We start from the raw sequence: 208,641 nt of genomic DNA on the forward strand, positions 1-208,641 counted from the left end.
CTAACCCTAACCCTAACCCTAACCCAACCCTAACTCCTAACCCTAACTCCTAACCCTCAACCCTAACTCCTAACTCCTAACTCCTAACCCGACCTAACTCCAAACCTTAACTCCTAATCTCCTACCCTTAATCCCTAATTTTAAACTTTAATTTTAATTTTAATTCTAATTTAATTTTAATTTCACTTAATCTTAACTTACATCTTTGACCCTGACTTGACTTCTGACTTGACTTTAATTTGAATTCTTAAATTTACTTAAATTTTAATTCTTAAATTTAATTTTAAATCTTAATTTCAAATCTTAATTTCTAACTTTTAATTCTTAACTCTTAATTTCTAACTTTAACCTTAACCTTAACTCCTAACCTTAACCTCTTAACTCCTAACTTAACTCTAACCCTAACCCTAACTCCTAACCCTAACTCCTAACTCCTAACCCTAACTCTAACCCTAACCCTAACCCTAACCCTAACTCCTAACCCTAACCCTAACCCTAACCCTAACCCTAACCCTAACTCCTAACCCTAACTCCTAACCTAACCCTAACTCCTAACTCCTAACTCCTAACCCTAACCCTAATCCTAGACCTTAATTCTAACTTTAACTTTAATCTTAATTTTAATTCTTAACTTCTAATCTTAAATTTCTAATTCTAATCTTAATTCTAACTTTAATTCTTAATCTTAATTTTAATTTTAATTTTAATTCTACCTTAACTCCTAATCTTAATTTAACCTTAATTCCTAACTTCTAACCTTAACTCCTAACCCTAACTCCTAACTCCTAACTCCTAACTCTAACTCTAACCTTAACCCTAACTCCTAATCTTAACCTTAACCCTAACTCCTGACCTTAACTTCTAAATTTTAACTTAATCTTAATTTAATTTTAATTCGACTTAACTTAACCTTAACTTTAACTTTAACTTTTAACTCTAACTTAAATTCTAATTTTAATTTAACTTAATTTCAATTTTAATTTTAATTTTACCTAACCTAATTTGACCCAATTTAATTCTTGACTTTAATTTTAATTTTAATTTTAACTTAATTTTAATTTTAACTTAATTTTAATTTTAATTTCAATTTTAATTTAAATTTTAAATTTTAATTTTAATTTTAATTTGATTCTAATTCTAACTTTAATTACTTAACTTTGACTTGACTTTACCTTCCAATTTCCTGACTCTAATTTTAATTTTAATTTAACTTTAATTTTCAATTCCCAATTTGACTTAACTTCAACCTAATTTCTAATTTTAATTTAACTTTAATTTTAATTTTAACCTTAATCTTAACTTTAATTTTAACTCTAATTTCTAATCTTAACCCTAACCCTAACCCTAACCTTAACTGCGTACTGACTCTGTGTGAGATGTGTCGCGAAAGAAAGAGGCCGAGGGGAAGTGGAGGGAGGCGTGGCCTGAGGTGGGGCAAGTCATGGCATGATTCTTCGCGACCCCGATGGGAAGCGGCAAGGCAGGCACGCGACTACAGCCGCGTGGCCGCGTAACTGGGGTTCCGTTCGTCCACCCTTCGCGTCCAGTCGCGTGTGGGACACGTCACGTCGTCTACATCTCTGTTGTGTGTTTTTTCTTGTGGCTTGGCACCGGCACCGGGGAAGCCCCCATAGCGCGCGGTTAGCCAGAAACCACTCTTGCATCTTTTCTTCCTTCGAAGTTCTTCATCTCATGGTGTGCGTGTGTGTGCGGGGTTGGTCGTCACACTTCTCCGCCCTCCTCGCGGGGCTGCTCTTCGCATAGCGGGCACCACGTTTGACGGAGAAACGGCACACCGATGGGAGCTACACGTTCCACCTCCAGCGATCCCGTCGCGTCCACCCCAAAGTGGCGCGAGTAGGCGTCAGCCGGATTCTGCGCACCTCGACGTAGAAAAACACTACGTCGATGCCTCTGTCATACCAGAGGTCATATGTGTACTGAAAAGTTTGTTCAGTGCATAGCCTTCTGCCGATGCCACCGAAACCGTTCAGGTGCTTTTGTGCAATCACAATCGCCCGGTGATCCGTTGCCAGCGCGATGCGTGCACCATCTGGAACGCGATGGTGTTCCACAATGTTCGCAGCATCAGTTGCGCTGCGCGAGGTTCCGCATGTGCCGAGTACCTCGCCTGGAACCGGTCCGTCTCGAGGTCCGGATCTCCTAGTTTGCCGTCCGGATTCCTATGGCATTGTTGCTGGTATTTTCGCAGTTTTTCCAGCACGCGGGTCGCCTCGCCGTCCTCACCGCAGAGCTGCTGCTCCAGGTCCTCGGTCCAACGTTGTCGATACGTCTCACCCCCTGTGGCGCCGGCCTCGCGCAGGTGAAGGGACCGCACCCCAGCCTTCCAGCGACGCGTCGGTGAAACACACCGCGTCGTAGGCCGCCTCGTCATAGGACGGGTGACGTTCATCCGATATTCTCCACCACTGGTTGTGCACAAGTGCTCCGCCAATCTCCTGGAGCGTGCGCGAAACCGCCGAGTCAATGTATGGCACTGGGTCGTCCCAGTCGAAGCCCTGAACGTCAGGACGGAATATGCCGCGGTAGGTTCTCAAGAGCTTGAAGGCGCGAGCCGGGTTCACCTGGGTGGTGTGGAGCGCGAAAATATCAGCGAGATCAGCGACGCCAAACTGCGAATCGTGTGGAAGTTTTCCGCAGCGCAATCTGCATCTTCGCCACCTGTCTTGACCGAGTTCCGGAAATCAGACGTTCATGTCCGTTCCACGGTCCTCACCAAGACGACACCGTATTGGCACTCTGCCATCTGCAAGATCGCCTCGTCGGACATCACCTCCAACTCGTCGCGGTTTGGTGACGTCATGAGGTTTGCCGCCTTGATGCGCGCCACGCACCGCGCGTACCGCCATCAGGAACTCACGTTCCTGACCCTCCTTCGCTGCGATCAGCGAATGTTGTCGATGAGGGTGGTGATGGTGACTGGCGTGTCGATGTCGACGATCGTCCAGCGTCACGGCCTGACTCCACGGCAACGCTCCATCGCGCAACCGGTCGGAAGCGTCCGCACACGGCAGCAGCGTCCGTCATGTCGTGCTCGAAACACGAAACTTGTTGAGGAGTGTCGCCGCGATCGGGATAGCGTCGTAATAAGCTTCGAAATCGATCTGCATCATGTAGCGGGCGTATCGCAACCGCTGCCGCCTTCCGAGCGCGGGTGTCGTAGTGGACGCGTGGCACGTGATGTGTCGGGGATCACCCGATTCAGCAGCGGCTCCGTGATGAGGCGCCGTCTGCCCTTCAACCTCGGGCACCGTGAACACGTTCACGCCATGCACTCCTCAGGCAGTTGCGCCTGGGTACCCACCTGTTGGCAGGACACGGCTCGAATTTTCCCATGTCGACTGCCTGGCGGATCTCGTCCGCTGTCATGGGCGCATTTTTTGATGGTCCGCGAGGTCCGCAATCCGTCATAGAAGCAGGGATCCAGCGAAGCACTGGATCCGGCGAAGAAAACGCTTTGTGGAGGCGCGTTTTGTCGGCATCGTCAGCCACCGCCTCCATGTCCAGCGGCGTGTTTTGTTTCGAGCGCAGCGGCCAGTGCTTTACCAGCGCCGGCCTTTCCGCCATCACTGGACGAACCCGGACATGCGATCCACCATGTCCGACACCTCTTGCGGTGCAATCGCGAGGTTCGCACATGACGATTCCTGGGAGCGGAAACGAAACACCGAAGTCGCTGCTTCTAGCGGGTCTGGAATAACGCTCTTCCTGCGTTTTCCCTTGCGGTCTCGGCCTCCACCGTAGGCTGCTGGCCATACCCAAGGTAGCGCAGCAGCGTGGCTTGTTTGGCGTGGCCTGATATCGTCATCAAGTCCTTCAGCGGGACACCCGCTTCCGCCATGCAGCGGAGTGCGCCTTTTCGAATCGAGGGCAGCTGTGCGCCTCGCATCTCTGTCCGCACCTCGTGTGCGATCCGCGACCTCAGCTCCTCCGAGTGAGGCGCGAACAACTCCTCTGATGGTTTCCGTTTTGCCATCATCTCTTGCAGCGTGGCTGCAAGGTCTCTGGTCAGCATCGACGGCACAGGGTATGGACCCTCGTCTTGGCACCTTTTCCTTTGCGTATCGTCAGGGTGATTCGCACGCACGGCTCCTCCTCTGCGATGGTGGTCGCTCTCCTCCTGCCTCGGTGGTCCGGTTCCGCCGCGGGTGTCGGAAACACCGTCACGTCCTTCACACGCAGCGTGGATATGTCGCACGCTCGCGCCGCGAATCCCCACATCATCGCCAAGAAAAGTGCTGCCCGAGGATGGCCTAGGCGAAGTCGGTCGAGGATTTTCTCGACCTGCGTACGCGATACGAAAGGAGGCGCGTCTGGCACCGACTCTTCATGAAGCGCTGCGCCGTGCCAAAAGCGCTTCGCCATTCCGGGTCGTCCTGGAGGCGAATGCCTCGCGATTGGGTGGAATAGAGCGGCAAGTCGCGCAGCGCACCCGCTACTCCCGCAAACGCCTTCGCTGTCGTTGCCCACTTCCATTTGCGTGCCCGAGCGGTCGACAGGATCAGGTCGATGCACGCCGACGGAAGACGCATGAGCATCTGCTCTGAATTCATGCATTTTATGCGCGTCAGCCATCGTAGATGGTGTGCGCGCGTGTCCGGCCTCACAAGACCCCATGCCAGCTGTGAGACGTGTGGCGGTTTCGCGCTGAAGAGGAACCAGTTTCTCGGGCAGGCCTCTGCTTCCTCTGCTTGCGAAAGAGGCCTGCCCTGCATGTTTAAAGGGTTTGAACGGATATCCTCGAGTGCTCGTTTCGCCTCCTCCGATATGTTCGCGTCGACATCGGCGTATCCATCACCTTTCCTGTTGCCAGGAATCCTGGATGTCTCGCCTTCATCGCCTTCATCGTTGATGTCCGGATCGACGTTCACTCCATCACCTGGCCATCTTTTCCGTCTGGTCAGGCGTGGCGCTGGATCATCCGAGCGACCTTGATGTGTCTCCGGCGTCGCACCTCTTGGACGAGGCACGTATCGGGACGCGTGGCGTGACGCGCGCTGTGGCTTTGAGGTCGGGTAATGCGTCATCCCGGCGGGAATGTACACACCCACCGTCGCTTCCGACGCCACTTTTGTGAGGACGTAATAGCTCGGGTATCGCACACCGTTCATGTCTTCCGGTGCCTCACGGAGTCTCGCTCCGAGGAGAAACTTATAGTTTCTAAACTGGTCAGATAACGCCGACATCGAGGGCCCTCGAACGAGATACAATTCGTCGATCGGAGGGTCCATCGACACCTCATCGGCTCCGTTCTCTTCACGGAAAATCACCTCATTTGGATCGGCCGGTGATGGGTCCACGATGTGGATCTTCTTGTGGAGAAGTTTCAGCATCTCTTGAACACTGTAGGGTTGCAGCGGCGTCAGTTTGTGTCGCACACGCTGCTGTCCAACGGCTGTGTCGCTCATACCGCGCGCGACACCATCACCGGCTCTCGCCAGAGCCGTCGCAGCCCATAGGTGATCCAAAACAAATTCGTATACCCTCCTGGCGTGTTTGTTTGCCTCTGCGAATGTTTCTTCTATCCACTCAGAAATGCATTTCCCTGGTGGAGGTGGTGGTGATGGATTCGCCGGCACGTTTTCAGCTATACTCACGGTCGCGTTCGCTGGCATACTCCCTGGGATGTTCTCTGGGACAATCCTCTGCTCATTTTCTGATGTTTTTCGGGAGTTTTAGCCGATGCGCTCTCAGGCTCGTGAGCCACGACTCGTGCTGATACGCTGGTTGTTTTATTGACGGGCACGTTGTCCCGTAGTGCTGCAGCACGTGCATCGGCACGCGCGATCGCATCAACCAGCAGCATGTCCTCATCATCGGATGAGGGGTCGTTTAAATGTGGGGAATGTGATGTGTTTTCTGTCACCCGAACTGGATCCACGGACGTTTGTCTACCACGTTTCTTTGCAGCCTTACGCCTTGGAAGCGGAGCATCCATCGAGGACCTGTCCGGACGTTTTCGGGACGACGCCTGCGATGTCGATTTTCTCTCCTGTGGTGTGCGCCTCGTTCGCGCAGCTCGGTCCACGTTCCTCTGCATCCTGGTTTCCCTTTTCTTCTGTCTCGAAGATGGTTTTGGAATGCTCTGGACCGCTCGTGTGGTGCGTGTCGTTGGTCGTTTCCGATTCGGCGGAGACTTTTTCGACTGCTTTACACCACCACCTCCGTGGAGAGCGTCGCGTGATCCGGATGATTGGACTGCGTCATCCATTTTTGCACGCTTCCATGGCATCTTCGCGATTTCATCGTAAAAGAAATCTTTCCTAGACACCGGGTGGTTCGTGAGCACCTTTCTCATTTTCGTGAGGAAATAATCACGAGGCGGGTGATACTGCGACGCCGCATAAAATAGTCGTCGCAAACACCGTGGCAAATCACGACGGTGATCAACCATTAATTGTAAATAATGACTGAAAAATGCCGCGGACATGAACAACCCACAATCATTGCTATAGCGTTCCTGACGTGGCGAAAATTGTTTCACCAAACGCAAAGCTGGCCAAACCTTTTGAGGTTCTCATTGAGTTGTTGCTCCAAAATTGGGGATGGTGCGGAATCATAAAGGGATAACTGAATGCCTGTTGCATCCTCGTCGTCTTGCTCCAAATGCCCGCTATCCAATGCTTCATAATAAAGATTGGAAAATAAACAAAGCCGTGCTCGCGCACCATCTTCGTAAGTTGTTGGGTTTTATCGCGGTCCAAGTACACCATTGTATCCGACGGAACGATGCGTTTTGGTGGGAGGTACTGCTCGTAAATGGCGTCGAGTTCTATGTTTGATGTTTTGCCTTCGAGCATGTCGCCGCCCCACACTTCCTTGCCGAATTCGCGGGCAATATTCGACATATTTTTGGTGTGTGTGGATTCCTCCTTCAAAACGACGGCTGCCGTTCCGTCGCGCATCAGTTTTTTGGATTTTCCTGCGGTTCGCCTCCGCGGTATGTGTGGCCTCTGCCTCCTGCGTTTCCGTTGCCGTAGCCGCCTCGCCTGCTACCATTTGAATAATTTCGTCCTTGGTAACTCTTGTAATTTGCGGGGGCGTCCGAGCGGTATTGAGTGCTTTGGCGCGTTTGCGCGCGCATGCGTTCTTTCATCATCCGAGAAACAAGCTCACGATCATTGGCATTGAGGGTGTCCAACTTTGCGTAAAGAGTGGTGGCGAATTCATCCCAGCTGCTCAAGTCCAACGCTCCAATTGGTGACCCGTCCGTGCCCACAATTTGCGCATACGCAGCTCCACCTTCAAGCGGGTCACATTTATCGTCCTTTGAGTTCCGGAACGTGCTTTTGGGTTTTTGTGTAACCAGCGCCGCCTTCAAATTCCGCCTTTTAGTCATTACTGCAGCCTGCGCTGTTTCCATAATGTCTCGCGTGAATCTCGCCAGGCGTGGCGTTTGTAGAAGCAATGGCTCGCTGACTTCTTGGATAATTTGTCGCCATGTACGCATCTGGGCTCCCATCGCCCTTGCAACATGCACGTTGTACCGGAAAAGGCGCGTCGGCTTGGGTTCTTCGAGAAACATATCGAGCCATAACGCGATCCGCTCCCTATCGCTCAATTCTTTCAGCTCCGGCCCGGATAGGCCGAGCAGGATTACCGCCGACGCCGCCACGACTGGTGTCACCTGTGATGCTTCGATTGCCGTTTCCAGTTTTTCCAGGGCCCCTTCTAACGGGTCTCCCGTTGTTTGGCGTAGGCTCCGAGCGCCTCGATAGCCTGTTTGTCTGCATTTTCCGTGTTCATGCATTCGCGGAGCCGTGTGTCCGCGTAGATGGTTTGCGCTTCCATCATGTTGTGTTGAATCCTCGCGTCACCGTCCAACGGCACCGTTCGGTCCCTTTCCTTGTCCTTTTCAAGACCCTCAGCCAGGCGCACACGCTCTTCGTGATACTTCTCCGCTGAAATGATCCCTTGTTTGCGGAGACCTCTCCACGTCTTCGCTCTAGTCGACGTGCTTGGGTTGTTCAAAAAGAAACTGATGTCCACATCGCCCTCCTCGGTGGAAAGCGAAGCGATATCCGTCTTGTTGCTCATTGTTAAGCGCGAATGTTGTGAAGTACAATCGTCTTTTGTGACGTGGCGGAACTCTTGAACGGCTAGATGACGAGAAGCTGCGGATCCGCCTGGGCGCGTGCGTACGGTATTTTTTGTGCAAAATGTGCTTTTGTTTTCGTTTTTGCGTCAGAGACCGCATTAAACCCACTTAGATTACTTACTGGATTTGTATCCAATTCCATAAGAGACAGAAGTAGAAGGAGAGAGAACGAATAATCATTCGGTAAAGAGATAACAAACATACACGCATGTGACATCACATTTGTAGAAAACCACTTCAAGAGCATATCGGCACACAAGGTGCACTGACCAAACCGTCCTGGTACACCCGGGTCCGGGGTACCAAAATACATTCGACCAGACATCTCGGACGAAACCCGGACATGCATTCTTCAGAAATCCCCGCACCACACACACTGCATAGCAGTGAATGTGCGTCACTCACTGGAAGCCGGCCGACCACATGGTACTCCGACCCCTCGCTCGGACCCCCCGTGCCGAACTTTCAATCCATCCAGAGAATCATGTACCATTCGATTGCCTCCGCCGAAAAGACTCGCAATGAAACCCTAACCTAACCCGTCCCTGCCACCCTAACCCTGTGACCCTAACCCTAACCCTACGAACCCTAACTCCAACCCATAACCCTAACCCATGAACCCTAACCCCAACCCACGAACCCTAACCTTATGAACCCTAACCCATGAACCCTAACCCTGAACCCTAACCCATGAACCCTAACCCAACCGCAACCCTAACTCTAAACCCTATGACCCTAACCCTAACCCTATGCACCCTAACTCCTATGCACCCTAACCACCCATCGCCCGCCATGACCTGTGTGAGAGAGGTGTCGCGGAAGAAGGAGGCCGAGGGGAAGTGAGGGAGGCGTGGCCTGAGGTGGGACAAGTCATGGCATGATTCTTCGCGACCCCGATGGGAAGCGGCAAGGCAGGCACGCGACTACAGCCGCGTGGCCGCGTAACTGGGGTTCCGTTCGTCCACCCTTCGCGTCCAGTCGCGTGTGGGACACGTCACGTCGTCTACGTCTCTGTTGTGTGTTTTTCTTGTGGCTTGGCACCGGTACCGGGGAAGCCCCCCATAGCGCGCGGTTAGCCAGAAACCACTCTTGCATCTTTTCTTCCTTCGAAGTTCTTCATCTCATGGTGTGCGTGTGTGTGTGTGCGGGGTTGGTCGTCACACTTCTCCGCCCTCCTCGCGGGGCCGCTCTTCGCATAGCGGGCACCATGTTTGACGGAGAAACGGCACACCGATGGGAGCTACACGCTCCACCTCTAGCGACCCCGTCGCGTCAACCCCAAAGTGGCGCGAGTAGGCGTCAGCCGGATTCTGCGCACCCTCGACGTAGAAAAACACTACGTCGATGCCTCTGCCATACCAGAGGTCATATGTGTACTCGAAAAGTTTGTTCAGTGCATAGCCTCTGCCGATGCCACGGAAACCGTTCAGGTGCTTTTGTGCAATCACAATCGCCCGGTGATCCGTTGCCAGCGCGATGCGTGCACCATCCGGAACGCGATGGTGTTCCACAATGTATCGCAGCATCAGTTGCGCTGCGCGAGGTTCCGCATGTGCCGAGTACCTCGCCTGGAACCGGTCCGTCTCGAGGTCCGGATCTCCTAGTTTGCCGTCCGGATTCCTATGGCATTGTTGCTGGTATTCTCGCAGTTTCTCCAGCACGCGGGTCGCCTCGCCATCCTCACCGCAGAGCTGCTGCTCCAGGTCCTCGGTCCAACGTTGTCGATTTTCTCTCCTGTGGTGTGCGCCTCGTTCGCGCAGCTCGGTCCACGTTCCTCTGCATCCTGGTTTCCTTTTTCTTCTGTCTCGAAGATGGTTTTGGAATGCTCTGGACCGCTCGTGTGGTGCGTGTCGTGGGTCGTTTCCGATTCGGCGGAGACTTTTTCGACTGCTTTACACCACCGCCTCCGTGGAGAGCGTCGCGTGATCCGGATTGTTGGACTGCGTCATCCATTTTTGCACGCTTCCATGGCATCTTTGCGATTTCATCGTAAAAGAAATCTTTCCTAGACACCGGGTGGTTCGTGAGCACCTTTCTCATTTTGGTGAGGAAGTAATCACGAGGCGGGTGGTACTGCGACGCCGCAAAAAAAAGTCGTCGCAAACACCGTGGCAAATCGCGACGGTGATCAACCATTAATTGTAAATGATGGCCAAAAAATGCCGCGGACATGAACAAACCGCAATCATTGCTATAGCGTTCCTGACGTGGCGAAAATTGTTTCACCAAACGCAAAGCCGGCCAAACCTTTTTGAAAATAGAGCGCAGCTGCTGCTCCACAATCTCGGACGGCGCAGAATCAAAACTGTTCATCCGAATGATTCCTTTCTCATTTCCTGTCCGTTCCAGAATTCCTGCTATCCAATGCTTCATGATAAATATCGGAAAATACACGAGGCCTTGAAGGTTCACCTTTTCCACTAGTCGTTGTACCTGTGCGCGGTCCAGGTTCACCATCGTGTCCGACGGAACGGTTTGCCCGATGGGCAGGTACGCTTTGAAGATCCTGTCCAACTCGATGTTCGACGTCTTACCTTCGCGGAAATCACCACCCCACATTTCCTTTTCGAACGCGTGTGGGATTCTCCTGTCGTTGAATTCTTCTCTGTGCGTACCAAGCGTCTCTGCATTGGCCATGTGTCCGTCGGTTTTCAGTTTTTTGGTTTGTGTGACGTCATATCGTCCTGTTGGTGCATATAAACGGCGCCATCCGATTCACCGCCCCTGTATGCACGACCTCCGCCATAGTTGCCTCGGCTTCCGTATCCGCCAGTTCTGCGAGGGATGCGTCTGTTTATTGCCGCCTTTATGCGGCCCGGGTGCGATGCCTGTGGCCAACTGCCTGTCTTTTGACGTTTGCGGATGCACTCTTTAATGTCTTCCAGCAGTGCTAACCCAACTGCTTTCTCCTCCTCCCGGAGTTCGTTCAATGTCCATTCCAATTGCACGAGATAAGTTTCAAACCCCGTTAGGTCCAACACCGCCACCTGTCTGCCCTCTTCGTCCCGCATAGTGGCAAAATACTCTCCGCCTCTCAGGTGCGTTCTCGCGAAACGCGGCTGTACAGCCAAAGCGTCGTGCAGCGGTGTCTGGACACGATCCTTTCGCCAACCGCCGCCTGCCACTTGCGTCGCTTCCTCTTTTAGCTCGAACGCTTCCTTGCGCAACAAATCGTTCAGCTGTTGAGTTTCTTCCCGGTCCGGAAACAACGGGGCCCTTAGTGCTCCCAGGATTGCTCGCCCGTTGGGTTTCTTCTTCTGCCTCATGCTGTCCACAATGCGAGCGTTGAAGCGGTACAATCGCTTGTCCTCAACTTCGCGAATCATATATTCGAACCATCTTGCGACGCACTCCTCTGCGTCATATTTTTTGTCTTCGGGCGCGTCCAGCCCTAGGAGAAGCGTGGCCGACGCCGAAATCAGGCCAGGGATTTGTTTTGCCTGCATCAGTGAATTGAGTTGTTTGATGCATTTCTCCCGGTAGGTTGAAAAGGATACCTTTCTCAGTCTACTAATGAAAGCTTTCTCTTTCATCAAGTATTCGTTGAATCGCCTGGTGTCCGGATCTGCAAATGCACTGTGCGCCAACATTGTCTCGATAATAATCCTCCTCTGGGCTTCCGGATCTGATGACGTTTGGCCGCTTGCCTTGCCCGGTACAAATGCCTCTGCCAGGCGTACAAGCTCTTCGTGATACCTCTCCGCTGAAATGAGCCCTTGCTTGCGAAGACCTCTCCACATCTTCGCTTTAGTCGCCGTTCTTGGGTTCTCCAAAAAGAAACTGATGTCCGCATCGCCCTCCTCGGTGGAAAGCGAAGCGATATCCGTCTTGTTGCTCATTGTTAAGCGTGAATGTTGTGGAGTACAATCGTCTTTTTGTGACGTGACGGAACTTCTTGAACGGCTAGATGACGAGAAGCTGCGGATCTGCCTGGGTGCGTGCGTTCGGTATTTTTTGTGCAAAAAGTGTTTTTGTTTTCGTTTTTGCGTCAGAGACCGCATTAAACCCACTTAGATTACTTACTGGATTCGTATCCAATTCCAGAAGAGAGAGAAGTAGAAGGAGAGAGAACGAATAATCATTCGATAAAGAGATAACAAACATACACACATGTGACATCACATTTGTAGAAAACCACTTCAGGAGCATATCGGCGCACAAGGTGCACTGGACCAAACCGTCCCGGGTACACCCGGGTCCGGGGTACCAAAAATACATCCGGACCAGACATCTCGGACGAAACCCGGACATGCGTTCGTCAGAAACCCCCGCACCACACACTGCATAGCAGTGAATGTGCGTCACTCACTCGGAAAGCCGGCCGACCACATGGTACCCGACCCCCTCGCTCGGACCCCCCCCCCGTGCCGAACTTAAAGCCCATTTCAATCCATCCAGAAAATCATGTACCATTCGATTGCCTCCGTCGAAAAGACTTCGCCGAGTAAACCCTATCACCCTAACCCTAGCCCCCATCGCCTGTGGGCCCTACGGGGATAAAGGGGCCAGCGGTCACTGGAACGCCCGCCTGGCGGTCAGCCATCGATGGGTGGCCGCGGCCACCGAGACGTCGGAAAGCCTCGATGCAGCCGTGGGACCTGTTGGGAAACGTGTTCGGGGGGGGGGGGGCCGATAGGCGTGAGAGGCAAAAATGAAATATTGAAGTGCGCTTGGGGAGACCCGCAGCCCCGCCATCGGCGGTTCACTGAGCACGGCTACAACGCGAAAGGCGCTGGGTGCGTCAATCCACTATGACTGCGAATTGAGAGCAGTATGTTCTGAAACGCTTCCAGCACGCCGTGGCTGCATTCACCCTCGCCGAGTACTGTCCATGCATGGCAGAGCCATGACACGCTTGTCAAACCGATGCATTGAAGTTCCCACCGCCCACTCAGCGCTACCAGGCTTCGCTAATAGCTGAACGTGTGGGGGACGGGGAAAGCCCAATTATCCCATGAGGTCTTCACACCAATAAATCAAGCAGTGCCTACTATCGCAGAGGAACGACTCCTTCCCCTGGTTTGATGTTTTGGGCGGCCACACTTGATGCATTCGTCTATCCCAGAGCCACAGAGTCTGGGGCCAAATGACAGGGATACCCATGAACTCGCCAGGGAGATGAAAAGCGCCTAGCGAACTGCACAGCCGGCAGTTTGGCACGTTTCCGACCCTGTCCGTGGACTCGTGATCGTGCAAAGCCGTCTACTGATATTCATGATTGGGTCCTTATGGATGTAGCTGGGGCCTAGAGTTCGGGCAAGTCGCTCCTGAGCGCTCGAGACCCCGCGGAAAGAAGTCAAGAGCACGTTGTGCTTTCACCGACAGGGCTTAACACAATGTAGCTGTAAAAAAACGCGGGAGAGTATAGGCACTAGCACCAGTGATGCTGAGCCATCACCGCAGGATTCGAATCGCAGATGCACCGTCCATGACTGCCGCTGCGCGTGTGAATGAATAGGACGTCAAAGCGCCAGATGTGTGCGTGCGCGCGCGCGCGTGTGTGTGTGTAGTAAGAAAGGACACCTTCACCAACGAAGCGTTACCCTGACATACAGAGCTGCAAGGAGACGTGCCACACAGAGACTACGAGATAACAAGACAAAAAAAAAAGGCGATGTCGATGCAATGGTAAATGACGTAGGTCTTCTGGGTACGCGCAGTAATGTCACGTCTTGATCAGAAAGGTGACTGTAGGCGAAGGTCTGTGCAGGTGCAGCACAACCTCTTTCCGCGCCGCAGCCGTTGAACTTGATCCGTTTTCCGAGTGCACAGATCCACAAGACGGCCCCGTCGGGATAGTTTGCTTTTCCATTACGTCGTTTCTCAAGTGGAACATCACAAAAAGAAGAGGAACATGGGCTGTTAGTCAGCGGGGAACAGTGGGAACAGGAAACGTCACGGACTTCTTTTTATAAAGAAACCCATAAAAAAAAACACACGAGCTCAACATAGACACACTGGCTAGCATCTTGTCGTTAAGTGCGATAGAAATGGGGGGGGGGAGGCTTTTAAGTGATGTTGCATACCCCCTTTTGGCGATTCCATTGCCTTACTGCGCAGCGCGGACTCCGCAACAAATAGCAAAAAAAAGTTTACCGGCAACTGCTCTTTTTCCCCCAACAAGCGTGAAGACCATACAGTGGGACACAGCTAGGAGAAAGTTAAAGGTCTTACATGCAGACTAAAATAATGGACACCGCGACCCAACAGTATATGCCCACGGTGGTCTCACCTAATTTCCGTTTTTGAAAAAAAAAATCCCATCGATTCCGAAGGAGGTTTCGATGGCAAGTGCCAACATTGTTACCGTTAGGCTGCGGCATCAAAAACCACCGTTTACCACAAGCCAACGGCAGTAACACAGTTGGGCGGAGTAGGGGGGGGGGGACCGAACTCGCATCACTCTGCCAAATAAAATAAAAAATGAAACAAGAAGGGGAAACAAAAAAAAACAAGCACACTACAGAATTTCTTTTTCCTTGGGAAAAGTTGCGCAGCTCACCAGACTATCTTGCAATATTCGAAGCTGCTACCTGCAAGTGAGCCTCTCCTTTGCAGTTCCTGGGACTGAGAGAAAAAGAAACAGAAAAATAAGTCCCGCTCACCAGCTACAATGGGGACTCTGAAATGAATGCGACCGGCCCTGTTTTGAGTCCCACAAGGCTACACCAACCGAATGGCCACCACCTCAGCACATCTCATGGACATGGGGCCAGCCGGGGAAAAAAAAAAACAAAAAAAAAAGAGTATCCCAAATTCTTAATACATATATTAAAAAGCCATCGTTTATAAAAAGACACACAAGCGCGGTTAAAAGTCATGTGCTGACAAAATAACGACGTGGAGGTCTCACAAAGTTTACCACTCGCTAAACGCCAGGCAACGGCATCCCATGCGCATCACATTATCACCGGAGAAATACTTGCGAAAAAAAAAATGGAATATCGACCCAGGTGGCAGGAGCAGCGGCACGCATGGGTGCGCTCCTGCCAAAGCCGAAATCCCCACTCGCTTTATTCCGCAATGTATAGCAACATGGTGAGAACAATTGCATCCGTTAGAAAAATATTTTTTCGCCAATCCCTTTCCAGAGCTGTTCACTTTTCAAACACGCAGTTTATTGGAAAATTGGTGACACATTTGAAACAAAAAAAACGCTATATCTCATATACCGAAGTGAGGGGGGGGGGATGGGAAGAGAGGGAGGGGGAATACTACAGTGTCTCTGAATTTGGGGGGAGGGGATCATAGACAACGCACTAATACCACTGGGCGTAACACAATCACAGCCATGACACCTCACAACGCGAGGAGTCGCGCTCAGAGAAGGGAAACCCACCGCACACAATGAAGGTTATAGGTGGTCTTTACACCGCGACACTTCGTTCACCATCACCTTGTTTCAGATCCACTGTATGCTCAACGGATACTCTTTCCTACTATACCTCCGACGGCGGCCTGCTAGCATTTATGGCCGCCTTTCACCACTGTGTTGGTTAAGATCAGGTCGATAACTGTCCCAATCGTAATACCGATGGTCGCGTACAGGGCGCCAATGTTCATTCCAGCCTCGCGGCGCCCGGTCCACACGTCGTTGAGATTGCGGTGAATAGCGGTTATCTCATCGAGCTCCTCCTTGGTTAGGTCCATTCCCTTGAGATGACCATGCAGTGAATCGCTGAGGTCTCGGCTTTTCGGGCGAGTAGGCTCCTTCTTCCCGCTGTAACTGGGATTTGACTGTTCGTGGAAACGCTCGGCGCCCGCGTCGCAACTGTGTCCTTCGGTGCGGGAATGGCCTTCAGCATCCTCCAAATTGCTCACGTCGTGGCCTTTACTTTCGAGGTATGCGCACACGGTCTGGCGCTCCTCACGCTCTCGCATCTTGGTGCTCCGCTTCAGGATCAGATAAAAAACGTTCACATAGGAGGCGCCGCCCATCAGCCCGATAAAGAACATCCAACCAAACAAAAGAAAGGACATGCCAACCTGTCGATCCCTTGTGTGCCCTTTGATGTAAAGCACATTGGCCTGAATGATCCAGCCCAGGGCGTTGATGACCTGGATAATCGAAATAACGCCCACGTACGGGATTTTGACGATCAGCAACGAGCTGCGCGAGATGAGCACACCGAGCTGGTAGCAGAACTGGCATACAACGTAGGATTTTCGCAACCAAAAGTTGTTGTTCCACCCCTCTTCGCAATAAAAGCTGAAGTCCGCCATAAGCTGTGCAGCGTACTCTGCAACGTACACAACGGCGAGGTTAAAGAAAAACCACAGCATTGCCTTGTGCATGAGGACCAGATCTGGGCCGTTACGACGCCACCAGCGACACACCCCGTTGTTTCGCGAGAACAGCCCGCAGCAGCGTGGGTGGTACGAGTCATCCTCCGGCTCCACTTCCTCCGCGTCCAGCTCGGGCATTGGTATCACGGGCGAGCGGCGCCACGATACGCCGAGCAAGTTCATGATCATCTTGATCTCGTAGTCGTCCGTCACGCTGACAACATCGTCGCGAGCTAGTGTTTTCTCGCGAAGCATGGAGATTTTCTCCTCATCGTCGCCGTCAAGAAAGTGAATAACGATGTCCTTTTTCTTACCGCTCGCGAGCGTCGCAACAAGCACTTTATGCGGGGATACCATGCCTACTGTGAAACACAGCCAGTAGACAATGCACAAAGGAAGGGTCGCCAGGAAAGTTTCCTGGTCTGTCAGATTGGCGCTGCTGAGACCCAGTAAGATCAGCGCCGCGGCGACGCCGGAGATTCCAGTGCCGCTGCTCCACGCCCCGACAATGGAGTTTGGGTAGCGTTGCAAGAAGGTGAGCACGACGCACTCGCCGTAATTTGAAGCCGTGCCAAGGAAGACAACGCCGATGAGCATCACCGTGAAAGACAACTCGTTGTGATGATTTCCCAGCTGGGACGCGAAGCTGACAAGAAGGATACCCAAAACAGAAGCGACAGTCATCGCTGTGATGCGCACGTTGTAGGACACACGCGTCGCAATGCACATGTTCACGATCCGTGCGAAGATACCAAAAACGACGTTCGCCATGACGATGAGGGGCATGAGGTTCTTCAGGCCGTAAAACTTAGCAAGGTCGGAGGCAGCAGAGTTGATGAGGCAGTAATGAAAGTTGTTGATGAATCCCACCATCCACAGGAAAAAGCTGTTGCGGACAACGGTGCTTTTGAAGAGGCGATCGAGAGTCTTGAGGTCACGGATGTAACGCTCACCCTCCTCGCCGTTGGCTGCTGGAGTCTGTTCCAATAGGCCGCCCACCACCGCGGCTTTCTCCTCCCGCTTCGTGGTGCTGCCCTCGAGGGTGGTGGAGCCCATCTCGACCTCCGCTAGCCCTGGCCCGGACTTCTTGTCAACGTCAGCCATTGATAACGTCCAAGGCGGGGGACGAAAAGAGGCGAAGAAAGGACGTTGCTGAGCACAGAGGGCGGTTTGTTGTGCGTCGTGGATGCGATACGAGCTCTCGTACACGAACAAAGTGCCAGTTGTGTGGATGCTTGGTTCAATTTGAGAGAGCGAGTGGGGAAAGGGGTCGAGAGATTTAATCTGAAGAGAGAAAAAGGAGGTTGGGGGAAGGTGAAGGTGGAAAAGGGTGAATGGCGGCTTTGCGAGGAGAAGCTTTTGTTCAAATGAGTGCAGTGCGTATCCGCAGGGGAGACGCGAGAATTTCCATGACTCAGTCGGACCCTCGCAGACAAGTAGAGTGGTACACCCCACCCATCCCACCCGCGGCGATGTTCGCACCAGGGATGCCCAACGCTTCGGAGTCATCCACCTTGTGTGGAGCCCTTGGCACCGGAGCAGCTACCACAGGTATTAGCCAACTGCTTCCGCACAGCGACACCAGAAGAGAAGGCAGCGCTGGGAATGTTAAAGGGCCACTGCCACACGCGTTAGGCACGACAAAGCGCGGACATCCAAGCAACAACAACAACAAAAGAAAATGCTTGCTGTTTCTGCGTTGGCGTAAAGGTCCCCAAAGAGGGGGGGGGGGATTAGCCTAAACGATGAAGAGTGCAGGCAATAGAGGAGGGCCAGACGCAGTTTGACACGGGACCTCGTGTGGATCGAAGAACTCATGAAGAGTATAATTAATTAGCAGCGATTTCGGGTTAAGCGGCAGTGCAGCGTGGAGAGTTGCATAGAGGGGGGGGGGCGACGGGCAAAAACAAAAATACTCCCCATCCGTCTCAAAAGGAGCGGGAGCCCTTGCACGCCAGGGGGGATACTCACCCGGAGCCCAATAGAAAGCACACACAAGACCACTACAGTTTCGTACACCCCCTTAGACGTGTGGACGACTACCGCGGTGCCCACTGCGCAGTCGATGTCTCCGTTGAATGTGCTAACTTGACCCACACCTCTGTGACCAAGATATCTGGGGAAAGATTGCGGGGAAGCACGAGGAGAATGCTCACCGGAAAAAAAATTCCATTTTTCATGGGTATGCCACCTAGCCACAGGAGACGCAGCTGCGCAAATTAAACGCCCTCAGTGCACTTGCTGGGAATGGCTCTTTGGTTGTTGTTATTCTTTTTTTTCTTGCGCATGGAAAGGAGTACAGGACAGAGCTCCACTGAAACCGTCTCCTCTCGTGGATCGAAGTCGACCTCTTCAAGCCCAACTACACTTCCAGCCACAGAGAGAGACGCTGGGGGGGATTGTGTTGCACAAAGAACCTTTACCCTTGATATCAAAATGGCCTTTGCCGCCAGCAGAACGAGGAGGTGGAAAGGGGAGGGGGGGGGGAGGGGGCTGCTGCGGGCCCCGTGGAGACGCGAAACGGCCTTCATTCATGTCGACAACGGTTAACCCACTCGCGAAATCTCCCCCCGTGGAGCGGAGGACGAGGGAAACGGAGAAGCCCGGAACGGATGGCTTCTTGCAGCCAGGCTCACGTAGAGATACGGACTGCAGCATAAGAACCCGCAAGTGAGGGGCCTCCCAAACCAAGCAGGGGATTTTTCCATGTTTTCCAAACATTACTGTGACACAAACAAGTCGAATACAAAACAAAACGACCTTCAGCTACACAGTCGCTCCCTCTCTGTTGCCACTGCTAAAGACCGTCTCACGGAGAAGGGCTTACAAAAAAAAAAAGCCCCCGCTCGACCCCTCACGCTGTGCGTTGCGGTCAGTATTGAACAACTATTACAACAGCTTGTTGTCGTGATGATTGCGGGTCCCCCCTTCAAGGAGCTGCTACAGGGAAACGGTAGCTAAAGGTCTGTCGAAACGGACAGAATGGTTGCACTACAAGCGGAATGATCATACACACAAAAAAAAACGGCCTAGCCAGCCCCCCCCCTCACGCCCCGGACCGCTCACTTCCTCTTTTCGCCCTGAGAACATACGTACCCTTCCTTCACCTCGGGCTACTTTAACCGGAGCGTGTGGACTGGCGAGTCTTTTTATTAAAGTTTGCAAGACTCCACGATGTAGTTGGGGATTAAAAAAAGAGAGAGGTGGCTAGAGGCTGGACAGTTTTCGTCGTGTTTCTCCCCTCCCCTCCTCGGCAGTCCACTGATTGAACGAGTCTGCCTGCCTTGATTTGTCAGCGACTGGTCTCTCTTTCGCTCACCGGCTGAGTTGCTTGGATGTGGGGCACCGAGCAAGCCGTGCTCGACAGCGCGTGCCCAGAGACATGGGCGAATGGCGAGCCCGCATGCGCCAATACGACGCGTTCATAGAAAGTCGATGCTGGGGCAGCAGTGCGTTGTGCCTGAACACCATGCTTCTTTTTTTTTTTTTTGGGGGGGGGGGTGCGAAGCAGAAAGGGGGATCAGCACCGTGCTATTTCACAGACGATGTGCCATCAGTAGCATCTCCTCAGTGCAGGGCAGCATGCGGCCTGTTGCAAGTCTGCGCGTCACAGGATCACAAAAGGCCCCCGGCGCCACGCCCGCTACGGGAAGGTCGCGTTGTGTCGGTGGCATCAGCAGATCCTCATTCATACCCACATACTCCATAGGGCACTCACATCCGACCGCCAGACCGCGCTTGCGTGTCGGCTTACTAACGTAGTGTTCATAGAAGGATGTGGGCCCGTTGGAGACACGATCGACGCACGCCTGTGTCTCGCTGTCATACTGCGCTTCATTGATGGGTTGCATGAGAAAGTCGCTGTCTAGCGTCGTGCACACGCGGTTGTACTCCAGAAAGTTCGCCGCGGTCGGCGGATTTTGTACATTGATAGTGACGCCGACCTCCTTACAGTCGAGAACAACCACCGTGGGTGTAGAACAGGGCTCTATTTGGGCCATCGTCTCGTTTGCACAAAGCCACGCTACACCACAGTAGGGAAAGCAGCCCCGTTTAGGATCTGGAGAACGGCACGTGTGCGATCAGAACAAAAAGGGGAAGCGACCAGGATTATAGAAAAGGGGAATGAGCAATCCCCACGTGAACCGCCACCCTGACCAGGTGGCTGGCGACGCGACCGCTGCCAATAAAGTAGGCTAGAGCGAAAATGTAATTCTTACGACACGACGGCTGGCGAAACAAACGTGGCGGTGAGAGTAAACAGAGAAGGACCGGCGAGTAGAGGGGAGGAAGAAATCAAAGTGAGTGAGCAATGTAAAGCAATGCGAGGTGACACCCCGGGCGGCGACGGCGGCGGCCGGAGAAGGGGGAGGGGAGGGGAGGGGGGGAGCAGCAAGCTAGGCAAGTGGCTAAAAAGAAAAGTAGCGCTCAGCCAAGGGGTTTCTGCAAATCCAGCCAGCAGGAGAGGAATATGTAACATGGACGCCAAGCTCCTATGGAGCTGCAGCGCTACGTTTACCGTTTTCCATGGTGCACCTCAGGAGGGGTGTGACAAGTTTGCCTCCTGTGGCGGCCCGTGTCAAGGGGTGTAGGTAGTCTTTTTGGGTGCTCAAAGAAGAAAATCAAAAAAAAATCACATCACGATTCTTTATCTGTTCAGTAGACACGAGAGCACCCGGATTTAACGGCGGCGGCGGCGGATCATCGTCTTCTTCTTCTTCGCCTGGAAGATGATGCCGTCGTGGACCTTCTCGAACCACTTCATTGCCTCCTCCTTGGTGACATGGTGGGAGTGACCGACGCGGCTGCACTTGCGCTTGCGGTGCGCCACACGCTCGCCACGGCGGCCCAGGACGACGTAGAAGTCCATGCCGTAGATACCGGTCGAGGGGTCGTACTTGATGCCGAGATCGATGTGCTCGCTGATGCCGAAGCCGAAGGAGCCAGTATCGGAGAAGTTGTAGCTCTTCAGCTCGAACTCCTTCACCTTGAGGCCCTTCTCGAGCAGCTCCTCAGCCTTCTTGCCGCGGACGGTGCAGTGCACGGCGATCTTTTCGTTACGGCGGATGCCGAACGTGCGCACGGTCAGGCGAGCGCGGGAGAGCACCGGAGTCTGCTCGCACAGCTGCTCAAGCACCTTCGAGGCACGCGTCAGGCGATCACCACTCTCACCAACGCAAATGTTGATGCAGAGCTTCTTCACGACGATCTCCCGCATGGGGTTCGCAGCCTTGCTCTCGGCGACCATTTTTGTGGCGGTCTTCGGTCTGAGGAACTGTTGCAGACGGAGTTAAGATGTGAGCGCGGGTATGCGAGAAGAGAAAATAGAAAATGGGGAATAGGGAATAGGGAAGAGCGAGTACCAAAAACCGACAAGGAGCGATAAGATGTAAGCGGTGGAGGTGGGGAGCTATCCACGACGCACAAAAGTCATTTGATGGGGCTTCTCCCAAGAGCGTGTGGGAGGCGGCGGATGGGAAACTGTGACCATGTACTCACGGACGTTGAAGAGACAACTGAAATATATATATATATATATATATATATATATTCGTTTGGGTTTGCCGCAACGAGATATGTGCCTAAAGCACCGCTTCGAGATGCTAACGCGAGGGAACCACTGTGAACTCTACCACCGAAACAATCGGCGAAAAGGTCACTTTCTTCTCTCGCTTCTTTATAGACGCCCGTTCGGGGCGGCAGGGAACTGCACACCAATATTGTCCCGCGCACTGCTTCATGGCGTACGTGCAGAAACGCGGAAAGCTGCGCCCTTTCTGTCGCGCGTGGCGTTGGTGTCGATGGCTGCGGGGAACAGACGCTGATGGAGGCGCCATTGCCGCTGCTTCTAGAAGGTTTTCCCACAGCACCGACACGGGAGAACAACGAGACATTCTGGATCACCAAACCAGTTCATATCCTGATGCGCATAACACAAGGACACAGGAGCGGGTGAGGGGTGAGGAAGAGATGAGAATAGGCAGCGGGTAAAAGCAAAGGTGAGTCGAAGAGAAGCAGAGTAGAGGCAAGAAGTGTATACGACGGTGTATGCCGGCGAATTTGCCAGGTGTATGTAGGGACTCTCTCTGTTGACGACGAAAATGAAAGTAGCGGGATATTCAGACAAATGGCATTGCCGAGCCTACTGACCAGAACGCGTCATTAGCCAGTCGAAAAAAGGTGGGGTAATCTTCGAAGCGCTTTCTTTTTCTCCTCAGGTTTCTCACGCCGCCTGAGGTGCTCGCCTATGAATAGGCGCAAGCTGCGGCGTAGAGCGGCTGGTTTGGTAGGGTGATCACCAACCCACCCAGAGTCCAGCGAAGAACGGCGAAACAAATGCCAAGACGACGCGCGTACGCTCGCCCTGTAACGCTCCTTAATAAAAAAAAAAGCAACTCCTCAAGTTTTGAGTTTCACTGTTTTGCAGCTACCCCGCATCAGGCGGAACAAATCGAAAGCGGGATGCCCAGTATAGTTTGCTGGCGTACAAAGAAGGGTCCTCGGTGGGGTCAACGTAGGGGTACGTGAACTCGGTACCTCCCATCACGTCCCTTGTGGCCCGCATCACAACGCAAAAGGCATTGCCCTTTATGAGGTCATCCATGATGTTCAGACGACTATGGTGTCGCAGCAAGGAGCCTAGGCGGTGCGTTGATTCCATGTACACCGTCACGTTGGGTTCAACTATGCCATGGTTTATGAGATCCACAACCGGCACTAAAGACGGTCCACCAAAGACCTCTTCGCCGCCGGGCACGTCAACGCAGCGGCTGGCACACGCCTGGTGGGCTCGCTCAAGGTCGGCCATGGGTACGCGGATATGCCAGCGGCTCAAATCTTCCTGTATTTGCGCTACCAAAGCAGTGTTCAAGACATCGATGGTTTTTGCGTGGGCCATCAGCTTCGGCCCCAAGGAAGCCGCGAGGGAGGCATCGTCCCATTCGTCTAGTCGCATGTGACGCAAGTAGTCCTCGAGTGGGCTGCGCGGCTGCATGGCGAGTGCCGTGAACGCCGTGGTGAGTGCCGCCTCCTTTGAGTACGACACCTTAACCCCATTCTCCTCGAGTGTATAGGTGCTCAAAGCGGCAGCGAGCTGTTGGCCCCATGGAGATGCGAGGGCCACGATGGGTGAAATGCAGGCCAGGTACGGCACTACCGCGAGCACTTCGCCCTCCATGACGGTGTCTGCCGCTTTGCAAACCAGCCCGTGACAACCCTTTGCTGCCACGAACTGCTGCTCCACACATGGGGCCACCATGATATTGAGGCGAGAACTCACCTGTTTCCACATTCGCTTACTTTCAGCAAAGAAAAAAAAATGGACGGACGGAGAAAAGTCGAAAAGATGGAAAAAGTAGGAGAGAATATGCTGAATAGCCCTGTGAACGGAGTGCCCTGTTTCCTTTCGACCACACACAGCACACCCGCGGAATGTTGTAACAACAACGAGAGGAGAGGGATGGACAGCTGTGCAAAGGGCCTCTGCGGAGTTATACACCCACGGCTTGGTGGCGCGAGTGGACAAATGCACCGAAACACCACCAACCGATTTCATTGGAGGTCTGTGTGTGTGTGTATAGTGTGTGCGTGGGGGAAGTGGAGGGGGGGGGGGGGCCAAGCGGGCAACAAGGCAGTGCTGAGTTTAGGATCAAGAAATCTTTAACGAGGTACAGCTGGCAAAAGCTTCGCCTTCGCCTTCTTTTCCCTATTGCGCGCAACAAAGCAACGATACTGGACAAAGATGTCAAGTCCACGCAGCAGTGATACGGTGCCCGAGGGCGTCTGGCCACAGCCACTCTGTCAATCTTGGCAGGTCAGAAAATCAAACACGAACATAATACTCGGCACCACGCATGCACTCATGCCCTACAATTCAATCGTCTCCTCCTCCTCTACGGCCGAGGTTCTGTTTCGTTCCCTCGCGTAGAAAAAGCAGATCGCAGTTTTTCATTGCGTTCCCGCTGCCGTTGCTCGACCGATTCAAACTTCTTCAAGAGCAATTCTTTCGCCAGGTCGGAAGTAGGCACAGCACCCTCGTTCACCCTTCGATCACGAGCGTCAGCACGATCACTGCCGTCCAGCGTGGTCAGGCGATAGCGCTGCGCCATCTCGCGTTCCTTCTCACGGTGCATGCGCTCCAGCTCCCGCTCCTGTGCCATATGCGCGTTTGACAGCTGCTGCAGCCGCTCCATATAGCTTTCAGACAACTTCTCGCGCTCTGCAGCAGCTTGGTCTGACATGCGTTTGACCGCCGCGTCGTGGGCCGCTCGCAGCTCTGTTTCTCTTGTTTGAAGCCGTCTCTGCACGTCGACTTCTTGCTGTGCCTGGGCAGCACGTAGAGCCGACTCCCGCTCACGCAACTCACGCTCGCGGCGAGTGATGTCGTCAAGTAGCGTCTCCTCGCGTGCACGGAAGTGCTGCTCTATTGTCTCCATCTCCTCCCGTTGCTGTACTCGCATGTGCTCTTTGTCACGTTCTAGCTGTTCCTTTCGTTCGCGCAGCTCCGTCTCCATCATAGCACATCGATGACGCCCCATCTTCACCAGCTCGTCGTACTCGCCGCGCAGTCTTACCTGCGTTTCATTCCAGCTCTCTTTCAGCTGCTCCTCACGCTTTGCAACCGTTTCCAGCATGCGGGCCTGAAGTGACTCCACACGAGTGGCGAATTCATCTCGCGCGTCTGCTGCGCGCTTGTCGTAGACGGCTACCAGGTCATTTCGGTAGGACTCGAAGGTTGTGTACTGTTGCATGAGAGCTTCATTCTTCTCACGCTCACACGCAGCCACCGTCTGCCGCATTGAGCGAACGATCTCGTCAGCAAAGTCTACAGCCGCCTGCAATTCCTGAGTGTGAACCTCGTGCATTTTGCAGTCCTGCTGAAGCTTGTTACGCTCTGCAACACACTGCGCGTGAGCGAGCCTAATCTCCGCAAGTTGCACGTTCGTAGTCTGGAGCGCGTTTTCGAGAGCAACGAGGCGTTCTGCTTGGTGTGCAACGACCTCCTTCATACCCGCCTCGCTTTGCCGAAGCTGCGCACACTCGCGTGTCAGGTCGTCGAGGCGTTGCTGTTGCTGCGAGGAGAGCGCGCGATGGCTTTCTTGATAAGCAGCGATTTCTTTTTGTTGCGCGGCAGCGTCAGCGCGATGACGTGCAGAGCATTCACTCATCGCGCGATACGCTACCTCGCTAGCCTGTGCGAGACGCTGAAAGACGTCCCAGCGCTGCTCCATATTGGGCACTACTCCCGTTGGACTGTTCTCCTCGGCTTTCGAGGTCAATACCGGCGGTCCCATCCATGTAGGCATCTCCGGAGTTCGTGCGCCAGCACGCCCGTTTCTTTCGTTGGTTTCACACGTTGGAGAGGCTCGCCGCGGGTGGGGTGAGTGGGACGCGAGTACATTTGGCCCTTGCACGGGTGGGGTTGAACTTGCGTCTTTCTGAGTGTCGACCGGCTTCCACGGCACCGTTGCTGGTCGCCACACCTCCGCTTCGGGCGCGACCTGCGAGGTGTCCGTCTGGGGTCCCCGTTGAAACGCTGGCGGTGAAAACATATGATAGAGAAAAATGTCTGTGTGTGGGTATCTACAACACACCATGCGAGTGCAAACATGTACCTGTACCAGAGCCCCCAAATGTAGGCAAATGAAACTAGGCCGAAACAACACGTACCTGGGACAGCCGAGCGTAAAAAGCTCGCAAACGCATGTGTGCCTCTACACATGAGTATATAAACATATATAACGTGACAGGGTAGACAAATGAGGTACCATATGTGAATGTTGAGGTATTTGTGTAAGTCATCGGCGAATACGCAGAAAAGAGACGGGGATACCGATGCAGCTACTCCGTCTCACATGCACGCAATGTCGTGAAGGTAGTTTGTGTGTGTGGTGGGGGGGGGGGGGGATGCGGCGCGCATTCCCTGACGGTGGCCACCGCAGCACATTTCCTCCAAGGTGGGTCGGGTATGCGGACATCCACCCATAGCCTGTTTAACAACAACAAAAAAGCAGCGGTCTGTCGCCCTCCTTTAGGATCGTTTCTTTTCGCTGTACCCCCTTGCGAGGACAGTCTCCTTGTGCACCTGACGCGAGAGCCCTTGGCGTCCCTGTAGTCCTGGGAGGCGGAGAACGTCCTCGTACCCCCCCCGTCCCTTCACGTTCACTCAAAACTTCGCGAGAACGCAATCAGCATCAGACATAGATGCACTTTTTCCATTCGCAATTTTACTCTGCCACACAACCTTCTGTGAGCTGGGCGCCCCCTGCCCCCCCCCCCTCCTCGCACTGCCCCTTCAGCAAATCCGTCGCGCGGGTTTAAGACAACGGAGGTGGCGTGGTACTGCAATGGCGGACTTATTTACCAGAGAGCGACTTGGTTCTCCACCTCTGCGAAACTCCGCGTCACATCCGATCCAATGATGCCAGTCACAACAGCATACATCTACGAGGTGGCTTAGCGCCAACCCCCCTTCCCTGACCGCGAGCAAGGAGTGAAGCATTTGTAAAATATGTTCTAGTCACGTGTACAATATGCCGATCATCAGGATCATACATGCAGCCCTCCTGTCGCAGATCGCACCGACGCCGCGCCATCCACCAATGAACTATGGGCCTGACTAGCAGCTCCGCCATACAAACAGGTAAGGCAGGATGTTGAGCAATGCCACAAAGTGGGCACTGGATCTCAACCCCCCACCGCCCGATTCCAGGTCGAGGCGTGTGCCTCGTCATCACAGACGCAGAATCCATGCAGTAGACAAATATTTGCCCCCCCCCTTCGAGGATATGTGCACAAGTAAACACAGGAAGAGCAGGAAGCTTACAAAGAGAGCTGCCAGCGGCGGCACTTGCCGCACACACGGAGAAAAACATATATATATGTATATGTTCTCCATGGCGCAGCTCAGAGAGCAGGAGAGAACATCACCACTTGTGACACGCGAGACAACGACTACAGCGGTGCGGAAACGACCTCAAATAAAAATCAACATAACGCAAGGCAGCGCCAGACCCCAACGAAAAGCAAAACACAAACGTGCGCGGCGATTACCTTCACCACAGACAGGCGAGCAATGCACCCTCTTCCCACTCCCACTACATACAGTAGTAGCAACTGCAGGGCGCCTAGTGGATTATCTACACATTTTCGCTAGTAAATTAAGGTTAGAAAAATCAACAACATGGTGTGATTTTCTGGGAGAGCGAAAGGCTAAGAGCGCAAAGAAGAAAAAAAATGACAATAAACGGGCTGTCGCCAAGAAGACCACAGGTGGACTTCAAAGAAACTTAAAAAAAAACAGACGACAACTCCGAACTACAATGGTTGGGAATCTCCATCGCAGCTTTCCTCTCAACCGCGCTTTCCCTTGTCTTGCTTGGGCATCTGCGCTTCTCTCCCGGTACCCGTCGTCCCCTCCATCCCTCTAAAGTGCGTCCACGCCGAATGTTTTACGCGGTGGCGCGCGCAACGGTGAAGGTGCGCGGAGTGTTGCCCGCCTCCAGCTTCTTTATCGCCTCCTCCACACGTTTGTGGGCCGTGAAAGCGATAAGAAAAGACTGCATGCCGTCCTTGCCAAACTCTGGTGGCGCAATTACGAACCGCCCAGATAGGTCGCTCAAGAGCGTCGCTAGGCAGATTTCGGTCACCTCTTGGCCCGTGACAACGAGACACAACTTTTCCTTCATCGACGGCTTTGCCCGCTGCGTCAAAAACTTGAGTGGATCCATCTGGGCGTCGCGTACGGCGTCACTAAGAAGCACAGGTGGTGTAGCAGTTGTGCCAGTCTTTGTCAGCAGACAAGATCGATGCGGTTCTGCGTCGACACTGACGGAAAGCACGTGGAAGTACCTGGCAAGTGAGTGCACGAGTGCACGAGCTGCCGAGTTGGCTGGCGGAAGCGAAATGGCCGATTCTTTTCCTTCCACAAAGCTAATCAACTGGCGCTCTGCCCGCTGCACTGCGCTAGAGTCTTTTTGCGCGGCGTCCCACAGCGCAAGCGAGTAGATAAACTTCTCGTTCTTTGTCTTACTGAGCGTTGTGAGCACGTCGAGGCGACGGGTGAATAGACACTCGTCATCGCAGGGGACGACTACCGCAAACTTGTTTGGTCCGTCTGCCTTTCGCTTGCCGACCTTGCAGCACGGAAGACTGCGCGTCACGCGACCGCAGTTACAGGTGCACCTCAAGTACACCGCGCATGGCGGGCATGGCGCTGTGCCGTGGCACGGTGTGGCGCACCGGTGCAGGCACGAGTCGTGTACTCGATCGCACTTCTGGTGGCACGAGCCCGTCCCTTCGATGCAGGGCCCGGTGTGGCACACACGATCGCAAAAGTGTCCACAGGGCATCTCCATCTCACATTCCTCGCCACACACCACACTTGTTTCACCACACGGAAACATCAGTAACGTGTTGTGCCTCGAGCAGCGGCGTTGAACGAGTGCATTGCACGGAGGGCACGACCCAAAGTGACAGCTGTGGCCCACCTGGTGGCCGCACGAACGAGGAATACGACAGGGACGCCTGCACACAGGCGGTTGTGTGCCACAGGGCTGTGGGGGCCGAAGCACCTCCGCGCCGCAGTAGCAGCTGAGGGTCTCCGTCACGACATGCACACACGATGGACACTGCGTGGAAGCGTGGCAGAGCTCTTCACAGGTGTGCCCGCATGGGAGCGGACGGCCACAAACCTGGAAGCACATATGTGAGTTGGTTTGAGACTTGTTGCGGTCAGGACAGCAGACGACCCGGCACTTGTGTCGACCGCATAGCATCTTCGTTCCACACTCGTACGTACAGGTGAAATTCTGAGACTCTGCACACGACAGTCGCTTGCGCACTTTCCGACACCTGCACGATACATCCACGCGAACTTCGCACGGTGGGCAGGCGCCTGCGTGACACGTGAGCTGACACTGGTGCTGTCCACACAAAAGTGACTTGTTGCATACGCGACCGCAATGCGGTATGGGGTCAGTACATGCGTACCGTACAGTTTTGAGCTCCGACGCACCACAGGGACAGGTAACAACGGTGGTTGGATCTGTGGGGCACGGCGGGCACTCGCCGTCGTGGCAGAGTAACGTACAGCTGTGCTGGCCACACCGCAGCGTCTTACCGCACACAGTCCCGCACCCAAACGACTTCTTTTTTGTGCATGGGAAGGTCTCCGTCGTTTTACCACAGAAGCATATCAACGTTGTAGGCTCCGAGCAAGGCGGGCAGGGCCCAGCGTGGCAAGTGCGAAGACAATTGTGTGCCCCGCAAGATAAAGGTCGCCGACACAGATTTCTGCACGTTGTCACGGGGTCGGGCTGTCCGCATGGGTAGGTGTAGCTCGTTGCGCCGCACGGACAAGGCTTGGGTCCCACCATCAGCTGACATCGAGGGCAAGGTCCGGGGTGGCATTGTGCAGGGCACCGATGCGTGCAAAACGGTCTCGCGCGGCCACAGAGACGCCCGCAAGAGTGGGGTGTTACCAGCGGGTCGTACTCTGGCTTCGAGACTTTTCCACAGAAGCAGAGATCCGTCAGCGGTTTGGGTTGCACGTGGCGGCACTGCGGACACGAGAACACGACAGTATCGCGGTCCACTTGCGCCCATCGCCGAATGCAAGCGAAATGGTATATTTGGAAGCATTCTTTACACGACCAAACGGGCTGCTGCAGCCGTACCCGCTCCAAGCAGCTGGGGCACTCATATACCTCTCGCCGAAGCTCATCCGCGACGCGAACCGTGCGCTCATCCTCGACGCTGGTCTCGGCCATGGTGGAAATGGAGAGGACGGATGACGCTCTTTTGAGGGAAGGAGGGGGGGGTTGAAAGAAGAGGTGAAACCGAGACGGAAACGCAGCGACCGCCGCTGATCCGGAGCGGTCAATAAAGACAACAGAAAGCCGTCGAGAAAGAGGCGAGCGAGGCCTGCCCCGCACTGTTCGTTTACTGCCGTTCCGCTCAGTGCTGTGAACAGCACGGCACAGCAAGAGGCCTCCCCACGTTAGGCAAACGGCGCTACTTTTGACCTTCGTGGTCGAAACGTGTCGATCAGGTGAGAGCGGTGGTAGGGAGAAATGGAGGGGAGGTTATTATTATGGCGTGGTCAAGCTCCTCAGAATGTCCCTACTTCACTGGCGAAAGGTGCGATGCTTTGTGTTCCTCCGGGAGAGGTGGAAGAAGGGGGGGGGAGGAACCAACGAGGCGTGGCGGTGGAAGTCGAGGAAGGGGAGCAGGAGAGAGAGATAAGATGGTGGATGAGTGACGCTCGTGAGTGACAAAAAAAAAACGCTTCGTGTGGCACTCATTTGCATGGTAACGATCAGCGACAAAAAAAGCGCGCGTTGGGACGGTTTGTTCAATCGCTGATCACGTTCATTTGCTGGATGTGCGCCGGTCTGTGAGTACCTCGCGGAACGCAGGAGGAGAAAGGGGTGCCGCGGCCGGGGGAGAACAGCATGAAAAAAAAAACAGATACACACATGCACGGTCTCAGTGAGGGCGATATGGGCATCATGTACATCCTTCTCCCCACCCCGCCTCCACTCATCCACCCACCCACCCATCCAAGCACGTGCTAGAAGGTATGCGCAGCAAGAACACCAGTCAAGCCAAACCAAGGCACTACATAAGCAACAGCAGCCCCGAAGAGCGAGTACTGCTGGTGCGCAGCCGAACTGCGTCAGGTACGCGCATATTATCTCCGCATGGTCCCTCACTCTTTGCTTTCATCATCTTCCGCGTCGAGTCGTCGCTGCAGTGCCTGCATCATGCGACGCCTTCCCTCGGGAGCTGACGCCGTTTCGACAGAGAGAGTTGCTGCAAACTGGGCCACGGGCTGCCCTGCCGGCTTCGGGGGACGAGACGGCATCGCCGAAGAAGTTGTGGCAAATACGCGGTCACCTGACGCCGGGAGAAATGAATCGATCCGCTGCTGCGAAGACAGGAATGGTGTGCGAAAGAGGTGCTGTAACCGAGCTGCCTTCCTGTGGCCGAGCCCTGGAATGTCTTCCCACTCCGATGCTTCACTTAAAATCACATCAGCCATGCACGTCTTTCGGTTGGCGATGCGCACTACATCGTTGCGTGTCACCACCTGCGGTGTCTGTGTGAGGGCGTCAATGAGTACCGGCAGTGGCGCGTCACCAACACGGGGGCGCGGCGTCCCACTGTACTCTACGGACGTCACTGCCGACGTTGCAAGGCTCATCAAGTACTGTACCGCGTCATCTACCGACCATACGAGGATGAGCCCGCATTGTTGTGCGACACCGCACTCAAGGTTCAGCCACGACAACGTTTCCAAAGAAACCTCGGCGCCAGTGTCCATGCGAACCATAAGAATAACAGGTTGAGTCCCAGCTCTCTGACGCGCTGCTTGCATGCGCTGCACCAGCGATGCTTGAGCGTGCTGAACTTCGGCGTTATGCACGTCGCAGTAGAGCACCGACGACACACCGCTAGCGAAATCGCAGTGGTGCAGAGCCTCGCTGACTCCGACACGCACCCCGCGACGCTGTCGCAAGACTTGGGTTACCTCGTGGTGAAGCCATTGCTTACCCACCGTAATCACGTGAGTGCTCATGGACTCCGGCTGGGGATGTGGTTCCGAAGGTGGCCGATCACTGCGATGGAGAAGACAGCGGGACGCAAAACAATAGAAAAGCTCGGGCAATGGACCCTCTCATACACGTGCCGGAACTGTAGCGCTCTTGCACTGCATGTCACAGTCTTTTCTCCCTCTTTCCCTTTCCAACGCTGCGGGCACAAAAGAGATTGTGCGGTACACACACAGACAAAAAAATGCGATAAGAGTATTAAATAGCCAAATCACATGCGTAGATGGGGAAAGAGAACGAAATCGGTGCAGTGGAAAGAAATTGGAAGACATCAGCGCTCGGGGGCTCCTTATCTGCAGGTGAGCCGGAGAAGGGGAATCGTTCCTGTAGAGATCCCCTCCCATCGGCAGTAGTACGCCCGCCACGTTGTTTTCTCTTTTGGATAACAGGGATCCCCGTGGTCCCCCCACCCAAGACTCTGGGAGGGGCGCTGCAGTGAAATGTCAGATGATGACGTTTGTGCGTGTATTTTGCCCTTACCGATTTTCTGTTTCCTCTTCTGCAATTCCATATGTGTATTTGTTGGGTGGGATGGGGGAGGAAGAGGGCAGAGCACGGCGACCGCGGTATATGCTCAATGCAGAGGTCTCAAAAACCCACTCAAGCCATATAGCTTAATAAAAGCATAATAAGAACTACACCAAGCACATTGGGATGCGCCTAGCAGTTCCCCGACAACAACACATACAGGATGCAGCAGCACTTATTGTCCTGTCCTACGTTTATTTTCTGCCAGAGAGTGCCACATGAGTCTGACGCCACATGCCCAGCGCCGGTGTGCAACAAGGTTTATCACGTTCTGCACCGTAACAGGAGGAGACCATCAAGGCAATCACCTACTCTTTCAAATGAGGAAGATCAGCGACTCAAGCTGTGCCAGCCCCTGCGTCGCGGGTCATGTCAGAACAACTTCTCTTATGCAATTCACCACGCAGCGAACTCCCTCCGCCGTGGTGTCTTTCCGGACCGTCCCGCTAGGCACTGAGTGCCGGTAAGAATGAGATATATTCCCACTGGCACTTTGACCTCTCCTCTTCTCCCCCTCCCCCCCCCGCCCACCGAAGCGACCTGGCGACAGCCACCAGAAACGCCAATTTTTTTCTTTTCCGATCCCCCTAACGTCATCGATGGGCTAGCCGTGTGCCCCCCCCCTTCCCCCCATTTGAAGTGCAGCGGGAACTGACAAGAGGCTGATGTGCTTTTCCACTGTTTGAACCTTCAACCAGCCGCCTTGGCACTACGAAATTTTAAAAAAGATTTCAAACCGAGGTGGATACCTGGCGAAAAGGGTGTAGAGGCATAGAAGAAGACAGGAATTGGTCAACGGCGCAGAAGTAGAACAACAGCACTACCAAGACTCGCCAGTGGTGTCCACAGAGAGGCCTCCCCGGCGATGACGCATAGATGCGCCCGTCTTTTGGTGTCGCTACTCTCGAAAACAAAACGCAAAAGAGCTTGAAACCATGGTGATCGGCTCAAAAAAACTCGCAAGCTCAACAGTACCTGAAGCTGCAAAAACGGCACACCAGAATCTTTTCACACACACACACATCTTCAGGCGAACCAATTAAATGATACGGGGGAGGGAGGGGGCAACAACAACAACAACAGGATGAACATGAGAGGTCTTCCGAGAAAAAAGAAAGAAAATATCGAAAAGTTAATCATTAAAAGCATCCTTAACGCGCACCGTCGCGTCTTCGCCCTCCGGCAGCTTTCATCTTGCACACACAGTCACACATTCACACACACACATACACACACACACACACACACACACACCACACACACGCGCACAAGACGCACGTACCCTTCGGGTTCAAATCCGATGCTGAAAGTGGGAAGATGCACGTGACCAGTAACGCACATTGAAGAAAGGCTTTGATATAATAATCACACAAGAGGGGGGGGGAGGTTGTAGCAAAGTAAGCAAAAGATATCACGTGAGCAGAAAAGGGGTACTACTTGGTGGATCCAGGAGGAGGACATGTCTGCGAGAGTCGTATGTGTGCCTTTGTGTGGGAAGAGAGGAGAGGCGCCCTACGAAGAGGAACCGAGAAAAAAAAAGACCAGGCCCCGCTAAGAAAAGTGATACGCTCACATTCACAGAGACCCACTCCGGAAAAAAAATAAGGCGGATTCCTCACGCGCTCGCTCAGTCAGCCCACTTCCTTCTAGCCGGGTCGCACCATTGGTTTGCCACCATCAAGATCTCCTCACCTCTACGATTAGTTGATACACATGTTAACCATTACTACTGGGCAGTGCAACCAGCTTGCACGCCCTCATTCTCCTCCTCGGGCTCCTCTTTTTTGATCTCCTCCTCTAGTGTGGACAAGTCCTCTTGAGTGACGTAGCATGCCTCGCCGTCGTCGTCTTTTGCGGCAGCGTCCACACTCTTCGGCGGTGGCAGCGCTTTGCGCAGCAGCAACACCTGCTCCGCTTCCAGACGGTCGGGGTAGTTGATGCAGAATTCGATTATCAGGTGTCCAAACTTGCGGTCCTGCTTGTAAACTGGCATACCCTCGTAACTGACGGACTTCAGATCGCCCGGCTTCGTTATAGTTCCGCGTGGTTGCCGCACCACCAGCTCTCGGCCGTCAAGGTGGGTGAACTTGAACTGAAAACCGCAGAGCGCCTCTGCAAGGGAAATGGTGTGCTGCATGTGCAGGTCGCTGTTGTCGCGGGTGAAGACATCATGCTTCACCTGGTGCAACACGACGACAAGGTCACCCGGAATGTCCACGTCGGGGTCTTCGTCGGCCATCCGTGGAAACGTGATTCGCTGAAGGTGCTTCATACCCTTTTCCACGATCACCTGCACCGAGGCTTCCTCTTCAGTCGTCTTGCTGCCCGAGCAACGACCGCAAAGGTTCCGTGCGTCCATGTGCTCGCCAGAGCCCTGGCACGCGTCGCAAACCATATGCATTTGCTGCACCATCATGCCCATCTGGCGCACCACCATACGTGAGCCGCTGCCGCGACACACGGCACACATGTTGTTCTTTCGAAGTGAATTTTTTTTCTTGATGCCGCTACCTTTGCAATCTTGGCACAACACGCTGCGCTTGCGTGTCACCTTCACTTGCTTTCCGTTGTAGAGGTCTTCAAGGGTTACAGGAAGAGCATGCATAGCGTCGCGACCCCGCGCGCTTCGCTGACTCCGCGCACCGCGACCGTTCACAGAGAAGGCGCTGCCCATGCCCCCGCTGAGCATGGCGCTCAGCATATCCTCCATGCCTCCTCCAAACATTGTCTTGCTAATGAGCAGGAGAGGCACACAAACACACGCAAATGGATAGGGAAGGTGGGAGAGCTGGAGACGAGATAAAAAAAAAGAGAAGTACAGACACGAAAGTAAAGATCAGCTAAAATATGAGCACATACGTACACACGCACACGTACACCTGTACATTCCAATTATGAGAGACATCATTAAACAAGTAAACGGCGAGTGTGTGTGTGTGTGTGTGTGTGGGGGTTGTGAAATCGTACGGGACCAGAGCGAGACGGGAGAAGGAGGACGGGGTGAGAGAAGATGGGCATGACAGCATGTTATTGCCCGGTATCAGCGCAAAATGGAGAAGCAAAGATGGCGTCCTATCCACTCCAACAGCAGTGTTGTGGCCGGCATTGATATCCCCTTTAGAAGAGACCAAAACACCAAAGGCATAGGCGGGCACAGTCACACGCTTCAACCGACCGCGGCGTGTCCACGTGCCCTTGCAGTTTTCAACCATGGCTGGCAGTCTTTTTTTTTCCCTCCCATGTACTGTGACAAATGGTGGGCATGTTCTGTGCGCTATTCTTCTCGAATTCTCCCCTTCTCGTTCCTCACTGGCACCAAATCATTCGAGGAATCGAGGATGGGAAAGAAAACATGATGGGAAGTTTAAAAGCTCGAGTCAAACGACAGCACTGCCAGAAAAAAAAAAAAGGAGCCCATCTGCCGTGTCCTTCAGCAAAGCGGCGTTGTTTCCTTTTTTTTTCGGCATGGATCGCTCTTTGTTACGCCTTCGTCTTTTCGAAGACAAAAAGTCGATAAAGCCCCACCGCAGCTTGCTCGCCAGGTGAGAGCGCGGCTTCGATGACATCACCACCACTCATACGTTTGCGGTGGAGCTCCAGGGTCAAGACTTTGCCCACCTCTGTGTCCTTGTGCTGGTTATAGTAGTGCAGAAAATTATCCTCAAGCACTAGCTTCAGGTGGTGTTCCTCGCAGAGTGCCACAAAGGCGTTCCATGGCACCACGTACTCCGTCATGTTTTGCACGCTGCGCTCCACCGATGTGGTGTATGGAATCCCAAACGACACCTTGGTGGCCTCGAAGTTCATCGACTGAAGCTCTGCAAACACTTCATCGCTGAAGCGCACGCCGTACACGTCATTGCCGAATTCGGGCCCGTGCTCTCTAGCACGGGACAGGAGCTCGGAATCGCTGACGGTCGTGCCCACAAAACGGCCGTATGGCGTCAACGTGTCCGCTATCGCTTTCACGAAGTAGCGCATGGCTTCCTTCGATCGGCAGCCGTAGTGCATCGAGAATTGACACGAGACGAGTTGAAATGGCCCCCGCTTCAAAAGGTCGCGCCGCAGCCCCGACGCCGCGTCGAAGGCATCGTGGACGGCGAAGAAGGCCGGAAACCCCTTGTGCTTCTTGCTGTTCACCTTCAAGCTTTGCCCCTCAGAGGTGCTATACCGGGCCGCCGCTTCCGCGACGCATTCGACCGAAGCATCTGTCATGAAAACAAATGATGGGTGGATGTGCTGCCACTTTAGCAGGTCGCCGCCACGACCGCAGCAGAGGTCCAAGACGTGTAGCTTGGCCGGAGGTTTGAGTGCGCGCCGGATGGTCGCTGCCATGGTGGTGAGGAGCACCGACTTCACCCAATTATTGAAGCGGCGAAGGTAGCTGCGCTCTTCATTAAGAAGCTCCTTCACCCGAGTACCGTAATGGAGACTTGTTTTCTGAGTGTCCTCAGATGTTGGTGAGCAGCTCACAACAAGCGGCGCATCCCTCCTCTTCTGCAATAGAGCGGCGGCTTCCGGTGCCGTGCGATGCCGCAAAAGCCAGTCAAGGTGTTCGATAACGTTATCGAATATGGCTTCCTTGTTATTTCCCCGGGGATTAGTATGGATTATTTCCCAGTGGCCACTGCCCCCGTCGAAGTATGCGTCCACAACGTAGTCCGACCACGCATAGCACCCGCCGGCATTCGCCAACTGAATGTAAAGGGCCTCCTCAAGAGTGGGCCCCGATGCATCGTCGCCTACACCTCGGCCATAGCCGAGCCCGAAACAGTCCCGTATTTTTCGGAGCGGAAACGGTAGCGGAAACGCGACCGCCTTGTTTGAATTGTTTGTATAGGCATTCACGTACAATTCGGTGTTGCCGCGACTCTCGCGGATGGCGCGCAGCGCTAACTTTGCCGTTACACACCTCTCGGCCTCGCTGTCATCAAATGAGGTTCGGGCCGTCGCTAACGCGGCCGCTGTGTCGATGCGTGCAAAGGCGGCAGACTCCAAGGCTTCTGCCTGCTCTTTTGCGCTATCCAAGTGCAGTAGCTCCAGCAGGTGGGGAAGGGATATGTTCTCAACCAGGCTTTCGTACACCGAGATGGCGGTGATGATGGAGTTGGCGCCAAGTTTGTCCGGTCGAAGTCGCTGGATAAACCACTGCTGCGTTGCCTGGTCGTAAGCACACTCAGCGACTGCAGCGGTATCCACCGGTATTTCAAAGCCGTGTGGATTGAGGATGCGCATTAGCTTGCGGAGTCGCCAGTGTCCCGCAACGTCTTCGCGATGACCGTAGTTCTTCTTGACAAAAAAGAGAGAGACCATGTAGACGTCCGGCTCCTTGTCAGATGCCTGGAGAAGCCAGTCAATGGACAAAAGGTGCCGCCACTTCCACTTCAGCTGGGTGCTGCTGGAGCCAACAGTCACGGGAAATTCGTCCGGGGTGAAGATGAGGCCATCGTTCTCCGTTGAACCGTGGGGACCCTCGTAGAGGAAACATTTGGACTCTGCACAGTAGCGCAGCTTTGCGAGACAGGATCCAATGTCAGCAAGAGCCCACATATCTTTCGCATACCACAAAACGTGGCCGAACTCGTTGTAGGAGACGGGCGTCGCGCACGTTTGCACAACCGCCTTCAGCGCCTCATAGCGCTCCGTCATTGTGCTCTTTGCCAAGTTCACCGGCGCTCCATCCGCCGCAGAGGCGTAAGCGAAGAGGTCAAATGCCCCCAACACTAAACGAGGCCCCGCATGCGCCGTACTGGAAGGCGGGTGCAGAGACATCAACTCAGCATCCAATACAAAATTCTTGTACTCGTGACTCGTATGATCATCCATGAACAGATAGGGTGCATCTAGTGAACGATCCACCGCGTAGGCAAAGTGACGACCACACTGCCGTCGGCGCAACGTCACCACTGCTGCAGGCGATTCGTCAGCGGCAGCGGCTGCAACCGTCAACCTGAAACGCTCCGACTCGCTTGGCTGAGAGCTCATGAGCAGTTCGAGCGTGCAGTTCCGCAATCCGAGCGTCAGCGAAACACAAGTCGCCTTACTCGCCCCCTCCCCCTCTTTCAAAAGCTGACACAGCGCGCGGCGTGCCCGCTCTAGCGCCAAAACACTGGTGAGATGAGAAAGGGTTACCGAAGTCGCGCCCGCGCCCGCGTCGCCGGAGCTGTCCGCTTCCCAAACGGGAAAATGGGGCGCCCACATGGAAACCACGACGATTCGAATGCCGTCGCTTTTTTCCGTGAGCGTGTACCGCTGGTGACGCAGGCATGGCGCGTCCTTCTTGGAAAGGGGGGTACACATCGGGCCTGGAAACTCAGCATCCTTCGTGTTTGCCGTAACAGTGGCATGGCGCAAGACACACTGGAGGATTTTTGTGCACCCTAATGAGACGTCACCGAGCACGCTCGCCATTGCGGCAATCACATCGACGCATTGAGAGTCAGAGATGTGTGCTTCGCCAACGGCGTGTACGGCGCCGTACCATGAATCATTGGCGTGACAACACCATCTACGATGTGGCTGATCTTTGTTGACCTCGCTTAATGCCTTGAGGGTTTGCAGTTGCATGAGAAGCGCAGGGGAGAAAAAACGGCTTAAGTCCTTTTTTTTTGACGCAGTGGGCTCAACGTGAGAGAGATCTGTCGGCGCCCACCTACGTGCCCTCGCCGCGGTTTCCCTAGTTCTTGGTGTGAATGAGCTTGACCGCAGAAGCGCAATGCCCACTGTTTTCGCCCTTCCTTCTCAGTCAATGTGGGGGTGGCCGGTGCAGAGACCAGACCAGATCCGTGTGGGTGCGTGTGGCGGTGGTGTTGGGAGCGGGGGAGTGGACAAAACAACTTGATGAGACCATGTGAGGTGAACCATGAGATTGTTTTGATATGTTCGGTGCATATAAGGTGGATGAAAACAAAAAGAATAGAAAAGAGGAAGGAGAGGGGGGGAGGAAGAGCGAGAAAATAACTGCGCTACTAAACGCGACGCAGGATCAATGCTAAACATTGGGGGCGAACAACAACGAAAAGTGATCGCCTCGGGAGCTCTTTCTTCCAGCAACGGTCTCTCCTGTCGGGACCTCTACCTGCGCTGCTCGCTTGTCAAGAGTCTTGAGCAAAGATGCTTCGAGATGAAAAGTTATTTTTTTTTTTTTGCAATGTTAGTGCAAAAAAAAATGTGTTTTCCCTCCTTTCCGCCCCATCGTCGACCTGTCCGGCGAGAGCCTGCGGGAAGTGACGTGCGGACTGGTACCGGCTGCGTTTCAAAATGGCCTGGTTTTGCTCAAAGTCGCCAGATCGCCCAAGGGAGGTGTAGCCCCCAGGGTAAAGAAGAAAAAAAGGAGGTTGGTGGTGGACAGCGAGCGTGCTTTCTCTGGCTTCTCTATCGGCGCTTGCTTCTATTTTTTTTTTTGCGATTGCTCAAGGGCACACCGACACATGCCTTTCCAGCCAAATAAACACGGGTATACAAAAAAAGTGAAAACATGGCCGCATTGAGTAGCACACAGTTTTCGACAGCCGCCTGCTTGGTCGTGCACATGAACGCTACACGCTTCCCCTTCCGGAGTCCCTGACGCCACACGATACTGCAGCCACCATCGACAAGAGTTTCGCTTGTACTGCGGTACCTCACCACAGAAGGGGGCTCTTCATTGACTGACCGCAAAGCCCCACATTCACCTTGAGGTAAGTGTAATGTTTGCAAACGGGTAGTGATGGGGAAGGGGAGGTGCCCTGGGGAAGAGTGATGGGAAAAAATAGAAAAGCAACGAGGATGCTAAGCCAAGCGGGTATCGTTGTGCTCCGGTGAGACTAGCCGGCTCTACCAAGGGGGGCAGGAGCAGGATAGAGAAACGAGATCGTGTCAGGGTTCCAAGCGCGCGTTCTACGTAGAACTCTCGCACCACCCACTTGTTGCACATACACCCATGAGCGTACAAACGAGAAAAGTTAAGAGAGGAAACGTACCAGAGGGAAAGGGGAGGGGGGGGCCGAAGGACAGAACGAGGATAAATCCATAATCGGGGGACGACACAGCGTCGCATGCGCACGTGCACGCACATACACATGGTCATATAAAAATTTTAGAAAAATTAGAAGGGAACACACACACACACACGCAATATATATTCGACAATAGGAGAAAAGACATCAACAGTAAAAGAAGGAGGGAGAAGACGGGTGGGATTGTGTTTGGGGGGGGGGGGGGGGAGAGAGAGCGGCGGAAGAGAAAAGAGGTGAGCAACTTGTAGGGATATGGGAGTGCTAATACCATGGCACAGAATGCTTGTGTCGAATGCCCCCAAAAAGTTACAGAGGTGGAATAGGGCAGAATACACACACACACACACAAGACAACCTCAGCTAACGGAAGACTTTCCTCGATGGCTGAATTTATGTTGAACCACTGGAGGGCGACTCACAACAGACGCACTGCCACATCATTAACAATCGCAGAGAATATGCATGGAGGGGGGGGGAGGAGTGGGAAGGGGAGGAGAGTACGAATAGAAAATGCGTTTTTCTGCTGGTCATCGCCCTGTGAAGTCCTCCCCTACGCGGGTGGAAGATAGGCGCAGATATGGAGAATGCAAGGCAAAGAAGTAAAAATGTTGAGGCAAACGGCAACAACAAAAGAAAAAAAAGGGCGGAGATGTTGTGAAACACGCACATGTACCGCAGAGCCCCATCGGTCCCCTCACCTCTCCGTGCCCAGCCTCCCGCGATATGGGAGAGAACGCACACATCCGCGCATTCCAGGCACACGCACCGAACAAAGCCGACAAACATGGTGGAAGGTTCTAGGGGAACAGAGGAACGCCCACGCTGCCAACAGAATTTTATCCGAACAGTTGTGATTAGGCAACATAATTCAAAGAAGCTCCAGAGGCTGTTTCTAGTTTTTTTCTTTTTCCCCCTTTTTTGTCGTGTTTGCGTGTGCCGTTTCTAAACCAGTAAAGAGTGAGGTTTGCCTGTCGCTCTGTTCTTTTTTTTTGTCGATTCAGCTTGTGTCCACTTACACACCCGTGGCCGTAGATGAGCGCGCTGGCCCACCAACACCACTCCGAATGACAAGATGGAGGCATATTTTTACCCAACAAGAAAAAGGTCGGGAGGAAAGAGGAGTACAGAGCAAGAGTTACACAGCAAGTCATAATAATGAGAAAAATTGAATCAGGGATGAGAAGCCAGAATGGAAGATGAGGAAAAATTTTGGAAAACATATGGACGAAAAAAATGAAGTTAGTTGCGTGAAAATCGATCACGGGGGAGGAGGAGGGAGTCGGGGGAAAAAAAACGGCGTAGTGCAGTACATCTCTCTAGCTCTATGACCGAGTATTCAAATCGCGTTGCGTAGCAGCACCCCAGTTAATGGTGGTGAGAAGGCCACGCCGCTTTTGGGGGGTCATTCCACCTTCACTTTTCACATATCTGTTGAGGCCTCGCTCTCTCGTTTGTCTTCTTGAGGCGCAATGGTGTTGCGCCCACTATTTGTGGTTGGGGGGGGGGGGGGGGGAAAGAAACTGTATGTGCTCAAAATCCTTATGAGCGACGACAAGGAGTGCAGAGAGATACGTAGAAGCGACTGAGGTGAACATATGTCATACCCCCACGTCAGCAGTGCGTACTCGAGTACACCCACAACAGATGTGCTCATCCCCCCCTCCCCCTCCAAAAAAAAAAACGTACGGAAAACTACACACATGCCCAATACGCAAAATCGGTCATGTATAACGATGTGGGTGTCTGTGCGTGCGCGTGCGGGTCGCAATAGAAGAGAAGAAAGGAGGAAAGAGAGTGAATGCGGGATCACGAACAAAACACATACAAGGCAGACACACACGCGGAGCAGTACGGTACAAATGCAGAGAAAAAGAGATAACTTGGGGAAAAAACAGAGTTAATTTATGTGGGCGCGCTCACAGACTTACGCATATATGCTCTCATCAGTGACCCGCCCCTCTGAGATAAGCACAGGCGGGGTTGTGCGAAGAGCAGACAGACAAGCGCAACAATCTACTTGAAGAGTTCAAGAATGTAAGAAGACATCGACTGTCGTCCAGGGTCTGTGTGTGCATCTGTAACCGTCGGTGGATGGTTGAGTTGATGAGTGCCGTAGGGAGGATAAACTTCGCGCCCAACAGAATCAAAAGGCGGCCGCAAGCAAAAAGACGAGCGTCTACAACAACAGACAAACGTTCAATTCCAGAGGGGCACGTCAGCGATCAGGCATTGAGTTAAGCTGAGGCGATAACAAATACAGAGAGAGGAGGTGATGCCGTCGGGTATGACCAGAGAAGCAAAAAACAAAGAAATTTCGCCCGATTTCCAACGCCAGTGTCCATCGCGCGTTTTTGTTCCATGCATGAGAGTGTTTGTTCAGTGAAGGAAAAAATCATGGATCAGCGCAGCGCCTGAAGAATCTTTTATTTTCTTCCTGATTGTTGCACTCCCGGAACTCCTTTTTTTCAAGGAAACGAGACCAGGGAGACAGTATAATACTGTCTCCCTGGTCTCCCCAGGTGCAAGACGGACTACACAAGCCGCCAGCACATAGCACAGTCCTGTCCTTTTACAACACAATTTTGGGCAGCATGGGTTCTGAGAATATGTTTGTGTTTTGTTTTGTGTGTATGCACGTGGAGGGGAAGAAACTGCAGTGCACTTGAACGTGTATGCTACAACACGGCGAAATAAAGGTGTCGAGACGGAGTAGCGGAGTGGTGACAACGACGACGATGGGAAGAGTAGCCGACCGTGTGTTGGAGCCCACGAAAAAAAAATCAGGTGAGCGCGATCTCCTGCGCCACAGGGGGAAAAACAAACAAAGTACCCCGTTAGATTGGGCGAATGAGTTCTGAAATGGATGGAAAGGGCGGCGACTCTCCTCTCAGCCTGCTCAGCGTGTGGTGAACCAGTGCGCATCAGGCCTGCATGCAACCGGAAACATCTATTCTTTCTCACGTAGAGAAAACAAGCAATTAAAACAACTGCCGCCTGGGAATGTGCCGTAGAGTGCAATACAACCCTCTGTTGGTTTCTTCTTCATACCGGGATGATGATGGTCTGTCTTGAATGAGGCGAAGGGGAGGGGGGGGGCTGGGGGTGAAAAGAACACGTAAATGTGTTTCTATTGTGCCCCGCCCCCTCTCTCTCCTACCCTCCCCTGTTTGTCGAGATATGGGTGTGGCAGACACAAGACGTGCGGAAGGCAAAAGAGATCGGAAAAGACACACACACGTATACAGGCGACCACTTGTGTATACATAGCACAAGCAATGGTGCACTGCACGCGCAGAGATAAGAGAGGGGGCTGAGAAGAAACATGGAAAATACAAATCAGGGAGACCGAAAAAAGTAAAAAAAAGGGGGGTCAAGAAGGGAGCCGTGATCACAACCGACTTCATTGTCAAAAATTGACCCTCGGCTGCGCAAGGAGACCCGGAAAAGAGAAATCCACAAACTAACTGGTACAAGGATAGGGCGTGGAGCAACGGCGCTAAACATAAACGAGCCTAGTCCACCTGCACGCCCGGGATTGGTACAAGGGAAGAGCTGAGAGGGGAATGATTACGCATTTGTATGTTTGTAACCGAGTGTGGGAACACATCAAAAAAAGCTACACAAAAAAAAATTAAGCGTCACACACACACGACCACGACTTGAAGACATAGGGGGGAGAGGAATGAGGAAGGCACCAACTGGCATCTTCTTCGTGTCGTTCGCATCGCAAATCACGAAGAGCGTATCTGAGCTAAAGAGGACAGGGGCCAGTGCGAAGGCTCGAGGAGTGAAGTTGACACGATTCGAACGATAGGAAGAGTGCGGAGCGAGAAAAAAAAGGCAAAATGCGCAGAGAGAAAGAGAGGCGATGGGAGGGGGGGAGGGGAGGGAGGGGTGCACGTGGAACACTCATGGGTTAAAACGCTTCAGGGATGAGGAAAAAGGGCAGGTGGAAAAACAGAGGAGGGAGCTACACAGAGCTTCACAGGGCCCCCAAAAGAAACGCTAACACGGAAATGAGCAGTACCAATAAGAAAAATGGTACACAGTACACGCCGTATAACACACACACACACACGGATGTATATATATATATGTGTGTGTGTGTGTGCGTAGGGAAAGAGAGTCTCATACGCACGCCTACAGCAGTCGAACGTTTGACCGAAAATGCTGGAAAAACAAAAGGAGGAAATGGGCAACATAGCCGAAAAAAAACCAAAGCGCTGCCCACTAAACAATACGCAATAAGTAGACATGAACTTCTGACATAAGTGCACATCACATCATCTTTGTGCTTCTCTTCATGTTTTGCCGCGTCTCGTGCTCTGAAGTGTTTGTTGATCTACAGTGTCACCGTCCACAGGCGTGAACAAGCGAGACCGGGGGAAGTGAAGAAGGAATCGGGGGCGTGTTCGTGCGTATTGCCGTCCAAAATCCCCGTGCGTGTGTGTGTGGGGGAGGGGAGGGGGGAGAGGAGAGGGGATATTTCTCTTCTTCTTTCTAAAAAGTTTTAATTTGTTTATGCTGTTATGGCGCACATCGAATAAAAAAGGAAAAAAGAATTGATGCCTCCGCCTTTTACTACTCGAATCAGGCGCACACACTGACCACACAAAACAAACAAACAAAAAGAAAAAATTGAGAGATCCAAAATGCCCACGTGTGAAACAGCGGCAAGGACACACGCACCACGCACACGGTTGTGTGCACCCAGGAATCCTACACCTGGGAAGAAGGGAGATAGGTGAAAGAGGAGCGCAGAGGTCTATTACTCTGGGGAAAGGTTACATGCCTACTTTTTTAATGCGTTATAGACGGTGTCACGAGCTCGCAGGATGCCTTCAAGTGAGGGAAACTAACTTTTGCATTCTACACCCGGACATTCCCTGCTCATTGTTTTTCAATCACCTCTTCGAGGAGGTGCGTAGCACCTTCCCCGTATTCGTTCTGTCCCACACGTTGAGTTGAATAGTGAGGCATGAACCCAGAGGAAACGACTTGAGATCGCAAGGCGGTCATCAAAACGAGAGAACATCCTTCCCAGGCGCGAAAAAAAAAGGGGGTGCGAGAATCGCCAGGGACGTGCGCGCACACATACACAGTCGTAGATGTACGCCACGTGCAGGGGTTGTGCCTCAAGGACATAGCTGGGGATTCTGACAGTATTATGTATATATTCAATTACAATGGTACGGGGAGGTGGAGGAGAGAGGGGGAAAGAATCAGAGAAAAAAAATAAAAAATGATAGAAAAACAAAACGTGACTGAACTCTGGGTATTTAACCAACAAGGGAAAAAGCGGGGAGAGGGAGGGGGCGATAGGGACGTAGTTGATTTAGTGGTGCCACGGTAATCCAAACATTACAAATCAAGTCCCGGGATACCCCCCTCCCCTCCCCTGCCCCCCCCTTCGGTTAAGACAAGTGGATCATGCTTGGTGCTGTTGTTTCTTTTCACTGAGGCGAATTGAATATACTTTACTCGTCCCGAGGAGAGGAGAGGTAAGTACACGGTACGCTACATTTTTCTTGACTCACCGTTATTAAGCACGCACACACTTGAATAACAAGAGAAAAATTAAACGCACCAAATCGATTCGTGGCGAGTCTCAGGGGGGCGGGGGGGGGGGGGCGAGAATCCTTTCCCACGGGCTCTTCTCACCACCTCGGACACATGGGTGGGAAGCGCCACACTAGATATACACACACACACACACAAAAACGAGAAGGGCAGATGGGTGACAACGAAAGGTACACGAGAATGGCAACAACAAGTATAAAGGGGTTGCGCGAGAAGCCGGGCCATCCCCAACACACTCGATGGTGATTGGTATCTCTATACAGATGAACCATATGAGAGCAGCACATTAAAGAAATACACCCACACATGAACAACACTCAAAGGCGGCTGGAGCCGGAGCAGTAAAAGCCGAGAGGAGCGTACGAGGAACCTCTTCATCTTTGCGTGTGAAGGTGCTCCCTTCGGCGTGGGTGGAAGAAAAGGCGAGCCTAAAAGGAAAGTGAGTGTCTGGAAAACAGCCGAGAAGGCTGCATCAGCAAGCCAGAAAAAAAAAGTCGATGCCGCCAAGAGCAGTAAGGAAGATGCGATGATTATTTAAAAAGGTAAGCACCAGGGTTATGGGGGGGGGAGAGGTGCACCGACCAAAGGCTGGTCTGAGAGAAATCAACGTGAGAAAGGGAACACTTCCAGGAACACAAGTTCCAACACGAGGTAAATCGTGGAGGTGGTGAACAGTGACGCGGAGACACTACGAGGGGGAAAGCGGAGAGGCGAAGGTACCTCGAGAAAAAAAAAACACAAACATGCTCGGTCGTGTGCGTATCCTTGCCATACTTCTTCGCATCTCCTGTATCTTACTGCACGTCTCTCTGTTGATTTAGTGGCCTCGAATTCCAATCACCTTTACAAATATATGTTTTATGTATCGTCGTGCGTGATGGTGCGAGCTCGCACGTCTCGCTTCACGGGTCAGGCGTGACTGACAGCTCTCTTTCAGAGACGATTGCAGCAGACATCATCAGCAGCAGAGGATGGGGGAAGGGGGGAAGACTTATCGAGGGGGGGAAGAGCTTCGAAAAAGCAAAGGCAAAAGTAGTGAGAGGTTGCAGTTTGGATTGCGGGGTGCCGTGTGGTGAAAAAAAAAAACACATCCGGGTATCGAGGTGAAAGATGCGGGGGGGGGGGACAAAAATAGGACGAATGGGCAGACCCGTTTATGCGCAGGCGTGCACCATCACCGTTTGCGTGCCGGCTCGTTCGACATCGCTTTGGTTTCCCCCTGCAAAAAAAAAAGATTAGCAAAAACAGAAGTTGTGGGGATGTGCAGGGCACGGGTAGTTGGTGATATCACGGGCAGGGCACCACATACGTGCTCTCCTTGCAGGTCGCGCGTAGTGTTCCAATTGGGTATTTCCAAGCGACGCGACTTCACCTTCTGGGCTTTCAGAAAAAAAAACTTTTTTCAAGGTGATGTTTTCTTTATCACACAAAAAAAGAAAAAGGCCGAAGCAGCAACCGTAGGTTGCACCACGCACTCGAGCACGTACACATACTGATCCTAGGTAGGGGAAAGGTACAATGATGGGCACATGCACGGTTTGGGGACAGGGGAGGAGGGGAGGAGAGGGTGGTCGGAGTGGCCAAGTTACGGTGGTGTAGACTTATGGGGTGTTGTCAAAGCAGCTCTACAAGTAACACGGATCAATAAAAAGTTGAGATGCATTCGAAGGCGAGTCGATAGGGCATATTGGTAAGGGAATGCAACGAAAAGCCACAACACTAACGCGCCAAGGAAAAGTCGGCACAACCGAGAGAAAAAAAAACACAAAACAATTTTTTGACAAAAAACGGAAGGTTTGCCAAAAGCGTTCTCGGACAGACAGACGAACAACAACAACAAGAACAGATCACTGAGTAAACTGCCACGCGATTCAAGGCACGCCCGACGTCCCTCTCCCGCAAGGACATACCCACGCACTCACTCCATAGCAAGGAAAGAGAGAAGGGTATGCAATTGTATCACAACACACATGGTTATAAAGCACAACAGACGAAAGGCAATGTATAACATGACAGCAAGCCAATCAAACACGTTCGAAAGGAGATTGGGCAACAGGGGCGGCAGTACACAGCGCACCCTTCTTCATGATAATAAAAAAAATCCCAAAATACAGAGGAGTAATAGGTGAGGCACAGAGGAAGGGGGAGGGGCAAAAGGAATTACGCAGGAGAGGCAGAGATGAATCAAACAGTACAAAGCGGAGAGGACAAAGAGACCTGTGAGTGGTGGCGGGTGCCGAACAGCAAGTCAGACGGGGGGGGGGGGAGGGGGGAAGAAGTAGAAAAAAAAATAATTTCACTGGAGGCCTTTGAGTGAAAAAAAAAGGGGACACACACACACAAAATGAAACATTAAGCAATGGAGGGGGGGGGGGCGGAGGGGCAAAAGGAAACGAAAAAAAGTGTAGCAGTAATGGTCAGAATAGGGGCAAAGGGAAACAGCCTGGAAAACATCGCATTATGGCATACCCCGTTAGCGCCGACATTCACGTAAACAAGCACATGAACGATGGAGACTAGTGAGCGAAAATGTGCACACACGTGTGTTTATATGCATATATTCATACATACACATATATATATATATATATGCTACGCAACGGAGTTTTCACCTCTTCCCTAGGGTTACGGCATAGCGCTACATTCATTGACCTCGTCATGTAGTCGTAATGGAACGTACCAATGCCTTCCATTCTCTCTTCCTTTGGATGGGTCGGCTGTGGGTTTGAAGATATATTCCCCCCTGTGATTGTTCGGCCTCTGCGATTCTGACTCCTCGAAGGAACAAAGGGGATGCACGAGGCAGTCATTAGTGGCGTTTTCTGTGCGTCAAAGAGGGGGGGGGGGCGAAACATACTCTGTCCGCACTTGTCGCTTCATGTCCGCAGTTCGTTCATGAAAACGATTTGAATGAAAGCAAACAAAGCTGAGAGGCTGTCCCTCTTCCCTCCCCCCCCACCCACCCACCCACCCACGCCTACACACATACACACAGATATGGAAAACCTCATGGGCGAAGGGGGCCATAGTGGTACTCTAGAAACGAGAGCGCAGAGATCACTAAACAGAAGGGGGGGGGGGGGTTACAACCGCTGGAAAAAGGTAACGAATAGAAGTTTGTCGACTAGGGAAACTCTGAAAACAAGGGAGGGGGAGATGAAAAAGACGCGCCTTCTTCTTTATTCGCTGTCGCTACTTTTACCTCCATCGCATTCACGTGCGCGTGTCTGTGCTCTCATCGCTCTTGTACCGTACTGTAGCCGTGATTGGGGCAATAAAGATAGACGAGCAAGAGAGGCGAAAGTCCACAACAACTATGAAAAAAAAACACAATAAATATCTGAATGAATCAGGGTGAAGGAAGCGAGGCGCTTACAAACAAGCAAAGCAGCAGAAGAAAAAAAAAGCGGGCCCATTACTCACAAGTAAAGGCGCAAAACGTAAACAAAAAAGGTCAGCCGTTCATGGAGGCACACACGTATATAGATTATACATATCTACATATAATATATATACACAAGTATGTGTACAATACACGCATCCAAAGCGACGCAACGAGCAACGAGGTAAAAAGAAAAAAGAGAGAACGTATCGCAGGAAAGAGCGCATGTGACAGACCGGGGAATGGAGTCAAAACGGAGAACGCACACGCGCGCAGCACAAGTAAACAAAAAAAGGATGAAAACATCCAAAAAAAATGGACGACTCTGGGACATATAGAGATACACATATAGAAATCACAAGGAAGGGAAAAGAGCACAGAAACGGGAAGAGAGAATAGACATAGTCTCCTCTGCGCTCACTGAACGCCACGTACACAAGGCGCACGAAAGTCCGCACACGAAGAAATGGAGGAGGAGGCACACAAACGACTGAAAGAGGGGAAAGGGGAAAAAAAAACTTCTCATACGCAGTCCAGCGTATTTGCTCCGGAGCGCAGACTCACGTGTGAGGGCAGGGGAGGAAAAGTTACAAGGGTCTCTGTCTCTGGCGAGAAGGGGGGGGGGCATGGTGAGGGCGGTGGTTGTCTGAGCATGAAGGGGCTTGCTTTGGAGAGAGGCAAAAGCAAACACACAAACATGAAGAGCCACAAAAAAAGAAAAAAGAGAAAATGACGAGATCGCTCAAGTGCGCACACAAACGTAAAGAGCAGAAAAGGACCACCATGATATGCCCCCTTTAAAAAAAAAAAGTTCGTGTTGTTCTGTGTTATGCCGGAAAAGGGTTTATTGGGAAGGTGCATTCATAGTTGAGTAGAGAGGGGAGTCCGAGGTGAAGGGAGCACTACACCAACAGCTTTTGTGCGCTTAGATGGCCGGGGGGGGGGGGGGAGGGCGGAGGCAGGGGTAACATCAAGTGAAAGCGTCAGACGCACCCGTGGTGCACGGGGACGAACAACAACGACAGGGCCATCGAAGTTGAGAGTACACAGGGGTGTTCCAGTGCGTACACGCACACACGTCGAAAACCGGTGAACATCGCATGAGCAAAGATGAGAGAAAACGGCGTTGTCTGCAGCGGTCTCGTTTCCCACGCACATGTGCGGGCGCATCGCATCGGCGCTAATTATGTATCTTCTCTTTTCCCCCTTTTTCAAACTAGGATCCTGGTCGGTTGCGAGGCCGCGATGATGAACCTTTGATAGTGTCCCTTCAGCGGTAGACTTGTGGCCTACGCCGATCGTCGCTCTCACCGTACCGTTTTACACGTGAGCGATGGGTACTGCCCCTTTGGGGACCGTTGGTCCCACAGCATGTGACCCTTTTTTGTTGTTATGCGACCCAGTCACATATGATCGCGTGCCTGTCCATCGCTTTCTACGGGCGATAGACACACAACGAAGTCGTCATGCGTTGGGTGCACTACAGTCTCGATTCACCTCTTGTGCACCTGAAAACACTGGGGAAGAGAGGGAGGGGGGGGGGAATGAATGAATATCTCTGGACAGTACGCTCAGGAAGGGGCCACGAGCAGCTGCGGGAGAAAAAGGGAGTCGGTGCCGAGCTGCTCCTGCATGCGAGCAAGCCCATCAAGAGCGCTGTGCTGAGACATGGAACGCAGCTGCATGACATAGGTTGAGTAGGCAAAGCTCAGCAAGCCCACGGCAGTGATGTTCTGTGGTGTCCCATCCGCGCCAAGCACCTGCACCGTGTAGCGACGGAGCGGTAATGAGATCTGCGGGCCAGTGAACCAGACACCAAGAGACGATGTATTCTCGAGGGCGTTTCGGCTCAACTCCATCGTGTAAGGCTTCTCGGCGTCTGCTTGGTAAAAGTCCTTCGCCTGCTGAATGAAAGCCACCCAGGTCTGGCGCATGAAGTCCACCACTTGTGGCGGGTAGCCAGCATATACGGCTTCTCGGAGGTCATGCTGCGCAGCGCTGTTCAAGAGCATGAGGATGCTCAAGCGGCGGTCCGCCTCAGAAATCGCCCCAGCTTTTTCACACTTGGCAATGAAGACAGCCAGTTCAGCTTGCTTGTGCACCTCCAAGAAAGACTTTTGGAGGGCCATGTCATCACGCGAGTACAAGGGCTGCATTGGCCTTGAGGAAGACCCAGCACGGCTCGCATATGAGACCGTGAAGCGGCTGCGCGAAATTGGAGTAGGGTTCTCTTGCGGCTTTGCATAGGCGTCGACCAGCGACACGCTCGTTTGAGCAACCGTCATGGCTGTGCACATTGATCTAGTGCAAAATGACAGAGTGTGTGGAAAACAAAAATCTTCAATGGGGGGGAGGTGGGGGGGGGGGCGCAGGGGTATTCGCAGACACACCACACACACAGTGTAAAGAAGACCCGATAGGAAGACAACGGTCAAAAAGCTAATACGCGGGGGGACGCCAAACCAGAGAATATGCGACGGGGTAGGCTAACCGATAGAGGAGCGTGAGGAACAGAAAAAGATAAAGGTGGGGAAGATTGACTCACGTTCACAGTTTTTTTTTGTGTGTGTGGAGGGGGGGGGGTGAAACCAAGAAAAAATTCTAGGTGGTGGCACTCTGGAAACCGTCACCACTGACAGAACAACACACACACACAAAAGAAATGGAGAAAAAAAGGGAAGTGATAATGGGGATGGCTTCTCAGCTGGCCGAATGTACAAATTGCAGCTGGGAATGCAGAAAAACCAAACCGAAAGGATAAGATTCGTTCGGCTGTCTCACCTCGTTTTATTTCTGTGGCTTCGTGCGACCCCTCAAAAAGGTAACGCTGCAGCGGAAAACAATGTTGGTGTGAAGGAAAGTAGAGCACTGAGGAGAGTTGAGAAGAAAAAATGAAAACAAAGATTGACCCGATAGGGGGGGAGGAAGTGACTTGGGAATTATACGCACCCCAGGAACGGGAACACACCACAGCGTTGCAGACTTCTGTTTTTTTTTGCTGTTGTTGTTTTTGTCTGAGAAAAGGGTGTGGAGGCAGAAATGGGAAAGAGGGCGGCGCGGGGGGGGGGGGGGCCAAGAAGCGAATAAGAGAGGGAGAGATCAGAGCCCGATACACACCCTTTCACCTACACCCACGCACGAAAATGGGAAAAGTGTTCTGTGGGGGGCCGTCTGTGAAATTAGACGCAGTGGGGATACTCAAGTGAGCGAGAAAAGAGTGTGAATAGTGGGAGGGGGGCGCTACTGGACACCAGCTCAGCGGCGTAAAGCAGACGGTAATGTGGGAGCGCCAGCACGGACTCAAAAAAAAAGAAAAAAAAGGCTCACGACCCTGAGAGAAGACGGAAACGTGTGAAAATCACCAAAAAGTAGGGGAAAATTGAGACCGTGTCCCAACAAGTACACAAAACGGATTAAATTGTAGGCACTTAATTATATATATATATATATATATGTTTATCGTCCTCTTGTTTTGAGGAGAGCGGAGGGGGGGTTCTGTTTTTTTTTTTGGGGGGGGGGAAGAGGAAGGGGAAGGGGAAGGCTTTTATAACACGACAAATTGTCCACACACACACATACACACACACACACACACTCACAGCAACAATAGTGGATGAAAATAGTGGAGAGAGTGGCGGTGGCGGCAATGGTTGTGATAGAGGGGGAAGAAATACAAAGAACACACAAACCGAGGCCCAATTAAAAGAACAAGAAATCGAGAAAACTACTACTAATATATACAATATAAATGAAAAAAAGACGGAGAAGGCGCACAGGGGGAGAGGGATTGGAGAGAGAGATACACACACACAGGATGTGGGCTTCCGATCTACAGACGAGCAAGGAAAGAAAAACAGGGAGAAACTTGGGAAGCCAGCTTTCGAGCAGTTCAAACGGCGCGGAGGTAAAGAACAGAGGCGCTAAACGACCGAAGGGGGGAGGGGGGGGTCTCTGTCAAATTGCACACGCACACAGTCACAAAAAAACGCAGTAGTTCAACAATAGTTGAGGGAAACGGATATACGAAATCGGAAGGGGGGGAGAGAGAAAGAACAAGTTACGGGCACACTAAACGTGAAAGGCGTAGAGGGGAGCGCAGAAACAGTTCGAAAAGTAAAAAAAAAAGCGGCGCAAGCGAAGCGAGATGGGAAGTTGCGCTGTCGTTCACAAAAACGCTAAATAAAGGGGGGGGGGGAGCGGCGGGTGCGACAACGACAGCTGGGAGGCGCACTGGCACACGCGCACACAAAAAAAATGCGACAAAAGCAACAGAAAAAAAGAGACGTACACAGATGCCGGAAAAGGGGGAGGGGGAATCAGAGAAGACCAGGCCGAAACAGAGAGACAATAAGAGGTTTATCGCATCGTAGGAGAACTTTTTGGGGGAGTCTCAACGGATATCTGTAGGGGAGAACGTAGGTTTGACGGGGGTGGGGAAGATGAAAACAAACAAAAAAATGGGATAAAAGAGGGAGGTAACAAAAAGACGCGGAAGAAAGAAAAAACGAGAGAATCCGAGGAACTGCTACTCAATAAATGAGTTGTGTATATATATATATATGTGTGTGTGTGTGGTGGTGCAGAGTGGTTTCGGCATATATTGCGTGCAACATTCATGATTATGTAGGTCGGCGGAAGCAGAGAAAACAGTGGAGGGGGGAGGGAGGGGCGAAAGTAGCCACATGTGCGAAGGAGGACTTCCCATATATCTTTCTGATATTCTCTCGTTTTCCGCCGCATTGTGGGGGTGCCAAGGGGCCAGGAGGTCGTCACGCTTTGAGCGATCCGCCCACGCAGATGACGTGTACGTATCCATGAATAGTTTTGTCGCACCAGACAGCACGCGGAGGGTCTCATTACCCATCACATCAGGAGCGTTTGGGAGTTGCGTGTCATGCTTGTGGTCCCCTCTTACATACCCCAGCAGCTCTGGTGTGGCTGTAACACTATTCCATAGCCGCGCAACTTGACGAGATTCCCACGAACTTCGTATTTGCCACAAACAACAACTAAAGAGAAAGAGAAAAAGGGACCTCACCTCTCCCTCTCCGGGCAGATGAGTAAGCTTCGCGCATTCCCGTTAATCGTGTCAAGAAGGGCGAAACAAATACACAAGGGGAAGAGGGGGGAGGGGAGGTGTACTCCAGTCTCGTGGGAATGCATACCTCCACTATATATATATATACTTTTTTTTATATATGGAAACACCCCAGAAACAATGCGTCAACCAAATCAGAGTGGGGCAACTCATACCCTTACCAATCTTCTCAAGAAAGAAATAAGAAACATGGAGCACACAGACGCATACACTCAGCAACACAAAAGGGAAGAGTCGCTCCAAGACACACCCGCGTACTGAGAATAGGGGACCGGGGAGACAGAGAGCGTGGAAGGGAATGAAGGTGAAGAGGGAGAGAGAGAGCCTTGTCACCCCCCCCCTGCTCCGGCCGCCCAATCTTCTCAGTTACCTACTTGCTCCCCCCTCCCTCTCACCGGGAGGTTATTCGTTAAGTTTGCTACACGACGGCCCAACGGGAATCTGGAAGAGGTAGAGAATGTAGAACGGTTCGCAGTCGACGTTGCTCTTATCTTTGAAGGCGTTCCTTCGGTTTCCAGCCCAACACAACACTTCAATACTCACTTACTAGGCGTTACTTATTCCCACTCCGTAGTGCCGGGAGGCTTTGCGGTGAGGTCGTACATAACACGACTGACAAAGTCGAGTTTTTGTATCTCATCGACAATTTCTGCCAGCACCGTCAGTGGCATGCAGGCAGTGCCCGGCGTGGCGGGAATTCCTGTCATGAAGTCACTCGTCAAGAATGTTCGTAACACCACGCTGTAATTTCCACTTCTCTCGAAGCCCACTGGGACGAGGATGACAGGAGCCTGGCTCAGCGCCTGCACCAGTTGGTGCTTCGTGATAATGCGGTTGACTCTGTCATCGACTAAACGCAGCTTGTCGACAACGTCGGGCGTCAGGCAGGTCGGTGTGACAGCCTTCGGCGAGACGGGCTCCGGTGTGCCGAACATGAAAACCACACGGTTCACAGTGTGAACTGTCTTTGGTATAAGCTTCGCCAAGTCGACTAGCACGCGCCACTGCTCGGCCGTCGGCAACGTGTGCATGGAGAGAGCAGCAGCGTAGGCATATGACCGCCCATCGCCCTGAACTCCGACAGTGCGCACTGGGAGGACGCAAGCCGAGAGTGCAGCCGCCTCCGCAAGGGCAGCAACATCCGCACAGGAGGCGTCAGCCGCGCTGCACAACCGCTTTACGGAGGCCTCCGTGTCGGAAAATTTAGGGTCACGGAAGGCAGTGCCGTCTGTACACAATATGCGAATCGAGAGACCAGGCCCCGGAAACGGCTGGCGATCCACGAGATGCCGCGGGATGCCCAGTCGTGCTCCGAGTTCGCGTACCTCATCCTTGTGGTAGTCGCAGAGGGGCTCAATGATGCGGCCTGCATCGCGCAGTTGCCGAACGGCAGCGGTGTCGTTGTGGTGTGTTTTGATGGTATCTGCGTTGGCGCTGGCGTACTTGGAACCGGATTCGATGAGGTCCGGGCGCAAGGTGCCCTGTGCGAGCAGCAGATTTTCCACATCGAGGTGGAGCTCTTTGATCACGCGGTCGCACACAGCCATGAAGGTGTTGCCAATGATGTTACGCTTCTCCTCCGGGTCTGTGGTTTCACATAGCCGTTTGCTTGTGTACGCCGCCACACTTCCCTTTGGAGGCATCTCTGTCGTAGCCTGTGCAAAGTCCTTCTGCGCCTCAACAAGGTGAACGCGCACCCCCGCTGAGCGTAGCGCTTCCACCACCTGCGAGCTCTCATTTAGCCGCATGAAACCGTGGTCGATATGAATGCACACAACGCGCTCGGGGCCCAAAGCCTTGAGCAGCAGCACTGCGCAGACGGTGCTGTCGACGCCACCAGAGGCCAGGCAAAGCACTTTTTGACCACCACTGGTGCGCTCGCGAATATGTCGCAGTGCCACGGCCTCTCGATCCTCCATCGTAAAGGAGAAGTCGCAGCCGCACAGCTGCAGAAAATTCTTGAAGATGGTTCTGCCGGACGCCGTGAGTTCCACTTCCGGATGGAACTGCACGCCAAACAGTGGCAGGGACTGGTGCTGAACCGCAGCGATGATATCCGAAGAGCTACGCGCAGTCACCTTCATCTCGGCGCCCGCAGCAGTGATGGAGTCACCGTGGGTAAGCAGTACCGTTTCCCTCGGCTGCAACCCCGCGAAAATCGGCGACGAGGTGTCCACGTCAATGCTGTACTGACCATCCTCGCGCACTTTACCGCGGGAAACCTTGCCACCATACAATTCCGTCAACATTTGCATACCGTAGCAAATGCCAAGCACCGGCTTGCCCATGGAAAAGATTCCCTTGTCATACGCCAGCGCAGTCGCATCACTCACAGAACTCGGGCCGCCACTAATGATGATGCCCTTCAGCTTCGCATCGTTGCACAGGGTTCCGGCCGGGGTAGCGAGAGGCAGCATCTTTGTCTCCACAAAGAGCTCACGAACCTTTCGGTCAATGATCTTGCCGTACTGAGAGCCCGCATCGAGGATGGCGATGTACTCACCCTGCGCGGCACTGTTGTTGGTCATGTTTCTTCCCCGTCTTCCCTGGCTAGTGTTGGTTCTTGAGAATGTTCTCTCACTTATCTTTCTACTTTCCTTTTGGTATAAAAAATTCAGGGATGCGTGTGTTCGGGGGGAAGGGGGGCGGCTTGCTTGTGTGAGAAATAACAGAAGCGCAGTTATCGCTACAGAGGGCAGGGAAGGGGCCTCCGGTACGTCTCCAAAATTTCTTAGCACAACGTCAAACTGTAATGTCGGGTGCGTGTACGCCTCCAGCCGCGTGTTTGTATTCCCGATGCCCGTTCGGGGGAGGTAGAAGAAGGGGGAAAAAGAGAAGTGGAAGTGTGGAAGGCGCACCGTAGCGGGGGTGGGGTGGGTGGGTAGGTGGGGGGGGGGGTCCCTTCGCATTGGTGGGCGAGCGTACCTGCGCGATCTCCATCGACACGCGGGGTGTTCACTCGCACCTCGTTGTGCCACCGATGCAAATGAGAGAGAGGAAAATCGATCTGAATATATGCGGTTGGGCAAATGCGGGAGGGACTGATGAAAAGGGGGTGGGGGGTTGAGGCCGTCAAACATCACCAACGTCGGCATGACGAGAGAGAACCGCTATCGTGAACCAGCTGTGTCGTGTTAGCCCAGCAGTGTTTCATTCTCGTGCCTTGCCGTTAGCAGGACATGCAACTCCTTACTTGCCGCCTCCACGTATGCCATTCGCGACATGCAGCAGAGGCGGTGGATCGTTTCACCACTTCGCAGGGGGTGGGGGGGGGGGGGCAGTGTGAAGTAGACCCACCACCTATCTTCCACGACAGCACCCCCCCCCGCCGGGAAGACGATTGTTTTTTTATCCGTAGTCGCGTCATCCTTGACGCACAAACGCGCGCAGAAAGGCGCCGTCGAACTCCATACCCTCCATGTTCATCACTGCCGCCAATGCATCCTCTTTTTCTTCAAAGGACACGTCGGCTGTGGCGGAAGTGCTGCCTCCCGGCTCATCCTCGCCGACCGCGGTGAAGCCAGTTACCTCGCCAAAGCATGCACACAAACGCAGCAATTTTTCTGCGCTGTAAGTAGCGGGGAGACTGCGAATACGAATGGATGTGGTCATGAAGATAAACAATGGCAAGGAGCCAAATGAGGTCCGTCTCTCTCAGATGGAGGAACGTGAAAAAGGTTAACGAGCACCGGTGAGGTGTGGGGAACGGGTTTGTGGGTTTGAAGGAGTGGGGTCAGGACTGAGGGCGCCGCACAGGCATGTGTTTTTTTTTTCCTGTCGACAGCCTGAAATCGCAAGAGTGATGCGCGGAATACCAAAGGGGACACACACGCATACAGAGAGACGACAGAGAGAGATTTGGTGCGAGCAAAGGCAAGACGGCACTGGAAGACTGCGCCATGATCAAACTAATGCCTCCAGGAGTGTCAGGTAAACGCTAGTAGGAGGATAAGCGAAATCTGTTTTTCCTTCGCCATGTGGAGCCCATTGGGCGTCTTACAGCGCTGGGAAGGAACCTCCACACGAGCCTCCCGTCCATATAGGTCGCGAAGAACAATCTCCGGAGGACACACTTCACTATTTCTCTCTGCGTGAAGTAGTCTTGGTGAGTTGTTATGGAGGGTAGAGACGACTCGCACTACTTCCCTACACCCTAACAACGACCCGAGGACAGTGAATGCGCAGCCGCTAATTTTTGTTTTGAATTTTTGTGTCACATCGTTCGGTGCCGGTGGAAACAAAAACTGAAAGGCGGAAGAGGGAGAGGGATCTAACAACAACAACAACAAAAAAGTGTGGCCAGCGCCCGTTAGCGGTGGGGCCCAATAACTCCGTTTCCAAGCAACGCGCAAAGCGAGAAAAGACTTGCAGGGAAAATGATTTGTCCTTTTTGTTTTTTTTTTTTGAGAGGGGGGGGAGGGGAGTGGGTAGCCAACACTGTGACGCACCTCGTGCACTCACACGAGGAGCACAGGTCATCAAAAATGACAAAAACACTGGTGCATCTATGAGAAGGGAAAGACAATATTGCTTTGGCAGGGAGTGAGCGAGGCAGGGGGGGGGGCACTGAATTCCTTTTTCAAAGTTGAAGCCGCGAGCAGCAAAACCCCACACTTTTCTCAACAGGAGCCGTCAAGGCTATTCAGAGGAAGAAAGGGCGGAGAAGGGAGAGTCAGTGATCCGGGGAGAAGCAGGGGAGGGGGTGGCAGGAGGTGAGGCGTCGGTGGGAGTACGCAAATGCGAGAGGCTACCCTCCACTTGCTTCCCGTCCTCATGCAGAAACTGTGGAGCGCAATTCTGCTAAGGTCCTCAAGTTATCTTGAATCTGCAAGCTGTTCGCTTCGTGGAGCAGATCTGCCCAGGTGTTCTTACCCTCTGCTGCCGCTGCAATCTCATCTAACACCTGCTTACGCGCGTTCGACTTCTCGTTCCATTCTTTCATCGCCTGTTCAAGCGCCCAGGACTTGGCCTCTGCCTCGATGGTGGCCAGCGTCTCAGCGATGCGGCTCTTCAGTTTCAGGACTTTATTGTCGTGGGCCATTTGCTCTGCCGGAATGGCAGCATCGTGCTTCTTAATGGCGGTCAGAAGTTGCTCTCGGGCTTCGTCACGAGATCGCCGGAATGTGCTCAGACGTTCCCGCACAGCCGCATCCTTCTCTTCCGCCTCCTTTGTGCGAGCTTCGACCATCTGCTTGCGCTTGTCCAGTACGACGTGATGTTCTTCGTTGCGCCTGCGACGTTCCTCAACCTTGCCATGCAACTCCTGCGTGTCTCGCTTTATGCGATGCAACTCATCTTTTTTGCGAGCAACTTGTTCTTCGATAGCGCCACTCGTGTTCCGGATGGTTTCCTTCTCGAGGTCCCACTGCTGTACCATTTTTGTGTGTTCAACCTCGAGCTCCTGGAGAGACTTGCGGACCATGTCCAACTCGCTGCCTTTCTCTGTCAAACTCCCCTTCAGCACGCGCCAGCGCTGAATGAGCTCTGTCACCTGCGATTTGTCCATTATCTGCGAGTCTCCGTCTTCTTTTGGAGTCAAAGGCTATGATGACACCGACGCAGTTTCTCGTCTGCAACCTTCTGTGCGTGGTTGTGTACTCTGGCTGCCGAGTGTGATAAGCAGCAAGCAGGCACAGGGAATAAGCCAGAAAGGAGGTGGGATAACAAGGGCGAGTAGAAGGTGAGTGTGTAGGTAAAGACGAGGGAGGCGGGCCTTCATGTTGAATGAGCCAAGAGGAAGAAAAAAACACCGGAGCACACCCCAAAGACACGATAGGACTGTAATCGTATAGATTGATGTGGGCTGCTCCCTTCCAAGGCTACATTGCACAAGCAGCATACACAGGTGCCTGTAAATGTAAACTTGAGGGCTTCATATCGTTGCCCCTGTTTGACACGGTTGTGTGTGTGTGTGTGTGAGGGGGGGGGGGAGGTGCCGCACTTTCCACCGTGTTTTCTAGTAATGCATCCTACGGGAGCGCTAGCGGTGACTTCATTGTAGTGCATGTCCTCGAAGAAGTTGTCGTTTTTTTTTCAGCGGTTCCCCGCAGATCTTTTATGAGGTTACACAATGGACCCTTGTCTCCCCACCGAAGCACGATAGCCTATTGCGTACACATTGCACATATGCTGTCACGACTGCCTTACCCGCCCGCCGGCCTGCCTGCTTGCCTCCAATGCGGGAAGATAAAAGAAGGGGGAAAAGAAAAAAAAACAGAAAAGACTCACTTATGCACAAATACAGACACGAGACAAACGACACCAATATCACAGAGCACACATGGGATGGGGACAAGTGGCCGTGGGGCAGAGGGAGGAGAAGGGGGGGGAGCAACACCTGCATCAGCAAAAAAAAAAACACGTTAATACTGTCAGAAAAAGGGGCAAGTGCAGACATGCAGTGTAAAATAGGTTAGGGCAGAGAGCACGAGGCCCGTGGCAACTGAAGGAGGCACAGTGAGGAGGTGGAGGTGGAGTGGGGGTTGAATGCAGGTGAGCCGCACAGGAAGTGAAAAAACCCGCGCACAAACAAACACAGAAGAAGATATAAGCGCTCACATGTGTCACACAAGTACTGTACACACGCGCACGTGTATAGGCTCACCCGAGCCAGAAAAAAAAATAGATGTAGTGGTGTGTGCAAGTACTCGTGTCTGATAGAAAATAGCGGGATGGATGACAAAGACCCGACAACAGGTTAAAGATTGAACAGTACGAGGGTTATCCACTACAGAGAAATGAAGGCAGGGAAGGGGAGAAAAGAGAGGGTCCCAACATTAAACTACAAAGGCACACAAAGCCAAGAATACACAGCAACATATAAACCACAACCTTGGACCCCCCTCCCCCTCCCCGATCCACGCACACATCGAAGAAATAATAAGTGTAAATAAAAGACAGTGTGGCAGGGAGGAGATTAGGGGGGGGGGGTGCGAGGATTTAGTCGTCTTCATTATAGCGGACAAAAAGATACGGAGGAAAGCGGAGTCAGTAAATGTAGCGAGAGGGCATTCGTGTCACACACGCGCAGAAACGACGCCGAACTAGTGATGAGGACTGTGGTATGCAGTGGGGCACACAAGAGGTCCATCGTTTGTCGTCGTTGTTTTTTTCTTTTGAAAGGAATAGCGACACTTTTTGGTGATACGTCATCATATGTGGCCGTTATTTTAGTGGCGAATCACTCCCCCTTTACCCAAGACCTTCTCTCCCCTTTTCTTACGTTTATTTATATTTCTGTATGTTGTCGGCTAGGCTCATCGACACACCAGAGGGCCCCGGGCAAAAAAAAAAAGGAATCATATGCGTCGGGTGAGCGAACAACAGCGGGGAACAATGCCGCAGAAAAGTTCTTCTGTGCGTCTGTAGCGGCGCCGCCTGCCCGTTCCGGAATAGAACATCAGGGGAGACGATAACAATGTTGAGAGGTTTCAAGAAACCGAATACGATTATTGGAGCATGGCGGAGTAGGGGGAACATACAAAAGATGATCAAATAGCACAAATGCAGAGAGAAGGGGATGTGTGTCTGTGTGTGCGTGTGTAAGGGGGGGGAAGGCAACTGGCGGGATGGCGCAGTCGTTTTTCCCTCGTAGTGTGTGTGTGGGGGGGGGGGGGGGGGGGGGGAGGGGGGAGGGGGGACACAGGGAAGAGGGCTAGAAAGGAAAGAGTGGGAAGCCGCGACCGAATTAAAATGACAGGAAAACAAAAAGACTGAGGAGAACACACGAACACGGGAAAATATCAGGCATAAAAGATGATTCGAATAATTTTTTTGTGCACTTGTCTGTACGCTCAGGTGCACATATGCGTATGTGCAGCGGCGCAACATCTGTAGTGGAAAAAAAAAAAACCTCGAGGCCGCACCTATACACACGCATACACACACACCGCTCATCTCTTGTTTTCTCTTGTAGGGGAGAGGAGCAAGAAACACGGCGCGTAAAAGACACGAGACAATAAAGGGAGGTACATGCGTATCCTCTTGGGATACACTCATTGTGTACACCAAGAAAAAAAAGGCAAAAAAGGGGGAAAGATGAGAAACCATTGCAGTGACACGAATACACAGATATATATATACAAAGAATCGAGTCAAGAGTAGGTGGGCTTATGGAGGGAGTCTCTTCGTAAAAGAGTGAATCCTACGAGGACGGGAAGGGGGAAAAAATGGAGATTCACCTGGAGGTGTTAGGCAAGAGAGAGAGAAAGAGAGAACATTAACCATCAAAAACAAAATCTCAGCGCACCGTAAGAGACGCAGGAACGGGGTACGCCCCGCTTCCGTTGCGTGTGTGTGTGTGTGTGTGTGTGGGGGTGGGTTCCTTTCCTCACGATTGAAGAAAACAAAGTAAACGCACACACACAAAAAAAGAAAAAGGGAGGCGGGCCGAACAAGTCACGCAGGGGAACGCACAAAGATACACGCACAAAGATACACACCCCAAACCAGTAGAGTGGGACCAGTGAAACAGAACCACCGAGAAAGGACAACTCCCTCTTGGCCACAATACCAAAGCGTCGAATACATCGCGGTTTGCTCGACGTAATGCCCACTTACTCCAACAAACAGATACACAGAGACAGAAGTGAATAGGGGAAAAAAAAGGCGCGTCGCACAAACAAGCGCAGCAGCACGAAGGTGTGTGTTTTGTGTGAGGAGCTCGTTTTTCCACTCAGAAGCTTGTGCTACAGCTGCATCCCGTTAGTACGTGGGGGCTTCTCTTGTGGGACATCAAACTCGGCGGTCCGAATTTTGAAAGAAACGTCAGGAAAGTGGGAGAAAAAAGAGCAATACACTACTATAGGGAAGCGGAAAAAAATTGTAGCACGTGTACACACACACACACACATATATATATATATATGTGTGTGTACACGTGGGTGTTTAGTGTTTAGTGTGTGTGAATACATGTGCCTATATATATGTACAAATTTATATATTCATGTGTGAGTATATGTACGCATGTATCTGTTTTTGTGTGTAGACGTATACACGCGGCCCCGAAAATGGGCAATGGACATATATCCCCAGGTAATACACTCAAGGCGTGGTGCACACTGAGCGGGGGGGGGGGGGAAGGAGGAGATGTGGGTCTAGAATGAAACCTCCAATATTAAAACACACACACACACACCTCCCAACGCATTCCAATAGCGGGAGAACCTTGAAAAGACCACCACAGACAAGAAAAGCGGAGGGTCAAAACGGAGAGACCCAAGAAAGGAGAGGGGGGGGAGTGAAGGGAAACAGCGGCTTATTTTCGTGCTTCCAGACGCGCTCTTCAATATTTACTAATAGTTCCCGGGTGTACTCTTCACCTCCCCCTTTCAAAAAAAAAAGTCGTCCCAACATCACATGAAACAAGTGAAACGGAAAGGAACGCGTAGCCACACCCGCCCGCCGTTACTGTGTGTGTAGTTTGCCTGGACAAGCGCAGGAAGAAAACATTTTCGCAAAAAACAGTAGTCATGACTGGGGAGGAGAGGGAAGGAAAGGAGAGGGAGGGAGGGATCTTCCGCAGAAGTCTTCCATGCGGTTGCTTTGCAAGAAAAAAAGGGGTTAATCGGCGCGTCGTCGCTGATGATGATGTCTCGGCTCAGTCGCACATTTCTGTGTTGACCATGCGCACAAAAAAGCCGGAAAAAACGTTGAAAATGGCGTCTGTTCCTCTCTCTCTGTGCTGTGTGCGTACGTGTGGCGAGAGGAGAGAGGGGGAGGGGGGGAGGGAAGATTGGAGAGGCGCAACAGGCCAATGGATATAGAGGAAAAACACGAGCACTCTTTTCACACACACACACACCTCCCCATGTGATGCACGCGCTCGAATAGGAGCAGATCAGGAAACACATCCCAATGGACACGCAGCCCAGGTCCACCTGCTGCCCCCGGTGAGCAATGCCTCTGGCGGGCTCCTCTCGTCGTGTTTCTCGCAGCGCTGCCGCGGCAGGCCACCAAGACGGGTGGAGGCACCTCAGGTTGCCTCCTCGGCAGTCCACTGATTGAACAAGTCTGCCTGCCTTGATTTGTCGGCGACTGGCCTCTCTTTCGCTCACCGGCTGAGTTGCTTGGATGTGGGGCACCTAGCAAGCCGTGCTCGACAGCGCGTGCCCAGAGACATGTGCGAATGGCGAGCTTGCATGCTACACCTGTAGACCGGATCCCTTGTTTTCGTAGGCCCCCCCCCCACCACCACCACACTACACACTCTCTCGTGTGCACATTTTCTCCCCGGTTCTCGGTGCCCGTTGATAACCGCTTGTGCCAATGCTGCTTACTTGGCTTTTTATTTTTTCCTTTGTTCCAGGGAAACAGGGGTAACTGGAAGCTGTAGGATGAGCAGTCGCAGGACGCATAAGCGGTTTGACCGTCCCCCACAGTCCGTTGCCGAGCTGCGTAGAGGCGCTTGTAAAAACAAAAAACGAAACACAATTGTAGGTCTAAACCACACCATCCACACGGAGCAGCTCAGCCTTCGATTTGAGGTGGTGTGTGGAGAAGCGTTCACCTCCTGTTATCCCTCTGTGTTACTTCTTCTATTTACCCCCGTACCTCAATTCACTAACGTACACACACCGCTGAATAAAAAAACCCAATTATATAGATTGTATAACAACAAATATGTATATAAACATTTAAATAATAATAAAAATGTATATATATATATCATATAATATATATTTTGACTTGTCTTTTGATTTTTTTTGGAGCGGTGAAGTTTTTCGAGGCCCTGGTGAACACACAATGCAAGAGCGGTTCGGGGAAAGATAGCACGGGGAAACAAAAGAAAAGAATGAAGTGTGTGTGTGAGTGTGGGTGGGTGTGTGTGTGGGGGGGAGGGTAACGAACTCAGCTGGACTCGCATGCTCTGCATCTTCTTTTACTATTCACGATTCATTTCCAGTTTACCTCCCACTACCCCCCTGCAGCCTGTGTCCCATAAGACGTGAAAAGCGCTGCGTGCTGGTACACAGTGTGCCCGAGAAGCGAGGCAGAGTCAAAAAAAAACTGCAAGCAGAACGATTTGAAAGAGAATAAGCGCCAGATTTTTCCCGTGCATCTCTGTATCACGCCTTTGCATCAAAGTTGCCTTCAAGTGCGTGTCTTGGGGGGGGGGGGGAGCGGAGGATCGCCTTCCCCTCCCAACGTGAAAAGTTTGCTCGGGATTTGAAGTGACGCTCACGTTTAGTGGAGGTGGTGGTGGTAAAATTAAAGGGTTTTCTGCAGTATCACAGTCTCCCAACAAAGCCCCTGGTCACTTTCTGGGATATGCAAGGTGTTCACATCGTAGTTTTGCACACCGCGCCGTACGACAGGTTATTACGAAACACCCACGACAAAACAAAACTGCAAATATACACCAGCGATCAGAAAGAAATAGAGCTAGACAAACCGACATGGGTGTGGAGCCCTCCTCGTCAAGAGAAAGCACACAGAACCGATGCAGACACTCATCAATGCAACAATCGGGAACGAAGCTCTCTGAAGAGAAAGGTAAACACACCAACCAGCAAATGAATGCACACATATTGAAAAACAAAACAATGTCTCTACGCTGCCACACTCTCTCGACTGCGCCTAGAGGAAACGTGAAAAGGAAACAGAGCCACACACACACACACACACACGAGCAAAAAAAAACTTTTTTTCCAGATGATTAACAAGACAGAGTGCCGGGGACACAAAAGTGAGAGATCGAGCTCGAGACAGACAAGTGGAGCAAAGTCAAATGATTTAGAGAGAGAGAGAGACGGGGAGGGGGAGCGGGTAATCGGGATGCAGGAGGAGGATAAAGAAAAATGGCAGTGTGGAAGGGGCCTTGGGCGGGGCGCGGTTGACAGACGGAGGAAGAGAAGGAAAAAGATGAAAAAAGTAAAAACAAGAGGAGTCGCAGCGACAAAATAAAAAAGAAAAATGAAAATGCACAAACAAAAATTTCCAGGGCGCCGAGAGAGGGAAGAAGATTTGGCGCGCGAGGGAGAAATAGAAAGGGGGCGGGGAAGGGCCAACGGGGAGACACAAAATCTTTAAAGAGAGCGGCGACACATGAGCACTGCGAGGGCGCGGTGGGCAGCATGAAGCCTGCCAGAGCAGCGGACAGAGCTGAAGTAGTAGCCCCCCCACACACACATACAGACACACACATGCACGAAAAACACTCCCATTAGAAGACTCATGCACACACGCGCGCGTAAGCGTGCACAAGGAACAAGAGTGCGCATCTCCACAAGTGAAGGGGTAACAACAAACAAATCAACAAGCGACATAGTATATACATATATCTAGTACTTCTAACTGAGGCAAGTCGAGGCGACTAGGGGGGGGGGAATATGGGGACAGGGACGGGGACAGGGTACGCTGGGGCACTGGGAACACAAAATTGTAAAGTGCCATAAAATTAAAATAATAACTTTGCATACGTCATGGCTGACGAATAAAGCACACGAGGGGCCAAACAAAGGCCCGTTGAGGGGGGTGGGAAGGGGGGAACGCTCAATATTGTCAAGCGAGGAAGTCAGGGGGAAAAAGATTGAGTGCATTGGGGAAAGGATAAAAGGAGGAGAGAGAGGGGGGGGGGCAGGGAAAGGATGAGTCGGTGAGTCGTGTCATGGCGCATTAAACAAAAAACAACATGAGCATACACACGCACACCACAAAAATTCACCCGAGCCGTGCGACTCTCTCCGTTTACCGTTAAAGGATTCAGATGCAGTGGAGAAAATAAACAAAACTGATATCAAAGCACAAGCAAAACACACACGAAATAAGGCCAGAATCGTTGCACTACAGAATGAAATACGGGGGAGAGGGTGCCTATAGCCTCCAAAATAAATACACACATCCACACACCAGTGAACAAGCAGTCCAACACTAGCAGTCAACTCTGGTGCACGTTTCCTTTGTGGCATTGTCCTTGAAGACCCGGGGCAAGCACACTCCAAGCCCATATGGGGAGCGCAGCAGGTAAGTGTGCGTGTGGGTGTATATTTGAGTGTGTATAGGCACCTCGAGTTAAAATGAGTGGGGGGGGGGGAGAGGGGGAAGTTGGGGAAAAAAAGAGAAGGAAGCCAAAGCGCGAATGGACCCACACCAATGGAGACCTGAGAGCCCCCCCCCCCTTACTCCATTCCCCCCCCCTCCAAAAAAAAAAACGCCCACGCAGATGGATTCAGAAATAACAGCCAAATATACAGAAGACCATCGCTGTGGGTATGGGAGAGGGGAAGGGTGACGGTGCTCACATATATGCAGGAATGCACACACTGACTCACACACCACTGAGAAGGAGAACAAGGAAGAAGCGAAAAAACAGAATTAGAGTGATATGCAAATCAATATATATATATATATATCTTATGGGCATGTGCTACGCAGTATCATAGATCGCAAAGAAAGAGAGTTGGAGGGGAAGGAAGGGGTGGGGGGAGAGGGGGGAGAGGAGGCAGGCACAGTCAAGGAAGGGAAAACAAAAAAAAAGATCTATTTCAACCAGACACACAGATACCCACCAAAAGACCGACAACTACTCAATAATCAGACAGGAGACGAGACACACACACACATACTTACACTTCAAGCGTTGGAGAGAGGGAGGGGGAGGGAGGGGGGATTTGGTTGGTGCATAGGTAGGGGTTAAAAGAAAAAACAACACACAAACACAAAGGCGCATTACAGCGAGGGGCGGGAGGGGAAAAAAAAACAGCACTCCTCTCCCCGCCACCCTCCCCCTAACCCTAACCCCCACCCCCCCCACCCGCGAGGAGGGGGGGGGGGAGAAGAAAATGAAGCTCAACACACGGCAAAACGTCAAACGCGCGGAATCTACCCGCAGGAAGCGCGACGTGATGTCTTCCCAGACACACCTGCCAACAAACGCACGCGGCAATGTGAGCAATCGATAAACTCCAAGCATGGGGGAGAGGGACACAAACACAGATGCACACACACACACACACACAGTGAAAAAAGAAAAGAGGATAGCCGAAGGAGACAGCCCGAAACTCTGCGAGAAGTATCGCGATTTTTTTTCAATCGAATAGTTCATACGTCTGTTTCTCCATGCAATGGGTGATTCGTCAGATGTCCTGAGCACTCCTTTTCTTTTTGCGATTTTTTTTCCCGTGCTGAGGGTCTTCGATTTACTGGAATGGCATCGGCACTACGTAGACGGACTGATTCGATGGCTGCTGGGTGGTTTGTGGGAGCGACTGGGCCGCAGGCTGTACAAAGTAGCACTGGTGGCCCAGGCCTGGCATCACCATATACGTTTGGTTCATTAGGGGGGCATGTTGTGACGCCATAGATGAGATCATCATCTGATCCGACTGGAAATGTTGTGGCAGTGGTGCAGGGGCGCTGCCGGGACCCGCAGGCAACGGCGGCCAGGCATTGGAAGACGGCACGAACACACAGTTGTTGGGTGAGGAGAGACTGTTGCTGCTTGGCCCTTTCAGCATCTTATGAAGAGAGCTGGATGAGTCGTAGGTGGAGCTGGTCGAATTGGAGGAGTTGATCGAATCCCTCTTCTTTCGTCTCACAGATTGAGTACTGAGAGGTGTTTCACGGGAGGCTGCGCTGACGCGGCGTCCGCCCCGGCGCTTACCGAAATCGCTGTCTGTAGAGCAGCTGCATATGGACGTCGCTTCAGGGTCAGAGATCGCATTTTCGGGACGGTTGCGGGGTTTGTAATGCACAACGTGCACGAATTGACAGTCCTCGCCAAAGCAACAGATGCCGTTTTTCGAGTAATGTGCGCAGTGCTGCATGGTTACTGTCGGCTGCTCGTTGCGCAGGCACAGGTTAAAGTACTCCTGGGCCCCGCGTGTGACAAAGAGTAGACTGCTGTCATAGGTGTCCACAGGGGTCGGCGTGTTGGGTAGCGCAACTCTGAACTCGACGCCAGCAGGAAGGGTTGGATACGTCTTGATGGAGGTCCACCGGGTGTGCAGCGAGTGTCGGAGAATTACTTGGTCTGGCATATATATGCTCGCGGCATTTTCTGTCGAGCTGCCGTCGCAAACAATGGTGTCCAGGGGATTGGTCTCCTCCATCAGACCAAAGGTCGGAACGGCGTTGCCCGCTGCAACGGGTTCGTTGAGCCCCTTTGCTATTATCTCCTCGGAGGGCGCCAGCGTTACAATATTAGGCGCGCCAGTGGCGTTACTCGGCACCTGGTGCTGGAGCGCGTCCTGGGCGTCGTCGATGTTGAGGACGCAGTGCACCTCACGGCATAGAGCACCGTTCATGCACTCCTTCGATGTGTTATACTGGGAGCAAAGAAAAAGCCTGTTACGGCTCTTGTTGGGGCCGAGTTGATTGTAGTCGTGGAGGTAGTCGAGGACGCCACGAGTGACTTTTACCTTGATGGACGCCACAGTGAAGAGATGATCCATATCGTGGCGAAAGAAGCGAACGCAGAAGCCACCCGGGAGCAACGCATTCTGCATCTCATTCTCCGACATGGCCTCGAGCTCGTCGATCGATGGAATATCAATCGTGTCCCATTTCTTGCAGCGGACTTTCTTCAGTCGGGAGCTTGTGGGGGAAGAAGTGGACATGATGAGTGAGGGGAAGAGCGCGCAGGGGAAGGAGGGACGGGGGAGGACAAGGAGAGTGGTATCAGCTGACAATCGACTACGCGGGGGAGAAGAAATCGATACACAATGCACCAATTAAAACACTCAAATGACTAAAAGAAAGAAATAATTAAAGACACACCAACAGAAAAATGCACATCAACTGCTTAAGGTGAAGATAAGGTTGGGGGGGGGGGGAAGGGGGAGAAGGGAGGCGTGGACGGGAAAAAGGTGGGGAGTCAGCACGAAAAAAAAAAACAACTTGACGCCAATCAAAGCGATCCTGGGTCCTGTCGTGGAGAATTCACAAACAGACAAGATTGGGAAAGGGGCAGCAGCGACTCGATGAGTGACCCCCCAGGGCACTGCAGAAGAACAATACAGCAGGATTTTCAAAGAATAAGTACGGGGGAGGGGGCGGCCGTGTGAAGTGGTGTAGATGTGTGTATGTATATATATATACTTATGAGTGTCTGGGTGTGTATATGTTGTCGCTGGTATTCAAGTGTCAAGTTTTTCTCCGTGACGGCGGGGCAAACTTTGATATATATATATATATGTTGTTTTACACACACACACACACACACACACACACACGCCAAGTAAACTTGAAAGGAGAAAGAATTTGCAGAGAAACACAAAAACGGTACACACAACCCGAAAAGAACCGTGTGGAACACAAGGGGGTGTGGGGAAAAGAAATATATTTTTAAAGACACGAATAAAAAAGCGCACAGGGGAAAAAAACGCGGGACAACAGTCCTGACAGTTGTGCGCCGGTCCACGTGAGAAAGGAATAGTTGGGAGGAAAAAAAGACAAGACAGCAAAAACACCTGCAGAAAACCACAGTCCCAGAATCGGAGACAAGAGGAGGAGAAAAACAGACGAGATAAATAAAGAAAAACAGATCAAGAGTGGGAGAAGTGAGAGTAAGACACTAATCAATCGGAAAAGACGAAGTTATGATGACGAGGTTGTGGTGGTGGTGCGTGTCACCCTTTGGGGTAAAAAAAAGACGAATGCAAAAACAGCTTTGGAGAAGGGCGGCAGAGACACACGTTCAGTGGAGGGCGCAGTACAGCCACAAAAGAAAAAAAGAAAACAAAAATACGGGAAGTCGCAATACGAGCGAGATAAAAAAAAACGTACGGAGCGTAGGCACACGCGCACACCACCGAAACTGGCGGAAAAAGGGGGGAACAAAAAGGGGAGGAGGGGGGGATGGTGGAGAAGAACAACTGAGTTTCACTAGGAACACGCAACACAGTCGCGGAGGGAAAGAAGAGACGTCGATAGAAGACGTGCGTTCAAGGCACCCGTAGACGACGGAAACAAACGGTACGAGTCTCAAGTATTAGCTTGATTGGAGTTTTTTTTTTTTGAGGGGGAGGAGGAGGCACTGAGAGGATTGAGTCCCCTTGCGCAGCGCGGGTAGACGGATTCAAGTGATGCGAGCACGGAGGGTCACAGGTGTGGTGTTGATTGCGTAGTGAAATTCCTCTAGGGTAGAAGATAGAAGCAAGAAAAAAAATGTTCGGAAAAATATATATTTAGCAACAGAACGCAAAGAGACTGGCGTGGAGCACAAAAGGAAAATGAAGTGGCAAAAGCAGCCGTTCGCGGGAAGATTGACAGGCGTATTGATGGAAAGGGGGGGATAGTGAAGGATGGGTAGAGAGACACGTACAGATGTATATGTATGCATACACATGTACGTATATATATATATATGTAACGAGGGGAAGAAAGTACGACAGTAGAGTGAGAGGACGTGGAGGAGGCAATTATCGGAAGGGGAAGTAGAAAGGCAACCCCTGGGGGACATGAAAGCTGTCGCTCTTTCCTCTCTCCACCACCGCCCTGAATGAAAGGACGCGGAATAGGGATACGCATGGGGGGGGGGGGACGCATAAATGAACAGTCTCGAGGGTAGTCGTTAGAGACGAGCGAGCAGAGAAAGGAGCCGATGTCCGTCTCGAGTAGACAGGGCGTGTCATCGACGCTTTCACTGGTGCAGTCATCTCGAAAGAAACATCTTGCTTACCGCAGCACACAGACTCCTGTCAGTAAAGATCGCGGATATCATCACATCCATAGACAAACATATATATATATATATATACATACATACACGTACATATATGTCTCTCTTATTCTTCTCTGTTGCACCCCGTGCGGGAGGCCGGCGTTTTCATGCGTTTGATGAGGCACCGCTTGTGTTAGGGGAGAAGAGAGAGGGGGAAGGTGTGGTGGTGGTTCAATATCCCTAGTTGATTCTTTTTTTGTGTGTGTGCGTGTTTGGCGGTAGCAGTGTCGGGAAGACACCGAATTAAGGAGAGGTACAGGGGGAACGTGGAAGACTGTCATAACAAACAGGAAACATTACAAACAGGGAAAGGAGGGAGAGGAGGGAGAGGAGGGGGGGCGAGGGCGAGGGCGAGGGAGAGCAGGGCAGACGGTACATAACATACACAACCTAAGGTAAACAATTTTTCTTTAAAAGGGACCAGGGAATGCAGAGAAGTTCATCAAGGAGATCGAAGGAAGCCATACCGCCCCTAGCCTGCCCCTGTTCACACCTAGACGCCTTCCCGGACCCCCAAAAGGCACATCCACCCGTCGCCTTGTACAAATGTTGCCCGCGTCACTTCCTTACACACACACACACACACACACACGTCAACAACCGAGAAACAAAACATATGCAGAATGGCAGTGGGCTCAAGACAAAAGAAAGTGAGGTTGTGCTGGTGTAGTGGACTGTTGCACAGGTTACTATAGGGTCATCTCCAAAGGTAGGGGAAAAAGATCGAAACACAAGGCAGAAAAACGAGAGCTGTGAAACAGCGCATGCCGGCAGTGAGCAACGAAAATCAGAAAAACGGTCATCGGGGGAGGGAGGGGGGACAAACAGTTACGCAGGGGGCAACAAAAAAACATCGACTACCCCCCTCCCCCTATCCCAATATTAAAACACTTTTCCTTCTACACCCAATGCATCCTGTAGTGCGGTGATGTGCCTCACCGCGTCTTTTCGCCGCTGCCGCCACTCGCCCTCCAGGGATTGGAGTCCGTCAGTTCGGAACAGAATACGCATCAGCTCTTCGTAGTAGCCCTTCCGCTGCAAATCCGTCATTGGGGACTTTGTGGCACGCTCGATGATGGAAGTGTCATCCTCAATCTCCAGCAGGGTTATCTTCTCCGTGTTTCTGTACTCTCCCGCCGCAATAAAGACACGAGTATCGCTGCGTATACCATAGTCAAACAGTTTCGCGTGCACCGAATTGGGAAGCGTCCTGCCGTGGTAGACGACTTGCGCATCCGGTGCCAGCGCAGGTACCGCAGCCGCCAGCGCCAGTACTACGTCCGACACGGAAGACTCACCGCTCACCACAACGGGCACCACCTGATTGAGAGAGGGGATGTGACACTCTACCGTCAGCTGTACTTGCTGGCGCTGCCTTCCCACATCATTGTCGCATTGGGAGTTGGGCACCTCGCCAGCCGCACTTTGCGGGGAGGGTGGGGGCCTCGGTGTCTGCGTTGGCGGAGCAGGGGCGTCCTGCGAGCTCTGTGGGCCAGGAGAGCAGCGTTGACCGGTGGACGATGGGGCCCGCCCACTCCCTGGTGCAGGCAAGCCACCGTTGTTTGTCGCAGCAGGTGTAGGGGGGGAGGGGGCGGGAGGCGACTGTGCGGTGACCGGGAGTCCCTCCACCTTCGTGGGCCTACCTTGCGACCCAGAGGACTCTGTGCTCATGGAGCGGAGGTGAGGCGAGGAGCTCCTGCGACAATGTCGAGGAGCCGTGTTCATGCCTTTTGCTTTGACAACCTCCTGTGGCGCTTCTGCCGAGCTTATCTCACGTGCAGCGGCGTTCGTCTGGGTCTCCGCGGGCTCAGCGGCCTTATTTTTGCGAACAGTGTCTGCGTTAGTACTGACGGTCGGAGAGGGACGGCCGTTCATTCTTCCTGGTTCGGGGAGAGTCTGTTGCTGCTGAGGTAGCTGTCGCTGGTGCTGCTCCTGCTGCTGCTGCTGTCGGTGGTGCTGCTCCTGCTGGTGCTGCGGCTGATGCTGCTGTCGGTGGTGCTGTCGGTGGTGCTGCTCCTGCTGCTGGGGCTGATGCTGCTGCTGCTGCTGCTGCTGCTGGGGCTGCTGTCGCTGTCGCTGGTTCTGTTGATGCGGATGCCGATGTTGCGGCTGATGTGGTCCTGGATGGGAAACTGGCGCCTGTCGTTGCGAAGACGACGGGCGCGGCAGCTGCGTGTCAGCAGGGGTGGCAATCATGAGAGAACCGAAAGGATAATCACACACGTACGACGTGTCATCCGCAACGAGTCCGTTGTACAGAAGGCGTGTATTGGGGTCGTAGTTATACTCGTCAATGAGAAATGTGCGCAGTTCCCCAACCAGGCAAGTGGGGGGGAGAGCCAAGTCGATGGTCTCGCCCCGAGTTGAACGGATCTGAGCCTTCGTTTGCTCTGGCTGCGAGCCGTAGTACGCCATGATGTCTTACAATAACGGGGAGGAGGAATAAACAAGTAGACGTGAGCACCAGCACTACCAGCTTATCCACAGAGCACAATGAGAGGGGTCAGAAGAAAAAAAAAGGAGTGGGGAAGGCAAGGAAGTTCTCGAGGGCTAACCGAAAGAAAGCGAAGTGAAAGACCTTCGGAACAGACAAAAATTCGATCAGGATCTCACGCAGCTCTCTTGACACTTGGCCCGTGTGCAGGTTAAAACGTTCCCCCTTCCTCCGCCTCCACACACAACAAGCTCAGACTAACGCCAGCCAAAAAGGCACACCCAAACACACGAGCGAGCGGCACGACACTGGAAGATGAGGTCCACTGGCGAAACACTCGAGAACCAGCGAAAAAAAAAGAGCAGCAGCAGCAAGAGGCGCAAGAGCGTGTGTACACGAAGGCTGTACTGCAGGGCACTGTCTCCCGTAGCGATGCGCGGCAGCAAATCACCACCGGTGCAGCGATTGGGCCTTCTTTGTGTTCGTTTCTACTATTGAGAATCACTCGCCGCTCCTTCCCCTCTATAGCTAGTATTCAGGGAGAGTGACTGGGGGGCGGGGGGGGCTTACAATGTGGGCTGGGGAGGGGGAGAGGCTACGGCCGTGAGTGTGAGTGTGTACGAGCAAGACACCAAGAGTTGTGACAATCACAATAAAATAGTGGACAGACGATTAAAGATGCGTGTGTATGCGTGTGACGACGACGTCGCTTTTGTTTCTTCAGTGAAACACTGGATGTACCCCTAGTTCGGGGTTTATCAAGATACAGAGGAACGGGAATGACGTCAAAGGTTATCATAGAGGGGCAGAGACTGTGTCGCAGCATCAACAAGAGGGGAAAGTGCAGGCGGTCCAGTGGTACGCTTGTGGGTCCGTAGCCTTCTCAAACGCGTCTGTCCGCGCACCAGTAGGCAGGCAGACTAGAGAAGAATGAAGTCACTTCCCAGACGGGTGGGCTCACCAGTTTCCTAGACGCCCTGCGGACACTATCAAGTGTGTCTGTGGCGTAATGAATTCCAAAAACAAAACGGTGCAGCCAAAGAGAAAGACACTAGAACGGCCCGCACCACATACGGCGTGCAAGGCAGAAGCTGTGCTTTGAATTCTGCGTCATGTGAGCAGCGCATACTGAACAGGCTGCTTCGGTATCCGGTACTCCCGTGTGTAGCGCAGAATAACGTGTTCGAAGCTTTGCTCGGGTGGTACCAGTAGTCGAAGATACTCTTTAAGGTCCACCTGATCCCACCGTTGCGGGCGTAGCTCGAAGAGTGTGCGAAGACGTGTGGCAAAGTCGTTACTGAGAGTATCCTTCGGTAGCCACCACGCGGTGCCTTGCACGTTGCCGTCAACGACACCGCCGCTGCGCGGCTCTATCACGACGTAGCCACGCAGCTTTTCCATGAGAGCCTTCTGCGCCCCTTCGGAACTGCGAGGCGGGATGTCCGCCACGCCGTAGAAGGACGATGGTATCGCATCCACCCACACCCTTACAAAGGTGTCCAGCGGCAGCCCGAGAGCCACCTCGCCAGTAGATAGAGTTCGGCGGATAACGCCCTGATGCGCATCGAATACGCCACCCGCGAGAGCCACCAACACTCGCGGCAAGTTGAGCAGACTCGGCATTCCCTGTAGCGTGACCGCGTCATTCTCCTCCCCCGCTTCATTTGGGTCGCTCGGCCCTCCATACACGGCCTCCAGTGACCGCAATACAACATCGGGATATACAGACGGGCAAAGGTGCTTCCGCACGGCGTGCCAGGAAACGTCGCACGGCTCCGCTGCGTCGAGAAACGTCAGCGACGCAGCTAACGACTCATACACGAGGGAAGGGTGAAGAAGACGGACGAAGCCGCGGTGCACAACCGCACCGATGCTCTGCAGCACAGCAGCGAGCTCCGCGGGGCTGCTTCGGAAAATACGAGCCAGCTGCGCAAAGGTGTATCCCCTACGTGAAGGACCAGGGGGCTTCTCCCCACTACTGCTCCCGTCGGTGCCCTCGAGCTCTTCAATAGTCAAGTACGACTCGCCCAGTATAGCGGAAACATTCCTCTGCGGATGCGTGGTATTGGTGTCAAACATTCGATTCAGAGACCCCACAACAACGCTGTTTGCGTACTGTCGGACGCGTGAAGCGTCAAGATGAGAAGCATCAGTGGGAGAGGACGCGCAGACGGCGCCGCGGGCATCATCGCAACTGCCTGGAGACTCATGGGTGGCAGATCGACCAGCACGGTTTAGCCGCCGCGCTGCCAACAGCATTGTGTTTGAGTACTCGATGCGATTGACGGACCGAGTCGACTGCGCATCGTGGAGACACAGCTGCTCATCGCCTTTCATTATCAGTGCGACTGAAACTTCAGCTTTACGTGTCGGTGAACGAGAGGGTTGAGAAACGCGTCTTCTCTTGCGCCGGACCGCGCTGACGTCGGTGGAGTAGGTGGGGTACACCTCTTCCTCAAAACGCTGCACCCATACCTCGTCAACCGAGACAAGTCGATATTCGTGCCGGGAGGCGAAATCAGAGCGCACATATATACGATCCATTATCCACGCGACGAGTAGCACAACTAACAAGAAGGAAAAAAAAGTAAGCTGAGATGGCTACGTCTGAAAACAAAAAATAGGCAAAGAGGGGGTGTGGGACGACGAGAGGTGTTGCATGTGAGACGTAGAACAATGAAGAATACATCGACAATGAGAAGCAACACCGGTAAAGGTACCAAGCGCAGTAGGGGCAGCAGAGAGTGAGTGCGTGCACGAAAACCAACAACAGGAGAGAGTAGGCCACCGACACATACGGCTTAAAAGGAGGTGAGCGAAGAGTAGCTGTAGCGTCGATTGGGGGGTGCGGGAGAGAGGGAGAGGAGTGGAGGCGCAGTGAAATTATCGTCGCCTTATCTGAGCGTGCGAAGCTCAACCCGTTCCCGCAAGCGATGAAAAAAAAAGGAAAGCCTCCCCAAGACCACACCCAAGACCGCACACACCAGGTGCAGAAAGGATGACATGTCGATGCTTTCAAACTAACGGTGAAATGCCAGCCACCCGATAAGCGCAAAGCACTGCTTACAGCCCAAACACGGACGACCTTCTATTCAAGAGCAACGCAATCATCCTTCATATCAGGGAGCTACACGGCTACTAGTCCCATCTGATATATATATATATATATGTGTGTGTCTGGAGTCCAGGCGTCGCGCACACACGCCCACGCACGAAATGGGAAAACGGCGACGACGCAAATACATACGCATGCATCATGAAGGGATGGAGGGGTTTTTCTCCAACCTGCTCATCCCGCCATGAACCGTAAGAGCAAAGCCCCATTCTCTACTCTGGCCTGTCACGGGCCCTTACACGGGGCGCAAAGCGACACTGGACACCCCTAACTGCAGCGCCTACTCGGTCCTCGGTGCGCAGCTTCAAACTTGAGTTGTGACCACTGGCACGCGGGTACACACACATACTCTCTACGTCACCCTCGACGTCGCTCTCTCTTCTGCATGTCACCATGCAGTTTATCCGTGCGCGGGAGGGGGGGGGCCTTGGCGCCCCGCCAGTGTAGAGAGCAGCGTCAGGAGGTAAGATACCTTTGAATTACGCAGAACATATGAGTATCACGTAAATTCTGCTAGCGTGTCCACTGTACTAGCACCAACGGACGGCATCGTCATCGAAAACACACACACACACACACACACACACACAAAAGCATCATCAGTTGCAAGACATCGCTCTGATTTTCCCTTTGCCCTGGGTGGACATGGGCTTCAGCACCCGTATTCGTTGTGGCGTTCACAAAACCCTCATTGGTACTCAGATGTCCTCCGGGGGCACGGGTGTCCAACACGCCCCCCCCCCCAAATAAAAAGCACCCGTGAAAAAAAAAAGGGAGGTCCTTCCGCTCGTTATGAGGGACTTGAACGCCGGCGCTTTTCCCCATGTGATATACGCGCTCGAATAGGAGCAGATCAGGAAACACATCCCAATGGACACGCAGCCCAGGTCCACCTGCTGCCCCCGGTGAGCAATGCCTCTGGCAGGCTCCTCTCGTCGTGTTTCTCACCTTGCCTCCTCGGCAGTCCACTGATTGAACAAGTCTGCCTGCCTTGATTTGTCAGTGACTGGCCTCTCTTTCGCTCACCGGCTGAGTTGCTTGGATGTGGGACACCTAGCAAGCCGTGCTCGACAGCGCGTGCCCAGAGACATGTGCGAATGGCGAGCCTGCATGCTACACCTGTAGACCGGATCCCTTGTTTTCGTAGGTCCCCGCCCCCCCCCCCCACCACCACCACACTACACACCCTGGCAACCATCGCGTTTGCACCCTATCATGAATTCACGCAGTCCTTCGGCAGGGCTTAGGGGCTCAAGTGTAGGAAGTCTCCTGAGCGAGCATGTGCAGGCGCGCAACGAAGTCGGAGGGTAAGCCCTCCCCCCCCCCCCTCCACAGCCTCCTCTCTCCCTGCAGGTGCGCAAGGGGGCAGCGAAAGCGACAAGACAGCCGGAGCCCCACGCAACGCCAATGGTGCACACGGGTAATTACACTATTGCATGCGAGATCAAAGCGTGAAACCCAAGTGACTCATTCTGTTAGGGGAATCTTACATATCGCGTCGCGTGTCGCTAACAAAGCTCGGATTGCACGCCCCCATAGCAGAAGCAAGCAACCAGGGACGCTCTGCCTCGAGACGTTGCATGTACCGCAATGCTACCGGTTGATTTGGAGGCCCACCACCTGCACTCCGTCTTTTTTTTTTTGCTCAGTCCACCCGCCCCCCAGTCACAGGGTCGACATTACCTGTTTTAGGGTGTCTGCTACGGCTGCTGCGGAATAGCTTCAGTTGTACCTTGCCGCGTCGTACAGCACAGTCATTGGTGATGACAGGATTGGCGTCTGAGAGCGGCGACCACGGTTCCGATACATGGAGTTTGAGTCGGCGCCGCTGCTGGAACAGATCGCCCCTTTTTAAGACTCAGCCGATATTTCTGTCCCATTGCGATTTTCCCATGACAACGAGTGGGCACGAGAACGCGAGTGCGAGAAAGGAGTGCGCGCCTGAGAAGCGTTGTAGCACCTGTGGTTTGTGCACCTGCCAAGACGTGCCCCCTCCTGCGCTCCTTCTCCTTCCTCGACGAGTCCATGAGCACGGCACAATCGAGCAGCCGTGCAGAAACACACACAAACACGGTAAACCGAGGAATACATATACACGGGACAGGGTGTAGGGTGAGCCGGCGGACGCGGAGGGGGGGGGGAGGAGAGGGGGAGGGGAGGGGAGGGGAGGGGAGGGAGGGGGGGAGTAGAAGTAAATTCAAGCAAAGATAACAAACTGGAAAGTAGGGGAAGAGACGCGTATGGACAGGTTGGGGGGTTCTATTTGTTTTTTTAGGGTAGGGGAGAGCTAGATGTCATCGAAACGTCTGGAAAACAAGAAATAGATACGGAAAAACGAATTTGCACACGCACACATACATATGTGAGCATGTATAACGCGGGATAGGGGGTAGGTAGGGGGAGGGGAAGGGGGAAGGGGGGGAACACACACTACACATGTGAGCAACATAAACAAGAACAACGAAAGGGATGTGCGCTGCAGATGATGAGAATTGGTTGTGGGTAAAAGCCAACACGCAACATGGCAACGGCAGAGGGCTACAAAGAGAGATGATGTCAACCAAAACATGTTTCCTTATTGGCGTCTCCTCGTGTTGTCGCCAAGATGTATTGCTGCAGGTCCCCTTCTCATGAAAGAGTGTTTCTTGGGGAGTGCACTCAGAGTTGATCTCGTGGAAACGCACCTGGTCTTCCATGTTTGAATAGGGCTTGTTTGCCAACGCACCCCCGCATCTCCTGGGCGCTATCAACGGGACCAATAAAAGAAGAAAGCAAAAAAAAAAAAGCAGGGGAGAGAGGAGGCCCTGTTGGTACGTGGGGAAGAAACAGAATGTCAGGTACGTACATATTTAAAAGGGTGCCGCGCAGACATTTTAAACTATAACGAGGGAGATCCTCAGAAAAAGACGACGACGCGAATGAGGACGCAAGTCAAACCACGTCACTTCCCTCGAATCCCCCCACCCCCCACTCCCGTGTCGGCGGCGGCGGTGGTGGTGAGCAAGTCACCATTGGTGACACAGAAAGGGGGGGGGGAGAGGGCGAGGAAGGCGTTGGAGGTGCTGGTGCAAATAGACTGCAGCATAAAGGAATGCAGAAATAAGTTACAGGGAACCCACCTTTCACACCACGTCGTGTTCACCGTCTTCTCCTCAATTTAGCCTTGAAACGAAGACGCCTCTGCGTAGGGATTGTGGGAGAAGGACCCACGACCCGTCAGGCTGCTGTGGGAGTTGCGCGCACCGCCTAGGGGCCGTAACAGCGGCTGGGGGTCACCACCAGAGCTCCCCGAAGTCCCAGGAGGGCGTGACAAATGCTGTCGCGAATTGGCTTGGCTGTTGCCAAAAGAGCTGCCCACGTACGAGCCGCTCTGGGATGCAAAAATGCTGCCAGGCAAGTGGTGTACATTAGCCTGTGAGTTCGACTGGGAATGGGCTTGGGGGTACACACACACGTTTCCGGTGGCAAACGACGGGGCGTTGGGGGCGTAGTCCGGCATGCTGCCCTGTGTGGAGGTGTGTCGTAATTGCGTGCGGTTGTGGCTGGCAGAGTCGTCCTCGCCCCCGGTGAGGGGGATCTGACGACACAAGTGCAGAAAACTGCACTCGTTGCCGAAACGGCAAAGGCCCTTACGGTGCTCACGGCATATCTTTGACTTGGGTATGTGCAGCAGCATGCCCACGTTTTCCTCGTAGCGCGACCAGAGAAAACGAGTGGGGCAGATGTAGTGGAGCGCAATGGCAGCGTTTTGCTGGGCACTATTCGCATTGGGGCCACTAGAGAGAGTGCCGCCGGTGGAAGCAGTGGTCGCCTCACCGTCGAACGGTGATCCTGTAGCGCTCCCGCTCTCAACTTCGACGTGCGTCTCTCCCATAGCAGCCGAATCCTTCTCGCGGGGAGGGTCAATGATTATGGCGAGGCCTAGAGGTAATCCTTCAAAGCTGCACTTGGCGCCATGCACGGGGCAGCAGGACGGCTTGTTAAACGCCTCCTGCCGCAGCTGTTCCACCACACTGGGGTTCGCGTGTACCTGAAAACAGCGGTCAGCTTGGCGGCAGCGCCCTTCGAGGTAAAGGCGACAGAGCCCGGGCACTAGACCGTCGTCCTCAAAAGCGAGCGTCGGCTCCACCGCCGTGATGGGGATGCTCAGCTTCGTGCTTGCGGTATCAATGGCGGAAATCGAGGTCATTACAGCGGCGCGCTTGGCGGACTTTTTACCGCTCATTGGCGGGGATCGTGAGGAGCAGCCGCTGTGATGTGGCCTCAAAAGCGTGCCGGATCCAAGTTGGCATGGTGAGCTGTGGTTTCCGTACGATCCGGTGGGCATGGAATTGGCGCCCGATCCCACGCGTACAGTGGGAAAGGAGTGCTGCATACCGAGATGCGGAGAGAAGCTCATTTCCCGTAGATGTCCGAGAATCTGTGGCAGGACAATGGAAGTCTGATGAGTTGTGTATTGGGATAGGCAGAGGGAGGCTGGCGGGACTAGGAAGAGTTCTTCCGGTATGTTTGTTTGTGAGAGAGATGAAGGGGGAAAATAGTTTCTTCGAGCGTGCCAGTACACACACACACACAGATAGAGAGAGGGTTTCCAGCCTGTGAGCACTCCGGTTTGTACAGTCCGAGAGAGCCCACGGCGATCCCTTGTTATCCAAAAAAAGAGAGCACAAATTGAGACGTGAAACGGAGGGCCCAACCGCACGGATACCAGAAGCCGAGAACGACACTGACAGGGAGGAGGAGTGGGAGGATAAGAACAAAAGAAAAGGAGGAGAGAGCGAACACTCAGAGTGAAATGTGTCAAACCAGAACGGGGATCATCTAAGCAAATAACACCGAAAATATATTCTCGTGGGTGACGATTGCTTTTGCTTGTTGGGGGGGGTGTCCGAAACAAATATGTGTGCGCACGGAACACATTACAACCCCACCCGCCCACATAACATTACGTACACAAACCAAAGAAAAGGTTCGTGCGCCACGTGCGTGGAACAGAAGAAGCAAATGAACGGGGACAGGACGGCGGGTCCGTAGCCCGGAGAGAGAAGGCATAGAGATAAAAAAAAAGGGATCGAGTAGGTTATCCCGAAGGTGGTGAGGAGGAGGAGGTTGGCATTAAGCATGTTTTTTTTTGCCCTGTAATGACGTGACATAACATTAAGCATTTTTGTTTCGCCTGCACCGCGACAAATGAGCCGCAATGGCATTGACCGACTCCGTCATCCGAAAACTGATACGGCAGGAAACGTTGCTCGTCTGGGAGCACAGACCCCAACACCCCCGCTCACGCTTGTGGGGGTATGGCTACACGGCGACTCCCTCAGTGAAGCCTCATTATCCAGTCAGCAGGCATTTGAAACAGGCTAAGACGCGCTCAGGTTCCACTCATACTCTATTTTTCCAATGAATCACACAAATATGCGCACAGTGACAGTTGGCTCAAAACGTATCGTCATCCGAGACCTCACAGAGGATATGTGCTGCGGAACCTCACTGAACAAGTATCGATGTCGCAGGTAAGCAATCATGTCACCGCACAGCACCAGTGTGAGATATATTGGTATAGAGGAGTAATCATGACTGACGTGACTCCCCCCCCACCACCACCTCCCCCGTACTACACGGCAGATTATAAAAGCCCACATGGCACACCGAAACGGGCCCACATCACCATAGATACACCCACCAAGCGACACAAACGAGAAGCAGCCATTTCACACACACACACACACACACAAAAGGGCTCCTTTGGTGAGTTTAGAGTGTTTCCTTTGCCGTCATCCGCTTCTCTGTGGGGGCGCATTGGCTCTATTCAAGATCCACACGTCTACACCGAAAAAAAAAACGGGTGCCTCTTCTTTACCCGCCTCGGTGGCCTGCCGCGGCAGCGCTGCGAGAAACACGACGAGAGGAGCCTGCCAGAGAGGCATTGCTCACCGGGGGCAGCAGGTGGACCTGGGCTGCGTGTCCATTGGGATGTGTTTCTTGATTTGCTCCTATTCGAGCGCGTACATCACATGGGGAGGTGTGTGTGTGTGTGTGTGAAAAGAGTGCTCGTGGTTTTTGTTGTTGTTGGAGGGGGACGGGCTTTCTTTTGGGTGTGGCTGACACACACATATGTGCCACTACAAAATGGGACAGGGAAGGATTGAAGCAGGTGAAGGCGACCTAATCCAAAGACATCGTCGTCAGGGAAAAAAAAAACACCGCAAAAGGACGGGCTCGAGCACGTTTTCTCCCGCCGTTTGTGCGTGTGTGTGTGTGTGTGTGTGTATGATTGCGAAGGAGGGAGGACGACAGACCACTTTTTGGGGGAAATCCAGTAGCACTGAGGTGTATATCACCGGACAATGCCTAGACTTGCTGTGGTAAAGAGTGCAACGCAGTCCTGCGTTCGAGAGATCTCGGGTGTAAACATCTCGGGGCACAACGAGTCAGTTGACCGTTTTTTTATTGGTGCACTGTGCATGACCCACACCCCATTACTTGCTAGTTGCCGTCAAGGAAGAAGAAGTGAATATACAGGGAGGTGCACAAACACACGCACCCCCCCCAAAAAAAAAAGGAAAGCGACTATGGTAGAAAAAAAATTGTGCGCAGTTGCCTCCCAGCAATAATTACAGACAGACATATATACACGACGGGGTGAGCAACAGCAACCCCAAAGGGAGGGGGGTTCATAACCCAAAAAAGAAAACTGCCGCAGATACAAGCACCGAAACGTTGTGGTTTTCCTTCAGCATCAACGCTTCTCTGTCTTTATCAATAGAGGTGAAAAGGTTTTTCTATGCATGTCATGACGTTACTCTTGCCTGATCGTTCAAAGAAAGTCGCGATCATAGAGAACGTAAGGGGAGGGGGGAAGAGAGAAAGACGCTCTTCAAACGCGTACTGGGACCATCGGTGCCGCAGGATCGATGGTCATGTGGTGCGTGTTTCCCTTCTTGAGGCACTTCGCAAAGGACTCCTTGCTGACAGCACACGTGTTGTTGAGCGCGTAAAGGGCAGCGACACATGCGAGAAGAGCGCGTTGCTTGTGGACCTCATCCTTGCGCTCGGTCTTGCTCCAATGTTTTTCTCGGTACGCCCATAAAACACTTAATTGGTCGAGGAGAGCTGCGTCCGCCGCGACGGAGAAGATGTACCGAACCGCCTGCTGGCGGAAGGCTTGCAGGGCGTACGCCGTTTCCTGGCCAACGAGGTGCACGGCAGCACGCAGATGTGAGATCATCGATACATGTCGCTGGTAAGCGATGTAACGCGCTGGCAGCCGCTCCGCCCCAGGTGTGTGCTTCTTAGAGTTGAGCACCTCAACCTTTACATGGTGTGCTTTCTCCGCGGCATTTCGTTTGGTATGCTGGCCGCACAGACCGACGTTTGAGATCCAGCGAAGTAGCCCCTTCTTGGGTTTGGCGTGCTTTCCCTCGGGTGTTGCCGTCGCCGTCACTGGTGCTGGGGTCCCGGCGGAGATGCCGCTGGACACATGAGTTGAGTCAATCGGCTGCTCTTGGAGGAGACTGCCCTCTTTTATGGGGTGCAGAGCTGTCTTAGCGCCACCCACTGTAAATACGGCGTAACCCGCGCACCACACAGTTCTGGTGATGGGCGGCGCCAACAGCCCTGCTCCGCCTTTTTCCTCTCCTGCCACATCGTCAGAGCTTGCCGGCGACCGCGCGTCGTTTGTTTCGTAGCAACACTCCACATAGATGCGATCCACCGCCGACCCCGCAAACTGCAGGACGGTGTCCTGCTTCTTGTGCTTCTTGTCGTGGAACACCCACGTGTAGTCTCCGCTCTTTTTTGTGGATGCAACTATGTGATACACCGGTACTGTAATAGCCGGGAGAAAGACATTGTCGGGGGTGACGGCGCTCACAAGGCAAAAGCACCGGGCGTTCGACGGTGGCCGTGCCGGGACACGAACTTTCTGCAAAGCGAAGGATAGCTGTACCTCACCAGGCGGACGTGCTGTGGGGGCGGGTATGAGGTGTAGGCCGTCAACAGAGGTAGCAGGAACCACGTTGCGACGGCGCTTCTCCTCCGTGTCGTTTGTCGAGTGGAGCGTGGACTCCAAAGCCCAGTCCTTGTGGTAGCGTGGGACAGGGCGCCCGGCCTCGTAGGTTTGCAGTGCCTCTAGTGGTCGGAACACTGTATGGAAAAGATTGTCAATGTACAGCAGCTTGCGCTGCGCCGCCCACGCCGCGGTGTCCATTTTCGAATGTGGGGGAGGGTTAGCCAGCAACACACTGCGAATAAACTGCGGGTACTGCACGGTTAGCGTACCCCTTTCAGGGTCCTCGATTGAGAAGACATTGGCAAGCACACACAGGTACGTCGCAGCCTCTATATACGTTTTAAGCCGCTGGAACAGGGCCTTGGAGGTGACACCGCGCAGAATGGCGTGGCGGCCCATAAAAACTGTGTTCTTCTCCCAACGCACAGGCGTCGGTTCGTTCTTCGCAGCGTTTTTCCGGATTATTTGCAGGACACGGATAGGAGTCACCCTCCACTGCATCGGCTGCGATGACGTCTCAAGCGATGAGGCCGTGGAAGTGGCGGTAGCAGCAGCAGCAGCAGCAGCATCTTCTGCTACTTCATTCCTACCCGCTTCTACCGGCGGTGTGGCTGGTTGAACCAGCTGCTCCACGTTCACTACCATCTCGTGGATTCCCTCTGTGGATACAGCAGTGCTAATTCGGTAGCCTTCGATGATCGGGCTGGTGCCGAGGCCGAGTCGTTGGAGTAGCGCGCCCATCTGTGTCAGTGATATCTCACCACTGCGATACGTATCATGTGCCAGAAAAGCCTGGGTCACCCATCCCTTTCCTCTCGCCGTCACACATGCGTTGAAGATGTCAAACATCGCCCCCATTGGCAATGGAGCCGGCGCGTTCTTCAACGCCTCGTGACGTTCGAGGTGGTTTAGCCTCAGCACGCCAAACGCGATGCGAATGGAGCGCTCACTGAAGCAGCCGTCCTTGGTGGGAATGAACGGCTTGCCCGTGTCTTCCTCCTCCGCTTCCTCCGGCCCGCCCTCTTGGCCCTCAGTCGCCTCTGACTTCACCGCGGTGCTGCGCTTGCTCTTACCGTCCTTTTTGGTTTTCGCCTTGCTGGCGGCCGCGCGCTTCCCTCCGGGTATCGTCACCGCGTCTGGAGGTGTCTCCGTGTGCTCTGTGTAAGCGGCGGCTTCTCCAGCCCTGATACAGGCCGCTGACCGCCGTCCCTCATAAAACCGCTGTGCCGCCATCAGCCGTTCGAGAAACGTCCATACTGCATCTTCCGTGGATTTGAGCAGAACAAAGCAACGCTTCGGCGCCGGTGGCGGCCGTGGCGCGTCTTTTGCTGGAGCACGAAGAATGACAAGGGCCCTCTGCGTCGCCGTCTCACTCTCCGACAAGAGCGACTGGGTTGTGATACCGTATTCATACGATGATGTAGTCGAGCTGGGCGGTTTGCTCGTCACGCTGTACGTGCTGTAAGAACTGTCAGCCACCTTCCGTGGATGACGCCGCCTCGCCCCGTTGGTGGCGCGGTGATGGCGGCCCTTACTATCGGTGAAGGACGAGTAAGAGTAAGAGTAATCGTCGTAGCTCTCCTTACCGGTGTACGAGGAACCGGAGTAGCTGGAGTAGCTGTAGTAGCTGTAGTAGTCCGTGTAGTCGCTCTTGTCACCACTGTAGCGTGTGCTGTAATCGTAGTAGTAGTAGGAGTCCGAGTAACCCTCTGAGTAGTCTGACGTAGTGGCAGCTGCCGGCTTTTCCTGCAGCTGCTTCTGTTGTTCGGTGGAAGCCGAGGAGGAGTACGAGTAGTAGTAGCTCCCATCCGTGTCATGGGGTGTGTCCGTGTAGTAATACGAGCCATCAGAGTAGTAGTAGCTCCCATCACTGTAGGTGTAACTGTAGCTGCCTTCGTCGTTGGAGTACGAGTAAGAGTACGTGTGCGATCCCGTATCCGTATCACTGGCGATAGTCGCGGGGGTCTGGTGATGAGGCCCTACTGTTCGCCCGCCAGGCGGTTGCCTGGGAGTAGCGATTGTTGTCCCCGCTGCCCGTTGCCCACTCGGTGAGTTGGTTTCAATCTGGCTGTCGGAGTAACTGTAGCTGTATGAGCCGTCGTCGCTTTCAGATGTGTAGGAATTACTCTGCGCGCTGTCCTCGTCCCAGTTGCTCGTCTTCTGCCGTTTCTGGCTGCCTGTGTTGCCTGCGGCAGGCACCAACACGGCGCTGGAGCTGTCGCTGTCGCTGTAGCTGTAGCTGTAGGTGTAGCTGTCGACAGAGTCCGCCGCCTTCGGCTTGGGGGGAGGTGTCCTATTCCTACCCCGTGTACCCCCATCCCCAGAGGCCACTGCCGGAACGTGGGGAGGCGACTTTTCGATGTTACCGTCACGACCGGTGATAGTGTCGTCTGAATAGCCGTAGGAATAGGAGTAGTCGCCGGTGTAGGATCCGGTGTAGGAATAGGAGTAAGTGCTGTCCGTCATGGCACCGGAGCGTCAACACCGCCCGTGCGGCTTTATGTGTGTATCTATGTTTTATGTGCGTAAGGGATTTGACCAATGCAGAGGAGGGGAAAGAGAGAGAGAGAGGAGGGGGGGGAGAGAAATTAGAGGTGCAGCAGATGGAGATCCGTACAACAGAGATTTCTATGGTGTGTGAGTGTGTATGTGTACGTGTACTTTGTGTGTACGTGTTCGATGTTTACTTGGTTCCACAGTGTGAACACCACCTACAAATACTCCGCTTTCCCCACCGCGCAGAGAAGCCACACGAGCGAAAAACGAGTGGGTGGAAAACAAGAAGAGAGCAAAAAAAAAAAAACGAGACGCGTCACACGAGCGCCACGACAAAATGATGGAAAAATGTGCTTCAAGCGTCACGGGTTTGCAAAGGTCCCTTCCCTGGAAAGTACGTCCCTGAGAAATCCCTGCGCTGTCAGGCGAGAAGAGGTGAAGAAAAATGACGGAGGAGGCTGTGAATCAGTCTGGAGCTCGAAGAAAAGCCATGCAGGTCATATCCTTCAAGGTATGTACTGTACATCCATATATCTAGAGAGACACACATGAACTGTGAAGAATCAAATGACTGACAGACACACGCACGTACACCCCCTTTTTCTTCTCCCACATCTCTGCTACACCGCCTTTTGGATGCTCGACAAAGGAGGAAGAGGGGGGGAGAGAGAGGGGAGGTGCAGTTCATACAGTGCAGGGATACCGCCGGTGCGAGCCGTTTAACCCCCTCCCCTTTTTTTTCACTTGACCGGTCCAATCTCCATTATTTTTTTCTTGTTTTCCCTGTGTGTTGGCTGGTTTCTACGTTCTCACACCTGGTGAACTTTATTAGAGGTCCACATAAAATATATATAAATATATATATATGTAGTGAGACACACCCCTTGAACAGTCGCTGCCCCATATATATATATATGTATGTATATATATGAACAAATACGTATATACATATACATGTACACGATATAAACATATATATACATGTTCATATATATACATATATAGGCATGCCCCCATTATCCTCTTCACTATTAGCCTGAGACTCTCACATAGCCATCCCAGCACACCCCCTTTTTTAGATGCACAAAAAGACGTCTGAACATTTTGATGTGCACGCGACATAAATATAGATATATATAAATATATATATATAAATATATATAAATATGTGTGTGTGTGTGTCTGTGCAATAGGTGAAAGGGTACAGAAGAAAGAGCGGACTACCCACTGAGCATCTGAGGTCAGACATCGAGGGGGGGGGAGGGAGGGGGCAACTGCTAATACGAAGGTGGTGGGCAGTGCGTACATTCGAGGGAGAAATAGGGAGAAAAGGGGGCACATACCGACACGTGGAGGCTGAGAGCACTCTTTATGCGCGGCTAAGTCAACGACACAAACACTGGAAAACAGTGCATCCCCCCCTCCTCCCCGCCAGCGAAGAGGAGTGGAGAGGTGGAGGAGGGGGGGGGGGGCAGAAAAAATAGGGGAAGGCGTTGAAATAATGTAGTACACGCAAGTCAGAGCTCAGGATTCCTACAAGACTTGGCGAGAAGAGCTTGGGTGGCCCAGACACACAAGAGTGACGAAGTAATCTGCAAAGAGATGAGAAACGGGTGTGTGCGCGTCGGAAGAGAGAGAGGTTGAGAGGAAAAAAAGAGAGAGCACAGACTAACAGCAAAAAAGAGATTGTCGTAAAGCAAAGGATCGCTGCACAATATAGCCGCGGCCCTCCACACACACACACACACACAAATTCACAGACACTGCGTTAGAAATCCCCCAATACTCGATGCAAAAAATGTGCGGAACAAAAAATACCCCCTCCCTTTCTTCTATCGATGCCCTTTCCCTGAATCTTCCCAGAAAGAAGAGAGGCGATGGGGGAAGGGGATGGCAAGTGAAACGCTGGTCGTCGGCTCTGTCCATTACCGCTTCGGTGAGACGTAAAACGATATGCGCCAAGAAAAAAAAATCACTGTCTAGCAGGGAGAAGGGTGCTCAAAACCTAGAAAGACGAAAAAAAATGTTAGTGTTCCGCATCGCGGTGAACCTTCTCTCTACCCAAGATGCACCAGTTCAGCGGTGCGCCGTATACAGAGTAGTCGCCATCGCAATCACGGCCCCCATGCAAAAAAAAAAAGAGGTCGGCAGCGAGTTCCACTCTTGCGCCCGAGACAGCAGCTGTGGGACCGGAAGCTCTCGGAAGCAAAAGATAAAGTTGAGGTCAGCTGTGAAAAGCAGTACAGAGAGAGGAGGGAGGCTGGGGACTCTGTGTGTGGTAGTGCGTCACGGGATTCACCTACACCCCCCCCCTTCACATCCCTTGCCCCGAGTGTCTTGCTCGGATCCGCTTCTATCGTTGCCCCTCGCGCGAACCGCATACGTTTTCTACAGAGCAATGCGCACAGATTCAAGAACAACAACAACAGAGGTGATACTCCCTCATTACCTACCGAGCTAATTTGAGAGACACCCACTGGGCAGTGGCAAAACATCGGGAAGGGTGGAAGGAGGGAAGTAGCCATATGGGGTCATCACATCAAGAGAAGGGGAAAAAAAAACTGCCCGCGACACCCCAAAGCCACAAAGAAGAAAAGAATTCAACGATACCATGTGCGTGCGTCAACATGAAGCTGCACAGACGGAAACATGACTATTGCAGCAAGGGTACACAAGAGAGCATTTTTTTGTTGGTGGTGATAGGCGACATGAGAGGAAGAGCCGGGGAGCGAAGTTCCCCGCCTTGAACGCAGCGATTCGCTCCAAACTGTTGCGACTGCGGGTGCCCTCTCACCGTTCCTCATCACATCACCATTGTTCGTGTCATTTGTCTATTGGTGTGGACTCTGAAGCGCAACAGGAAACACCTGTAGGCTAGTAGATGTAAGCACACACATACACACACACACACACGGGCGCACTGTCTCATAGATTCGGACATGACCCAGAAGATGGGGAGGAAGGGGACAGGAGCACGAACTATACAGGAAAAGAAGGGGGACGATATGAAGGTGAGTGACATAGGACACCCAGAGACACCGACAATCCCAGAACATAAGGGGAGACACAGTGACAGAGGCAAAGGCAGGAGTGGGAGGAACGGAAAGGCCGGCGCGTCGGATCAGCGAAGAGACAAGGGACAAAACAAACAAGACAATCACACACAGAGAGAAAGAAGAGAAATGACCTTAACAATCAGAAAACGACGAGAACTCCACCACCATAACCACCCTTATCACCACCAGCACCCTACACAGCGGGAACAGGGGAGGAGGAGGGGGAGGGAGGGAGGGAGAGGAGAGGAGAGGGCAGGCGCCAGAAGAAAAAAAAAACAGACAGGCACCTGAATATGTCCGCGCGTGTGTCTCACTATTGGAAGAAAAATGAAAAATGAGAGGAAAAACATAATCGGAAAGAGATGAAGAAGCAAGAAAAGACACTGACGTAAAAAAAAAACAAAGGATTTGAAGGAAGGTGGGGGGGGGGAGAGGAGGATACGACAACACAGACGGAGGTGTGTGTGTGTGTGTGTGTGTGTGTGACGTAGAGGGGGGGAGAGACGCGAGGCATGCACCGTTGTGACACACAATATGATACACACTGGGGTCCACCACCTCCCGTAATCCGACAAGTGTAGGTATTCTGCTCATGTGTGCATAACCTTCTCCCCATGTGACTGTCAAGAGTGTGTGTGTGTGGTGGTGGTGGTGGTGGTGGGGGGGAGGGGGGGAAGAGAGGAGAGGAGAGCACCAAAATAACGTTTTGATATAGACAGTGCGCAAAGGAAAAATGCACCCAAGCCTTTTTGGTAATCCAGCAGATGTTTTTGTACGTCTACAGCGATGGATCAAGTGGCGGTTAAGCCGTCTTGGGGTGTGGTGTTGCAGCGTTGTACTGTGCAATCTGTTCCTTGAGATCTGTACGGATGCTATTGACGGCGATCGTGACCAGCTCCGCGGTTCGACGGCCAACAACCGGGACCTTCTGAATCATCACTGCACAGTTACTCGCCACTTGTGCATCGGCTTCTTTCTGCAGAACAACGGTGATCATGGTCCTGGCAGTGGGGATCACTAAGGTCACACGCCAGACCACGTATAGAATCAGGCTGATGAGGTGTGTGCAGACATGAAAAGCTGCTGTCTTGGTGACATCGAAGTCTTGGTAGTTGCTCACATACGGCTGTGTTTTCTCCGTCACCAGGCTGCGCACAGCCGTCACCTGCTCCTTTGCGTTGTCCACAACGCTCTGAGCGGAGGTACGCACGTTCCCCATATAAAAATCTGCTTTTTTCCGCGCATCCTCGACATACTCGTGCGCGGTATTTACGGCTTTCTTGGCAGCATCCTGCGAGCGCGCCTTTTTCTCCGAAACAATTCGCTGCCCCTCATGCACGTAGGCTTGCATTGTGTTGATCGCGGTTTGGGCCTGCTGCTGCACACTTGCAGCGGCGTCGTGTATGGCGCTCTGACCGTCCCGCGCCGTGGTATTCACCTTCATCTTCACCCTTGACGCGGTGTCAGCAATTGCGTCGGTCATCTCCTTCGCCTGCGCCTGAGGACTATGCGCACAAAAGGCTTGTATTTTTCAACGTCTTTTTTGAAAGACCGTTGAGACAAATCACAGCACCGCGACAGCAGCTTTCTTGTGGAACGGCCAAGAGGTCAGTCAAGCCGCTTACAACACAGAAATGAAAGGAAAAAAATCGCAAAAAAAGGGTGTAGTGAAATACACGAGTGCTGTCAGCGCAACAATGGCGGTGTTCGCTAAGCTGAGACGCGTAGAGAGGAGGAAAAAAGAAATGTGTTACTTGTTTGACAGGGAGGGGGGGGGGGCAATAGCAGCAGGGAGGCAGACACAAGAGGCTGAACACCCGAGCTGTGTGTCTAGTCTTGAGTAACGAAGCAAAGAACGGCGCTGAAGGCGACGTGTTTTTTTTTTTTTGAGGGGTGGGGGGAGGGGCTTTCCAGAACAACACTAGCACACGCACGCACACAAAAAAAGAAAAAAAAAACTAAAAGAGTCCACCAAAGGATAACAGTGCACACCAAGACAAAAATGGAAAGAGGGAGGGATAGGAGGGCGGAAGCGGGTAGGGGACAGAGCAACGTCTGCCCAGGGACTCTGGATGCAGCTAGGCAGGCTCCACGGCATTTTCTCTCTCTGTGTATGCGTGTTCCTCACTGTTTCTGTGCATTTTGTTTTTTTTTTGAAGAGGTGACCACCTGCTGTCAAAAAAAAAAATCTTAGTATAACATGCGACGACCGCAAACACGGTGGCACCTGCGAGAGAACTGTTTCTAAAGCTCCTCATGGTGCACCGCGAGCTCAGACGGGCCAACCGATAGGGGAGGAGTAGGGGTGGGGGGCGAGGGCATCTTTCATTGTCACTGGGGGATAGCCGAGGAACGGAGCTGCAACGCGTGAGCGCGTCGAGAAAGCCCCGCCCCCTCCCCCTTCTCTCTCGAAAGGACCCGCGATGTCGATTTTATTTGCTCATTTGTTTTAGAAAGGGGAAAACAATAGGAGGAGAGCTGATATATACCTGTGCGCCATGTATGCCTTATTATTGTGTGTGTGTGTTGTGTGTGTGTGTTGTGTGTGTATTTCTTTACCCCACCGCGTTTCAAAAATACAAGTGACTGACACATTCGAGTACCACACGCGAAATGCGCCGAACAGCGCGTCACACACATTCAACTCTCCTCCATTTAAACGCCTTGGGTGATACTTGTCTTGAAGAAAGGGGAGGGGGGGAAGGAAAAAAAAAAGAGGAAACACCGTCGACCGTGCACAGCACACATGCGTGATGAGCATTATCATCACCTGAATCTCAGTTGTTCGTCATCGTCCAATACACGTGCCGCCCATTCTGCTAACACCGAGAGCTCCAGAACAAATACGAAGCCTGCCAAGAAAGTACAGAAAACTAGATGGGGGAACATGCTCAACGAGGTGACCAAAACCTACAGTGAAACAACGAACGACCTTTCCCCTTCTTTCCCCCCCCCCTCCCGCCTCCCTACACTCCCCCGCCGTAACCGCCTCACAATCCGGCGGGGGAAGAGTGGCGGGGACTCGAAAAATGAGGGGGCGCCTCTTCGATTAAATCACGCACCTCGGTTACACCCATCACCCACAGAAGTAGCATTAAAGAGCGAGGGGGGAAGAAAAAAACCAAAGGGGAGAAAAACGGTACACAGGCAGCACACGTGAGAAGAGTGACTTGCGCACTTGACAACAAAAACCGCCCCGGATGAAGTCAAGAGTGCATGGTTTAATCGTCTTCCTCGTCTAGCTGCGATGCTGCCGCGAGCTTCGCCTGGCGCCACTTCTCAAAAGATCGCTGGCGTGCCTCGTGTAGGCGACGCTTGCGTTCGCGATTCTTGGCGATGCGCTCCTGCTTTGCCATCATGATGTGCTTGCGCTTATCCTCCCGCTCCTCCTTTGTGAGGGCCTTGGTGCGGGAGCTGCGAAGCGCTTGGCGCTGTAAACGGTCCTCAATCTTCAGCTCCTCCTTGCGTCGCCGCTTCGATGAGCGCTCCTCATCGGTCGGGTCATCGTTGCGATGTGCCAGCAGTGCCTTGAGAACACGGCTGCGCACCTTCTTGGCACGGCGGTAGAAATCGCTCTTCTCTTTTGCGCCGCGCTTCGCAAACTGCTCGTACAACACCTTGACGGGTGAGGGTGCCTTGGTCTCTCGTGCGCGCGGGGTGATACCGAGGATACGCTCCATTGTGCCCAGCAGGCGAATAGACGCCGAGGAGAGCAAAATGTTGTCATCCTCTACCGCCGGCGCAATTACCGCTGACGCGACCCACGCGGTGTCCAGTTGCACGCGGCTGTTGTACTGCAGAATCATTTTAACCATGTGGAGATAGTTGTATGGCAAAGTGTGCTTCATCGCGAAGACCTGCCCCACTGACACGGACTGCACAAAGGAGCACATGGCAGCGCCGGCGCTTCGCTTCAGGTCGCCGGGGAGCCCACTGAGCCGCGGCAGCATCGCCTCGATGAGGATACAGCAGCCCGTGAAGACGCGCACCCGCTGTGGGCCCTCCAAGGGCATTACCTCCTCGTTCTTCTCAAGTGCTGCAGGAAGCATGGCCCAGGCGAAGCCATGGCGGTAGTGGTAAAGATCCTTCTTGAGTGAGGGCAGCAACTTCTTCATGTCCCACCCGCGGTCACAGAAGACGGATTTGTAGTACTCGCTGAGCACGATGCGCACCTCCTCTCCGGCGTGGTTCTTCTTGGCGAGCATCGCTAGAAAGTGAAACACACGAAGCGCGATGCTTTTGACTATGGCAAGGCGCCGACGAGCCGCCGCAGCCGCCTTGGCCATGACGCTGTCTTTGTTGACCAGGACGCGGTTCAGCTTCCGCAGGTAGCTTTGAATATCGCCCAAGAGTTGAAAAAGATCGGTCGCCTTCACAAATGACCCGAAGTACCGATTTTTGGTGAGCAGCAGCATCTCCAGCGAGGAGACAGCGCTGTGAAAGACGACATCATCCGCCGTCTTCACATTGTCGCGTGCCACCGACAGCAGCACCTGATAGACATGGATCACCTCGGCGCTGCGCATAGCGAGACCAACCCGCGTAGCCAGGCGGATGGCTCGCACCACGTCCGCCTTCTCCTGGCTGGCGGTATCCGTGGGATACATGTGCTGTAAGTCCATCCCGCCAACCATGCCCTTTAGTGCATCAATGTACTGCTGCGTAGGCGCCTCCTCCTCTTCAAAGGCATCAAGGTCGTCGTCGTCCTCGCCCGACATATCCTTCATCTCCGCGTCGACGACCTCGTCCGCCACAGCTTCACCGCTCTCGCCCTCGCTCACCGTCTCTGCCTCGGAGTCGCTGTCGTCGCTCGCAGTGGCAGAATCCGCTTCAGTGGACGACTCATCGACAGAACTGCCTGCCTCGTCCTCGTCGCTGGCATCACCGTTCTCGGTCGCCATATCGTCCTTGTCCGCATCCTCGCCGTCGGAAGCAGAGTCAGGGTCCTCGCCATCCTCGCCGCTTGAGCTGCGCTCGGCGTCGTCGTCGTCGTCTGCGGATTTCTTGGCTTTGCGCAGGCGGGCCTGCTCGCGGCTGTCCGTGTGGAACGCATCTTTGAGGGGTGCCAGCACAATATCCAGCGTTCCTTTGGTCCGAATGAACTTGGCGAACTTCAGTATGAAGCCCATCGCGATGCGTCGTACGCATGTCATGAGCGGCATCACGTGCAGAGGTGCGCTTGTGCGCATGATCAGCGCCATGAGAGCATCGAAAAACAAGTCCAACGTCTCAAGCGTGCCGGCCATGTAAAATTGTGCCAAATCCGCCGCGACGTTCTTGGCGATCCCCACGGCGTCGCTGTTTGTTGGATCGTCCACGCTGAGCATGAGGAACAGCAGCGTCAACAAAATCTCCATGTCGCCGCGTTCGTAGAAAAGAACACTTCGCTGCGTTTCCGCCACCTCAAGCGCCTCCACAACTCGGTTTCGGGCCTTTCGAAAGGCGCTCTGCTGCACAGCCGTTGTGTAGCGCGTCTTTGACTTCTCCTCGGCCACCAGATACGCACTGATGATTGTCGTAGAAGTCACCGAGCTCCTTGGTCGGGCAAGGGAGGCCTGGAAGGTGAAGGAAAACACGTCAGCGAAGAGGTAGATGCAGCGATTCTGACTGAGCGTGTCGCGCGACTGGCGCGGAGGGAATAGACCAAACTCAAGGAGCCGCAGCACGGCGGTGTCCACATACGCATGCTCTACGCCTTCCCGCACGGGCACGTATAGGCAGTTCCGCAGCTCACGCAGCACCCACGTGCGGTTCGTCACGGCGGCCGGAAGCGAGTCAGCAATCATAGCATACTGCCGTAGCAGGTCCTCAACTTTCCGATGAAGAGCAGAGATAGGCATCTGCTTCAGCTCCTGCATTGTGGTCGCCTTCGCAGATGTGTGCTTGCCGTACCCGGCGTGCGTGCTTGCCAGCTTCAGTACCTCGATGCGCTGCTCGGCGTCGTCGGACTGAACCGCGATATGCCCCAGCTCGGTCACGAGATTCTGGAAGAGCGCCCGTCGTGGAATATCAGCGCTACCACGGCGGTACGGCACGATCATGTTGTGCAGGATCGTGCTCAGATGCTCCTTCATTGACTCACCCATGGCGACGCGACGCATGACAAGCTGGAAAATGTCGTTCCACACAGGGTGCACCATGGGGTGATAGGCCGTTACCTGCTCTTTGCGGAACAGGGCGTTGCTGATCTGCTCCATCGTGGTCGGGTTCAGGGGGTCCAGGGTAAGGTATGCCTCCACGGTGCTGGGTAGGGCGCGCGCCGGCAGCCTCACGTCGGCTTCCATGAGGCGCAGCAGAAACTGTATCGCCTCTGGCCGGAAGTACTCCATCTTGGGATAGTGGAAAAACGCAAAGGTCAGCCACTGAAGCGGCTCCTCCTGCTGATACACACCAGCGTTTTGCGCCAGGACTTCGAACAGGATGTTCGCTGAAAGCACTCGAGTTGCCTTCTGCTCCACGAAGGCGAAGGCAAGCACCGTAGCAAGTTGGGAGGCTTCCGATGGCTTGAGACTCTTCTGCGAAGCCACCACCGCGCCAAGTCCGAACACAGTAGCCATGAGGCGTTGGTTGCGCTCACCCTTGGTGGGGTCGCTGATGTCATCGGGATCGATGCCACCATCGTCATTGTCGTCATCCTCAGCATCAACATGGCCCCGAGAGCGCGACTCCAGTCGTAGCTTCACCGCCTTCATGCGTGCGCTCAGTGCAAACTCTTCATCCATCAACTCCAAGACAACAGCCGGGGTAATGCTCGTCTCTTTCATGACAAGAAACAGCGCGTGGCAGTGGAGGCACAGCATTGCGAAGTCGTCCGTCACCATTCCCAGGAGGAGTCGGGACAGAGCGTAGACGACGCTGTGGTGCGCAGACCCGCGTAGGCGTTCGAGGTTGCGGGTGTCAACGTCCTCACCCAAGTTAGCGTTGAGGTGATTAAGGAAGGCGTGTTGGCCCTGCTTGCGCTTCTCAGCGTTATGGCGAAGACACATGAAAAGCAAGGCCCGCATGTGCTCCCGTTCCTTCAACGTTTGCGACAAGACCTGGCGTGTTAGGCTTCGTTTCTTGCCAGATGAGTTCTCGCCATCTGCGCCCTCTGCCGCCGCCGCTTTTCCCTGCGCGGGAGTGGTCTCTTCGTCCTCCTGCTCCGAGACCTTCTGACCATCGCTGCTTCTCTGCGGCCTCGCGAACGTCTTGCCCTTGTTCGCTTCAAATGAGGCCCACTCATACCACGACACAAACGCACTCACCACCGTCGGCGCTCCTTTCTGGAACTTCGACAAGTATGTGCGATATGACGAGACGGCCTCGGGCATGTGCTGCTGAATGAGCTGCGGTGGCACAAAGCGAAAGAGACGGTTGTTGAGGTCCGTGTCAAAGACACTTTGGTTGGCACGACGCGTCTTGAATAGGTTGATACTCTCTCGCAGGTCAGCTGAGACCTTGGCGGCGAGGTGAATATCAATGTCCTTGGAAAGGTTGGAGCTCGTCGTGTGAGTAGGACGAGTAACGCTGCTGCTCCCACCCCGGGGCGGTGCCCCGTAGGCGACTGAAGCGCTGCTGCTGTTGTGATGGTGACGGTCTCGCTGCTGGCGAAACATATTTTTGTTGTGCTTCGTTGCCTCCTTCTTCAGTCGAAGCACCCCAGACTTATGCCGATTCGCCCCGCCTCCATGGCCGTCTCGAGTGTCGTGTGACTTGTGGTGCGCATGCGCCGCTGGACTACGCGGGCGACTACTGTGATTGCCGCCGTTGTGGGGCGAGCCAAAGCGTTGTGGCTGGCGATGCGAGCCGCCAGAAGGGCCGCTGTGGCTGCGCCCACGCTTAGCTGCATGGGGCGGGGGCATGGCGGCTGGGCGGTGGGGGGTGGGGGTTAGCACGTTAACGGGAGCGTAGATCAATCGAAATTATAGCTGGAGAAAAGAAAAAAAAAAGAAGAGGCGATGCGAACCAACGAACAGGCATACACGAAAGCAGGCCAGTCCCCCACAGTCAGGCCAACCAACCGGCGGAAACCACTGGCAAGCAACCACGAAAAAAAAAACGTATCAAACGACAATGTTAGATAAAGACACACACCAGCATTGATATGTGCATGCGCCGGTTTTGCTGCAGGCGTTCATAAATCGCCAAAATTTGGGAGCACGGACAGAGAGACAAGTAGAGGCCGTGTAATGCGTGCGGGGGGTTGGGGGGGTAGGAAAGGAGAGGAGAGGAGAGGAGCGCGGAGCAGTGCAAAATGAGTGAGGCCAGATAAGGTGACTCCCCTCATACAAAATGCCCTCTACACACACACACACACACACACAGGCATCGAAAAAGAGTCATGAACCTAAGCGAGAGGAGTGTAGTGGTGGTGATGGTGGGCGAGGCAGTCCGACCGAGGACAGTCTTCACGCATCTCGATCTTTACATGTTTATATGTACAGCTATATACTTTGGGGTGAGAGGGCAAGACCTCCAATACCTTTGCGTGAGCAACAACTCAGAATCTCACCAGATAGTAGAATAAATTTTAAGAAAAATTATACAAACTGGTTAAAGAGGGAAAGGCACTCTCTTCACAGGTGGCCAACATTGATTCAGTTGGCGGAACATCGAATTGTGTGCACCCACATACTCTTTTTTTTTTCAACACTGTGCGTGTGTGTGTGTGTATGTGTTTTTTTTTTGGGGGGGGGAGGAGGAGGAGGAGTACTTCTCCGAAATATTTATATACACTCTTCGTTTTTTTTTCTCTCTCCCCCTCCCCACTCGTCCTCATTCCCCACACAAACGTAAGAAAAGTGACCTTGGCACTAACGTAGCAACGAAGCGAGTTCATTTGCACATGGGGGCGTGGTAAGTAGACGTTTGAGCGTCTCGTGTTGAGCCTCACTGACCGAGCTCGAGTTACGGACTTCCTTTAGAATTGCTTGAAGGCTGGAGACAAGCGTGTGGCGAAGCACGGGCGATCTCACCCTGAGCATCTGCAGCTGGTCTCCGTAGAGCTGGCTGAGTTTTTTCACCACGTATTTGTCATCCAAGAGAGTGGTGAGGTGACAGAGCTGGCTCAATGAGGTTTCTACAACACTCAGCAGCACCGCACTTCGTTCGTATGTGCCCGGCAGGGTATAGTTGATCAGGTCCGAGATGAACGCATTTGTTCCGACGCCGACAGAGAGATACTCTTTCATACGATACGGAATAGTGGGATAATTGTATCTGGGCTCGGTGAGAAAGACGCGCCAGTCCGTTCCGCATTGACGGAAGTATTGGGCAGCCGCTGCCGCTCGATGCACCGCCATTTGTGGTGTAGGAGAAGTGCTCTTTGTCGCTAGCGGAGAACTCGGCAAGTTATTGTCCCTCTGCACGTCGGCATTCTCGGCGCGTCTTGCCGGCTCGGCGATGCGAGTCGTCGCTGGCATCTCGCACTGCGACGATGATTGCAGGTACCAATAAAGTGCGTTGCAGTACGTGACATCTCCAGCCTCCCGCGACATTTCATCTTTCATCCAATACAATTTCGAGCTGTTCCACTCGGCCAAGGCACGCTCGAGCAACCCCTCAGCTACACACGGCTGTTGATTCTGTTGGAGTGACATAATGCCGGCAAGGCGGAGGTACACCGCCTTGTACGAGGCGCGGCGTGAAAGGCCGGCAAAGTCAACGTAGCGCTCCACCTCAGTCATGTTGGGGTACAGACGACTCTGCACCTGTTCGTACAGCTTGTGACAGAGCTGGTTGCCGAACAGGTCGTCCATGCACTTGCGAAGATAGTCGTACACCTTGTGGATATCGTTGTTGGTTTGGAGCTCATAGAGAGCCAATAAGTAATAGCCGCGATTCGACGACGGATCCAGTTCCAGGGATCGTCGTGCCAAGGCCGCGGCCTCCGACGTCACGCTGTTCATCCGGCTAGCGAGGGCAATAGCTAGCTGGTAGTGTGCCTTGCCGCTATTGGGGCAGCTACGGGTAGCAGCCTGCGACAGGTGCTCATTTGACTGCCAGTCTTCGTTTCGATAGTGAGAGAAAATGCCCCACCCCAACGACAGCAACAACAGCGCGTAGAAGTAAGGCTTCACAGTACCAGCGCGTAGCCCCGGTGTGGCTACGATAAAAGTAATGAGCAACACCGCACCAATGGAAGGCACGTACAGACAGCGTTCAGCGATAAAAGTCCCCACAGCGAAGAAGAGATGACTGACTGGGGCATACGGAATAGCCATCCAAAGCATTCCGCTAAACCCTGCCAGGGCGAGTCGCGAACGGCAAACAAAGGTGCTGAAGAGCAAACTCGACGCCAAGAGGACGGCTGTGGCGGTGATGGCCACAAAGCCTGGTACACGGGGGTCTTGCAAGCTGTACACATGCGAGATGCAGTCGAAGCTGTACTCGTTGCATAGAGACGTAGGAAAAAATAAAAGCTTCAAGTTCGTCACTTGAATAAGCCACCGCATGCTGAGCCAGTGAAAGAGGCCCTCCGGAATAAAATACTGCGGGTGCTCGGATTGATGCAGTAGCGGGCTCAATCGTAGGTCAACTCTGCCAATGAATTCACGGCGGAAGCCGAGATAGCACAACAGCTCCACGACTGACACTACAACCACCACCAGCGTGTGGTGCTTTTCGCACCGGCCACAGACGTACATCACACACGCGTGCACCCCATAAATGGCGGTGAAGGTGATGGCGCTGTCCTTGCAAAGAATGCTGGTGGTGAGGGCGCAGATGGACAAGAGAACATAGAGTTCGGTAACGACCGGTTTGGTGGGTGTCTCCCGTTTCAAGCACCCCCCTTTGCGGCGCTTCGTAGAGACGGGTACGGGCTCTGAGACTTTACGGGTTGCTGCATCCGCCTGGTTCAGATATCGGTGAATGCAGAAAAAACCGATCAGCCCAAAGAAGCAGTAAAGTAGCTCGCACCGACCCACAATGGACGTGACGGAGTCAACGTGAACGGGGTGTACAAGGTACAGCAGCGCCGCCATCAGTGGCACCGCGTGCAGAGGAGAAGTCAGCAGAGCCGTTAGAGGCTGTGCTTTGGCGTTGGGACCGTGAAGCGCTGCGCTGGGTACAGCCACGTAGACGTAAAGGCGCGCGAGGTAAAATACGAGGCAGACGTTGAGATACGCAAGAACATAATTGAAGCCGTGAAGGAAAGCCGTGTCGTGATGGTAGCCCATCAACCAATGCTGAATGCGGAACGTGAGGACCGTGATGGGGCGGTACGACCCGTTCGAGTCGAAATGGTGAAGCGGTTTGCCCCAGAAGTCGTTGTAAAAAATAGAGGCAAGCGAGGTTTTGTCCATGTGAGCGTCGGCGTTGGTGGCGATCGCATTATGGTCGTCAAAGGCCATATCTGCGCGTACGCCATTGCTGAAGACTAGGGAAGCGATAACCGCGAGGAATACGTGAATACGGAGGTCAAGCGTGTCCCAGAGCCTCCATGGGCTGTGCTTGGCCGCCGACGGTTGAGGCTCTGGTGCCTTCATTTCTCTCCTCTAGCGCAGATGGACTTTGGCTTGAGCGGACCGATAATCACCCATGAAATGACGCGGGGGGGGGGGGAGGGTGGTAATAGCCTGATCGATATTGACAAGTTTAGACGTGCGACTTCTCCATGTACAGCTCAGACGAAGAAGCGTTTGTGGGGGGGAGGGAGGAGAGGGAGGAGAGGGAAGAAGGGAGAGAAAAGGGCGGGGGGGGGGCATGACGAAGATGAGGGTCACCCGATGCTAAACACTGGACCACGGGGAAAAAAAATGCTTCACACATAAACGCACGTAGAGGCGCGTGGCATGACTAGAGCAACACGGAGGGAGAGAGGAGGGGAGATGGCAGTCTCCATAAACAGCAAGACGGACGCTCAGCCTTTGTCATTGTCGTTATTTTCTGTTTCCCTTCTGTTACATTGCAGATTTATCACCGAAAAACACTCCAACAGTAGAGACGTCCCGAAAAAAAAAAGGAAGGGAATGCGACACTCTACGTTCAGGGGAAGAGAGAGGAGGTCCTACCGAATGGAAAGGGTGGTAGTGATGGGCGCAGGTGTTGATGGAAAGCAAGCCTTGCACTCCTGGGTTATAACAGCAGAAACACGTGAAAGCGTACGCATCCCTTGACGTGTGACGGTGTGAACCTTTTGAAAAGCAAAGGAAGCCGCGTCACACACCAGAGAAAGAGGCCCAAAGGAGAGACGAGGGGGTTGCGAAACCCATAATCATCAGAGGCCCCTATCCGGCCCTGTACAATGTGAGGGCATCCCAGACCGACACACAGACACATCCACACGGATGACAACGGTACCGCCCCCACAAGATTTCGCGCAAGTCCATGGTTTCTCATTTGCACTATGGTGTCTTGCTTGTTTAAAAGTACCATGGTACTCAAAGTAAAGAGGGAGGGGAGGGGAAGGGAAGGGGGAGAAAAAAAAGATGATAAATATATATATAAATAAATATATATGCATGCATTCATGCATGTGTTTGTATGTAGAATATGCTGAGTCCCATTTTTCCCATGTTTATCTTTTTTTTTGCCAGCCAACCGTCCTCTCTACACCAAGGCCTCATGGATCCTGGAGATGGCAGAAGTGGGAGATTCATTCCGGTACACGTGGGACCAAGACTGACTGCCTCATTCACGATAGACTATGTGTGTTGGAAAAAATGGGAGGGGGGCGGGACGCGCAAGAGAGGGTGGAAGCGAGGGCGTGACAGGGAAAAGTTAGCCCTGCTAAAACACTATATCAGCGAAAAAAAAAACGAACTCAATCATATAAGTACAAGAAGATCAGGAGGTGGTCTGGACCACCTGAGAAGTGCCTTTTGTGGGAAGGGAAAGGAAGGAAAAAATGAAGGGAGGAGGCGCGGTGCATCACTCCTATTATGACCACGCGCACTGCGCTCTTTGGGATTTGACTACATGGTTATGATCGCCCCACCCCTACTACTAGCACCCGTGCCCCCCCTCCCCCCTTGTAAGAGCCTCCCCACACACAGGGGGTTCTCCCATACACCCGCGCACATACCCATCTAAATTCGTTGCTGGCACGACTCGGAAAAGGAGGATTCTCGCGCTTTTTCAATGGTGCAAACGGATGGGCTCATTCCTAGCATGGTACCCTGTAGAGGAGGATGCAAACAAGGCAATAAGAGAAAAAAAAATGTGGAAACACACACAACCCACACACTAAATGCACTCGCGCACACGCGTTCTCTCTCGCTATTTCTCATGGAGCCCCCCTCTACTTGAGTGAATCTTTAGCCACAGCACACATACTCGGTGCCCTCATTGCCACATTGATCAGACCTCGAGAAGAAGAAGTGAATATATATATATATGTATGTATTGAAATCAAGAAGGTGATCGGCTCCTCCCTCCCTCCCTCCCTCAGTTTCTCTTTTTTTTTGGCCTCACGTCGTTACAACACTCCATAAATCGTGGCGGTGGTGCCGAAACTGATGATGATCACACCACAGAGTAGAAGAACAAGAGAGCCAAAGAAGTTGTACGCGCCAACCTTCTTGAGCTCGAAGCCTCCGCTGTAGATGAAAAAGAGAGCCGGGAAAACAAAGGCGATAAAGGCTCCGGTGAAAGATCCGAGCAGGCCAAACACCACGTTCACGTTCGGGATGAACAGGCCCGCGAGCAGCGCAATGACGCAAAGGCAAGTGCACAGCAGCGCGTTCTTCCACCAGGCAATCGTGTGCAGGTTCCAGCCAAGGAGGTGGTGTACGGAGTCTCGGCAAGGCGAAATGTGCAGCGCAAAGGCAACACAGAGCTTCACAACGAGACCAATGTAGGCCACGGCGATGTAATAATCCGTCAACGGGCGGTACACGCGCAGCAGCGATGACTGGACTTTGTCACCAAAGTCGCAGTAGCCGAAAAAGCCCGCCAACCAGTAAAGGGTCGTGCACACCGCCATGCTGACGAGCACTTGCATCTCGAAAAACCGCACACTGGGCTTGGGTGTTTCATTGAATACCTGGTATGCATTCGACTGGCACAGAAAAGCAAAGACAAAGTGACCAAGTCCCTGTATGGCGCGATTGCCTGTAGTGAACAGGTGCAGATTTCGGTTGCTGAAGCCTTCCTTCAGCCCATGCGTCGCCGAATGGGCAATGACGCAGGCAACGAAGAACAAAACAAATACCACACCAAAAAGGGAAACGTAGCGGAGCGAATTGATTTGACGCGGGAGTGAAAGCGGCAGCATCAACAACAAAAATGTGACCGTCGTCAATACGCGCTGGAAGCTGAGGCTCCTGTAGTAGCCCTCCACGCGATGATCTGAGAGAAATGAGCTCCAAAGATCGTTGATGCAGATAACGTACGCGACGCAGGCACCTATGCACTTGACGAACATGATAATTGCCACGAAGATGTCACCGCCGCGGCCGAAGACATAGCGTGCGGTGAGCTCGTAGCTCCTGATTCCTGTCTTGGTATATACAATGGCAAGAAGGCGCACCGAGTACACTGTGAGCAGGTAAATAACAGTCAAATGAATGGTACCCATGAGGATGCCGGAGGTTTGGAAGGCGTAGGGCAAGCCAAGGATGCCAGCACCGAGACTACTCGCGGCGAGGTTGAACACACCACTCCATAAACCGCCAGATGGCAGCACACGGCCCAGCACTCGCTCAGGTAAACTCGGGATGGGTTTGACTGCCTCTGCCTCTGCTTGGCAAACGGTCGAGAGATCGCGCATCTCCTCTTGAGTCCCATGCAGTTCGTCGACATCTTTGCACACGGCTGCATCGTATTCTGCGGTGGCGCTTTCGCCGCCACTCTTTGGCGTCGCCGACGACATCGGAGAGTCCCGTTGAGGGTTGTGCAGCCCCACGCTTGAAATGCTTATTGGATTACGAGACATGGTGGCTTCGTGTGTCTGCGTCTGGTGGTGGTGGTGGTGGTGGTGGGTAGATAAAAGAAGAAGCAACTAAGGGGAAAGGATGACACACAACGAAGTCAGCCGAGTTGTTCACTGCTTCTCTGCTTCTGTGAAAGTGTGTGGGTGCGTGGCTAGTGGTGGTGGTGATGCGGTGTATATATCTATAAAGAGAGGGCGAGATCGGTGAACGACAGAAGGAGGGAGGGGAGCCACGGAGGGAGGGAGGGGGAGGGGGGGGGCGGGGGTATGCGTACTGTCGCTTTCACTAGAGAAAGAGAGACGCTGGAAATATAAACAAGAGAACACACAAAGAGAAAAAAAGGGGTGGGAAGATAAGCTAACAGAACAGGTGCAGGCGCGATTCACGTGCGCTCATGTACTGTGCAGTTTGATGGGTGTGAGGCCAGAAAAATACTTCAGTCCGTTTTTGAAAAGAACACAAGCAAGTTGAGAGAGAGAACAGAGAGAGACGAAAAGAGAGACGAAGAGATACACTGAGAGTTTGTGGTAAAAAACAGTCAAGACAAGCAAGAGTTAGAGAGCCGTTTAATTTCTTCTGCTGGCGAACGTTTTGTGGACTGTAGCAGCCATCACACACACACACAAAAAAAGAGAGGCAGTGGTGATGGTGGTGGTGGTGGTGGGGAGGGTGAAAAAAAAAAAGAGGTTGAGATGTTGAGGGTTTGAGAAATGTTACAACGTGGATTACAGTGACGCATGACGGAGGTGCGGGAACATCTGTAACACCACTCCTTTTCTCTTGTGCAAGACCAGGAGCGTGTTTGGTGATCGCTAAAAGCGAAGTATCGTCTAGTGATGCGCAGGGGAACAGAGTGGGTGTGTGGACTCAACGGTCTTGCCTTCTTCCCGCGGTACGGGGAAGCAAGTGCGATGAGAGCAAGCACGAGATGAGAGGGGGGGTTGAATAGGGATGACGACCAAACGTTTAATTGCACACCCTCTGACACACCGCCTGAAGTGGAGAGCAGCAGATTGCGGGGGGGGGGGGGGGCGCCCGCGGACTTGACTTCATCCCCCCCCCTTTCCACACACACACACACCGCTGGTGTGCATTTTGGATTCAGAGATCTGAGAAGGAAGGGGGGAAGAGGAAAGGGGGAGAATAGAAAAGGAGGCACTACACAAAGAAGAGGTACTCTGGTGCTCTGTTAAAGTGAATCGAAAACAGATATATGTATATATAATGATGCGGCACACCCCGTCCGTGTTACACACACACACACACACATGCACAGGCGCTAGCGAGGCAACCCTTCCTCTGTATGAATGTGTGCGTGTATGTGGACCAAGTTGGCTGCTCGACCTCTTCTTCTTCGCGTGAAGAACACGAAACGGGAGAGAAACGGGAGTGTGGGTGGGGTGGGGTGGGGTGGGCGAGACATTGACAACCCAACAAATAGAGCAGTGAAATGAAACCGAAAACGGATAAACTACACACACAAAGAAAAAAATGAATATCTGTTCATCTGCATATATGTATATATATATCTGGAGAGGGGCGGTGGTGGTAGTGGTGGTAGCGAAACAGCAGGTGCCGTAGCCGAGAGGATCAGCTCATGACGGAGAGGTCGGCAGCACGACCTGCGGCGGGAAAGCGCTGTCAGCGAACGTGAGATGCTTACTTGGCGCCTTGGGGTTGTCCTCGACGGCTGCCACAGAAACTGGCGGTGTTGCCGCCCCGGACGGACGTGACTGACGTTGACAGCTGTGCTCACACTCCTCTGAAGTGAGGGATGGAATCTGCGTGCAGTTTGCGGCATCTGTGGCAGTCTGAGCCTCTCGATTGCCCCTCAGCTCTTCCTCCACCTGGGAGTGGGAAGTACACCCTTCACTCATGACTGAATCGGAACCGTGGGGGGTGATGGCGCTGCTTCCGGTCGGCCCCTCAGACTGTGATAGGTGCGTGGGCGTCTCAGCCAGCGCAACCTCCTCATCTTGGTTGGTGATCGGAATAGCAGGTGGTGTTCCTGCGCTGCGGTCCGCGACTGAGGGCGACTGTTCCGGCGCCCAAGCGTGCTCTCCATCTCGCAACGCTTGCGGAGGTTGAGTGAGATTCGATGATTCATCAGCGGATATCGACACCACGGACACAAACGCCTCACCTCCACACGCGGGATCACCTATACAGCTCTCTTCCGCAAGCGTGTCGTCACTCACGCCAGTTACATCAGCCTCCACGACCGCAGTACTATCAGAAACATCGACCACACCCACGGCACCCAAAGCCAGCTCGTCCACGGAGTGGGTGGGCTCTGGAAGCGTAGCCGTCGACGAGGCGGGAGCACAACCATCGAGGCGTGCATCTTTGTCGATGCCTTCCACTCCAATAACCTGTGTCAACGAGAACGGCGGCGTCTGCTCCTCGACGCGGTGGCGCTTGGCAGTTGGTGACAGCAAAGCCGTTTTTTGCGTGCACACCTGTGTCGCGACGTTTTCTACGTCGAGTACGGAGTGCAGAGACTCTTCCACGCTGCGAGGCTCTGACCGCACGTCAGATGCCGACTCACCACGCCCCTCAACCGAAGAAAGTGACATGGGCAAATCTTTGTTACACTCGTGGTGTACGACAGGCAATGCCACACAAAGGAGAGCGGCACCAGAACGGAAGGAGGGTAAGGTGAGGAAGAAAAATCCAAACAGCTTTTTATCGTAGAAGAAAGAAGGCCTCTGTGCTTCTCTGAAAGCTTGCAAAAAAAAGATAACGTTGTCTTCCTATGGGTGTCACCGGTGCTGCTCCCCGCGGGGATGGGAGGGGGGAGGGGAGGGTAGCGGATGGACACCGAACTTTCTGAGATACGTTACTACGAAGTGCAGAGGATGTGGGAGAACGTACACTGGAAAGCGGTGCTGGGAGCCTTCTGATAATCGGGGGGTCACAACGAACAAGAGGAACTATAGCTGATGATGTCGCTCTCGATGTGCGTGTTGGGCAGAAGCGTGTGTGTGTGTGTGCGTGTGTGTGTGTGTGTGTGAGGGGGGGGGGGGGGGGGGGGCACAACGGGAGAAATCGTGAGCAAGTTAGCAAGAGAGTGAAGAGGGTGAAGAGAGATCCACATGAGGGGTTTTAATAAAAATAATGCCAGTGGCATTTAATGGCGGAGAAATAATGTGGTGGGAGGGTGGGTGTGATCGCTGGAAGACGGGAGGGGCGGGGGAGGGGGGTTCCCGATGACTCGTTTTTTTCTTTGCTTCACACTCAAATAGTGATGTTCATATCTGTTCATGGCCGTTCGTTACGCCACGCACGTACGCACGCAAAGGTGAAAAAAAAAGGCTGAGAAAAGCAAGCGGATGAGGTGTGTGTGTGCGCACGCATGAAGGGAGCTCAACGACCACCAATACACACACATAAAAAAAAACGCACGCACCATCCCGCACCTCTCTCTCTCCACCACCACCACCACCACCACCACAGGCTTCTAGCCCCCTTTCCACCGTGATTAAGATCCCCCCTTGTAAAAAAAAATAACAAAGTAGGTTGTGACAACAAAGCAAAGTATACAAGCATGGAGATGCGAAATAGAGAGGTAGGAGGGAGGGGGGACAACGAAAGAAACGTACCAGAAGAGAGCCTCAAGCACAGACACGATGCCGTCAGGGAGAGCTCGGCGAGGTGGGAGGAGGCGGGGCTAGTGTACAGACGCGAAACAGCACAGAAAACATCACCCTGGGCTTCTACAAGGGTTACACCGAATTGAAGTCTGAAAATCGGGACTCAGAAAAGCAACGTGAAAACATATGATAGAAAGCTGAGGTAAACGCAGCTATCCTTGACGCGAGTCAGCAGAGCTGCTCCCCCGGTTGCATCATTCACAACAGTGATGCTTGAGATCAAGGGAGAAAACAGAATTTGTGTGTGTGTGTGTGTGTCACCGTATTCGTGCAAGAACGTGAGTGGGTGCGGGGGGGGGGTCTTCGCTCATTGCTTAGGCGAAGGAAAGAGCAGACATCACGACGTGGGAAGACAGCACACGCACACACACACACTACACATATTTGTGTGGATTTGCGTTCGAAACAAACCGATCCATTTTTCTTCGGATGAAGATGGGGAAGAGGGTGAGGGAAAATACACACGCGAAGCGACAGTCGCGTAATAGTCAGCACCACCACACCCCTTCTCCTTTTCTTCGCTCCCCTCCCCCCCCCCCCTCGCTACTGAAAAGTTGTCTTTTATTTTGTTTTTTGTGGATCTCAGCCAAGGGGGGGGGGGGGGCAAAACAATTGCGGCCGTTGTTGAAATATTTTGCACTCATAAGCGCTACGAGGACGAGCGCACGTAGTAGGTGCGTAGCTTCTTCAACTCCCGCGCACCCACACCCAGTTCCTCCTCCATGTAGGCCTTCACCGTGCCATACCTCTTGCGCACCTCACCAAAACTCAGTTCAAGGAAGAACGCTTGGGCGCGGTACAGAACCTCGATAGCGTCCCTAGCGATGGTGCAGTTGCCCAAGTGGAGGGATTCACAGGGCGGTGGTGTGCAGAATTGATTTGTGAGCAGGAAATCCTCCATTATGGTCTCCGCGGGTACGTCCAGGGCGGTCAAGAGAAGCGCTGCAGCCACCCCCGTGCGGTCTTTGCCAGCCGTGCAGTGGAACACGGCAGGCTTACCCTTTACCTCAGTGAGTAGGACGTGGAAAAATGTTCGGTAGGCATCCTTGAAGTCAATGAGAAAAGTTGTGGCCACTCGCCGGAGTAACGCCTCCGCAGATCGTCCGTCCAGCACGGACATCCGTAAGACTTCATCTCGATAGGAGCACGCATCGATCGGTATCGGGAAGTACAGGGCACCTGCACATGAGTACGGCGCCTGATCCCGCTCATGCGGGCCTCGAAAATCGATGATGTACTTTATGCCAAGTTCCTCCACGAGCGTCTTTTTGCCGACATCCGTGGCGTCGCCAACGTTGTCAGCGCGGTAGATGTGTCTGTACTTGACGACACGCTTTCCATCTTGAGTAAAGTAGCCACCGAGGTCTCGGTAGTTCCGCAGCCCCTCAACCGCGATCACCCGTTCACGGGCCATGATGTGTCTCTTTTACTACAAAACCCACAACAGACAGTGCGGTGACGCTACACAGGAGACAAAAAAAAGTTTGATGCACGTGAGCGGTTGTGTGTGTGTGTGTGTGTATTTGCATGTGTGTGTGTGTGCCTTTCTTTCTTGTGGGGGTGTGGGGGGATGATAAGGAAGAAGGGGGGAAGGGGAGGGGGAACTGAAAGGGGGGGGCTCGGTACGACCACCCCTAAGCCACGAAAACGAGCCCCACGCGTCCGGAGACACTCACGCAGACACAAATATGTTATGCATTATGGGAAGGTTTACTGCAACTTGCCTCTGCGTAGCCGCGACAAGTTCCAAACCAACGGTCTTGCGACTGCGTATAGGCGCGCCCGTCACCACCACCACCGCACGTTACACATCTCTAGTGGTACGACCGTACCAAACAAAAACTCGGGCGTCAAAACTACGCACGAGAAAGGGCCAAAATACAGGGATAGAGCAGAAAAATGGGGTGAAAAAAAGAGGGGAGGGAGCAGCGGGCACGGAGTATTCCCCGAGATGTCCAGTTATGCAGCATGAAGAAGAAGAAGTAAAAAAAGTCGAGAGCAGTGGCTGTGTGTGTGTGTGTGTGTGTGTGTAGGGGGGGGGGCGTCAACGAGGTGGGGCGCACGGTGGTACGTTGACGTTTTTTTTTCATCTAGTGCGTCGATCACTTCTCCCAGTTAAGCGCCACCCTCAGCTGCTAGTCGTAGTGGTCTCTGATATCAAAGCTTTGGGCCACCCTCCATGCTCTCTGCGCGTCTAAACCACCTCCTTTGTCGGTACGCTGTTCGAAAACAAACCAGTGTGTACAAGATTGCAACGTTTGCGGTCCTTGACAACACACATGAGGATCAGGGCGGCTGGATCAACCTCTTCGGTTACGGTGTCCACAAAGCCTAGAGGGCAGCAGAAAAAAAAAACACAAGGCACGGTAGTGGGAAGAATTCTTCTCTCGCTGTTATCAACACCGCTAAAGACTAAAGATGGTCATCCTTCCTGAGGATATGGTGTGCGTGTATCCCGTATGAGCATGTACGCCGCGATCTGCTATTGTTACAACAACGTGTGGACACTTTCTGTGGAGTGAAGGGCGGGGGGGAGAGGGGGGGTGAGGGCCTCTTGAGGATGCAGGCAATAAGATCAAAGGATGCTGTGGTAAAGGCAGGAGAGAGAAGAGAAGTAGCTAAACAGCACGCATGAGTCTTTTTTTTTTTGGGGGGGGGGAGACAGAAAAGGGGGGGGTCCCCGTTCCTCGTTGGCCACCAAAGGGGTGGGGGTTTGAATTCTTCTGCTGGTTTGTTTTAGGAACAATGACTACACGCTCACAGTAAAACGGGACACACACACACACACATGGCCATTAAAACACCGCTCACGAAACAAAAAAAAACAGTCATGATAACACAAACAAATGGTAGGGGTTAAGGACAGGGAAAGGGAATCATAGTCCCCTCCCTCCCACCACCACCGTCCATCTGCGTCTCCCCAAGACGATGGCATGCGTGTTCGCACTTATGTACTTCCCACATTACTGGTGTCGCTCTGTTTGAGAGAGGCGAACAACGGCCCACTGACAGCGGTCATCCACCCTTGTATCTACTCCCGATACGTGGGCCGTAGCGAAGCACCCAGAAAACCACTAATTTTTCAACCGAACACGCACAGAAACAAGCATTCGAAAAAGAAAAAAAAACACAACTCCCCTTCCTACCCCTAAATCCGGTTCTCGAGAGGACACCAACGACCGATGCACCGTTACGTGTATATATATGTGCTCTTACAAGAACCGAAGAGGAAAGAGCGCGCACAACTGAGCGGGCGGGAGAACAGGTAAGAGGCACACACACACGTCAAGAGTGGCACCGCCCCCCTTCCCCCCGCCCCCTTCCTGCTTGAGCGATTCCCTCTATTCGACCGGTGTCCCTGTCTTTCACATGACTTGTCCTTCTCTGCTCCAGCACACAAACACAGCAAATGGGAAAGTCAGATGGGGGACGGGAGAGGGGAGGGGAGGGGAGGAGGCCGAGGGCCGAGGGACACCATTTTGGAGTGGAATGGAAAAAACGGTAGCCCCAGAACGCGCATGAGTTGATGAAAGCCCAGTCATTAACTCTTGTGCACTTTGGTGTGCGACACGGCCCTCTCCCACTTCTCATAATTAAATTCCATGGATGTTGCAACCGTGAATGTCTGTGTGTACGTCTCTGCGAGTGTCCCTATTCGTCCCACCTCTCCATGACTGTGTATGCACCCGCGAACCCCGATCACCTAGTCATCGAACTCGGCACCAGGAGGAGGGAGAGTGCCGTACAAGGATATTGAAAACGCACCGCTTCATAGAGGACAACCATCCATTGGAATGGTGGTACGCGCACAGACACCACACACACAACACACCACACACACAACACAGACAGACAGACAGACAGGTGGATGGACGGTAGTCGCAAGAGGTGCCTATATATACACATCCACTACAGGGAGGCCAACCAACCAAGAAAAACGTACAAAATAAGTTGGGAGGCGCACCGGTGACTTCATCACGTCACTTCTTTTTCTTTGGCGAAGCAGAACTGTAACGAGTGCTTGAGGAGGCCGAGCTTCGACGCAGCACCTCATCACGGTAGCGCTGGTGCTCTGCATTGACGTAGGCTGGGTCATAGCCGGTGTTCCCAGTGCCCATCTCCACGTAATTGGAGCCACTGCCGCTGGTGCTACTCGAACTCTCGCTCTTCGAGCACACTGTCGTCATCTTCTTCACAAGGCCAACCTTATCAGCAGCCACGTAGGCGATGCCACCAAAGATGACAAGCAAGGTGAAGTACGTCAGGATCGTGCGGGGGTCCGTGCCTAGCGGCTCTCCAACCATGACTGTGGAATTGAAGGCCGTCATGAAGTACGTCTTGTTTGTTGAAGAGTCCTGCGCGTAGAGACCCAGCACCATATTGTATTCCCCAGGCTCGAGGTGAGCATCCGGTGTGAATGTGTAGTGCATGCTCACTGTCTCTGACTTCTGGACCACGCGTGCCTGACGGACAACAGAAAAGTTCTGAATGATCGCGTGGTACTGCCCTGGGGGCTGTAGAAAGCCTGCAAGAAGAAACACCACCTGTGAGACTTCCTCATCGCTGTTTCGAAACGCGATCACCGCCTTCGCCTTCGATCCCGCCGGGAGGAATGGAAAGGATTGGGACGACGTGTTCAGGAACAAGACGCGGCTCACATGAGACACGGGCCTCTTACCGCCGTCGGCCGCCCTATACATGACATCGGCATCATTGTCGAGGGCTGCCGTGTGGTCGTCATCCGTATGCGGCGCTACCGTTGCCAGAACAACGGTTGCCGCCAGAAGCGCCACCAAGGCGAGAAACAAGACTTTACGGGGGGCACGAGACATACTTCTATCGGTTGATGTGCTTCACTAGACCTCTGGAGTGATGTGGTGGGCCCTATAAAGAGAGAGAGTGTGTGTGTTTGTGATGTTGATGCTCCCCTATTTGGTGGAGTTGAAGATTCTAGCAATGTGACCTTGAGAGAAACCGAGTGGAACAATAAAAAAAAGGGACGGTCCAAAGGAAGGGGGGAAGAGGAGTAGGAGGAGTAGGGGGGGGGGGTAGACACACACACACACACACACACCTACGAGCAGACCTCCTGGAGGAGGAGGAGGCTCATTGCAAAGCGGTTTGGGTTGCTTCCTTCGGTCTCTGTTCCTTATCGGATGGTGATCACTCCTATTGTATTTGAAGAGCAAACACGTACACGGGTAGTGGACAAGACAATGCAGAGCGGGCCTTCCGTGTGCAGAGAGCTAAGAAAGGCGTGGTCAATGACAATGCCCAGAGTTTAGAAAAGGTGCCATGTTTCTTTTTTTTTGTGGTGGGAGTGGGGGGGGGGGGGGAGGGTTATTTATTCAGTCGGTGAGGAATGACGCCACCCACCTCCATTGTTGGCCTTGCACCCATCTCCCTCTTACACTTGAGCTTTCACACTGCGTGTTTCCCCTCGCTCATCTCCGTCTCATGGATCCCTTTCTCGCCGCAGTGGGGGAAGGGGGGGGGGGTAGTAGGACAATATAGTTTGAGACAGAGAGACCAGCAATACGGGGGGGAGGGGGAGACAAGGGATTACACAAAGCAGGGAACATGTGGTGGGAGGTGCTGTGTGCATTGTGCGTGGGAGGGAAAAAGAGGGAGGTACGTCAGCGATGGTGCAAGGTGTCGAACGGACTTTAGACAAGTACTACCACAAGGAAGGGGGGGGAGCACATGGACTCAGACCTCCATGGCAACCACACACAGAGACACACATCCGCAGACGCTTCCCGAGGACACGGTGCGAAGCGGGGGTGGGGGGAGGGACCAACAACAGCACCAAGTCAGAACCATTGGCACAGAAAGGGGGGGAGGTGAATGTGAGCGACCGAGGGGGCGGTGACGGCACCGGAACGAGGAGACAAGCAGTAGTGAGGCCTCACAAGAGCGCTTCACACACCACCTCCCTCCCTCCCTCCCCTCATCTTTGTGGTCGGTGGTGTGTCATGTACATGACACTCAGCTTCCGCGGGACACATTCCCATAGGCGGTTCACTACAGCGGCATTCGGCACCACTGAAGCTACACGAGTCTCTTGCCCCCGCCTTGGGTCTTTCGATCCAGAACGTTGGTGATTATCTTGTTGGTGTGCAAATATCGCCATGAACAGCGATCGATACAGTGCACCTCGTCCGTGGTGAGCTCTGCGCCATTGTGGAGGTCGTTACAACACAGGTTCACGCACTCTTCTCGCAACGAGCACATCATGCTCTCTATGCGGAAGGACTCTTGCTTGACACCCAGGTTCATTGCTGCCAGTGCCGCCGCTGTTGCGTCTTTTCTTCAGATTGGCACACACGCCAAGTTGAGGGCACGCACACACACACACACACACACACACACTCCTGTATGGGGAAGCTCCGATACCGGGGTGACAACGTCAGAGCTTCGACGCAACGACCGCAACAGACAAGACAGGGAAAGAAAGAAGTGGTGTAAACCCGCTTGTGTGTTGATTAGACATGATCTCGACACGCGGAAGGCACGAGGACGGAAGAAGTAAAGACGGACGAGTTGAAGCAAGGGGGCAGCTATGCGACATCCAAGAAAAAGGGCAGATCATCAACATGTATATTAGGGAGACACTATTGATCGAGTGAGCGTGAAGGACATTCACAGCAAAGGTTGAACGAGGGCTGATACCCAAGAGCACAAGGGGAGGGGGGGGCAGCTATGCATTTACTGTCCGTACTGAAGACCAAATAGCCACTTTATGCTAAGGGATAGAGGCGGGGCATCTCTGACAATTCTGATCGTTTACTGGCGTCTAGTGAGAGCATGCATACAAACAAGATGCGAGCATCTCCACTATGTGAAACAAACAACAAAAAAGAGAGACAAAGAGAGAGAGACCGGTGCAATGCGCACCACGGCGGTTTGTTCTCCCTTACTCCTAACAACAAGGTGACCCACCCCTACAACGGTGTGGAGGTCGCCGCGGGCTCAACTGATATCGACGGGATCGACGAGAGGGTACCCCGCCATCACTGGGTACGGGGGGAGAGGGGGAGGGAGGGGGACAGCATGTTCGTCCCCTGCTTAGCCAAACTGGACTGAGCCGAAACACCGCGCCATCTTTTGCCCTTTGTTTTTCGGGGAGGGGGGCGCGATGATGGGAGCGCAGTCAGTGAAAGGAAGAAAAGGAAAAAAAAAGAAGGGACAGACAAACTGCCAACACAAGACGAAGGCTCCCGTCGCCAGTGGCACCGATAAAAAAAAAAAGGGGGGGGGGGTGAGGCGATGACCAACACGCAAGGGCCACATACCGGAGAAGTGAACAAAGGAAGGCAGGGGACTAACTTTGTCGATAACATCCAACAGCCGATATAAATATATATAAATATATATCGGTGAGCACAAGTGAAAAAAAAGGGACATAACCGCCCTTTTATATATGTGTAAAAAAGAATTTTTTTTCACACTCACGTCAACGGAGCTCCCTCCACACATCCTGTACTTCAAAGGTCCATCGGAACTATTCCCATTTGCAACGTGCCTGCCCTCTCCGCCTCTCTCCACCCCCCCCTCCACTCCACCCCCCTCCTCCACTATTCTCTTGCCTCTCATCTGCCACTCTCCGTACCCACACATGCACAACTTTTTCCACTTATGTCCTCGCCTTTGGCTGCACTGTCTCTCTACTTCATGCTCCTTTCCAGTTCCCGTTACACTCTGTGAAAAAGGTACGATACCCCCTATGAGAATAAAAATCGCCATCAAACCCACCGAGAAGGCGAGACGGCAAAGGCACAGCAGGGCCAAAAGAAAGACAGTGCAAGAGGCGTCGGGATAGAGGGATAAATCAAATGAGCGAACCACAGCTCCTTATGGCTTCCCAATCGTGACACCACAAACACACACACAGGATTATGTCCGTGGAACAAAAAACTACAGGCCTCTCTATAAAACAGAGATACGTGCACGGTGAGCCCTCTCCTCCCACAGTGGGTTCCATTTAACCCTCTCATCAAATTTGTCTTCTCTGCACCTGTGCTGGACATCGCCATTGAGCTCCACTAGAAGACCACACAGGCGCCTCACCCGTGGCCTCGTTTTGTCGCGGCCACGCAGTCACGCGTACACACATACGCGCACACACACACACACACACAGATGCGGAGTGGCATCACGCCGCTGTAAGGTGCGTGGAGGCGGGGAGCCTAAGTGTGTGCTTGTGAAGCCACAGCCCATGTTGTGGGCACGCAACTAGCATGAACGTGTCACTCATACCTTTACAGTTACACATTTCCCTTTATTTTTTTTCGGTTCTTGCTGTTGTCCACTCATCACACCGAGGAACGCAGGCGGTCACTGCATGTCCCCATTTTTTCTTCTTCATGGCAGGCAAATCCACACATCAAACATATATATATATATATGTAGATATATATATATTACTTGTCCCTGAGCGGTCCCGAGTTGGGGTGAGATAGTCTTCGCATAAATCCCATTAATACTCTTACACACGCAAAGACACAAGTTGATATATTTTGAATGCACACGAGATTCGCCAAGACGCAGACCGACTTGCCCTGAAGCACCACCGTCGAGAGGAGCTGGCACAGTGCTGTCTCTGGGGACACAACTAGAGCGCCGTTGGCGCCCACACCACCAACGCCACCGAGGCAGGCGGTGCCGCACAGCGGTGACGCAACGAGGCCATTCGCGGTGCTGGAAAATGCATTCGGGCGCACAAACCCCGTTGCTAGTGGGCTGCAGCACGCATTTAGGTGTCGCTGCGTGAAGCTGCGCCCCATGTAATACACGGAGCGGCGCATCTGAAGTGGTCGTCTGGCCGCGATGGTAGGAAGACTGTACTCCTGTCCACCACCACCACCACCCGAAAGAAAAATGAGAAGGGCTTTAATAAATGTACAGGAGGGGAGGGTGTGGGGGGTGTGGGGTGTATGCAAATGTGTTGAAACAGGGAGGGAGAAAAAGAGAGGGTGAAGAGGGTTCAATGAGGCAAGCGTGATAGGGCCTTGAGCAAACACAGATAAACACACATATATATATATATATACGGGTGTACAGCCATTTCTTGCATTGCTAGGGAGAGGGAGTGCAGTGAAACAGTTCAAAGTCGGGGAACGGGGGAGGAAGGAAGGAAGGAAGGAAGGAAGGAGACCTCCCCCGCCCCTGCAGCACACGGCCTACAAGCTCCCCGCATCGGCTGCGATTACAAGCGCAGTGTGATTGTAGTTTTGTGAAGAGGGTTAGGGATGACGAGGCATAAGTGATGCTATTATCAGTACAGCCGGGTTTGCCGCACGTAGGGAGGGGAAGAGGGGGGAGAAGAGGGAGGAAGGGAAGTGGGGCACTCAACCAAGTTGACGCCAATACCCTACGACGGAATGGACAGCAGGAGAGAAGGGTAGAACACGCACACGCACACACACACATACACACCAACCATTCAACCTGCAGAGAGGAGAGGGAAAAATTGCAGGGGAGAGAGGGGCGCGCAAGCGAATGTGAAACAAAAAAAAACTGCACAAGTCTCTGCAGCTGATGGCACACATACGCATCATTGTCACCACGGTGCCCAGTGGTGAAAACCATGCACTGATGGTGAGGCCAGGGAGAAGGGCGTGGCGGTAACGAGCTAGTGCCCTCCCCTTGCCCCTCTCCGCCTCTCCTCTCCAGCTGACTTCCCCTTCTGCACTACAGCTATGGCGCTGCGTCTCGCGCCAGTGGTGGGGTAGTTGCCTCCTGCTCCGCGCCACCGTCGTGCTCTTCCTCGTTCCAGTCTTCATTCCACCCAACTGGCATGTCATCCACCTCTTCTGGCCCAATGTCGGCGAATGGGTTGTTGGGCACTTTGCGCGTCAGCACGCCTGTTGGGGGACGTTTGAGCGCCCATTCCGAAGGTGTCTCGGACTCTGCCTGAGGCCCGATGTAGCGAATAAGCGAAGAAGAAAAATTGTGCTTATCCCTTTGTACAAGAAACCACATCGGTAGCTGTTCAACAAGGTCCGTGACACTTCCAATAGACTTGAGTATCACGCGGCCGTCGCGTGGCAAGGAGCGTGTGAGGGTGCCGTCTGTCGCCGAATTGGATGACAGGAGGGCGATAAACTTGATGACGTGCTCAATGCATGTCATTCGTGGCTGTAGCACGTGCGGCGGTGGTGGGGAATCCTCGGCACGACCCACAACGAGTTTGTCGTAGGCAAAGTACTCGTACAGCGTGAAGAACCGTTTGTGTCGCTCAAAGAACTCACGGCGGACAAACTTGCGTGCCTTGTCAGGCGGCATACCTCGTCGGTGATGCTCTGCTAAAAGAGCATTGCGCAGAGCATCCACCATCACCGGCTGTCCGACAGGGAGGATATCGTGAAGAAACTTTGCCGTCTCGAGGTCAGACATGTGTCCCTCCGGTTTCCCTTGGAGAGGAGCTGCCGGTAGTGAGCTGAGGGGCATGGCAGCAGAAGTGCCCCCCCTATCTTCCATCGCTTCTGAAAACGCTGTATCATTTGCCTTTGGTCTTTGTAGCTGCTCGGCGGCCAGGCGAGGGGTGTAGATCAAATCGCCCTGCTTGAGAAAAAAGAGTGAGTGCGTGTTGACGAAGGAGCACATGACTTGCGTGCTAACGGATGTGTCTGGTGATGGCTCTGGCGCAGAAGACGTAGCGGCACCACAGGACTCGTCGGCCCCTCCCAGTGGTGCGTAGGTTCGCAACAACGCTGTCTGCAAATCCTGCGGAAGGTCCGCGTAGAGATCGGCGGGAAGCTGGGCACCCTTATCCGCGAGCATCCGCTGTAAGTGCACCATTACTCGCGGCACTGGTGATGTCTCCAGTGTCAACGAGGAGGGCTGTTCAGATGCCGCCAAGAACGCCCACGGCCGCACTCGGGAAGAATTGAGCTGCACCTCCCAGAGGTGTCGCAGTCGATCCAGGAGGAGGACACTGACACGCAGATCGCCGCCTTCGACGAGGCCGTAAAACACTTCGATTGCATGCACCACCTCCGCCGGCACGCATTCACGCAAGTGGGCCAAATCAAGGCCTTTGAGGAGTCGCATGCGCATCAAGTGATCCTCCGCTGCTCCCTTCTGCAGGGCCTCCGTAAGTCTCCGTCCCAGTAGCGTGGGATCGTAGCGACTGGCTGCGACTTCTGGGGCTGGTGAGCTCGCGGTGTACGCAGGCACCCCAACTTGGAGAAAAAGCGGCTCTGGCCGCAGTAAACGAACAAAAATGGCCATAGGTGAGCTGCCGAAGGCGCGCACGTCAACGAACTGCGGCGGCAACTCTTGGAAGGCGAGACGAATATCCTCGAGGGAAGGCTGCGGAGAACTGAAGAGGCCCATCGTTGTGTTGGCCGTGGCTGCCGAGTCCATGATGTACGACACGGGCACGTGGTACTGAGAAGGAACCACTGTGCTAAGCCACAGTTGAAACCGGCTGTCTTTTGTGTCGGGTGGAGAATGCTCGGGAAGCGACGGCTGCGGCGGTGCCGCGACAGACTTCACAGAGCGCAGTCGCACTTGCTGTGTTGAGGGATGGAGCCGAAACACCCCGGTGTACTGGTTCAAGAACCTTGCGAGCTGAACCGGGGTGATCAGTGACCAATGCCGTAGCACCTTGGAGAGCTCGCTTACTGTTGGTGTCGGAGTAGAGAAGCCAAGCGACGTTGCAACCTGAGTGCCTGGCATGTGCTGTGCGATTGTCAGGAGACCAATGATGCGGAGCCCGAGACTTTTCTGCTCGCCTGTACGGAATGCCGCACATGTCTCGTTCGCCATCGCCACGTGAACGCGACCTGGGAGCTGCACTTCGCTAAACGTCTCAGGATGACGCCGCATGAACTGAGCCAGCCCACCACCCTCCCTGCCCAGTCGCTCCAAGTACTCATCACCGACCATACTCGCCAGCTTCGAGATGGGCACCGGTCCCGTCGACCGCAGCACAGAGCGGAAATACGCGATAAGCTGATCGTCGTCGCTTGGGCGACCGACGTTTCGTTGCACTGAGTGGAGACGGCGCGAGGTCCTCAATGGAGGACCACGCCAGGAGTTCTGAAAGCGCGAGGTACCGCAGCCCAGGAGCAAGTCCCGAGGATAACGCTCTTGTACTGTAGCCGAGCCGGCGGCGGTAGAGCAACGGAGGCTGCTCAAGACGGTTGGTCGCGACCCAAGACGTGCATTGGAAGTGGCGGCATCGAGATCAACACCAGGTAGCGAGATGAAGCAGCGATACGCCAGCTGACGTGGCCTTCCCGTACGCGCCAATCGCATCACCGCAGAGTGGGGTGGGTAGGTGGGGGGGGGAGCGGAGTAGGTAGAAGCGAGGATTGCAGAGTTGACCTGTTGCCCTTTTCCTTCAAGCTAGTCCTCTCTGCAATGGCCCTTCTTCCAGTCAAAACTCGACAATGTTTCCCCTGGTCAGCAGACTAGCATCACCACAACCCATCTACCTCACCCCGGCTAGTAGTACAATGAGAGGACCCAGGGGAGGCAAGTGATTGCGACGCGCACACAGAGTGCGGATCAAATCCGTAACAGCCAGGCAAGTGGAGAGAGAGAGACCTACGGGGCTGGAGGTGAGAAGGCCAAACTCCTGCGAGGGAAGAGGAGAGCCAAAAAAAAAGTGGAAACTTTCGCCCGCCACTCACACGAGCTGAATTCCATCGAAGCGACCAGTTAGGGGAGGAGAGGTGACGTGGAGGTGGTGGTGAGGGTCAGAGAGAGAGAGAGAAAAGGAGGCAAAGGCCACACATACACACACATACATACATACATGCACAACGACACACGAGCAATGAAGAGAAGGAGTTTCACCTTCTAGCGCCCAGGACCGTCCCTCGGGTAAGAGGGGCTCAGTGATGGTGTGTGGGGTAGAGGGGTTGAAGGGGGGGGGGGGGGGAGAGGGGTTGGAGGGATTGGAGGGAAGGAGCAGACCAAGGAATCCAGTTAGCCTTTTTTCTTCCACTTGTTTAAGGTGTAAGTGAACGACACGCGCACACATCCGGACACACAGACACACACAAGTCATGAAAACCTGATAGAACATAGGTGTCCGTCAGCTTTCAGACACACAGGAGTGTATGTAGAATAAAGACCGCGTATAAAAAAAAAAGTTCGGTCTCATACAAACAAACAGAATTACGCAAGAATGGCTCCCGCTTCGGTATCATGTCCAACCGATACCTCACCTTACACCCACCCACAACACGGTGCTCGAGCGAGTAGACACTACTCCTCCCTTTACTGCACACCCTCATCGAGAAGGGAGACACAAGCGGGAGAAACAAATATATATATATGCATCGCTCTGCAAAGTGAAGAGATGGGGAGAGGAGGGGGGGGAGGAAAGGAGGCGGGTGCAAGTAGATGGATGAAGGGAGTGCGTGCCCAGTCAGGGTGTGATGGGTTTTGCACAGTTTCGAGTGTCGACCCCCAAGGTTTCTGTTTAGACGAAAAGGGTTATCGTGCCCCTTTCCGGGCGTAGTCCTGGGCAAGGTAGAAAATACTCTGTCCTGTCGCCATGCCTAACCCGACGCGAAGAGATCCCCAGCCAATGTTGAGCCGACTGTTTGCCCATGCCCAGGCTGCCTTTGGGTGATGATGATGCAGCTGCGCCCACGTTCGCGCCCGCGCAGCATGGTGCGACGCCCACAATCGCCATCTCCGGGTCTTCTGTGGTACGCCGCTTTTCACTTCGGCGCTCGAGAGCGCGCACCCGCCACGTCTCCAACGACGCTCCGAAGTGGCGGTTGAAGAGTTGGAGGAGGACGAGGCAGATGCCGAGGATGGGTGCTCTGTTTCACTCAGCTCAGGCACGCCGTGGCGATCCGTGTAGCTTTCTCCATGACGATATGTGTAGTAGAGCTGTGTGTAGAAAGACTTGAGCAGTGAGAAGTAACCCAGCGGGACTGCCCCCGCTGGCGTGCCGTACACAATGGAGCGGACATAATTAAAGGGCGAGCTCAGAATGGAGGCAAGGACGGCGGCAACCAGGTTTGAGATGAACGCGCATGTATCACACCTTTTTTTAGAGCTCAAGATCACCGCGTCCGGAGAGATGTCGATCATCTGAGGAGTATTCAAATCGTCTAACGCAGGCGCCGGGGCCGAGGCCCCAGCTACTCCGCCAGGCAGGCGGCTACCAACGTTCACCGCGCAGGCGACTACGACCTTCAGCTGCGGCGGTGACGACGACGACGACAACGACGAGGGCGGTGGTGGCGGCGTACTGAAAAAGGTTTTCAGCGCACCCACTTGTTTATCGAAAAAAAGTCTCCAAGCAGAGGCGCGTCGGACTGTCTCGTAGACCACTCCGAAGATGCCGTCGCGCGCCATTGTCGTTAGGCAGCCGCGGAAAAACATAGATGATCCGCCTTCGCGGTACATCTGTACAGCCGTGCGCAAAAATGTGACGCCACGATCGTCTGTGTTCCACATTCTAAACTTCACAACCTGTAGAGCGTTGAGAGCGAAGCCGTTGAGAGAGCCTGCCGCGAGTCCAATCAGCACCGAGTTCACTTGAGGTGAGGCCTCCGCTTGGCACACGGCTGGAGCGAGCCGCTCGATTGCGATTCGCATGCTGTCCTGCAAGAAGATGTAGGACGAGCCTACAAGTGTGCGATAGACAACTGCATTCATGAACCCTTGAAAAGGACGCTCAAAGTTTCGCCTATCGAGAAAGCGTGGACGGCGATATTTGACCCGCACATAAAGTGCACGATCGATGGGGTTGAACAATATTGCCTGCGTCGTGCCACTTACGAGTGCAGGACCAGCAGCGTAGAAGAAACCATCTTCATCACGTTGTTCACGAGGGACGTCGGCGCTATGAGTACCGACCCCCTCGACTACATGGGTGAGTACGCCTGGCGTACCCGTCATTATCTTGTTTTTTTTTTGTAAACGTACACAAAATGGAAAAAGGGGGGAAGAGGAAGCGTGACGAAAGTCAGGGCGGATAGATACAACACGCAAAACCAACACACACACACACACACAGAGAGAGACCCTTCCCCTCCTCTTCCTCCACCTATGGTGAGGCCCCCCAAGTATGCAGCCCCCCTTCTACACCTTCGAGTTCTGTACTCTTTCCCGTGTGCACCAGTGCGTGAGGGAGGGGGGGTGAGAGATCACCCCTTTTTTTCGTGCGCACCAGCGTTCGTCTGCACATCATGTGAATCCGGAGAGTACAACGTGAAAGGAGTCAATGTCGATACAGAAAAAATACACAAGAAAGGGAAAACCATCGCAGGAGGGTGATGAGTGTGTGTGTGTGTATGTGTATGTGTGGTGGGTGGGTGGGTGGGAAGGATGGAGGGGATGGGGGGAAAGGAGTACATGGCTCCTACGGCGGAATCAGTACGCTGTGCATCATCGATGTACTTTAGAAAGGAGATATCGAGGAGGCGGAGGGATTGCTCGGTATCACTCAAGAGCTACGGTCAAGCCCAGAATTCTAAGTTGTTGGCCACCGCAGCGCTACCGTAGAAACCATTTCAACACCGTCACATGCAAACCACCAGCACAACAGGCTAGGGGGGGGGGAGCAGACGCCGTTTCATACAGCGTCCCGTTCGGGTGTCCTCCCACCCGCAGGAGCCCCCCCCCCACACACACACACACAAGGAAAAAAAGCCACACAACAATGTCCAATCATATATGAGCTCAGACTACAAGACGCATAAGGAGCCTGCCAGCAGCGAAGTGTTGTGCCTCAGCCTTCAACAAAACCGCACTGCAACATCTGATATAAACGAATTCATTTGGGGGTTCAGGGCTCCCTCTTCCATGCGTGTCTCCGCCCTCCCCCCCAAAAAAAACTACCAATTGTTGTTGTTACAACCAAAAAAAAACACGCACACGCACACACAACCTCCATTGTTAACCCACAATTATCAGCCTAGCAGGCAATCTTTTCCCACCACGCTCTCCTCCCCAACCACCCTGTTCCATTCGCCAGCAATGATGCGACTTGTCGTTGTTGCCGAACAACCCACGCCCGCGCGATGATGCTTTTTCCTTTACCTCACAATTGGCGTAGTACACCCCCACCCACCCTGTCAGACACATCCATGTTCTTCGGTGTCCGCTGCCCGACTCGATTAAAACCTAGTGGCGGACACCACGACGTTGTTGACGGTCGGTGTGGTGACTGCCGCTGTCGTTCCGCTGACGCTTGCGAGCCGGCGCGCGCTGGCTGCCAGTGCGCTTGCTTGCCGCACCTGTGGAGGACTTCGAGCCGGGAGGCGGGGGCATGTTGCCACGCGGGGTCTCACGGTCACGCTTCACGACTGGGATGCTGTTCGTGCCGCCCGCCCAGCTTTCTTTCAGCTCCCCCAGAGGGAGACGCTTGGCTGCGAAGGCCTCCATGATAATCTTGATATTATGTAAGCTCGCCACCGCGTTTGCGCTAGCACGGTCCGCCTCTTTGTTCTGTGCCGCCTTTTTCACAGCAAACACAACTTCGTTATACACAGCAGCTGCTGTCTGGGCGGCCAAGGTAGCGGACGCGTTAAACGAAGCCTCGTTAAGCTGTTGAAGCGCCTCGGTGGACCGCTTTCGCGCCAGCGTCACCGCGGCAAACAGGAGAGCCTCCACCGTGATAAGGTTAGCCGTGGTGAGAGTGGCGTGCATGTCAGATATCATGGAAGTCACTTGGGAATACACAAAAGGGTAGAGCTTTTCGGCGGCCTCCGCTGTGGCGATGCGACTAGCCAGGAGGACAACCTTCGCTGTGTAGACGCTCTTGTCAATGGACGCGTCGATGGGGTGGGATGTAATACCGGCCGCCTCCAGAGCAGTGAACAGGTCGTACTCGACAGAGTTGCCCACAAATCGGGCGATGATCGAAGCCGCCTCCATGTGGCGATCCTCACTGAGATTGTGCGCTTTGACGTACCACTCGAGAATAGGGAGGTTGCCCTTGTCGTGGTTGATGGGCAGGTGTGCAGTCACTCGCACAAGCTGAGCGAACTCGCGAACGTCAACGGTGCTCAGCACCCGCTGCAGAAGTGGCTCGGCATAAAGCTGTGTTTCCTCTGTCCAGTACTTGCGCTGGCTGGGCGTCATGATGAGCCGCGTCAGGCGCGCCAGGGCCATATGTCTCTCCTTTTGAATCTGCTCCTCGTCGTCGTCCTCGCGATCCAGACTCAGCCAGTGCAGCAGCTTCGCCAAAACCGAGCGGAAGGCGCTGCTCGTCAGCGAGTCCAACGATTTGGATGCAGCCTGTCGCACGCCTTCTGGAAACGCGTCACGGTCCACCATCACTTGCATAAGGACATCCGCTCCCTCACGGGCGAGGTATTCCCAGTTCTTGTCGACCACGGAGACGGGGCCCAACCCCGCAAAAGCCTGAACGGCGGCGATCAGGAGCTGCGGTGTGTTGTCAGACCCGCCGACAATCTTCACCAGGGACGTCACGACTTTCCGAAGTGCGTTGTTGTCACGTACAGCGGCGACGTGCTGGCCCACAAATTCCAGAAACCGCACCCTCAACAAGATCGGCGTCTCGGGAGACTCGGCAGCTTGTACGAGCTCCAGCACCTGTGGAAGGTAGCGGTTCACAAGGGCACCATCAATCGACAAAATTCCTTGCAGCTGGCTGTACATTTCTGTAGGCGATCCAGACACTGGAGCAGGAGCCGCGGGAGCCTCTTCTGGTGTCGTTCCGGGTGCCTTCACGACGCCTACTGTCACCTGCTCCTCTGCTTCGCCATTCTCTGGAGCGGGTGACATCGTCGTTTTCTTGGCGGGCATCTTCGACAGCACAAGGCGGAAACACACACACACACACGCAGGGCCTGTCGCGTTCGCTTTCTCTCTTGTATGGAAAGGCAAGAGTGGGGTCTTCCGACCGCAGGTGAACCACAGTGGACAACGGGCCGACCTCCGACTATGTTTACTAGGAGACCCGCGAGCAAGAGTTCTACTAAAGATGGACTGGAAGGGGGTTGGTGGGGGACCAGCAAGGCCGCCGATGCGGGTCGAGTAAAGAGACACCAGAAAAAAAAAAGCGAAAGACACCTCAGAAGAAGCCAGGTAAGACGAGGTGATCGTGAAGGAAAAGAATAAAAACCCAAATGTTCAATATTTGTGATGTGAAAAAAAAAGAATTTTTTTTTGAGCACACGTTAACGGAGTTTAAATCGTTTTTTTTTCTGGTGATCGAGTGTGTGAATAAAAAGGGGAGTTGAGGGGAGGTGGGGGGGGGGGGGCACCAGAGGGACCATAAAGAGTGACATGGGGAGGCACCGGTATGCCAAGAGAACGGGGACGTGCAAGAGGGAGTTGAGGGGGAACCAATCCAGCCCCAGTGTGCCGCACGTGCCGAGAATCGCGTTCGCACCTGCATCGTGTCGCTGCCATCACCGGGGAGCGATTGGGAGGCATATGACCCCCCTTGTGGAGTGCTGCACTTGGACCCACGGGCGCAGTGGGATCCCCTCAGGGAGGCTGCAGGGAGAGAGAGAGGGGGGGGAGGGCGGGAATACGCACACCAACACCTGAGGCTTGAGAGGATCGAGGACACATTCGATGAGGAGGCTGTAAATTCGCAATTTGGATTCAACTCGATGTACACGAGACCCGTCTTGGCACACATGAGAGCCATCAAAAGGAAGAGACGAGCACGCCGGCGAGGAAGCAGAGGCAGCTCACACTGAGAGGGAGACCAGAACAACAAAAAGAGAAAGAGTGTGTGTGTGTGTGTGTGTGTGCAAGAGATCTCTGACCAGCCTTCGAGAGGTGGAGGAGCAGAGCGAAAGTGGCTGGCGGGTTTATTCACATAGTAGAAAACGCGAAGAGAAGCCCTTATCCCACACACACACCCACACACACATGTGTGGATCATTCTCCATGAATGCACATACATGCACACGTATGTGTATGAATGTCTCTCGAGGAGAACAAGAGACATGACAGGCGACAGGCACCTCCTCCTCCCCCAGAGAAGCGGGTCACCCATCCACCCCCGCATTCTATGGAGTGCCTCTCCCCCTCTCTGTGACCCCGAGGGGGCGAGGATGTGCGTGCTGGTTCAACTGCACCCCTTTTTGCTCGACCATTCTCCATTCTTTTTCTTCTCAGAGTAAGCCGGCCCAGGCCTTTGATTGTCGCTGGAACGACACGGGGTTGACTCGCAGGAGAGTGGGTGCGGGGGCGCTCCCCGCTCACCGAATGAAGGTGAACCGCCACAGGCCCACATGAAAACAGCGCGTGCGTACATCGTGTCCTCACCACCACCACACCACTTTGCCCTATCACTATTTGGCGCTGCCCACATCAGCCTGGCACCAGAAGAGCTGCTATCTCTTGACACGCGCTCGTGAAGGCTGGTGCGAAGGTCGCACTTGAGGTGGCGTAGCACGAAGAAGAAGGTGGCGACGATGTCACCTGATACACAAGGGACGACCCTGTGCGGCTACAGCTGAGGTTGCAGCCAAACGGTTGGAGAGCGAAGCCGCGGCCATAAGCGGCCTCCGCCTCGACCATCTCGAAAACCAGCGCCGGTCGAGTAACAAGGGCATAGACAGGATCGTGGTACAAGTGAGGAACAAACCCAAGAAAGCGCTCCGCTGTCAGGCGCAAAGCAAACAGATGGCTCAGTTTGGTGCCTCCACGGCGGACCGCATGCTTCTCTGCCTTGTAGCGCCGCAATGCCCCGTGGCACGCTGCTTGCTGTTTCCTCCGATCAGTAGAACACATGCTCAGCAGGAAAGCCGTGCTCTCCACCGTCGTAAGCGGGAGCTGTTCCCTCCGACCGCGGCGATAGCGATGCATGTCGATATACTGCATACAGTTCACCGGCTGCTGCTGTTGCACACGAAACATCGCGAGTTGTGCCGCTAGCTGAAGTACGGCCTCTACAGTGGGGGTCGGTATGTCGGCGATGTCGAGCACCCCACCCGCCACATCGAGATCTTGGCGGTCCTTGGTGACTTGTTTCGTAGCCTTTTGCGCTACCATGGCGAGCTCCTCGGGGATGCGCCATTGAAGTTGGCGAATTCGATGCGTTGCTGCCGCGTCCTTCCTGAGCACGTGCCCATGAGCCGCACGCGCGAGGGCATACACGTCGTTGACGTAACGCCGAACTGCCACTCCATCGCCCCAACTGCTCTCAGCCGAGACGGCAACGTCGCCTCGACTGTTGACAGTGACCGACAAACTCTTGTCCCACCAACGGTTTCCGGCTCGCACAGAGGGCGACTTGGCCGTCAGCCCGACAGCACACATTGGGTCCCTCGCAACCTCTCCCTCGTCGTCTGCATCGAGATTCAGTACAAACATACTCTCCTCCACCGCTGCCAAACTCTGGGAGTTGGTGGCGTTCCGCAGCAACATCGTCCGGACACCGTTCCACTCGGTGCGTGGCAACGCCGTGAAGACGCTCGGGTCGGTGCTCGGCGGTGCTACATGTGTGTGCACAATGTCACGCAGCTGGGCATACAGCTCGTCAATAGACAAGGGTACGCAATCTGAATCGCCTGCGGTGATCAGGAACTGGTGACCGCGATACTGCACCAATACGTGGGGTACGAATCCGACCGGCTTTATCTCATCCTGGAGGACGCCTGGAATCCGAGAAGAATTGAAAAGACAGTCGAACTGCGACATGTCCAGTGGCTGCACAACCCCTAGCGACGCACCGTAGACGAACGGGGTGCTGACATAATCTGGTAGCAGCGCCGCGGTGCGCTCGAACCAGTCTGTCGTCCAGTAGCCGTCCTTTTTCCCGACGCCGCCATCCACTACGTACCGCACCTCAGGGCGGAGTTCATTATCGAGGTAGAGCTTATAAAACTGAACTGAAGCCCAGAGCCAGTAGGCGCTTCGAACTAGCATGTCCTCCTTCTCCGGATCTGGTCGGATCAGCCACGTGCCGTGCGACCGCAGCGGAAGCGCGCTTCGCTCTCTCAAAGTCTGCTCGAATAGGTCTGAAGAAATGTAAGAGGTGTGCGGATTCGCTTTGTCGGTGCGGCGCAGCTCGTCGTGCATGCGGCGCCCCTCACCGTCCAGGAATGCGGCTACAATCGCGCTCGTGGAGGCCAGCTGGTTTGGTGTACAAAGTGGCTGGGCGGCCGACAGATAACGTTGCAGTGTATCACTGAGAGTCGGAAGTGGTAGCGTAGGCAAACTGCGCTGGTAGTGACGCGTTGGCACCCGCGATGGTGCCAGCAACTCCTTCACTGTTTCCCTCGGCGGTGTCGCCACATTCGTGCGGAGGGCGGCCCAGTTGCCAGATGCGTACGGGAGACCACTAGCCGCTTTTGGAGTGCCGTCACACACACACAAACGCGGCAGGCACGATCGCATCGTCTTGTCCCTTTTACTACTGCCGAGATGTGAATCCCATAAACCCTCCCTCGCACAGCAGGCCTTTGTTGTTGGTGCTGTTGGCTGTTCGTCTGCGCCTTTTCAGCGCGCAGTGCGAAGATGAATTATGTCCACTTATTGTGTGATGTGTACCAGCATGCGGTACTGCGGCTATCAAAAAAATAAAAATACACAAACACACACTCACACACACACACACGCGCGCGAATCCATACAAGAACAGTGATGCGCCGGATGGGAAACGCTCGAGATGGTGTTATCGATAATGGAGCCAAGACCCTATATGAACGTCATGCATGATAGACAAGCACATCATACTGAGCGCGTGTTGGGTAGCGTTATAGATGCATGTGTGTGTGCGTGTGTGCGTGCATGCCACGGAGCACCAAAAGCCCATGTAAAGGATGCATTCATTCACGCAAGCACGTCCCCAGCAACGCGTAACACAACCACAATCACATATAACAGGGGAAACAGAGGATAACCCAAAAAAAAAACGAGGATGGGGGGGGATGCGATGACGTGACAAGGGGGGGGGGGGCAACCTTGGCGCACAGGAGCGACTAGGAGCACACGCGAGAGCAAACGTACGGGCATAACACAGAGAAAGATGGTTGCGTAATATCACCTTCGCATCCCGTTCTGTCAGCTTCCTTCACCTCTAGTAGAGCCCGCGCTTTCCCTGCCCCCTCCTCGCGCGAAACATCGCCCTTGGTGTGGATGGCATAACACGTTCGTTCGAAGAGCGTTATGGTATGGGTAGGCCTCGAGTTCACAGGGATGCGAGTTCGTGTGTGGGTGGTTGTATCCTCCTCGTCACGAATTCACATGTGCGTACGTCATATCAGCGCACCACCATCACGGAGATGATGGGTGTGAGTCTCCATAAGACGGAGAAGTAGTAGTGCACACACACACGCGCGCGCGTTCCCCGCAGCAAAAGAACACGCGTGCGTGCAGAGACAGGCGGGGGGAGATGCCCACACAATCCAGAGGATGTTTCCTTGCATGAACCACAAATGGCGCATTTTTTTTGAAGCAAACAAAATTGAGTGCGGGCGAGGGTTGGAGTAAAAAAAAAATGCGACCGTCAAAACGATGCCGAGGAACCACCACCGGGAGGATGGACTTCTAGTGTACGTGTATATAAAAATATATAGGTGTGTGTGTGTGTGTGTGTATCCGGGAAGGACAACGTCACCGAATGGATCCAGAGGCCTGCATGTATAAAAATGAACTGGCCAAAACTCTGCCAGCGGTGGTGCTCCTGGGAAAGCGGTTCAGAAACCCTGACAAATATGCAACTAACTTCACTCCCGGACCAGCCGGGAGTAAAAAAAAATTGCCACACCGGTATACTAATCTAACACGAGAACAAAAGTCTCTCATCATGCGGTTCGACCCAGAGCAACGTGCCGTGGGTGCAGGGGTGGGAATGGGAAGAAGAGGGACAACGGATGTAGGTCGTCCCTCCCTCTCTCAACAAGTGAGTGAGGGGGGTGGTCAACGATTGGTGCCGAGCCCTTGCCATAGACGGCAATGGACTCCTCCTTTTCTCCGCTCTTGCACTGACAAGCATTAAATCCGAACACGCACCCGCTTTTCTCGGCGCCTTGACGTCTCATTTTTTTTTTCTCCCTGTTGTCACAGCTGCTGAAGGGCAACAACGGCCCGACTGAGCTTTGCTTGCGCAATGGTCAGTGATCGCATGGAGTTTTCCAAACGACGGGGAGGCATTCCGCGTTCCACCAAAACAAAGTGCACCAGCTCTGGCTGATACATGTGGGCGAGGTGGTAGAGATCCTCTACAGTGTGTCGTTCCGGGTTCACTTGCACCTGCTGCCGCTCCCCTCGCGTGTTCAGAATAACCACAAACGACGTCGTCTCATCGCTGTGGACCTCAACAGTACGACAAGCGTCATACGATGGCGTATTCGACTCAGTAGCCGCCGTCGCCGCTGCTGAGGGGTCTGTAGGTGTAGCGGACGAGGCAGGGGCACTGCTCTGGGTCGCGAGGCGGTGACCTTGACCGTGAAATGCGGTGTACGCTGGTGGCGTGTAGGTCTCTTGGAGACAGTCGCGCAGGTTTACTGTGAGATCTGTGTTCGGATATTTCGCAGCGAGCGAGCGTGGCACGAAGCCTTTGTCCATCGCCAGGACAAATTGACGACCCTCTTCACTGTCAAGGGGCACGAACATGTCATTGTCCACCTCGAAACCGTTACGGTAAACTGTCACGCAGACGGTGCGCTCTGCCCGCAGTGTGGAGGCGATATATGGACTGGGGTGAGAGGTGAACCCGAGGCGCTGACCTCGACCGTAGAACGCACGCGGCTCACTGCTCTCGGCGCCAGTACCGCCAGCGCCCTCACCCTCCTTCGCCCCCTCCTCTTGCGCTTTCCTGAAAATGCTATCGATCAAGGAGTGCATTCCTCCACTGCCACTTTGGCTACCATCACTCTCACCTGGTGGCGCCATAACCTGCTGGCCACTGCCTTTTGTGCCTCCGCCCACGAAGTAGTTCGCCGCGCCCGCCTTGGCGCGCTGTCGCTCATCACGCTCCGCATCTGCGCCAGCGATAGCGACGTTCCAGTTGTGTCGCTCCAGCAGCGCACGGGCATCCGAGACACTCAGCGCCGGAAAACGCGTACGCAGCTGGTTGATCGAGCTCAACTTTTCTCCGTCCATACCGTCGCTTCTGCCTCACCCTTTTTTTGTATGTTGTTCTCGTGGTGTGCCTATCCCGTCCCCCTTTTTATTGTGTCGACGTGCGGGGAAGAGCGAGAGAGAGAGGGGGATCAAAGAAACACGATGGGTAAAGAGGAGAAAAGGGGAGAGGAGTAGAAGTGGGGTTGACCGAGAGGGAAAAAAATTTTTTTTTTGAAGGAACCGCAAATTTTAGGTGTACCGCTGAGGAACAGCAGTGTTGCTTGTGTGTCGGTCTGCTGCTACTGCTGATACAGAGATATGTGTATGTTTTGTTAATGCATGTGCACGTGGGATTCCTGTGAGGATACCAAAAAAAAGGGTTGTGTGGCGGCATATGGGAGTCAGCGGGGCGGTGGAAGGATCCCCCACAACGGCGGCCAGTATGCCGTAGAAAACACAAACGGATGCGGAAGAGAGAAAGAGGGGAAAAAAGGGGGGGTAGGGGTGAAAGAGAGGTAGAAGGTTGTGGGACAACGTGACAGCGATGTGTTAAACGGAGACCGAGCGCGTACAGAAAAAAAAACCGAATCGCATTCTTTCGTGCACTTCCACTCAACAGCTCTTATCTGCCCCATACGCTTCACACCCGCGCACATCTACACACGTCTTCAAAATAGAGAAAAAAATATGAGGATGGAGAGTGGCCTAAACGGCTGTCTCTACACGCGCGTTGAAAGTGGTTTCTGTGTGTGGGTGACAGTGGATGCGTGTATGCCTCAACGCGCATGGAACTGTCAACACACGCGTTACGCTTTCGTCCTCTCCGAAAAAAAAAAACAGAAAAACGAGCTCGCTGAGGGGGAGGGAAGGTGTTCTAGGGTGAAACCAAGAAAGTGGACCCCCTCAAGCGAGCTGTTCGTATGCTGTTTACACTACGCCTGGACTTTGGGTTCGCCTGTATTTGTCGCTCTGCGGCCCAAGCACATCTTTTTTTTTGTAAGGGGGAAGAGTTTCTTCTCTTGGCGCTCCTCTGCAAGGAAAGGAGATGGGGACGTCAAAACGTATATATATATATATCACCTCTACCGGTATCACACGCATGCCTCGGGCTTAGTAAAACATGGACACATGCACAGGCACACTATTCTTGAACAAGTGGTTTTTCTTTCATCCACGACATCAGCCAGTACATCACCTGCCTCTGCTTTGAAACAGCTGCATCTTGTGGCCGCCTAGGGCGAAAAAACGTCAGCAGCTGTCGCATCCAGTCACGCCTCCAACGGGCTCTTCTGGCCGTGCCCCGCCAGGCTCCCCATTTGCGATGCGTGTGCACGCCTGCAGCGCCGGGCAGGCTTGGGTGCACCTCTTGCCTATAGCGATCCTGGTGGCACGCGGGATCCCGCGCTCGGCACCGGCAGCTGTGGCCCTTGCCGTGCAGGTGACGGTGCCCCAGGTAAGGGGGGGGGGGTGGGGCGTTCCAGGAAGAGCTCACGGCGGTGGTTGACCAGCTTCACGTCGGGGAGTGCTCAGATCGTGTTCTCACCCAGACAACAGACTTCTCCCTACGTCGCCTCAGGCTACCCGCATTGGATAGTATGTGACCCGATGACTCTTCACACGAGAGCTTGCGAGACTCGATGGTGTAGTGGGGGCGGGAGGCGGTACAGATTAGGGACGTCCGCAGAAAAGGCGTAGTGTGGCCTTTTGGTGACCCACCTCATCAGCACTGCATCCCAAGTCGATCCTCTTCGACTCTGCTTTGTGGGCCGGACACACAGGCGCCAGAACTTTCTACAAAACTCAAGACCAGACCAGTTGGGCAAACGCCTACACTGAGCGGCTCCAGCGACGCGATAACAGGGTCGAGATCTGTCAGGCCAAGCTGGTGAGCGCAGACCGTAGTGAAAGGGTTGTGTCTTGCTACCTGCCAGGTGACAAGACGGATTGTCAAAGACTAAGCCATCATGGGCGGGGGCAAGCGAGGACGTATGTCAGTCTGTCCTAAACCACAGCTTGTCTCGGAGATGTTCACTCGATCGTCCCCAGAATGAGTTTTCCGCAAAAAAAAAATGTGCTCTACACGTACTTCCTCCTCCCCCCCCCTCCCCAAGGCGAGAGGAAAGTCACCGGTGTGCAGTGGGCTGAACGAATTCCAGACGTGCTACGGAATAAGTGCGATGATCATCGTCGTGGAGGAGAAGGGGGGGGGTAGAGGATTCTCAAACGAGCACCAGGCCAATCAAGCAGCACCAGGAAAAAAAAAACAACGAGGAACAACACAGAGACGGGGGGAGGGGGGGGGGGTTATGGGGATATATACATATATAAATATATTACTACGCCGCTTCAGATGCATCAAGACAACCTAATCTTCGCGCGTGACCGACAGACATGCTTTCCCGCACTCCCACACCCACACAAAGCGCGCATGTGCAGAGACCCATGACCGAAACCAGCTGACCAGATGAGCTATGGAAAGTTGAAGAAAACAGCTTTACAACATGTGTGCTTCAAGTCGTGACCTCCGTATCGGTGCTTGGCTGGAGCTGCTCCAGCCGCGCAATGCTGCGGGCCCATTGCCGCAGCTGAGACACAGTGTGGAGCTCGTCATCGAAGGGAAGGAGGGCAATGGACTTGATCTCAGGCAGCCGTGCAGCAACAGGGATAGTACCTTCAGCAGTGATCTTCACCTCTTGCGATGGGGCCCGTGACAGTGTCGCGCTTGATATGCCAGTTTCTCCCTGTTCCCCTACACCACCACCTCTGTCAACTTTATCTGGGCTACAACTCTTCCGCTCCGGCTGCAGCAATACCCACGTTGAAATCTGAGGCGACATGGTGCCAATGACGCCAGCGGTGTGGGGCGAAGACGATTTGTTGGTCGTCTCCTCTTCCATCCAGAGGCCTTTCCAGCTCGCTAAGTGCCGTCCCCCACGCAGCGGCTCAGAGGAAAACGCTGTCGCGGGACATCGGCCTTCAGCTGCCGTACTCGCTCTCAGAGAAGGCACAAACGCCTTGGCTTTTCGACCCGAAGAGAACATAGCGTTCCCGGAGCCGTCCTCTGAGGACTCCCCCCTCTCATGACCAAGAGCGCCATCCATCTCCCCATTAAACTGCTGTCGCAGCACTTTGCGCTCCAGGGGATCGCATGTGTGAACGGGGGCCTCAGAGACGCTATCAACCCCGGCCTCTGAGGTGTTCGCAATGGCAAACGTCTCCGAGTCTCCTCCAGAAAGCCGGGCGCGGCTCGTACCGGAGAGTGGCGGTGGTGATACGACAGCTGCTGCGGTAGAGCCGGCGAAGGACACTTCGGTGTTACGATCGAGATTCAGCGAAGCCTCCGTAATGGCTGCAGCGAGTGTCAATACTTGCTGTGTGTCGAGAGACCGCATAGAAAGGTACAGAGCCGGAGGACACGTGTTATCGGTACTCACGCTCGCACTGCGGCATTCACCGCTATCGATTCCGCGAGCGCTAGAGGTGCCGGCCGCCGGCGGTTCCAGGCGTAAGGCGGCGGGACGCCACGAGGCAGCTGACAGAGCACACCCGAGGGGGCAGCCTGCAGTAGCTGCAGATTCGTCGCCTGTCGACAACAGCGGGGCTCCATTAGAAGGCAGCACGTTTGCACTCGACGGGTTCGTGACCATGGAAGTTGAGAGACTGTCCGAGTATTTGCTGTCGCCGTGTGCACTGCTCAGCCGCTGCCGCGCCTCGCGCAGCTCATGCACATGCGTGTCAGCAATGGCGCTCACGACATCGTTGAGAGAGAGAAAATTGCACTCCTGCAAGACGTCTTTCAGCGAACCGACTTGAGACCTTGAGGCCGCCGCTGTCGCCGCCGCCGAGGTGATGGAGGTGGGCGGAGCGTACGCGGCAGACGAAGCTACACGCAGTTTGCAGGGCTTCGTGTAGGCGCAGCGAGGTCGCTGTATCACCGTGCCTTTAATTCTATGATGCATACCGAGAAGGCCGCCGTCTGGTTTTGCATGAAAACGCTTCACCTTGTCTTCTGGTGCCATCTCCCCTACTTGCTGTGTGTGTGCCATCAAGTTCTGCATGGAAAGCGTGTTGCGCTGGTGGAGCTGCTGGGTGAAAGAGTGAGGTGAAGCTGCACCGAGCCGAGTCTCCGGCTGATCCCCCTCCTCGTGATCGCCCGCAGGCTGCGACATCTGCACGAGAAGTGAGGGGAGAGAGGTGACAAGGTTCCCGTGGAGGTCCAGAGCCCCAAGGCAAACGTTTCTGCGCGTGTACGTTACACTTGTGGTGGTGTTAGACGCTGTACCGGATGCAGCACCCGACACCCCTGTAGGCCCGTGCACAGCAGGGGTGAGCACCGGTTTGGAGCGCGAGGAGCCGACGGAAACCAGGGTATCGCAGGATACCGCACGGCGCAGCCCTTCGCCCGTGCCTGGTTGCGCCTCACGATCTCCGTTGGCGCTTCCGGTGGTGCTGTACGGGGCCGTGCCGCCGCTGAAGTAGTTGCTGACGTCGAGGTGTCTTGTTGTGGCTACGGCCACGCCAGCCCCTGAAGTCGTCGGTGTGGAGACGTTTGCCGTGGACTCTGGCGGCAAGGGAAAGGGCGCTGGGCGGGAGGCGTCGCTGGGGCGCTCACGGATCTGCTCAGTAGTCCGAGCATTCGCGGTAGTGGTGGACCCCTCACACCGCTCGGGATGGCATCGTGGGGAATCACCGCAACTACCGCCGCCCGGGACAGTGGCAAAGGACAACGGGGGGTCGTACAAAAGACCGTGTCGCTGCGCCACCCAACGTGTGGCCACCGCGCTGTTGACGCCGGTGGGGCTTCCGTTAGGGGTCGCAACTGGTGAGGTTACCCCTCGTATCTCATGAGCACCACTGGGCTTGTACATCACTGGGCGGGGCACTGGTACTCGATTTACTGTAGTGGGTGACAAGCACTCCGACGACAAAGCCGTCGTCTCATCTTGCGGCATCGGCACCAAAGTTAAGAGGGCGGCCACTGACGAGGCACGGTGTCCCCGTTCTCCCGGGTGCTCGTGTGGCGGGCTACTGCACAACGGCTGCATCAAAAGAGGGTCCCTGTACAACTTTGCGTGAGGGCCCACCCCTGCATACGATGCGCTCTCCTCGGCGAGGACTGAGTGCGACGTTGACACGTTCGGCATAAAGGGAGGGGTGGTGGTGGTGAGACGAGGAGGCGCCCTGGACGACAGTCCCGGACCCGACACCGCAGCAGGGGCTGGTGAAACATCGCTCTGGGTGGCACCAAAGCGGTTGTCCGTCTCCGTTGTGGCACCGCAGCTGGATGGCATAGAGGACGCACCATCGGTGAGGGCGTGCGCTTTGGCCGCACGCAGCGGGCTGCAATCCGTAAGTGTCGGATCCGCAACAACAGACGTCGGTGCGACATCCGCTAGTAAGGCGAGAGAACCCACCAAGGTACCCCCAGAAGCGGCACACAAGCGCGGCGGCAGGACGTGGCGTGCGTGCGGCAGAGTACCACGTCTCTCATAATGACGTCGCTGCTGGGTTAACGCAGCGCAATCAGCGAGGGGTGTGCCTATATCGGCACATGCCGCCCCGTATCTCTTAGAGTCTTCAGTAGAATACATGGGTGCGTCCACAGCGACAGAGATTCAGTATCTCGAGGGAGGAGGAAGGGGGGGGGGCAACGTGGGGGGAAGGGGAAGAACGAGAGGGCGGAGACCCAAGACACAAATGTCAAAACAGAGAAGGTGCCGGAAAAAAAATTAAGATGAGGAAGTTCTCTCGTCTCTCTCAATATAGACAAGATTGTGTGTGTGTGTGTGTGTCTGTATAAGTATGTTGCTGATAGCAATGGCGCGAAGAGGTTGACAGAGCTGTGAGATGGTAAAAGTAGGTTAGCGAGACACGCGCTAATGAGGACGAAAAACAAAAAAACACTATTGGAACAAACGCACACGCACACAATCAATAGGCGCTTCGGAGGATTTGAAAATTGGAAAACAAATAATCGCTAGGAGATCGAGCTGACTCCCACACGAAAACAATCGAAGGAGGGGAGCAGAGGTCAGACTAGGTAGCTTCTGTTGGTCCCTCCGCGGAAAACAAAAAAAAAACACCAACCACAGACAGACAGACAACCACATACACACGCACACACAACAAACACCGCCGCTACCAACAGCCACGATAGCAGCGGTTCCCTCTTACCCCCACCCCGTCCCTCTTGCAGGTTAACCTCCCCCTCTCCACACAAAAAAGACGACGCCTTTTTTACGTAAGAATAGGTGTGAGGAAGAACTGGAGTATTGAGCGGGGGATAATAAAAAAAAAACACGAGTGAGTAACGCCAGAGAGCTAAAAACAACAGCCCCAGCCCAAAAGCGAGAGGAAACAGGGGAGATTCACTGGTACTAGACACACACACGTCACAAGCGTGAGGAAGAACTACAATGGTGACCAGCAGCTGAAGGAGTCAAGCCAATCGTTGGAATTTCTAAACCTCGGGAGCGGGAGGGGGGGGAGGCAGGAATGGTGAGCCACGGCTGGAAGACACAAAAACAGAGAAACGAGGGAGCACTACACCAAAGCCGAGCAAGGACGGGGGAAGAGATGAGAAGTATCGAAACACCGACCGAGTCTGAATCAAGTACGACCTACAAGATAATACAAAAAAAAAAAGTTCTCACACACACACAAAAAAAAGAAAATTTTTATACTTTGGTTGTCGCTTCGAGATACTAAAAAAAAGCTCCTAAACAACCGGAGAAACAACACGAAGAAAGGGGAGAGATGAGAAGAAGAGAAGGAATGAGGTGCGAGGGAAAGAAGAAAAATATTTTGAAAAAATTGAACAAGAAAAAATCAAAAGACTCAACTACACACACACACACACACACACGCAAAACAAAAAGACTGAATGAAAAAAAAAATCAACGAGAGAGGGGGGGGGGGGAACTCCTGACAGACGTGTGTAAGGAGGGGGAAGGGGGAGCGCGAGAAAGGGTGGGTGGGTCGGGAGATCACTACGTCCCTTGAAGTACCACCACCACCAGCGACAGCGGGGAGGGCAGAAAAAAACAGCGAGGTTCAAGAAACGTCAACAGAAACACACACACGAAAAAAAAGTGGTGTACAGAAAAAAGCAAAAAAAAATAGCTAAGCGACCGCAATTGTATTTTGTTATGCTGCAATGCAGAACAGCTAAAAAAGGGGGGTAGCAGCTAAAGAGGAGGGCATGCATAACACAGACACACCAGAGAGAGAGAGATAGACACAGCACAGAGAACACAGAAACCCAGCAAAGGCGGGAGAGGGGCGAGAAATAAATAAACAGAACCCCTTGTGTTAAACAGAGAAACAGGAGGAGGAGAAAATAATAGTAATATAAATATATATATAAATATATAAATATACCAAAAGGGTTAAACGCGAATGACCACGTGGCACAGCAGCAGTTGAAAACAGAAAAAAAGACGGAGCTCAAACCAAGTCACACACACACACACACACACACACACCGAGAGAGAGCCTCGACACACGTCAAATGAGAGCTCTCCCAAAAAGTCGATGTCACAGTCCGACAAGCACCATCACCACCCACGATGGTAAATAAAACGGATCCGGCGACTTTGCTATACCCTTTGCGGGAGGGGGGGAACTGCAGCGTGCACACACGGCCAAAAAAACCCTGAACAAAAGGTATTAGTGAATTCGAAGGAGCACAAATGCTTGGTGTGTATGTGTGTGCGTGTGTGCGGTGTTTAGAGAAGGGGGCGAGTTGGAATTGATACGGGATGATGGAATGGAAGAAGCCAAAGATATCAACAGTGTTACGCACGCAGGGGCAGACTAACAGGCACACAAACACAGACACAGGGAAAAAAAAACTCCACCTCCAAAAAAAAAATGTATCGGAATACCTATATACAAGGAGCGGTAAGGGAGAGTGGAGGAGGTAGGGAGGGAGGGAGGGGGGGGATGGTGTGGATGGTGGGAGTCTGTGTGTCGGGAAGCAAAGGCCACGGAGATACACAGACACACGATGAGGGATGTAGGCTACACGCCTATCGACACCAAATTAGGAGGGGAAAAAACAAGCGAGAAAAAGAAAGCGCAAAAAAAAAACGGCACTACACACGCGATGAAAAGGGGGCAGAAGAGCAGAGGCGGGGGTAAAACAGCTGTGGCAGAGCTAAAAAAAAAAACGTATGCTCCTGAAAGCCTGTTCGTTCCGATTGTCGGGGTGAGGTGAGGTGAAAAAAAAACGAAAAAGAATGTGTCTATTTTTGCTCTTCTTGTTGTGGGAGCCGTTCGCTTTTTTTTTCGCGGAGGGATGCACACTCCAAGGGGGGAAAGGAGAGGAGACACCCCTCGTCGGACGTGCTTGACTGCTTCTGGTCTAGCAGTGCGCGGGGGGGGGGGGCAGAAGGGAGCAGCGGCTTGCTCTTTTTTTTTCCAGAGGGTGTGTACAGTTTTGTGTGTGTGTGTGTGTGGAGGGGGGGGTAATTACAGGGGGCGGAAACGTCCTCTGTGCACAACACGCACGGATCTGCAGCTCGGCGTTCGCGTGAAAATACGAGCGTGTACGTGTGCGTGTGTGCGAGCGAGAGAGACTGTGATCGCTCCCGCCAGCAACAGCACAAAAAGAACAAAGTGAGGAGTGGAAGTCTCCACACTTTCTGCGCCGTACTCAAAAATACACGACTCGCTCCTTCTGTTTCTCGAAATTCCGTAGAGTGAACGCGCAAGGGGGGGGTGGGGGGGCGATGATCAACACAGAGTGACACGCAAGCACACACAGATAAAAAGCCGTCTTCTCAGGGGCAACGTCACCCTTTTTTGTTTTTTGTTTGCCTTGATAGTTTCTTGGGTTTGTCCTTCTCGTTTCAAACAGACGTATTTTTTTTCCTTTCGTATTTTTTAACCCTCTCCCTCGTTGATGCTTTAATTAGTTTTCTGGGTTATGTTGTGTATAAAACACACACACACACTTATTTATGTAAGTATTTATATATATATATTATATATATGTATATTACGTATATATGTAGGGCACAAACATATATACGATATATATAGATATATTATATTATATATATATATATATATGGGCGTGGATAAAGATATATATATATACCTCAACTTGCCTTGGCCGATGAGTGGACCCAATGCCAAGCGCGACGCTCTCCTTTTTCCCCCCTTTCCACCTCCTTCAAACAGTGAACAACAAAAAAAAAGAAAGAACGCGGAGCGGTGCGGAGGTAAGGGGATTGGAGGGGGGGGAGGTACAAGAGAGGCTTGTGGTGGAGAGAGAGGGGGAGGGGGGAGGAGGCTGGCAGCTTCAATCTCAGTGAAAAGGAAAAACAACCACGTTGATATGAACAATCAACAAATATATGTTTTTGTTTTTCCTTTTTTCAATGGGGAAACAAATACACAAATGAGCGAAAGACTTCCCCTCCACCACAAAAAAAAAAACGTTGCGTTGCACAAGTCACACGCATACACACACCAAAACAAAACGAAAAACTGATTTCGCACTTGTCAGTGACACAACTACACACGACACAATGACGGGCTTTGGAGGGGGAGGTGAAAACACGAGTACGGGGGGAGAAGAAAAGATATATAAAGGGAGTGAGGGACAGATGCCGTCAGAGAAAGTCAGTGGGCAGTGAAGCTGCACGGCCGCAACCGCAGGAGACGCAGGTACGGGAAGATAGAGTACGCTTTTTTTTTATTGATGATGCCTTTGCCTCGATAGGGGGAGGAGGGGGAAGACAACACGCTGAGTGTGTTTCCAGACGGGGCAGTTGCGACAGAGAGAAGTGCGAGTGGATACGTGGGCGTGTGTGTGCCATGACACATGTTGTAGAAGGAACCAAAAAAAACAGAGAGAATAACGAGAGAGAAGGTGTGCGAGGGGGGGGAGGAGGGGACACAAAGACGGCAGGAGTTTTTGTGTGATACAAGATGTCCTGCGGATCGGCTTCAATCCCAACGAGACTACTAGAATGTGCTCAGGAAGGCCCCGCCCCGGAGAGATACAGGGAATGAGGGGCTGAGGAAATAGGGTGGCTGGAACAGAGCCAGGTGCCAGTGATGGACAAGAGCAAGGCATTCGTCAAACCGACGGCGCACAAGCACCACCACATGTGCAGGGAAAACGCGGGTACCTTTGGGAAGGGGGTTGGGGGCTAAAAAGAATTATCCCACACGGATGCAGTCGCTAAAAGAAAACAATCTGGGAAAAAAAAGGCAGAAAAGGCATGGGCCAAAGAGGTGGCGGTGCGGTGGGTGCAGAAATGAAGCGCTACATGGACAGGTCTCTGTCGGGGTAACCGAGGAGGAGGGGGGGAGGGGGGGGGGGAGGTGAGACATGATATACGCCCTCCCCCTCCCCCCCCCCATACCCGTGGCAAGCCTCCGTCCCTCCGTCCCCCCCCCAAGGGGAGCACACACACACACACACATACATACATGTACAGGTGCTTATAAAAGTATGCAAAGATATATATGTGTGTGTGTGTGCATCGGACGCTGAGCACTCGCTCGGTGATTCAAAAGGCCTTGAAGGCAAGACAACCGTAGCGACCACTAACGGGGGTAGGGCTGAGGGAGGATAAAGCAATGAGGAAGGCGTGTGTGTGTGTGTGTGTGCATGTGTGTTTATAAGGTCATCAACTCACTTCGTTTCCTTCGGTGCACCACCACCGCATATACTCGCCTCCACTTCCTTCTTCCCCCTTGACAACAGAAAGAGAGGGGACAGCAACAACAACAAGAGGAAAACGTCGATACACACACACACACACACACACACACACACATGGATGGGAACAGGTCCTGTATATTAGTTAATAGAAATGATAATAAAACCTCACAATACTCGCGGGCCAGAAAACACGTCCGAAAAAAAAAAATGAGGCGACGTTGTCTTATAGAGGGGAGAAAAGGGGGGGGGAGGGGAGGGGGGAGGTGGGGGCAGAAGGAAGATCAATACGACAAAGAACATTGAACAAAACCTGCCATGCAACCCACACGGTCACTACGAAAGAGGGAGAGAGAGAGAATACGGTGAGTCGACTGAGCTTCCACATAAACAACGCGATCGGGGACACATCGCACAGCAAGACCGAATGTGGGCATCGTATACTTTATCCTCCACGTAGCAGTCACCACACCACCACCACCACCAAGAGGGGTGGTGAAGGTCCAAAAAAAAAAGCAAAGAGAGGGCCACATCCACCATGGATCACATCAGCATCCCCCCCCTGCGTTTCACTGCATATCCTCCTTTGTCTTTTTCGCATCACCCCCAACAAGCCCTGTGCCCCCCCCAGTCCCACGGGAATGAAAAAAGAACGTCTGCAGCTACACGTACCCGCGCTCAGCACACCGCCTCTAGTTTGTGGACAAAAGAAAGTAGTCCCGAACAATACGGTGGGGTTTTTTTCAAACGTGGTAGCTCTCGTTGTCGGCATCTTCATTGTCAGTGAGATCGTCTTTTTCCTCCTCGACAACGGCCGTTCCCCCAGCACAAAGCTCCACTGCTTCACAGAGTGGAGTCTGGAGGGCGTCTGGGGCACCTGCCGCAGCACACGCGAGCGTAACTGCCGCCGTCGTCCTCCGCACCACTCCTGCATCCGTGGTTGTCGGCTGTGAAGCTGCCGTGAGCGGTACTGCCAGATGTGGTGCTTCGTCTTTCCTCGTGTCAAACGTGCCATATATTTTCAGAAGCTCTCTGTAGAAGTCGTCGTTGTGCAGCGGATGAGCGTCGCGTAACTGATAGGCTTTCAACACATTCGACATGAGGTGCGACACCGTAAGGGGGCCAACACCCCCTGGTGTCTTCGTGATCGCCGCGGCCACAGCAGACGCCGACTCCACGTCGACGTCGCCGCAGAGACGCTTCTTATGCGCAGTACAGCCCACTTCTGCCGGTGCGCCCTTCTCAACTGTTCCCTGTGGCAACTCGTTGATGGCCGCATCGACCACGATGGCACCATCCCGGACAAACGACCTGTCAAAAACATTGGCTGCGCCATAAGCCGTGATTAACACATCCGCCTGACGCGCCAGGCGTCGCACCGCGTCGAGGGAATTGCTGCGACTACACATTGTAACAGTGAAACCACCTGCACGTTGCAGAAGTGCGGCGGTCGGCACCCCAACCACCACGCTTTTGTTCACAATAACAGCATGCAGGTCACGACGGGGGGGATTCGTGCTTCTGCCGCCGGCGGGGCTCCCCCTAGGGTCGGAGGGCGAGGACAAGAACGGGGGCGCTAGAAGGGAATCTGAGTCCGACACGTCTTGGCTGTGGTCGGGCGGCAGCCCGTGCGCAAAGGCGGGTGTGCGGTTGAGATAAGAAAAGAGGATCGTGCAGATTGCCAGAGCGGTACAAGGAACAAAGAACGTCGGCTCATGGAGGCGGTGAGATGCACCAGCGCCGCTGGCCCCGTTATAAAGCAGGAGCGGCATCGCGTCCGCGATCGCGGGCTCCTGTTGATCGGCAGGCGGCGCTCGCGACGCCGAGGATCCCGAGGGTCTAGTCCGCCAAAGTGAGCTGCGATCCTGGAGAAAAAGATTGCCAGTGTTCAAGGGGTGAAGACCATCCACATCTTTGCCGGGGTGAATGTGGAACAGTGCGGGTCGAGCACGCAGATGAGGCGGCAGCGGCAGCTGGAGAATGACACCATCGACTCCGACATCGCTGTTGACAGCTGCCAGCGCCCTGTGGAGTTCATCCTGCCGAATGACCGCCGAAAGCTGCACGAGACGCACTTCGATGCCGCACTCCGCGCCGGCGCGCCTTTTCTTTTCGATATAGCGAATCGAATCCGGACGGTCACCGACGAGCACCACGACAAGACATGGTGGCCTACTGAGAAGTGATGTACTCGTACGTACTCGCCTCAGTAGTTCCTTGCTGAGCGGCACGCCAGACAGCAACTCTGCTCCGCGCAATCGGCATACCGCCAAAGTCGAGGTGAACATTTTTTTTTTGCGAACACCACGACTACGCCTATAATCGCAGTACGGAAGGCCCCCCCCCTCCCCTCCCAAATCCTCTCCCCTGAACACACACACAAAGGCCACACGATGCAGTGACAGAAGGTGCGTCAAAAGCTCAAAAAAAGCATCAACAACCAGCCCCCGCAGTGGTGACCGAGAAATGTGTACTTGGCGCAGTGTTTGTGGACAGTGGGGAGAAGAGCAGAAGCGGGGGAAGAGTAGGAAAAAAAAAGGGATACGGTAGTGGCACGAATCTCCTCACAAACCCAAGTAAACAGAGATCAAACACAGAAGACCGGCCCGCCTAGACTCACAAGGGTTCGGGAGATGGCGAATCCGAAAGAGCAGTGCAGACGTTACAGAAAGGTCAGAGTTATGGTCAGTGCCCTTATCGAGACCATCACAATGCAACGTCTTCCGTGTCCGCACCCGCTTCGAGTGGGTGTCGGTGTATGCACCTGGAAAAAAAAAAGAGTCAAGTGAGAGGGATACTGAGGGGAATAAGACACATGACGACCGCTCTTCGCTTGTGCCCAAGGGGCAAAAACACAAAGTACAGCGGGTCACGCTATCACACCCTTCAATAAAGTCGATACTTCCACAGAGACACCCGCACACAGAAAAGCTGACCTGCATACACGCACACCGCTCACAAACATTGTGGACCCTCCTTCATCTCCTCACCGCTACTTAGCTGGCCATGTTTCGCTCTGTGATTCGCGATCTGTTGCGTTTCTTGGTGTTGGCAGTAACATCTCACCCTATATAAATATATATAAATATATCTAATATATATCTAATATATATTTGTCGTGTGTATATTATTAGCTGAACTGAGTGTAGCAGTGGAGAGAGAAAAAAGAACGACGTCCCCCCACCCCCACCCTGTGCTCTCCCTCAACCCATGTTTTCTTTTTCTGGTGGTGCCCCAAGGGGTTTGGTGGAGTGGTGAGGCATCAAATGGGGCTCATTATTCCGCCCTCCTCCTCCCCCCCATCCCCCCACCCACCCCCAAACAAACAAAAAAAACGCCCATTCATCCGATCTTCGTGTTGTGTGCTGCGAAGGGAGAGGAGGGCAGGCGGCTGCACACCCCGATTGAAGAATGTATAAAACCAAAACAGTCGCCGTCTTCACGAATAAAAAAAAACAAAAGTGAGAAAGGAATATGTCGGGAACCCCTTTTGGTATTGGGGAAGGGAGGGAGGGAGGGAGTAGGGGGGAGGGGGGAGGGGGGAAGGGGGGCCAAATAAGCAGCGTACGCTAATCTTTGAATACGGGATTAGTCATCACATTTGCGACAAATGAAAGAACGAGCATGTCGTCATCTGTGAGGGTGCCACCAACCCGCTCGCACAGCCACTCTTTAAAAGCACTCAACGACCACAACGCGTGTAGGGCAGGCGCTGAGCAGTCCAGGGAGTGCGTGTCGCCCAAGGCGGTGATGTACTGTGCGCCTAGTTTTGTGAAAACCTCCACAAGAGGTGCTAGCAAAACTTTTGAGAGCCGTGGATGCTTGGAGATGCAGTCCATGGAACGACACAGTCGCCAGTCATTTTCAGAGGCGCTTGGCGACCTGGACGTCGCCGTCGCTGCGAACACTGCCGCCATCCTGGCTACAGTGCCGTCGTGCAAAGTGTCCTGGCGCTCGAAACTTTGTGCGATTTCCTTCTTTGCATCAAGAGACGTGCTCCGTGCTAGCAAGCTCTCGAGCTGACTTGAGAAACAATCAAGTCCCTGCCGCTGCACTGCAGCCTCGCGCCTCGCTTCTTCGCTGCCTACCTGCGCAGCGGCAGCGTCGAGCTCCGCCTGCAATCGTATCTGCCGCGCCTTTTGCGCTGCAAGTGTGACTGACGCTAGGTGTTCACTTAGCTCCCTCTCGACCGTCCTTGCGTGGGCGAGCTCCTGAGCACGCGACTGCGACACGGCCTCAAGGCGGCTGAGCTCGGCCATGAAAGTCTGCAGGCCTTCGCTCGAGGTGTCGTCTGTCGACGGACACACATCGGAAGAAGAAAGCATGCTCTTATCAATGGCCACGGCAAGCCGAATCGATGAGTCAATAGTGGGCCGGGAGATACACTCCATGAAGAGCAGCACCTGTGTCCATGTAAGTGCGCGTGGTTGGGTGGGGTTGGGGGGAACGAGGGATGCACGCCTCCTCGTGTAGCGGAAGGCTTCTTCAATGGGGTGGCCTGACACACCGTGGGGGAAGTGCGACTGCCGGACAACCACAGTAAAGAGAAAGAAGAGAAGGGGCGAGGCAGTGCAGTGGAGAAGATTATAGACAGTTTCAAGGCTTCAACGAGCAACACCGAAAACGTGAACTACCTTTCGAAGGGACATTCGTGAATTTTTGGCGCCCGAATACTGGAGAAAAAGAATCACGAGGGAGAAGGGGGCAGACAGGCCAAACGGGTGGTGGTGACCAGGGCGACCACACGAGAAGAAATGGGTGTGTGTTGCATACAGTATGTGCCAGGGATGGCATTACGGCTTCTTCATTGCACAAGAACAGCAAAGGCGGAGGCCCCCCTTCCCCCCACCCCCCTTGGAAAAAAAAAAAACGTCAAAGCGAAAACAGTGAGTGATGTACATGTGCACCTGACAACTCCTGCGCACCAGCCATCTGGAAGATGAGCGTCTCTGCGTGCTACGTTCCCTTTGTTTTGTTGTTGTGGTGATGATGATGGCGACGGATCCCTCTCATTGTGCTGCAATGTGTACTCACACGCACCGATACACCCGAGGTCCCGCAGGATACCAAGGAGGTGGTGAGCAGAGCCGGCACAAAACAATCGGCGAGGTGCAAAGTATCAGAGAACGAGCGAAAAAAAAAATGGATGGGAGATCCATAGGGAAAGGAAGGGGGCCCACTGCCTATTTCCCGTCGATGTTTTGGTAGAAGCATCACCGAGCCCGCCCGCCCTCGCACCTCCCCACGTTGTACATCTGGTCAGAGTTCAAAAGTGAAAAAAAAAAGCAGCAGCAAACGGACGTCGAAAAATCAGAGGAGGAATACCACAGGGAGAATACTCGCAATGGAGAAAAACAGAAGCGTGAGAGTACCAAAGTGCGGGCATGAGACCGGTGCGGGGGGGGGGGGTTAGAGTCACTATGCCACAGCGGGGGCTCTCTGATAAACCCCTTCCCTCCGTTCCCCCTCCCCCCACCTGCAAACTGCAAAGATTCAGTAAAGACTACAGGGCCAATCCAGGCAAAAGTTCGGTGGTGCCTCTGTAGTGTGTCGTCATAGAGTTGCGTATGGACTGCTTGCCGAACTCGGTGATCCCTGGCCCCGGTCGCATCCACTTGCGTAACATTCGAGTGCCGGAGAACGGACGCCCACGGCAACCGCCAAGGCGGTGCGAGGAAGCAGCGCTATGCGTGTCCTCGCTGCTGGCCACTGCAGCCGCCCAGCGCGCACCTAGCAGCCGGATTCGCTGTGAGGTGTAAGGACAGTGCGCCGCATACTTGAACGGACACTGCTCCTGGGCCATCAAGTCGAGCTTGCTCTGCTCCAAGGCGCCCTGACTACCAGTCGCCCCGGGAGCAAAACTCGACGGAATGGGTGCGAAAAATGGGATTCCCATCGCCTCCACTTCCTCTGCCTCCATGCGATGCAGGAAACAACGTCTGGCGTGCTCAGCATGTGAGAGACGGAGAAACTCCTCTTGTTGTAGCAGTGGGTGAGCGTCGGCTCGCTGCAGCTGCGCCAACGATCTGCGCACTGAACATTCTGTGTGTAAAAGATTCTTACGGTGCTTCTCTTCCTCGGCGATGGTGTCACGGAGAGTATCTTGCAGAATCTGCAGCCTCCACCTTTGGGCTTTCCGTAGAGCGGCCTCCTCCTCTTTGTTTTGTGCATCTCGCAGCATGGCGCAGGTAATCGCTATCTCAAGGTACGCACCGTGGCGCTGGGTCAGGTCGGTGAAGTCCCTGGAAGCCTCCTCCGCAATGAATGTGCGTTGCCGTGTCTCCTGCACTTGGACTTGTCGCAAACGCCTGGCGAGGTGCTCAGAAGTGCTCCGGTGCGCCTCCTCTTCCGGCGACAAGAAGCCAACACTGCTGCCAGGGAGGCTACTTGCTGTGATGTCGGGAAGACTGCCCGCGAAAGACGTTTCGGAAACGTACTTTGAGACCCGGCGGCACTGACCAACACCACCACTACTCGCCGCCCCGTTTGCTTCGCCCTGGTCTACCATTTGAATACAGGGTAGGGCGTGTACCGGAGGCGACCTCTCAAAGGAGAGTTCCCTGCCTCTCCTCTGCATCGAGGCCTGGACCGATAAGGACACCGAGTTGGCCATTTTTCTGGGTTCATTCTGACGCATTATTTGTGGCTGTGTTATTTTTTTTTGTGGGGGGGCGCGTGTAAGAGAGAGGGATAGGCGATGACCCCTGTCACCGGTGGGGGTGTAAAGATGGGAGAACGGAGGGAAAAAGAATGAAAATGCCACAGAAAGGAATACAAAACACCGATGGGAGAGGGGGGGGAGGGGAGGGGGGCAGAGGCAGGCGCGGGTGACCGTGTATTCTACGAGGATCTGTGTAAAAAAGGGGGGGGCGATTCCCTTGACCACGAACCACCGAGATCCACCAGAACCTCTCATGTACCACCGAAAACACGCGAACAGCTGACTTCCGTGTCCAGGCCCCCCCCCTCCCCTTCAAATCCTTTTCCCTGTACTTGATTTCATTCACAGCGTGAGAGAGTGCGCTCAAGTGAGCCTTGTCTCTCGTCCTCCACATTTGCCTTTCGCTTCGCGGAGAATCGTGGTTTCGTATCTCCTCTCTCTCTCTCTCTCTCAGCATATTGTACACACCCTCCTTCGCTTCTCCTAGATACACACAACTGCGTCCGCGCCATGCACTGCCCTCACAAAGTACACAAGAGGTCTACAAACGCTTCCTTGGTGAGGTGGGCATCCTCTTCAGCGGTGGATGTAGTCGCCTCAACGAGGGCTGCTTTTGCAGTAAGGAGGCGATGTAGTGCGTGTCCTTCCCCCGTCTTGAGCTTCCGCGCGTCAACATTCCACGCGAGGCGCTTCAGATGCGTGGCGTCAATGGGAAGCGTGTCCGATACCAATTCTCCCGGTGAGACAGCAGCGCGACAGAAAGTGCGGTAGATGGCCTCCATGGAACCGTACAAGAGAGTAACCCGTGCGTCACTGGAAAGGTGGTTTGCGCCACTCATCGCCGTTGTGTGACTCGCGGCGGGGCGGCCATCGGCGCAAGTCGAGGCCGCCGCTTTCGTTGAACCCCGTCGTCGTGGTCCGTCACTGTAAAACAGCCCCGTGGGCGCATCTTCCTCAATACTGTCACGGCGCTCAGTCGATGATTCGAGCCTTGCATGCGTCTCGCCACCGCACAAAAAGTCAATAATTGCGTGGACCTCACAAAGTGTGGGTCCCGGCGGAGTCAGGCCTTGGTAACCGTGGCTATCCTGCGCCGGAGCGGAGACGGCGGAGGGCAAGCAGGAAGGTGGCCATCGTCTCCTCGTCACACTTTCGTAGGCCTTCTTCACCTGTGATGCAGAGAGATAATCACCAGCGGCGGTGGGGCCTCCCTGTTGTGACCAGAATGACGGCGGCGGAAAAACACTCAAGAGAAGTGGACGAAGCTGGGTGATGTCGATGCGTCCATTGCCCTCGAAATCCCACGGACCAAAGAGCACTGTGGCCTGGTGTTTCTTGGCAACAAGGAGAGCATCCAAAAAAGAGAAAGTGTCTCCCATTGGAGTGTAGTGCGGATGTCCTGCCACAGACGCAACGGAGGCGTACTACCCTCTTCACACAGCTACAAGCGCTAACGAGCAGGTCTCCCCGCGCCTTGAATATATATAGTTTGCTTCTGCGACGTGGACGTGGTGCCAATTATTCTGATCTCCACACCACTACACAAACAATATATAGAAAGAGAGAGATGTATATAAAAAGAGGTGTGTGTGTGTGTGTGTGTGCCTGTGTCCGTCGTGTGGGTTTTACATTCCATATTTCAACATCCGTCCATTCATTTCACGACGATAACCACCAGCCACAACTGGAGGGAGGGTGGAGGGAGAGTGGAAAGAGAATGCAATAAAGCACATGAAGGCAGGGGTGCCAAGAGAGGCCTTCACATTGCAAGTGTTTACCATCGTTGACCGAGAGCACGTACTTAGCCATCTGCATAGGCCCAGATCTCCTCCATCATTGAGGACCGATAACAGCATATTTTCTTTCGCTTGCCTCTATTTGATTCTTTGTGTGTGTGTGTGGCCGAGGGGGGGGGGGGTTCCAGGAGCTTTCTCCTGCCCCCGGCCCCTCCACGGGGAAAAAGAGCACACACAACAACTATCCAGCTGGCGACCGCAAAGAGCTGTAACAGACCCACCAACAGAACGCGCGCATGATAGCTGGCGCCCGCCGCGTATTTTAGTATTGATGTTGCCTCATCCTTTTTTTTTTAAGCTGCCAGCTACAGCGCGTGGGCATGTGTCCTCGGCACCTTTCCTGTTGTCTGCGCGGTGGCACGAAGAAATCGTGCGCGCGCACACACACACACACACGTGCATGCGCATCTGTAGGGCAACTCTATGATTATCTGGTGACCGACGCGTACATAGGCAAAAAGACACACATACACACACACACAGGCGACAGGCGAATTCCAAAAGTGAATAAGGGAAAGGATGGCGTGGCTTTTGCCCCCGCGCCCTCCACTCCCCCTCCCCCTTCGGAAGGCATTAACGCATTTCTTTTTTTTCTTCTTTCCTTCGCTTTCCTTTCCCCCTGCAGAATCGCTTCTCTCGTCCGCTAATCCCTGGTATGCCACACACACACACACACCTCGCGTTCGTTGTCTAGTCCCCTCTCCAGGGGTTATGCTCTCTCGTGACTGACCGTCCACAAGTACGCCAGCCACGATAAAAGCAGGGTCAACTCCTCGCCAGTCAAGAGTGTTTCACACACGCGACGTAGCGTCTCGGCGTCGTGAAGCTCGGCACATGCCATCAAGGCTTGGCCAAGCGCTGTCTGGCGCAACGCTGCATCCGTTTCAAGCTCGCTAACGCTGTTTTCAAATATGCTTTTGAGACGCGACTCACTATCATGGGCACGGCAGCGCCGCAGTACCTGCACAAGCAGGTCCTCATTCGTCGGCTGCATCGTGCGACTGGCAATAACAGCTGCCTGCACCCACGCGGCTACACAGTCGGACATCTCCAAGAGTCGCTGGACAGCTGCTTGTGGGCCGAGCGTGACCGCGTTATAGGCCGGTGCGAGGAACTCCTGCTGCGCCGCCACAATCGACTCAGATAGCTGCATGTCGCTGACGCGGCTTGAGGGCGTGGCCCCGGCCGCAACCCACGCCAGGCGAGCCATAGCATTACACCGGCTGCGATGGTTGAGCTGATCTTCCCCATATGGGATGTAAGGTGGGCTCGCATGCCCCTCGGCCGTCAGGGCATCATAGCGACTCGGGTCGGCGAGCCATAGCAGGTGCGCTGCGTGGGCCTCCAAGAAACTGTTCCGGCGACTACGTGCGTCGGGACAACCAGGCAGCACGGCAGGCAGACTCAGAAGCTCCCACTCACGGCGCTGCTCCCAGAGTGTTTGAAGGGCTGCGTCGAGGACTAAACGGTTCTGCTGGCAGTATCGCTGCAGCCGCTCGTACACCTCCGGGCAACTGGCGGGATCGTCGACCGGAGTCGAGAGCGCAAAGATCATGAGGATCGGCATTGCATCGAAGCGGAGCGCCAACGTCTCACACACGCCCAGGACGCGGCGCCCGATTTCGGGGCAGCTGCGAGATGCCGTGGGGGCTCCGTACGGATAGCCAACCGGACCCGTAAGGAAAGGCTCGCGGAGGAGAGTGTTTGTCACGGTTGAAGCGACAAAGCGGCGGTCGTGGTGACGGTTCTGGGCAAGGGAGAAATACAGCAGGTATCCAACAACGTCCAGCATGTTACACTTCTGTGCGTGTGTGGGAGACGCAAGCACAGCGGTATACGTTGCGCCCGTGATGAGGTTTGGGGGACTGTCGCTGTCGCCGCGGTTGTTACTCGGTGATACGATGCAAACGTCAGCGAGCATGTTCGAAAGTTGCACACACGCCTGTGAAAAACACAGTGCAACACCGCTGACAGCATCACTGGAGCCGGTCCACATCAACGACAGGACACCGTCAGGGATCGGGTACACCTTCCGCACGTCCTCACGCGATTCTACAACGGTTTGCGCCACCACCACGTAGATGCACCCAGCCGCGTAGCACTCCGCAAATTTTTCCTCCAATGTCAGAGAGACACTCCGCCGCACCTCGGACATCGACGCCTCAAGGAAGCGAAGGAGTCGCACGAGGTTCCAAGGGTTGGCAAAACAAATCTCCGCTGCTGTGAGGCCTTGTACATTCCCTTGAAAAGCACCAGAGGCGTCGCTCAGTGACGCCGTGCACTCTGCTCGGATGCTCTCCGCCACCGCGACAATGGCGCGTCGCATCATCTGCTGACAGCGCTCCATCTGCTCTCTGCTCGTCACTAACCGCGCTGCCGTTGGCAGCTGAGATGCATCGCGGACGCTGTCCTGAGTTGCGTCATGGCGAGAGGGACGGCGCTGCAGTAGATATGCACTACTGCCACCTGGTACAATGTCTAGCATAGCGTTGACGGAAGGCAGAACCACCTGCATGATGCTATCTTTGTCGGTGCTGAAGGACTGCTGCCCCTGCAACCCCACATTCTGCATACTCCGCAGCGCACACAACGAGACGAGCGCCTCTTGGACCGAAAGCAACTGTGCAATCGTAGCAGGCGATAGCTTTGTGTGCACTTGCTCGTGATTGAGGACGGCCATGAGGAAAGAGCGGTGGGCTTGCTGCTGGGACATCAGCTGGCGCGTCACGCGCAGCACTATGTTCTCATCCTCGACGTTGAGGTTGCGACGGGCCCAGTTGCCGGTTTCCATGCCAGCACTACCGTTACTACACTTTCCACTGTGGTGCCACTCCGGCGCCGAAGAGATTGACTCACTGGCGTAAAGCACGGCATTGTCCAGAGACAGTTTGGTGTCCGTTCGCACGGCATCCAGAATGCTTTTCAACTCCGTCTCACCAAGGTGATCGCTATCGTGCATGGGTCGGGTGCTGCCGCCAGCGTCCACCACGGTGGTAAGGCGACCCACCAGGGCATCTCTCAGCACAACGTGTGGGCCATGAGCGTCAAGGGTAACGAGACTCCCATCCTCTCGCAAAATCGACGCGACAGGCTGCTCAAGGTGGGCTAAGCAGACGGTGTCCTCGCTAGAGCATGGCTGTCGGACCCCAACCTGATTGTTGACGCGCAGCACATAGGCACCGAGGGCGATGAGGACCTGACGGTGGCCGTCGTCGGAAAAGAGTTTGATGTGGTGGGGCGGCAGGCGCGCGGCAGCGCTGACGACCGCTGAGACGGCATTCAGGACAACATAGTTCACCACCTTTCCAAAAGAGGCGTCCAGCGTCACAAGCCACAGCGCAGGCAGCGGGTGCGTCGAGCTGTCACGAACGTAGTAGAGAAGACACACTTTGTGGCGGCTTTCCGTGCAGCACAGAACGCGTCCGCTGCGCCCCAGAGACGCCGGAAGCGACGTGGCCCATTTGACCGTGATGCGTGGCTGCAACGCCGCCCCTGGCCTTGGTGGGGGCATAAACCCCAAGTCGAGCAGAAACACCTCCGCCGCCTCGCTCACGGCTATAACCTGCTCGGGATACGCACAGCGCAGCTTGACTTCTGTGAAGGCAAACGGGCTCTCGCTACGCCGGCCCGGGCACATACCTGAGAAGGGCCACAGGGATGATGCGTATTCCGTATCCGCAACCCCCGTCTTTGGTTGCCCAGTTGTGCCAGCGTCCTCGAAAGTGGATCCTTGAGAAAGACGCGCGGAGGCCCTCCCATCGTGGGAACCGTCACTCATGCTACTGTTGCCAGTAACCAAGGACTTGAGTGAATGCCACAACCAACTAGAAGAGTTTGGGGTAGCAACGGGGTGCCTCATCTGTGAATCCTCATTAGACAGCCGCTGCGTGTGTTCTTCCTCTGCTTTCACTGCAAACAAAGGACTCGCACTACTCCCCGTGTTGTCATGGCTGCGGTGCTGTGGAAGGTTGTTGTACGCACCGTGTGCCCATCGAAAAGACGTCGGGTCACGTCTGTCGAACTTAATTGTCGTGTGGACCCCGCCATGTTTGAGATCCACGACTAGAACCCCTGCTGTTGTCCCCACGATCGTCACAATCACCGCCTCCGCGTTGAGCAGGCGCCGCGCGCAGACAAAACAGGAGGCAGTCATGTCAGCGTCGTCCTCGTCGATCATTTGCACCTCGATACTGTGATCCAAAGTCGATATGGCGCCGTATTCGCTGCAAAAGGCCAGCGATTCACCTTCCCCATTCATCTCGCTCACGAAAAGTGGAAGCCCCTCCTTGGCAGCCGAGAAATAAGGGATCTCCGCAAGGCGTGGCGCTGCCGTCTCCCACCCGGTATGGCTCACGTTCCACAAACGCAGGATTTTCTTATTTTCATCGACCAGCCAGCACATATACGTGCCGGCACCGGAAAGAAAACTCGAGGCTGACACTGCGCAGCCGTTCGCAGCGTCGCAGAGCACCGCCCCATCAAGAGACGTCGGGGGTGCTTCACGTAGGCCACTTTCGGCTTCTGTTGCGCGCCTGTAGGTATACGGGGCTGTTGAGCTCCTCGTCACAGTCAAGCGTTGCGTCCGTGGAACTTTCGATGGCGGCGCAAAGAACATTATCCGGGACCCTCACGAGGGCGGTGAAAATGGAAAAAAACGCAAGAACCCACAAAAAAAAACTGCGAAACAAACATGGCCGAGTCAGTTGAGCGTGTGCGTACGCGTTTATTGATGTGTGTGTGTGAGTGTGAGTGTGAGTGTGAGCGAGGGGGGGGTCCAATGAACACAGTGAATGTCAGGAAAAGGAGGGGAAGAAGAAAAGGGAGGGAAGGAGTGGTGGAGGGAGTGTGGACATGTGGCCAGCACTGCATTCAGCTGTGATGAGGGTAATGAAATGTGAGCGCGCCCAAGGAAGTAACATCGACAAACGTTGACAAGAAAAAATAATAATAATTGCCCAGACGTGTGCATGAATACGCTGGATGCACGCAGAAGCCCCGAAAAGATGGGGGAGTCCATACGCAATGGTTTAACATTTCCCACGCCTCTCTACAAGTCGTTTTAGCTCAAAGTCACCGTATGCTCGGTTCCTCCATATAGCCACAGTACGCGTCACCACTGAGTCAAACGAGGGGAAAAATTCATCAGTGCCATACGTCCGTGTACTCGAAAGTGACCAAGACGCTCGCCTCGACTGGGAACCAGTCCTGATGTTCATAGACCTCTTCACACCCACCTCCTATTTCCCCTCCTCCCTCTCTCTCCTGTTTTTTTTTCCATGCTCACCCGCTCACCCAACTCATCGCAGAAGCCGCAGTCATCCGGAGGGGCATGAAGCAAACACATGAAAAAAAAAGTAGGGGAATAAACGGCAGACAGCGACAGAGCAGCCCACGGTGATGAACAAGGAAATCTGTCAGGGGTTACTTCAATCACAATCAGTTGCACAGCCACGCTACCCCCTTCCCCACTCAAGAAGAGTGTGAGAGGCGAAGTAGAGGCCCGGGGGAAGAGGGGGGGAGGAGGGGGTAGCGTAGCGAGATAAGAGCCTCCACGAGGTCACAACACCGAAAAGCTGACCTCCATGTGTGGAGCCGCACACATGCACCTCGGGTGCCCTCTCCCCTTCTTTGGGGGGTCCAATAGAAGGTGCAACAAAGACTACCTGTCCTCAATTCGCGTGTACCTAACAGAGGGGGAGAAAAAAAAGAGAGGCGGGTGAATTCTCTATGGGGAAAAACGAGCACTCGGAGCAAAAAAAATAAAAGACGCGGGAGGTGCGAAAAAAACGCCTTTCTATGGGGAGAGAAGAAAAGAGGGCAGAGGAGGGGGGAAGAAGAAGGGGGGAGGCCATCAAGCGGGAAGTAGATGATATGCGCGTAGAAAGTAGGGCGCGGAGAGGGGGGGGGCGGGGGGGAGAAGAAGAAAGGGGGGAGGGGGGTGACACCGACCACACAGACATTCAACGGTGACGAATCATTTTTAAAAAATCACGAAAAGTTCTCGTCTTCGTCTGCGTGCATCTCCTTTAGCATGCGTTCTAGCGGAAGCGTCCACCGTTCATCTAGGCTTCGATTCAGTAGCATTTCCTGGAGCTTCGGTGCGTCCTCGGTCGGGTTGAACGTATCCACCTCTTCCCACTCCAGTGGACAGCACAGGTAGGACGTGCCGGGATGCACGCAGAACGGTAGCTTCAGCAAGTGGTCGCGCCTCGTGCTAACGTGCTCGTCAAGACGCGGATACATGAGCAGCAGCTGTACGGCGTACAAGATGTCCGTGGCTTCCTGCTCCGAGCCGAGGGCACGCAAGTACGCTGGCCAATCAAGCACGTTGCCTTGCTGGAAGTGAATGTGTTGCTGGAACCGATTCAAGGCGTCGCGGCGTCCGAGCTTCAGCACAGCCAAGGTAGCATCATGAACGATAAAGGCAGCCTTGGCGTGATGCTGGATATTGTTGGGGTTATCGCTAGGGGACGTAACAAATAGCGCGGTGAAGGCGCGGTCAAGCTGTGTGCGCAGAGCGTGGCGAACGGTTGGGTGAATGAGGCGATGGTTTGCCAAATCGGCCACAACGGTGCTGCGAAGTGTCTTTGGTGCCACAACAGTCAAATATCCAACCAACGCCGTTCGCTCATCATTTGTCATCCGCCTAGCACGCCTGTCGCACACCCACAAGTGAATCCCACGTCGGCCCGAGAAAACGGGCAGAATGTATCGGAACCCGAAGTCGTCATGCAGTAGTGTGTGTAGCACGTGCGCCGCGCACGACATCCATGCCCAGCAGTAGGCACAGATGCTCTTGCCAGAGCAACATGACCGCACATTGTCGTAGTCAGACATGTCGATATCAAAGACGAGTTCCCGCTCAACCGGGAAGACGTTCGCAAGGCCCTGCTTCTGGTTTGGGCGAATGTTGTACACAGCACCAACGTCTATCTTCTCAGGGAACGCACGCACCAGCTCCGCGCGTAGCTCGTCGGCAGTTCGATAGCTCCTAAAACGTGTGAAAATATCACCAATAAGGGTGAAGCAGAACTCCCGGCGTGCAAAGAAGCCCTCCGCTGCTGCAGCCCCCTTGGCATCCAGCCACTCCTTGGTATCCTCATCCTTCGAGCTCGAGGCCGCTGCCGTGGCATCGCCTGGGTCTGCACTTACGTCCGTCTCATGGCAGACGCCGTGGCCACTGTCAGCTCCGGACGCTGCCGAAGTGTTGGCTCTTGTCACCTCGACGGAGAAGTCCGCGGGAGGACGGGGCTTGGTAAAGCGGTAAGCCAGCCACTGATAAATCAGCTCAACGGGGTAGAGGTGCGCATAAAACTCGCGCAGCGAGCCTTCGTTGATGATCTGCATACGAGCCAACACAGAAAAAAAACGGAAAAAAAAACGACAGGCTCCTAGGCCAAGACAAAAATATGCACACACACACACACCTAGTAGACACACGCGCCTTGGAAAAAGAAGATCAGCGCAGAGACAGGCGCAACAACAACGAGATCAATAAATCTATACAGAAGGGTTGGAGTAAGCGTAACAGGTTGATGTGGGTGGCTATGGCTGTTATGGCAAAACCTGTTTTTTTTTTGGTGGCGTCACCGTTTGTGTGTTTTTTTTTTATGTGTACCTCGTTGCCCCACACTGAGGTGTTTTTTTTTTACTTTCCCACAGTGGTGCTGATAATAATATGGCGATCCAGCGGACGCTCTGATCAAGGCTCAAGGAGGCAAGTAGTCTGCCCACACGAGGAAGCACTGGAGACACAGAGCGCCTGAATGAACACAGCGTTTTTTTTTTCTTTCAAAGCAAGGAGATGCGTTACTTTTTTTTTTATACACGCATGTCCTGGGTCTCCCTGTGTTGTTCACGTCTTGCAGGCGATGTGTGCGCGTCCTGCACGTCAGAGGGTGTTTTAAGTCTCCTCGCTTCGTTTTTATTTAGCTGGCTTGGCTCTATAGTGTTTGGGGCCCGTTATCTACGTCCCCCTCTTCCCTCTGGCTGATTATTATGTTCAGTGTACGCGTCAGTCATGCAGATTTGTGGCTGTCTGTTACTGTCCGTGTATGTATGTGTATGTGTGTGTATGCGTATTGCTCGCTTCGATGTGTGAACTCGTCCGTAAGGCCTCCGGTGAAGCGAACAGAACGGGGAGAGGGGGAGGAGGAGGAGGAGAGAGGGTGGGGGTGGGGGTGGGGGTGAAGAAAGGTATGCGAGAAAAATGAGAGCGATCGAATGAAACAGACAGCCAGACAGAGGGGGCAGACGACAGAGCGAGGATGCAGAGAGGGGGGGTAACCGGGTCCTAATTGAGACTCGTTATGTGTGCATCTTTCGGCTTTATTTTTTTTTTCAATGAGGTAGAAGACACGGAGCTTCCTATCGGTTACAGGAAGATGAACATACATTGAGATGCAAGACAAGGAAGGGCACGCAACGTCTAAATGGTGGGTAGACGAAGAGGGACGGGACAACAGCACACACACACACAGACACAGACACAGGCACGCCGGCGAGAAGGGGGGAAAAGAAACACGAAAATACGACGGCTCGAAGAAAAAAAAGGGGGCTCAACACAACAACACACACGATAAAGAACACGGCCTCCGTAGAGATGCGCCCTATACGCGGCATGGCGCTTGCGCATCTGTTGTGAGTTGGTTGGGGGTGGAAGGGGGGGAGGGTGGGGAGGGGGTACTTTACAGCTGCAAGTATATAAACACAAACCCGAATATGTGCGCTTGTGTACATCACTGTCCCGTCAACAACAAGTGTCTAGCATACATATATATATACACACGATAAGAAATCGAGCGGGGCTGGGCGGAGAGAGGACGTGATTCTGTGTGTGTGTGTGTGTGTATGTGTGTGTGTGTGAGGGGAGGGGGGGGAGAATAAGAATGTCGTCTGAGAAAGAAAAGTCGGAAAGAAAAGCGTACCGACCGCCACACCCTCTACACAGGCGCACACATACGCAGAGAGGCATGCGGGTCTCCCCTCCGGTATGCGTGAGAGCATGTGTGCGCATGCCAACCGTAGTCGTGTGCAGTGGAATCGGGGAAAGCAAAGAGCTCGCTCCAGCACACATGCCTCTTGTCCTCCAGTTGCCCCCCCCCCCCGCCCCACACACCTCGGAGGGGTGTGCCCTTAACGATAAGTCACTGGCACCTTCCTTGAAACATCGCACAATACACGCTCTTTGTAGAGTGCCCACTTGTACAGCTTCTCATACTCAGAAAACAGCTGCCGGTAGCTTGAGTAATCACTATGAATGTGATCGCGCATTCGCTGCAGGACGGGGCCCACAAATACTTGGTCCGCAGCATGCGGAAGCAGCACATAGAGTAAGGATGCCTGCGTCGCTACCACCGTCGCTCTGTGACGCCTGAAGAGAGACTTTCGTCCCCCTTTAGCAGCCGAAGAACCGGTTAAATCAGAACGAGACGGTTGAGCCAAGTCACCACGTCTGCTACCTTGGCTGGGGTTCGTGATGGGCTCAACCAGCGTGCTCTGCCAGTATGCCGCGGTCCACTCCGCATCTAGCGAAGCGACGTTGTCAGGATCTTCGTTGAGGTAGGCAAGCTCACCACAGTAGGCGCCAGGCCTCAGACGCGCAGTCTCCATGATATCCGTTCCCGGTAGCGAATCCATTGTTGGGGCAACACCAGTCGCTGGCGTCAATTTGCGCACGAGCTGCGCCCGCTCGGCCAGGAGCCGTTGCTGGTCCTGCGACCAGATACGCTGAGAAACAGCGAGGCCGCCCTCGACAACGAAATAAATGGCACACTCCTCTGCAGGGGCGAGGCCCTCGCGCAGCAGAACCCCCTCAGTAGGAATTCGGATGGGTATCAAGTTACGCGCCGCGTGCTCTATAAGAGATGCGACGGAGGGACCGGCAGGCTCAGTCGCGGGGGAGGTAGCCGCCACCGCCGCCACATTAGAAACCTCGGCTTGTCGCCTTTCATCACTCGCTGTTGTATCCACGTTTGCAGGGGCGGGGTACATGCACCCAGGGGTGGTGTCATCCTCATCAAAGAGCCTCGGGCGCACCTTCCTTGTAATGAACTGCATCTGTGAACGCAGCACAGCCTCGTTGGCGCGGTTGCACACTCGTCGCAGACGCGCTACCACATCAGAAGGCCGTCCCTTGGAACTCACAACCAGCAGCATACTCTTCTGGGATGTCACGTACTGTGCCCCAGGCGGCAGGGCTTTCAAGATCAAATCGTAACCCATGGCATCGCCCAGCTGAAGCCCGTAGCTATGCCACAGCGCCGCCTCCGAAGGGTCGTCCATCAGCCCGCGCTGACGAGGCCACTCGAGGCGACCACCCCCGCTGAGCAGGACCAAAGTGAAAGGTTTGCTGTCGTCCTTGTCGCTGTAATCCTCCCCCGGCAAGAAGAGCGGGGTCGTGGTTACGCCGACCAAAGACCGTTTTTCCATCACAGACTGTGGCTGAAACCGCCTGACACCGCGTCTCGCTTTGCTTGCCGTGATGGGTCGTACATCACCGTCTTGGTCGGCACCTGTGCTTTTTTCTGCACACCCCGGCGGCAGTGAGGGCGGCTCACCGCGGCTTATTTGCTCCTTGAAACGTTTGAATAGATGTTCGGCAGGCATCACCCAGTCCCCTGACAGTTGCCTCTGCTTCCCACTATCATCTACATCCAGCGACATGGACGGACACGAGCGTAGTGGCGGCCTATCGGCAGGTAACGTGGCCATCGCCGCAGCAGCGATACCAGCACTAGTTGACAGGTCAGTGGTGTCATCGACAAGGGGTTTGCGGAGGAGAACGCGGCCGGCATGCTCCACCTCCGCCACCTCCATGGCCTCCGCGAGTGTCAGTAATTCGTTTTGCACCAGTGATTCAAAGAAGGGGAGCGAGCGTAGTAGGCGCAGCGTAAGGCGAATATCCTCTTCGGAGCGGTACGCGATCGGCAGCTCTAATGATCGCGCGACGCGGCGCCACTCTTGGAAACCGTAACCCGATCCTGTTGGTGACGACGAGGACGCCACCGCTGGCAGATGATTGTCCTCCTGCGCGCTTGGTGAAGAAGCCGGCAATGCGCCACTCGCCACATTCATAAGCTTCGTTAAAACCCGCACCGTAGCTGTTGGTGACTGCGAAGGTGGCGGCTGAGGAACACCGACAGATGGTGATGGAGAAGACGAAGCGTTCTTCCCACCAGCAGCGGCGCGAGGGGACGATGCCCGTCCGGCTGGCGCTTTCCCTCGGGGTTTCATTTTCGAGCTGGGCTCCTCTGGTAAGTCGATACCTAGGAGCTGAGAGAGCGGGGGCAGCGCAGCCACCTGCTCTGCAACGGTGGGGCCGTTAAATGCTGGCATTCTCGGGAGTGCGTGGCGGCTCAAAGAGTTGTGAGATATCGTTCTCGGTCCGAATCTTTGCCGCCCCCCCCCCTCCCTCCTTCTTTCCCCTTTCAAAGAGGTGGGTGTGTGGAGTGTAACGAAGCCGTGTGCACGATCGCGCCAGGCGACGTCTGAGGCACGTACTTAGAAACTAAAGATGCGCAAGTGCATTCCCGGCCACATATATAAAATACGTCATATATGTGCGAGGTCGTAGTGAAAACGCACGGGTGATCAAATTGTGAAGAGGGGAACAATTAACACACGCCCGCATGCATGCAAAAAAATAAAAATGTGATATTGTGACGAACTCCAAGTCATGCGGTATAAAAACAAAAAGAGCGAGACAGGGAGACCAGGACAAGGGAGGAGGTGAGGAGGGGGACAGGGATAGAAGAAGGCACCATTGCGTCGCGGGGGGGCGGGGCGAGAAGTTCAAACGCGAGTGCTGGAGGGACAGAAAAAATTCACGAGGAAATATAACCGAACCCACATTTACTGTCAATTTTTTTTTCTTCTCACCCGATACGAGACAATGAGTCGCCCCCTAAAAAAAAAAGAGGCAGCCAGAAACTGCTCACTCCATGCGTTGGGGATCTACACCCTCACAAACGTGTGCTGCATCGCTACGTGCGTGTGCATGTGCTTCTGTGTGTGTGTGTGTGTGTGTGTGTGTATGTAGCGGGGGAGGGAGGGGGAAGACTTTCAGTTGTCGGCAGACCTGTGGAGAGCACCGTTTTGTGCGCGTCCTGCACAAAAAAAAAAAAGACGCACAGGGCTCCAGACCTCAATGCGTCTCTCTCTCTCTTCTGGAAAAGGATCGAAGCTCGTGTAGCACGTAGTCTAGGAGATGCAACTGACGATAAGACGCGCGACGCATTCAAGCGTTATCGCAAAAAAAAAATCGGCTAACCCATTCTGGGGGCCGCAGCACTCACTAATACACAAAGATGGTATGAAAAATTTGCCAGACGCCAAACCTGCTCCCACTGGGTAGTCAGATCGAATGGGCAAAGCCCGCCCAATACCGCGTATCACACGGCGATGACCAACTGTGCGGCATCTGCGGACGTGCAGGAGCAGTCGGCAGTATCACTAGACGCTATCACGATCCCCTCGAAAAAGGAAAACACTGGAGCCACGGTTGCCACAACCAGCTTCATTGGCGCCTCCAGAGCCAAGGGTGCCACGAGTGTTCGTCTCAGCTTCTGCAGAATCGTGCGATAATATCATCAAACGCAGAATACACGTGGCACGGCAGTGGAAGCGAGATACAAAAAAAAAGGGGAGCGGGGGCGGGCGGGCGGGGGGGGGGGGGGAGAGGAGGGGAAAGAGGAGGGAAGTTATTACCAACTCACACACCTGAGAACACGCCCAAAAGTACGACGCATACCACAATAGGCCAAGAACAAGGGAAGGACAGAAAAAAACACACGTGTTCGAGAGAGTTCCCCTCCCTCTCCAATGGCCAAACAGCCGGAGCAGCCACAAGAGCACTACTAAGCAGAGCGGCTGGGGCGTCACCGTGAGACTCGCAACACCAATCTGAAAATCTTGTCCATGTTAAGAGCAGGAAAACGAGGCGTAAGAGAGACCTGCCACCGCCTCCCAACACACACAACCCCCTCAAAAGAAAGACTTGCCTCATGGACGAGGTTAACCAACCTGGCTAGATGGCCCCCTCCTCAAGCACGAAGAAAATGTGGCCCCCCCCCCACTCCTAGAAAAAAAAAGGTGACATCGGCAATCCGTGTAACTGAGGGATAAGACTCGCCTACTATGCAAACCTTGTCGCAGCGGCGCACATTTGCCGAGATGTCAGAAGAGGGAAACCCAGTAGTTTAAAATGAGCAGCTACCAGATGCACCCATCCGCGGCTCAAATGGTGTCTTGCAACCGGGAGACTGTGCACATGTGAGGGGGAGAAGAGAGCGTTTGTGTGTCTGTGTGTTAGAGAATCGCGCAGTGGCCCATTCAAGCAAAACAATTTCCCAAACATGCGCAGTGCAGCACTGCAGCACTGCAGTGGACGCACAGGAACCAACATTCCACTCTAGACTACCCAAGAAACGAACAAATACAGAGAAAACGTGAAGCGCGGGAAATGTGAACTCGGTGAAGACACGCCGATAACGCAGAAACGTAAAGAACCCAATCCATGAAAAGTCGAATACTTGATCCTTTTTCATTGACCCAGTTGTACTGGTCAGCCATCGCGACCTTTCGCTCCCCTTCAACAACAAAAAAAACGCCTGCATGTATATGGGCATCGGCTGGTGGTGCCATAATACAAGACGCAAAGTATAAGATGCGACAGGAGAAAAGGGTTGCAAAAGAACGAGGGAGGGGGTCTGATAAAATAACGCGCCAACATAAATGTGCGGCCAACATTACTCTCCCCACCCCCCCCCCGAAAAAAAAAACATGAGATTCCTTGTCGATCTACGCGATTAAATTCAGCATTCAATCCTTTACCAGGTGCTCTCTGGCGCAACGCAACTACAACAGGAGAGCACACACGAGATGACCTACCGTAGCCCCTCAGGGACACGCCCTTGCTACCACCGCCCCCTCACTCACCCTCGAAACAACAAGGAAAAAATGAGAGAACGAGCACTTCTATTTATCGGCACTCGCGCGTCAACAAAAACCGATGTATGAGAAAGCCAATCCTATCTTGCACTTTGCCGCCCAGTCTCTCCCCACACCCTTCACCATCACCCGCGTCTGGAGATTCACCGCTCGAGATTCGTGGGGCAAAAAAAAACGCGCTTTTCGTCAACCCTCGCTGATGCTCATCGATTCCAGCGAACCCAACGTATAAATGCTTCGCTTACCGCTGTGCCATACCTCTGACCACGCCGTTTCTCATACGATCCCAGTGTTGTTTGGTGACCACCAGAGGTCCCTGAAAACGCACACTCTCCAGCGCTCCGCGTTGTGATTGCACGCGCCCCCGCAACAAATCGATCAATCCGACGCCGTTTTTCTCGCTGTTCCTCACTCCGAAGAAGCATCCGCTCGTCCTCCTCGGTATATAAGAGGATCTGCAAAGGGCTACTGCGATCAATTGCGCAATGCACTGGGAGAAAGTGACTCCCTTTCCCTGCTGGTAAACCCTTCCTCTCATGCCTGCGAGCATTCAACACACCACCTGCGTGAAAGTCGATTGAAGTAAGCTCCACCGCGAGCACTCCGAGGGCAGTCGCGCAATCCGCCGCCAGCTGCTCAAGCTCCTCCGCTTCGCTAGCAGCGAGGCAGGCGCGCGAGGCGCTCTCCTCCTCCTCGGCGCACAAGCGCTCGTGGGCGGCGCGCTCCTCCGCTTCCCTAGCGGCGAGGCAGGCGCGCAAGGCGCTCTCCTCCTCCTCGGCGCACAAGCGCTCGTGGGCGGCGCGCTCCTCAGCCTTTCTGACGGCCTCTCCGAGGACAATCGTGCAAGCCGTCGCCAGCTGCTCAAGCTCCTCCGCTACCCTAGCGGCGAGGCAGGCGCGCGAGGCGCTCTCGTCCTCTTCGAAGCACACGCGCTCGTGGGCGGCGCGCTCCTCCGCTACGCTAGCAGCGAGGCAGGCGCGCAAGGCGCTCTCCTCCTCCTCGACGCACAAGCGCTCGTGGGCGGCGAGCTCCTCAGCCTTTCTGACGGCCTCTCCGAGGACAATCGCGCTATCCGCCGCCGGCTGCTCAAGCTCCTCCGCTTCGCTAGCAGCGAGGCAGGCGCGCGAGGCGCTCTCGTCCTCCTCGACGCACAAGCGCTTGTGGGCGGCGCGCACCTCCGCTTTCCTAGCGGCGAGGCAGGCGCGCGAGGCGCTCTCGTCCTCCTCGACGCACAAGCGCTCGTGGGCGGCGCGCTCCTCCGCTACGCTAGCAGCGAGCCAGGCGCGCGCGGCGCTCTCCTTGTCTTCGACGCACAAGCGCTCGTGGGCGGCGCGCTCCTCAGCCTTTCTGACGGCCTCTCCGAGGACAATCGCGCTATCCGCCGCCGGCTGCTCAAGCTCCTCCGCTTCGCTAGCAGCGAGGCAGGGGCGCGCGGCGCTCTCGTACTCCTCGACGCACACGCGCTCGTGGGCGGCGAGCTCCTCCGCTACGCTAGCAGCGAGGCAGGCGCGCGAGGCGCTCTCGTCCTCTTCGAAGCACACGCGCTCGTGGGCGGCGCGCTCCTCAGCCTTTCTGACGGCCTCTCCGAGGGCAGTCGCGCAATCCGCCGCCAGCTGCTCAAGCTCCTCCGCTTCGCTAGCAGCGAGGCAGGCGCGCGAGGCGCTCTCCTCCTCCTCGGCGCACAAGCGCTCGTGGGCGGCGCGCTCCTCCGCTTCCCTAGCGGCGAGGCAGGCGCGCAAGGCGCTCTCCTCCTCCTCGACGCACAAGCGCTCGTGGGCGACGCGCTCCTCCGCTTCCCTAGCGGCGAGGCAGGCGCGCGAGGCGCTCTCGTCCTCCTCGACGCACAAGCGCTCGTGGGCGGCGCGCTCCTCAGCCTTTCTGACGGCCTCTCCGAGGACAATCGCGCTATCCGCCGCCGGCTGCTCAAGCTCCTCCGCTTCGCTAGCAGCGAGGCAGGGGCGCGCGGCGCTCTCGTACTCCTCGACGCACACGCGCTCGTGGGCGGCGAGCTCCTCCGCTACGCTAGCAGCGAGACAGGCGCGCGAGGCGCTCTCCTCCTCCTCGACGCAAAAGCGCTCGTGGGCGACGCGCACCTCCGCTTCCCTAGCGGCGAGGCAGGCGCGCAAGGCGCTCTCCTCCTCCTCGACGCACAAGCGCTCGTGGGCGGCGCGCTCCTCAGCCTTTCTGACGGCCTCTCCGAGGACAATCGCGCTATCCGCCGCCGGCTGCTCAAGCTCCTCCGCTTCGCTAGCAGCGAGGCAGGCGCGCGAGGCGCTCTCGTCCTCCTCGACGCACAAGCGCTCGTGGGCGGCGCGCTCCTCAGCCTTTCTGACGGCCTCTCCGAGGACAATCGCGCTATCCGCCGCCGGCTGCTCAAGCTTCTCCGCTTCGCTAGCAGCGAGGCAGGGGCGCGCGGCGCTCTCGTACTCCTCGACGCACACGCGCTCGTGGGCGGCGAGCTCCTCCGCTACGCTAGCAGCGAGGCAGGCGCGCGCGGCGCTCTCGTCCTCTTCGACGCACAAGCGCTCGTGGGCGGCGCGCACCTCCGCTTCCCTAGCGGCGAGGAAGGCGCGCAAGGCGCTCTCCTCCTCCTCGACGCACAAGCGCTCGTGGGCGGCGAGCTCCTCCGCTACGCTAGCAGCGAGACAGGCGCGCGAGGCGCTCTCGTCCTCCTCGACGCACAAGCGCTCGTGGGCGACGCGCACCTCCGCTTCCCTAGCGGCGAGGAAGGCGCGCAAGGCGCTCTCCTCCTCCTCGACGCACAAGCGCTCGTGGGCGGCGAGCTCCTCCGCTACGCTAGCAGCGAGGCAGGCGCGCAAGGCGCTCTCCTCCTCCTCGACGCACAAGCGCTCGTGGGCGGCGCGCTCCTCCGCTACGCTAGCAGCGAGGCAGGCGCGCAAAGCGCTCTCGTCCTCCTCGACGCACAAGCGCTCGTGGGCGGCGCGCTCCTCAGCCTTTCTGACGGCCTCTCCGAGGGCAATTGCGCAAGCCGTCGCCAGCTGCTCAAGCTCCTCCGCTACGCTAGCGGCGAGGCAGGCGCGCGAGGCGCTCTCGTCCTCCTCGACGCACAAGCGCTCGTAGGCGGCAAGCTCCTCAGCCTTCTTGGCGGCCTCTCCGAGGACAATCGCGCAAGCCGTCGCCAGCTGCTCGAGCTCCTCCGCTTCGCTAGCAGCGAGGCAGGCGCGCGAGGCGCTCTCGTCCTCCTCGACGCACAAGCGCTCGTGGGCGGCGAGCTCCTCAGCCTTCTTGGCGGCCTCTCCGAGGACAATCGCGCAAGCCGTCGCCAGCTGCTCGAGCTCCTCCGCTTCGCTAGCAGCGAGGCAGGCGCGCGAGGCGCTCTCGTCCTCCTCGACGCACAAGCGCTTGTGGGCAGCGCGCTCCTCCGCTTCCCTAGCGGCGAGGCAGGCGCGCGAGGCGCTCTCCTTGTCTTGGACGCACAAGCGCTTGTGGGCGGCGCGCACCTCCGCTTCCCTAGCGGCGAGCCAGGCGCGCGCGGCGCTCTCCTTGTCTTGGACGCACAAGCGCTCGTGGGCGGCGCGCTCCTCCGCTTCCCTAGCGGCGAGGCAGGCGCGCGAGGCGCTCTCCTTGTCTTGGACGCACAAGCGCTTGTGGGCGGCGCGCACCTCCGCTTCCCTAGCGGCGAGGCAGGCGCGCGAGGCGCTCTCGTCCTCCTCGACGCACAAGCGCTCGTGGGCGGCGCGCTCCTCAGCCTTTCTGACGGCCTCTCCGAGGACAATCGCGCAAGCCGTCGCCAGCTGCTCGAGCTCCTCCGCTTCCCTAGCGGCGAGGAAGGCGCGCAAGGCGCTCTCCTCCTCCTCGACGCACAAGCGCTCGTGGGCGGCGCGCTCCTTCGCTTCCCTAGCGGCGAGCCAGGCGCGCGCGGCGCTCTCCTTGTCTTGGACGCACAAGCGCTTGTGGGCGGCGCGCACCTCCGCTTCCCTAGCGGCGAGCCAGGCGCGCGCGGCGCTCTCCTTGTCTTGGACGCACAAGCGCTTGTGGGCGGCGCGCACCTCCGCTTCCCTAGCGGCGAGGCAGGCGCGCGCGGCGCTCTCCTCCTCCTCGACGCACAAGCGCTCGTGGGCGGCGCGCACCTCCGCTTCCCTAGCGGCGAGCCAGGCGCGCGCGGCGCTCTCGTCCTCTTCGACGCACAAGCGCTCGTGGGCGGCGCGCACCTCCGCTTCCCTAGCGGCGAGGCAGGCGCGCGAGGCGCTCTCGTCCTTCTCGACGCACAAGCGCTCGTGGGCGGCGCGCTCCTCAGCCTTTCTGACGGCCTCTCCGAGGACAATCGCGCAAGCCGTCGCCAGCTGCTCGAGCTCCTCCGCTTCGCTAGCAGCGAGGCAGGCGCGCAAGGCGCTCTCCTCCTCCTCGACGCACAAGCGCTCGTGGGCGGCGCGCTCCTCCGCTTCCCTAGCGGCGAGCCAGGCGCGCGCGGCGCTCTCCTTGTCTTGGACGCACAAGCGCTTGTGGGCGGCGCGCACCTCCGCTTCCCTAGCGGCGAGGCAGGCGCGCGAGGCGCTCTCGTCCTCTTCGACGCACAAGCGCTCGTGGGCGGCGCGCACCTCCGCTTCCCTAGCGGCGAGGCAGGCGCGCGAGGCGCTCTCGTCCTTCTCGACGCACAAGCGCTCGTGGGCGGCGCGCTCCTTCGCTTCCCTAGCGGCGAGCCAGGCGCGCGCGGCGCTCTCCTTGTCTTGGACGCACAAGCGCTTGTGGGCGGCGCGCACCTCCGCTTCCCTAGCGGCGAGGCAGGCGCGCGAGGCGCTCTCGTCCTCTTCGACGCACAAGCGCTCGTGGGCGGCGCGCACCTCCGCTTCCCTAGCGGCGAGGCAGGCGCGCGAGGCGCTCTCGTCCTTCTGGACGCACAAGCGCTCGTAGGCGGCGCGCTCCTCAGCCTTTCTGACGGCCTCTCCGAGGACAATCGCGCAAGCCGTCGCCAGCTGCTCGAGCTCCTCCGCTTCGCTAGCAGCGAGGCAGGCGCGCAAGGCGCTCTCCTCCTCCTCGACGCACAAGCGCTCGTGGGGGGCGCGCACCTCCGCTTCCCTAGCGGCGAGGCAGGCGCGCGCGGCGCTCTCCTCCTCCTCGACGCACAAGCGCTTGTGGGCGGCGCGCACCTCCGCTTCCCCAGCGGCGAGGCAGGCGCGCAAGGCGCTCTCCTCCTCCTCGACGCACAAGCGCTCGTGGGCGGCGCGCACCTCCGCTTCCCTAGCGGCGAGGCAGGCGCGCAAGGCGCTCTCCTCCTCCTCGACGCACAAGCGCTCGTGGGCGGCGCGCTCCTCCGCTTCCCTAGCAGCGAAGCAGGCGCGCAAGGCGCTCGCCTCCTCCTCGACGCACAAGCGCTTGTGGGCGGCGCGCACCTCCGCTTCCCCAGCGGCGAGGCAGGCGCGCAAGGCGCTCTCCTCCTCCTCGACGCACAAGCGCTTGTGGGCGGCGCGCACCTCCGCTTCCCTAGCGGCGAGGCAGGCGCGCGCGGCGCTCTCCTCCTCCTCGACGCACAAGCGCTTGTGGGCGGCGCGCACCTCCGCTTCCCTAGCGGCGAGGCAGGCGCGCAAGGCGCTCTCCTCCTCCTCGACGCACAAGCGCTTGTGGGCGGCGCGCACCTCCGCTTCCCTAGCGGCGAGGCAGGCGCGCAAGGCGCTCTCCTCCTCCTCGACGCACAAGCGCTCGTGGGGGGCGCGCTCCTCCGCTTCCCTAGCAGCGAAGCAGGCGCGCAAGGCGCTCGCCTCCTCCTCGACGCACAAGCGCTTGTGGGCGGCGCGCACCTCCGCTTCCCCAGCGGCGAGGCAGGCGCGCAAGGCGCTCTCCTCCTCCTCGACGCACAAGCGCTTGTGGGCGGCGCGCACCTCCGCTTCCCTAGCGGCGAGGCAGGCGCGCGCGGCGCTCTCCTCCTCCTCGACGCACAAGCGCTTGTGGGCGGCGCGCACCTCCGCTTCCCTAGCGGCGAGGCAGGCGCGCAAGGCGCTCTCCTCCTCCTCGACGCACAAGCGCTCGTGGGCGGCGCGCTCCTCCGCTTCCCTAGCGGCGAGCCAGGCGCGCGAGGCGCTCTCGTCCTCTTCGACGCACAAGCGCTCGTGGGCGGCGCGCACCTCCGCTTCCCTAGCGGCGAGGCAGGCGCGCGAGGCGCTCTCGTCCTTCTCGACGCACAAGCGCTCGTGGGCGGCGCGCTCCTCAGCCTTTCTGACGGCCTCTCCGAGGACAATCGCGCAAGCCGTCGCCAGCTGCTCGAGCTCCTCCGCTTCGCTAGCAGCGAGGCAGGCGCGCAAGGCGCTCTCCTCCTCCTCGACGCACAAGCGCTCGTGGGCGGCGCGCACCTCCGCTTCCCTAGCGGCGAGGCAGGCGCGCGCGGCGCTCTCCTCCTCCTCGACGCACAAGCGCTTGTGGGCGGCGCGCACCTCCGCTTCCCCAGCGGCGAGGCAGGCGCGCAAGGCGCTCTCCTCCTCCTCGACGCACAAGCGCTCGTGGGCGGCGCGCACCTCCGCTTCCCTAGCGGCGAGGCAGGCGCGCAAGGCGCTCTCCTCCTCCTCGACGCACAAGCGCTCGTGGGCGGCGCGCTCCTCCGCTTCCCCAGCGGCGAGGCAGGCGCGCAAGGCGCTCTCCTCCTCCTCGACGCACAAGCGCTCGTGGGCGGCGCGCACCTCCGCTTCCCTAGCGGCGAGGCAGGCGCGCGAGGCGCTCTCGTCCTCCTCGACGCACAAGCGCTCGTGGGCGGCGCGCACCTCCGCTTCCCTAGCGGCGAGGCAGGCGCGCGAGGCGCTCTCGTCCTCCTCGACGCACAAGCGCTCGTGGGCGGCGCGCACCTCCGCTTCCCTAGCGGCGAGCCAGGCGCGCGAGGCGCTCTCCTCCTCCTCGACGCACAAGCGCTCGTGGGCGGCGCGCTCCTCCGCTTCCCTAGCGGCGAGCCAGGCGCGCGCGGCGCTCTCCTTGTCTTGGACGCACAAGCGCTTGTGGGCGGCGCGCTCCTCCGCTTCCCTAGCGGCGAGCCAGGCGCGCAAGGCGCTCTCCTCCTCCTCGACGCACAAGCGCTCGTGGGCGACGCGCACCTCCGCTTCGCTAGCGGCGAGGCAGGCGCGCAAGGCGCTCTCCTCCTCCTCGACGCACAAGCGCTCGTGGGCGGCGCGCTCCTCCGCTTCGCTAGCGGCGAGCCAGGCGCGCGCGGCGCTCTCCTTGTCTTGGACGCACAAGCGCTTGTGGGCGGCGCGCACCTCCGCTTCCCTAGCGGCGAGGCAGGCGCGCGAGGCGCTCTCGTCCTCTTCGACGCACAAGCGCTCGTGGGCGGCGCGCACCTCCGCTTCCCTAGCGGCGAGGCAGGCGCGCGAGGCGCTCTCGTCCTCCTCGACGCACAAGCGCTCGTGGGCGGCGCGCTCCTCAGCCTTTCTGACGGCCTCTCCGAGGACAATCGCGCAAGCCGTCGCCAGCTGCTCGAGCTCCTCCGCTTCGCTAGCAGCGAGGCAGGCGCGCAAGGCGCTCTCCTCCTCCTCGACGCACAAGCGCTCGTGGGCGGCGAGCTCCTCCGCTTCGCTAGCAGCGAGGCAGGCGCGCGAGGCGCTCTCGTCCTCTTCGACGCACAGGCGCTCGTGGGCGGCGCGCTCCTTCGCTTCCCTAGCAGCGAAGCAGGCGCGCAAGGCGCTCTCCTCCTCCTCGACGCACAAGCGCTTGTGGGCGGCGAGCTCCTCCGCTACGCTAGCAGCGAGGCAGGCGCGCGAGGCGCTCTCGTCCTCCTCGACGCAGAAGCGCTCGTGGGCGGCGCGCTCCTCAGCTTTCTTGATGAGCTCTCCGAGGGCAGTCGCGCAAGCCACCGCCGGGCTCGCGGGAAGGTGAGCGTGTGGCGTGGTGGTGTTTTTCTCGGCTGTAGGAAGCGTGTAATTGACACGGCTCACGTCAGTGATGTCATGATCGTTCGCGGTGTGCTGATTCCGAGGAGGAGGATCGGTGTGTGCTGGTGAACTGGACCTGGAAGAAGTGAAAGCAGTTCGAGGACCTCGTGTGCGTTGGATTGTGTGATTTCTTTCTCCCTGTGGGGTTTCCGAGTGGTTCTCTGGTGCATTCGTGTCGCCATGGATGATCACTCGTTCCACCGAGCCAACAGACCCTGTTTTGTTGGGGGTGACTGCAAATGTCTCGCTGGAGGGTTGAGTCGCTGAATTGGGATTTGCGGTTTGAATGCCCAGCGATTTCTGTGCAGATGATCCCTGCGGATCGCGTATTTCTGCTCGACTAAGCTTTTTCTGCTGAAGAGAGTGACGAAGTATTTTGAACTCACGAAGGATTTTCTGAGATTCTTTCAGCTCCTCACTCACCACCGCCCTGTGAGCGGCCTCGAGGGCGCTATCGAAGCGGTGGAGAGTGTTACTGAGGAGTTCAGCGTCTTTTTCCCACACACTGCCACCACCAGCCGCCCTTCCCTGCGACGCGAGCATCACAAGCGGCTACACAGAGATGATTGATAACTGTGCTACCTTGGTGTCGCGCAAAGAAGGTTCCGGGGGTGGGTGAGGAAAGAGTGGAATAGCCGCCGCCAGCGGATCTTTCGGGTGGGGAGGAGGGGGGGGGTAGTACAAACGAGGAGAGAGCCAACAACAAACAAAAAATGAACAACTCTCTGTCTTACGAACGGCACCTAAGGCTAAAAACAGAAGCGCGTGTTTTATTTGATGGAAAAAAATGCTGTATTTTTGTTTTTTGAATAGCTCAAGGCCCAAGTCAGGAAGAAGAGCACGAACAGGCGATATTAGTCGTTGGATGGCCGCCAGGCCATCACAAGTGTTTCGCTGTAGTCTTCTTTTATGGATATACGGAACCTCGTCGTCGCTGCTCTCTCCCTGGTACGGGCCGTCGATGTGCGTATGTTTCGCGAACTCCTTAGTGGCACTGATCGCTGACGATGATGGGCTTCCTGATGTTAACACTTGTACGCGTTAAGTTGGTTGCTTCCTTCCTCACAACTCCTTTGGACTCTGCGTTGTGGGTGCAGCTTGCTCAAACTCCTAAATGTGCTCATGTGAGCGTCGTTGGGTAGGAGAGCGGAGGGGGGGAGAAGGGAAGGGGAGAAGAGGGGAGGGGGCGCAAGAAGGTATGAGGGAAGAGGACCCTATCCCATACGGGTACGCCGTGTGCGTGTGACGGGTACGATTTCTCCCTGGGGATTGGGGTGTGTCGTACGCCGTTTTTCGGACATTGACAGTAATCACTTCTTTGTCTGTGTGTGTGTGTGTGTGTGTGTGAGGAGGGGGGAGTTGAAGGGGAGAAGAGATGAAGACACTCCTCCCGAGTCAACAGCGTTATACTTTTCCAAGACAGATCTGCTTTATAAACATCGTTTTAATGTCTGAATTTCTGTCGTCCGACATGAACACGTTTGTTTCTCATTCGGCAAAGAGGGCGTTCGTACCACCAACGCCTCCCGCCCCCCCCCAAAAAAAAAACACACATGCACATGCACATGCACACACACAAACAAACAACACTGCCCTCACGCCCTGATGAGAACACACCAGAGACCTGAATAATCAAAAAAAGAAGCAAATCATGTTCGGTGTTTGCAGGGGTTCACTGCATGACGATACAATGAACTCGAACGCGTGGATGGAGAGGCACAAACTATTTTTTTTTTTTAATACGGGGAGCCACAAGCAGGACCGTGGTGGCGTATGGTACACACGTCCTGTCGGCGCAAGGCGCCTACACGACAGCGCACGCACACACAAATATTGAGCAATGGAAGATGAGATACAAGAAGAGAGGTGAATTCGAGGAAGCGTAGGAGAGAGCGCGCTGCGTGTGTTGTAGCGGCAACACCAGCGACATCCGATCTTCATCTTGCGTATCATCGGGACAGGTCCTCTTGTTCGCGTTTCGGGAAGGGGGGTAGTGTGCAACGCACATTCATCTATCGATGATGGAGGAGGGGGGGCATGAGAGAAGCAAGCACGCGCACCTCTACAGAAGCAGCTGTAGCATTACAGCACCCCTTCCATTCCATCATCGACATTGTGTGCAGCCAGGTAAGCGCTCCAAGCTAGTGTTTCTCCAACAGAGAGAGGGGAGGAGGTCGAGATGTGAATGGGGCGTGGATAAGCTATTGCCCCTCACTTGCCCACTCCGCGCGAAGGAGTGTGACTCGGAATGTAACGTACCGGTGCAATCAGATGGGTCCATTCCCCGCCCCAGACACAGACGTCACCACCTCAACGACAAACTTCACATCCTCGCATCAGCCCAAACCGATTTTTGAGAGTAACGCGCATTATGAAAATATGTTTTTTTTTTTTGGAGGGGGTTGCAGGGGAGTTTGAAAAGAAGTTAAAAAAGGGACCAAACGAGAAGAAAGAGAGACACGCACACGCACACACACGCACACGCACACGCACACGCACACACATGGAAGAAACATCGAACACTAAAAGGGAGTGAGCACAGGTGTACGGGGGCGGGAGAAAGTAGAGGAAAGGAAAGTAGAGGAAAGAAGGCGAGGATGAACCTCGGTATCGAGGGGGGAGAGAAAGCACGTGTGCGGAGTTCTCCGCAAACATCGCGAGCGATCCGATTCTCCCGTTCAGCCCCCCCCCCACTTACCTTACACTGCCTAACCCTACTCTACCGCCCCTCTCCCCGTGGCGCAACGCGTCTCGATGGGAGGAGTGCCAAAGTCCGCACCGCGTGGACAAGAAAGAGATGACGGAGAGACGGAGCAGGCACTCCAGGGAGGCATCACGTGAGTTACAGACATACGCCCTGTCCCTCTTCAGCTCCACGCTCCCCTTTCCAACAAGAGAGAGAGAATCGCTCTTCTACATCGCTCCCCTTTCCGTGATCAACTAAGGTATGTGAAGACCGCTTACTTGATCGGGATGAAGCGGGAGGAGTGCGTGGCACCCACGCCAGGGCGACCGTGCAGCACCGGGCGGTAGCTCATCGAGAACTCGCCCAGGTAGTGACCGATCATCTCACCCTTGATCTCCACGGCGTTGAACTGGTGGCCGTTGTAGATCGCCACCACGGACCCCACCATCTCCGGCGTGATCACAACGTCGCGCAGGTGCGTCTTCACGGCCTTTGGCTTCTCACCAACCTTCACACCCTTCTTCGCCTCGCGCAGGCGCTTCAGCAGCACGGGCGGGCGGCGGTCCGCATGGCGGTTCATGTGGCGGCGCGCGCGAGCGTGCACAAGCGTCTTGAACTCCTCCTCGCTCAGCGCAAGAAGAGGGTCGATCTCAAGCCCACGGAACGTGAACTTGTGGAACGTGCGCTCCTTCTTGAGCTGCTCGTAGCGCTCAGCGGTGATGTTGGACGCCATGTTGAGGGAGGGATGCGTGAGTACGTGTATCTGCAGAGCCGTTATGTCGAGTGTGTGCGTGTGGGGAAGGGGGGAGAACGCAGGGCGGAGGCAGAAGTTGCGGTGATGGGAAGGGGTGAAGATGTGTGAGCCATTATTTGAAGAAGCAAAGAGCGAGACGCATGTCGGTGTTCAACACCCGTATGCCAAAGCACAAGACACACACACACACACACACATAAATACATATACATTAATACATATATATGTATGTACGCGGAAAACAAACAAAAAAGAAAGAAGAAGATGGGGAAAAAGGGAATAGTCAGTACAACATCGCGTTGGTGCACACACGTTCAGGAGAACAAGTAATAATTGTGGCCCACCCACCCCCACCCCTAGCTGAGGCTTGTATCTGCCGAGACGAAGACAAAGTAGAAGAGAGAGTCACGGGCACGAGCGACTGCCGCATTCGCCTCCAGTGCACCCTATCCCATGCACTCGAAGAGCTCAGTGAGAGACAGGTAGCGTTGAGAAAAGTAGAGTGTACCGACTGCAGCACGAGTGCGCCACCCCCCCCCATCCACCTCTTCCCACATTCGGATGTAGAAAGAAAAAAGGCACCAACAGAAGCCCCACGGCTACCGCGAAACCGTCTGTGTGTGCGGCTCATTCTAATTTGCGACCCGCTTAACGTTCGGGAATCCCTCGTTGTACTTTGTTTTGTTTTTACAGTTTTCTTTCTGAGGTGAGTTGGGGTAACGGTTGAGTGTCCGTGGCGGAGAGAAGATCGACTTTGCTTGATTACACGGAGGAAGTAACGCTGCAGCTTTTTTTCCCTATGTAGCGAGGAGCGCTCTACCTCCCCCCCCCCGCCCCCTCTACTCCACAGCGACGGCAGTGATACGCGACTGTTCTACACAACCACAACCACAACCACCACAGACGATGCACCCAAGCAAAATGAGACACAGGCGTGCACAGAAGAGCGCTGTGGGAATTCTCACAATCATATACATCCGACACCCCCCACCCTCACACACACCGAAAAAAGAGAAGGCAGCGACACAAAAACAGAGGAGGCAGTGCTAAGAGAGAAACGCCAACAGGCCAACGCTAAGTAAGCCTCTCTCAATTGCACAAAGAGTTCAGAAAATATGCTCCTAGCGAAGCGCTAGACGCACACCAACCACCAACTATGGAGACAGTCACCGACCCCTCCGCCCCCAATGCGTTCACCCATATGAAAAGTTTTTCTCATTCGGTGGGAACGGGGGGGGGGGCGGAGAAGAGGGAACAGAAATCCGTCTGAAACACCACAAAAATGCCGGACTAGACGAACTAGCAGAGCAGCAGACACAATTCTGCAGTGTGTGTGTGTTGGAGGAGGGGGGAGGGGGGCAACGTACCGCTGGGGGGAGTTTACATCATGTGAATTCGGATATGTGTTTGTCGTACAGAAGAGTGGGAACGCTTGTCTCCAGAGAGTACTTCGGATATACACACAACGCGTGCGCAGGCGCGCGCCTGAACGACACCAGGGATGAACAAGCGATGTTACATCCGAGGAGCAGCGGCCGCTTATCGAATGTCACGGGCCGAGGGAGGGAGGGAGGGGGGGGGTGCTAAAGTGTGGCGCTCACCTCTTGCGCTTTCAGTGTCGGCAAGAGTGCACCCGTGCCTGCCGACGCTGACGGCGGCGGCGACGATTCCACTCCTTCCTGCGCCTGGTCGTCCAGTTTGAAAAGGTTCCATGGGAGAGAGGGCATAGTAGAGCGCATCGCATGTCGGAGGCTGTACCACTCCACAAGGTCGCCGTCCTCGGTATCCAGCAATACGTACTTGGTGATGCTTTTCTGTAGAGAATCGTCGCTGTTCGGCGATCCAGCCTGGCTCTTCTCGAAAAAAAAAGATTTCGAGTCAACACTCTTGTCGATATTCACGCTCGGTTGTGACTTGGCACTTGTGCTTTGTCGGCCGCTCTGCGCGGTACTTTTATAGACACGGCCCTTCGCCACTTTCGTTTGCATGCTCTGCTGCTTTCCGCCGTGCTTCGCATTTTTCTTGGAGAGATCGCTCGAAGGCCTAGCAGCGGCGGCGGCGGCGCTAGTCCTCTGTCGCGTGTTTTTCCCAGTGGACGGATCGCCGTCGTCTGAAACCCCAGACGTGCCAGCTTGCGCAGCAGCTTGAGTGTGGAAAGGAAAGTGAGTAGACTTTTTGAAGCGCGGCAGTCTCTGTACCGCCGTCTCTAGCATCTGTTTCACCACCATCTTCTCCAGCGATCGCCTTTCCTCCATCGAAGCCATACGCGACCCTAACAAGCTGAAATAACCCCGCGTCAAACTCCGGACGCCGAGGAGGTCAGCCGACTCGGCTGTAAGTCGCGCGCCCTCCAGAGTCGTCGCAGAAATGCCACCCAGTAGTGCGCCTACACGAGAGTCGTCCTCAGCCCCATCCGCCCCCCATAGAGGCGGGCTATCGACGTTGTCCTTTCGGGGTGTGTTGTCGTAAAGCGCAGCCAGTGCGGCATTTGCGCGAGGGAGGGAGAGCAGGTAGAGGTCAAGCACTATCTCACTCTCCTCCACGAGCGAACACAACGCGACCTCGATGCGTGTGTAAAGTTTTTCGATCGTATCGTGTACAAGGCGGCGGCAGAAGCTCACAATGGACGTTGCTCCCAGAGGGGGCAGAGTCGACGGAGGCGTGTGAGCCGTGTAAGATGTTGGCATAGGGACCTCGTTGGTGACTAGGGACGACGGCAGCGGTGTCTGCACCGTCTCCACCGGCGCCGGCTCGCCGCCCGCTCCACTCCCTGGGGGCCGCCTCACGCTTTTCGCCAACGAATCAGTGGGGGACCCCCGACGGCAGTAAGTCTCATCGGCAAATAGCGCCACAGGCCCGAGGTATCCGCCGTGCAAAGGCATATTGTTCCTCTCAAAAGTCTGGACCACCGCCCGGACGGCTTGGGTACCAGCACTGCTGCCAATGTCGTCCACAGAGCGCACCATCGCTTTCACTAGCCGCAGGTAGGGAAAGCGACGTGTTCGGTCACCCTCCGCTTGCTCTATTCTCCCCTGCAATCGGGCAAGGACGGTCTCCATCAAGTCGAACGTCTCGATGGGCATCTGACCATCGACAAGTCTGAGAAAAAGATTGCAGAGCGGCTGCGTCGTCTGGTAGCGCACCGCAGCGTACCACAGATTGTAGAGAAAACGGGTTAACTCGAGCTCTACAATAGGAGGAGCCCCCTGCCATGGACAGTCCTCCACTGCCAACCGCTCAACGGGGGTTCGGCCCCCTGGTAATCGGGAATCCCCCAGAGTATTATCGACACCGTCAACGTCGTCACATGATGTGTTCTCAGACGGCTTGACAGTGCTTTGGTGGAAGCGAAGCGAGACGGTGCCGGGGAGGGCCAGCATAAGCTGTTCGTGCACGAATTTCGGGGAGAGGTTCGCAAGCACATCACGAGCGAACTGCGTGACCACGTACCCGAATGGGACGTTTTCCTCCGCCTCCGCCACATCCTCCTTGGTGGCGTCCAGTCGAGTCAGCAGCACTTTACTGTGCTCAAAAAGCTGATAGACGCGCGGTGCAAGCATCTTGTCATCTCGCACAAAGCGTGCGCGCTGCCGGGTTTTTTTGTACCCCTTGAAAAAGTTATAAAGAATGCACGCAACCTGTACATCTGTCCAAAAGTAATTGGGCACGTCGGGCGTGATGGAGGTGCGCAGGAAGTGCGGAATGGACGGCCAGGCATTCGCAGGAAAGAGAGGAATCACAGCCGCCGCTGAGACGCGCTCAAGCATTCCAGCGACACCGCCGCTGCTTGCCTCTGCCGCATTCCCCTCGGAAAGCCATGATGACAGCTTTTGCAACTGGCGGACCTGGAGAAGGGCCGCGGTGAGCTGGTGCTTCATGTTGATAGCGAGAGCGGAGAGCTCAGACAATATGTCGGCGGTGGAATGACGCAGCTCAACGCCGAGCTCCGTCTGTAACGCCAACGGCACATCCCGCGGCCGGGGAGTCATCACGGTCATCTCCTTGCCAGCCTCATCCACCTGCGGCGCGAATCGTTTCTCGTGAATGTACGTGTACAAGTCGCGCACCTTCGCCTCCAGCTCCGACACGTTGAAAGTGAGATCCAAATTCTTCTGCGAGAGTCCCGCGATACGCATACGATAGGCGGAGCGGTCGTTGAAGGCGGAGTGGACCAGTTCCTCCTGGAGTGTCAGGCGCGAGTTCACGAGTTCCTGCCGGGCAGCAGAGATGAACTTAGCGCCGCTGTTGTACCACTTGTCGTGCGTGCCGCGCCGCCCACCACCGCCTCTGTCCTCACTCATGTCGCCACCACAATCGTACCCGTCGCCGGTAACGTTCCCATCTCCGTCCCCGCAGGACGGCTGTCTTTCAGACGACAACTCCAAGGCCCTCACCTCCGGACTGGCGGCCGGCGGAACGATGCCGTGACGCGTCAAAGCCTCCTCTAGCTGCGCAATACGGCTGTGTAGTTGCTGATTGGTCTGAAACACAGATGCAATCAAATGACGAAAGTCCCGAAACTGGTCTTCCTTCTTTTCACAATTGTGAAGGCGCTGCATGAGGTCCTCCTTCACCGCCATGAGCTCTTGATCGCGCTCCTGCCGGAGGGCGAAGGCGGCGGCGTGTTCGGACTTCGCACGCGCCTCCGCCTCCTGCCTCGCGATGATGAGGTCGCGTATTTTGCCTTCAAAAAATGTCTCGAACTGCGTGTACAGCTTCTTCTCCTGATCCTGCAGTGCCTTAGCTTTCTCTTCAATAATGCGGCGCTGAGCTGCGGCTACGTCGTCAACGTATCGACGCATAGAATCCATCACTTTGGACAAGGGTGGGTATAGAAGAGGCACGAGCGAGTGCACCTTTTGAAACACCCTGTGTCGCTCCTCCATCGAGTTGTGCCGTCCCCCATTCACCTGGAGAAATTCCTCGAGCTCGCGCAACCGTTCGGCCCGCACGGCAGCTGTGACGCCAGTGGTGGGCTCGGGCTTCGGTGCAGGCGTTTCGGTATCGGGGACTTGGGAAGAAGACGTGGTTGTGGCTTTTTCATTTACAAACACCACTCGCTCCATGTTGGATGGAGTTGCTGCAGGCCGTTGCTCGCAACATGTGGAGCGCGGAAGTGGCCGCGATGAGCGCACTGTGGAACGAGACACGCTGTATTCCCTCTTATCGAACCCAGCCGCGGCCGCCTCTTGGGGGCAATTCGTCACGGAGGTAGCGAGTGTGTGGAGGGTCTTTGGGGTGTTCCATGGCAGACCGTAATTCTGCTGCGAATCCGCGGCTGAAGAGCTGATGCAGAGCCCAATCCCATCTTCCGCAGGGAATGCCGGGCTGTGCTGAACACCTTCTCTCAGAGGGGTGGAAGTCCTGGGCGGTTGCTGTTGTCGACGCAGCGCCGGGAGGGCATGCGAAGAGGTGTGCGAGTGCATCTTGAAGATATTGGGTAACTTGATGGGGAGTGGGAGGAGGGAGGGGACATAAACAGAGCGACAGGCCGTACCCAATCGCGCTGCGTAGACCAAGGCGGAAGCAATAAAGGAATATCCCGTGATTCACTGTATCAGGGAGAGAACGAGGCCCCGGCCCCCGATAACCGAAAGGGGGGGGGGAGTTGGCAACACAGAAAAATGGCGTAAGGAAACCCCGGCACTCTGTCAAGCCCGCGCTCAGACAAATGAAACCGATTGAAAAAATTGCCACGGCACAGCGTAAAGGCGCGCGTGTGAACGCAGAGAAAAGGGAGGGGAAGGGCGGGCTCAAACAAGCGACAAACAGGAGAAGACAAGCGGAGGTATGGAAAGGGGGATGACACGCCTGTACACGCGAAGGGGCGGAAGGGATAGCCGGTCCGTTCCAATAAATACGCAGCAAATGAGGAAGAGGCAAAGTATGGCGGCGTACATGAGCACCACAACACCAAAGGGAAAGGGGGCGGCGGCCCAGACGGTGGCGGCAGCAGCGGAAGAGGGGGTGCGAGATGGGGAGATGTTAGGCGGGGAGAGGGGGGGGGGTAGTCGCACACGGGGGAGACCTATGCACCATCGGCAATGTGTACTTCGCTCGACCCACGTGCAATACGCGCACCTTCTTGCTCTCCGTATTCACTACTCGATCGATCGATCGAGAGAAGAAAGGGAGCTTGGTATCGGAATAAAAAAAAACTCACGCTACGGTGGTCCTCCCCCTCCTTGCACTCTCCGTACCGGCGCGTTTAGGGGAAAATGCTGAACGGCACCACCTAGCACACAGAAAAACCACTCAAGTTCATACACACGACCGTGGGTTTGCGCAAGGCACCTCAGTACTCACTCTAGGTGCCTTCATGCGCCTCATACATCATCCCGCCATGGCGTCATCCCATCCACAGGTCCACCTCTAACATAACCCGAGGCACTCGCATATTCTCCGCTGCACGATAATTCTGGGGGAGGGGGACACGATCGACGAACGTCGCCCAAGCCAGAAACCTCGGAAACAAAGAACAAGCGCCAGCGGAGGAGGTAACGGCGGGTACGTGGTGAATACACTTTTGGGGGGACAGGTGGAAGTAGGGGCTCCAGAAAACAACACCGAAAACAGAGAACAGCTACAGCGGAGGAGGGCAAATATAAATAGAGAATGGAAGTCCAGCACGCTGTTGGCAGTGTACTGATCACCTCACTACCACCCACATGAACCCACACTCCGGCGCTGACGCACACACACACACACACACACACACACACACACACACACACGCATATTCAAACGACAAGCCCTAGCAACGAAATCCATATATATATGTGTATCAGAATAAAAACGCACAAGAGTTAGGAAGGGAAACCGAACAGTGTGATGAGTCTGAGAGAGCCCTCACTACCTCCCCCCCCTCTTCCACATCCAATCAGCCACAGGGTGCAAGCGCACGGGCAAGAACTCACAAGCCTCTGCCCGTATGAGGTGATGGAGGCGGGAAAGGTTGACGATGTGCGTGCAAGTACCTCAGATGCATGTAATTGATACGGTGGTAGGGGGAGCTCAGTGATAGGATACGCAGGGTAAAAAAAAGGGGGGGACGAAGGGGGGGGGGGGGCAATCGGCAGGCAGGCACTTCAGGAATGAATACCCCCCCCCAGCTGGAACGTACCCCATGAACACACGCACACACACACACACACACAACGATACCAACGTCAAACGCGTGTGTCGCATGGCAGGAATGAGGACTGGGAGAGAGATCCCACGGTAGTGGGTACGGCCGTGCAGCCCTCCTTCCTGCCCAAACACCGCCGTCGGGAATCAGGGCCCCTAGACGCATGACCCCTTTGTCCCGGATTAATCACAGGGGGAAAGAAAGAGAATACTACTGAGGTCAGGCCGCCGCGACCGCCACCGCCGCCTCCGTTTCCACAGAAGCCGCGGCTGGAGCATCCACGTCTGACTCGGGTACGGCATCCTTCAGCCACAGCTTCAGGCGCACGGCATCTGAGTGGTCGAGATAATAACGCGGCAGGAACTTTGTCTTGGCGAATCCGAGGTTCTGGTACAGCCCGAGTGCGCGGGCGTTGGACGTTGGCGTCTCGAGGTACACCTCGTCGCAGTCTTTCTCGCGCATCAAATCGACAGCCAGTGAGACGAGGCGGCTGCCGAGGCGGTAGGAGCGGAATTGAGGCACCACGGCAAGCATCGCAACATAGCCGCGCAGGGGCATACCAGCGCCCTTGCGTGTGACTCGTGAAACCACCGCACCAACCCTGTCACCGATGACCGACTCGTCAGGCGTCGTCTCGCTCTCTACCCCGAATGCTGTGATGCAGAGGTCAGGCCAGCCAAACACAAAGTACTGGTATGTGAAGCTGCTATACGGCTCCGACAGCTCTGCGGTGAAGAGCTTCACGATAAAGTTCATCTCCTCGTCGCTGCCGCCAAATTGTTGGTATCGAATGTACTTGTTCGGCGCCATCTCCTGCCAAGTGCGCTGCTTCTCTGTCAGTGTAACGGGCACATTCACGTACTGGGCCTCGTCCGCGGATGGTCGCTGCATCTGCGCCAGCAGCGCCCTCCGCATCTCATCAGTCATAACGTAGCTTGGACCATTCGCACGCGCTAGGGTTTCGGTTTCCCTTTTTTTCAGCTGCGACTTTCGCGTATTATTCTTTTCTTTGCCCTCACCAGATTTTACGAGGGCATCGATAGTGGCCTCGTCGAAGTTGTCGCGCTGCTTCGAGGGCTTTTGGTTTTTCTTACTGGCGTTCTTTCGTGGCATTGGACTCTCGTTGTCCTGTGTTGTGGTGGTTCGGGTTACGTTTGTGTTACGGAGTGTATTCGTCCACACGTGTACTTTCTTTTTTTATGTCGTCTTATTATTATACATATATATATGCGCGTTTTCTTGGCAGGAAAGTCCGGACTCCTCGTGTAATATCGATGCCGATGATGGCAGTGTGTGTGGCCGTTGGTGGCCGCTGCAAACTTATAAATATAGGTGTGTGTGTGTGTGTGTGTGTATGTGCACGCGTCGTTCAGAATAAAGGTGGACGTGTTAAAAGCAAAACGCAGAGGGGCAAAGGGGTAGGGGGCAAAAACCGTAGAAGTGGCGGGAAGGGGGGGAGGGGGGGGGGGGAAGAGCAGGATCGCGACAGGGGTGGCGGTGTCGTCGTCATTGTCCTCCTTCGGGAGTGTTACAGTGCTAATACTTTTGAGTGGAACAGGAAGGGGGACGTGACGGTGGCGGCGGACTCAAAAAGGCGTGAAAAGAACAAGTCCGACGATGGCAGTCCACACAACGCAAAAAACAAAAGGAGAAATAAAACGAAACAAAAAAAGGGTGGGTGAACCCGCATCGAGCATTCCGCGTAAAACACAGACGCAAATCTGCGGCACGCACCATGCAAGTGCCGCCGCATTCGGGCAGGGCGCAGCCGCTAACCGAAGTCCAGTGCTTGCCGCCTGCGGAAGTGCCTCGCGGGGGAGTACTGCAGGTAGTCATACGCGCCACACAAGAAACCTGCGTGAGAACCGCTTACTTGATCGGGATGAAGCGGGAGGAGTGCGTGGCACCCACGCCAGGGCGACCGTGCAGCACCGGGCGGTAGCTCATCGAGAACTCGCCCAGGTAGTGACCGATCATCTCACCCTTGATCTCCACGGCGTTGAACTGGTGGCCGTTGTAGATCGCCACCACGGACCCCACCATCTCCGGCGTGATCACAACGTCGCGCAGGTGCGTCTTCACGGCCTTTGGCTTCTCACCAACCTTCACACCCTTCTTCGCCTCGCGCAGACGCTTCAGCAGCACGGGCGGGCGGCGGTCCGCATGGCGGTTCATGTGGCGGCGCGCGCGAGCGTGCACAAGCGTCTTGAACTCCTCCTCGCTCAGCGCAAGAAGAGGGTCGATCTCAAGCCCACGGAACGTGAACTTGTGGAACGTGCGCTCCTTCTTGAGCTGCTCGTAGCGCTCAGCGGTGATGTTGGACGCCATGTTGAGGGAGGGATGAGTGAGTGCGTGTATCTGCAGAGCTCGACACTACGTAGGATAAACAGCAGGAAGACAATTTCGATTCAGGGGAAGGGGTAGGTGTTGTTGATATGAGTGCCAATGGAGTGCAAATAAAAAAAAAGAGAGACATGTGAAAGAGAAGCAGGGAGTATAGTGTGGTGCAACAAAAGTGAAAGGTATTTTTTAGTTTTTGTTGTTGTTGAAGGAGGACACACAACGGATACAATAAGTTGTATGCGTGTGTGTGTGTGTGTCTTGAGGGAGCTGAGAGAGAGAGGCATCCGAGAAGCACGTGCAACAAGAGGGGAAGCGTCTTCTCCCCACCGCCACCCTTGCGCCCCTGCACCGGAGAGCAGAGGGAGAAGAGGAAGGAGACAGGAGCAGCACCAGCAGCAGGGGGGGAAGGGGGAAGAGCGCTGGATCTGGCACACACAAACCGTTCGGTTTTCGCCTACAAGGACCTGAGACGTACTTTTTGTTTTTTTTTATCCGGGAGATCTCTCTCTCTCTCTCAGCCCTCTAGTCCATCTAGTTAGAGTTTAGGCCTTTGGTCGCGCACATTTGCGGAGATGATCACATCTCCCAGAGCTCTGCAAGTACAATCACCAAAGACCATTTACGAGATGAATCACGCGAGACAGACACACACACAGTGAGACAAATCCCTAATCTCTCTCTCTGTATCGCCATCCTGACATCTGAGCACACCCTCAACTCCACATCCGAACTTCCCCTACGGTCCGGTCGTCACAGACCAACCGTATGGTGGATCTGCAGCGAGTCGATACGCGTCGAGAGAAGGAACGACTCAGTCTTAGGAGCATAGCCGCTGGCTTTGGTATTAAGACACGGACATGCGTGCGTGCGTGTGCGTACTTTTATGCACCGAGCAGTCACAAACAGGGAAAAAATCAATGGAAGAAAAGGAAGAGCATCCAAAACAAACGACTCCTTCCCCTCGTCTGGCCAGAATAACCCGTCGCACCGCTTCCCAAGACAGAGCGTGTCAGTGAATGAGAGGGGGGGGGATACAAAGAGGTGGAAGGGCTTAACTCACAAGGCAGTTTGGCATACTCGCAATGGAGACCACCACACCACTTGAATGTTTCGCAGGTAGTTCCTTCCAGCAAAGGACGCCGTCGGCGTCTGTGTGAAGGTGGGAGAGGAGCTCGCTCATCCTGTTGGCGGAGATGACCTCCGGAGCATTTGCCGCCAGGGCAGCGTCAAACGAGGAACCAAAGACGACGCGATCGCCGGGCTTGGCGCCGGCGGGAGGCGAGATCAACTTCACTTCTGCGTCCTTTTTGGCGCAAAGCACCATACCGTGTGATGTGACGCCGACTAGTGGCTTCGGCTTCATGTTGCAGACTACCAGACACTGTGCTCCCTCTAGCTCATCGATCGCGTAGTGCCCCACGAGCCCGCTCACAATGATGCGCGTCTCATCACCGAGTACCATGTCCTCGACATAAAGCCGGTCGGCGCTCGGGTGGCGGCGCACATTTGTCAGCTGACCCACACGAACGTGTATGCACGCGGGGTCGAGCTCTGCCTTCTTGGCTTTCTTGCTGTCCGGTGCGCCGGTGTGGGAACTGGCCGACGCCTTTTTCGGATCCGCAGCAGCAGCAGCAGCAGGAGCAGCAGCAGCGGTGGCGGCGGCGGCGGCTTTCTCCGCCTTCGCCTTCTCCTTCTCTGCACGGCGCCGCAGAATTTCCTCGTCGGAAGGCTTCACGTAGACAGCCTCAGCCTTGGCTCCGCCCCTAGCGGCACCACCACCACTAGCCGTGCTAGATTTCTTCTCCACCTGCACCCCCACAGCTGACGAGCGGATGGGGCACAGGTAGGCGTCCTCCTGTGCGTGAGCAGCCCACTTCATTGTCGCTGGCAGCACCTCCACTTGAGGAGAGTGGTTGAACACAGCGGCGTACATGAGCACGTCAGCAATGGTGGCGCGCTCACTGCCTGTCAAGTATAGTGACGTTGTGTTCGACATGGCGACAAGGATGTGCTCCACATCACTGAAGAGAGCCTTGGCGACTGAGGCGGTAGGGTCGGCACCAGCGCGGACAGCATCGACATCGAGCACCGCCGCTGCGCAGACCCACTGATTCACGAGTGCCACCTGCTCCTCGTCCTCCCCAAGGAATGCTCTCTGCTCTGGTGTCACGGCGATGCGACGCAGCGCGTGCAGAAAAGTCTGCAGCCCGCGAAACGTCTTTCCGTCCATTGTAACGCGGTGAGGGCCCTCAGTCGACATCTCGATGCAGAGTGCCGGCACGCTCAGCACACTCTTGAGCGCATACTGCAGCGCCGAAGCGAGTATGGAGGGGGAATAAATCACAAACTGCATGACAGAGACGTTTTTTGGGGGGGTGTTTGCTGGACGGACCGTAGAAGTATTCGTGTGCTCTTACAGAGATCGTTTGTGTATTTCCCTCTATTGCGCCCAGCGATGCAACGAGCACACACACAGACACAAAAAAAAAGGCGGAGATGAAAAACGAAAGATGAAAAAGGGGGAGGTGGGATGCCGTTCTGCGACGCGCGGAGATGTGAACCCAGTCCGTGTGTATGGGTATTTGTGGATATTTTGTTGGATTTTTTTGTGATTGAGACGGAGAACAAAAGTGACGATATAGCCAGGTACCAATGTGTCACCCTCCACTCTTCGAGGGGTGAAGGAAAAAGCAGAATGCGGAGGCACGCCAGGCATTGTTAGCGATGCCCCACACGAATCATGCAGACGAAGGGGTGGTGTTGGGTACACTCACCGACAACACCACTAACACCCCCCGGTGGGCATGAAAAAGAAGCAAGCGCAGGAGGGATTGTCATCGTGGAGCGTCGGCACAACAACATAACTGATACGCGCGTCTATCCCCGCCCTTCCCCCTCCGTGTCTCTCTGTGCATTTCTTGTCCTTCCAACGTGACTAGTGAAGATATATTGGTTCGCTACCGCTTCTTTTTAATGGTTCGTCGCACGCGCTCCCACACTTCGGGGAACAAGCAACCCCATACGCTTTTTTTTCTGTGTGAGGTGTGTACCTGTGCGCCACAACTCACACACACAGGCACGCCAAGGGCTCTCGCCCACACCCATCCTACACCCCACATTCCCTTCCCCCTTTTCCCGCCGAATCCATTGCGTATTCCCTCTCGTAGTGACCCCCCACCCCTGCCGTAAAAAAAAAGACACGAGCAGGCAGGACGAAGTCGAAAAGGTGCGAGAGAGAAAAAAAAAGAACAGGAGAACCGCAAACAGTCATGTGAAGTGCACCAGTGGGCTACAAGGAGCAGCAGAGACGTAATGGTTAGCGATCCGGCAAGCAGGCGAAGAGTGGCCTAGAGCAAATACATCAGCCCTCGCACTTGTGCCAGATAGCCGTAGCACGTGATCTCACGCGCGCTCCTCTGGCAGGACGCGTCTTTGGAAGACAGTCTCTTTGTATTCACTAACCTTGAGGCGTAGTGCCGGCACCTTCTCATCAATGAAATACTCCATCCCACGACACGCGCGGGACGAGCACGACGGCAACGCCATGATGCCACTCGCGCCCTTCTCCTGAGACGCACCGGCGATGCGTAGTAGCTCAGGTCTCACAATGCGCTGCCAACGTAACTCCACGTCCTTCGTGAGTGTCTTGGATGTGAAGAGGCGACCAAGCACGCTGTCGCACGACTGAAGTAAATTGCGCTCAAACTCGTGCATCTGCAGCCGAGTTGCAACGAGGCCGCCGCAAGCAAGCGCAACAGACAGCACTGCAACGAGAACCGTTCCACTTATGCTCATGGAGGAGAGCGTCACAGCCGTTGCGGGCCCGACGAGGCAAGTCGTGCCGAGGGCGGTGTACAGAAAGACTTCGTGACGGCGGTAGTCCTGCCGCAGCACTTTGGACACGCGGCAGGCAAGCAAAAGGTTTCGTGCGCCCTCCTCCGTCTCGGTGATGAGATTGTCCATCCGCCGCATTGGAGCAGCGCGGATCTCGTTTAAAATCTCGTTTCGCTGGCGCGACAGCTCTGCCGCTGGGACGGTGCCGCTGGCGGACGTCGTCTTCGTCACTGGCGCGTCACCAATGCGCCCGCTCAACTTGTTCAGCGGCGTCGAGGTAGTATACACGCGCGGAATGTCCTTCATCTTCATCACCTTGCTGAGGTTCCAGCAAAGCGTCCCGTATGCCCGTGCAAAATCAGTCACCTTCTCGAAGACATCGACCTTATTCATAACCAGGAAAAACTTGTGCTCGTACCCGGCAAGAGACTTTGTGAGGACGTCCAGCGTCTCGCCGGTAGTTCCGGGGTTCGCTGGGTCAAACATGAGGAGAATGACGTCGCTCTGCTGCGCGAACCACCGTGTCACGGCGAGGAAGTCGTAGCCGCGGGTTTTGTCGCTGCGCCCCGTCTGCTCCGCCAAGGATGCGTGCACAGGCGTGTCGATCATCCCAGGCGTGTCGACCAGCACCATGTCCATCGGAACCTGGGACGTGGCCGGCATGGTGCGTGTCTTCATCTTGAAGTGAGTTACAAACGAGATGCCAAACTGCTGTAGCGATTGGAACTGGTACTTGGGATTGCTCACCATGCTGGGCCCATCCGCGTCCATGTCATAGGTGTCGCGCTTGATAACCGTGAATCCATCGTCTGTGGGGGCGACACCGGTCTCCTGAATCTCGCGGCCAGACAGGTAGTTGATGAGGGTCGACTTGCCAGAGCTGTGGTTCCCCAGCAACATCACCATGGGCGTAGTATTCTTGAAAGGTGCAAGGAAACGGTAGACGTCATCGTATGGCTGCAAATAGCTGCTGCGCAGCGACTGCAGTTCGCTCTCAATATCAGACTTCATGGCCGCGTGCGGCGACACTGAAGACGACAAGGACGGCGCCGTCGAAGGACTCGTACGATCAGCCGCGTCGCTTGTCTCACTGCCAACGGCAATCGAGCCCTCTTGCGGAGATTGTGCGTGAGCGGAGAGAAAGCTGCGGAGTTGCACACGATTCGTAGGGGTGAAGATGAAAGAAGGGCTCATGCGTTGGCCACACGAGGTGACTACCAGATATGACGCAGCCATTTGTTCAAACAGACCGCTCCGAGTATTGGCGGTGGCAAGGGATCGTCTGTACACCCCCCCTGCCGCAAGCGCAGCGGGTCTGGGACTGCCGACCTGCAGCGCTGCAGCACGCAACTTATGACGATACATTATACCTCTTCTGTCTCTCTCTTTCTCCCCCCTTTCCCCCTTTTTTGAAGGTTCTTCTTCTGATAAGAAGTGGTTTAAATATATATATATATACAGATATACCAGCGTGCGCCGCCAAGGGAGGCGGGGAAGGGGAGAGGACGCGAAGGGGAAAAGCGGGAGGCGAGCGGGAGAAAGCGAGGGTGGTGATGGTGAGCCTTGGTTATTGAACCAAAAAAAGAAACAACGGAGACCCAAAAGAAAAAGAAGGGCGGGGAAGAAAAGAGATGAAATGGGGAGGAGGAGGAGGGAGGGGGGCAGGGAAAATTGCCTCAACTTCGTGTGTGTGTGTGTGTGTGCTCAAGTGTGCGCTTTGTTTCGTGTCGCAGTGTACCGCCGCGAGTACGGTGACCACTCTCGATGCCCTTCTCCCGCTCAGTGGTGAACCACTACGCTTCACAGCTGTGCACGCGTAAAACTGTAATGCTGGGGAAGGGGGAGGGGGGGAAGAGCAAGAGGGGAAAAGAATGCGGAAGCAAAAAGACAGTGTGTACAAAGCTGAGCGTGAAGAGTCTCTCACCCTACCCGATAAACCAAATTACAAACGTACACACACACACAAACACACAAACAAGTGAAAGAAAATGTCACACGAAAAGTGACCAAAGACGCAGGAGCACGCCTTTTTTCCTCTTTATCCGGTCTGTGTTAGTACGAGCGTCTGTGCTCTGCCTCCCCTCCTCCGGAAAAAAAAATTTGCGATGAGCGACTAACGTGCTTTGCGTATGACCCGAGATATTGGCGTGACGATGCGCGAAAAGCGAAGAAACCAGGGGTTATAAAAATGACAGGAATGGAACCGAGTCGAACACAGAGGCACACACACACACACGCACGCGCGCGCGCGTCATGGAGGGAAGACTGACATGGAAAAGGGGGAAAATACTCTCACCCAAAAGAACGCAAAACCAAGCAATCAGGAGATGGGTGAGATAGAAAAACCGCACGCAGATTTCTCTATCCCAGCGAGAGGGCACCCCCTGCCAGGTAGGTCAGGATTGCGTTGAGATACGCGAAAGGAAAGCGAAGGAAGTCAAATTTGTACGGAGACGCAAACATTTGCTTTAATCCGGCCCCTTTCGATTTCACAATATTGTTGCGTTCCGCGTCATGATTCTTTGGCGCGTTCTCTTTCCTCGGCAAAAGCTCTGTGTGTGTATATTCCCATCAATTTTGGGGGTGTGTTGCGTGTCTTCCCCCCCCCCTCCATGAACAACCTTCGGCAATAACGTGTTAGGATATGCACAGACGCTGTTCCATCTACTACTCTGAAAGCGAACATCTGTCGCAGTACATCGCTCTGAGCCTCCCACCCACGGTGTACGCGTTTGACCAAGATATCACCAGCAAACGGATTGACCCTTGGCAAGGAAAGGAGGTGCTGGGAGGCAGCCCTTCCGCAGAGTGCCGTAGTAAGGCACCACCACCTATCATCCTCCTTGGCACACGCACGCCACCCTCCCCCGCCCCCCACCTCACCATATGCAGTGTCATTAAAGCACAAATGAGATGAACAATAAAGGAAAACGTTTTTCTTCTTTTTTTAAAATATGATCGTGACCTGAAGAAGAATGAAGTCACACACACACAGAGAGAGAAAGAGAGAACAACCTTGCACGCACATGCCCTGCCCCACCCGGCGGCCATGTGTGGGACCCTCCGCCGTCCAGGAAGAGACACACACGCACCATGGGCACCCACATAGATGAACATTAAACAAGAAGAAAATGAGGAAGGTGCAGGATATCCAAATATATGCGCCCAACTCCGCCCCCACCCCCGCAAAAAAAAAAAACACGAAGAGCAAAAGAAATGAAAGTGACCGCGCGCATGACGCGTTCACCCAACGTCTTCATGTTCGGCTGGTCGGTGTCTGTTGATAATAATAAAATCTTCTCCTGGGCGTCCTTTACCGTATTGAATTGATCCCTCCCTTTTCCCCCTGCTGGTCAGAGCTCCCGCCGAGATGATGAGGACAGTTGCGGCGGCGGTGGGAGTGGATGACAAGACAGAAGAAAACAAGGAAGATGCAGTACTTGGATGCCATGGGGAGGACTGGGACGTGTGAGTGTGAGTGGGGGGAGGAGGGGGGGGGGGGGAAGGAGATAGGGGGACAAGAATGATAACAAAAGGAAAGAGGGAGCTGATGATGAGAGAATGGTTGCCGCACGTTTCGCAGCACTAAAAATGAAAGGAAGAAACAACCAAAGCAATCACACAGTCATGCACAGACAAAGTAAATTTGGAAAAAAAAAAGAGAAGAGGGGCGCACCAAACAATCGGAGCACCGAAAAAAAAAAAAAGAACAGTGACTGGCGGGGAGAAAGCGGAGGAAAGCAAAACGGGGAAGTGGACAAAGGAGGAGGGGAGGGGAGGGGTGGGTGGTGGTTTAAGGGAAGGGGAGGGGGTGTGAAAAAAAGAAAAGAAGGCAAAAGCAGCGATGGTGCCGTCTCATTGTTACTCTCTCAACCAGACACACTCATGCACACTACTGGAGGAATAAAAACAAAGGAAAAGCTCCATGAATGTACACTTCTGTCACAGTGTGTGTATCTACACCTATAGTGGGTAAGAAAGAAGTAGGGAGGGAGGGGGAGGGGGAGGAGGGGGAGGAGGAGGAGGGAGGGGGAGGGGGAGGAGGAGGGGGGGATTGAGGACGGTACACGCACACACAAAAGTCCAGAAAAATGTCTTGCAGAATTTATATATTCCTGCCCAGCACCAAGCGGTCTCTCGCACGAGTCCCAGCAAAGCAGCTGTCAAAAGCAAAAAAAAAGGAAGGCAACACTGGACAAAGAGCATCATGATCGCTGTTCTAGACGCATGGCATCAGCCAGCAGCTCTGCCTGGCGCGCCATACGTGCCAGGAAAGCGTCGGTGTACAGGCCGCGCTCTACCTCCGTTACTTGGAACATTGCCAGCGGCATCAGACGGCCATTCGGCAGCCGCAGGGTCGCAGGTGCAACCTTGTCATCCTCGCCACGAGATGTCGTCACTTCACCTTCCGATGGAGCTGCACTATGGGCATCTACGGGACTGAAAAGATCGTCAAAGAAGGAGTGCTCAACCACCTCCACCGCAGTGAGGCGCTTCTTGGGCGCGTAGCAAAGCAACGACGCAACAAGCGACACCGCCTCTGTTGGTGTGTCAACAGGGAAGAGCAAATGCCATGGTATCGCACGCACCTTAAGCACATCGTAATGGTCCTCAAACGGCGTAGGTGCAGCATCGTACGTCGTCGTGGCCACGGTGGGTGGAGTCACAGAAATCGCCGCCTCGTAATGCCGGGGGTCCTTCGTGGAGGTTGGCGCTGACCACGTCGACGCAGCCCCCGGCGACGGCGAGGCCCGCGGCAAGATGTCGTCGTCGTCGTCGTCGCCGTCGTCCAGCGCATCATGTAGAAATTCACCCCCATTGTCGACGTCATACTCGCTGTGCTCCACCCCGTCGCAACCGCCCCCTTGTAGACCAAAATAATGGTTATGAGAGCCCTGGCGCCGGTGCATGGCGTGAGTGCGCAGTAGCGCCTCTGCACACTGTGGATTCATGGCGTACATCTCCAACTTCGACGGCGCCCCCAGCACTTTAAAAAGCTCCGCCATCTGATCGATTGAAGTGCAGCCACGGAAAAGGGGCAGACCCGACTCCCGCAAGAGCTCCGCGGCGATGCAGCCAAATGACCACATGTCTACCGCGCACCCATAGTGGAGCGCACCGAACAGTAGCTCGGGAGCACGGTAGTAGCGGGAACAGATGTACGACACGTTCTTCTCCTCTGCAGGCATTATAATCTGCTTGGCGCTGCCAAAATCGCACAGCTGCACGCGCCCGGTGTCAGGGTCGACAAGGACGTTGGAAGGCTTCAAGTCACGGTGGCAAACATGACGCGCATGCATGAAGGCGAGCCCCCGGGCTAGCTGGAACAGCATGATCTTCACCCAGCGCAGGGGTAGGTGATTGCAAGCATCCCCACCGCTTTTTCCGGTGCCGCTCCCACTCCAGCCCGTCCCAGAGCACTGAGGTGACGCCGGGGGGCCTCCCACCGTGCATTCCGGCTGCCCTGGCGAGTCTGTTGACAAAGACGAGAGAGGAGTAGATGGCGAGCTGGGTGTCATGATAGTTGGCATACTGTGGAAGCGAAAGAAGTACTTCTTCATAGAGTTGAGGTCCATCGGTAGGTAGCTCATCACCATCTCCAAATACGGCGCTGCTGAAAGAGGGACTGAAGCAGAAGGAGCATGGGCGGAGGTGGCACCATGGCCACCACCCAACGGATAGCAACACCCTGTTGAGTGGCGCGATGGAAGAAACTTGACCTTCGTGGAGGTGCCCTCGGCGCTGAATATATCTGACCCCAGGGGGTGCTCTGACACCGCGGAGTCGTACGTGACATAGAAGTTGAGCAGCTCCACGATGTTGGGATGATGTCGTCCGGCCCACAAGTGTACGCTTCCAGAGGTGCGCTCCATCGACAATGGCGGCTGAGCGGAACGAAATCGAGCCTCTGCCCCGGCACCGGGGTGCCGCGACGTGCTATCAATCTCAGCCACAGTGCTCGATGGCTGCTGGGGCCGCGGGTCGTCGACGAGAACCGTATTCAAGATCGACACCTCACGATTGTGCAAGCGGGTGTCGTAGTGGACACGTTTAATGGCAACCTTGTTGCCTGTCTGCACCTCCTCGGCGAGGAGCACTACACCAAAGCTTCCGCGGCCCAGGTAGCGCAACGGCCTGTACATGGGCGTCGTTGTCTGCGAGCGAGATGCAGCTGACGCATGCGCAGAGGGGTGAGCGGCCGACAAGGGCCTCCGAGGCCGGGTCTGCTTGTCAGACATGACGCGAAGCGGGGGGTGGGGGGGCCAACAAATAAATGAACACCTGAAGCAGCAAAAACAAAAAGACGAGAAAGCTACCGAGTAGAGAAACCAAGAGTGGAAACGGGGGCGTCGGGAGGGGAGGTTGTGACTTTGATGGAAGGCGTAATGAAAAATGCGTGGATGTGGGGTGATGGTAGCCGAAGACAAATAAAAAGACTGCAGCCACACTGAGACGACCAGCGAGAGAAGACCCGCCTAACACGCCCACAAACACAGACACTAGCCCACTCACAGTCTCTCTCACCAGCGCACGTGCGCGTTGTCTTTGGAGCACGCCCGGTGGAGATGATCAGTGCGCTTCAAATGGAAACAAGTTCTTTTTTTTCCTTCGTAATGAATGATGGGTAAGGGGGGGGGAGAGGAGGTTCCCGTTGGTCGAGTGTAGTCATGGATGACGATTGCAGTGAATATGCGTTGGTGCGTGAATATGCGACAAACGTAAACAGGAATAGCCCGCATGGTGAAGATTGGAAAGGGGAGAGAGGGAGGTGGGGGCGCAAAGGAACGAAGGCCAGCGCAATAGAGAAGAAAAAATAAGGAAATAGAGAGAGAGGGAGATGAGCCCGCAGTCAACGACGACAGAGACACGGACAAAGAGGAGCGCGCAACTGGGTCAGAGAGGGGAAAAGAGCCGCAGAGTGCGGCAGAGAGAAACAAGCACGACATAGGGTCACCAGATGGCCGCGTCTTCTCTCTGACACACACACACAGGAGTGCATACACTGTAACCTCCTCCTGTGCCCTACAAAAAGCCCCAGTCATCACTCGCTGGGACAAAAAGGGGGAGGGGCAGTGCAAAACCTGCCCCCTTGAAAATTATGCATTTTTCTCCTTGGAAACAGCGAAACACGAGGAGGGAGGCGGGAGGCGGGAAGTACTCCTTGCAACAAACGCCATCAGGAAATGATTTCTCTGTTAGCCTGTCAAACTGCTGCTGTTCTGTCGTGGCTGATTTCGATGATGTAACCAGCGAGGGAGAAAAAAAAAGTCGGCAGAAGTGCAGAGCCAAACATTTTTGTTACAGCCCCGCACCTCTCCCCCTCACACACGCACACACAATTATCCTCTGCCACCTCCCCCCCCCCACCCCAAAGGCACCACCACCACAAAACAAAAACAAGAGGCGCACATTTACGCTCGTTATATCGAAACTCGGCGGGGCGGACGCCTGCAGACAAGGCGCAAAAAGTGGGCCATACACACGTACACAGAGAAAGAGAGAGAAGAGAGACAGACACAGACATAAACAGGCTTACCAAATCGACAATGGATGCGTACGGCGCCGCAGGAAACAGTGGTGAGTCAGAATAAGCGGTAACACCCATTTAGCATGCCCCGTCACCCCTCCCCCCCCCCCACTCCCTCCCCACACACGCACATCTCGAGCGTGTGTCGTCTCTCCAGCGACCCTAGAGAACACACCCGCCACCAAAAAAAAAAGTTTGGAATCACCAAGAGCCACGCGAGATATTGGGAGTGACAGCGAGTAGAGATTTTGGGGGGAGGGGCGGGGTATACGTACGAGCCCTCGCGCAGGCGGTTGAGCGTTTGGCGGCTCAGCTCGACTCTCTCCGATTGATACACCACACCCTTTCAGGGACGAAGTGGTGTCCCACCGTCGTGGAGACCCCCGTCCACAGCGTCATCGGCGTGCGTTGATGTTGGCTTTCTCAATGTAGTCGCCCAGGCGACCCGAAACGTTGGTAATGGTAGCCGCTGGCGGCCGCCATGGGAGGACTCCGTTGTACGATGTTGGGTCGCGTGGGTCAGGTTTCATGAAGGACTTCTGGAAGGCTTCTGAGCAGGTCTCGAGCACCTCGAACGGGGAAGCAACGGTCGGGTCGCTCTGGCATCTCCATACAGCCCTACTCTTGTGGTCATCCGTCTGGTCATTGACCGACGTCCCGCTGATCACACGACTGAACGATGTCAGTAGCTGCACGCATTTGCTTTTGTTGTCAATCGTCTCATCGCTATAGCGGCGAAGCGCGTTGAGGGCGCGGCCTAGGTCCGTTTTAATAAGGTGTTCGCGGCTCACACCCATGAACGCAGTGAGGTCTTCCGTCGCCGCGATGCTGCCCTCCATCGGGAGAGAGAGGAGGATCTCGAGCGCCGCCGTCCGCAGTTCGTACGGTGCTGGCTCAGCGCGGTCGACGTCGTAGAGCCAGTAGCTCAGCTCCTGTAGAATACCTCCCTCAACGAGGGGGCCCACCATAAACGCTTGCCGACAACGAGCTTGCACAATGCTCTTGAGAGCTACGCGGTTAAGAGGAAAGGCGCCAGGGAGAGTGTTGCGACCGCTTATTATGTCCTCGTCCAGCTTGCGCGCCTTCGCCATCGCCGCAACAAGCTCCTTGGAAATGACAACAAGCTCCGCCGAACTCGTCTTGCGCTGCGCCGCCTTTGTGGCAGCCTTCTCCGTCCGCATTTTGGCCTCACGCAGGGCCGCCTTCTGTAAGCGCGCCTCAACGGCTGCAGCTGTACTGGAGAGATCCACCGCCGGCACCAACCCTAGCTCGTCGTCCATACCATTGGCACCGTCTGCCGTGTTCAAAAACATAGCCTCGTCGCCGCTGTCGTCCTCGCGTGTCCTGGAATCCTTTTTCTTGTGGCCCTTCCTACCGCCAGTCCGTTTGTCCCTGGACGCCTTCTCTGTGCTCTTGGACGTCTTCTTGCTCGCTTTCTTGTCCTTCTTGCTGCTCTTGTGTTTGTTCTCTCTCGACTTCGATGTCTTGTGCAGCTTCTTCCAGCGCTTGTAAAGCTTTTTCCCCAACCGCTTTGCGGCCTTCTTATCGCTGATCATCTGCAGGGCCACGTCATCCATTTGGTCTCCCCCCACCGCACCAGAGGAGGCGCCGTCGTCACGGAAGTCTACCACATCCTCCGCCTGCTCCTCGTCGCTGTCATCGTCCTCGTCGTGGACTTCACCGCTACTCTGTCCCGCCTTTGCGCCCCCTCCGTTGCCCCCCTGTGTCCGCGCATGGGCAGCACGGAGGGATTCCTCGAAGCCCCAGCCATCGCCGTCACCGGCGTTCGCAACTGCAGCTGCCTGAGAACCGGAGAGGTCAGCCATGAAACCAATTGTCGACACCAAATCCTCCCCGTCTGCGTGAACGGGGAGCGAGGCGGGCGCCAAGCCTAGGATCGTGTCCTCCTCCTCCATACAAAGACGAGAATCGAGCCGCCACCAGGAAAGAAAATAAAAACAGTTCGAGAGCGAGGGAAAAAAAGGGGGGGACCGGAGGGTTCCGTGTCGCCCGTCTGCAGACAACAAAATCGCTGTGTATATAAGCGTGCGGAGAGAAGGGGAGGGAAGGGAAGGGGAGGGGAGCGTCAGATTTCGAGTGACATGTTGCGTTGTCATAGTAGTGGTGGGGGGGGGGGGGGGGTACGCGAGGCAATAGCGTGAGCAGCCATTTCATCCTAAGCAACCGCTCTTTCCATGGTTATCGAATTCGTGCCAGCAGTACACGCGAGAGAACGGGGGAAAAAAAGAGGAGGGCAGGGTAGAGTCAAGGAGCAACGAAGGAGTGACACTTCCCGTACCTCCTCCCCTGACACCCCCACCTACATACCTCTCTTTGTGTCCACACACACACACACAGCAGCAGCAGCAGCAGCAGCAAAGATGAGTTCTCTATGAGATATTGAAAAAAAAATCTTTACCTGTGAGGGGGGGGGGAGGAGAAGTAAGGAGAAAAAAGCGCTGTAGCAGGGAAAATATATATCATGGGGTAGTGGAACGTATTACACCGTCACAGACACACTCGGATTCACCGCTTGCGCGTACACACACTCACGGTGGGGTACACCCGCCGATACACACGCACATACACATACACATACCGCGCAGATGCCCACAGCATGACCCCCCCCTTAGGCACCGCTAGTCGGGTTAAAGGTGACGCCACTGGGTGCTACCAACCCATGCCCCGGTGTACTGGAGGTTGGCCGGGGCATCAGGAAAGAAGCTTGACCCTCTCGATGACCGATTCGCGCCGCGGGAGGGCAGCCAATGGGAACCCCTCTCACTATTCGAGCGATTGTGGGGAAGGTGATCAGTGCTGTCGAGCAGGGCGCCAGCTGCTTCGCCAACGGTCGTCTTCATAAGATGCACTCGGTACCTCCATGCAAAACTGCCAGGCAGAAGAAGCCGATCCTGTGGTAGCGTGGGGCCGTTGCGCGCATCACAGGCCAGCGGGTTGCAGCCGCCGCTCCGCAGCGGTTGCCACACGGCATCCGATTCAATGTAGACTACAGACAGTTGCACATCATGAGGGGCGACAGGAGGAGCCTGAGAAGCCCACGTGAGTGCTGAGTTCGCCACCGTGCCAGGAGGTCGACCTGCCTTCTTTCCTGGACGCCGCTCGTTTACACCGATGACTTCGCTGGAGATCTCCACTAAGCCCCGCGTCGGGTGGCATCCAGCGAGGGAGAAGAAAAAAGGCAAGCACGGATGCGCGTGGGGGACACACAGTCGCCGCACCAGGTCTGAAGCGGCAAGCACCTTCGCAGGAGATGGCAAGACATCACTGGAATTGCCTGAAGTCCGTGGATGCCCCCCAAAGCGAGAGGTTGTGGGGGGCACACTTGCTGCTGCTGCTGCTGACGAGGACGAGGACGGCGACGAAGCCCAGGGAGTGTGACCATCAAAGACGCCATTCGTTGCGGCGCCCGACTCTCCCTCCACCACCACCAACGCGCACTTGAGACGACGCTGCAGAAGGCACAGTAGGTAGTGTGGAAGCGGCATAGCCTGACCCGACGCGCGCTCCAGGAGCGCTGCCGACGAGGTCGGCCCTATAAGCCCGTCCACAATGCACAAGGGTACAATGAACACTTGGTTTAGCGTAGGGTCACGAGCATGATCGGGGGTCGATGCCGCACCAGAAAAGGCTCCCGGGCACGAGGCAGGAGCGGCGGCGACAGCGCTAGCTGACCCCACACCGCAATCCGCCGAGGAGAGTGGGGGCGGAAACGCCGACACGGAGCTCCGCGTCGGCTCGCACCTACATCGACGCAGGCCGCGGCCAGACAAATGTATTGCATCACTCCCAGTTGAGGACGGCGAGCGTGACGCTTTTTCTGAAGCCGTGGCGTTTGCCTTGACATCCTCAACGCCAGTGGTCGTAGGGAATGCGTACGCTTGGCAAACGGCGTGGAGGTCCTCCATGCAGGTGCAAGTAAGTGCCTCGATGCGTCGGACAGCCTCCAGAACGGCTCGCTGACGGGCACGAAGATGATCCTCGGGACTAAGCGGCGTTGTCAGCCGCGTAGACGACGCGGTGCGTCTGGAAGCCCAAGACTCTGTAGCACGCCCTGCAGAGGAGTGTTCTCTGCGATCCATGTGATTCTGCGGTGTTGGAGTCCCGCGTTGTCGCCCCGTTCGGTCTTCCTGCTGCACTCGCTGCAGTGCTAACCATTGCCGCTCGACAGTGACCACAAACTTCGCCAGCGAAAAGGCCCGACTCGCTGGGGCGCTGAGGTACAGCACACGACCCCCGCGCAGCACGTGCGCTGCGGCCACCTCGTAGGCGAAGAGCTGCTCGGCTGCTGGTGAGGCGAAGGAAGAGAACAGCGTTCCCTCACCAGCCGACGCAGACGGGCGCATCAGCGACGGCCTGACAACAGCAGACGTGATTATCAAACAGACAGAATTCACGCCTAGCTCACCGCAAGCGTCACCTGGGGAGCGATCGCTGACGGTCACTGCGCTAGGGGCAGCATCGAACGCTGGCGGTTGAGCGCTACAAGATACGTTTTCGTGGGTGTCGCCATCACCCTTGCTGACGTCGCACTGCACCGCGAAGACGTGCGAGGGCAACAGCTGCACAGGAATTGCATGAAGTCTCTGAACGAGTGACCTGGCACTCTCACGGCGACGGTATCGAGAAATGGTTGCGGTAGTAACACTGGGCATGGGAAAAAAAGGGGGACACACCAGCAGTTTGAAAAAAAGGGAGGCGGGCCGTGCGCACACCGTTGCCAACTCCGTCTTGCAAAAGGGATGATTAAGTTTATAACACAATAACTGCTGCACCGCAAGAGTGCAGTCATGTGTGATTCCCCCGTGTGTACGCGTCTATGCGTGGATGGTGTCGAAACCAAAAGCAGCAACACCTTCCAATGATTGCGTGTTTACCCCCCCCCCCTTCGTCCTTCGTCCCTCTTTTTTTTACTGGGTTCCTCTCTGTGTGCCGCCGAGGTGGTCGGAGTTTTTTTTTTCGTTGTGGGGAGGAGGGAGGAAAGCGAAGGAGGGACGAGAGTGATCGTGTTGGCTGAGTCGAGTAAAAAGTTGGTGTCCATATATAACTCCTCTAGGGAGATGGCCAGTGTGCATGCAATGCGCAAAATCCATCTCTGCGGCAACACATCCACCGGACACAGCGATCAAACCGCAAACAAAAAAAAATCGAAAAAAAAAATGGTGCACGTACGCCCAGAAGTGAAGAAGAGTGGGGATGAGAAGAGAGGGGAAGTAAAACACGACGCGACAGACACGGACTGCTTCCCCACCCCCGTCTCATAGACGCACGCGCGCCTACACACACACACAAACACACACATCAAGTGAGTACGACGGGCGAGGGACAAGTGTGCTCACAAAAAAAAAAAACAGAGATAATAAGAGACGGGATTCGGCTCTCCGAGTTACAGCCAAAGCGTACAAGCGAAGGCAGATGAGAGGTAGCGGAAGGAAGGGAAAGGGGCGGAGATACGATGGATGGGGGGGAGTGAGAAAAGGGGGACTCCCTTCGCCCGCAGCTCACACAACAACAGGGGGGAGTGAGAAGGGAACGTCACTTTTGGATCCCAAACGAACCCAGACAGAGAGAGAGAGAGTCATGCGTCCTTGTATCAGTGATGTATTCTACTTGAGCCGTGGTCTCACCGCGCCTCGGTAAAAACCACAGCGGTGCGTCTGCACCCCCCCCCCCCGTCTCGCCCTTCTTTTTCTTTTTTGCACGACTTTCTCGACAACATTAGAGTGGCCCATCCGTCTCCAGAAACAGTTGGACCATTTCCCTGACGCAGGGGAAGTAGTTGGCGTCGACATCGGTAATATCAGCATTCACCACTGACGTATGTGCCGCCGCTGCCGCTGTCATGCTGTGCTGACCAGCATACCATCCTGGCAGCTGCTCACCAGTGTCGCGGCGTGTCGCAGCCTCCGCGGCTTTGCGACGTAGCCGACGCCGCACCTCACGTGTCTCGGGGACGCACACGTTCTCGTAAAACCGCCGCGCACACACGAGAATCTCATCCACGGTCGTCCCACTGCTCAGTGCATTCGTGAACCTGAAAAGAGTCTCGTACGTTTGTACGTGGGTGATGATCTGCGTGGTGAGTGCGCCCAGGAGCGCCACTGTGACGACCACTTCGTATGAGGTGGTGTAGGGGCACGCGAAAAGCACATCCCAGAATCGCATGGTATCCGCCATGCAGCGCAGATCTCGCTTGAAGCAGACCAGTATCCAGCGGAGGCAAAACGACATATCATCGACCATGCAGATTGTTGTGAGATGGGCGTAGAGGCATGGGTGAAAGTGCCGTGTCAGCACCTGCACCTCGTACAGCTTGCACTGTAGACCCTTCACAGCCGCGTACGGCGCGCCGGCCTTGCGCTCCTCAATGACGAAGTTCGGTGCCATGTGCTCGCTCAGCATCCTGCGGTAGCACATGAACGCGGCTGCCTCAGATGCTGCAGAGGGGCAGGTTGGTGAGGGCAGCCGCTGCAACGTGACCAGCAAGGCCACCGCCGCAACATCACTCATGCCTTGACTGTAGCCCAGATCCATGTCCAGCATCACATGCGCCAACAGAAGCTCTCGCAGCACGCGGAGCATGTCAGAGTCCTCACTGCTAAAGGCCGGGTGTGTGCGGTCGGTCCTCTCCACATCCTTCAAGATGGAGTGTTTGGCGCACCGGTAAGCGGTGAAGTGCGCCTCTTGCTCAGGGAGAAACGACTGCCACTGAGATGTGAGGCGGGTGTACAGCGCCGCTTCTTTCCGGAGTACATCGGCCTTTTCAGGCCCAGTGCTGCCAACGGCAAAGGCTCCAAGCAGGTAGCACCAGACCTCAAAGCGGATACTGTCATCCGCCAACCCCCCTTGTTCGTATACAGCTTGACGGAAGGCACGCCAGCGATCGGCGTTCAGCCTTCTGGCCCGTGGCGGCGCGGCTGTCGACGTCGCATTGTGTGTCGAGGAATTGCCGAGTGCGTTTCCGTGCCTCTGCGTATCGTGCGGCGCTTCACCAGCGATATCGAAGACGCGCTCCCAGTCCGCCGCGGTGAGCCGGGAAGTTGTACATGCACCAGCGCTGTCCTCGTCCAGTGGGAGAGCCGGCAGCGGCGGTGTGTAGCATGAGCCCGCCTGCCTTGCCGTCATCTCATCTGTGAGATCCTCGAAAGAGGAGTGCCTGGAAGATACCTTAGACCTCTTCGGGGTGCTCGTTTGCGACAAACCTGCACCTGTGCCACTAGTGAGCTGTTTCCCTCTCTGGCCACGAGAACCATCGGTGCTACCTGCACCCTGCCTGAGCAGCGACACCGGCGATGCCAAAGCTACCGACGCAGACGACGGATGCGGAGAAATGAGCTTCATCTCTTCGTGGTCGAGAGTAGATGCGTTGTGCGAGAGGCAGCCGCCGATTTGGGGGGTACTCCGCCGGAAAAGCGCACCGGCGGAGAGTCGTTGGCGCCAACCATGCGTTTCGTCGTTGGGTTGCTGTGCGAGCGACGCGCCGGAGGCACCTGTGATGGTGCCAATCAGTAATGGTGCGATCTTCAGAAATCCAACGGCCCCTTCGGTCACCCCGTGCACCGCAGACGACTCGAACTGACTCATGCCACCACGACCTAACGGTGAGAATGACAAAGTCGTGCTGGCGTCTACACCAGTAGCTCTTCGAGCACCAGCGGGCGGTAGAAGAGATGATGAGTGACTGCGCTTGGAGTGGGACACGTAGTCCGGCCTCGGTGAGTGCCGCCGCAGCGCTGCCACACACCGCGTGATACCACCTTGGTGAAACACAAAGGAGAAGGAGCTGCCCAGTGCAGGGCGGTGTGACGAGAGAGCGGCCGTCCCGCTGTCGATCACCCCTGTCGACGTGACATTGCCCCCTGGTGAAGAAGTGTGCTCCACAGGCACAAATACATCCGACCCTCTATTTGTTGCATAGGCGGCAGCGCCTGGTCTGAGTTGCAGTGTCAGCACCTGCACCGGCCGATTGCGTGGCGTCAAGCGATCGGTGTCGTGGCTCTCCACCTGGTCGATGTGGTGTACTGCAAAACACAGACAACTCGACAGATTTGAGCAGCTGATGGCAGCGTTTGAGGTGTCTTCTTCAGCGATGCCCACATGTGCCAGAGCGTTCGAAGAGGTCGGAGAGGTCAGACCAGTGCGCTGTGCATCAACGTCGTTCACGGGCGTGACTGAAAACGAGGAAGGAAACGTCGCAGTAACGCCGGCGGTGTGCGCTGCGTCTGTCGAGTCCAACGCCCCTGTAGCCGTAGCAGCCGCATCGTCAGAAACCCACACAACAACGGTAACGGTACCACCCGCTGTACAGACAGGGGTGGCGACGGCAGCTTCAGAGGAGGGATTATTTACGGGCAACTGCAACGAGGTAGGACTCATGGTGGACCCTCCGCACCCCGCTTGTGTTGTTTCCAAGGCCTTTCTCGACTCTCTCGCTGAAGCCTGGGGTGCCTCCGGCGATGCAAGCAACTCTGTGGCGCACTGCCCTCGTGGAGAGGAGGGCTTCGAGTTCTGACTGTCCTCCACCGGTGCCACCGAGTCCGGTGTTCGCAAGAGCATGAACAAGCTCTCATCCAAACTGTTGGGCCTTCCTAGCTCCTCCTGCATTGGACGTGCGTGGTTTTGTTGAGGAGTGACATGCCTGGGAGGAGAGCAGGGAAACACGGGTGACTTGGGCGTTGGTGCGCCTTCGGTTGCGCCATCAGGAGTACACACACCGTCAGTATTGCGCAGGGCATCGGAGGCCGGGCATTCAGTAAATGGACAGAACTGTTGCTGCGTTGGCGTCGACGTGGCTGAGGGAGCCCCGATCGCGTTCCACATGCCCTCCGGCAGCTCGCACACGTACATGGTGCCGCACGCCGGAACAGCGGTGCACGCCCGCGGCCGTAATGAAGAGGGGGATCGCCGCAAGATCCGGGAGGATGGCCCGGGTGGAACTGCACTAGCCGGTGAGATATCCCGGTTATAGTCATCGAAATCGTCAATCATTGTCACCGGCCCAGTCACAGGGTCGTACAGTGCATCTTTCGAAGCGAGAGGTCTCCTTGGCGTCGCCAAAGAGATTTGCCTAAAGACCTCAGAACGGCAGTGCTGCGTGTTGAGGAATCTCAACACATCTTGGGAAGAGAGGGACATGACCACAAAAGAGGAGCAATAATATATATAATTATTTACATATATAAGGGTGAAGACAAGCGATATACTTTACCGGTCGTGTGCGAGAAGATCACCTGGGCGTGAACCGGGTTGGCCTCTGCTTATTGCAGGGAAAGGGAGATGCACGCCGCAGAGACTCCAGTGAAAGGAGCGACAATTTTCAAAAAGGAGGGGGCAGGGGAACCAACGTACGAAGAGGCGGGGGACAGAAGAGCGCGCGGAAATGAAGCAAAGCGCAGATTTGAATTTTTTTAATGCGGGGTGTGGTGCCGGTAAAGCACCCGGGGGCACCGTGTGGAAATATAAATCCCTCCACCCACTCACTCACTCCCTCCCGTATCCTCCTTCCCCTTCTCCCCCCCCTACACACAGACA

The 208,641-nt window shown here is 54.7% G+C and overlaps 51 protein-coding genes across 51 annotated transcripts; all 51 read right to left on the reverse strand.

Annotated features, from left to right (window-relative positions):
* Nucleotides 1-15,580: 15,580 nt before the first annotated feature.
* Nucleotides 15,581-17,509, reverse strand: JKF63_04330 (uncharacterized protein; the record flags this gene model as incomplete). The annotated part of the gene is made up of 1 exon (XM_067900316.1): nucleotides 15,581-17,509. The coding sequence occupies one exon, from the start codon at nucleotides 17,507-17,509 to the stop codon at nucleotides 15,581-15,583; it is 1,929 nt and encodes a 642-aa protein (XP_067757145.1).
* Nucleotides 17,510-19,941: 2,432 nt separating this feature from the next.
* On the reverse strand, nucleotides 19,942-20,406 carry JKF63_04331 (uncharacterized protein; the record flags this gene model as incomplete). Its single annotated transcript, XM_067900317.1, has 1 exon — nucleotides 19,942-20,406. One exon carries the CDS (start codon nucleotides 20,404-20,406, stop codon nucleotides 19,942-19,944), a length of 465 nt encoding a protein of 154 aa, XP_067757146.1.
* A 680-nt stretch (nucleotides 20,407-21,086) lies between these two features.
* JKF63_04332 (uncharacterized protein) lies at nucleotides 21,087-21,653 on the reverse strand (the record flags this gene model as incomplete). Its single annotated transcript, XM_067900318.1, has 1 exon — nucleotides 21,087-21,653. One exon carries the CDS (start codon nucleotides 21,651-21,653, stop codon nucleotides 21,087-21,089), a length of 567 nt encoding a protein of 188 aa, XP_067757147.1.
* Nucleotides 21,654-22,008: 355 nt separating this feature from the next.
* On the reverse strand, nucleotides 22,009-22,299 carry JKF63_04333 (uncharacterized protein; the record flags this gene model as incomplete). Its single annotated transcript, XM_067900319.1, has 1 exon — nucleotides 22,009-22,299. The coding sequence occupies one exon, from the start codon at nucleotides 22,297-22,299 to the stop codon at nucleotides 22,009-22,011; it is 291 nt and encodes a 96-aa protein (XP_067757148.1).
* Nucleotides 22,300-22,832: 533 nt separating this feature from the next.
* On the reverse strand, nucleotides 22,833-23,696 carry JKF63_04334 (uncharacterized protein; the record flags this gene model as incomplete). Its single annotated transcript, XM_067900320.1, has 1 exon — nucleotides 22,833-23,696. The coding sequence occupies one exon, from the start codon at nucleotides 23,694-23,696 to the stop codon at nucleotides 22,833-22,835; it is 864 nt and encodes a 287-aa protein (XP_067757149.1).
* Nucleotides 23,697-24,297: 601 nt separating this feature from the next.
* On the reverse strand, nucleotides 24,298-25,956 carry JKF63_04335 (uncharacterized protein; the record flags this gene model as incomplete). The annotated part of the gene is made up of 1 exon (XM_067900321.1): nucleotides 24,298-25,956. One exon carries the CDS (start codon nucleotides 25,954-25,956, stop codon nucleotides 24,298-24,300), a length of 1,659 nt encoding a protein of 552 aa, XP_067757150.1.
* Nucleotides 25,957-27,855: 1,899 nt separating this feature from the next.
* JKF63_04336 (uncharacterized protein) lies at nucleotides 27,856-30,174 on the reverse strand (the record flags this gene model as incomplete). Its single annotated transcript, XM_067900322.1, has 1 exon — nucleotides 27,856-30,174. The coding sequence occupies one exon, from the start codon at nucleotides 30,172-30,174 to the stop codon at nucleotides 27,856-27,858; it is 2,319 nt and encodes a 772-aa protein (XP_067757151.1).
* Nucleotides 30,175-31,115: 941 nt separating this feature from the next.
* JKF63_04337 (uncharacterized protein) lies at nucleotides 31,116-31,985 on the reverse strand (the record flags this gene model as incomplete). The annotated part of the gene is made up of 1 exon (XM_067900323.1): nucleotides 31,116-31,985. The coding sequence occupies one exon, from the start codon at nucleotides 31,983-31,985 to the stop codon at nucleotides 31,116-31,118; it is 870 nt and encodes a 289-aa protein (XP_067757152.1).
* A 2,288-nt stretch (nucleotides 31,986-34,273) lies between these two features.
* On the reverse strand, nucleotides 34,274-35,272 carry JKF63_04338 (uncharacterized protein; the record flags this gene model as incomplete). The annotated part of the gene is made up of 1 exon (XM_067900324.1): nucleotides 34,274-35,272. One exon carries the CDS (start codon nucleotides 35,270-35,272, stop codon nucleotides 34,274-34,276), a length of 999 nt encoding a protein of 332 aa, XP_067757153.1.
* Nucleotides 35,273-36,027: 755 nt separating this feature from the next.
* JKF63_04339 (uncharacterized protein) lies at nucleotides 36,028-39,114 on the reverse strand (the record flags this gene model as incomplete). The annotated part of the gene is made up of 1 exon (XM_067900325.1): nucleotides 36,028-39,114. The coding sequence occupies one exon, from the start codon at nucleotides 39,112-39,114 to the stop codon at nucleotides 36,028-36,030; it is 3,087 nt and encodes a 1,028-aa protein (XP_067757154.1).
* Nucleotides 39,115-51,077: 11,963 nt separating this feature from the next.
* On the reverse strand, nucleotides 51,078-51,803 carry JKF63_04340 (uncharacterized protein; the record flags this gene model as incomplete). Its single annotated transcript, XM_067900326.1, has 1 exon — nucleotides 51,078-51,803. The coding sequence occupies one exon, from the start codon at nucleotides 51,801-51,803 to the stop codon at nucleotides 51,078-51,080; it is 726 nt and encodes a 241-aa protein (XP_067757155.1).
* A 3,358-nt stretch (nucleotides 51,804-55,161) lies between these two features.
* JKF63_04341 (uncharacterized protein) lies at nucleotides 55,162-57,132 on the reverse strand (the record flags this gene model as incomplete). Its single annotated transcript, XM_067900327.1, has 1 exon — nucleotides 55,162-57,132. The coding sequence occupies one exon, from the start codon at nucleotides 57,130-57,132 to the stop codon at nucleotides 55,162-55,164; it is 1,971 nt and encodes a 656-aa protein (XP_067757156.1).
* An 835-nt stretch (nucleotides 57,133-57,967) lies between these two features.
* JKF63_04342 (uncharacterized protein) lies at nucleotides 57,968-58,216 on the reverse strand (the record flags this gene model as incomplete). The annotated part of the gene is made up of 1 exon (XM_067900328.1): nucleotides 57,968-58,216. The coding sequence occupies one exon, from the start codon at nucleotides 58,214-58,216 to the stop codon at nucleotides 57,968-57,970; it is 249 nt and encodes an 82-aa protein (XP_067757157.1).
* A 1,159-nt stretch (nucleotides 58,217-59,375) lies between these two features.
* JKF63_04343 (uncharacterized protein) lies at nucleotides 59,376-60,110 on the reverse strand (the record flags this gene model as incomplete). The annotated part of the gene is made up of 1 exon (XM_067900329.1): nucleotides 59,376-60,110. The coding sequence occupies one exon, from the start codon at nucleotides 60,108-60,110 to the stop codon at nucleotides 59,376-59,378; it is 735 nt and encodes a 244-aa protein (XP_067757158.1).
* Nucleotides 60,111-68,742: 8,632 nt separating this feature from the next.
* Nucleotides 68,743-70,161, reverse strand: JKF63_04344 (uncharacterized protein; the record flags this gene model as incomplete). The annotated part of the gene is made up of 1 exon (XM_067900330.1): nucleotides 68,743-70,161. One exon carries the CDS (start codon nucleotides 70,159-70,161, stop codon nucleotides 68,743-68,745), a length of 1,419 nt encoding a protein of 472 aa, XP_067757159.1.
* A 2,987-nt stretch (nucleotides 70,162-73,148) lies between these two features.
* Nucleotides 73,149-74,681, reverse strand: JKF63_04345 (uncharacterized protein; the record flags this gene model as incomplete). Its single annotated transcript, XM_067900331.1, has 3 exons — nucleotides 73,149-73,840; nucleotides 73,910-74,348; nucleotides 74,436-74,681. The coding sequence occupies 3 exons, from the start codon at nucleotides 74,679-74,681 to the stop codon at nucleotides 73,149-73,151; spliced, it is 1,377 nt and encodes a 458-aa protein (XP_067757160.1).
* A 1,129-nt stretch (nucleotides 74,682-75,810) lies between these two features.
* On the reverse strand, nucleotides 75,811-77,244 carry JKF63_04346 (uncharacterized protein; the record flags this gene model as incomplete). The annotated part of the gene is made up of 1 exon (XM_067900332.1): nucleotides 75,811-77,244. The coding sequence occupies one exon, from the start codon at nucleotides 77,242-77,244 to the stop codon at nucleotides 75,811-75,813; it is 1,434 nt and encodes a 477-aa protein (XP_067757161.1).
* A 3,728-nt stretch (nucleotides 77,245-80,972) lies between these two features.
* JKF63_04347 (uncharacterized protein) lies at nucleotides 80,973-82,214 on the reverse strand (the record flags this gene model as incomplete). The annotated part of the gene is made up of 1 exon (XM_067900333.1): nucleotides 80,973-82,214. One exon carries the CDS (start codon nucleotides 82,212-82,214, stop codon nucleotides 80,973-80,975), a length of 1,242 nt encoding a protein of 413 aa, XP_067757162.1.
* A 2,481-nt stretch (nucleotides 82,215-84,695) lies between these two features.
* Nucleotides 84,696-88,295, reverse strand: JKF63_04348 (uncharacterized protein; the record flags this gene model as incomplete). The annotated part of the gene is made up of 1 exon (XM_067900334.1): nucleotides 84,696-88,295. One exon carries the CDS (start codon nucleotides 88,293-88,295, stop codon nucleotides 84,696-84,698), a length of 3,600 nt encoding a protein of 1,199 aa, XP_067757163.1.
* A 3,888-nt stretch (nucleotides 88,296-92,183) lies between these two features.
* JKF63_04349 (uncharacterized protein) lies at nucleotides 92,184-92,864 on the reverse strand (the record flags this gene model as incomplete). The annotated part of the gene is made up of 1 exon (XM_067900335.1): nucleotides 92,184-92,864. One exon carries the CDS (start codon nucleotides 92,862-92,864, stop codon nucleotides 92,184-92,186), a length of 681 nt encoding a protein of 226 aa, XP_067757164.1.
* A 1,738-nt stretch (nucleotides 92,865-94,602) lies between these two features.
* Nucleotides 94,603-99,222, reverse strand: JKF63_04350 (uncharacterized protein; the record flags this gene model as incomplete). Its single annotated transcript, XM_067900336.1, has 1 exon — nucleotides 94,603-99,222. The coding sequence occupies one exon, from the start codon at nucleotides 99,220-99,222 to the stop codon at nucleotides 94,603-94,605; it is 4,620 nt and encodes a 1,539-aa protein (XP_067757165.1).
* Nucleotides 99,223-100,173: 951 nt separating this feature from the next.
* Nucleotides 100,174-102,849, reverse strand: JKF63_04351 (uncharacterized protein; the record flags this gene model as incomplete). Its single annotated transcript, XM_067900337.1, has 1 exon — nucleotides 100,174-102,849. One exon carries the CDS (start codon nucleotides 102,847-102,849, stop codon nucleotides 100,174-100,176), a length of 2,676 nt encoding a protein of 891 aa, XP_067757166.1.
* Nucleotides 102,850-104,780: 1,931 nt separating this feature from the next.
* On the reverse strand, nucleotides 104,781-106,238 carry JKF63_04352 (uncharacterized protein; the record flags this gene model as incomplete). Its single annotated transcript, XM_067900338.1, has 1 exon — nucleotides 104,781-106,238. One exon carries the CDS (start codon nucleotides 106,236-106,238, stop codon nucleotides 104,781-104,783), a length of 1,458 nt encoding a protein of 485 aa, XP_067757167.1.
* A 1,593-nt stretch (nucleotides 106,239-107,831) lies between these two features.
* JKF63_04353 (uncharacterized protein) lies at nucleotides 107,832-108,812 on the reverse strand (the record flags this gene model as incomplete). Its single annotated transcript, XM_067900339.1, has 1 exon — nucleotides 107,832-108,812. One exon carries the CDS (start codon nucleotides 108,810-108,812, stop codon nucleotides 107,832-107,834), a length of 981 nt encoding a protein of 326 aa, XP_067757168.1.
* Nucleotides 108,813-110,538: 1,726 nt separating this feature from the next.
* On the reverse strand, nucleotides 110,539-111,303 carry JKF63_04354 (uncharacterized protein; the record flags this gene model as incomplete). The annotated part of the gene is made up of 1 exon (XM_067900340.1): nucleotides 110,539-111,303. One exon carries the CDS (start codon nucleotides 111,301-111,303, stop codon nucleotides 110,539-110,541), a length of 765 nt encoding a protein of 254 aa, XP_067757169.1.
* A 2,566-nt stretch (nucleotides 111,304-113,869) lies between these two features.
* Nucleotides 113,870-114,721, reverse strand: JKF63_04355 (uncharacterized protein; the record flags this gene model as incomplete). Its single annotated transcript, XM_067900341.1, has 1 exon — nucleotides 113,870-114,721. The coding sequence occupies one exon, from the start codon at nucleotides 114,719-114,721 to the stop codon at nucleotides 113,870-113,872; it is 852 nt and encodes a 283-aa protein (XP_067757170.1).
* Nucleotides 114,722-115,940: 1,219 nt separating this feature from the next.
* On the reverse strand, nucleotides 115,941-116,168 carry JKF63_04356 (uncharacterized protein; the record flags this gene model as incomplete). Its single annotated transcript, XM_067900342.1, has 1 exon — nucleotides 115,941-116,168. One exon carries the CDS (start codon nucleotides 116,166-116,168, stop codon nucleotides 115,941-115,943), a length of 228 nt encoding a protein of 75 aa, XP_067757171.1.
* Nucleotides 116,169-118,312: 2,144 nt separating this feature from the next.
* JKF63_04357 (uncharacterized protein) lies at nucleotides 118,313-118,696 on the reverse strand (the record flags this gene model as incomplete). Its single annotated transcript, XM_067900343.1, has 1 exon — nucleotides 118,313-118,696. The coding sequence occupies one exon, from the start codon at nucleotides 118,694-118,696 to the stop codon at nucleotides 118,313-118,315; it is 384 nt and encodes a 127-aa protein (XP_067757172.1).
* An 892-nt stretch (nucleotides 118,697-119,588) lies between these two features.
* Nucleotides 119,589-122,156, reverse strand: JKF63_04358 (uncharacterized protein; the record flags this gene model as incomplete). The annotated part of the gene is made up of 1 exon (XM_067900344.1): nucleotides 119,589-122,156. The coding sequence occupies one exon, from the start codon at nucleotides 122,154-122,156 to the stop codon at nucleotides 119,589-119,591; it is 2,568 nt and encodes an 855-aa protein (XP_067757173.1).
* Nucleotides 122,157-123,344: 1,188 nt separating this feature from the next.
* JKF63_04359 (uncharacterized protein) lies at nucleotides 123,345-124,766 on the reverse strand (the record flags this gene model as incomplete). Its single annotated transcript, XM_067900345.1, has 1 exon — nucleotides 123,345-124,766. One exon carries the CDS (start codon nucleotides 124,764-124,766, stop codon nucleotides 123,345-123,347), a length of 1,422 nt encoding a protein of 473 aa, XP_067757174.1.
* A 1,227-nt stretch (nucleotides 124,767-125,993) lies between these two features.
* On the reverse strand, nucleotides 125,994-127,640 carry JKF63_04360 (uncharacterized protein; the record flags this gene model as incomplete). Its single annotated transcript, XM_067900346.1, has 1 exon — nucleotides 125,994-127,640. One exon carries the CDS (start codon nucleotides 127,638-127,640, stop codon nucleotides 125,994-125,996), a length of 1,647 nt encoding a protein of 548 aa, XP_067757175.1.
* Nucleotides 127,641-129,164: 1,524 nt separating this feature from the next.
* JKF63_04361 (uncharacterized protein) lies at nucleotides 129,165-131,195 on the reverse strand (the record flags this gene model as incomplete). Its single annotated transcript, XM_067900347.1, has 1 exon — nucleotides 129,165-131,195. One exon carries the CDS (start codon nucleotides 131,193-131,195, stop codon nucleotides 129,165-129,167), a length of 2,031 nt encoding a protein of 676 aa, XP_067757176.1.
* A 1,665-nt stretch (nucleotides 131,196-132,860) lies between these two features.
* On the reverse strand, nucleotides 132,861-133,904 carry JKF63_04362 (uncharacterized protein; the record flags this gene model as incomplete). Its single annotated transcript, XM_067900348.1, has 1 exon — nucleotides 132,861-133,904. The coding sequence occupies one exon, from the start codon at nucleotides 133,902-133,904 to the stop codon at nucleotides 132,861-132,863; it is 1,044 nt and encodes a 347-aa protein (XP_067757177.1).
* Nucleotides 133,905-136,375: 2,471 nt separating this feature from the next.
* JKF63_04363 (uncharacterized protein) lies at nucleotides 136,376-139,009 on the reverse strand (the record flags this gene model as incomplete). Its single annotated transcript, XM_067900349.1, has 1 exon — nucleotides 136,376-139,009. The coding sequence occupies one exon, from the start codon at nucleotides 139,007-139,009 to the stop codon at nucleotides 136,376-136,378; it is 2,634 nt and encodes an 877-aa protein (XP_067757178.1).
* A 6,277-nt stretch (nucleotides 139,010-145,286) lies between these two features.
* On the reverse strand, nucleotides 145,287-146,831 carry JKF63_04364 (uncharacterized protein; the record flags this gene model as incomplete). The annotated part of the gene is made up of 1 exon (XM_067900350.1): nucleotides 145,287-146,831. The coding sequence occupies one exon, from the start codon at nucleotides 146,829-146,831 to the stop codon at nucleotides 145,287-145,289; it is 1,545 nt and encodes a 514-aa protein (XP_067757179.1).
* Nucleotides 146,832-148,112: 1,281 nt separating this feature from the next.
* JKF63_04365 (uncharacterized protein) lies at nucleotides 148,113-148,934 on the reverse strand (the record flags this gene model as incomplete). Its single annotated transcript, XM_067900351.1, has 1 exon — nucleotides 148,113-148,934. One exon carries the CDS (start codon nucleotides 148,932-148,934, stop codon nucleotides 148,113-148,115), a length of 822 nt encoding a protein of 273 aa, XP_067757180.1.
* Nucleotides 148,935-150,046: 1,112 nt separating this feature from the next.
* Nucleotides 150,047-151,180, reverse strand: JKF63_04366 (uncharacterized protein; the record flags this gene model as incomplete). Its single annotated transcript, XM_067900352.1, has 1 exon — nucleotides 150,047-151,180. The coding sequence occupies one exon, from the start codon at nucleotides 151,178-151,180 to the stop codon at nucleotides 150,047-150,049; it is 1,134 nt and encodes a 377-aa protein (XP_067757181.1).
* Nucleotides 151,181-151,725: 545 nt separating this feature from the next.
* Nucleotides 151,726-152,583, reverse strand: JKF63_04367 (uncharacterized protein; the record flags this gene model as incomplete). The annotated part of the gene is made up of 1 exon (XM_067900353.1): nucleotides 151,726-152,583. One exon carries the CDS (start codon nucleotides 152,581-152,583, stop codon nucleotides 151,726-151,728), a length of 858 nt encoding a protein of 285 aa, XP_067757182.1.
* Nucleotides 152,584-153,709: 1,126 nt separating this feature from the next.
* JKF63_04368 (uncharacterized protein) lies at nucleotides 153,710-157,615 on the reverse strand (the record flags this gene model as incomplete). The annotated part of the gene is made up of 1 exon (XM_067900354.1): nucleotides 153,710-157,615. The coding sequence occupies one exon, from the start codon at nucleotides 157,613-157,615 to the stop codon at nucleotides 153,710-153,712; it is 3,906 nt and encodes a 1,301-aa protein (XP_067757183.1).
* A 1,373-nt stretch (nucleotides 157,616-158,988) lies between these two features.
* Nucleotides 158,989-160,347, reverse strand: JKF63_04369 (uncharacterized protein; the record flags this gene model as incomplete). The annotated part of the gene is made up of 1 exon (XM_067900355.1): nucleotides 158,989-160,347. The coding sequence occupies one exon, from the start codon at nucleotides 160,345-160,347 to the stop codon at nucleotides 158,989-158,991; it is 1,359 nt and encodes a 452-aa protein (XP_067757184.1).
* Nucleotides 160,348-162,135: 1,788 nt separating this feature from the next.
* On the reverse strand, nucleotides 162,136-164,337 carry JKF63_04370 (uncharacterized protein; the record flags this gene model as incomplete). Its single annotated transcript, XM_067900356.1, has 1 exon — nucleotides 162,136-164,337. One exon carries the CDS (start codon nucleotides 164,335-164,337, stop codon nucleotides 162,136-162,138), a length of 2,202 nt encoding a protein of 733 aa, XP_067757185.1.
* Nucleotides 164,338-177,778: 13,441 nt separating this feature from the next.
* JKF63_04371 (uncharacterized protein) lies at nucleotides 177,779-178,237 on the reverse strand (the record flags this gene model as incomplete). The annotated part of the gene is made up of 1 exon (XM_067900357.1): nucleotides 177,779-178,237. One exon carries the CDS (start codon nucleotides 178,235-178,237, stop codon nucleotides 177,779-177,781), a length of 459 nt encoding a protein of 152 aa, XP_067757186.1.
* A 1,604-nt stretch (nucleotides 178,238-179,841) lies between these two features.
* JKF63_04372 (uncharacterized protein) lies at nucleotides 179,842-183,684 on the reverse strand (the record flags this gene model as incomplete). The annotated part of the gene is made up of 1 exon (XM_067900358.1): nucleotides 179,842-183,684. The coding sequence occupies one exon, from the start codon at nucleotides 183,682-183,684 to the stop codon at nucleotides 179,842-179,844; it is 3,843 nt and encodes a 1,280-aa protein (XP_067757187.1).
* A 1,922-nt stretch (nucleotides 183,685-185,606) lies between these two features.
* JKF63_04373 (uncharacterized protein) lies at nucleotides 185,607-186,500 on the reverse strand (the record flags this gene model as incomplete). The annotated part of the gene is made up of 1 exon (XM_067900359.1): nucleotides 185,607-186,500. One exon carries the CDS (start codon nucleotides 186,498-186,500, stop codon nucleotides 185,607-185,609), a length of 894 nt encoding a protein of 297 aa, XP_067757188.1.
* A 756-nt stretch (nucleotides 186,501-187,256) lies between these two features.
* On the reverse strand, nucleotides 187,257-187,715 carry JKF63_04374 (uncharacterized protein; the record flags this gene model as incomplete). Its single annotated transcript, XM_067900360.1, has 1 exon — nucleotides 187,257-187,715. The coding sequence occupies one exon, from the start codon at nucleotides 187,713-187,715 to the stop codon at nucleotides 187,257-187,259; it is 459 nt and encodes a 152-aa protein (XP_067757189.1).
* A 1,066-nt stretch (nucleotides 187,716-188,781) lies between these two features.
* Nucleotides 188,782-190,083, reverse strand: JKF63_04375 (uncharacterized protein; the record flags this gene model as incomplete). The annotated part of the gene is made up of 1 exon (XM_067900361.1): nucleotides 188,782-190,083. The coding sequence occupies one exon, from the start codon at nucleotides 190,081-190,083 to the stop codon at nucleotides 188,782-188,784; it is 1,302 nt and encodes a 433-aa protein (XP_067757190.1).
* A 1,049-nt stretch (nucleotides 190,084-191,132) lies between these two features.
* On the reverse strand, nucleotides 191,133-192,929 carry JKF63_04376 (uncharacterized protein; the record flags this gene model as incomplete). The annotated part of the gene is made up of 1 exon (XM_067900362.1): nucleotides 191,133-192,929. One exon carries the CDS (start codon nucleotides 192,927-192,929, stop codon nucleotides 191,133-191,135), a length of 1,797 nt encoding a protein of 598 aa, XP_067757191.1.
* Nucleotides 192,930-195,769: 2,840 nt separating this feature from the next.
* JKF63_04377 (uncharacterized protein) lies at nucleotides 195,770-197,803 on the reverse strand (the record flags this gene model as incomplete). The annotated part of the gene is made up of 1 exon (XM_067900363.1): nucleotides 195,770-197,803. One exon carries the CDS (start codon nucleotides 197,801-197,803, stop codon nucleotides 195,770-195,772), a length of 2,034 nt encoding a protein of 677 aa, XP_067757192.1.
* Nucleotides 197,804-199,487: 1,684 nt separating this feature from the next.
* Nucleotides 199,488-201,008, reverse strand: JKF63_04378 (uncharacterized protein; the record flags this gene model as incomplete). Its single annotated transcript, XM_067900364.1, has 1 exon — nucleotides 199,488-201,008. The coding sequence occupies one exon, from the start codon at nucleotides 201,006-201,008 to the stop codon at nucleotides 199,488-199,490; it is 1,521 nt and encodes a 506-aa protein (XP_067757193.1).
* A 732-nt stretch (nucleotides 201,009-201,740) lies between these two features.
* Nucleotides 201,741-203,765, reverse strand: JKF63_04379 (uncharacterized protein; the record flags this gene model as incomplete). Its single annotated transcript, XM_067900365.1, has 1 exon — nucleotides 201,741-203,765. The coding sequence occupies one exon, from the start codon at nucleotides 203,763-203,765 to the stop codon at nucleotides 201,741-201,743; it is 2,025 nt and encodes a 674-aa protein (XP_067757194.1).
* Nucleotides 203,766-204,828: 1,063 nt separating this feature from the next.
* On the reverse strand, nucleotides 204,829-208,245 carry JKF63_04380 (uncharacterized protein; the record flags this gene model as incomplete). Its single annotated transcript, XM_067900366.1, has 2 exons — nucleotides 204,829-206,312; nucleotides 206,343-208,245. 2 exons carry the CDS (start codon nucleotides 208,243-208,245, stop codon nucleotides 204,829-204,831), a joined length of 3,387 nt encoding a protein of 1,128 aa, XP_067757195.1.
* Nucleotides 208,246-208,641: the final 396 nt, after the last annotated feature.

The sequence above is a fragment of the Porcisia hertigi genome, chromosome 22 (assembly GCF_017918235.1).
Source record: "Porcisia hertigi strain C119 chromosome 22, whole genome shotgun sequence".
NCBI classification, from domain to species: domain Eukaryota; phylum Euglenozoa; class Kinetoplastea; order Trypanosomatida; family Trypanosomatidae; genus Porcisia; species Porcisia hertigi.